Here is a 235,436-nt window from a genome sequence, read left to right on the forward strand (position 1 = left end):
GGCATCCAAGACCATGACAATATCGATTGCTATTAATACTCAGTAATAATGCGCATTAAACGGTCGCGTCGAAGGAATTTGTTGGCATAACGAATATTACAAAATTACAACTCGTAACGTACTGCAGACAGTTTATCGTGTTATTTACATTTTCTATAGAAAAACACTTTATAGTTACGTCAAGCAGCAAAGAAATGTCTAGACCAAAGCAAACAATCAGTTGACCATCGCCTCAAAAACTGCCTGTGAAAACGTAAATCCTGCCAACTAGGGAAAAGGTAAACGTGTCACGACGCATCTTGGATGAACTCCGCTGACGACAGAAACCACGTGAACGGTGGACTCTGAAATGTACGTGAGTAATAACAAGTGAAAACAGAATGTTCTTACGTCAAGCATTCTAATGTAAACAACATGTAATTAGGACGTTGTACTTACATGAACACGTTTCTGTGGTAAATACAGATTAAGTGGTATTCGCTCTGCTGCTCAGTTTGCTCAGTAAATGAGGCATGAGCTGATTTATACTGCACTTAAATAATGAAACAACGGCATAAACGGTTGTCTTGTGTATTTAAAAAAAAAAAAAGAAAATGGTCACAATATTTTTCATTGTGATGCTGAAGCAATGCAACAAGATAAGCAATCCATCATACAGTAATAGTGTTACCGTAAAATGATTTTACTTTGAAATGTTACTGAGGTTGGCAACAAAAACAACCTGTAATAAATATGGAATATGGTTTTTCCAAGATGAAAATGCATTGAAAATACCATCAGCACTTTTGTCAGATTTTCTAAAACACTGCAAAATACGAGGACATACATTGTAAAAAATACTGAGTTGAAAAGCTGTTTTGTCCATCCGAGGAAAAGCTAACCGAGGTAAGTTCATATCTCAGCTGTTTTCTGTTCCCAAAAAAAATATAGAAAGGAAAAGACGACATCCATTGAGCTTGAACCATATTGTACAGATATATTTACATGTTTGGTAAGAGAAACCGTACAAAAAATTGAACTGGAGGAAAATCCTGTATTGTAGGCAGGTGAAATCTTGTCAAAGACTAGTCTAGAGCGATGATGTCTTCATCATCATCATCGGCCGGCTGCTGGTCCAGGCGTTTGCGCTTAGATGAAGCATCGTCTGTTTCAGCATCATGATGTTTCCTCTTGCGGTTACTGGACTCTGTGTCCATGGTGCTTGATGACGGCTCTTCATCAGAGTCTACGAGAAGGACATCGTCGTCCTCTACAGCTGCTGGAAATGGGGAAAAAATAAAGTGTGTTAAGGCCTGTTTACACCAAGAGCAATAGATAAAACAATACACTTGCATCCACATTTAGGAAACATAACGATCAGTTTATTTTGTAGTTAAGCTTTTCATTTAGCATTACCTCCCTTGTAACTAACAGATATTCTCAGTGTGTTACTAGCACATACGTTAAGTGAATCCAACTTGTGTAATCTAAAACAGTTAATTTAGCTATCACAATCAGTGTAGTGGTGGAATAAAAACAAATGATTTTCACCTCAGCATTTTTAAGAGGCAAAAAGTGCTGATGGTATTTTCACAGCATTTTCATCTTGGAAAAAAAAATCATTCCATATTTATTACAGGTTGTTTTTGTTTGCAACCTCAGTAATATTTAAAAGTCAAATCATTTTACAGTAACACTATTACTGTATGATTGCTTGCATATGCTTTTGCCTTTCTTCACAGAGGGCTAAAACAAGCACCAGCAGCTTGAGCTACTTAATTTTTAAACTTTAATTCGCTAGCCTGGCTTTTATAACGTCTATGTATTTTTTAATAATCATTTTCCATGGTATAACCTTTTACAAAACGTCATCTTTAAATAACCTTTAAAAAAATAGCTTAAACAGAAATTCTCCAAAATGTTGTCTGTAGATTTAAATTGTACAAGGCCTTTTTATATTTCGATGGATTATGACAGGCTGTCAGTGTTTTATTGTTTATTGTCTGAGAATAAAATACAAATAAATTTTAAACTGATCCCTATGATAATGTTTTTTCTACATCTTTGTAGAAAAACTTGATTAGGTAGGCGCCACTTTATTAGGTACACCAGTCCAACAGCTTATTATTGCAAATTTCTAATCAGTTAACCACATGGCAGCAGCAGTTTTTTAATGCATTTAGGCATGTAAACATGGTCAAGTCGATTTGCTGCAGTTCAAACAGAGCATCAAAATGGGGAAAAAAGGTGATTTAAGCGACTTTGAAGGTGGCATGGTTGTTGGTGCAAGACGGGCTGGTCAGAGTATTTCTGAAACTGTTGATCTACTGGTATTTTCATGAACAACCTTTTCTAGATTTTACAGACAATTGTCTGAAAAAAGAGAAAATATTCAGTAAGCGGCTGTTCTGTGGGCACAAATGCCTTGTTGATGCCAGAGGATAGAGGAGAATAGACAGACTGGGTCGAAATGAGTGTCAGTATGTGTACTCTAGCCTATATAATGTTGAACATAATGCAAGAGGGAATCTGATATTGATAAATGTTTTATTTTACCAGTGAAAGAATTGGTCTAATAATGTCAATGACAAATAACAAGCATATGTCTCAAACATAATAATTCAACATCAGAATTATGAATAGTTGTATTCTAATGTCATCACTTTACTGTTAATGACCAGGACAAATTTAAAGTCTATACAAAATGTAGTATTTTTAACCAACAGCAGACCTACACATAATATTATTTTTGTTTTACAATATGCTTGAGAAATAACAATAATATTAGCCCACTCATATTAACCCTAATTTTACATATACAGAATTGTTAGAAAATTATGATCTTTTTAGGGAAAAAAAAAAAAAATGTGATTCTCATTTTAGCCAGAATCGTGTAGCTCTACTTTGGGATGTGGTGGAACAGGAGATTCGCATCATGGATGTGCAGCTGACAAATCTGCAGCAACTGTGGAATGCTATCATGTACCAATATGGACCAAAATCTTTGAGGGCTATTTCTAGTACCTTGTTGAATCTACACCATTAAGGCAGTTCTGTAGGCAAAAGGGGTCCAACCCAGTAATAGTAAGATGTACCTAATAAAGTGGCCAGAGAGTGTAGTTGTGCTCTGAACTGTTGTTTTATTTATATATTTATATTATATATATATATATATATAATTTGTGCAAACTTAAAAAAAAAAAAAAAAAAAAAGTACGTCATTCTAAGAATGTAGTTTATATGCTATTTTCAATGTAATCCAAAATGAGGATTTAAAAAGCAGTCCATGAGTACTGTGTACTTATTTTTTTTATATATTAATTTAATAAAATCTATAGAAACCTTTTAAATTCTAAAATAGATGACGCTTACATGAGAATCATGTTCATGTAAGACTAAAAACTACATTACATCATAATCGTTTATAGACTGACTTTTAACAATTTAACATGCAGGTTTGGACTAACATTTTATTTCTTTTGTGTGTAAACTATTCCTTTTAACAAGCAATATTTTGTTCTTACCTTTTGATGAGGTAGATGGCTGGGCAGAATCTTTATTCCCATTGGCAATGTTTTTCCCTTCTTCTGGGGCACTTGGAGCAGGCGCTTTATCCGGGGCATCACCGACTACTTCAAACTCAACATCCTTTTCCAACTCCTCACTGTAATTAATGCCAGGTTCATTTTAAGTGTGAAAAGGCAATGTATATTATCCATTAGCTGAATAAAAACACACACCAACCTGTGAATTACATTGACCAGAAGAGTGTAATCCTGTAGGAAGTCGTCAGCTTGAAGACGGCTCCCATTCCGAATCCCAAAGTCAGACAAAAACTTGTTATTGTTTGCTATAAGGGTCAAAGACGAAAAGAGTGTTAGCATCAAATGAAAAATTTTACAAACTAATAATATTATAACATTGTTGCATCTAATTTTAGTTATTATTTAGTGCAAGAATAGTTTTAAAAACAAAGTATCTTGTCAGTAATATTGTAATGCTGCTTCAACATACAATAATAGCAAATTATGTTATTTAAAATGTTGTTTCGCCATTATAACTTAAACTACAAGGGAAACTAGGAAGCTTTAAATCATTTTAAACATCATAAAATTTAGTATGATCATTCAATCTCATGTTTTATTAAGTACAGGTTGGTCTGTCACAATCAATATACCAATTTTTCGTACAACACGTAGACATGTCCTCAATAATGTTTGGTGATGCAACATACGTCACCTGTACATAAAAAAACAGTTCTAACCACATTTTAGCTGACTTTGCAACAGAGTCAGTATGGATAAAAAAACACTATAGTATTTACTATAAATTACTATAGTATATTTTCATGTGTCTGATGACTGAAAATAGATACTTTTTTTCTAATTTTTAAATTTTTTTTTTACCTTGGACGTTACTGTGAAAATTTAATATTAATATTTATTTGTTTAGGACATCCATTTTCACATTCTGATTCCAATGCCTAATTATTAAAGGACTATAAATGAAATATTCTTAAGAATAAAATATCAAAATGGTCTTAAAATCATTTATTGATATATATATATAAGATATCATGACAGGGCTAAATACAGGTCACAATATGTTTTTTTTTTATTTTCCTCAATTGTGTAAAACTGAAAGAAAAGTCACATTTTTTAATAGTAAAAAAAAAAAATTTCACAAAAGGTATTCGAAATGAAAGCAGGCACTTGCATTGATTAGTACCCTATACAAACTAAATTGTCGAATGTATTTGGTACAAAACAACAAAATAATGTATCATAAATAAAACATAAAAAAAAAAAAACAAGCTTTGCGGATTTGCTACAGCAGTGGCTGACAATAAATATCTGTATTAACCTTTCCATGCATACAATCACACAGATGATTCATGAGTACCGCTGCAGGTAAACTCTAAATGGGATACGGTTATGTAGTTTAATTTTTGTGACACTACAACAAATATTTTTACATTACCCTGAGGGTTGAGTTTAGGGTTGAGGTAGGGTTAGACGCGAATAAAATAAAAATTAAATAATATAATTGCTTCATTAACTTGCAATCGCAGCTGTATCCCTTTTTAGCAACAAAAGGCAGCACCCATTACCCGTCATATAACAAATATTACAATCATTATTAAGCTGTTTAAAAGACAAAATATATGTTCTATTACATATTTAAGAATCTGAGTATCAGAAATTTCACAATATAATTAGAACATTTGTCAATATTTACAGAAAAGGGCAAAACGAAACAAAATACCATATAAACATAGATCCCTGGGGCTGGTGGGTCACGTGATAATCTCGACACATCACCATGAGAACTTTAGAATGCAATGGATTCCAAGTAAAAAACCTCCCACAGGAGGGTCAGCTGGAGTATTTACAACTCACGGAGGTTGAAAAGGTTAAGTCTAGTTTTTGAACTGTGCAGTAGCTGAATAATTAGGCCTACTACGCTACTTTATTTTACTGCTGGTCATTATGAAAGTACCTGGAGAGACAAATATTTCCTGAGGTGGTAAATAGTTTGAGAAGCACTGTGTTACGGTATAGAAAGATGCCCTCTAGAGGCTGACTCAGTTCACACCTTCAGTCTCTCCTTCCTCTGAAGAGATGAGGATCGTTCCCTTTCCGTCCTCAATCTGCACATCTGGTGCCACCATGCCAAACTTCTCCTTCAGTATCTGGAAAAAAAAATCCCACCACAAATAAACATTTCAACCTCCCAATCCAAACCAAATATAGGTCACCCTCTTTAAACATGGGATTGACGCAATTGTTGGTACCTTGTCCTGAAGAGCTTGCACCATGGTCTTGTGCACGTTAAGCTTTACTGTGACCTCGGGTTTGCTGGCACAAACATAACAGCTGGCATTTGGAGGGTCCAGCGCACACGGGACGAGCAGCTTTTTCCTGGGGTTTGGCTGTTTGTTTAGGAAGATCTAAAGAAAAACACAAATTATTCAAAGGTCAGAATGACCAAAGCCACTGATAACCAAGCTAGAAAAAGAAAATTGAAGATGTGTTAGATTAGAGAGCACATGATGCAATTCAGTTTTGATCATGAACTGTAGAAGCAGAAGATCAAGCTCACCGTGCGACACTGTTCAAAGTCTGAGTTGAGAATCTTCAGTGCTTCCAGAACAATGAGACCGGCAATGACGGCGTTAGTGGTGGCTATAGCTGGAATGATGTTGCCTGCCATGGCTAGATGAGAAAACAGCATGGGTTAAAGCCACATTAAAAATCACAAAATTATTTTAGTTGAAGCATTCAATTGTTATTAATTTGTTTTAATGCCACTATAATTTGTTTTAATGCCACAATAGATTCTTACACAAGCTACAAATGTGTTTTTCTTCCACTTTTACTTAATATGAATGTATAAGTCTTGAGTGGCCAATTCTACATTGTATGTGGTGTATGTATATTCTTGTATGTACAAACTGGTCATGTTCATTTTCAAAATGGTAATTATTTCTTTCATTTAGAAATGGATTCACTTAAGACAATTTGTTGTTTATACATTCACCATTTTTCAATAATATACTGGTAGGAATGGGTATCATTAAGGTTTTAACTGTATTACTACTTTTATCGACACTACTTATCAGTTAGGTACTTTATCACTTTACGGTTTTCTTATCACTTCTTGTAGTGTTTTTTTAAGGAAGATTTTTTTAACAGAATTAACAACACTATTTTATTACTACGTTTTTAATGTATAACAAAACGAAAGCAATAATTGTAAAACAAATAAATTTATTCTGTATATAATAAATTTTTTCCTGTAAAAGAATGTACAATGGTTTGGGGGAAAATGACTAAATTTTTAAACATTCTTCTGGAGAAAAATCAACATGTTTGCCTTTTCTGGCAGAAGTCGGGACTTTTTAGTTTATTGTGCTCCCTGCAGTTAAAAATACCCTCTTTGAATTGCAAAATGCAGGTAAATGAGATCATGTTAATGATTTGTCATTAACGCATTCACATATATATATATATGTGTTTTGTGAATTATCTGTCTTTAACAGTTTTGTTGCATCTTTCCATGTAAAAAATAAGTTTAAAAATTCTTAAGCAGTTTATTATTAGGCTATATTTGTAAATACAGTAATTTAAAAGCATTTTTAATGTTTTAAGATTTATTTAGGCTACTGCAGATAAAAATCACTTTCATTGTAACTGAATGTGTGCATTTATTTAACTATTAATATTATCCTCATTTAAGTGATTGACTGCTGGCATAATGATGTGGATGATGTAATGTTACCGTTATTAGCTAGGCAATCAAAAATGTTTCATTTGTCTTTCTGCAGTTAATGCACTTTTAAAAGATACTTTTACTTTGCCAGATTGCTTGCGTTTTCACTAATACAATAAAAAAAACTTGTTGCGTTTGTTTCAATGGCCATTGTTGCTGTCCACTTGGGAAATACAACCCGTTTGGTTCACTCCGCAAGCTTACAAGTTGTGTGTGTGCACTCGGTGGAGGTTTGTGCTAAGCGGAGAACTGTGCATTTTTTATACTTAATGCACTCGCCGGAAACACAAGCATTTCTCATGAGAGATTGCCAACTGTGCAGACAAATATCAAATATCGCAAATTAGAAAAAAGTTGGTCAGTTAAATTATGCTACTTTAAGTAATGTTTATTCAGCAATAATTCTACGGTACAGATAGCAGAACCGTTAACGTCAGAGCTCATCAATACTTCAGTCTTTTATAATGTAGCACCAATACCGATAAAGTACAGAGTTTCGGTACCCATCCCTATGTACTGGTATTAATTTCATAGTCAAAAGTCAGTGTCTCCTTCGATAAAGCAATAACGCACTTACTTAAGCTCGAGTTATTAAAGCGTTTTTAAAAAATGTAAATCAACCATACACCTACATTTGACATCAAAGCGGCTTTTCATGTTCATGCTGAATACATTCATACGCAAGTTTGAAGCTGCTGTAACAAAGTCCATGGCTGGAGGATCGTCCTGAAAACAGCAGCACACATAAAAAAACATCTAAATGTTTTATTCACATTAAAAACGACAACTGCACCTCTCATATTTTGGTTAGGTATATAGACATTTTGACTGATAGCCAAACTGGTATATACTGTTAGCTTATGAAAAAAAGCTGTTTAAATCTCACCTTGTCCCAGACGAGCTCTGCACCGTCACCCTTCTCTTTCAGCTGAGATCGTAGAGTTTCTACACTATGCTGGAAGAGTTGAGCATAACCCTGAACTCCCAAAACCTGCTGGTCCTTCAGCCCTGAGCCAATTACCTGCTCCTGAGAACCTGCTTTTAAAAAGACTTACTTAATATGCATTTTTTAACATACAATTACATTTGTTTAAATAACTGTTGATAGCCATGTAAGAACAAAATACCCACCAAGCTGGTTGATTTCTTCCCATTCTAGTGGTAACGGGGCTTTTCTTTTTTTCCAAAGCTTATCCATGGTCAGCAGATACATTATGTCATCTTTAAAAAGCTGCAAGGAAATATATAAATTACTTTCAGACAAAAAAAAAAAAAAAACAAGTAAAGACTAACGTAAGGTGAGGTTTGTGACAAAGCTGACACCTTGTTGAAGAGTTTGATAGGGTCGTAGCCTGTGGAACGAGCCCACTCTTTAGTGGACACTCGTTTGATGTCTCCATCCTGATCGGATGCTGTGGCTCGAGCTGCTGCATCTGCAGGATTCCCTAAGGTAATAAAAAAAAAAAAACATCCTTTAATCAAACAGGCCCATTAAAAACCAATGTAAGTTGCATGTTTGGAATATACAGGGTTTCTGCAGGTCACATCAAGTCCAATATAAAAGCTTTTTAAATATGAATGAAATTTCAGATATACAAAGGGCTAAACACTAAGGATTTTTAACATTAAAAAACATTATAAACAAACGTTATTGTGAGGAAGATAATTAAACCATATTGGTAAATAGGACATGGATTGTTGGTGATTGGATGTGTGTTGGCCCGAGTGGGTAAATTTACATGGACAGAAAAAAGTTAAGACCCGTTTAAAATTATTTAGGACCTACAACACAATATTTCAGCAAATTTAAGACTTTAAGGCCTAAAATTGTTTTTGAAATTAAAGACACTGCAGACACAATGTATATAATTATGATTGTCACAAAAGATATCACAAATGCTGGATGGAAACACCTAGATGCATATATTTGCTAATTGTTTATGCAATACTACATTTACTTGTAAAAAAAGAAAACACCTAAATTATCACAAAGTTTGTTGTAAATGTCTGGCTACTTACAGGCGGCTTCAGGGTCAGCAGTGTCAGGCGATACTTCCTGATCTGCATCCTCCTCACCAAACAGCTGACTATATTGGCAATTGAATGACATGAAAAAGATAAAAAAAGAGGACAATAGACAAGAAAAAGAAGACAATAGCAAAATTAGCTAAAATTCCACAAAACTGATATTTATACACCAATTAATTTATTAAAACCATCACCAGATACAAACAGAGTCTTAACTACAAGTCTCAACAAGTTTGGTTTAACATGAAAGATATTATTGATGCAAACTAGAATTTACTTCTCAAATAAAAATTAACAGTTTAATAAAATTGTTCATCCATGCTTTACATTAAACCATAAATCTTTATTTTGCCAGAAAAATGAATGTTCCAAATATCATTTGTTTTAGTGGCTTTTCAATTAAACTTAATTAAATGTCAAATATTAATTAGTAATTGCATTATGAATTTATAGCTTTAATTAATCTAGCTGCACAATATATTGGCGACCATAACATTTAGCCCAATATCAAAATTAGGCCGATATCTTTAAGCCGATACACAACGTAACTTTACAGAACTGCCTGAAACGCGCATGCGTAATTCAAACTTGTTCAGACTGTTAAGTCTATCATAATGGATCTTTCCCAACAATGTTTGTTCCTTCAAGGTCCATCCTTTTCTTGTGTGGTATTGCTGTACGTTAATGACTCAGTAAGTAGCTATGTTCCTTATCATTGTAAATATGTTTGAGTGTCGTTGCCATGTGTTGTTAATGTAAGATTCTAATCAGTTTGAGCAGTAAATTTATAATGAATATAACGAGCGCACATGATGGCGTACACATTAAACTATCAAAGTCAATCATATTTATCATGCTTTTTTATTACTAATAACTAGTCCCACACGCAATAAGTGCGCGCAGAAATGCACAGATTTTTAGTCAAACATTAAGTCTATTTATTTTCTTATGTAAATTTATATTCTTCAGTTTTTAATTTCAGTAATATTATTGACTAATATGCAAATGATTAGCTGATTTATTTACAATACAATTTGTAAAGTAATATTATTTATTATTTGTCTTTTAGTAGATATATATTCTATGAGAGACTTGCTTTGTTTGCCAAATGAGTGGATCTAATTGGATTTGCATTGTTACCATTAAATAAGTTAAAATGTGTTATTTTTCATTTCATATAAGATGGTTCACTTCACCTCGCAGTTTTGCAGATTTATTTCAAGCAATTTGACATGCTTTATTTCTAGAGAGCATTGTTTTCTGTGTCCTGATTAGCGCATTGTGTTCTGTATCCTGACTGGCTGTACACCATTGTCAATCAATCTCCTCATGCCGTGTCTCCTGTACAGTGCAGAATGTGTTCTGCTTGCCAAATTTACATGAATCTTTGATGGCTAGCAGTGTGATTCTGAAGTGCTGTAAGGTACATTTGCAAGTTTTCTCCCCACAATTTTGACGAAACATTCTGCAGTCATAGGCACCTGCGGTAGCACCCAAAAGGCAAAGAAAAATGGTAATAATCGCACAAAAAGGTTTAACTTGTAGACATGCTAAAGTAATGTAGAAGTTTCACGGCTGTAGGGCGCCATTACGTAATAAATAAATGAAGATAAAATGGTTTTGAACTTTGGTTTCATTCTATAATACTGCACTTAATTTTCTACTAAAGTTTGAATTTGAGAGAGTTAAATCAAGAGAAAAAAAGTGTTAACATGTTAACGCCTGTTTGAGAAAAGTGTATAAAGTGTCTAGTAAAGGGGTTTTACAGCCGTAAAACACCTATACTAATTGTAACAAATAAAGCAGACTACTTTGCGGATTTCACCTATTGCACATTATTTTTAGAATGTACCTCCCATAAATAATGAGGGACCATTGTATTATGTTTTTGGTTATGATATTCCCAAAATAATTCAGCATAAATACAGATTTTGTTACAACATTTTGCACAGAAATCACAAAAAAAAAAAAAAAAAAAAAAAAAAAAAAAACATCCGCAGATTCTGTCTGGCTCATCTAATAACTAATTTTACAAATGGGATTCAGAAACATTGTACTTCAAGAACAATATTAGTTTAGTTTTATGCCGAGACAAGACAGATGTGATTGTGAACTTACTTGAAGAGATATTTAGCCCACACAATGCAGTGGATGGGTTCTGAGGGCGTGTTGCGAATGGTGCAACCTGGGAAGGTTTTCTGTGTTGGTTTAGGCTGGCACTCGTAGCATTCTGTCTGACCCTGAAGTTGGGAAATGCACAAAATATTAAAGCCAAGAGAATGACATTGAGATCAATTCACCCAAGCGACAGTTTACCTAAAAATTAAAAACATCATCATTTACTCACTCTTCACTTTGATCCAACCTTTTTCTTATTATAATAGAAAAAAAAGAAAAGTTTAATACCATTAACCAAACTATTGTTGGTCCCAATCGACTTCCATAGTCATTTTTTTTTCTACAATGAAAATGATACTATTTGATTGCCAAAATTCCTCGAAATATGTTCTGTGTTTAGCAGAAAATGTGGGTGAGTAAAAATTGATTTTAGGTAAACTATCCCTTTAATAAAAGAGCCTTGCCTTCTTGATAACCGTGACTTGTCCCAGATAGCCAGCCGTGCCGCTCTCAATAAGGGGAATGTCAGCTGCCAGACACATTCGGTTCACATGATTTCTGGCCGCTGCAAATATAAGACAAAAGACTTTTAATACTGAAGCAAGATGATCCTTCACGTTAATATTTGCAGAAACTAATTCACACCTCTGTTGTCCAAAGCATTCATTACAAGCTGGAAATTCCTGAAGAACTCCACATTGTAATCTGGGCTGCAAGAAGAAAAAACATCAAGGTTATTAAATTATTGCTTCACACAGTAAACAAACAAATTTACAAAGTTTTTTTTGGCAATAACGTTACTGCACTTACTTCATGATGCTGTCGTGATAGGCAGTGATGTTTGCAGATGGACAAAACCGAAGCACGCTCTCCTTGGCAACCTGAAATGCACAGTCGTCAAAGGTCTGTTGCACATTTCTGAATATTACAAATGAGCCGAAGTTAGTTTGTATCATTCACCTGAGCTTTAGACTTTCCAACATGTTTCTTCTGAAACAGAAATTGTCTGTTGAGGTTGCTGACATCAATGGTATCCAGGTCAATCTGCAAAAGAGGATAAATAGAAAACCAAGACGCTATGAGACATTAGTAGACACCGTTTAAACATACTAGCCAATCAATAATATTACTATGCGTTTTTTTAATGACTACCCAAAACACACAGGATGTGTGACATTGAAATTTAATAAACTTTTCCCATTGTCACATTTTCACATTGTCATTTTAAAAATGCTTGAATGCTTTGCATCGGATTGACTGTACCTTCGCTAGAGGTCTTGAAAAATATACAATGCAACTATAGTTTTTTGGCCACGGTTGATATTGTTTAAATCATAAACTTCCTTCATCTTTACGTCACATCTTTTTTTAAAAATGTATCGTCTAACAGATTTCAGATTTTTAAACAGGAAAATTGAGGAACAGTTTTTTGTATGAGCAAGCAAAATTATACCATAACTTTGAATTTAAGACTTTCTGCTTTAGGATTTTATTAGGGGACCTCATTTTTACTTTATTAAGCACCTAGTAGTTTAATTAGCATAATATTTTCAAAATAAGCTACTTTAAAAATCAACCCTATTAATATTGGGTTAGTTTTATAATCGCACATTGACAACTTGCGACACAGTCCATATATTGTTTACCACGCTACTTTGAATATTCAGTCTAAAATCACATGTGAAAATAACTTCCAAACAAAGCACTATTTAACTGACTATGAATAATGTTGTATTTTGATGGCCATTAACTGCCAATATTATTTCCCCATTTAAAATTAGCAAAGAAAAACTTTCTGTAACTAAAGTTACTTTATTAAAAAGAAAGTCTGAATATAAAACCAACTTTACCTCAATCCTATTAATCACGTCAGCCTTTACCTTTAATAGAGACTAAAAAACGCTGTTTATTAGGACTAAATGTTATATTTATCTACTGGAAAGAAAAAATCTTAAAGAGGTTATGTTTTTAATCTTTGACTGGCCCGGGAACATTTCCTTCAACAGTTTGGCGTGAAGTGTGGCCACCGTGCTCAATGTTTACAGCACAGAAAAAACATGGCGCGAAATCAAACAAATACATGATTTCTGTGTTCACTATGAGATAATGAACAGCATTACGCTTTTAAGAATTTTAAAGTAACGTGTAATGCATTAATAAACACATTCCAAGTCTGTGGTTTTCATTGCAGGTTATTATAATTGATACTCGGCGATGATGGGCCTGATTCCTCCAGCACAAAGAGAGTCCGCCTTCCTCCAACTTACCACCTCAATATTCTTAAAGCCGGTGAGCACCAGGTTTTTCAGGAGCTCGCAGCCGATGCCTCCCGCCCCGACCACCAGCACCCGGCAGGAGGAGAGGGAGTCAGCGAGCTGTTTTCGGAGAGGACCGACTAGTTCTGCCATTGTCGGCTCAGCGTTTCGGCGGCGCGCGGACGAGCAGCGGTTTGATCCTGCGGGGAGGGAAGTGGGTGCGCATGCGCAGAGACTGCTAAAAAGCGCGAGGGTCGTATAAGGTTTTAACTGGCGACCTCTGTTGGCTCGGCTGAGCTGCAGAAATGTGTTGTTTAAAGGGATAGTTCACCCAAAACGGAAAACTGTCATCATTTACTCACATTGTACTTGTTGCAAACCTCTACGTGTTTCTTTTGAACAAATAAGAAGATATTCTGAAGAAAGCTGGAAACTTGTAAACATTGACTTCCACAGCATTTGTACTATGTTACAGTTTTATTTAATATCTAGCAAATATCTTCTTTTGTGTTCACTGGAATAAAGAATTTACTCATAGGGTTGAAACCAGACGAGGGAGAGTAAATAATGAGTCATTTTCCGTTTTTGGGTGAACTAACCTCTTTAAGTGGAGATTCTGATCATTTACACGAACTTTACTTGTTCCAAACCTCTACAAGTTTCTTTATTCTTTTTTTTATACATGCACCTAAGAAGATAATCTGAATAGAGCTAAAGCTTGTAAACATTGACTTCCACAGTATTTTATCCTACTATGGAAGTCAGTAGTTACAGGTTTTTTAATATTTAGGAAAATGTCTTCCTTTGTGTTCAACAGAATAAGGAAACCCATAAAGGTTTGAAACCACAAGAGGGTGAAAGTAAATATTGAGTAAATTTTCGATTTTGGTTGGACTATTTCTAAAGTGGAGACTTTGATTCTGTTATCATTCACACACATTTACTTCTTTAAAATCTGTATGAGTTTCTTTATTCCTTTTATACACATAAGACGATATTCTGAAGAAAGCTGGAAACTTGTAAACATTGGCTTCCATAGTATTTGCTTTTTTTCCTAGAAGTCATTGGTTACAGGTACTGACTGACAAAGTCCAGAGTTTGGCTCCTATACGTGAGCTCAGTTGTCCCATTTTTGACTCATTAATTGTAAAAATAACCGTTAGAAGAAGGCCTTTAAAACAAACACAATTTTTTATTATTCAAACGGACAAATTCTAACAGAGGAAAGCTGAAGGAGCTGGCCAGTTTTTATTTGCCTATAGGCTACTGTTTTTAATAATAATAATAATAATACCTTTTATTTTTAGGCGCCTTTCAAAGCACTCAAGGACACCTTACAGCAGATTACAAGCACATCATAAAAATGCAAGCAGTAAAAATGACAATCAGCATATTTAAACCAGCAAATCATTAAAAGCTATCCTAAACAAAAACGTCTTTATCTGAGATTTAAAATTGGAAATAGAGTCCATCTGGCGAATGTGCAAAGGCAGGGAATTCCATAACTTTGGTGCTGTACAACTAAAAGCCCTGCCTCCAAATGACTTCATCCTAAAGTGTGGGACAGATAACAGTTCAGCAGAAGATGATCTCAGTGAGCGTGAAGGAGTGTACAATTGAAGAAGATCAGAAAGATAGTGAGGGGCCAGGTTATGAAGAGCTTTGTATGTTAAGAGGAGGATTTTGTATTGTATACGATAGTGAACAGGAAGCCAGTGCAGGTGAAAGAGAATTGGAGTTATGTGATCAGAAGTACGCGAGCAGGTAACTATCCTAGCCGCTGAATTCTGAATCAACTGTAGTTTATGAATTTGTTTATCAGGAATACCAGAGAGAAGCGAGTTACAGTAATCAATCCGTGATGTAACCAAAGCATGAACAAGCACTTCAGTACTTTGTTGAGATAGTGAAGGGCGAAGTCTTGCAATGTTACGCAAATGAAAAAAGGCAGAACGTGAGATATTACTAATTTGAGAACTAAATGAGAGCATGCCATCCAGTATAACCCCAAGACTTTTCACTTGGGTTGAGAAATTGACTGGGGAGTTATCAACAAACAGGGTAAAAGATTGAGCTTTGGATAAAACAGATTTTGAGCCAACCAAGAGGGCTTCGGTTTTACTGGCATTTAACTTTAAGAAATTATTAGTCATCCATGTATTAATCTCATTTAGACATTTGGTAAGGTCAGAAGGGGGGTGCGATGTTGTAGGTTTTGTGGAGATATAAACTTGTGTATCGTCTGCATAAAAATGAAAATGTATGCCAAAAGAACGAAATATATGACCTAAAGGTAGGATATAAATAATAAATAAAAGTGGCCCCAATACTGACCCTTGAGGAACACCATGAAGGACTGAAACAGGATCAGAGCGTCTATTCTTTATCTGCACAAACTGTTTTCTGTCACTTAAATAGGAAGAGAACCAGCAGAGTGCGTTGTCAGCTATTCCTATAGAAGCCAGTCTTTCCAATAATAGTGAATGACTAATAGTATCAAAAGCCGCAGTAATATCTAAAAGAATAAGTATAGACAGGTAACCAGAATCAGCAGCTAAAAGAAGATCATTTACAACCTTAGTGAGGGCTGTTTCTGTGCTGTGTTTAGGGCGAAACCCAGATTGAAAGTGCTCATAGATGTTATTAGTAAGCAGATGTGAGTGAAGTTGAGCTGCTACTGTTCTTTCCAGTATTTTTGAAACAAACGGAAGGTTGGCAATTGGCCTAAAATTGTTTAGGTCATTAGTATCAGCCCCGGTCTTTTTGAGTATTGGAGTGATAGAGGCCATTTTTAAAGATGAAGGAACAGTAGCAGTTGATAGTAAAAAACAAATTTTAACAGATTCCTAATTGTTCTTTTTTTATTAAACAATGGATAATATTTAATTATTATTTTTAAATGCTCTCATAGCATTATTTTTAAAAACTGTAATAACCTATACTTCATAGTAAAATAGTAGGCCTATTGTAAGCACTTTGACAAAACTGTGGGAAATATTTTTGGTACATCAAAAAGTGTGGCCACCGTCCGATAAGCGAATCCAGCAAAGCTTAGTGCTTAAATATTGCTGATGTGCAGTATTTAAACCTCATAATTAAATAGAAAGTAAGGGGAAATAACTGCAAAAAAAACAAAAAAAGACTTGCTTGTAGTGAGTATTTTTGAGTAGGTTTTTGTTTTTAATTGTACTATCTCTTTAAGTGGAGATTCTGTGACTTTTTCATTATTTACTCACCCTTCACTTGTTCATTTCTTACACATTCTGCTAAATATTAAATTGTGTTGATAATATGTGTTGGAGATGATGAGTAAATAGTGACAGAATATTCATTTTTAGATGAACTATTCTTTTAGATAACAAAACAAAATATTTATATTCAAACATTAACATTTTTATTAAATTATAATTAAAATGTTTAATTATAATTATAATAGAAATTATATATTTTTAGCAGAATTCTATTTATTATTAACTTTTAAATGAATGGAATTAAATAACTATTAGAGACACGATGGATCAATGGTTTTGCAATTAATAAACATCGGCAGGTCAGTTTATACATTATTCATTATATTATATTTAAAGTTTTATTATCAATGTGTTTATTAATTAGCAGAATGAATAATATTATTCTATAGTAAATCTTGCATTGGATTTGCTATGTGTATACATAAAAATAAATGAGCAAATAACAAATAAATATAATTTGAAATGATTTAAGAATAGTTCAGTAGTAATTAAAATGGAAACGTAGCACTAATTTTAATAGCTGAATGAAAGTATTGACCTATTTATTTACATTATTAGGTTTATTCATTTGAACTAAAACCCTTATAATTCCCAAAATGAACTGTAAAAATAAATAGACACATACAGTAAATAAATATATAACATTGTATCAGGTTATAAAATGAGTTGCATTCCAATATTGTATTACTTGTAATTGCTCAAAAAATGTATAATTAAATAATAATAATAATAATAATAATAATAATAATAATGTGTATGGATGTTTCCCAGTGGTGGGTTGCAGCTAGAAGGGCATTTACTGTGCAAAACATATGCTGGATAAGTTGGTGGTTCATTCCGCTGTGGTGACCCCTGATTAATAAAGGTATTAAGCCGAAAAGAAAATTAATGAATAAATAAAATAAAAATAAAATAAAATAAAATAAATAAAATAAAATAAAATAAATAAAATAAAATAAAATAAAATAAAATAAAATAAAATAAAATAAAATAAAATAAAATAACAAGCTCCATCTGAGCAGTAAAGAGAAAAGAGATACTGTGTGGGGGTCATGTGCAAACCACACTTACATTTAGCAATATAACAAATAATATAGCAATAACAATGCACATAATAATCAGCTCAAACCATTATAAGCAATTAACAAAGCTTACTGCTGCATGAACAGAAATGGTTTAAATGAGCCGGATGCAACATATAAATAAATATTAAACACCAACGCACTAAAAAATCATCACCTAAATAGCCTTGTGCGGTGTGCATTCAGTCCTCTTAGTTCTGCTTTAATGTGATGTGCTGGACTTTTCGAATTAAACTGAAATGGTGCTAAACTAAAGATACAAATGGTAATAAGCCTATATGTGTTGTGGTTTGATGTCTGAATGAATCATGCTGAAAATAAGGGAAATGCAAAATTGAAGAGTTAAATTGCTGTGCAAGAAATAACCACCGCAAAATAAATGTGAAATAAAGGCGAGAGTTTCAGAAGGACGGGTTTCTCAGAATTACAAGGGTCTTTATGCGTCTCTTCCAGGAAACAAACGTGCTGAGATCGAACTCAATAATGCTGACACGAGAAAATCGTATTTAGGTTACGGAATAGTTATGAGCATTCTCAGTTGATTGAATATATTATGTTAATTGCAAAAAATAAATCTAAAATGTTACATATAAATATGCAAATGAGGCATTATTTCATATCAAAATTTAAGTATGAGCTCATTTGCAACTTGAACATTGGATGAAGTCATGTCTTACAGACAGTGTTAGAGTGAAAGGTTTTACAAAAGGGGTTTTGGAAATCCTTTTTTAATCATTCGGAAAATTACTGCAATCAGACATTAATAAATCAATTTTTACATTTTGTAGAATAAATTTATATAGACAAATTATGTATGAACAAATCCCTCTGTAAACCCCCTTAGAAAGCAGAAATGGAGATTTATTGCTCATAGGCTCATTTAAAAAAAATCCCTTTAAAAAATATGTGTTGTAAATGAAATATACACTCACCGGCCACTTTATTAGATACACCTTACTAGTACCAGGTTGGACCCACTTTTCCCTTTAGAACAGCCTTAATCCTTCATGGCATAGATTCAACAAGGTACTGGAAATACTCCTTAGAGATTTTGGTCCATATTGACATGATAGCATCACACAGCTGCTGCAGATTTTGCTGCACATCCAGGATGTGAATCTCCTGTTCCACCACATCCCACCCAAAGCTGCTCTATTAGATTCAGATCTGGTTACTGTGGAGGCCATTTGAGTACAGTGAATGCATTGTCATGTTCAAGAAACCAGTCTGAGATGATTAATTATGACATGGCGCACATCATGCGCACATTGACATGATGACATGGTACACTGTAGACATAAAGGGATAAACATGGTAAGTAACAATACTCAGGCTGTGGCGTTGACACAGTGCTGCTCAATTAGTACTAATGGGCCCAAAGTGTGCCAAGAAAATATCCCCTACACCATTACACCACCAGCAGCAGCCGGAACTATTGATACAGGGCAGGATGGATCCATGCTTTCATGTTATTGACGCCAAATTCTGACCTGACCATCTGAATGTCACAGCAGCAATCGAGACTCATCAGACAAGGCAAAGTTTTTTCAATCTTCTATTTTAAAATTTTGGTGAGCTTGTGTGAATTCCTGTACTTAGCTGATAGGAGATGGCATGCAGTGTGGTCTTCTGCTGCTGTTGTCCATCTGCCTCAAGGTTGATCGTTTTGTGTGTTCAGAGATGCTCTTCTGCATACCTCAGTTGTAACAAGTGGTTATTTGAGGGTTGAGCGTGAAAATCCCAATAGATTAGCAGGTTCTGAAATACTCAGACCAGCCCGTCTGGCACCAACAATCATGCCATGTACAAAGTCAACTCAACTCAACTCACTTTATTTCTAAAGCACTTTCACAAATCACATTGATTACCAAAGTGCTGTATATAAAACACATAAAACGCATGTAAAATATACATAAAACCAAAACACATGAACTCACATCACATGACTAAAAGCTAAAGAAAATAAGTGTGTTTTCAGTGACCTCTGAAAAGACTCAAAAGATTGAGCTGTTCTTAAAGAAATTGGAAGATCGCTCCAGAGTCTTGGAGCTGCTACCGAGAAAGCTCTATTACCTCGACATTTTAAGCGTGATCTAGGAACTTGCAAATAGAGACGATCCATAGAGCGAAGAGATCTCACAGGTTGGTGCATAATAATTAGCTTAGAAATATACTCAGGGGCCAGGCCATGGAGGGATTTAAAAACATACAACAGAACTTCGTACTGAATTCTAAACTGGATTGGCAGCCAGTGTAGAGAAACTAGTACAGGTGTATTGTGTTCTCGTTTTTTTGTGCCTGTTAAAAGCCTGGCAGCTGCGTTCTGGACTAGCTGCAGTCGCGAGAGAGAGGCCTGACTCACACCCAGATACAATGTGTTGCAATAGTCTAGACGAGAAGAGATAAAAGCATGAACAACCTTCTCCAAATCACTGAAAGAGAGGACAGACTTCAGCTTTGCAACATATCTAAAATAGGAAAACTATTTTTGACAACCACATTAATTTGCTGATTAAATTTTAGCTCAGAGTCAAAGATGACACCAAGACTCTTTACAGAGGAATGTATTTTCGTAGGAAGCAATGACAGATTTCCATTAGAATCCGAACCTTTTGGCCAAAAACAATGAATTCGCACTTGTCGTCATTCAGTTGGCGAAAGTTATTTGCCAACCAACACTTCACATCAGCCAAACAATTAAGCAAAGCCTGAAGGGAGGATTGATCCCTAGATTTTATAGGGAAGTAGATTTGAGGGTCATCAGCATATAGATGGTAATTTATGCCATGCTTTCCAAAAAAATTTCCTAACGGAAGTAAGTAAAGGGAGAACAAAACAGGACCCAGTATTGAGCCTTGCGGAACCCCACACATTAATTGCATGACAGATGAAGAGGAGTTGCCCAAACTGACTGATATAGTTCTATCCTTTAGATATGAGGAGAACCAATCTAAGGCCAGACCCTGGATACCAGCGTGTTCTCTAAGCCGATCAGTGAGAATGACATGATCCACAGTATCAAAAGCAGCAGTGAGATCTTAAATCACCTTTCATCCTCATTCTGATCCTCGGCTTAAACTGCAGCAGATTGTCTTGACCATGTCTACGTGCCAAAATGCATTGAGTTGCTGCCATGTGATTGGCTGATTGGAAATTTGGGTTAACGAGCAGTTGGACAGATCTACCTAATAAAGTGGCTGGGGTGTGTAGACACAGCTTAATTGATAAAGTGCACCAAAAGAAACAAATGCGTGTTACAGATGTTCTCTTTAAATCTGACAAAAACACTTTTATAAAAGCATTATGTATAACAAAAAAGCCCAAAATCTCAAAATTGACAGGTCTATAAAAACAGGTTTTGCCTGAAGTGTCTTGACTTAAGCTAATTCTTCTATTCTATACTATATACTTTGATTTTATTTGCAATTTTAATAGTGCATTAGATGCCTAAAGCTGAAAAACCTGGAAGGCAGACAAAGTGAGTCAAATGAAGGTCACATAGTACATTGATTACTAAGCACTTCAAAAGCTAAATGAATCACACCTTACACTTAGAAACCAAGTCAACATTTCACACAGTATCTGAGGGTTTTTTACCTCGCATAGAAATCTAATTTATGACAAAATATGCAAATTACATTAATGACAAGTTCATATTTGAACAAACATTTTTTGCATATATAAAATATGTCATATATTTTTTAAATATAGCAAAATGATTGTTTATCTTTTCCCAAATTATGTATAAAAGAGCAAGGAACATTTCACAGTATTTCCTATACTATTTTTTTTCTTCTTGAGAAAGTCATATTTGTTTTATTTCTGCTGGAATTTTGGCTAGTTTTTAAATTGTTTAAAAAACATTTAAGGTTAAATTATATTGCTAATAATACTGACCTTAAAATGGTTTTTAAAAAATGTAAACTACTTTTATTCTAGCTGAAATAAAGCCAATATGAGTTTCTCTAGAAGAAAAAACATTATGGAAAATACTGTAATAAAATCCTTGCTGTGTTAATCATTGTTTGGGAAATATTTGAAATAAAATCACACGAGGGTTAATAGTTTTGCTCTCAACTGTGTATATATATATATATTTCAAATTCCAATAATTAAAAAAATGAAACAGCCATTTTAGCAACATTTCAAATATATATTGCATCTATGACATAAATATTACATTTTAAATCCAGATATTAACTCATATATATTTTCATCAGATTTCTGTGTGGGATGTTATATCTGATTTTCATTACACTATTAAATTATAGCATTGGGCTTTTCAGAATCAATCTGGTGTTTCGCTTTAGTTAATCATGATTATTGCTAAAACAAATAGATTGTCTGTGACCTCTTTATGTGACATACATGTGCACCTGAAAATTTCTTGCATGCCATTTACTGAAGATAAGGATGAGGGTACACAGTGTATAACAAACCACACACCAAAACTGCTAAACTAACAGATCTAGATCATTATCTGATTGTGCAAATTTGCTCCGTTGCATCACCTTCATCTTACATCTTAAACAGAATTTCCATTGTTTCGAGAAGAGCCATCAAATTAGCAAAGAGCTTTCCATAAATCTGCTGTAAAGAGACGGACAGACAGATAGAAAAGATAGATAGATAGATAGATAGATAGATAGATAGATAGATAGATAGATAGATAGATAGATAGATAGATAGATAGATAGATAGATAGATAGATAGATAGATAGATAGATAGATAGATCGGTGGGTGGGTGGATGGATGGATAGATAGATAGATAGATAGATAGATAGATAGATAGATAGATAGATAGATAGATAGATAGATAGATAGATAGATAGATAGATAGATAGATAGATAGATAGATAGATAGATAGATAGATAGATAGATAGATAGATAGATAGATAGATAGATAGATAGATAAATAGATAGATAGATAGATAGACAGACAGACAGACACTCAAAAAGTTAATTATTTTGCTGCTAGTTAAAATTTCTTATTCAAAATCAGCTGAAACACAATTCTTGAGATATTTTAGAAACAACTTATTTGTTTTATGTTCAGTCTACTTCAGTTTGTTAAGTTAACTTAACTTAATAGATTTGTATTGGGACAGCGTAAATGAATTGTGTGGAACTCTACATTGTTTATAGTGCAGACAGACAGATGGATGGACGGACTCTAAAAGTGTACTTTTGGAAAAGGTAGAGTCAGACTGTAAAAAATGCTGGGTTCCACAAATTTTCTTTGTGTTGTCCCAACACAAATTAAGCTAACTTAATTGTTTTTACAAATTTAAGTAGATTAAATGTATACTATAAATGTATACTATAAATTATAAAGCTGCCCCCCCCCAAAAAAAAAAAAAAAAAAAACTCATAAGTTCAGCTTGCTTTAATCAAGTAGTTTTAACAAGCAGTAATAATAATTTTTGAGTGTACTGCCCCAGTGACATTTCTGATTTCTTAAAAAGAAAAACTGAAACTGAAAAACTGAAATGTCACATGGTCCTAAGTTTTCAGACCCTTTGCTCAGTATTAAGTAGAAGCACCCTCTTGATCTAATACAGCCAGAAGTCTTTAGTAGAAAGCAGCAAGTTTTTCACACCTGGATTTGGGGATCCTCTCCATTTCTGTCAGGTTGGATGGTAAATGTTGGTGGACAGCCATTTTTAGGTCCAGAGATGCTCAATTGGGTCTAAATCGGCGCTCTTGCTGGGCCATTCAAGAACACCAGTCACAAAGTTGTTGTGAAGCCACTCCATTATTTTAGCTTATTTAATGTGCTTAGGGTCATTGTCTTGTTGGAAGGTAAACCTTCAGCTCAGTCTGAGGTCCTGAGCACTCTGAAGAAGATTTTTGTCCAGGATATTCCTGCACTTGGCCACATTCAACTTTCTCTTGATTGCAACCAGTTGTCCTGTCTCTGCAGCTTAAAAACACCCCCACAGCCTGATGCAGCCACTATACCATGCTTCACCGTTGGGACTGTATTGGACGGGTGATGAGCAGTGCCTGTTTTTTTTCCACACACACCACTTAATTTTAAGGCTTAAAAGTTATATCTTGGTCTCAGACCAGAGACTCCTTCAGGTGTTTTTTTTAGCAAACTCCATGCAGACTTTCATTTGTCTTGCAACGAGGAGAGGCTTCTGTAGGGCCACTCTGCCATAAAGCCCTGACTAGTGGACTGCAGTGATGATTGACTTTTTACAACTTTCTCCCATCTCCCGACTGCATCTCTGGAGCTCAGACACAGTGATCTTTGGGTTCTTCTTCACCTCTCTCTTCCTTTACCTCTCTAAGGATCTTCTCCCCAGATATCTCAGTTTGGCTGGACGGCCAGCTCTAGGAAGGGTTTAGGTCATCCCAAATGTCTTCCATTTAAGATTTATTGAGGCCACTGTGCTCTTAGGAACTTATTAATGGCCCACTTTACCTGATAAGAATTTTGTCTATAGTGCATGATCTTGAAATGTTTATTGGTATAAACCCCAAAAATAGCACATTATTTAATGATAAATTAGTGATGGCCCACTTTACCTGACAATAAAATGTCTGTACTACTCGATCTTGAAATTTTATAAAACTTGCAAATAATATTTTTTTATCTATAAATTAGTGATGGCTTATTTTATCTGAATAGATATTTGTCTGTAGTGCTCGATCTGTAAATGCTTATAGGTATAAACCCTGCAAATAACACATTATTTAATAATAAATTAGTGATGCTCTACTTTGACGAAGCAGTGGTGCAGTAGGTAGTGCTGTCGCCTCACAGCAAGAAGGTCGCTGGTTCGACCCTCGGCTCAGTTGGCGTTTCTGTGTGGAGTTTGCATGTTCTCCCTGCATTCGAGTGGGTTTCCTCTGGGTGCTCCGGTTTCCCCCACAGTCCAAAGACATGTGGTACAGGTGAATTGGGTAGGCTAAATTGTCTGTAGTGTATGAGTGTCTCTGTGTGAACATGTGTGTTTCCCAGAGATGGGTTGCGGCTGGAAGGGCATCCGCTGTGTAAAAACTTGCTGGATAAGTTGGCGGTTCATTCCACTGTGGCGACCCCAGATTAATAAAGGTACTAAGCCGACAAGAAAATGAATGAATGATGCCCCATTTTACCTGAAAAATAGAAAAAAATGTGTGTTGTCTGCACTGTGCTTTTAGGAACCTTAAGTTCAGCAGATTGCTTTTTGTAACCTTGGCCACAATTCTTTTGTAACATTGCCACAAGTCTGTCTCTGAGCTCTTACGGCAGTTCTTTTGACCTCATGATTCTAATTTGCTCTGACCTACATTGTAAGCTGTAATGTCTTATATAGACAAGTGTGTGGCTTTCCTAATCAAGTCAAATCAGTTTAATCAAACATCTCAAATGAAGCCGTAGAACCATCCCAAGGATGATCCGAAGAAATGGACAGCACCTGAGCAAAATATATGAGAGTCTAAATACTCAGGGTCTGAATACTTAAGACCATGTGATATTTTAGTTTTTCTATTTTAATAAATTAGCAAAATGTCTTGGGGTGCTGGGGTACATTAATGAGGAAAGAAATTATATGAACAAATATTTAAATAAGTGATTTAAGCAAATGGCTTATAATGCATTAAATGCATTATAATAAAAAGTGAAAAATGTAAGGGGGTCTGAATACTAGAGATAGACAGACAGACAGACAGACAGACAGACAGACCCACCCTAAAAGTGTACTTTTCGAAAAGGTACTGCCCCAGTGACCTCTTTTGTACTTTTATCTTTGGCAGTGTACCATTGTGGACTGCAAATTTCCAATCTGGTTAAGTATTTGCATGCAGCAGGTGTACCATTGGAAAGTGGTTTGAGATTCCACGTTCAGTGGCCTGATTTAAGGGGTTTTGCACACCTCTGTCCTACCCACTTTAAGTCTGCTTTACAAGTTGCTTTAAAATGGGTTGTAGCTTTTATATATTATTTTAAAAATGTGATTGTTTGTAGAGAAACTACATCGATTTTATTAGTTTAAATGTATATATATTGTCTCTATTGGTTAGTGGACGTTGTCATTTGCCGTGTGCAAAATAATCAATCAGTGTAGAAGTGCTGCTCATCCTGTTTTTTGTATCTGTTCCTACCCCTTTTCATTCAAACCCAACGTGATCGTTTTAATAAATTGCTTATTTACTGGATAATAATATTGAAAATATTGACAATTATAAATATTGGGCTTATTGTCTTTAGAGAGTTGGCTTAAATCGCTCTTTCTTTTTCTTTTCTTTTCCGTTTTCACTGCGCGCTTTTCAGTGCGCGCGCGTCCTGCAGCTTAATTTTCCAGTACAAGTCACGATATGATGTTAAGTTGCCGAGATACACGATGGCTTGTTAGGTTATAATGTTTATATGTCATATATTTTTTCATATACTTTAAAAGAATCTAAGGCTTGTTATATTCAAAAGTGCCAACGTTATGCTTCAGAGAGCGTGCGCGCGCGTCATGATTAATGCGCTGCTTTATTTTATCACACGAATGCTCAGGTGATGCTTTTGTGAAATGTTGTGCATTTCTATAAGACTTCATAGTTTTAGAGCGCGCGCATCCTGCTGTTTCATTTTCCCGCACGTCCTGTGTTTAGAATTTACCAAGTGCCAATAAATGAATGCAGCATTGAGCTTCTTGTAGACTAAACAATACATCGCTACAAATACATTTACAAATAAACTTAATAAACTTTTCATTTTCAAATGCTGAGTCAGGCGGAAATTGTCACCTCATCAGTTTACCGTATATGGAAAATATGATTTACAGTCATTGGGACGGATGAAGCAGAAACTTTCATTCTACAGTAAATGGAACGAAACCATAGCATAGTAAAGTGCATGGATTAATGTGAGCATATGCATATAAAATGGCATACAAGTTCATGTTTGGATTTCACAAACCATATGCAAAATATATTTCAAAACATTGCACAAATGTCCATTTACACATATTTATTTAACCATTAAAAATACACAGTTTATTAAAGATAATGCAGGTAAGCACATCATGCATTTTTAAATATAAGGCTTGAAAAAATAGATAAAAAGGTAAAATAAAAACAAAATAAAGGCTTGTAAAAAAAAAAACAGGTCAGGTCAGGTCAACCAAAACATCTTGATGATCAAGACTTTTGGGGAAAAATTGTTGAGACTGAAGTGTAACTTTCGGAAGGCGTGTTTCTTATTATGTGTGGTGTAACACCAAATTTCAGAAATAGAACATCATACCAACAGTAAAATGTGGTGGTGGTTGTGTGACGGTCTGCAGCTGTATAGTTGCTTTAGGACCTGGACAACTTGCTGTGATAAATGGAGCCATGAATTCTGCTGTTTACCAAAATATCCTGAAGGAGAATGTCCGGCAATCTGTTAGTGACCTCGAGCTGAAGCGAACTTGGGTTCTGCAGCATGACCAGGGTTGGGCCAAAATACATTGAAATGTATTTTAAAACAAAATACCAAATAGCTTAAATTTAAATGTATCAAAATGAAGAACAAAATACAACAGCCACAACATGTATCAAAATAAAATACTGTATTTTGCATTTAAAAAATACTACAGAATAGCATGACATATCAGAATGGGGCATATGTGTGAATGGTTCTCAAAAGATGAGCGACTGGATTATTGGAATTATGGGAATTTTAGATGGCTGGACTGGTAGAGGTAAATAGAGTTCAGGAGGATTCAGGTGGATTTTCATACACTTGAGGTATTATCGGTGTCAAAATGAAAAGAATTGACTTTGAATGAATGATTTTCATGTGACTTAAAGGTTCATTTATAGGTTATATTCCATGAAGTGCGCTAGTGATGCAAATATGTGCTATATCAGTTTTATGTTCATATTATTTTTTGTTCACAGAATTTTTCATAAATCTTGTATTTTGAAACTAAACTCTTCAATACTCAATGTGAAAACATGATTTCTGATGAAAACATGATTTATGTTCTTACAAGTAAACTCTTTATATATAAACTGCTCCTGCTGTATAATCTGTCGGGAATTTTTGATTATTAAATATTTGTCTTTCATATGTTGTGTCATCTTAAGGCATACTTCTTTCCTATTTGTTAACTATAGTATTGCAAGTATAGTATTGTAGAAATTGCCCATGTAGAACAGCAGTGCTTCCGGAAAGTATTCAAAGCGCTTCACTTTTTCCACATTTTTTTATGTTACAGCTTTTTTTCCAAAATGGATCAAATTAATTTACTTCCTCACAATTCTACATAAAATTCCCCATAATGACAATATGGATAAAGCTGTTGTGAAATTGTTGCAAATTTATTACAAATAAAAAACCCTGAAAAATCATGTGTACATAAGTATTTACAGCCTTTGTTGTGAAGATCTAAATTGAGCTTAGGTACATTCAGGTACATTCCACAGATCATTCCTGAGATGTTTTAGCAGCTTAATTGGAGTTCACCTGTGGTAGATTCAGTTGATTGGACATGATTTGAAAAGGCATACACCTGTCTATATAAGGTACCAGGGTTGACAGTGCGTATCAAAGCACAAACCAAGCATGAGGACAAAGGAATTGTCTGTAGACCTCCGAGACAGGATTGTCTCGAGGCACAAGGCTGGGGAAGGTTACAGAAACATTTTTGCTGCTCTGAAAGTTCCAATGAGCACAGCGGCCTCTATTATCTGTAAGTGAAAGATGTTTGGAACCACCAGGACTCCTCCTAGAGCTGGCCGGTCATCTAAGCTGAGTAGTCGGAGAAGAAGGCCTATAGTGAGGGAGGTGTTCAATAACTCGATGGTCACTCTGTCTGAGCTCCAGCGTTCGTCTGTGGAGAGAGGAGAACCTTACAGAAGGACAACCATCTGTGCAGGAATCCACCAATCAGGCCTGTGTGGTAGAGTGGCCAGTTAGAAGCAACTCACCACCTTGAATTTGCCAAAAGGCATCTGGAGGACTTTCAGACCATAAAAAAACAAAATTCTCTGGTCTAATGAAATTAATATTAAACTCTTTAGAGTGCCAGGGGTTAAATTTGGAGAAAACCAAGCACCATTTATCACCAGGCTAGTAGCATCCCTACAGTGAAGCATGGTGGTGTCAGCATCATACTGTGGGGATGTTTTTCAGCAGCAAGAACTGGAAGACTAGTCAGGATAGAGGGAAAGATGAATGCAGCAATGTACAGCAATGTACAGAGACATCCTTAATGAAAACCTGCTTCAGAGTGCTCTTGACCTCAGACTGGGGCGACGATTCATCTTCCAGAAGGACAAAAACCCACCAAAATATCAATGGAGTGGCTTCACAATAACTCTGTGAATGACCTTGAGTGGCCCAGCCAGAGCCCAGAACTAAATCTTATTGAACATCTCTGGAGAGATCTGAAAATGGCTGTACACCGTCACTTCCCATCCAACCTGATAGTGCTTGAGAGGTACTGCAAAGATGAATGGGCAGAAATTCTCAAAGACAGGTGAGCCAAGCTTGTGGCATCATATTGAAAAAGACTTGAGGCTGTAATTGCTGCCAAAGGAGCATCAGCAAAGTATTGAGCAAAGGCTGTGAATACTTATGTACATGTGATTTTTTATTTTTAATACATTTGCAACAGTTTCAAACATTTCCACATTGTCATTATGGGGTATTGTTGTGTAGAAAGTTGAGGAAATAAATGAATTTAATCCATTTTGTAATAAGGCTGTAACATAATAAAAGTGGAAAAAAGTGAAGTGCTATGAATACTTTCCGGATGCACTGTATGTAGGACTTAGTTTGTTTAAGTGACAAATATTTGGCATCAGCAATCCATCCAAAACTACTAAAACTTGTACAGAATACTCTTTCTTCCATGATTTGTTTTCATTTCTTCTTTAAATGGAAGAGTTAATAACATCCAAAGCACCAATCAGAGGGTGCTTTTTTTATTATGGCATCATGCAGACCAGGGGTTCTCAAACTCGGTTCTGGAGGTCTGGTGTCCTGCAGGTTTTAGCTCCAACTTGCCTCAACACACCTGCAAGGATGTTTCTAGAATAAGAGCTTGATTAGCTAGCCCATGTGCGTCTGACAGGGGTTAAAGCTAAAGTCTGCAGGACACCAGACCTCTAGGACCGAGATTGAGAACCCCTGATATAGACTTTCAAAGTTTTTTACAGTACTTTAAAAATACAAAAATACAAGACTCTTAAGTATTTTGATACAAAATATTAAGCCATTTTCATCAACCTTGTCACATACAAATTGCAAAATACTGTTTTGTATTTAAAAAATATTTAAAATACATGTAACATAAATACTCCCCATCTCTGAGCATGGCAATTATCCAAAGCACAGCAGCAACCTATGAATTGCTGAAAAAACAAAACAAAATGAAGACTTTGGAGTGGCCTAGTCAAAGTCCTGACCCGAATCCAATTGAGATCTCTTGCTTTGAAAACCCTTAAATGTGACTGAATTACAATTGCAAGTTGTTTAAAACACTTGATTGCAGTTGTTACTGCTAAGTGTAGCCCAAACAGTTATTAGATACAGGGGTTAAACACTTTTTCACACAGGGCTATAAAGTTTTGTATATTATTTTCCCTTAATAGTCAAAAGCTTCATTTCAAAACTGCATGATGTGTGTACTTGTGTTATCTTTGACTAATATTTAAATTAGTTTGACGGTCTGAAACATTAAAGTGTGACAAACATGAAAAAACAAGAAGTAACACTTTTTCACACCACTGTGTGTTTTCATATTCACCAATTTATCATGTTTCAATATGGGGTTGTTGCCATTGTAATGCAACAATTGTAGTAATGATATAACCAAATACTGTGGTAATTTTTCTAAATCATCTAAATCATACTACAATACACCACAATACTGTAATAGAAACAAACATATATTACAGCATTTTTATAGGTTTGCAATACAGTATGTAATATATATTGCAAATGACTATATTTTTCCATGTGGGAAGACGCTATGCTGAATTGATTTCTGTTGAACATGTAAAAAAGCATGACTCTGCACTGTACGAGCTGTAAACTGCATCTGCATTTTATCACTTCACCATCTCAGTTTGCAAGAGGAAATAAACCCAAAGTAGAATATGAGTGTGTGGGCCTAATGAAGAGGTGGGGGACTGCAGAATACACTCCTTATCAAACCACAGATCTCGTCTGAAAGCATTTAAAGATGCTTTGCAGTCTCCGACTGTCTCAGACATCAACAGTCATCTACAGTTATCTCACTTTTACATCTGCAAGAGATCACAAATCATGAGGGCTTCATCTGTGTTTCTGCTGCTTGGACTGACGGTCCTTATGGCCTGGACCTCTGAGGCTCAGCGTAAGTCACTGTATTACTGTTGTTATCTGCATTATTATTTGCAAAAAAACTGATGACTCAGTATTTTTTTTTTAAATCATGTTTGTTTGTTTTTTGCAAGTGAACTTTTTAAGATGCATTAAAAATTATAAGTTATAATAGAAAGTATTTTTACTGTTTTTGCAGATGAACGTTCATATTTTTAAAATGGAAACAGACCAAATTTAGTTGCTGATTTTTGGTGTAAAAAATGTTAAAAACAAAAGACTTTTACAGTCAAATCTTGCAGAATATTTACACGTTACTTAAATTAGGAATAAATTAAAATGGTGCTTGTAAAAAAGTCTGCAAAAATATGCATTTTGCTTCATAAAAAAATTCACTGAATCGTACTGAACTTTCGGATGTTCAATTCCTCCGGTTTAACTGTATTTATTAGCTGTCGGTTAATATTACATAAAGGATAAAATACAATAAAATTGACATTAGTTCATGAAAAAAAAGAATATAATTATTGTTAATTTGATCATTTTGTTTATCTTATTACATATGTAGAGTTGAAGTCAGAGTTATTAGACCCCCTGAGTTATTACACCCCCTGTTTATTTTTTGCCCCAATTTCTGTAATACGAAGAGAAAAAACATTCAGCACATTTCTAAACATAATAGTTTCTACAACTGATGTCTAAACTGATTTATTTTATCTTTGTCATGATGACAGTAAATAATATTTGACTAGATATTTTCAAGACACTTCTATGCAGCCTAAAGTGACATTTAAAAGTTTAACTAGGTTAATTAGGTTAACTAGGCAGGTTAGGGTAATTAGGCAAGTTATTGTATAACGATGGTTTGTTTTGTAGACTATTGATAAAAAAAAATTCTTAAAGGGGCTAATAATTTTGTCCTTAAAATGGTGTTTAAAAAATTAAAAGCTAAAAAATAAAAACAAATAAGTCTTTCTCCAGTAAAAAAAAAAAAAAAAAAAAAAAATTTATATATATATATATATATATATATATATATATATATATATATATATATATATATATGTATATATATATATATATATATATATATATATATATCAGATATTTCTAATAATAATAATATTTAATATTATTATGTATTTATGTAATATAATACATATCATTTATTTAATAATATAATAATGTATTTATGTATAAATATAAACTTATATAAACAAATTGACATAAAAATATATTGAAAAACCCTAATATTTTATACATAAATTTATTATGACCATTAAAGTGATGAAATAATAAATATGAAGAAATATTTGTAAATATATATAAAAAAGTGTATATATATATAATTTGGTCACATTGCATTTTAAAAGTGTATTTTTATTACCAACTATGCAGTTGATTCAAATTAGACATTATATAATATAATAAAACATTATTACATTCAATCAATATTAAAAGGTATTATATTTTCTAACCAACAGCTGCAATTCCCGAACCCTGTTGCTTCAATTTCATTGACTTTCCAATCCCAGCCAACAAAGTAGTGAGTGCCGTGAGAACAGTTTCACGCTGTGCTGTTAAAGGCATTGTGTAAGTGTTTCACTGAAAATAATAATTTTTTGTTCTTTTAAAAAAAAAGGTTTATAAATATATAAATATGATTTTGTGTATGCTTTTTCATGAACAAAGTTTGCACTTTCCCCCTCAGGGTTACGACACCTAGAACCCAGTTTTGTGTGAAACCAGATGAAGACTGGATAAAGCCCATAATGGAAAAACAGCAATAAAAACCACAACACAATAATGTGCATATATAATACTGTTTCTGCTTAATGCAACTGTCCTTTATTATTTCTTCTCATTTTTCTTATCTTATTTTTTCAAGTATTTGTTCCTTAATATAACAGAGTTTTTTTCATTTTGTGCTCAATACGTGCAAATAAACAATAAAAAGATTATACCTGATGTCATTTGAATGTGTGCATATTAATATTAATAGTACAGTCTTAATCAATCAGACTTATCAGTGTAACTTACTAATTTATAAAGCAGAAATAAGTGTACAGTCAGAAATGTAAGATCAGAGATATTCAACGTGTGCTTCTAGGTCAAGGGTACTGATTTTGATATTTTAGTTGAATAAGGTTTCATGGCTTAACTAACATGAACAACACTTGTACAGGATTTATTATTAATGATAGTTAAACATTTACTAATGCATCATTAAAATCAAAAGTCATTAACATTAGGTGCATTGTGATCGTGATGTGTGAATGAGAGTTAACATGAACTAACAATGAACAACTTTATTTCCATTAATTAACTTAAACAAAGAATAAATACTGTAATAAATCTACTGTTCATGTTAGTAAATGTTTTAACATGAATACAAGCATATTTAAAATTATTACTGATGATTCTTTCAGCTGTGAACAATGTTTCTGGAAAATACAGATGCATTTTAATTATTAGTCATGGCCCACTTTATGTGAAAAGAAATTTGTCCATAGTGCTCCATCTTGAAATATTTATTAGCATAAACCCAGAAAATAACACATTATTCAATGATAAATTAGTGGTGGCCTACTTTACCTGAAAAAAAATGTGTCTGTAATGCTCCATCAAGTAACACATTATGTAAACTATATTCAAATATTACAGCTACGCCTAAAAGTTACCAAAGTAGCAAACAGAAATAAGTATCTAAATTACCTATTTTTACAAAAATGTGTCCACTTTTCCTGAATTCACCCCATGTTAAATCTGAACCAGGCCCTGATCTAAAATCAACCACAAACAAACAAGTATCAAATATTAGAAATTAATTTAGAGATATCTTCTTTGCACTAAATCAGCCAGAAGATTTGTGTGGGGTTTAATGTGCTGGCAAACTTTTAGTGAGTGTCGATGAATATCGGTGTTTATCAAACCTCAAGTCTGAGTTTCTGTGTAACCTCATGCTAGAACAGTTAAAACAGAAAGCCAAATGTGACTTCAGTTCATATAGAGTTCTGCAAAAACTGACAAACCTTGAGGACCTTCTAAAGGAAATGTGAATTGGGTTTGTGTGGCAAATCGATGGGTTAAAATGCATCCCCGTACTGGTCAAGAGCAACAACATGCTAATCGAGTTGCTAGCATCATGCTAACATAATTATTTTCTGATCATGGCTTGGACTTCCGAGGGTCAAAGTAAGTACTATAATAACAAGCTATTATTAAACTATTCTACAAGCAAAATAGATGCCTACTTAAATATTTTAAAATTAATAAGTAAAGGTTTTTTACCTACAAGGAGTGAGTAAGCTCTCTAATATCGGCCCAATAGAGTAACATTAATCTATTTTGCCCACAAGATCTGTTGTGGATAAAGGCTAAATTATAATCAAACTTGACAACCGAGACAAATATAGACGTTTTGCGTTGTATTTTTTAGCTACAATGTCAAATAAAACAAAGCCAGGAATTAATATAAACCTCTGCATAAACAGATGACAGTTGAGCTGAGTGGTTTGACACAATTCAGCAATCTACACATGTTTGTTGAATAATATGCAATAAACTATGTATCATATTTCTGATAAATAAGATAAATAAAAAACCAAAGATACTATTAAACATACCTTATTCCTCTTCGCGGTGGAGCTGAAAAAATGTATAATCTGTAAATCCTGCATTTTGCATCCTGACACGAGTTTGAACATGTCTCAGTCATTCCTCAGTATTGCATAGTAAATGATCTTAGCCTATCGTTTTCAAAATAAAAGTCCTATATATTCAAGTTAAACTTAAACTTTAATAATAAGGGAGGAAAATGATCTTTGTTTTTTCAAAACAGTGTGGCTTGTCAATTACAGCCTGAAGTGTGCATATTAACGATCCCAGAGCAATATCTCAATCTGTGTTTTGGCTGCTAATCTGGTCTGGTTTATGTATAACCCCAGAAAACATTTGGATGTCTGATTACTGTTGTAAAGAAGTCCCTCCTTCACATCCTGTTATGGTTGAAAAATAGTTCCAAAAAAAAATCCAATCGACTTATTGCACGTCATTTGGCCGTGAATCACATGTCTTTTCTGCACGGTTCGTGCACGTCTAAACATATCATTTGTATGTTAATATGTGTCTCTGATTAATCCAGGCCTAAACATGTATATAAAACAGCCTAGTTCATACCTTTATAATAGGCAGTTAGTTAAGGTTCTTAAAACAAGGGTGGGGGAGGGGGTTTGGATGGTTTGAAAGACTCACCGCTCACTGACAAGCGTCCAGAATTTGTCCCATACATGAGCTCATTTGTCCTATTTTGACCACTATGCCATCATAGATAGTGAAAATAACCCATTAATAAAGGTTTTAAAGTCCCCGTGAACTGGAAGCTGAGATCTGTTTTTCTTTTCTAATGTAATGCCGTTCCTAAAGAAAATACATTTTAAATGAGCAAACAGTGGGCGTGGCTTGTTTTTTCTACCGAGGGCTGATTGGATGTTGTAAAGTAGGCATTCAGAAAGATTGGTTAATGGGTTTTAGAAGAGTAAAGCTGCGGTCACACTAGAGTTTGAAAATGTAAAATTCTGTCATGCGGTGCTGCGAAAAGGGGCAGGATTAAACAAGATAATTAGACATTAAAAAAAGCAAGCGATTGCTCTGTTTTAAACTTTTGTCCAGAGAGGTCATGTTTAAATCCTCGATTGGGCTCAAGCAGACAAGTTATGCGATTTTGCAGGTCAGAGTTCACCAAGCTTGAACTTTGCACTGCATCGACCTGCGAAACTTGACGCATGACCGCGTTTCCGGTTTGACGCATTTGAGTGCATGTAAATGGAAGTCAACAGGGAGAAAAGTCCAGTGTGACAGCAGCTTTATTATAACCTATACAGACACCTCCTCCTCACCATTTCTGCCTGTTGTCAAAACTGACAGTTGCAGGAGCGTAAGCCACGCCCATTACCTCAAAACCACTTAATCTGATAAATTAACTGAAAATAAACAGGAAGTTCATTTTCAGATTTCAATTAAAGATTAGAAGAGCCAACTATTTTTCTCTTAAAGATACACAGATGATTTGTTCACCGCAATGTGAGCTAACAAAATCATTTGATTAGTTTGATTTCTTGGGGACTATAAGACCAAGTGGAATCCTGTTTTGACTGTTGCTTCTTTGTGACTGAGGAAAGATGAATGTGCTGGCCAGTTTGTTATTTGCCTAATAAATGGTAATTGCCTAGTTTTTTTTTCTTTTTTACTTAAATAACCAATAAAACATGCAAATAAAAAAGTTTACATATAAAACCTAAGCATTAAAATACTAAAACTCTATACTTATACAATAGCAAAAAAGCAACCTTGCCTGTCCTCCTCTGCCTGTAAAGTAGGTAAATGTTAGGTAAATGTTATTTTAAAAAAGAGGTTACTTCTTCTTGTGCTTTTTGGTGGACTGGCAAACCAAAAGGTAAATTTCCACCACCTAGTGGTCTGGAGTGAAATACTCTGGCGCTCTCACACGATCATAATGAGACTTGTACAAGATCTTGACAGCACAGTTTTGATCTACATCCAACTCAGACTTAAAGTGGAGCCTGAAGAAATTAATATTTTCTATGTATATATGCTTTAATAATAATAATAATAATAATAATAATAATAATAATAATAATAATCGTATACAAAAAATAAAGTTCCTGATTATTACTATTATTTGGTGGCCTATTCACAAATCACGCAGGGCATTTCCAAGTGTAAGTACACTACCTGACAAAAGTGTTGTTGCCTATCCAAGTTTTAGGAACAACAAATAATAAGTTGACTTCTAGTTGATCATTTGGTATCAGAAGTTTCTAATATGAAAGGCAAAGGCCTCAAGATTACGCTTATTTTACCAAAATAAGTATGATTATGACTTGATTTGTAATTATTTAAATTATTATTTATTATTAATTTAATTAAATTATAACAAATAAGACTTTCTTCAGAAGAACAAACATTATCAGACATACTGTGAAAATTTGATTGCTCTGTTAAACATCAGTTGGGAAATAAAAAAAAATAAAAATAAAAAAAACGGAAAACAATTCAAAGTGGGGCTAATAAATCTGACTTCAAATTTAAATTGAAATACTACAGCTCGACCTAAAATTTTAAAAAAGTTATAACAGGATAAATAAGTGATGGCCTACTTTACCTGAAAATAAGTTTGTCCGTACTGCTCGATCTTTAAATGTTTATAGGTATAAACCATACAAATAACACATTATTTATTTAAAAATTAGTGATGGCTCACTTTACCTAAAAAAAAATTGTCTGTAGGGCTCGATCGTAAAATGTTTTTCTAGGTATAAACCATTCAAATAGCACTTTATATAATGATAAATTAATAACGGCACACTTTACCTGAATAGAAATTTGTCTGTTGTGCTAAATCTTAGGTATAAACTGCAAATAACACTTTAAAAAAAAAAAAAATTAATGGTGGCCCTTTTTACCTGAAGAGAAATTTGTCTGTGGTGCTCGATCTTAAAATCTTTATAGGTAACCATTCAAATAGCACGTTATTTAATGATAAATTAGTGATGGCTCTCTTTACCTGAATAGAAATGTGTTTGTTGTGCTCCATCTTAAAATGTTTATAGGTATAAACTGCAAATACCACATTTTATTTTGATAATTTAGTGATGGCCCACTTTACCTGAAGAGAAATTTGTCTGTAGAGCTCAATCTTAAAATGTTTGTTGGTTTAAACCCTGCAAAAGAACACATTATATAAACTATATTCAAATTGAAATACTCCAGCTCGACCTAAAATTTTACAAAATAACAGAAATACATCTAGGCTGACACATCTTTTAAAAAGTCACCCACTTTACCTGAAGTCACCCTATCTTAAATCCGACCACCAAGCCCTGATCTAGAATCAGCCTTAGTTACAAACAAACATATCTTAAATATTAGCAACTTTTGCACTAAATCAGCCAGAAGATTTGTGTGGGATTTAATGTGCTGGCAAACTTTTAGTGAGCATCAACGAATATCAGTATTTATCAAATCTCAGGTCTGAGTTTCTGTGTAACCTCATGCTAGAACAGTTAAAACAGAAAGCCAAATGTGACTTCAGTTCATACAGAGTTCTGCAAAAACTGACAAACTTTGAGGACGGTGTGTTTATTTCTAAGGTTCAAAGTACTAAATAGTTTATTTATAAAAGTTCACACATTTCTTTGTTTTGTTTCAGATAATCCCCATTTTCCTCATTCCCCAACAGCTCAATTTTCTCCGGGCTCAAAAAGGTATGGTTTTAATATTATAGATTTCCACATTCTACACTACATCATTTTTACAGTGATTAAACAAACATGTTAAATACATTTTTGTAGGGGTTTAACAACTTTGAGCACTTTTTGTGTGAAAACAGACGTGGCTTGGAAAAACAACAAAACGTAGAAGGTCAATGAAATTGAAGCACACATTTTACATCTTTCTTTCTAACTAATTTTGTTTTTAATCTGCCTGCTCATTAATAGAGATAACATGACTGAATCAGCAACCCTCCCCTCATCAACCACACCAGCCTTATCTGTGAGCCAGAAAATGAGCAGTCCGCCCTGCCCATGGATGTCCACCACAACTACCCTTGCCCCTGCCACCACCGCCATCACCACGAGAGCCAAAACCACCACCTTGCCAAAACCTAAACGACAAATTGACAGAAGTTCCATTCCTGGCCGTAAGTTCTGCTGTCATATAATTATAGTTAAGAAAATTGAGCCTGATCTCACAGATGGATGAAAATGACAGATGGATGGATGTAAATGCGGAATGGATGTAAATGACAGATAAATGTAAATGATGAATGGATGGATGGATTTAAATAAGGAATAGATGAATGTAAATGACTGGATGTAAATGATGGATGGATGGATGGATGGATGGATGTACATGACAGGATGTAAATGACAGATAAATTTAAATGATCAATGGATGGATGGATATAAATAAGGGATGGATGAATGTAAATGACAGGATGGAAATGACCAATGGATGGATGGATGAAAAAGACAGATGGATGGATGTAAATGTTGGATGGATGGATGAAAAAGACAGATGGACGGATGAATGGACAAGATGCATAGATGAAAATTCCAGCCTGATCTCACATGGAAACGTAAATATTTTACAATTTGTCAGTTTATTGGCTAATTACAAATTTAGTCATATAAAAAAAAAATGTACGATTTTTAAAAAAGGTGTGACAACAACCCCCACTCCTGAACCCTACCTTCATTGTGGGACAAACTGTACAGCGTAAAATGTACAAATGAGACTGTGCGATTTAGACACTAAATAACAAAAAGTTATGAATTGCAGTGAGATAGCGTTGGATTAATGGACAATGGATGGATGGATGAATGTAAATGACAGATGGATGGAGAAAAATGACTAATGGAGGAAATTGAAGGTTGGATCGATAAAAATGATGGATTAGATTGATGGAAATGACGGATAGATGGACATGACAGATGTATGGATGGATGGATGGGAGGGAATGAATGGATAATATATTAAACAAATCTAAATATATACAAATTTATTGCAAAAAAATTAATTTATTGCAAAAAAATATTTTATTACACTATATTACACATTAATAAATGACACTGTATTATGTCACCAACAGCTGCAGCAGTTCCTATAACCTGTTGCTTTGCCTTCATTGACTTTCCAATACCATACAACAAAATTGTAAGTGCTTTGAGGACAAGTCCCCGCTGTGCTACTAAAGCCATTGTGTAAGTATTTCACTCAACAAGATGTATGTTGAGAACTTGTTTTAAAGATGGCATTGTGTAAGTGTTTCCCTAAAAACAAAAAACATTCTTTTAATTTTATTCTTTAAAATGGCAAATTTTTAAAATAGTTTGTGTATGATTTTCATGAACAAAGTCTGCACTTTCCCCCCTCAGGGTTACGACTCCTAGAACCCAGTTTTGTGTGAAACCAAATGAAGTATGAATAAACATTGTAATGGAAAAACAGCTTCAGAAATGAAACCGCAACACAATACTGTGCACAATATAATACTGTTACTGCTTAATGCAACTGTCCTCTTATTTCTTCAAAATGTATTTTTTCAAATTCTCCTAAACTTTACAGAGTGTTTTGATTTTGTGCTCAATTAATGCAAATAAACAAAAAAACATGTACAGATTATGTCATTTAAATGTGTTCATATTAATATAGTATAGTGCAGTAATCAGACTTATCAGTGTGGTTTATTATTTTATAAAGCAGAAATAAGAGTAAGAAATGTAATATCAGACAGATTCAACGTGCAGCTTCTAGGTAAAGGGGACTGTTTTTGATATTTTAGTTGAATAAGGCTTTATGTATTTACTAACATGAACGATACTTGTACAGGATTTATTATTAATCATAGTTCAACATTTACTAATGCATCATTAAAATACAAAATTCATTAACATTAATTGCATTGTGATCGCGATGTGTGAATGTAAGTTAACATGAACTAACAATGAACAACTTTATTTCCATTAATTAACAAAGAATAAATGTAATAAATGTACTGTTCATGTCATGTTCATGTATTAACATTATACAACCATATTACATTTTTTTAATGATGAGTCTTTTGGCTGTGAACAGTGTTTCTGGAAAATACAGACCCACATGACATGAAAAGAAAAAAAAAAAAAGTCTGTAGAGCTCCCTCTTGAAATGTTTATTGCTATAAATCCAGTAAATAACACATTCTTTGATGGTAAATTAATGGTGGCCCACTTTACCTGATAAGAAATTTGTCTGTAGAGCATGATCTTGAAATGTTATTGGCATAAACCCCGAAAACAGCACATTATTTAATGATAAATTAGTGATGACACTTTACCTCAAAAAGAAATGTCCATAGTGCTCTGCCTTTAAATGTTAATTGGTATAAACCCTGCAAATGCCACGTAATTTAATAAGAAATTAGTGACGGCCTACTTTACCTGAAAATAAATGTGTCTGTAGTGTTTATTCTTTAAATGCTTATTGATATAAACCCTGCAAATAGCACATTATTTAAACATAAATTAGTGTTGGCCCACTTTATCTTAATGAAGAAATTTGTCTGTACTGCTCAATCTTGAAATGTTTATTGGTACCTGCAAATAACACCGTACTTAATGATAAATAGTAGTGTTCCACTCTATCAAAAAAAAAAAAAATAGAAATTTGTCTGTTCTGCTTGATCGTGAAAGGTTTATTGGTATAAAACCTGTAAATAGCACATTATTTAATGATAAATTAGTGACGGGCTACTTTACCTGAAAGTAAATTTGTACTGCTCAATCTTGAAATATTTATGGGTATAAACCCTGCAAATAACACATTATTAAATAATAAATTAGTGTCAGCCTACTTTACCTGAAAAATTGTCTGTACTGTTTGATCTTGAAATGTTTATTGATATAAACCTACAAATAACAAACTATTTAATGAAATTAAAAGAAAAGAAGTTGTGGGAAAAAAAACAATAAAAAAACAATATTTTAAATATTTTAAACTGAAATCTGTTCAAATTTCCTTGACTTTCAAATCCCAGTCAACAAAATATTGAGTGCCGTGAAAAAAAGTTCAAATTGCGCTTTAAATGGCATCATGTGAGTATTTCCCCTAAAAGATATACATATGCTGAGACCTTGTCATAAGCTTCTTTTAAAAGGTAGAACTACAATATAAAAGAATTTGAGCATACATCATTCCTAAAGTTCCCCTCAAGGTTAAAACCCCTAAAACTCAATTTTGTGTGAAACCAGATAAAGACTGGATAAGGCCCATAATGGAGAGAAAACTCCAGAAATGAAAACGCAGCACAAATATAAAAGTCACTGCTTTAAACAAATGTATTTTCTTATTACATTTTTTTTCTCCCTATATTCTCACAAACAACTCAAATGTTAAAATCTAATTTCACAGTCAAAGCTAAAATAAATTCAAATGCACAAAGATAATCTAGTGTCTGTCTCGAATCTCTCAATGTGGTTTCATAAACACTGATAAGAACAGACAACGCAACCATTATCAGCATTTCATGTTTAATAATGTACAGTTAGACAGAAAGAATAACAGATGAAGATAACGTGAAGGAAACAAAAGAAACTTCGGAATTCAAAAACCGTATACATATACAAAAAAAGCATAATAATAACAATAAAACAAACATGTCTAGAGTCATGTTCAAGTCTGCTATTTAAAAAAAGTAGAGTGGTTTAACAAAAAAATCCTTTTTATTCAGAATCTAAAATCCCTCTGTGTGGTTTGACCATCCACGACAGGAAGAACTGAGTGTTCAAACTTGCATAAAGACACACCAGCAAATTATATCATATTATACCATCACATGAGGCGTAAAGGCTGTTTATTGCCCTTTAGATTGAGAGTTTTGTGCACGAGTTTCAATCTAAACCATCCATAAAAAAAATAAAGGAGCGCTTCTCATTTACACCTGCAAAGTAAAACCAGTTGGGGTATGGCTAAAATTAACATCTGTTCATATACATACTGAAGTCCTGATCCTGGACCAGCCCTAAAACGTATATTAAGTCGAAACAAACTGGTCTCGGATCAGTTTAGGAACAGATTGAGGAACATCGGTTCACAATTTTTAAAGTAATAATAAAAACATGAGCAGACAAATGCCGAAACAGTCCGCAAATTTAAGGCAGAGTGTTCGAGCAACATCCTAAAATATTATCGTAATTATTTCATACTCATCCGTATTAATACAAATAAAAAAAATCCACTATTAATGTTGAAAATCATGCCGTTTTTATAGAACACCATCTATGGTAGGGACACAATTATCTACGTACACAGCCAGAGAATGGGTTTAAAAAACATGGAAAACTGTTATTGTTATAATTTAGCTGTGCAATATTGTTAAAACGGATGTTTATGACCCCAAGGAAACACACACAGTCCGTAAATACATCACTCGGTAGCTTTGCTCGTCAATGCATACGTGCCTAACCATGTACATGCTCGCTTTCACTTTCTTATTCTCCCTCACACACACATCCAAACCTACCGTGACTCCTTCAAACATCCAGAAACAGTCATAAATTATTACAAATACTATGTTTTGATGGAGTGTTGGTCAATATGCTCATACGGGGAATGTGCTGTAATATTATGGTAAACCAGAAGAGGGCGATGAAGTTGTGTGGTTGTGACTGTAAAGGTTTTATTATATTTAAACTGTACAGTAGCACTCGTGCATGCGTTTCTTCTGGGGTCATAAAACATCTGAGCATCAAAACAGATGCAAGGAGTTTGTGGTTTTAAGAGGAATGGAACTTTATGACGACTTTAAAAGATTTTTCCTTTTTTCTTGTTCTTTTCCATTGTCCTGAAAAGAAAGACAGAGAAAAACAAGAATATTAGGAAGAGATTAGAAACCATTTTAAGGAAATATGACATGAATGTTTAGTTATAGTAGTTAATGTTGTAGTTTATGAATAAATTAATGTTTTAATTTAAGAAATTTAATAAAAAAATGAATATATATATATATATATATATATATATATATATATAATTATATAATTACTTAAAATCATATTTATTTTTTTATATTTATAAATGCATACAAATGTTTATTTATAAATATAATAAATAAATATGATTGCAAGTAATTATATGATTAAGTATATTATTAATAATAATATATACAATGATTTAAAAAAATAATAAATAAATAATGATTTTAAAAAGTAATTAATTATGATATAATTATTACATCTTTTTAATTACACTAGATATTACAAGAAATCAATACTTATAATCAGCAATGTCACATTAAATTGAACAAAGTGACATTTTTCACATTTAAAAAATATTTTTAAATGTTTTTATTCATTAAATACTCAGATTTTTGAAAAAAAAAATCTGTTTAAAAACCTATTAACGAGTAGATCTGCTTTCAAAATGAATATTAAGAAAAGCAATTTGAGCTCAAATCTAACTTCTAAAATGTTTTTGTAATGTTTGACAGAATGTACACTCACTGGCCACTTTATTAGGTACACCTAACTAGTACTACGTTGGACCCCCTTTTGCCTTCAGAACTGCCGTAATCCTTCGTTGCAAAGATTCATCAAGTTACTGGAACTATTCCTCAGAGATTCTGGTCCATTTTAACACGATAGCTTTACACAGTTGCAGCAGATTTGTCGGCTGCACATCCATGATGTGAATCTCCCGTTCCACCACATTCCAAAGCTGCTCTATTGGATTGAGATCTGGTGACTGTGGAGTACATTTGACTACAGTGAACTCATTGTCATGTTCAAGAAACCAGTCTGAAATGATTGGCACTTCATGACATAGGGCGTTATTCTGCTGGAAGTAGCCATAAGAAGATGAGTACACTGTGGTCATAACGGGATGAACATGGTCATCAACAATACTCAGGTAGGCTGTGGTGTTGAAACGAAGCTCAATTGGTACTAATGGGCCCAAAGGGTGCCAAAAAATGATCCCTTTTACCTTTACACCACCACTATCAGCCTAAACCGTTGATACAAGGCAAGCTGGATTCATGTTGTTGACGACAAATTCTGACCCTGTCATCTGAATGTCGCAGCAAAAAATCGAGACTCATCAGACCAGACAATGTTTTTTCAATCGTCTATTGTCCAATTTTGGTGAGCCTGTGCAAATTGTAGCCTCCGTTTACTGTTCTTCGCTGACAGGAGAGGCACCCGGTGTGGTCTTCTGCTGCTGTAGCACATCTGCCTCAAGGTTGGAGGTGTTGTGCGTTCAGAGATGCTCTCCTGCAAACCTCGATTGTAATGAGTGGTTATTTGAGTTACTGTTGCCCTTTTATTAGTTCGAACCAGTCTAGCCATTCTCCTCTGACCTCTGGCATTTGCACTCACAGAACTGCCGCTCACTGGATATTTTTTTTAGACCATTCTCTGTAAACCCTAGAGATGGATGTGCATGAAAATCCCAAAAGATCAGCAGTTTCTGAAATACTCAGACCAGCTCATCTGACATCAACAACCCTGCCCCTTTCAGAGTCACTTAAATCAACTTTCTTCTTCATTCTGATGCTCAGTTTGAACTGCAGCAGATCGTCTTGACCATGTTTGCATGCCTATATGTATTGAGTTGCTGCCATTTGATTGGCTGAATAGAAATGTGCATTAACAAGCAGTTGGACAGGTGTACCTAATAAAGTGGCTGATGAGTGTATGTAATAGTAACACAGCATATTCTATTGTTAAATTATGTAAAAATAAAAATATGACCAAATAATCAATTAAAATTCACAGCATTAAACTTTTTTTGATGGAAAGACACAAATATGATGGTCATCCTTTTGCTGTCCTTTCCCCCCAAAATAGCTGCATTATTTAGTGACAGAAAGTAATAAAAGACTCTTTAAAAAGAGAAAAAGAACGACAGAAGAACTGAGAAAAAAAAAGACTCACTTTGATGCATCAAGCTTCTGCTGCTCCAGGATGCGCTGCTGCGCCTCCCAGTTGGCTTTCTCATCCTCAAACTGGCGTCTCTTTTCCTCGAGCTCTTTATACTGAGCTTCCAGATTCTTCTTCATCTGTTCGTGACGCCGTTCCAACTGCATCAAACAAGCACAGGGATGAGCTCAGCTTACAGGCTCTGAAATGACTTTTGTAGGTCTCCTAAAATAACTTCCCATCCATCTAGGATCAAAAACGGTTTAATTCTCCTCATTAGAAACATTGCTGGATCAGCTCTTTTTTTTCACAGTGGCTGAAATGGTTTGTTTAATAATTAATTCATTCTAAACTCCGCCTTTCTCAAAGCCTACTCTGCTCTGATTGGTCATACTATTGTGATTGGCCAACTGTTTACAGTTTGTATCAGAGGTTTGTTCAAAGGCCCCGGTATACTTAAACAAAGTTCAATTTCGTTTGAAGCCAAAAAAGAAGTTTGAAAAGGCTGAGTGATGGTATACAGTCTTTAAACATTCCAACACCTATTTTTTAATCAAATTAGTAAATAATTCATATAAGTTTGTACAATTTCTTTTGTACGTTTTCAATTGATCCCCTCCACTCCAAAGTTTAATTTAGGAGTGCTTTTAAGAACAGAAGATAATTCTTCGTAAACACTTTTTGTAACAGATGGCAGCTAGCAAATACTATGCAGGTAAACAATGTAACATATTTTTGGTCAAAGAGCCACATGTGGCTTCCGAGCCATAGGTTCCCCCTACCTCTGTCATAGAGCACTAATCAAACAATTTCAAAACAAATCCCAATTTCATAAAATAGTTACGTCATCCTGTGACTTTGGGATTCATTAAACAGATGTTATTGAAATAATTTTTTAGTCACCAAACATTTAGAAATTCAAAGATAATACAATTAAATTCAAGCAAAATATTGCAAAAAAAAAAAACAACCTACATAAATTCAAAAAATATATTTTTTTCTATAACATACAAATGTGGTTGTCCTAGTTATTGTAAGTTATTTAGTTAAATAATCTACATATTTGGCTTCAGTACTGACTAACCTAATGTACGGTATATGCACAAATATAGTATTGTATAGCTTCCTTTTAAAATTATGAGGTTTTGTGAGGGGTGTACCTATATATGCTGAACTGTATTTACTTTCGAAAAAAAAAAAAACTTTACAACTGTATGATAAAAAGGCTTGAGATTCAACCGGAGCATCAAAGAAAACTTGAAACATACATTTAAGCATACGTGAACATTTAAAATACACATTGCATTACAGCTAATATCCGTAAAATCATCAGAATGTTGTGGTATTAATCCTAACTGGCACGTCAGCTTCCTCGCATACACACCTCTGCCTCAGAGTCCTTCAGTTTTTGCTTCTTTTCTTTGACCTTCATCTCAAAGACCTGCTCCATCTCAGTCTCCATCTTCTTCATCTTCATCACATGCTCCCTCCTCTCCTCCTCCATCTGGGCCAGTGGACTCCTACGGGAGTCATCACATTACAAGATATAATGTTTTTAAATAAATACTTCACTTTCTTGGAAAAATTCTTATTTTACTTTATTTTGGAAGCATTCAGAAGATCTCAGTCTTGCAGGAGCACTTTTAGCTTAGCATTAATCATTGAATCGTATAAGACCATTAGCATCTCACTCAAAAAAAGTTTAGTTAATTGTACTATTTAAAGCTTGATCCTTAATAATTCTGTAGTTACTTTGTGTATGAAGACTAACGGAAAATAAAAAGTTGCCATTTTTTAGGTCAATCCGCTTGTTATGAGTGAAGTCACACAAAGTGACTTCCGGATCCAAGTGCTCTATCAAACTGTATGGGGAAACTCATTAAATGGTAATAATACACGTTTACAAAACGATGTAATACTTTTGAAAATCACGATCGCAATATGTTTATATATATACATGCATACCTAATATCTGATGGCCAGAAAGTGACTTTTTTTTTATAAATGGTTAAAATTTTGGTGTCGTTGATGCAGCAAGTGCAAATACTTATGTGTACACTATGATAAATATAAAAAATATAAGATTCACTTCAAAGTGTGATATGACTAAGTAAAAAGGAGCTATAAATTAATATTTTCTCAATTCAAATGAGTAGCGGCTTGGACCCGGAAACTGTATTCCATATGTCACCAATACGTCATGACTTAACAAACGGATATGGCTAGAAACTTTACTCTTATTTTGGCGTAATAATCAGGAAACTTTAATGTCGTATGATGGCTGCAGCTGAAGCAATTGTATTACGTAGCACCTAAAAATACTCCCCAGCTAGGTAAAAGCACTGCGTAATAAAATTGTGCCTTCTGAGATCAACCTTTACATAGGAGAATTATCCAAAGCTTTTTTTGGAGCAAGATGCTAACAGTCTAATCGGATTCAATGATTTATGCTAAGCTAAAAGTGCTCCCGCCAGACCCAAAGATCAGCTGATTGATCAGAAAATGGTAAAACTCAACCATTTAACTCTAGGGGAGTTGTAAAAAGAGTCTTTTCCCTTTAATCATTAAAATGTACTTTTTAAACATTTTGAACAGCTATATTACAGTCCTATGATGCACTACAAAGCTTTTATGTTTGATCCCCCAGAAATCCATGCTCTCAGTCACATACACGTTGACGTCAACCTGTTTTTTTCGTACTTTGTAAGCTGGCCTTTGTTCTTGGTGGCATCGACCCCGTTGCAGGTGACGGCTGCTAGTTTCTTACTGCGGTAGTTTTCGTAGTGAACATTATTGGTCACGTCCTTCAGGTCCTGCATGTGAGTCCTGGAACAGCAAATCAATAATTAGACCACAGGTTTTTTCACAAGATTATTAATCATTTAACAGGTTGATGTTGGAAATGATGCTGCTTTTTCCTCACCTGATGAGCATATTCCTTAGGACTGTGAAGTCACAGTGCTCACCGTTCTCCACTGAAACAGGAAAAAATTTAGATTTTAGTATGATTTAGCATCATCAGAATGACTATGTTGCAATGTTTAACACATAAGAAAGAAAGCATATACATGTGCAGAACTATGACATACAAAGGAGTAAATTGGTAAGTGTATCAATAAGGGTTTGACATGAAAATGCATTATTTTGGTAACTGGTATGATGTATGCAGTTATGATAAGACACTTAATAAGAAACTGGATCTCTATTCAACTAAATAAAAGGTAGTAATCTGTTTTCAATAGGGATGCACAATAGATATTCTAATATATTTACATGTTGGAAGTCAGTATTGGGTGATTAATTGTGTATGCTCATTTCTCATTCACTTTCCTTCCTTAACTTTTAAGATCTCAAAACGTTTACTACAAAATGGTATGAGGCTTACATTTTAGCATATTTGTTTTGTTGCATTTTTTATTTTATTTTCTTTTTCATAAATTGCTTATTATTAATTTATTAAAATAACTAAGTTCACCTGTAGTCATTTAAACAACTGACATTTTTATTTTTATTTGTTTAAATCGTACCGTATCACTAAAGTCATGCATTACTATGCCATGAAAGTAATTAATACAAATATAATTTGACATTTGTGATGCCTAAATTCACTTAAAGCTATTCTTTTAAAGCGGTTTTGTCTTTTTTTAATTTAAATTAAATACTACAGAATTCTACTACTAGACATTTATAAATTAAAATGAAATGAATAAACAGTGGACATAATAATGCTGTCCATAACTTGAAAAAGATTTTTTTACAAACCAAATAGTATGAAACTTTAGTATAAAGTGTTTGTCAAAGAAATAACAAGAAATTAATTAGTTTTTATTTAAAATTTATATTTAAAATTACAATTAATACTGCACATTAATGCTGTGATGCTTAAATACAATTTATTAATAAAAAAATTATTAATATATAAGTTATAAAATATATTAACTTTTATCCTCATTTACTTAACATATTGAAATAGATAGATTTCTCCCATTAGTTATTGATCAATGATCAGCACACACACACATATACACACACACGCACACACACGCACGCACACGCACACGCACGCACGCACGCACGCACGCACGCACGCACGCACGCACGCACGCACGCGCACACACACACACACACACACACACACACACACACACACACGTAATTATATAGTTATATACATAATAATAAAATAGAAAATTGTCCTAAAAAACTCAAGCATTTGAAAAAGGAAAAGGATAGAAGCATTAGAAATAGGATACTATTATTTGTTCATCAATAATCTGGCATAAATGGAAATAATTAACGGTCAATTTTAACACTAATGCATCGCTAATATTGTATAAATCCATTTAAAAATAATATAGTGACAAATCATACATCTAAAAGCCAGGACCAGATGCTGAGGTTTTTGACAAAACACAAAACTAAAACACAACAGACAAATTAAATAAATAAAATAAATAAATAATAATTTAACTAAAAAAATAAAAAATAATAATTAAACATTCAAAAAACAAAATGATAAAAAATAATCAAATCAAATAAAAAGACATTAAATAAATATAAATAAATACAATAAAAAATAAAAAAATAAACCACAGGATCAGACACTAAGGTTGTTGAAACAAAACTAAAACACTTCAGACAAATAAAATAAACAAATAAATAATTTAATTTAAAAACATTTAAAATGTATATAAAAATAAGCATTTAAATAAAAATAAAAAAACTAACATTACTAAAAATATTATTTAAAATCAAAAATATTAAAAATAATAAAATAAAGCAAAGGATTAGACACTGAGGTTGTTGAAGAAACAAAACAAAAACACATCAGACAAATTAACAAATTAATAAAATTAATGAATAAATAAATGAATACAAATTATTTAACAAAATAAATTTATAAATTTTAATAAAAAATAACTAAAAAGTAATAAAAAAATACATTAAATAAAATTAATATATAAATAAAATCAGTTAATTTAAAATGAAACTAAAAATTTTAAAAGGACAAGTTTAAAGATAATAAAATAAAATTGAATTAAAGTAAATAAAACTTTAAATAAAAATAAAATAAAATAAAACATACAGGTCAGGTGTTTGTAAATTACAAACAAAACATGATTTAGTGATTAGCCAAAAACTGAAAACAGTAATGAAATAAGCGTTAGCAGTTCAATGATCACACACAGATTATATATGGTCAAACATCGCTGTTGTCACATGAAAATCCGGAAAGGGAACCAGAGACAGTTTTCTGACAGATGGTTAAAAGATGAAACGGTTTCTGCGAGTTCGTTATAACACAACCCTACGATGCTTCTTACCTAAATGAAGAACTCATGCTGATTGGCTGGCCTATGTTTCAATCATCTGCTACAACCACCTACCTGTGAGCGAGAAGCTGTAGGCGCAGGGCTAAAGTCCCTTCCTGTGGACACGCCCACTCAACCTGTGACTGACAGGCTACTAAGACTCTAAATAATGCATTGTGGGAGGGGTTACATGACATAGCGATGACAAGCAGCCAAATGGAGCCTTAAGGCTGATTTATACTTCTGCGTCAAACACCGGCGTAGGCTACGGCGCTGACGCATAGCCCTTCGCCGTGGCCATCGCCGTCACTGACGTGCACCTCTCAAAAATTGTAACTACACGTCGCAACAACGCGTAGCGCAAGCTCTGTGATTGGTCGGCTTGGTAGCGCTGACGAGTCTGGGCGGGACCGAAAGCCGCGCGAATGGCGTGAGCGATTGTTTACAAGTGTGGAGTCCCGTGAAGGAGCTCCGGATGGAAAGTTTTGTTTTGTGTTTACCTCATGGTTAAAGTTGTTGCACGTCCGCCGGTTCCTGCCTCAAAATGAGCGAGTTTGAGTCACTTGTACATCCAGGAAGTGATCAGAATAGCAAAACAGAAGCGAAGAAACTCGACACAGAGGAACATTTACACCTCACTGCCCACTAGCGTTTCGGAAGTGTTAATGCAGACCAACGGAGACAGCGCGAAGAAGTATAAATGCACAGCCACGCACGTTGCCTGCGCCGTGAGTTGCGCCGGTCACTTGACGCAGAAGTATAAACCAGGCTTTAGGGAGGGAGAAGGGGTGGAGTCAAATGTCTAAAGGAATCATGGGAGTTGTAGTTCCTTCTGACTGACAAACTCCTGATGCCAACAGGTATGAATGGCGCCTTTAAAATGGCATGTTGGATTTATGTTAGATAAGTGTTGATCAGAGGTTAGCACGGAAACATTAGCGCTCAGTCATCCTGCATCAGAGTTCTGATTGACAAAAATGAAGCGAAAAAGCTTGTAAATGACAACGCCAAAGTACTAAAATAAAATAATAATAATAATGTAAAGTGGAGAAATGCTTTGACCTCCTCTATGCATTTAATTTCACATTGGCGGTTGGATATCAGTAATGGGAGGCATGCATGTCTGGATGCAAGGTTGTGTTTAAACGTAAGAGTAGGGCTGGGTGATCATTAGAATATTTATGATGATAGCAAAGTAAACAATATCATAAATATTCAGGTCATTTCAAGGTATCATTTCTAAATAATGCATAAATAATAATAAATAAAAGTAAAAATGTCTTATTTTATATGAAATATATGAGCTTTAAAAATATATGAAATCAAGCACCCTAAATACACCATCCGAGACTTTACAAAAACATTAAGAGGTTTGGCAGCCTTTTCTATTCTACACTGAATGCTTAGGGTTACTATAGCCTAAGTGAAAGTTTACCCCTAATTGTATTAATTAATTAATTTATTTGTTTATATTAATAAATTTATTTATTATTTATTAAATTTTATTTTTACCTCTTTATGGGGCGTGACTAAATTTGTAGCTTTGCATTGTGGTAATATGTAGTTTAATATGGGTATAATGCAGTTCAATATATATATATATATAACAATTTGTATTATTCTTATAGGATAAAATAAATGATAATACAAATAAATAAATATAAATTGTGTGCGTGTGTGTGGGTGTGAGTGATTTTTAGTATCATTTGACAAACATAATAAAACATCGAAAAGTTTTTGAACGGTCATATCTTCATATCTTATTTTAAGCGTTGCTTAATTTTATTCTGAAATATTACATTTGATAATATTTCATAACACTTTTACAAAATTAAATTAAAAATTAAATTACATTACAAATTGTATTATTCTAATGAAATTCTAGTGCTGTGAATATTTAAATAATTATTTACATATTTAAATATAGAAAATTATAATAAATTATTATCTTTTTTTTATCCCAAAAGTCAAAAGTTTAGGGTCAGTATTTTTTTTCATTCGTTTATTTTTTAAAGAAACATATTCTGTTTATCAAGAATATAATTTATTAAATGTAAAAAAAGATACATTTTTTAAGTATTTATTTACATTTTAAATAACTGCTTTCTTATTGTATGTAGTTTTAAATAAAATTATTACTTCAGTCATTACAGCTTTTATTACTATTACCATTGATAAAAATAGTAATTAATATTACAGTGATTTTTTAAATGATCATGTGACTCTGAAGACTAGAGTAATGAAGCTGAAAACTCATCTTTAAATCACTGGAATAAATTATTCAATTTAATTATAAACTACTTTTGAACAGTTCTTTTATAGTGCGAAAACATTTCACAATTTTACAATTTGTACTGTCTTTTTGATTAAATAAATGCAGCCTGGGTGTGCAGGAGAAGCTTATTCTAAAACATTTAAAAATTCTACTGACCCCAAACTTTTGATTGGTAGTGATATTCAAACAAAAGCTTTATACATCATCCATAATGATAATATATAGATCTACCATATATATATATATATATATATATATATATATATATATATATATATATATATATATATATATATATATATATATATATATATATATATATATATATATATATATATATATATCATCCAGTCCTACCCAGAAGTAAATGAAGACCCTATGCAGATGTTATAGAGCAGCTCTGCTCAGTTTCCTACAGGGACTGAAGCTCACAGGTCTCTCCGTCACTATTGCAGAGCACAAATCTGACAAACAGCACAGATTCAGAGCAGCGCAAGGTGAAAGAGGAGGAGGAGGAGGAGGAGGAGGAGGAGGAGGAGGAGGAGGATTGGGGAGAACGGCCTTAACAAAATGAACAAAAAAATGGTTTTGTTTACCAACAATGCCCTCTGTCAGTCATGGAAAAGAGCAGACAGAAAGAAAAAACAAGAGAAAAGAAAGAATGACACGTAAACAACCCAGGAAAAAAACGACACACTCGCTCAAACCACACAACAACAACACTACCAAATGAATACGTTTGCGCAGGGAGGGAAGTAGAAATATGGCGGGAGTAAAACCACAATGAAAAGAGGGGGTGACAATTTTTCCTGGGAAAAAAAACACCTCGTCGCTCTCACTTCTCCAGAAGTTTGACCCAAGAGGGAAATTTCATGCATTTGTTTTGTTCACACTGGAACACCCCTACTGCTTCAGAAGTGGTACGTTCCTCATGATAAATCAAATGGGTGTTGCTGATTCGGGTCATACCTTCTGCCACACCCCAGGGGTACTGACGTCCTCTGACCTTCCTGCCATTGACTTCAATCACCACATTACTGCCCACCACAGCCAGAGGCATCTTCTCCTGCCAGGACAGAGGACGGGACATTACTGACAGCCCGTATTGAGCCAACACACACACACACACACACACACACACACACACACACACACACACACACACACACACACACACACACAATCTCACTGAGCGTGAATGATCAGACGAGGAAATGAGTTTTCTAGTTGTCAGCTAGCGGTCAATAATCACCAACAGAAACAAATAACACTGGATACTGTTGTGGTTATAAAATGTAGGCAACAGTGGTATAATGCTAATTTTAGTTAAAACATAATTAATTATGAACTTAGTCAACACAATTAAGATCGTATCGTATTGCATCATATGTTTTATTAAATGACATGTCATCTTAATTGCGAAACAATTCAGAATGGAACAGATATATAAAAAATGTGAAAACAAAACAATTCAAGAACAATTAAACAAACATAAGATACACTACGGTACATGAGATTTGCACATATAATAAAATAAAAATTCTGCCAAAACTTCACTAAATATCATTTTAAGTGGGTTAAGTTAAAAAAAAAATGTCTTGTACAACCCCTTTTTTTTTTACAGCAATAATTAAATAGAACGTTTAAAATGATACTAACTATAGCAAATTAAACAGATTAAAAAATTAAAACTTTTCCAGGGCCTACAATTATGATAACCACACACACGAACATACACTCACAAGCGCATATTCACTCTCACGAGCACACATACAGACAAAAATCACCTTTACATACAAAAACAACTTGTACGTATATAGAAAACAATATTATTTTTCATTTCTTAATGCAATAAAAATGATCTATTTGCTATGATTTGATAAAAAAAACATATTTTTTTTATTATTAACGTGTGATAATATAACTCATTGTTTAATAATTATAGGAAACATATAATGAGAAAAAACAACATGCTTAACTCAAAATCTGATTGATTCAATATAATATAATAACACACACACATACATATATATATATATATATATATATATATATATATATATATATATATATATATATATATATATATATATATATATATATGTATACAGTTGAAGTCTTTAAAGAATTATTTGCCCCTGTTTATTTTTTTCCCCTAATTTCTGTTAAACAAGAGCAGATTTTTCCAACACATTTCTAAACATAATAGTTTTAATAACTCATCACTAATAACTGATTTATTTTATCATTGCCATGATGACTGTAAATAATATTTGACTAGATCTTTTTCAAGACACTTCTATACAGCTTAAAGTGACATTTAAAGGCTTAACTAGGTTAATTAGGTTAACTAGGCGGGTTAGGGTACTTAGAGAAGTTATTGTATAACAATAGTTTGTTCTTTAGACTATTGAAAAATAGCTTAAAGGTGCTAACCATTTTGACCTTACAATGGTTTTTAAAAAATTAAAAAACTGCTTTTATTCTAGCCAAAATAAAACAAATAAGACAAAACATATTATCAGACACACTGTGAAAATTTCCTTGCTCTGTTAAACATCATTTGGGAAATATTTAAAGGTGACTCTTCACCTTTATCTTGCGGATCAGTTTGCTGTCCTCGTCGTCCTCCGTGTCTGGAAACTCGTAGATCTTGATTTTGTGTTCCTGGATCTCCTTCATAATCTAATGAGCAGAGTAAGAAATAAGAAATACAGTCAAATATTACTCATGTTGAGTTCATTGTGTGAGCTCACACACACACACACCTGTTTCTTGAAGAGCTGACACTCTTCTGGCGTCAGTGTATCTGCCTTGGCGATCAGAGGAATCACATTGACTTTATCATGCAGACGCTTCATGAACTCGATATCAAGAGGCTTCAGTCTGGGAAGAAAAAAGAATGCAGAGTATATGTCAAGCTCTCGTGTGAAGCTGCTCATGTTACGAAAATGTAATTATAGAGATGAAATACTAATTTAATAAATGAATAAATCAGAAAAATTTAATAAAATATAATAAAATTTATTAAATCAATTTATGAACAATAAAAAATGTACAAAAATATGTTAAGATTAAACAAATAATTAAAAAAAATAAATAAATAAATTAGGCAAAAAAAAGTTACAAATTTAGGATAAAATATAATTAGATAAAAGAAAAGTACATTTGTAAAAAATATAAAATAAATAATAATATAATAATATACAGAAAAATAAATAAATAATTAAGCAAATAAATAAATTGCCCTAAAATTGTATAAAATAAATAAAAAAAAAACAATTACGGAAAGGTGAGTTGTAAATAATAATCTAAAAAAATAATATATGACTAATTAATACATTTATAATTATAAATATTTTAATATATACTATAAATTATTTATAATTAATAAATTACTGCGCAAAACTGCAGTAGAAAAATGGATGAATTAAAAAAATACATTAAATATTTGTAATGAATAAGTTTAAAGTGTTATTTTTTATTTCCTTTTAATTGTTGCGTAATCATGTAAAAAATGAAAACTTAACTAGGTTAAATCCAAATAAATAAATTGTTAAAATAAAGCGACAATACATACAGTAAATAAATAACGGATAAATAAATAGATATAAATACAGTGTACAGTAAAACATACATACAGTTGAAGTCGGAATTATTAACCCCTCTAAGATTTTTTTTTCTTTTTTAAATATTTCCCAAACAGAAATTAGGGAAAAAATAAACAGGGGGCTAATAATCCTGACTTAAACTGTATATAAAAAAGTATTAACATAAGGTTAAATAAATCAGTGGTCTTCACGTCTTCAAAGCTCACACATTAACCACATACAGTACAAATGCATGCTTTGAAGTGATGCAACTAAACTGAAACAAATCCAGCAGCAGGCATTAAGCGGGTATGAATAAACAGAGCGCTTTCTCATGGTTTCCTCGCAAACCACACAAATGATGTCATGGAGAGAGTGAAGGGCTTCTCTTCCTATCACTTTCATTGGGGATTTAAGACAAAGAGGCTGTTCTTCAGTCTCTCAGCTGGGATTGTGTGTGTGTGTTAGTGTGTTTGGGGACCAGCGGAGGGGCTGTTTGTACATTTCAGGAATGCCAAGACTGAAGATGCAACACAAAGGTCACAGAGATATGAATGTTGCATCTCAAAAAAGGGCATGCTGGGAAATGTGCCGGGCAGACTGAACACACTGGGTCACAATAGTGAATGCAAATATAGGAGTAAACAATGACTGCATATGCATGAACTGTACAGCACTGCAGTTACAGTCAATTTTCTGAAAAAATAACAAAGCAACATTACATAAAAACATTCATTGTTATAAAAGAAAACATCTACCAGAAAAATAATATTAAAACCTTCATTTTTTTTATCACAAATGTTTGTTTTGTCTTATCCCTAAATTAATATTATCCTTCTTGGTGTGTAAATGAGGCTAATTGATCAAAAAATGTTATTTAATTCAAATTTTATCACTTATTTTATTTTTATTATGCAAGAAAAGTTCCTAATCTTGCATCTTTCTTTAGGAAAAAATCTCCCAGAAAAATATGAAATGCTTCATAAGTTAATTATACATTTTTGTTTTGATGTAATATTACTTAATCTTATCCTTTTTATTTATCTAAAAAATGAATTTAAAGATTATATCATAAATATTTTATCACTAAATAAATTATTATTCACTCAATTTGCTTCGGCTTAGTCTCCATTTCAGAGGTCGTCACAGCAGAATGAACCACCAACTATTCCAGCATATGTTTTACGCAGCGGATGGACCTACAGCTGCAACCCAGTACTGGGTAACACCCATACACACTCAATCACACACACATACACTACAGACAATTTAGCTCACCCAATTCACTTAAAATGCATATCTTTGGACTGTGGGGCAAATCGGAGCACCCAGAGAAAACCCACATGAATACGGGGAGAACATGCAAACTCCAAACAGAAATACTAAATGGCCCAGTCGGCACTCGAACTAGTGACCTTCTTGCTGTAAAGCGACAATGGTAACCACTGAGCCACCGTACCGCCCCTAATTAAATGTTTGTTATTTAAAAAAAATCCTAATCTTTTATCTTTCTGTAGAAAAAAAATTGGGCCATACATTTAATACATCACATTCTGTATATAATATATACTGTGGGCACAGGTGCCATTAATAAAGCTTTTGAGGCAGTTCTGATTGGCTAGAGATTGGGTGGGTGGAGCTTGGAGTGAACGATGAACTGAACAGGGATGTGATACTACTTTGAGTTTGCAGTTTAGGGATCCAAAACGTCAACAAAAATAAAAAGAACAACCATGCAATACATTCAGCATTAAAAGGGCCATGAAACCCCTCGTTTTGGTTCAAGTCTACTTAAGAATTTTTTCAAAAAAAAAAAAAAAAATTTCCTTATGATGGGCCTGGAGCGCTGCGAGCAGAGGAAATAGTGGGCCTGGCCGGTACAGCAGGGGAAAAAGAGGGGAGCGAACAACTGTCCGTCGGCTCACAGAATGAGACACAAACTGTGAAGAGACGTATGATTTTATGGTTTACAAAGTTAAAATGCAAAAAAACATTTATTAATTTCGTAATTTCATATACAGGTAACCACAATTTGTTATATCATTATAAAGATAATCGTTATATATAAACACTATAAATGAGGAACTCTCTCCTCCTCAATCCCGGGGTCTGACACGGTAGTCTATGACACAGCAGGTCTCTTACCCTGTTTATTTCAACCATTAACCCTGCTAGTAATCCTGATGATTTTAAAAATAGGTGAACACAGCAGCATGGAGATGTGTCTGAAAGGTAACAAACTCAACTGATAAAAGACAAAGTACACCATTCTCCAATTCTCATACAGCTTTCCTGACAAAAATGCTTGCTGCACACACACAGCTTTGCTATATCAGCCCTGACAACATCGAGGGGAAAAACATGCAAACACATCATCGAAACAGAAACAAACACAAACGACCCTTAATGAACGACTTAATACTGCTTGCAGGACGCGGTCTCAACCAGTCATAGGTCTTAAAGCTCAGCAGGTCTGCCTTGCCTTCGGAAAGCATGTGCTCTCATAAATAATTAAGAAGCAGGGTCTTCCCATGAGATAAGAAAACTCTATATAAATAATATCTAGATCGCTATGAATAATAATGAGAAAACTATGCGTCATCACTCTACAAGCAGAATCGCGATACGTCACCGATTTTGATTCCACCCCCAAAAAATATTTTAAACTCAGAAGATAAAATTAGCAAACAAAAGCTCAAAATTATCCAGTATCAACTGATGCTCAACACACAAATCTGTTAACATTTCAAAAAAGTACTCGAAGGTGTTTTGACCATCAAAAATGTTTTCATAATCTCAGCCCTCTTTCACAAAGGAGTCAAATAAGAAATATTATACACTTCATTTTTTATCCTAAATTGTTTTTAACATTTAAAAATGTTCCTAATTCAGCAAAATTGAGCAAATAGTCAATATACCACAAAAAAAATTACAAATGTATTGAAAAGACACAAAATCTAATACAAAAAATAACTTGCGATAAAATAAATATCAGCCTGAAAAAGTGAAGCAAAATATGAAATGCGCCATATGTCAAAAATTGTATTTTTGACATTTAAAATTGTAATAGTCTCAGCCTTTTTTTAGCACAAAGGAGACAAAGAGGTGAATCACTTTCAGAAATGAAGTAAAATATAATATATAGTTTATCTTTAGCAATATCAAACCAAACAACACTAAATAAACATCTAATATACCAAAAAACAAAACAAAAATAATGACATTGAATACAATTACATGAAGAAAGATATAATGCCTAACCCTGTTTCAGAATTTTCACTAATGACATTTACAAAAAAAAAAACAAGCTCATTCTTTACTAAAATGAGCCAAATAAGTGAATCATTTTCTAAAATAAACATGTCGCTGCCTATCGTACGTCAAGCCCAGTTTAGCGGGCATTATGTAAGGCTTGTGGATCTGGGTGTGGGTAGTGTGCCTCTCCATCTGTGCCCTGTCTTTCCGTTTCACCCGTTAATGCATTTAAATCAATGCACAATCACATGTCCAGCTGCCTTCATCATACCACAGTCGTACAGTACTCTTGCACAGAATTCCAGCATCAACCCACTCCTGAACAAAGTGCAAAGTGTGTAAATCAGGACATGTGTGTGTGGTGTTTCTATTTTAAGCCGGTTGATTCATGCCAGGCTTCACTGGTAAAAGGGCGCAGTACCTACCCGTGACCAGAGGGGGCGATGAAGTACAAGCAGCAGTGCACCCTGTTGTCAGGCATCTGCCTCCTGTTTACACGGGATTCAGCATTCAGGAAGTCTTCAAACTTACTGTCGATGTAGTTGATGACAGGCTGCCAGCTGAGAAAAAAAAAAAGGAGAATGAGGAGACATGAAAGCCAGTCACATGCAAAGATTAAAGAAACATTCTACTTTTTCTTGGAAATGGGCTCATTTTATAGGTCCACTGTAGAGTTTTAACATTTTTGAAGCCATTTAGATGATCTCTGGGTCTGGTGGGATCATTTTTAGTTTAGCTTAGCATAAATCATTGAATTGGATTAGACCATTAGCATCTCATACAAAAAACTCTTTAAATAAGCTTAGATCTGCTATTTTCCAGTTTAATACGGCCAGGAACTTTACTCTTGTGCAGTAATAACCAAACTTTCTGGCCATTTATGGCTGAAGTAGCGCCAATAATATTGCGCAACACCTGAAAATAGTATAATTTAATATCCAGCTGTAACTAGTACTGCTTTAAACAGGAAATACATTGAATCTTAAAAAAAAAATAGAGTGAGATGCTAATGGTCTAATCTGATTAAATTATTTATGCTAAGCTAAGCAAAAAGAGCTTCCACCAGACCCATCCTTGGTTGAATGCATTTAAAAATGACAAAACTCAGTCGTTCAACTCTAGGTTACTTGTAAAATGAGCATAGATTTCCCAAAAATTTGGAGTGTTCCTTGAGGAAATCATTGCATCATAGATTTATAACCATAATATTTAAAACCAACACATCAAATCTGTTTAAATTCTGCCTATAATCTCCATTATGTCTCCATCCATGAATCAGAAGTGCCTCAAAAACTCACCAGTTGCTGTTGTCCACCGCATCTCCAAATCCTGGTGTGTCGACGATGGTGAGTGTGAGCTGGACGCCCCCCTCCTTTATCAGCACTTTGGACTGTTCAACCTGAAAGTAGGAACACAAATTGTCAGCATGGGATATGTGACTAGAAGTGAAAAAGCAATCTTGCGTGCAGTTTATCAAAGTTCAGTTACAATTATTATGTAATCATTTTGATTCAATTAAATATGACATATGAAATGACAATGCTACTACAACTACTGTAGTAAATGTTGCTTCATCTTAAAGCACGTGCTGGAGATTTACTACTGATTACAGAACTGTCTTTACTGACAAATAAGCATGATATTTCCCTTTTGATTGATCATGCTGACCAACCACAAACTAGAGCTGTGTAGCTATAACTGTTTTAGCATGCTAAACAATAAAAAATATTATATTAAATACAATATTTTGAAAAAACAAAAGCAAAAAGACATTTTAACCAACATATTCAGGGCTCCCAAAATCTGGTAGCCCGAAGTCCTGAAATTTTTTTTTTCAGTCGTGCTACCAAAATCTAGATAGCGCGCCAGGCATGGTGCAGATAGAAGCTTAATTGAAAAACCAACAGCCACAAGACTTCGTGCTACCAGATTTTGCAACCCTTGATATGCTTTGTATTATTTTATTAAAAAGAAAGCATCACTACAACTTCTGAAAGCAAACAGCCACATTTCTTTTAACAGTGGCATAAAACAGATCAGACATTTTAACTATATAAACAAACTAAATAAAAATTAATATAATCACTACTTTGCTCCACTTTCATAGTTTTTATAAGGGCTGCACAATACTGGGAAAATTTGTAACATGCGATATCATTGTTGAGTGTTGCGATAACAATATTTCTTATGATATAACTAACTTGCAAAATGCTATTTTATCAGCAATTACAAAAATATTTATGTTATGATCATATAAATTAAGAGGTATTTTTCTGAGCTAATTGATTTTTTTTTTTAATACGATCAAGTTGCAAACATTTAGTCTTAATAAAACACAAAGAATAACTGAAAACCACTAATAATAACTGATCACTTTTGATTCTTTGTATTTATTCTTTGTAGTATTTATTTTCAGGTTTACCTACTGGAAAGGTGGTAATGACAATAATCTGATTGGTCACATTTGGATAAACAACCAATGCAAGCAGCACACAAATGCTTGCCACATAAAACTAATTAAATTTCTGTCATGAACACTCTTAGGATTTAGTAAGATACAAATATGTATATGGCAATGTTGATGTATATTGATGTATATTGATGTGTCTTGGTGGTATAGATCTGCTACGCTGCTGTTGCTGCTTTGATTATTATGGCAGAGCAAGTACAGAGACCTGCTACTACCAGTAAATACACAGACATGCCATCTGAGAACATAACACGCTGCTGCTGCAAACATTATACATATGTAACCCTCGTAGCAGATCTAAACACAAGTGGAGTTGGGGTGGAGGAGGATCTCTGAAAAGACGCCGCAGCTTAAACAGCGTAGAATGACGGGGAGCATTTAAATTGATGAGGTGCAAGCTTATTGGCTGCCATGGTGACAGCAAAATCTCCTGTGCCATGTAATTAATGACACAGAAGCAGAATTGGTGAACCTACAGTATCAGCCTGCATGTGCATTGAGTTTCAGGAAAAAAAATTCACTTTCTGCACTTCTCTGTGATATGGATTTTGCATATACTATTTAGGGCTATTTTATACTATTTTGAAACCCATTTTGAGGTCAATATTATTAGCCCCCTTAAGCAATATATTTTTGATTGTCTGCAGAAGAAACTACTGTTATACAATGACTTGTCTAATTACTCTAATTAAGCCTTTGAATTGCACTTTAATCTAAATGCTTGTATTTTGAAAAGCATCTAGTAAAATGTTATGTACTGTCATCATAGCAAAGATAAAACAAATCAGTAATTAGACATGATATATCAAAACTATTATGTTCAGAAATAAGTAAAAAAACCTTCTTTCCATTAAATTGGAGGGAAAGGGTTGCTAATATTCAGGAGGGCTAATAATTCTGACTTCAACTTTATATATACAGTTATTTTCCACCCTGCAAAGGAAAGAGAAATAAATACAATAGAATAAAAATATGAAACAAACTGTGATTTAAGCATCTTCACCCTAAGAAAAACACTTTAGCAACAAAACCTTCAGTCAAGAGCAGAGAGGGATGTTCTCGTCGTTTGAATAATGATAAAACAGGCGCCAGCATTTCGCACTGGCACTTTAATGGTTTCTCTTTCACGTGTCTTTTGATTCTCAACTCGTTTGTTTATTACGCAAATGAGGGTTAATATGAATATTCACTAATCACCGCGTTTTGACACCTATTTGACCATTAAAGCGAATGTTGACCACGTGCTTATGTGTGTGCGCGTGTTGCACACACACATAAGCATTCTGTCTCTCGCGCTTTTGGTATATGATGCAATAATCGTTTATCTCGATTAATGGTTTTTCATAATCGTTAGAAGCCATAATCGTAATCGAAATCGGATTTTCGATTAATTGCACAGCCCTAATACTATTATTGAACTATTATTTCTGATAAAGTTTTTCAATATTTAAAGCCAAGAACTTGTCAATTAATACTAGGTTTAAAATAATCCAATCAATGCGTACTTATATCACACCTGAAAAACTAAACATGTTTAACCCAAACATCCTAGATATACGTAAATAAAACATAAAGGGTGGTGAAGATTTTCTGGCAAAACGTAATCACAATAATCTCCTCAATTATTTTAAAACCAATTCCAGTTACACCTGAAATATTGATATAGACGTAATGTTTTTCTTTGATATTAATTTGTCGATTAATGCTTCTGAAGAGACAGACGCCACCATCCTACTTGTTCACACTTTCCTGTTTGTTTGTTTTATAGTGAGCATTCCACATCGTTTGGTTGTGCAATTTTGATTGGGCAGAACGAAAGTGTGCTCCCTCAATTGGCTAGCAAATCTGTCACAAACAGACAGCAGTCATGCATTTGCTCTGGGCGGGGGAAATTAAGTAATATATTCCATAATTCCATAATATTATATTTCATATTGCAGCCTCTTGTGATTAGCTAATCGCAACGTTTCAAATCACGATTGCGATTCGATTTTGATTAATCGCACAGCCCTAGCCCTGCTTATTGGTAATACAAAAGATACCATTAGAAAATAAGCATCAATTTCTGAACTGACTCCAATGCATAGTGCAATAGCTGCCCAGCGACCCATGTATGATTCCCTGCACAAGGTCCTTCACTGATCCCTTTCTCCATCCTGAGATTTTCTGTCTTATCACTGTACCATCATTTCCAATAGAGCGTAGAAAAGCCCAAAAACATGTCCTATAAAAATTAAGAGTAATGGGCAGTTACAAGTTCAATTTGAAAACGAAGTGAGTTAATACTGAAAAAGATGTGTTTGCCACATTTACAATTAGTAAACAAGTTATTCAGTAATCCCAATTATTTTTTTTAAATGTAAGTTTGCACATGCCTAATTATAAGACTTCCCTAATTTAGCGTTCTTGCAAGATTCTGCATAATCTCCTACCCATTAACATCCATTTGCATTAGATGCATTCTAAGGTAGGCCATGAGTAAGACACCGAGCTGAGATGAGACATTAAAATAGTCATCTGGAATGTCACTATGATTTACCGTCATCATCTCCTCAAGTTATTTCAGCTGCTTTCAGTAAAGAGCGGCTTATTCTCACAGGCCTGGTTATTTTTGGCTGACCCTCTTTTTCTAAAACTGCACTCTCACTCACACATGCACAACTTTCTCGCTAACAAAAACAACCACAGCCTTTCTTGGTTCCTCAAAAAGAGGAAAGACAGGGCGAGAAAGACTTAAGGAGAAGAAAGTGTGAGGGAAACGGAGGAAAGATAAAAAATCCTCCATTCTCACACATTCTGAGATGTTTATGAGGCACATCGGGCCACTTTAGTCTGCAACGACACAGAAAAAGAAATAAATTAAAACGTAGAATCACAAAGCCACAAAAATGTCAAGACTTTCAACCGAATTGGCTCTTGTGTGGCTACTATAACAAACACTGCAGATAGTTTTGGAATATAAATACCCCTGCCGCTGTCTCCATGTCCTGCTTGAATTCACCACAGAGGACTAGACAGCCGCACATTACAACTAGGCCTTTAGCCAGATTGATAAATTTATATCAAGGGCATTCGTAGTGGAATAGCTAAGGGCAAAGGGCATTGTGCATTCTGCCACCTAGGAAAGCACAAGAAGGTTAAATGGGGTCTCAAGGAGAAGCTTGGACAAGAGATGATTTGTTTAGTGCAAGTTGATATGTAGAGAAGTCTAATGGCTTGTTTCCACTGAGTGGTATGGTATGGTTCGGTTTGCTACGCTTTTATGGCCGTTTTCATGTCAATAAGCATACCGAACCAAACCGTTCCGTAATACTTTTTCAGCTTTTTCAGTACCCTTTCAAAAGGGTACCAAAAACGAGAAAGGGTACGAAAAGGTGGAGCTGCACGCGTATCCGAACGCTGATTGGTTACAGAGATATGTCACGAGCTCGTAGAGTAAGACACAATGTAAACAAAGGATCCCCCATGTTCTAATACACAGCCGAGAGATTACATGGATATACTATATGCATAAAATAAAGAGCCATGGATGACTGGAGCTCAAACAAACCATGTCGTCGTCTTGATGAACAGACACAATGCAAAGAAGAACAAAAAAAATCTGCTGTGCCCTGTTGTTGCTTTACAGGCCAGCTAAAAGTGTGAGCGGTATTCGCTTTCTTCCGGGAGCGTGCGATCACGTCTATATTTGATTTAACAAACTTCTTGAGCTGATGATAATAACGTGTACTTGATTGTTGAAGCATTTCCGTCATCTGATCCATTCAGAAAGAAAAGGACAAGCGCGAGAGTAAAGCGCGGAAAAAAGGAGAAACCCGGCAAAACACAGGAGCAAAAGTGTTTAACAACCTGAATCGTGAACAAACTGCCATGTTTATCTTTGCCTTTTGGACTATTATGAACTGGGAATGACAAAACTACTCTCTAAGAGAGCTTACATGTGCTGGTGAAGATTACAGACACAGATGAGAGGTTTGCGCTGACTGTGGGCTATATTGCGCGTGTTTTTGCGTTTGGAAACGAGCCAAATTTATATCAAGTAAAAGGACAAACTACACAAAGAGGTGTTGCCTAAGATGGTGCCAGCAATGAGTGGCCCTTGGTTTTACATCATCTCTACAAATGTGAATGGATTTGTTTAGATGTTTGGTGACAGATGCCACAGTTGCTTGATTCAGACCTCAAGATGATGTGAAGGCTGTGTTTGGTCAGTATGTTCACAAATCCGAGAAAAGCAAATAAAAGAAGATTGGTTGGTGGAGAGACACTGGCCTGCAGAGTTTAGTTTCAACCATAAATAAAAACACCTGAAATCAAGCCAAAGTCCCTTTAACGCAAGTTATTTCACTTGGCGGCCATTTTCGAAACACCTCTCGGGCAGTATGCTTAGGTATTCTGTCTGAATGGGGAAACATCAAATTCTCCAAAAACTGTTTGCCAAGCGAATCTCCTCCAGAAATTACAAAATTGAAATTTTTGTAGGCGTTTGAGTAGATGCTATTAAGTGATATGCGTTTGACAAGACGGACTGTACCTTGTGTTCTTTTCATACAGATTATAAAACCAAAACTTTTTGTTTTCAGGTATAGTTGGTTAATTGAAAAGAAGAAATTTTAAGCTTTATGTGGATATATTTCCTATGTCTGTGAATCAAGTATTTGCTGAGATTCGAGTGTGTTTGTTGACCACCAAACTGTCGTGATAGCACACGTCTGGTCCGTGCTTCTTTCCCTGAGAAACGTCAGTCTATAGTGATTGATAATTGGCTCTTGTACTAGTAGGCGGGGCTTCATTCACCATATTGATCACTAAACTTTTCCCCATTTAAAGCATACAAGTGACATGTCTTGTGTTCTATAGTCTTTAAGACAAATCAGCTAAACAAGGTCTGAAAATGATTATAGTGACAAATGTGATAGCATTCTATTAGAGTAGGTACTTCATTTGAATTATGAAAACACTTCTTAAACATTAAATAAGCTATGTGCTATATCAAATGATTGTGGGTAGTATGAATTGAATTTGTAGGTACTATATCCGTCCTTTTGTCATTACCACAGGACCTACCCATGTCAGTTGCATTGCTTCACTTTTATACATAAATGCCTGTGGCAACGCCATGGCCTCGTGGAATAGTAAATCATCTATTGAATGCACACTTGCCAGACAGAGGTAGTAGGTCAACTGGGTACTTTTCGCCAACTGTTTTTGAATAATGTGAATTCTGATATACTACTTTGTTTATGTATTGTTTTTCACATACTAGGGAAGTATGCAATTTTAGACACACCATAATACAGTACTTCCTTACAAATGTGTTTAAGCTGGTAGGAGCTACAATCTGGATGACAGTAGCTCTCAAGAGTAGGATTGGAAACCCCCCAGCTTAAGGTGTCACTGGGAAAAAAGTTTGACATGGTGGCTGTAGGGCACACAAGCATAAGCAGAACCACCCTAATCTAAACCGAAACAAAAAAAAATCATGATACCATTTATGTCACTTTACATGCTATTTATAGCAGGGGTGTCCTCTCCTGCTCCTGTAGGCCAGTTCTGATGTGCTGCAGAGTTATGTCCAGCACATTTGCTAGGAAGTTTTTTTCAGTAATCCTGAAGGTCTTAATTAGGTTCAGGTGTGTTTAATTAAAAAGCAAAACTCTGCAGGCTAGTGAGCCATATCCATGTACTATTGCAAATTATGTAGAGTAAACAAGTTGTCAATATTGCGATCTTTCCAAATTCAAGAAGATGGGAATTCTGCTTCAGCTCTTTGCTCAATTTTGATGAACAGATTTGTTTCTGAAATAACTTGCGACACTGAAGTTTGAACAAAATCCAAATCAACTTAGATCTGAGATTCAATCGTGAACCTAGTCTTGAGTACAGCAAAGACACTGAGAATGTTTGTTTATCATGATAAAAGAGGACCAAGTGTGGTTGCACTAAAATACCAGAAAGGGCTTGGCCGCCTCAGAACATGCCCCATATCTACGGTGGTGGGAAAGTCATTGCCGGGTGTTGGGTTTCGTGGGAAAATTCTTGACCTTCTACTGAACCCAAGAAGACTCCAGAGGAATCTGGGACCCTTCATATTGCCCCTCCCATTCTCTTTAAAAAACACTCCAATTGAGTCACTCCATCATACAGCAGACTCCTCGCAGTGTATCCTCCCCCATTTCTGATGTTCCAGCCTCAGCATCTGTTCTTGTGCTGTTTATCAAATCCATATAAGGTTAAAACTCTGCTGTCTTTTTCCTCTGGTGAATCTGGGAGCATTTGCTCTGGCCTGGAACTATCAAAAGGCAGAAATCTGTTTGTGATCGGTTGAGCCCAATTGGTGCTCTGCACACCAGCTGTCTTAATGCACTTGTGTGTTGGATGACTTGAACTTGGTAAGCAAAAATCAACCTTCCGTGTGTGAGTGCAATTAATGCTTTGAGGCAGGGCATCCTTTCTCATTGTGATGCAGCTTGTCTAATGAGTTGTATAAGATAAGTACTCCCAGAGCCAATAGTTTTGTGGGCAGGGCTACGACCCAAGTTCAAGTCCCATTTTTAGACAACAAGATCTTCTCAGACACAAAAATTGGATGGTGAAACACCTGAAAAAAAAAAGATCTGTATTCTGTGCCATCCAGATAGTCTTGCAACCCAAAAGATCCACTTTGAATATTACGAAATGGTTGCCAGTGGCAATCTTGTCCCAAAGGACAAGGAATCAGACCACAAAAACTTCCCTTATGGCTTCTCTATAGCTGCAGAGCAATGGAGGATAATGGTGGCAGGAGATAAAGGGTCAAAGGTAAGGGAAGAAAGGGAGTGCAATACTAATGTAAAGATAATGGTAGATAAAAGGCAAGACCAGTGGATCGGTATCAGGGGTCAGAGGTCGGCAAAAGGGGACATACCTGAACAGTCTTCTTGATCCTCTGAGATGGTCCAGGGTAGTCTTTGGAATACAGGTCTGTCAGGAAGAGGGAATTGATGAGCGTTGATTTGCCCAGTCCAGACTCACCTTAAACAGGAAAGCAAGCAAAAGATAAAAAGTTAAGTGGCCATGCTTAACAAGTGCCAGAACGAAATGTCACAGACACCCATGCTTAAAAAAAAGGAGGTGATGAATATGAGATTCTCCACAGATCCTCACAAGCTTTCTCACAGCCATCCATCCACCCACACAGGCACACACAATTAGTTTGTTGTTTTTGAGCCAATCAATGGACCCTTGCCAGAACTTCAATAGTTTCTTCTTGAGGACAGCAATCGAACGACAGTAGATTCATGGGTATATTGGGAAAACATTTTGGACAAAAAAAAAGAAGCGTGAGAGAGAGAGAGAAAGCTCTTTTCTTCTTAGAGAATAAAACATTGCTTGCTCCATTCCCTCTAGCCAACTCTGTACTTCTCTTCACATCAGATGAGTACAAGGCTCTATCATTTTGAACATCTCTTGAGTTGGGGGAAGGGAAAGCTTGGGTTCATCTGGCAAAACAGACCACCAATGTACAACCATCCTCACCCACTCAAATACACGTTCTCGCTTCACGTTTCACACACAAGCTTGATCCTAGGCTTCCTGAGGGGGTGTTGAAATCTCCTTCTCTCAATAAACAATCTTCCCACTGACAGTCTTTAGCTTCTGAGCTCCCAAATTTTGATTTATTCATTTACTACAAGTTGGACTCGCACTGGAGAAACGAAAACTGTAACACACTACTGTCAATATTTGAAACACTGCTTGTAGGTTGCACCCGAAATTGCCTACCACTCATTAGGTACTGCATTGGAATTTGAATCTCGGATGTACTACATTCACCATTTTGTCATCATCATGGGACCTACCCACATCAGATGTGTCGCTTTTCTCCCATACCTGAATTCTCTTGCGGTGCATCATGGGATATCATAGCGTGCATTGGATGCGCACTTCAGAATCTCTTGCCGGAAGTTGTAAGTCATTCGGGTAATTCTTGTGTACTGTTTTTCTAATTCTATGACTTCAGTCATAATACTCTGCTTGCATACTGTTTTTAGCGTACTATACAGTATGAAAGTATGTGATTTCGGATGCAGCCTTATAATTGTATAGTGTGGAGTAGAAGCTTAAGAAACGGAAATTTGCAAGAAAACTTACTAATGGTGCAAGAACTCAACATGCATCAATAAAAAGACATTTTGGAGCATATATTTTATGGATAAGAAGTTAAAATATAGTTATATTATCTTATAAGTCCATAAATCCTTGGCTAAAATAAAATATTTCCTGGATATTTTATCTAATTTGTGGGCATCGCAGAGCCACTATGGATCTGTAGGAGATACACGCAGGTGCCAGGAGAGGTCATAAGGTGGGATGAGAGACTAAATAGGTGTGCTTGTTCCACTCACATCACAGCAGCTAAAAACAATGGATCTACAATAGGTGCAACAAAGAGGCCATCTCTGCAAATCATGCCACATCTGTAGACAGCTTTTACCTTCTGTGACAACATTTATGTACTGACGTGTTCAGGCACTGCTGACATATAAAGTAGAGTTTAGATCGAGCCCAAAAAAATTAAACCCAACCTTATGTCCGAGCCCAACCCAGTCCAACACATTAACTGTAATTATGAGCCCGATTTAGACCAGATTATTTTTTAATACAAGGGCCGTTATAACAGATGTTCTCAACTACAATTCTGAGTTGTTTGAACTACAGAAATTAGTTTAGAGTAGGGTCGTCACGATGCTGGAATTCTGTGACAATCTTCAGATACTGTTACTAAAGTTTTAAAAACCTCCCTTTCCCACTAACATTTAAGTGCTACTAAGCACGTTATTAAACAGTGTTGATTTGCCGTTGTGTTCACGTGCTCAACAGAAATGACTGTGATTGGCCGTGAAGGTCATCAGTTCACTGAACTCACGACTGTTTACTGAGTGCAAGCACAGATATAGCGACACTGGAGTGTTTCAAAGTCACGTCAATCAGCAATCCGCTGATGAATCGTGGCTTTAAAACGCAGCAAAAAAAACAACAACAAAAAACACAAAAGCTTGATCACGGCCCGGCCCGAAGACAGTGGCAGGAATATGTCTGGGCTCGGGCAGAGAATTTAATATAAAGCCTAATTTCCTGATTCCTACATGACTTCCTCTACTTGTAAATTTGTAAAGTTTCATTGTGATCATTTCATAAGATTGGCCAGGTTTAGCAAGTCATAAAATGTGAATATAGGCCAATACCAACCTTCAGCTGATCAATTGGAGAATACCTAAAATTCAGTAGTAAGTAATTTACTTAGTATGAAATTTGATAGAATTAATAAGCTAAGACTGTTATATTATAAGTAAACCACAGCCATCCACTGTCCACGATGGTCAGTATACTATCCTCCATGAAATTACTGAGGTTCTTTTTGTCATCAGAACTGTTTGTGGAACTTATTACAAATTTTCGTTTAAACGCAATTCACATAAAATGAGGATAGTAATGTACAAACTTCAAGAGTTCACTAGCTGGTACTGCACATGTACCAAGCTCATGTCCATATTCCTCAGCAGATATGTATACTTTTGGACATCACTATGCATGAGATGGAGCAGAACATGATGTTGTGAGATGTTAGACTACCCAGTGTCCACTTTATATCGACCTAACCATCTTATTTGGACCATCTCTCTGACCATATGTCTCAAAGTATAAGAGTTAACCAGTGTAACCTATGGAGCCAAAAGCAGTTCACCATTTGCACTCACACTTAAATATTCTCCATGCTACGCCAGAGATAACACACAGACACCAAACCCACCCTCTGTCTGCTAAGTAAATTTACTCCTCCTCACCCCAGGCTATGAGGTCTTACCTAAACAACACCGAGTGTCTCTGAGAGAGAGATGTGTGTGGGATGGGGGAAGATGGGAGGATGCCAGCAACCTGAAACTGAGGCGACCGGTGGAAGAGAATTAAAGGGGGGAGGAGAGACAGATACGGAGAGACAGAGAGTTGTTTGGTCTGTCTGCACTTACACTGGCATTTTAATGGAAGCCATGTAGCAACACACAATAAAGGCCATGAGGAGAAAAAAGCATCCTCACTTAAGGACCAAATTCCCCTGCAAGGGTTTACATCATGCTCTAACCTAGTTGGTGATGTCGGATGAATACATTTCAGTGTTTTAATTGTTGTAGATTACTAGTTACTAGAGGTATAATTTATTAATGGTAATTTACTCACTATTAACTCAAGATGTTCCAAACCTTCAGGAGATTCTTTCTTATGTCAAACAAAAAACAATCTGAAGAAAGCTGAAAAGAAAGCTGAAAGAAACTATGGAAGTCAATTGTTACAGGTTTCCAGCTTTGCTTAAAATATCGTCTTTTCTGTTCAATACATGTTAGAAAACCATTTAGGTTTGGAACAAGTGAAGAGCGAGTAATTAAAGTATTTATTGAATTTTTGGGAGAAATGTCCCTTTAGAGCAGAGGTGCCCAAACTTATTCTCATGAAGGGCCAAAAACCAAACTTGATTGAGGCTAGTGAGCCGAAGATAAATATAGTTGACATGGGTAATTTTCAAATGTACTTAATAATGTTTAACAATGACTAGAAAACACAGCTTTATATTAACTAATACAGTAATATAATGAACTTATTACAGTAAAAACAAAACAATCTAATTTCTAACAGAATTAACTAGTTTTTGTCTTGATTTTTGCTTGCCGATGTCTGCCATAGTCCTCTATCTGTCGCGTGACATTACATTTTTTTAATATACGATTCATTTACAACACTTAATCAAAACATTTAATTTCTGTTTGCTTTTTTGTGTCTTGGCAATAAAATAAACAAAAAAAGATAACATCAAATTAGAAAATCACTGTGTTAAAGCTGTTCGCCCCAATCCTATCCATCATACTCACTTCTCCTCTAAGATGGGATCATGTGCCAAATCAAAGGTTACAATGGGGCAACTTTGGCCAGCAGGCCCTACTATGGGGAACACTCCACAATTTTTGGGAAATTAATTCATTTCACAAGTCACCCTGAGTTAAAAAGTTGAGTTTTTTAACCGTTCAGCCCATTTTTAGGTCTGGCAAGACCAATTTTACCTTAGCTTAGCATAAATCATTGAATCGGATTAGACCATTAGCATCTCGTTTAAAATATTTTATAAAATAATAGTTCTGTGCCAACTGCACGTTTATGGTCTGACGCAGCCTTAGCGCAGACACAGCCTTCGCGCGGTTGAACAGCCCTTGCCGTGGCTGACGCCAACACTGATGCGCACATTTCAAGTAATGTATTATTGATTAGTTGGCTTGGTAGCTGTGATAAGTGTGGGTGGAGAGCTAAGTGCTGTGAACCTGGAGCGAGTGTTTACAAGTGGAGAGTCATGTACAGGAGCTCCAGATGGAAACTTTTGTTTTGCGTTTACCTTATGATTTAAGTTGTTGCACGTCGCCAATTCCCATCTCAGAATGAGCGAGTTTTAGCTACGAGTACATTAAGGTAGGGTTCAGATGAACATAAAAACCTCACTGCCAGCAAGCGTTTCGGATGTGTTATTGCAGACGAACACAAACAGCACACAGAAGTATAAATGTACAACTACGCGCAAGGCAAGCGCCATCTGTCACGGTGATCACTTGACAAAAAAGTATAAACCAGCCTCACAACTGACACAAATGAAAGTTGCTATTTTCTATGCTAATATGGCTAGGAACTATACTCACATCCTAGCTCAATATTAATATATATTTTATACACAATGTAACTACAGAAGAGTCAAGCTTTAAAAGAAAAAAAAAAAATTTATTTAAAACTAAACAATTTTTTGTGAGATGCTAATGGTCTAATCTGATTCAATGCTTTATGCTAAGCTAAACTAAAAGTATCCCATCGGCTGAAATCACTGAAATCAATCAAAAAGTTCTAAATTTCAACTATTCAACTCTGGTTGACTACACTATTTTATTAAATAAATAAAGTGAGTGTTATTATAAATCAACAAATTTTTTATGAAAACATTCAAAAATCAGTGTAAATCCTACTGTTGCAACCATTCACAAAGATGAGCTTGGGCGAGTAAATGCTTGCACTCTACATTATAAAACCCAACTACTTTATCGAATGAAATGAGTGTAGGTAACTCAAGATTGACTGAAAGTTAATTTCACTCATTTGAATAGAGTTTTGAACTCAGTGTTAAAGGTAATGACTTAATTAAATACCTCATTACTTCAACTTAAATGGAGCAAGTTCACAGTACTCATAGATTAATTTTTAACTCAAATGGTTTGCAGCAATCGGTTTCCTTAAACAGTTTGGGTTGCTGTAACTTATTAGATTTTACAGTACTCAGTTGGCTTGAGTTCTCTTTATTTATTGAGTTTTACTGTGCTCAAATTGCTTAATTTACTTAAATGGATTAAGCTCACAGTACTCATTGGTTTTAGTCTTTGAACTTAAATGGTTTGTTGCAATCGGTTTCCTAAAATGGTTTGACTTACCTTACTTTTTGGGTTTTACAGTGTACAGAAAAAAACACACTAACACATGTACACTCACAAATAGGAGGATGAGTTCACAAAGCCCTTTACTTGGTGGGAATTAATTTGCTCATTCCTCCAGCTCCAGCTATCTCGAACGCCCTGTTTTTTTTTCCTTCTCCTTCCCAGCTTTCACCCCTCAGGGAAAAGCCAGACCCAATTAGCCTCATCCCCTCTTTTAATTAAATATCGGTCCGCATGATCTTTGAAAACGAGACGCTTCAGTCACACAGCAAGGATTCAGGTCTAGTTCACAGTTGGCTGACCTTTATCAGACCCATGGATGAATGGAGTGAACTCACCTCCCAGTCTCGTTTTGGTCCCTTCATCATCTGTCTTTCACTACTGCAGTCAAAAGAGCTACAGCACATGTGCCTTTCCAGCAGGGACAAACAGGGAGACTGGAAAACCATCAAACACAGGAAAAAGCCTATAGGAGTGCTAATAGACTGGCACAACCACATAGTGTGGATAAACAGACCATATTTCCACTGGAACTGGACCCAGACAGGCTACCAGGGGAACAGTCATTTCCGAATAAAAGGCTCATGCTAGCATCACTTCCTGACCCGTTTAACATTTGGCTAAAACAAAAAAGTGGGGCAAATGCTATTCAAAAGAGTGTCGCCAGTGTGTTGATAAAGCATGTCTAGTATACTTACCATTTTATAACAGATTTAAAACCCCCAAATATAATTAAATAAGATAGTTCGGAAGAGCTAGTGGTGCAAAATTTGCATAATTTGGGACAAACCTCAAATAGGTTATGCCCCAGAAAATGGCTCTATATTTAAAAGGATAGTTCACCCGGAAAGTTTTCATTTACACACCCTCATGCATATGATTATAGATCAATTCCAGCGCTAATGATGTGAATATTTGCAGTAAAAACTCTAAACATAAATTCACAGAGAAATTATATGTTAACATAATATTGAAATCTATATTTTTCAAAACTATACCACAGAGCTATAGGATCATAAAAATATCAATCTGTAAACAACTTTTAGGTTTTAAATTAGGAAAATAAACATGCGTTATGGATGTGACCAAAAAAAGTTTACAGTAGTTTACAGTATAAGACATACTTCATAGAAATTCTGTGAATTAAACTGCACAACCCCAGGAAAAATTGCTAATCTAAAGAATAAAAGTTGGCTCACTTTAGAACAAAAATGACTGACTTTATTTTATTTGACATTTTTGCATTTATGAGGAAAAAGCTTCATTATAGATGTGACCTCTCTCCGTTGTGGATGTGACATATGTGAAATTGGCACTTGTTTGACTTTAGCACATCAAATATAATTGTTTAAAAACATTGACAGATGCGTTTTTGAGTATTTTTACAGTACTGTAAATTACAAAACTACACAAAAAACAGAAAAGGTTTCATTATTTTGGTGACATTTGCATGGAATGGCTCTATAAAGATTATTTAATCAACAGAAATACCTGAAAAAATTCATAAATGTTAGAGGTAAAAAAATATTTTTTTAAATGATATGAAAAAACTTGATATTTTGGACAACTACTAGTTTTTAAGGAATATAAAAAAACTGACACTTTTCAAAATATCTTATTTTATGTTCTGTAAAAGATGTTATACAATTCCTGAACAGTTGCTTTATTATTATTATTATTATTATTATTATTATGTTATAAAACTTATAATATAAGTTTTAGATTAGTTTGCTTAAACACTGTTAATATTTAAATCTTTCAAGTTTTGTTTTTTTTCCCAGAGATGGGTTGCAGCTGAAAGGGCATCCGCTGTGTAAAAACTTGCTGGATAAGTTGGCGGTTCATTCCGCTGTGGCGACCCCGGATTAATAAAGGGACTAAGCAGACAAGAAAATGAATGAAGAAATGAAGTTTTGGTTTCAATATTTATCCCAATTTTCTTTCAAGTTGATCACATTTCACATGATAACGTTTGGATTTTTAGGCATAAAAAATGGCTTTTAAAAGTTTGTATTTTAATATACATTAAATAATTTAAAAAAAAGATATTTCTAAAGAGCATTACAAGATGACAGACAATCCATTATTCAATTAATCATATTGTTCCCTATTCATATAAACAACTACATACTATAAAAACCTGTGGTTTACTTGGCATAAAACCCAAAACCTCTAGGAAAAACTTGGCATATTTTTTCATATCTTTTATGTTCTGTAATGGAAAGGACGTCATACAATTTTATTATTAATATTATTATTATTTTTAATATTTAAAGTGTTTATATATTTGTTTATATATTTATCCCAATATCTTCTTTTAAGTTTTTATATTATATATAAAAAAGTAAATCTCAGGTTTTAGTATTTACGTATTTAGGTTGTATACATTAAATAATAATAATAATAACGACATTTATAATGGGCATTACAAAATGACAGACAATTCATTATTCAATTATTCATAATACAATACATACTTGATTAAAAACAAATTTTCTACTTGTATTAATTGCCACTACTCCGAATCAGCATGTAGATGGGAGGAGTGGGACAAATGGACAAACTTTCCAGGGGATTCCGCACATTCTTCTTGACTTTCATCTTTATACCTCTTCCTGTCATCATGCTATGGGCCAGAAAGCACCCCAGGGCCCATTACTGGCTCAGATATCCTGACAATCCCCCACCTACTCCCCTTTTCCACTGCCCTGCTCCCCCCTGTCCAATCCTAAACTATCCCTTCTCTTCCTCTCTGGCTTTTTTTCTTTTCTGCTCACTCTTTTCCCCTCATAAAAGGGGCTTTAGTATTGCTGCCATACAGTCGCGCAACCCTTTAACACACAGATAGTGGACAGAGCAACAGAGGCCCTTTAAAACTAGCAGATAAACACTAGCGCCAACAACAGAACTTTATGCTAGTTAGAGCAAACTAGAGCTTCAGAATGGGGTATTTACTGCAGTTGCTGACCGTTAGGGACGTGAGAATGCAAGTGTGATAGTAAGTGTGTGTTTAGCTGGCTTGCAGAGAGGGGCTCCTGTAGTGATAAGATCCATTGTTCGGCGACAAAGGTCAGAGTTCATCTCCGAACAGCCTGAGATAACAATCAGCAACGCTTTGTAAAATCTCCCAAGAACACACACACACACACACACACACACACACACACACACACACACACACACACACACACACACACACACACACACACACACACACACACACACACACACACACACACACACACACACACACACACACGAGGTGACATGTACACCCTATTCTAAAGGCTGATTTATACTTCTGCGTCAAACACCGGCGTATGCTACGGCGCTGACGCATAGCCCTTCGCCGTGGCCGTCGGCGTCACTGGCGTGCACCTCTCAAAAAATTTAACTACACGTCGCAACAACGCATAGTGCAAGCTCTGTGATTGGTCGGCTTGGTAGCGCTGACGAGTCGGGGCGGGACCGAGAGCCACGCGAATGGCGCGAGTGATTGTTTACAAGTGTGGAGTCCCGTTAAGGAGCTCCAAATGGATGGTTTTGTTTTGTGTTTACCTCATAGTTAAAGTTGTTGCACGTCCGCCGGTTCCTGCCTCAAAATGAGTGAGTTTGAGCCACTTGTACATCCAGGAAGTGTTCAGGAAACGCAAAAAAGAAGCGAAGAAACTCGACACAGAGGAAGATTTACACCTCACTGCCAACTAGCGTTTCGGAAGTGTTAATGCAGACCAACAGAGACAGCGCGCAGAAGTATAAATGCACAGCCACGCGCGTTGCATGCGCCATGGGTTACGCCGGTCACTTGACGCAGAAGTATAAATCAGGCTTAAGCCTAACTGTTATTTGGCTTTATTTCATCTCCATTAATGCATGAGGAATTAAATCAAAACAACACTTGTACTATGGGGCTATTCAAACCTTTTTGTGTTTTACAAAGTTTATTTCGACCATAGGGGAAAAAAAAAAAAAAGTGAGTCAACCCATTGTAACTTGGAACTTCTGGAAAACTCGTTTCCGACTTGTTCAAAAGTGAAAAAAAAAAAAAAAACTAAAAAAAACACACACAAACAATTCCTCAAAACAGACTGTATACCTTCCATGGTTCAATCAGAATACTATCAAGTAGAGGTGTGAACCTATACTGGTCTCACGGTTCGGTTCCGTTACGATTATCATGCCTTCGATTCGGTTCAATTCGATATCTAGGTGCATCACGGTTATATTTTAGGGGGGAGGCTATAACAAGCTGTCTGTATAAACACACAGACACACAGCACCACTCTGTCTCTCATTCAAACACATACACAAACATAGACAGCACCAAAAAAATAAACAAACACACACACACACACTTGAGGCCTTGCAACAGGGAGAGCTCACGCTGAGCGGAGCAGAAAAAAAAAAAAAAAAAAAAAGAAGCACTTTTCCGACAGTCCCTTACTGAGAGCTCCTCTAAGCGCGAGCTCTACCGGCTAAACACATAATGCGAGGGCTCAAACGGAGCAGTGCTTGTAATGTCGAGCGAAATAAAAGAAAGACAGCTGTGAAACATAACCAGCTTTGTCTTTTTGTAGGAAACACACTTTAGATCTTTTTAGGGTAAGAGGTTTTTGAGTTATTGTCGTCTATAATTGAATGTGTCGGGAATATCGAAAACAAAACCAACTGAACCGCGCTCATTTCTGGCGCCCCTCTGGAAATACAGCACCCTTAGCATTTGCCTACGGTGCCTATGCCACGGGCTGGCCCTTAGTTGGCTGAGTGTTGTAAATACTCGCGCTCACCTCCCTCGCGACAGAGCGCATAGGAGATAAATGACGTCAGTACATAATAACCGGTTATGTTTATTACTGAACTGATACCGAATTGTCCGCGTCTGCATCACGGTGCACCGAAGAAACAATTAATTTTGACACCCCTATTATCAAGCTACGAAATACGTTTTTCTAAAACAAAAATAACCATTCAATGGCTTCTTCTCCATTGTCAGTGTCAGTATAGGGCGCACGTTCAAAAGAAACACTTGGGAAAATTGAAATGTTAAATTAAGTTGTTATAATTGTTTATTGTGTGAACAAAAGTATTGTCGTAGCTTGATAATATTCCAACTGAATCACTGTTTTGATGACATTTTGGGTCCCTTTCTGGACTTGTGTGAATGTGTGAAGAACATTGCTGCCTGTGGAGGTTGAGGGAGCTCTCAGATTTCATCCAAAATATCTTAATTCATGTTCCGAAGACGAACAAAAGTCTCAAGGGTTTGGAATGACATGAAGGCGAGAAATTAATAAGACAGCTTTTCATTTTGGGGTGAACTATCATGCGGATGAAAAGTTTTGAAACGCCATTAAATGGACCTAAATGTTTACATATAGCCTCATAAACAGATATTGTGAAAGTGGGTTAAACATTCCCCAACGACAGACCTTTACATAAACAGCTGGGGTTGCTCTCATTACATCTTCTGCCTGAAGCTATGAACGATGTTTTCTCATGGTGCATTGATTTCTTGTTTTCGGTTCTGAATCTGTCATCTTATACACAACAGCTGTATTGAAGCAGTAACAAATGCTTCCAACTGTTGTAGTATTAGTTATCTTAAATTTTTATTTTAAATAAATTAGAACAATGCTGCTTTGAGGTTAACAATTCAGCTGAGGGAACTTAGGGTAAAATAAAGTTAAAGTCAGAATTATTAGCCCCCCTGTTTATTTTTTCCCCCAATTTCTGTTTAACGGAAATAAATAATATTACAATGACTTTAACAACTCATTCTTAATAACTAATTTATTTTATCTTTGCCATGATGACAGTAAATAATATTTGACTAGATAATTTTCAAGACACTTCTATGCAGCTTAAAGTGACATTTAAAGGCTTAACTATGCAAATTTAAGGTTAACTAGGCAGGTTAGTGTAATTAGGCAAGTTATTGTATAATGATGGTTTGTTCTGTAGAAACAAAATTAGCCTAAAAGGTTGATAATTTTGACCTTAAAATGTTTATTAAAAAATTAAAAACTACTTTTACTCTAGCCAAAATAAAACAAATATGACTTTCTACAGAAGACAAAATATTATCAGACATACTTTGAAAATTTCCTTGCTCTGTTAAACATCAATTGGGAAATATTTAAAAGAGAAAACAAAAATTCAAAAAGGGGCTAAAAGTTCTGATTCAACTGTAAACTTACCATGTTATTATTGGTTTAATCATTTTTTAACACTGATTTAAAGGTTTCAACAGAGGAAAAAAAAGTTTCAATGATCATTATTTATATGTTCTGATTATAGATATGAAACCTGTGGTCGGTTATTTATACCCTTTACTTCCTAATGTGCAGAAGAACTGTTAAGCCTCATTGAGTTGAAGTGTATCGATTGTAATTTAGACAGAAAATCAATTACAGGGCTTTAATATATTGCGTAAGCTGTCATAAAAACTCTAAGTCATGTCAGACTGAGTGACACCAGACCATAAGGTTTCCAAAAAGTTATTTTGTAAACTTCGTACTTTATAGGTTAAAAATCAATTTAAATCTGCAGGTTTCATCAAGTCAAATTTAAGACCTTTTAAGGCTTTTAATAGTTTCATGTTCACTTAAATTTATAAAAACTATTAAGTAAACTTGTTTTCACACCTGCCTTATTTAGTCCGGTAGAATCGCACTAGAGTTCGTTTCCCCTCTTGGTTCGTTTGGGCAGGTGTGAATGTAGTATGGGCCGGAATAAGGTTCTTATGGTATGATAACCTTGGATAAAATTATCATGGTTTCACGGTATAGTGATTATTGCTCTAAAATATATCTTTTTAAGTGTCTGGGTAAAAAACAACAACTTTATTCCCTTTTGAACACAACATTTTATTTTGCGTAACATACAAAAAAATATTTTGAAGCAGTAAACAGCTCAGGCTAAAAAAACTCAATTATTGACTTCTGCTATCTTAATTTGTTTCAAAAACACAGATTTTTTTAGAATTTAAAATGGCATCTTTGGATATTTTTTCTGCTGCAGATGCTGTTGTCCTAAAAAAAAACTTTAAAAAAATAAATAAATAAAAAAAATAATAATTGTACACATACCTAGGGAACTGTATAGCTGAAAATTTTGACGGTTTTAAAACCTTGACTTTTCCAAACCGCGGTATATGAAAACGGTTATCGTCCTATGGTTAGAATGTAGCAATCGCACTCAAATGCGCAGCAAAAGCAGACCAAAAGCGTACCTAGACCTCCTTGAAGAGGTGGCCTCAATACACTTTTAAACAAATCCTGGATTGGTTCATTTGTGCTGAGAACATGACCCACACTAAAACAGACCCAACTGCGAAAACTACTTTGAAAACTGCCTTTTTAGACTAATCCCGCTGTCATAGTACGATGTGCCGTCCCATCTTATGGGGTGTGGAGGAAAATTATTTGCTGATAGAGCTTTACCAATAATTTTAAACAGAGAGAGAGAGGGAAAAACATCACTTGATGAATCATTGGTAATAAGATGACCATGTCACAGTTAAGCTAAATTAGGTCACGTCTCCTCCTGAAATGACTTGCACACAGAGAAGGCGCATCGCAATGCATTAAAACATTGTTTTCCAACTGCAGCTGCGCTTCATTCTTGAAATGTATAGTTTCTCTAAAGTGTTGTATCAAAACTACATAGCATTCTATGACCAGGGATACAATCAGTCAGCGCGGTCGTTCCTCCATAGTAAAAAGCCACATTTTGTGTCTGCCGGTTTGTTTACTTGCTGGAGTTTCGTTGGCATATTCCCGCAGGCTAATTCTGAACAATCGAAAAGCAGTTTAGGTGATACATTCAATAACATCTGGCCATAATAACATCTGATGTGAATTTTGTCACATAACTGCAATTAGTTTCTTTTCAACTGGTTCGGACAAAAGCAGTCAGTAGCTATGTTTCCATCCAAAAATGCAAATTAACTTTATGCGCAAAACTGGATTGTCGCATGAAAGATGTGCGAATCTAGCAGCGTTTCCATCCAACGAGTCAAAGTGAACAAAATCATCACTTCCTGATTATCTGGAGCCAAATATCAATGGAGTAAAAACTGAATTTGCTGCAGTAGGAGAAGCTGTAACAATCTTTTCTTCACCTAATTAATGATCTGCACCTCAGAAGGCAATCCTGACACGCAGCGAACGCGTGGTGGCGTTTGAAGGCATGAGACGCGGAGCACAAACGCTCTTGACTATTCTGTAGGTTATTAATAATATAATAATACTAATACTGAAAGGGTTACGCCGTTTTAGAATGACCAAAACAACATTTCAGATGTCTTATAATGGCTTAGCCTGATGGTTTGTCCATTCACACACATTTTTATCATCACATGATTATTATAACAAAATCACATGACATTTTTAATGCACATGCTGGAGTTTGTGTGGTAAAAGTGTTTCCATCGTAGTTTGTGCGCATCTTTTCTTATTGAATAAAAAGTTTATCCTATTAAGTTATGCAAATTTTCAAATTTAATGCACATCTTGGGGTTTCCATCAACTATTTTTTATGCGCACATCCAAAATGCACATAAAAATAGGTGGATGGAAATACAAACGGCAGAAAAATGCTACAATGTATCATTTTTTTGCCCTTGTTCCAGACCAAATGAACCAAACCACAGATGTGAAAACACCCTTAATCAATTTGTGTTGGTACAACATGAAGGAATTGTGTGGAAATCAGCATTTTTTTCAGTGAAGATCACATCTGTTATCAAATAAGTTATCAGAATATATGTTTAAAAAAAGACAAAAACAATATGACTTCCATAATAAAACCAATTGCAAAATCACAACTATTTTATTTCCACCTTCATATATGATGTATCTTAATAAAGCCAAATCCACTGTTTACTTCAGAAACTCAATTTAAACTTCTAATTGATTTGCTAAATTGAATATATACTTTACACAGTCGTCACAGAATCAAAGTTAAGAATATATAAAACATGTTAAAGACTCAAACAAACGCCAAATATTTCCACATTCACCTCAAATGAAACTTTAAAAGAGAGTTTTTTTTGAAAACCCTGATCTACTCCAGTGTTTGTGTTGTGTGTGGCGGATATATTAGCATGTATCGTCTAAGACTGTCTGACAGGCTTAGCTCCATGACCGAGTTGTTAGTTGACCTGTTGGCAGGCCAGAGAAGGGAAGCTTTGGCTTCATAATCCAGAGATTAAATCTCTTCCCCATGTGTGTGTCCATGTTTTAGCCTGGGACCTTTTAAATGAACCTACAGCAAGGCTAACATGCGAGCAAAGTGGTAGCTATGCTAACAAAGTCACGCAAGACAAATTACTGTTGAAAATATCTGCGAATGACATGGAATTCAGCAATATGTCAAGTCAGAGGACTTCAGCTACCGATTAGAAAAATCATCACTTGAAATGACTCATTTTGTCCAAACACAGCTGGCACAGTTGTTATTGTAAAGGAATGTAAACAGAGCAATTAGCGAAAGCACGCATTAAATTTTGCCGCCTTTTTTCTATTGCTTGCTTGTACAGGTGCAACAGCTTGAATAATGAAAAAAGGCTGGAATAATGGCTATAAAAAACATATTTCGAACACTCCAAGCTGCATTTTTAAGTTCTTAGAAAGAAACCGTGGCTTGAGTTAATGACTTAATCGCGGCTTAAATAACTCGTAACGTCTAAATACGTCTTAACTTTTTCTAACATTCTCTCCCTTTAGAAACATTTTGCCAGCTGGGTTGAGAGGGAAAGTTCAAGAAAGGAAATGCTTGTGGAAAAAAACACAAGGGAGACAGAGAGAGACAGAGAGAAAAGACAGGAAACAGATTTTTTCCTCCCTGAAATTTTGGAGGGAAAAATGAAGTCGATGGCCAAAAGCCGCGTGGTGTCCGTCAGGATGAGTGACAAGAGAACAAGATGACTGTTTTCACTTCTGTCCTTTAATGGCCACTGGACATGCTTGTGGACAGTTTTAAGCCGATAAAAACCCAGCTTACTCCTATTAGATGCATTATACTGTACACTGGGATAGCTAGACGTCATCACAGCATGTATGGAAAAGTTTGGCGACAATTTAAGTGGAGGTGTCATCTTGAGGTAAAACATTAATGCTTTAAATAAGCAAGGATGTATTCATTTTAGGACTGCAAAATATATAGTTTTGATATCTATATCACAATGTGCACAGCACAAGATAAGAAATGTTCATTCTGAATTATACTTGACCAGGAGTCACAGAATTGTATTTACAGTATTGTAATTTATATAGAATTTATTTATGATTTATGACTCATACATTTTTATTTATTCCTCACAATTTTTGCCGTGTTTCTAGTCCAAATATCCACATTTCAAGTAAAAACTACATTTTCTTACCCCACTGGTATATCATTTTACTATTTTGACTCTTAATTTTGACTTTTTTCTTCAAAAGTTAAAAATAAAACAATATTTTGACTTGATCTAAGAATGTTTTGATATTTAAATTAGAAATGAGATGAGAATTTTTTGCATTGTGATTATTTAATTTCTGAACCAGAATACTGTTAGACTGCCCAGAAAACTGTCAAAAAGTCCTATTCAAACTATCTTGGGAAACTGTATTCATATTGCAATGTTTATTGCAATAAGATTTACAGAATATGCAATCCTTATTAATATGATCAAAACAATGACTGTTAAAATATAGTTATGTGGCCTAAGATTACTATTTCACTCTTTTTTCAAATTCAAAATAAAAAAAAATGCTTTACATCAACTCAATCATTTAAACCAGCATATTGTAATGATTTGTCAATGATCACTAGGGATGTCCCGATCCGATATTGATATCGGAAATTCGTCCGATATCAGTCCAAAAAAACTATATCAGACTGCGTTAAAAATCTCCGATTTAAACAGTCCGATACTCTCTAAACTCCATTACAGCTATTCTATCCAGCAGCATCCAGAGCCAGCGTGCAAAGCCCACGTGATCACAACACTGCTTGCTAGCAAAGTCTCTAAGATTTAACGTGGTCTTGATCACAACACTGAAAATAAGAAAAGTCATACAAAAATTCTGCTTTTCAATGACAAGAATATATTGTATTTAAAACGTTTTACAGAATGAAAACACTTATTTGAAAACATACAAATATTTCAGCTTTTTTGATCAAATCAATGCTTGATGAGACTTTAACCCCACCAAAAAATCCTACAATTGTATCCAAAAGCACAATACAAAAATCCCTACTTAGTATTTCAATATTTTCCCAGAGATGAGTTGTGGCTGGAAGGGCATCCTCTGCGTAAAAATGTGCTGGTTAAGTTGGCGGCTCATTCCACTGTGGCGACCCCGGATTAATACAGGGACTAAGCCGAAAAGAAAATGAATGAATAAATGAATGAGTATTCCAATATACAATCACCGCCCACTGTCCAACTGCTCTATAAAGCAAGGATTAAAGCAGTTCTGAAGGCACTAGTGAGGTGTACTTAATTAAGTGGCCGGTGAGTGTATGTAAATACACAATCAATGTCATTACCATTACATGGACAACCTTGAGCAGAACAATTTTTTTTTGGAATCTCTCCCTTTGTGATCCTAAAAAAGAAAGAAGGGCACACAGAAGTAGAACACTACCAATGTGAGTAAATGATGACTCAAATGTCTTTTTTAGGTGAACTGTATCCTCAAAAGCAGCCACAACTATAGCTTTCTAAAAACACTAGCATTGCACAGTTCTGCCATCAGATCAGCACATTGATCTCAACGGGCTGGTCTACCAAACAGGAAACCCCAAACTAGAAAACTGGCCTTTAAAACTGAAGTCGAGAACGAGAAAGAGATGAAAATACAGCTTGGAAGACGAGCAGAGGAGCACAAAAATAAAGAGATTATTCCACAGCAGAAAGCAGCCCAACCGCAAGTGCTAATAAACAAAGAAACAACCCGTCACTATAGCGAGACGGTTACATCACCAAAATCTATATTTCCAATTCGAGTTTAGTCACAGCATCTGAACCGCAGAGAGACTGTGTGTGATGGTGACAATGGTATTGATCATTCAAACACACTCTTTAATGTGGGAACAAACCCCTTCGTGCATCAACAAATATGTCAATATCCATCCAAGCCATGATTATTCACTGGGAGCCAAACAGCATGCTTATTTTAGGTGTTTTCTACAATATGGTTATCATTTGTGTTTCTCGCCTATGTAAAATAAGACTTTATTAATTTATATAACTGACTAATTATTTTGCATGTTCTATATACATCTTTATTTGCATTTAAGGCCTGTTTTTGTTCTGCTTCCCATTACAACATCAGCAAAATTGCACATTTGCATGAAAAAATAGAAGTAAAAGCTAGAAGCAAATTGCATTTTTTAGATGTTTTTTTAGATTCTCGCTTGCATACCTTTAATGCAGAATTTAAGTTAACACAATTAACCCTTTGTCACGTGGGATGTTTTTCAGTGTGTATATATATATATATATATATATATATATATATATATATATATATATATATAGAAACTTTTTTTTTTTTCATTTTTTCATTTTTTCAAAAACTAATTTTAGGGGTTTTTCACCTTAACCAGTTTAACTCTGCTGTTATTTTGGGATTTCGGCCTGGATTTTGCCTACCCAAATTTAACAAGCTTCCCAAACAGAACATTTTAGGTTCTGTGTGGTCTAGCGTGCTGTAATTAATTTTGGTGTTTCCTGCACATATCTGTAATCATAGGAAAAAAGAAAAATGTCTCTACCATAAATCTATGCGAAAGTTTTTGTTTTCTAACTGATGAGAGGTGCTATACAAGCCACAAGGACCGATCATTGTTTTCTTATTTCACTATTCTTTGGTTTGATCAAACATAATTCACTGTGTTTGGACCACGTTAGACATATAAAAGGAATACTTATGCACATCACCTCAAAAACAGAGGTGAAATGGCCCTGAATCACATAGCATAAGGTAAGAGATGACAGCTGTCTGTGCTATCTGGGGCTGCTTATTGATCATAAATGTATTGTTTTCACTTCTGCGGAAACACCTCGATTCTTTCAGCAACTGTTTGATATGTGAATATAATTTAGTAAAAAGAATGCTATAGTACCGGCAAGAGCTTTTATTTGAGCTATAACTTGTACATTTGTCATATGAAAAATATGAAAATAAGCCAATGTAAAAGCTGGGATATCTAAAATACTGTGTATTTAAGTGTAAATAACTTTTATACAGTAGAATGAAAACCAAAGTGATGCATATGTGCATATGTGCAAATATGGATTCTACACTTTCAAACGAAACCACTTACAAAATGTGAGGTGATAGCTTAATTAGGTTAGATTAACTTTAACCAAGTATTTCCTGATGGCATAATTACACTCTAAAAAGTTAAGTTATTCATTTAACCCAATGGTTGAGTTAAAAATGTTTGTGCTTCGGTGGGTTATTTTTAACCTTTTGAATTTCAAGAGGCAACCAAAGACTATAGAATACACAAGACTTGTCCCTCATATAGTTTTGAATAGGGAAAACTGTACTGGTCAATATGGTGAATGAAGCCCCGCCTACTAGTACAGGAGCCAATCATCGATCGTTATAGACTGATGCAGAAGCTCGGACCAGACGTGTGCTTTTACGACAACTTTTTGTGGTCAACAAACACACTGGAATCTCAGCAAATACTTTCTTCACAGACATAAGAATTATATCCACATAAAGCTTGAAATCTCTACTTTTAAATAAAACACTAGTAAACTTGGAAAAAAAGCTTTTTGGTTTTGTATTGTAATATGTATGAAACGACCGTGAGGTATAGTCAGTCTTGTCAAACGCACATCACATGACAACAACTACTCAAACGCCCACAAACTTAAAGAGTCACTGTCATTTCTGGAGGAGATTCGCCATCAAGACTAAATTGTGAATTACTTTAATATGTAATGCAAAAATTATCTAGAGGATGATAATATGCAGAACGTCCATAAATAAGGTTGGTGTCGTTCCTTTCAAGTGCACATGCACATAAGCTTGGGCAATCTGAAAATGTTTGATTTGAACATTTAGAAATTATACTTATGTGACAGTTGTTGTTTAATTTTATTGCAGATTCCAAATATGTAATCGTAAGCTTGGCAAAGAGTTTAAGAGAATTTGATGTTTCCCCATTCAGACAGAATGCCCGAAAGGCGTTTTAAAGATGACCGCTAAGTGAAATGACTTAAAGGGGACTTAGAGTGAACTGTTTCAACTGAACACAGAACAGCTGTAATAATATGCGTGCATAATGTTGTTTTTGCTATATAAGGTTTATTTAAGCTCTAACACAATAATATTGTTGTTATTTTTTTAGCAAATTATACCTCTCTCCTTGTCGTGAATTTTATATCTGTTTCACCAACTCTATTATTATTGATGATACAAGTGCGCACTTCAACGATCTATATAAAATGGATAAAAGCGATTTCTCTACCTCCCGCGTTCATCTCTACAGTTTTTTGGGGTAAGTAATGCACATACTCGCTAACTGAAGCTACGTTGTAAAAAATGTAATGACAAAGAGTCAAGACAACAAATATTTTTATGTTGCTTCAACTTATTTTAATAAGTTAATCAGGTTTTAACAAACATTTATGTTTATAGTCAGTTTGAATGGTGTAAGTTGAGACGGCTAAAAAAGTTTATTTGATTCACCAAAACAATTAAGGCAGAATTACGTTTTTACAGTGTGAATGAAAACAAAACTAAAACTAAATTCCATGTTTGATAAAATGTGACTTGTAGACTCTGCAAATAATAATTTGAGAAATTTCTATCCATAGTTTCTATGAAAAAATTCTTTCAGCTCACTAAAAATTGTCATTTCTACTAGATATATACTTTTAATCTACTTTATCAGTTCATTATTTCACAATTCTGACTTCGGACTCACGCAATTGAGAAAAAAATGTCACTGATATAAAATAAATATCTATAAATGTGCATAAGTATCACAAAGGCACTATATCATGGCCACAATGCAATTGATAAATATGTAAACATCTTTTTCCCTCTACACTAAAAAATCCTTGCTGCTCGTTTAAAATACTCATTTAAAATGAGTTGAAACAACACAATTTTTGAGTTTTTTGGAGGTACAATAATTATTTCATTTTCAATTCACCTAAATTAGTAAAAAAAAAACATTATATATATATATATATATATATATAATGTATATATATATATATATATATATATATATATATAATGTATATATATATATATATATATATATATATATATATATGTATATATATATATATATATATATATATATATATATATATATATATATATACATTATATATATATATATATATATATATATATATATATATATATATAATGTATATATATATATATATATATATATATATATATATATATATATATATAAAATGTGTATATATACACAAATCGATTTAGTTCACTTTATATATATATATATATATATATATATATATATATATATATATATATATATATATATATATATATATATATATATATATATATATATAAAGTGAACTAAATCGATTTGTGTTGGGACAACATGAAAAAAAAATGTGTAGAACCCAGCATTTTTTACAATGTAATACACTGTAAAAAATACAGGGTCCCACGTCTCAATGTATTCATGTTGTCCCAACACCAATCAATTAAGTTCACTTAGATTTAAGTGGATTAATCATAAAACAATTAAGCTGTCTCCAAAAAAAACCTCAAGAATCGTGCTGCTTCAGCTCATTTTAGATAAGTAGTTTGAACGAGCAGCGAAATCATTTGTTTGAGTGCACATCAAATCACAAATCCACCACAACAATGACATCTTCTCTACCTGGAACAAGCGTCTATTTCCCAGAATTCCATTCTCGCAGGTGAGCAAAAGAATTTAGCAACTTACCGACAACCATGAGCGTGAACTCGAAGCCCCTCTTCACAGATTTCCTGTACACCTGGTTGGGGAGGTTGGCGAATCCAACATAACCCTCCAGATTCCTCTGCTGGAAGAAAAAACAGTCTTACTCCACATTCCTCTGATTAAAGAGCACAAACAGCACCCCCATTACCGTTATCCCTCTCAAAACAGGGCTCAAGAGGACTTCAGACGCAGGTCTGTGCTAATATTACCATTAATTACAGTGGATAACGTCAAGCTAACATGCAGGGTTTCCACAACAAAGGAGAACAAGCAATTGGACTAATTTGAGGATAAGCAAGCAGATCAGTGTAAAGCACATACAACACACTGAAAACTGCTACAGGTCCAATTTTGGCTACTAAGTAAATAACTAAAATTAAATTAAATGATTAAAATAATTTCCAAAAACTTAAACCGAATTGAGGAAAAAGCACTCGACTTTGGAAACCCAAAAGTCAATAGGGAAAAGGAAGGATTGCATGGGATTTCGCGAGAAACAGCCAGTTACATTTTGTATCAATTCCATCATGAGCTCTATATCATCATGCAGACAGTGAATTTCGCTCCAGATGACGGTCAGTGCTTTGTCCAGCTGTATGCTGTCCTTCTCCATCCCTTTCTCTGCATGGTTTTCCGTCTCTTGTAATCTCATGTTCTCGGAAGTCGAAGCACACGCTACGCGAGGCAAACACAATTGATCGCTTTACTTTAGTTCCGCGGAGCTTCTCATGCATGGTGGGCCAATGGAAAACGAAATAGTAGGGGACATTCTGATCACTTAGAGAGATGAATATGTAGAATGGGGAGGGCTAGATAACTTTTTGTGTGTGAATGAATGGCCATGATCATGTTTTTGTATTATAAACCATTACAACGGTACCATATTGGTAGCATATTGGGATAATGTGACGACATTGTGAAATCTTGTCATAAAAATGGAATTTACTGTGTATAACCCTGAATGTAAAACATTTATGTACACCTAAGTAATTTGTAATGCAAGCTAATTATTATATTATGGAAACACAAACTCACAGCATTTTCATAACATTGCGTCATAAAATATCAAAACATATTGTAAAACTCCAAAACCAAACTAAAAAGGGCTTAGGGGTAGCTTAATTAATGTGTCGGTGCTCTTTGGGTAAGGGATTCATCAGCAAAAATTCATCTAAGGCAGTTAAAAAAAAAAAGTGGAAACAATATTAAAAAGAATTAACTTTTTAATATTTTTTCCACATTTTTTGAGTGGTTTGAACACATTTTTTTCTGTTTATTCCAATTGTTAAGCTTTCTTAAACTTGTACATAAACTAAAATTGTACTGATTAAACCAGAAAACCTTTATTCAATCATTAAAATTAAATACCAAACATTAAAATGTAACAAATTCTTAAAAGAATTACACATTAAAATAATTTTTGGGACATTATCAATAAAGTTGTATAAACATTTAAATTACTTAAAAATATATATATATTTAAAAACATTTAACATTTTTACCCATTTTTCCACAAAATAACCAATTTAGTAACATGATTAAATATACGGTGGCCGAGAGAGCTTTACCTACTGCAATTTAAGAAAACGTGCAATTAAAAAACGGCAGCAAATTAAGAAAAGATCTCCATCAGTTTGACAGCTCACGAATCCTCACAACACATTTTTTAAAATTGCGCTGCATTTTCACACAACGCAAACAATTTATCAAAATGCACTGCATTTTCTTACAACACAACATAAAACGTTTCAAGGAGACCCAAAAATGTGATTCACTCGGCTATTTAGGCTATGGTTACTTAGACTAATAAATAATAAAAGCCAATGGAATCCGGATGTAAAAATACATAAACAAAAAAAACTCACCTTTTAATGATCAACCTCACTGATCAATAGTCACAACACAGTGGCATCGGTCTCGTTTATGGGCCCCCTCGAAACATTTCCGTTGTGTTCTGTTCTTTTTGTGTCGTGAAAAATTCAGTGTGTTTTCGTAAAATGTTTGCAATGTGAGAAAATGTTGCGCATTTCATTCATTTGTTTGGATTGTGGGAAAATGCAGTGCGTTTTTTATGTGTATGCATTTTTTTCTGCACATGTCCTGTTAAACAGATTTCTTAATGTGATGGCGTTTTTTGTAATTGCGTGTGTTTTCTTAAATTGCAGCACGTTAAGCTTTCTCGGCCATCGCATATATGTAATCTTTCACAAAATATCCATTTTAATAAATTGTTAAAATGCATTCATTGCTAAAATTCACATTTGTAAATGGCCAATATGGATAGATATTTGAATGATATTCAAAACCATTTAAATTAATTAAAAAGGTACTGTCGTTTACCTAATTTTCAGAAAATAGTTTTCATATTGGACTAAATTTGACTAGTACATCACTAAAATTCAACCATGAATTATTAATTACAGAATTTTTGATAGCATAGCATAGCCCTCGCTAATGCTGACACGCACCACTCAAATATTGTAACTACTCGTCACAACTACGCATATCGCTAATTCTGTGATTGGCCGGCTTGGTAGTGATGACGAGCATGGGCGATGCTGAGAGCCATAAGCCCGATGGAGCGAGTGTTTACAAGTGTCGAGTCAAGGAGCTTCAGATGGAGACTTTGTTTTGTGTTTACCTTATGATTAAAGTTGTAGCAGGTCTGCCGGTTCCCGCATCTGAATGATTAAATTTGAGCTACTTGTAGCATTCAGAAAAAAAAAACACACACACTAAGAAACTCGACACAAAGAACATAAAAACCTACTGCCAACCAGCTTTCGGTAATGTTATTGCAGACTGATCAACAAACAGCGTGCAAAAATATAGACACACAACTACACCAAGGCAGGCACCGTGGGTCATGCTGATCACTCGGTGTAGAAGTATAAACTAGACCTAAGTTTCATACAAATTCAATGCAAATGCCTGACTAAAGGCGAATTATTGATGTGCAGTGCAAATTACATGGTGTGTTTGCTGTGAACGTGTGGAATTTGCGTCAAATATTTGTCTTCCGAATTCAATAAAGTTGTGAAAATTTCTGTGAGGGGTAAAACATCCCATGAGTAAACAAGGGCAAGTGATTAAGTGCTCTGCATTTGGTGTGAACTAAGCATTAACCATGATTTTATTTTAATAATAATCTTTTCTTACTCTACTTACCATAGTTCAAACACTGTATTTAAATTAGGTAAACCCGCCATGCTATATTGTAACATGGTATCGTAATGTTGCCTAAATCTCAAAAAATTGATGTGCTTCACATTTCAATATTCATGTTTTCTTCCAAAAAATAAGCTTCTGAAATTAAAGAATTGCAATTAAGTGTCTGTATTCTCCTTAAAATAACTGTGGGAAGAAAGATCTAACAAAATCTAACAGAATTTTAAGCTAAAAAGATGGAAATGTGAGATGCAAACTCTGAATTGCAAAAAAATGAAAGGACAGTTTTTAGTATAGTAATGAAAAAAAGATAAAGAGTTATGAGTAACAAAATGGTAAGTTAAGAGAATCTATTATGTAAAGCTGTTACTATTGATGTAAAGCTGTTTTACAGTCACACATTCAGACTTTCTCCTTAATAATATAGTTACAGAAACGTTTTCTTTACAAATCCTAAATGTGGAAATCCTATTGGCAATTAATGGCCAACAAAGTACAACATTATTCAGTCAATTAAACAAAGCAAATGTTGTTTTGAAGTCATTTTTTACATGTAATTTCAGACTGAATATTCAAAGTTGCATGGTAAACAATGTATGGAGCGTGTTACAAATTGTCACTGAATAAATTTGTGAATATTAAACTAACTTTACTATCAAATACTAAGGTAAAGCTGCTTTTATATTCGCACATTCAGTCAGTGACAACTTGTGACATTCTCCCTATATTGTTTACCATGGTACTTTGAATGATCGGTTACATGCATTTGATTTGCGTCAACTTTTTTTTTTAGAGTTCAAATAAGTTGTGAAAACTTCTGTGAAGGGGAAAAACATCCCATGAGTAAACTAGAGCAAGTGACGATGTGCTCTGCGTTTGGTGTGAAAACAGCATTATAAAAATTAACCATGATTTTATTTTTAATAATAACCTTTTGTGCTCTATTTACCAGAGTTTAACCACTGTATCTAATTTAGTTAAACATGCCACGCTGTATTGTAACATGAGTTGTGTAGGCTAAATCTCCAAAATCAGAGTTTTACATCTCACAACTAATATTCTATTCCAAGAAATTGCCTTTTCAAATGACAGAATTGTAATTATGTCTATGTTCTCAATAAAATAACTGTGAGAAAAAAAAATCCAGGTTTAGAGAAAATAAATCAAATAAATTGGGAAAAATCAGGACAGCAAACTCAGAATTTGAAGGTAAAAACAACGGAAATATGAGACGGAAATATGTAAAGTTGTTTTTTTATTCACACATTCAGAGTTTTTTCTTAATACTTAAGTCACGAATATTCAAAGTAGCTTGGTAAACAATAAATGGACTGTGTCACAAGTTGTCACTGAATGATAAAACCAACTTTACCTCAATATGAGTACTACAGAACACTGGAAAGTATATTGAGGTAAATTTGGTTTTATATTCGCACATTCATTCAGTAATACATGACATGCTCCCCATAGTGTTTCCCACGCTACTTTGAATATTTAGTCTAAAATCAAATGCAATTATGATTTCAAAACAACATTAGCACTCTTTAATTGTCTGTTAACAATTTTGTACATTGATAGTTACTGGCTGGTAATATAATCTCCCATATTAGAATTAGCAAAAAACTCTTCTAATACTCTTCTGAAACGAAATTATCAAGGGAAAATACTGAATGAGGTAAAATAAAACTAGCTTTACCTCAATGTATCAAATAAATCGCTATCAGCGCAATTAAGAGAGTAAATAAATAATAGCTGGATACTTTTAAGCAGTACATGTGAAAGCGGCTTGCCACAACAGATGAATGATTAGCGGCCAGTCACACTTGGAATCATCTCGCCCACCACCATGCAAATACAAGAATCAATAAGCCTGGTGTGTATTAAATGCATTATCTCCCCAGATTTAGACAAATGAATGAATATTGTACTCACTGCAACGCTGGACACAGCTGAGTCGGGTCTCTCGATCATTGTCCTGTGACAACACCCACTCTGAATCCCAATAGATCAGGCATAAAAAGATGAGTCGACTCTAATAAAAAGCGGTCGAGAGCAGAAGACGAACCCTTACGGCGCACTCGGGCTTGGACTAAATTAATGGCTTTTTGGGGAAGGTAAACGTGCAGGGGACGAAAACAGGCATGCGAGCATCGGCCGGGGGAAAAATGTTACAACGCTGCGAGCATGAAAGGCGATTGTCCTCCTCCGGGAGAGATCTACTCCTATTGGACACCAAATGGATGGTTGTGGTGATGTCATGGAATCCCACCCACCCACTCATTTCATTGGCTGACGGGATACTACTATGAATTGTGGTATTTGTAGTTACAAGTAAAAGGATGCGATGGAGATATTTCTACTCATAATACAAATATTTTAGAAATGAGACATGTCAGTATGTAGATATAAAAAAATAGAAAAGAAAAATATTTTAAGTATATTTTTGATAACAGATTATAAGATAAATCATTTAAACTGTAATAAGCCTACATGTGCCCTCAAGTGGAATAATCAAATAGTAGCCTACTTGCAGTGATAAGGTAAAGTTAATTTATATTCACACAAATAAATGTAATATTCACACAGACTTTTTCCTTAATGAAATAATTTTATAAAAGTTTTCTTTGCAAATTCTAATAAGTGCATCATATTAGCAGCCAACGACTATCAAAATATAGGCTAATGTTCACAGTCAAATAAACACTGCTAATGTTGTTTTGAAGTCATTCTTACATGTGATTTCTGGCCGAATATTCAAAGTATTATTGTAAACAATATAGGGATAATGTCACAAGCATTTTTACAATCATTGGTTATAAGTTGTCACTGAACAAATGTGTGAATGTAAAACTAACTTTACCCCAACCTTTAACTTTTGCTATTTTGTTTATAATAATACCAAAGTCCTAATAATATTAGGCTATGTTTTATTATACTACATATTGTTTGTTAACCCTTTAACTGCACCACCAAGAAAAAAAATGTTTGCATTTAATTTAATTTCAAATATTTGCATTTTAACTACTAATGTCGCTAAACACACTCAATACATGTTTTAACACATACCATAATTTCTAAAATATCAACATCTTCCAAATAGTTAATATGTCGGTTTAAGTTAAAAGTACCGGAATTAATACATATTTGATATATTACACATTCCTTTAATCAGTTATGAAGTAGCCCACGTGTGCCCTCAAGTGGAATAATCAAATAGCACTTGCAGTGATGAGGTAAAGTTGGTTTTATATTCACACACTGTGACTTTCTCCTCAATATTATTATTTCATAAAAGTATTTTTTGCAAATTCTAATAAGTGCAATCACATTATCGGCCAATGTATATCAAAATGCATATTTACAGTCAATTAAATAGTGCTAATGTTGTTTTAAAGTTATACTTACATTGGATTTCAGAGTACCATATTCAAAGTACCATAGTAAACAATATAGGGAGCATGTCACAAAGCGTCACTGACGAATGTGTGAATGTAAAACCAAATTTATCCCAATCTTTCACTTTTGCTATTTTGTTTATAATAATAATAATAATAGGCCTAATATTATCCAATTTTTTTGAGTACATAATTGTTTATTACCCTTTTAACTGCCCCACCAAGAAAACTATTTTTGGAATTCGTTTCTTAACTCCTAATGCCACTAGTTAACACAATCCATGCATTTTTATTTCAACACATCAAATAATCTCTAAAAATCAACCTCTACCAAATGGTTAATACGTCAGTTTATGTTAAAAGTACCGGAATAAACACATATATTGTTGACAATCTGCATATATGATGTGTGAGACTAATTTATTTAAAAACATAATCAAAATAAAACATTTTTGAACACTAAGTCATCTTTATTTTTTAAATTATGCCATAAAATATTTCAGATTCTCATTTAACGTGTTTTCTTGAAACCAAATTTAAGTGTAGTAGTGCAACAGGATTATGTTTGTTTGATTTTATTGTACACTAACAATGCTGTGTAGTCATTCATTCATTAATTTTCTTGTCGGCTTAGTCCCTTTATTAATCCGGGGTCACCACAGCGGAATGAATCACCAACTTATCAAGCAAGTTTTTACGCAGCGGATGCCCTTCCAGCCGCAACCCATCTCTGGGAAACATTCACACACACACACACACTCATACACTATGGACAATTTAGCCTACCCAATTCACCTCTACCACATGTCTTTGTACTGTGGGGGAAACCGGAGCACCCGGAGGAAACCCACGTGAAGGCAGGGAGAACATGCAAACTCCACACAGAAACGCCAACTGAGTTGAGGATCAAACCAGCGACCCAGCGACCTTTTTGCTATGAGGCAACAGCACTACCTACTGTGCCACTGCCTCACCCGCTGTGTAGTACAAACCAGTATTTAAAAGTAATTCTTGACTATTATGAAATAAAATGACTTTCACATTCTATTTAACATTCTATTAATATTCTAATCACTATTTAAAACAATTAAAATATGGTCAACCATTTGGTAGAGCAAGCAGTTAATTACCTTGTTAATAAATATGTTTATACATAATGCTTTTTAGGAGGTTTACTTGAAAACAGCCCTGCAAATACTCTTTTGAATATTTGTATTAATTTATTTGAAGTATTGATTATATTATATGTGAAAAAAAACATTTCCTAAAAGGGCTTTCATAGTTTTAGAAACTACAAGACCCCCAAATATGCTCAAGAAACCCCAAACACTTAAAAGGCATCTAATTATTGAATAAAGACACTGTTTATACTTTCAAAGAATGACAATTAGGTCTAAAATATTAATTCACAGTGGCACAGTGGGTAATACGATCACCTTACAGCAAGAAGGTTGCTTTAAAAACATATGCTATAAGTAAATTGAATAAACTAAATTAGTGTAGGTGTGTGAATGCAAGAATGTATAGGTGTTTCCCAGTACAGGGTTGCAGCTGAAAGGGCATCGCTGTATAAAACATATGCTGGATATGTTGGCGGTTCATTCCGCTGTGGAATAAAGGTACAAAGGCAAAGGAAAATGAATAAATAAATTTAATTTGTTTACAGTTGCAGTCAGAATTATTAACCTCCCTGAATTATTAGCCCTGTTTATTTTTTCCCTATAATTTTAGTTTAACTGACACATTTGTAAACATGATTGTTTTAATAGCTCATTTCTAATAACTGATTTATCTTTGCCATGATGACACTAAATAATATTTTACTAGATATTTTTCAAGACACTTCTATACAGCTAAAGTGACATTTAAAGGCTTAATATATATGTTCATTAGGGTCACTAGACAGGTTAGGGTAATTAGGTAATTTATTGTATAATGATGATGGTTTGTTCTGTAGACTATAAAAGAAATATAGCCTAAAGGGGCTAATAATATTCACCTTAAAATGTTTGTTTTTTTAAACTGATTTTATTTTAGCTAAAATTAAAAACAGATAAAACCTTCTCCAGAAGAAAAGATATTATCAGACATTCTGTGAAAATTTCCCTGCTCTGTTAAACATAATTTGGGTAATGTTTAAAAGAAAATAAAAATCTAAAATAATTCTGACTTCAGATGTGTAGTAGTCAACATTTAAAGTGAATCAAAAAACATTTTTCAAAATTGTTTTAAGAATGAAGGTTGTTCTGTAGTTTAAGGAAAAATTTGATGAAAGGTTTTGATCTACTTCAAAAGTTTACAACTGTATATTAAAATCTAATTTTAGACAGAATTTACTTGAATCATATTGAATCATATTCAAACATTTTAAATAAATGTTATATTTATTGTAAACATAAATCGTATTTTGCTTTAATACATTATTTTAGAATATAAATCAGTGTTTACCCTTTATTTTCCCCTTTTAATTATGTGTATTTTCATTTTTTTTAAAAACATTTTTCCTCAAAAATCAGTCATTATTTTTTCAACCTCCTGTATAAATGCCCCTGACCTAAACTGTTAAGATGTTTATTGGTGGGCATCAAAACAATGAAAGTCTTCACAGATCACATTGTATGCAACGTTTTTATTAGTAGTAATAGCTCCTTAGAAAAATTTTGAAATTGTTTCATATAGACATTGAGTTCAACACATTTTAATTATTATTACTATAAATTATAAAAGTCTAAGTAGCCTGAATAGAAGTCTAAAAGTAACAGATACCCTATAAAAGTATATATATATATATTAGGTGGAGAGTTTATACAAAAACATCTTCCAAGTTTCATTTAGGTGAGTCTGAAGCTGTTTTCTGATCTATGGCGTTCATGGCCGTCTGGACCCACTTATCGTCTGGATTCCTAAAGATATGTGTCTTCGTTGTTGTTACGAACCTAAAGCAGATGAGAATAAAACAATACACATTAACATGAGGACAAGCTCACACAATGTATCTAAAGGGGCAGGAGCTGTGTGTCCAATAATACGACTCCAGTCGATTAAGAGGAATTCTGCTGTTACTGCCTTCAACGCAGCAGTGTGAGACAACGTGCTGACCTGAAACGTAAAATATTCACCAGTAAAATTCAGCCCGTTTTATTTATCCTGCTTTTTAAAATACAGTTAGGCTATGCCAATTTTATGAAGAGACATATTAAAAGTGTTTTAGTTTGTTTAAATTGGACAATCTGGAGCAGCAAACGCTTTTAATCGAGATTTGTTATCAGACTCAACCAGAAGAGGAATCAGGCAGCGCGTAGACATCACCTCACACACTAACAATAATTATGGAGTCTTCATTCTGCAGCTATGAGAAACCACAGGAGAATGCCCGATGCTGCGTCCAAAAATTGCAAACAATCTGTTTTAAACACTATCCGAAAAGTAATTGTGTCCCAAATCGTAGTTTAGGAGTTTCCCAAAGTTACCCGGATGATCCACTGTTTCGTCGTCACTATAAACGTGTTAGTTGGTTAGTTAATCCAATTAGTTAGTTTATCGTTAATCAGTTAACAGCCTACTTAGACACAAATTGAATTTCTAAGAAACAAATTATGCCAACGTTGTGAATGTGACATCAAACAGGAAAAGAAAAGTAGTAAAAATGTTTACTATTTTTCATAACATTAATATTATGTGAAGGAATAATAGGTGTAAAATATTATTTGTTATATATTTAGAAGCAGCATTTATTAAAAATTAAAACAGATTATTTTAAACAAGCTATTTATTAAAATCATATTTAATTAGATTTTTTACTATAGTTTTTGATTACTTTTATTTAATTTATTAAAATAAACTGCTTATTTATTTAATCTGTTTGAGTATTTTCTGTATATTTATATATTTTATTTTTAGATTTTCGTACGTATTTTCGCAATACATTTTACAATTATTTCTCTACTTTTACAAATACAATACTTTTTATAATTATTTTTTTGATTTTTTCTCTAAACATTTCAGAAAGTTCAGTTTGAAAAGCTGACCCAACCTATGCATAAAAGAAAAGTTTTTTTGAAGTATTAGACATGACAATGTTTTAATAAGCAATAATAAAAAATTTCACAGCATGAGATCATTAAGATTTATTGTCACATACAAATTAGATCAACACATCTAAATAATATAATATTCATTCATTCATTTTCTTTTCAGCTTAGTCCCTTTATTAATCTGGGGTCGCCACAGCGGAATGAACCGCCAAATTATAACGTAGCGAATGCCCTTCCAGCTGCCACCCATCACTGGGAAACATCCATACACACTCATTCACACACATACACTGTGGACAATTTAGCCTACCCAGTTCACTATATAAAGTTATAAGATATATAGTAGTAAAGAACTTTATTAATCTCATTGAGAGGGAACTCATTTGCCAGCATACACTTCACAATAAAATAAATTATTTAACAACACATACCAACAACAAAAAAAAAAGAGACAGTACAACAACTCACACAAAAAAACAGTACAACAACAAATATATATGTATAAAGCAAGTTATAAGAGTATTCTGATATTTCACAAAAGAGACAACACATTTTAGACAATTTATCACAAAAAAATATTGTATATATTACAATAACAACAAATATTCTGCAACTTTATTTTACAAATGTTCATATGTATGGGGAATGTATCTGAGCAGGGGCAGTAAACATCTTCCGAGTTTCATACTGGTGAGTTTGAACCTGGTTTCTTGTCTATGGCTTTCATTGTCTTCTGCACCCACTTATTTTCTGGATTCATACAGATATGTCTCTTTGCTGTTACAAACCTAAACCAGAGAATAAAGCATTAGTATGTGTATGAATCAAAAATAATTTATTAGCAGTGTTTCAGCTGTATGTCTATATAAAGTAAAGCAGCGTTTCTCAACCACGCTTCTGGAGAACCACCAGCTCTGTACATTTTCCATGTCTCCTTAACCAAACATACCTGATTCAGATCATCACATCTTTAGCAGAGACTAAATAGATCTGTAATTTGTGACAGACAAGGGAAACATCCAAAACGTGCAGTCAGAGTTGCTGGTCCTCTAGGAACGTTGTTGAGAAAAACTGATATAGAGGATACTCACACAATGTGGTTGAAGGGGCAGATGCTGCTTGTCCAGTAATAAGACTTTAGGCGATTCGGAGGAATTTTGCTGTTACTGCCTTTACCAAAGCAGCAGATACTGGTCGAAGCATCACCAGAATATGGCTGACCTGGAAAAGTAAAATGCTCGCTAGTAAAATTGAACACGTTTTTAATTATCAAGGATTTTAAAAATAGGCTATGGTTAGATATTTTCAGAAAGAGAAGACTAAAAACATTTCTAGTATAACATTACCACCCTTATTAACCCAGTTGATTGATTAAAATAAGAACTGAAATTTTTTTTTTTTGTATTACAAGTTGATGTAGTCATGTTTGAACATGCAAATGAGGCATGAAATGCTTTACGCCAGTGGCTCTGTGTTGATGCTATATATAGAGTATACTGTATGTATGTGAAATAACATGAATCTGTAAAGAAGCAATCTCTAAGCTCTTAATTTTTAATAAAACAATTAAACATGTACAGTAAATTGTAATTTAAAAAATATAGACATAAAAAAATGTGATAATATACTTTAAAGTGTATTTCGCATGTCTTCTTTCTATTAGACAAAAAAAAAAAAACACAATGAAGAATCCCACAAATTCCCAAAATCTCAAAATTAAAAGATAGGCTACACAAAAAACTGTTTTTGCCTAACGTGTCTGTCCTTCTAATGGAGAATCTGGAACTGAAAGTTGTTTCCGTCTCATACAAGAGAGGAGAAATTAATCTAACTCACCATCTGAGGATTGAGGCAGAAGAGCGCAGCACAGCACTGCAAACAGTAAAGCGGTCTTCATGATGATCTTCATTCTTCAGGTATGATTGATGAACCATTCGAGAAAGAGAGTCTGAGTATGAGGTAAACTGCCAGAGCTCCATTATATAGAGGGAGACCATCAGTTAATGTCAATTCTGAAAGAATTCCCCTGCTCTAAATCTGTGGATCGGTGATGCAAACTTTTCTGAGGAAAAAATTCTGCCCCTATTTTCATCTGCATTTTTAAAGTTCAATATATAATTAAAGCTGCAAGCAGCGATGATAGGGACCTCGCACCCGGGCTCACCGCCGCCCGGTGGCATTACGATGACAGAGAACAGCGAACAACAATAATTTCAGTCGATATATTTTTAAAAATCTGAGAAAATCACAGGTTTATGCCAAACTTCCTCCTGTCAGCAGGTGGCGCTATAACTGTGACTCAATATTGGCATGTAGATGCCTTCAGTAGAGGAATTTAATCAACCATGTGAAGTTTCAGGCACATGGGACATTGTGTGGCTAAGTTATAAGCCAAACTACCTTCTGCCAGCAGGTGGCGCTATGACTGACTCAATATTGTTATGTGGATGTGTTCAGGGGAGGACTTTTATCCACCATGTGAAGTTTCAGGCTGATCGGACTTTGTGTGGTTGAGTTATGAGGACTTCCTGTTACATGGCGAAGCGTTGAGATTTGTCATGCCGCCACGGACACGCCCCTCTGCAAAAACTCCAGACCCTAACAATATATCATCGCTAGGGCTTTCAGATGACACCACTCAAATTTGGTGCTGATACGATAAAGTTTGTGGGAGGAGTTTGTTACTCTGTGAATCATGTCATTTCCTGTGGCCAGCAGGTGGCGCTATAACTGTATCTGGATATTGGCATGTAAACTTGTTCAGGTCAGGACTCTTATGAAGCGTGTGGATTTTGAGGCAGATCGGATAATGCATGCCTGAGTTATAACGACTTCCTGTTTTGTGGCGAATCATCAAAGTTTGCGTGGCCGCCACGGACACTCCCATCAATGAAAACTCTAAAGCTTCGCAATTTAACATCGCCAAGGCCTTTAGATGACAAAACCCAATTTTGGTGTTGATCGGATAAAATCCCTAGGAGGAGTTTGTTAAAATACAATGCCTGGAAATGGCAAAAACGCCACTTTTTCGCCGAAGGAAGTTAAAAATATCTTCCTTCCTGTTGGGTTTGAGATATGGCTCCAATAGACTTTTTCCTATGTTTTGGCATGTTTGAGGTGTGTGCCAATTTTTGTGCATGTGCGTGATTCGTAGATCAGGGGCTCGTCCGTTAAATTTTTATAGGTGGCGCTGTTGAGTCATTTTGCCATGCCCACTTTAATATTTTTATGGGCATGTGTTCAGGAGAGGACTTTTATCAACCATGTGAAGTTTCAGGCGGATCGGACATTGTGTGGTTGAGTTATAAGGACTTCCTGTTCCATGGCGAAGCGTTGAGGTTTGTCTTGCCGCCACGGACCCGCCCCTCTCCGAAAATTCTAAATCTTCACAATATATCATCTCTAGAGCTTTCAGATGACACCACCCAATTTTGGTGCTGATACGAAAAAAATTGTGGGAGGAGTTTGTTACAGTGTAAAACATGTAATTTCCTGTGGCCAGCAGGTGGCGCTATAACTGTATTTGGATATCGGCATGTAAACATGTTCAGGTCAGGTCAGGGCTCTTATCAAACCTGTGAATTTTGAGGCAGACCGGATAATGCATGCCTGAGTTATAACGACTTCCTGTTTCGTGGCGAATCAAAGTTTGCGAGGCCGTCACGGACACGCCCATCGACGAAAACTCTAAAGCTTGGCAATTTAACATCGCCAAGGCCTTTAGATGACAAAACCCAATTTTGGTGTCGATCGGATAAAATCCCTAGGAGGAGTTCGTTAAAATACAACGCCTGAAAATGGCAAAAACGCCACTTTTTCGCTGCAGGAAGTCAAAAATATCCGACTTCCTGTTGGGTTTGAGATACGGCTCCAAGAGACTTTTTTGTATGTTTTGGTGTGTTTGAGGTGTGTGCTAATTTTCGTGCATGTGCGTGATTCGTATATCGGGGGCTCGTCCGTTTAATTTTTCTAGGTGGCGCTGTCGAGTCATTTTGCCACGCCCACTTCCGAAGCCCATAACAACCGTAAATTTTCGCCACTTCTGAGGCGTGTGCAAAGTTGCGTGAGTATTCGGGCATGTTTAACCCCTCAAAACCGCGATTCATTCCGCGGAAGAAGAAGAAGAAGAAACGGAGCAATTCCAATAGGGCCTTGCACCGTTCTGTGCTCGGTCCCTAAATATAGATTATTCAGCACAGTGTAAACTACAAAGGAAATACCCCAAGCCTATAGTACTGTCTAATCATGGAAGATAATTAAAAATGACCTATCTAAATATAGATGCTCTGTCTGTGAAATTGACCAGCCCTCTGTTTCTCTTCGTTCATCAGCTAATTAAAGTTAGTGTGAGCGCCATCCTGAAAGTGAAACATACACTCCGACTAACTTGAGTTCCAATACTTGTAATGATTCACATTTCCCTCTTTCAACATTTAAAACATTTCAGTAACATGATCTCATGCAATATATTCAGTTTATTGTGTGGATCATTTGGGCCACAGTGCTTATATATATTTCATCATATTTTTAAAACAAACAGTTGAGGGCAAAATGTGAAATATTTATTCTTTATCAAACATTTCATAAGTAATATTTAATGGAGCATTCATTTTTACAGAATTTCCAATAATGTTTTTTTTTTTAGAGAAAGTTTTATTTGTTTTATTTCAGCCAGAATAAAAGCAGTTTTTTTATTTTTCTAAAACCATTTTAATGTCAATATTATTAGATTTCTTAAGCATTTTCCCCCCGATAGTCTACAGAACCATCATTATTCAATACATTTGCCTGATACCCTAATTTGCCTGATACCCTGATGCCTAGTTAACCAAATTAACCTATTAAGCCTTTAAATTGCTCTTTAATCTGAATGCTAAAAAATATCTAGTAAAATATTATATACGGCCAGCATGACAAAGATAAAAATAAATGAGTTATTAGAAATGAATTGTTAAAACTCTCATGATTAGAAATGCGTTGAAAAATCCTTTTTGTTTAACAAAAATTGAGGAAAATATAAAAGCATTATAATTAAACAGAATTGCTAATAATTCTGACTTCAGCTGTATATTCCCCAAGTTTCAAATACGCTCTTAAAAATGCAGTTCTGTTATTGGCATTGATGATTCAAGAGACTTTAACATTCATGGAACCTTTTAATTCAACAAAAGACTATTTAGATCATGGTTCTTTGAAGAATCTTTCACTTTAAGATTGTTTGAGGAACCAAAACAGTGGCGTCACTGTTAAAAAAATCTTGCTTGTTCTTCCTGGAACCTTAATTTTTAAGAGCATAACAATTTCAGAAATACATTTAAAAATCAGTTTTAATTTGTATTAATAAAGGAAAAAGTCTTGCAAACAAGTAGACTAACATGTACAGTTGAAGTCAGAATTATTAGCCCCCTTTTGATTTTTATTTTCTTTTTTAAATATTTCCCAAATGATTTTCAACAGAGCAAGAAAATTTTCAGTAAGTCTGATAATATTTTTTTTTCTTCTGGAGAAAGTCTTATTTGTTTTATTTTGGCTAGAAAAAAAAAGCAGTTATTAATAAAAAAAAACATTTTTGGGACAAAATTATTAGCCCTTTTAAGCTTTTTTTTTTTTTAAATAATCTACAGAACAAAACATCCCTTTACAATAACTTGCCTAATTACCCTAACCTGTTCACCTTATTAACCTAGTTAAGCCTTTAAATGTCACTTTAAGCTGTATAGAAGTGTCTTGAAAAATATCAAGTCAAATATTATTTACTGTCATCATGGCAAAGATAAAATAAATCAGTTGTTAAAAGTAAGTTTTAAAACTATTAAGTTTAGAAATGTGCTGAAACAATCTTCCCTCCATTAAACAGAAAATGGGGAAAAAAATAAACAAGGCATTAATAATTCAGGGGGGCTAATAATTCTGACTTCAACTGTATAACCAAATAAGTGTCTTAATTAATCTAGTCAGCTGAAGTACGCACAACACAGTGTGAGAAAAATGATTAAATCTTTTATTCTCCAGGTATGATTTACCTCAAGGGGTCAAAATGTGATGATTATGTACCGCCAGTATAAATGATAAAAAGAAATCCTATTTTTTGCCGATTCTCTAAACCAGTAGCAGCCTTCTTCTGTGCAGAAAATAACACTCTGCCTTAGCTTGAACACTATTGCTTTTCTCCTCCCTGAAGATGTTAGGTGTTAAAATGTAAGTGCTATTTTCATTTAGGAAATACCCTATACATCTATCTATAGGCAAGCAGGGGCGTCAAACATGCTGCTCGCAAAGGTGAAACAACTTTAACAGCATTAAGTGACATCAGCACTCAAGGCATTGGCAGATGATATCATATTTAATTATAGTTAAACATTAATGATTTAGTTTTTAAGAAACTAGTCCCTAAAAATTGCTGTAAAATTTACAGTATTGGCAATTTTGGTTGCCACTAATACTGTAAAATTTACAAGAGAACTGTAATTAACAAGTACAATTGCACTTCAGTTTTACAACACAATTAAAATAATTATTTTACAGTTCACTTGTACATTTTATAGAGCAAATTATTAGCAAATAATTGATTAAGATATTTGTAGTATATAATAATTATTATAACTGCTACTTGGGGGAATTTTATAAAGCAGTTACATAAACAGGGCTTGCAAACTGCTATGCCACACAGGCCCAAATATGATAGTTCAGGAACCTCAATAAAGTAATCAAAAATTATGAATGGAGGTTAAATATTATTTGATGTTTATAAAACATTACTATATTGTTCTATTCTTGTCTATTACAATATTGTAAATCATTTTAATTTATGCAGCAATCACTTAAAACATTTGATTTTATGATGCCCTGTTAAAATTATTTAATGATTTAGCATTTTTTGTTTATTAAAAATGTTTGATATTTTAATTTAATATAAAATGTTTACTTTTAGGTTTATTCATTCGTTTTCTTGTTGGCTTAGTACCTTTATTAATTCAGGGTCTTCACAGCGGAATGAACCGTCAACTTATCCAGCACGTTTTTACGCAGCGGATGCCCTTCCAGCCACAACCCATCTCTGGGAAACATCCACACACACCCATTCACTATACGGACAATTTAGCCTACCCAATTCACCTGTCCCACATGTCTTTGGACTGTGGGGGAAACTGGAGCACCCGGAGGAAACCCACATGAATGCAGGAAGAACATGCAAACTCCACACAGAAACGCCAACTGAGCCGAGGCTCGAACCAGCAAATTTTTTGCTGTGAGGCAACAACACCAACTACTGCGCCACTGCGTCAACTACTGTTAAGTTAGTAAATAAAAAGTTTTACTGGTGGACAATAAAAGTCTTCATGTATCACATTATGTAACATTTTTATTAGTGAAACTTTTTAAGAGATTGGTTTATTAGTAAAATATAGTCACAGATATCAACACATTTTAATAATATACATTAATAATAACACTATTATTATTATTTAAAATAATAATAAAAGTCTAAGTAGTCTAAATAAAAGTATCAAAGTATAAAAAACAGGATAATAGTTTTATTTTACAGTGTTATTCCTATACAGTATATGCATTCATATATTTGTGCAGAATAGATAGAAAATATCTTCCAAGTTTCATATTGACAAATCTAAAATGAGTTTTTCTTTTATGATCTTCTGAACCCACTCATTTTCTGGATTCATACAGATGTTTCTCTTTGTTGTTGTTACGAACCTAAAGCAGATGAGGATAAAGCATTAAAGATGAGTGATAACAATGTCAGCAATAATATAGCTGTATGTCTATATAGAGCAGGGGTCAGCAACCCGCGGCTCTAGAGCCGCATGCGGCTCTTTAACGTTGCTCTTGTGGCTCCCTGGAGCTTTTTAAAAAATGTTTGAAAATGGAAAAAGATGGGGGAGGTTAATATATATTTTTTGTTTTAATATGATTTCTATAGGAGGACAAACATTTTAACGTTTTCAAATGCTGTAAAAGTGTGTAGAATTAATATTTAATTTCAACATTTCTGTCAGCGAAGATTTGCGTCATAGCCTGCGACACAGGTTTCTATCAGCAGGGTGGGATGCCAGGCAGGTGGCTGTTGTAAACGAACCGGGAGATAATAAAGCATGGAAAACCGTTCACAGATGGTGACTACATGAAGGAGTCATTTAACATATTAGAACACCTATTTGCAGACTTCAAAAACAAAACCAAGATAATACAAAAAATTAAAGATATACCTCTCTCCGCTACGACAGTAAAGGAAAGGGCTATTAAAATGGCAGGTAACCTCACCGATCAGCAAACCAAGGACATTAATTCAGTGCCCGCATACTCAATTGCCTGTGATGTGACCGATATTAAACGCTCAGGTATGTGATGTCCGATGGGCCGCAAGAAGAAATGATCAAATTAATACCACTGAAAGACCAAAGGCTGTGCTGTGTAAATAAACACCAACCACCTGATTTCAGTGGCTATTTAATCATGAAGGCTCATTATGTATTTTTAGCCAACTTAGTCATTTTTATAGTAGGCTAATATAGCTAATATAGATACATACAGCATGCGTTTCCTTCATTATAAGGTTATATAAGGCTTTACATTTTTTGCGGCTCCAGACATATTTGTTTTTTGTTTTTTTGGTCCAATATGGCTCTTTCAACATTTTGGGTTGCCGACCCCTGATATAGAGGATTACTCACACAAGGCGTTTGAGGGTGCAGAAGTTGCTTGTCCAGTAGTAAGAGTTCAGTCGATTCAGTTTAATTCTTCTGTTACTGCCTTTACCAAAGCAGCAGATACCTTTACGAATAGATTGCTGACCTGAAAAGTGAAATGTTCACTTGTAAAATTCAGCACATTTTATTTATCCAGTTGACCAATATTATAAGGAGACAATGCAACTACACAACAACAATAAAAAATAAATAAATAAATAAATTAGCATGATAACACAAAGAAAATAATGGTAATAATAATAATTAAAATAAAGAAAAATAGATGAAAAAATAAAGTAAAAAAAAAACTAAACAAAAACAATAAGGGCATATAAACGTTTCAATGAAAATACAAAGAGGCAGTCAATAGGGTTAGTGAGTAAATTAAGCATTACACTGTTGCTCAGAATTCGCATTATATTGGTCCAGATGATCAAGAAATGGTTGCCATATACAGTTGAAGTCAGAATTATTAGCCCCCGCTAGAATTTTTTTTTCTTTTTTAAATTTTTGATTTTTTGAACAAATGATGTTTAACAGGTTCAGGAAATTTTCACAGAATGTCTGATCATTTTTTTTTTCTTCTGGAGAAAGTCTTATTTGTTTATTTCGGCTAGAATAAAAGCGGTTTTTAATTTATTAAACACAATTTTAAGGACAAAATTATTAGCCCCTTTAAGCAATTTTTTTTGACTGTCTACAGAACAATCCATCATTATACAATAACTTGTCTAATTACCCTAATGCCGAGTTCAGACTGCATGGTTTTCCAACTAGTCGTGTCACAGATGTTTTCACACTGCATGACTATCTGGGCTAGCGTTTCGTCGCTGCTTTGTTTACACTGCAAGATGGTTCGGCGACATGGACATTCACATTGCATGACTTTATAGGACTTTATATGACTTTCTATAGGGAGAATCGCCGACAACTTCGTCCAAACTGCGTCTCACAGCCAAAAACATGTAGTATATCTTTTGTTATTAAATACATATTGAGAAAGAAGCCTTTAATGGGGTAGAACGTGTACATGTTTGCTCACCTGGTTTTAAAGGGAATTAGCCATTTCTCCTCAACGTTGATAATAAACTAATTTCTTTCTGTATGAAACGTCAAACAGACACGGTTGGTCCTCAGTCCTGTCAAACCTCCACTAGTTTTTCCTCCATTTCGTGGGTCCAAATAAACCGAAAAAGAGCGCTTTTAACTTCTCCCCCAGCCTCCCGCTGGCCTGCAGCAGGTATACACACACGCACACGCAAGTGAATGCTGCTCTCTCATTGGCTGTAGGCGATCGCCAATGTTATTTTCAGTCAAAACTCAATTCACACGGCATGATTTGAATCGCAGACAGCTCCAGATATTTAGCACGCCAAATATCTCACAGGCATCGGCGACTTATCGGCGATTCTCTCAGATCGCGTCTTTGATCGTTCATACTGTGTGATTGTCACTCACTTGCACGAGCAGCGATTTGCCTGTGATTTCAGGCATTTGTCGGCGATTTCTCAAAACCTGTCGGCGAGCCAAAATCGGGGCTAAAATCACGCAGTCTGAACTAGGCATAACCTGCCTAGTTAACCTAATTAACCTTGTTAAGCCTTTAAATGTAACTTTAAGCTGTATAGAAGTGAATAAAATCTAGTAAAATATTATTTACTGTCATCACGGCAAGGATGAAATAAATCAGTTATTAGAAATCAGTTATCAAAACTATTATGTTTAGAAATGTGTTGAAGAAAATCTTCTCTCCATTAAACAGAAATTGGGGAAAAAAATAAACAGGCGGGCTAATAATTCTGACTTAAACTGTATTGTAAAATCAACTTAACACTTTCATCAGTAATCGTTCTATAAATTATGGTATTTTGTATGAACACATTATAATCCAGCAGAGAACGAGAGTACCCAAACATAACAATTTCTGGGTCAGGTGTGAAGGTAAAAACATATATATCAGAAAACCATTTAAATATGTCCCACCAGAAATCATAAAGTTTTGAACACGTGACATGAAAAAAAGAGGTGGGTCAGGGAGCCTTCAGCAGACTTACAACCTGTCACATGTAGGGGAAACGGTTAAATAAATTCTGTGTAATTTAGATTTTGAGTAGTGCAGTCTATGCGTTTCTTTAAATTGAATTAATTTATGCCTGCCAGGAATCAGGGGCGTAGGGGGAAACATTCCCCTCACTTTTAAAGACAGACCATTTAAAAACAGGTGATTTGGAAAGTTAACTTTTGGATTTCATACAGCTATATTGAATGTCGTGTCAGAAATAGAGAGGGGAATGCATGATTATGATATATTAGGGCAGAAGTAGTAAGTTAGTGTCTGGTAATTTGCAGCACTTCTTAATTTGACGCCATATTTTTAAACAGTTTGAAACAATTAAATTATCAATCTTAACTGATGCGAGCAATTTAGTATTTGAAAACAGCAGGGCTGTTTGTAATTTTTATTCAATGGTGACCCAGTGGGGTGTATCAGTCGAGATTTCGACTTTATAATCATCTTACCAGTAGACAAGGGCCCTGGCATTAACTTTTAATCCTATAAAAGAGATTTGATATAATCAGACTCACCAGATGAGGAATCAGGCAGCGAGTACAACATCACCACACACACTAACAATAATAATGGAGTCTTCATTCTGCAGCTATGAGAAACCACATGAGAATGTCCGATGCTGCGTCCAAAATGTGCAAACAAATCGTAGTTTAGGAGTTCCCTAAAGTTACCCGGATGATCCACTGTTTCGTCGTCACTTTAAACGTGACGTTGTGTTAACTAATATTTAATTTAGACTCAACATAAACAAATCTGAGAAACAGTATATGCCAGCATTGTGATATCAAACAAGAAAAGAAAAGAAAAAAATGGTGGAAATATGTTTAAAACTTTACTCTTTTGGGAGAACAGATTTTAAGACGATTCAAATAATAATGCCCGTGTGGCATCTAGTGGAATAATCGAATAGCATATTGTGCCATTTTCATAATAATAAATATGAAATTAGGTTTTCTTTAGAACAGAAATGTTAAATGATTGATTCTGTTTATAAAATAGACCTCATGAATAAAATGTAAAGAACATTTATTTCTAAAAGCTGCATTTGAGCAAATTATAGTGACAGACAACACTGTTCATCAAATGAATCATTTTTTAAAAATCATTTATTAACAATTAACAGAATAATTATTATAACTGATCCTCAAATGTAATGAACACTGTTACATGAGCAGGGCTTTTACATTTACATTTAGTCATTTAGCAGACGCTTTAATCCAAAGCGACTTTTAAACTTTTAGATGCCACACAGGCCCAAATATGATCATTATTTTGTGAGGAATCTCAATAAAGTAAATGGCAAGACCCAATTTATACTGTGAAGGTATATTATTATAAATGGTTGTGAAATATTATTTGTTATACAGTGCTCAGCATATATAAGTACCCCTCTCATAAATCTCTTTTTTAAATTCATATTTTAATAGGAAGCTATACACTATTATATTTGCACATACATTAGATTAATCAGTGCTGAAGCCAAATCTGGAGATTATCGAACAAAAGAACTTACGATAACAGTTCTAAAACTAGTACAGCCAAATTTATAAGTAATAGAAAATTATTACATACAAATTTAAACAAGATGAAATTCCAAGAGAAGCAAAAAAAAATAAAAATAAAAAAAAATAATATATATATCTTTACATTTCTAAATATGTTTGGTAACAAAAATTTTATTTTAATAAAAATATCATATTCATATATATTCAAATGAAGCAAAATTGCCTATATTCACTGAGAAATGGATAAAAACATACATTTTCAATATGGGGTGTACTCAATTATGCTCAGCACTGTATATTTAAAGTATGAAATAATTTCAGCTTTTCTTCTATTATATTAATATTATTAGATATTGTAATTGAAGCAGCACTTATAAATAAACTATTTAATTTTATTATATTTAAATACATTTGTATAACATAGTTATTTGATTATTTTACCTGTATTTATTTGTTTGTTAAAATAGACAGTTTGCATATTTATTTGAATCTATTTAAAAAACTTTGGTATATTTTTAGATTTTATTGTTATTTTTTATTATATTTTATTTAAATAATTTTGCAATACTTTAATTATTTAAAAAAAATCTCCAAATATTTCAGAGGCTCCGGTTTGTAAAGCTGACCCAAACTATACAGAAAAAGAAACAGTAGTAGTATTTGACAACTAACATGAGATATTTTAATAAGGAATAATATTAACACTCAACATTTGCATGAGATCATGAACATTTATTGACACATAAACAAGATCAACACATTTGAATAATACAGAATAATAATACATGCAATACATTACAATAACAACACTCTGAAATGTTGAGATACTATTTTGCAGCTTTATTTTACAAATGGTCATATGTATGGGGTGTGTATCCAAGTAAGTGCAGAAAATATCTTCCAAGTTTCATACTGGTGAGCCCGAAACTGATTTCATGCTTATGACCTTCTGGACCCATTCATTGTCTAGATTCATACAGATATGTCTCTTTGCTATTGTAACAAACCTAAAGCAGATGCGAATAAAGCTTTAAACATGAGTATGAAGTGAGAATATATTGTTAGCAGTAATATATAGAAGAGATACTCACACAATGTGTTTGAAGGGGCAGTGGCTGCTTGTCCAGTAAAAATACTTCAGTCGTTTCAGAGGAATTCTGCTGTTACTGTTACCAAAGCAGCAGATACTGTTTCCAGCATCAATAGATTCTTGACCTGAAAATGTAAAAGGGTCACAGGTAAAATGGCATTCTGCCTGTTTTTAAACATGGAATTTGTTTGTTGTTCGTTATTAAAATAAAACCATTAAATAAGGAAACATAAATGAATACCTGGACTCTCTCGGTATAGCAAATATTGCAAATTCAGGAACACATTACATTAAGGATTAAAGACTGTTTAATTACATGGTCATAACATTTGACTTAAATATAAAAATCAGGCAATAATGCATTAAATATGTCCAAAAGCCTTCTGTTACTGCACTGTTAACCCTTACTGTAGATTATGCAGTAAATAACTGTAAAATAGCCAGTGTTTTGCTGTAATAAAAGGAAACAGTATTTTACTGTAAAAGGAGCAGGATTTGTATGAAATTTTGTAGTGCAAAGAATAAATTACAGTAATTTACTTTATGTACCCATTACAGATAGTTACTGTGATAATAAATGGTAAATTACTGCTCAACCATTATTACCCCATGTACTCTGATGCTTTATGTTGCTATATATATATATATATATATATATATATATATATATATATATATATATATATATATATATATATATATATATACTGTTCAGTTTTGGTATGTGTATGGTCAGTATTGAGGAGAAAAGTGAGACAATGCATTAATGATAAGCTAAATTTCTCTGCAGCCATCTTTGTGTTTTCTTTGGTTCCTTTTATGTTTTAACATTGAGTATCAGGAGTCAACCAATGTCAATGTCACAGAGCTAATTAAAAGGTAAAGATATCGACGAGATGCATTTAAAGGCAAAAATATTCACACAGAGCAACCAAATTATCACAATCATTTTTATAACTTTGTTTACTTTTCTATAATTAATCTAATTTGCCTAGTTTAGCCTATAGTTAAGCTTTTAAATTGCACTTTAAGCTGAATATTAGTATTTTGCTAAATAACTAGTTAAAATGTGTTATTTAAAAAATATCTTAAACAGCACGTACATACATTTTTGCATAGACTCAATTAATTTGTCTGGAAAACTTCAAATGAAGTAGGTAAAAGTGGCATTAACAGTATAGTATAAAGGCTTTCCTAAATAAATGTATTAATCAGGTAATTTTATTTATTTATTTATTTTTATTACTACAGTTTTGGAACAACATGTGGATCAGATTATTTATTATTATTATTATTATTTATTTATTTTTTTGCTTTGGATGAAGTTTTTATATTTTTATTGTTTTTATTCAATGATATGTGCATGATTGTGATAAATGTAGGCAGTTTCTTTGAAAATATGCTATGTACCAGGGATGTCAAACTCCTGAAGGGCCGCAGCCCAGCAGAATTTAGTTCCAGCCCTGCTTCAACACACTACCTTTATAGATTTAGTTTGATCAGGTGTGTTTAATTAGTATAACTGCACTGTTACTCTGTAGATTGTGCAGTAAATAACTGTAAAAAACAATGATTTGGGCATCACCACACACTCCCACAGGCTGTCCGTCTAATTCTAAACACAAAGGTGTTAGAAAGAGTTTTCAGAAAATGCCGGCCCTTTAAGGGAGCCAGGTGTTTGATTTGTTTACTGCTGAGTGTGCTCTCTGCTATGTCCATCAATTGAGATGTAGAGTCTGATATGTTTTAGGCTTTAAATAAGAATCTACAATGAGTAAGTAAAATGTGTTCAAATGTTTTTGAAGGTTTCTAAAATAAGGCTGTGTTTTAAGTTATATTGTTGTTATCTTGAACTGTGTACTTGAAAGCTACACTGTTAGCTAGTTAGCCTCTCCTCATATAACTTCTTACATTACTTTTGTTTAAGTACAGTATATGTATTTATTGGATATTGCATACTGCCATAATGTACAGATGCTAACAGTTGTTTGTATCTTTCTGGCAACTAAGCCAAAATTAAATTCCATCATCTCTGTAAGGTAACATGTATACATCATCACAGGGATTCACAAAAACATGATACACATAGCCATCCACACACAAAAGCTCCACTGTCCGGTCCCAGGTTGTGAGTTTGTTGCTAAGTATTTTTCAGAGCAGTGTTTCCACCTATGAATTTATATTAAAAACAAAAAAAAAGTTTGTTGTCATGAGATAATTATAACAATAAAAGATTGGATCCTTTGGTTTTTCAGTGTTGCCAACTTTATTTTTGTTTTCTACAATTATTTTAAACTTTTTTTGAGAGTTGACACAGTTTTTAATTATTTAAAACTTTAAAATTTAAAATAATTATTTTGTGTTTTTTGCTGTTCTTTTTTTTTTTTTTTTTTTTTGCATGGTCAGCATTGAGGAGAGAGTAACACATTTCACTGCAGCACTTTGTGTGTGTGTGTGTGTTTATTGGATATGTGATTGTGATAAATGTTGGCAGTTGCTTTAAAAGTATTGCTAATACCAGGGGTTCTCAATCCTGTTCCTGGAGATCTACCTTCCTGCAGATTTCAGTTGCTATCCATATAAAACACACCTGAACCAATTAATTAGGACCTGAACACCACGTGATAATTACAGGCAGGTGTGTTTGATATGGGTAGCAACTGAAATCTGCAGAACAGAGTTTAGTACCCACCCTACTTCAACATTACCTGTAGAATTCTAACAAGCCTTAATTAGTTTGATCAGGTGTGTTTAATTAGAGTTACAGCTTAAAGTCCCGGTCACACTGCACTTTTCTCCCTATAGACTTCCATTCATACACATGTGAGTACTGCAGACCTGGAATGATTGCTCATGCGACAAATTTCATAATTTGCAGCATTGGAAAGTTCAAGCTTGGAGAACGCTGAATGCGAAATCACATCATGTGATTGTTTGAGACCAATCAAAGATCAAAACATTACCTCTCTGGCTTGCTTTTTCAATCTCTAATTATTTTGTTTAATTCCACTCCTCGCTTTGTTTAATTCCACTTCGCAGTGCAGTATGACAGAATTTTGCATGCTCAAACATTAGTATGACCGCAGTCTTACTGTACAGACCTGTAATATGCAAGACAATATTTATATCTGCTGATTTCTTAATTTTGTTAAACATTTTCTGTTATTTATTTGTTTGGTGCCAAAACAATAAAATAAATTTGTCTGAAAAAATGTTCTGCCTTCTATTTTTAAATAACAGCTAAGAATACTGATTAATTTTAGTAACACTACAATAACTATATATGACATACTATTAATGTGTATGCAGTATAGTGCGGTGATTTGTAACACTACAGTACAGTAATTAACTGTGCACAGTTTCCAGTTAGTTACCACTGCTGCTCTATTACAGTAATTAACTGGCAACACTGTTGCCAGCTACTCACTGTATCGGTTCAGTTACAGTAAATAACTGGCAACACTGTTGCCAGCCACTCACTGTAATGGTTTAGTTACAGTAGAATACTGGCAACGCTGTTGCCAGCCACTCACTGTAATGGTTCAGTTACAGTAATTAACTGGCAACACTGTTGCCAGTTACTTACTGTAACCAAACTTTTACAGTGAGTAGCTGGCAACAGTGTTGCCAGTATTCTACTGTAAAAAACCCTGGTAAGGTCTAACAGTGTGCCTTTACCAAAGCAGCAGATACCTTTACGAATAGATTGCTGACCTAAAAAGTGAAATGTTCACTTGTAAAATTCAGCACATTTTATTTATCCAGCTGACCAATATTATAAGGAGACAATGCAACTACACAACAACAATAAAAAAAAAAAAAAAGCATGATAATACAAAGAAAACAATGGTAATAATAATAATAAAAATAAAGAAAAATAGATGAAAAAATAAAGTTATTATTAAAAAATAAGCAGCGCATATAAACGTTTCAATGAAAATACAAAGAGGCAGTCAATAGGGTTAGTGAGTAAATTAAGCATTACACTGCTGCTCAGAATTCGCATTATACACTGTTAGACCTTACCGGGCGTTTTTACAGTAGAATACTGGCAACACTGTTGCCAGTTACTCACTGTAAAAGTTTGGTTACAGTAAGTAACTGGCAACAGTGTTGCCATTTAATTACTGTAACTGAACCATTACAGTGAGTGGCTGGCAACAGTGTTGCCAGTTATTTACTGTAACTGTACCAATACAGTGAGTAGCTGGCAACAGTGTTGCCAGTTAATTACTGTAATAGAGCAGTAGTGGTAACTAACTGAAAACTGTGCACAGTTAATTACTGTACTGTAGTGTTGCAACTCACAGCAATATACTGCATACACATTAATAGTATGTCATAGTCTTACTAAAATTAATTAGTATTCTTACCTGTTATTAAAAATAGAAGGCATAAAAATTTAGACAAATGTATTTGATTGTTTTGGCAGCAAACAAATATACAACAGAAAATGTATAACAAAATTAAGAAATCAGCAGATATAAATATAGATATAAAACCTGATCATCTTTCATATTACAGGTCTGCACAGTAAGGCTGCGGTCACACTAACGTTTGAGCATGCAAAATTCTGTCATACGGCACTGCGAAAAGAAGTGGGATTAAACAAAATTATTAGAGATTGAAAAAGCAAGTGACTGGTCCATAGTTTAAATTTTTGTTCAGACAGGTCATGTTTTGATCTTTGATTGGTCTCAAGCAATCACATGATGTGATTTCGCAGGTCAGAGATCTCCAAGTTTGAACTTTCCAATGCTGCAAACAGTGAAATTTGTCGCATGAGCCAGCATTCCAGGTCTGCAGCATTCACATGCGTTTGAATGGAAGTCTAAAGGGAGAAAAGTGCAGTGTGACTGGGACTTTAAGCTGTAACTCTAATTGAACACACCTGATCAAACTAATTAAGGCTTGTTAGAAATCTACAGGTAATGTTGAAGCAGGGTGTGAACTAAACTCTGCTGCGCTGCAGTCCTCCAGGAACTTGGAGTTTGACCCCCATGGTATATAGCATATTTTTAAAGCAACTGCCAACATTTATCACAATCACATATCAAATAAAAAAAATTCTCTCTCTTCAATGCTGACCATGCAAAAAAAAAAAAAAAACTAAACAGCAAAAAACAAAAAATAATTATTTTATTTTTTGAAGTTTCAAATAATTAAAAAATAAGCATATGAAAAGAACACACACATACTCTCTCTCTCTCTCTCTCTCTCTCTCTCTCTATATATATATATATATATATATATATATATATATATAGAAACATGTTTGTCAAACAAAGGCAGATACTGTCAATTCTCAATAAAAAGTTTAAAATAATTATAAAAAACAAAAACTAAGTCGGCAACACCGAAAATCCAAAGGATCCAATCTTTTATTGTTATAATTATTATCTACTTTAAAATCTCATGACCACAAACTTTTCTATGGTTTCTAATATAAATTCATAGGTGGAAACACAGCTCTGAAAAATACTTAGCAACAAACTCACAACCTGGGACCTGACAGTGGAGCTTTTGTGTGTGGATAATTATTTGTATAATATTTTTTGTGATTCCCTGTGATGATTTCTGTGCACATGTTACCTTACTGAGGTGATGGAATTTATTGGTTTTTATGTGCATAAACTTTTAGCATCTGTACATTATTGCAATATGCAATATCCAATAAATGAATATACTTAAAAGCGAGCACAGGCTAACTAGCTAACAATGTAGTTTTCAAGTACACAGTTCAAGATAACAACAATATAGCTTAAAACACAGCCTTATTTTAGAAACCCTCAAAAACATTTTAACACATTTTACTTACTCATTGTAGATTCTTATTTAAAGCCTAAAACATCAGACTCTACATCTGAATTGATAGACAGAGAATAGAGCACACTCAGCAGTACACAAATCAAACACCTGACTCCCTTAAAGAGCCAGCATTTTCTGAAAACTTTTTCTAATACCTTTGTGTTTAGAATAAGACAGCCTGTGGGAGTGTGGTGAGGCCTAAATCATTGTTTTCTGCCTTTAAAATGCACGTCTCTATAAACAGCACCACAAAGCATCAGAGTAAATGGGACAGTAATGGTTGAACAGTAATTTGCCATTTATTGTCACAGTACATAAAGTAAATTACTGTAATTTATCCTTTGCATTACACAATTTTATACAAACTCTACTCCTTTTACAGTAAAATACTGTTTCCTTTCATTACAGCAAAACACTGACTATTTTGCAGTTATTTACTGCATAATCTACAGGGTAAGAGTGCAGTTAAGCTTTAACCCTAATTAAGCACACCTGATCAAACTAAATCTAAAGGTAGTGTGATGAAGCAGGGCTGGAACTAAATTCTGCTAGGCTGCGGCCCTCTAGTAGTTTGACACCCCTGGAGCATAGCATATTTTCAAATCAACTGCCTACATTTATCACAATCATGCACATATTGTTTAATAAAAACAATTAAAATATGCAAACTTCATCCATAGGAAAAAAAAATGATAATAAATAATCTGATCATCATGTCATTCCAAATTTGTAGTAATAATAAAAAAACACAAAAATTACATGATTTATACATTTATTTAGGTAAGCCTTTATACTATACTGTTAATGCCACTTTTGCTTACTTTAATTGAAGTTTTACAAACAAATTCATTGAGTCTCTCTCTGCAAACATGTATGTACGTGCTGTTTAAGATATTTTTTTTTAAATAACACATTTTTACTAGTCATTTAGCAAAATACTAATATTCAGTTGAAAGTGCAATTTAAAAGCTAAACTATAGGTTAAATTAGGCAAAGTAGACTAATTATAGAAACGTAAACAAAGTTATAAGAATTATTATGACAATTTCTTTGCTCTGTGTGAATATTTTTGCCTTTAAATGCATTTCATCCATATCTTATGCTTAGCTTTTAATGATCTCTGTGGCATTGGTTGACTCCTGATACTCAATGCTAAAACTTAAAAGAAACCAAAGAAAACACATGGCTGCAGTGGAATTCAGCTTATCATCAATGCAATGTCCCACTCTCCCCTCAATACTGACCATTCACATATCAAAACTGAACAGTAAATGGATATAAATATATAAAATTATATAATAAATATAAATAGCAACATAAAGCATCAGAGTAGATGGGGCAGTAATGGTTGATCAGTAATTTACCATTTATTATGACAGTAAATATCTGTAATGGGTACATAGAGTAAATTACTTTGATTTATTCTTTGCACTACAGAATTTCATACAAATCCTGCTTCTTTTACAGTAAAATACTGTTTCCTTTCATTACAGCTAAAAACTGGCTATTTTACAGTTATTTACTGCATAATCTACGGTAAGGGTTAACAGTGTATTGGTCCAGATGATCAAGAAATGGTTGCCATATACAGTTGAAGTCAGAATTATTAGCCCCCGCTAGAATTTATTTTTCTTTTTTAAATTTTTGATTTTTTGAACAAATGATGTTTAACAGGTTCAGGAAATTTTCACAGAATGTCTGATAATATTTTTTTCTTCTAGAGAAAGTCTTATTTGTTTATTTCGGCAAGAATAAAAGTGGTTTTTAATTTTTAAACACAATTTTAATTTTAAGCTAATTTTTTTTGACTGTCTACAGAACAATCCATCATTTACAATAACTTGTCTAATTACCCTAGCCTGCCTAGTTAACCTAATTAACCTTGTTAAGCCTTTAAATGTAACTTTAAGCTGTATAGAAGTGAATAATATCTAGTAAAATATTATTTACTGTCTTCATGGCAAGGATGAAATAAATCAGTTATTAGAAATCAGTTATCAAAACTATTATGTTTAGAAATGTGTTGAAGAAAATCTTCTCTCCATTAAACAGAAATTGGGGAAAAAAATAAACAGGCGGGCTAATAATTCTGACTTAAACTGTATTGTAAAATCAACTTAACACTTTCATCAGTAATCGTTCTATAAATTATGGTATTTTGTATGAACACATTATAATCCAGCAGAGAACGAGAGTACCCAAATATAACAATTTCTGGGTCAGGTGTGAAGGTAAAAACATATATATCAGAAAACCATTTAAATATGTCCCACCAGAAATCATAAAGTTTTGAACACGTGACATGAAAAAAGAGGTGGGTCAGGGAGCCTTCAGCAGACTTACAACCTGTCACATGTAGGGGAAACGGTTAAATAAATTCTGTGTAATTTAGATTTTGAGTAGTGCAGTCTATGCGTTTCTTTAAATTGAAATAATTTATGCCTGCCAGGAATCAGGGGCGTAGGGGGAAACATTCCCCTCACTTTTAAAGACAGACCATTTAAAAACAGGTGATTTGGAAAGTTAACTTTTGGATTTCATACAGCTATGAGCTATATTGAATGTCGTGTCAGAAATAGAGAGGGGAATGCATGATTATGATATATTAGGGCAGAAGTAGTAAGTTAGTGTCTGGTAATTTGCAGCACTTCTTAATTTGACGCCATATTTTTAAACAGTTTGAAACAATCAAATTATCAATCTTAACTGATGCGAGCAATTTAGTATTTGAAAACAGCAGGGCTGTTTGTAATTTTTATTCATTGGTGACCCAGTGGGGTGTATCAGTCGAGATTTCGACTTTATAATCATCTTACCAGTAGACAAGGGCCCTGGCATTAACTTTTAATCCTATAAAAGAGATTTGATATAAGCCCCTTTCACACATACAGACCTTTCCGGAAAATTACCGGCAATTTTCCGGAAAGGTTGTATGTGTGAACAGGTCCTTTTTGAAAATACCGGTAAATTCGTTCTGGCTATTTTCCGGAAAGAGAAGTTGTAACATTACCGGCAATTTGCCGGAATGCTGCGCTGTGTGAACGCAGAAGGAATATTTCCGGAATAAGCGCGTGCACGTCTAGAACGTGCTGACGTAAGACTTCTGCTTTAGCCAATCACAACAGTCAGACGCATTTACGTCCGCGCGGTTTGTGAGAATAAAAGCCTTTGAATATTTTTCCAGACGCATTTAGCTGCTAGAAGTTAGTCAGATAAGGTTTATATGTTCTCCTTAATGCCAACTGTGCAAATAATCATCGATAAGATGCTTATGATAAGCCGTTGTTTGTTTACCTTCAAGCTTTGCGTGTGCCCATGAAACAGCCTGTGAGCGGCAGCACATGCACATATTACGAACATCTCGACATGCGAATATGATCCTGTGAAAGTTGTTTACAATATTGATCATCAAAAGAGTTTGTAATTTAGTCAAATGTTTACAAATACAAGCGCAGCCGTTTAAAGCTCATTTGTGGTGAATGATGTCAGAATTTACCGGTATTTTGGAATGGATGTGTGAATGCTCTTTTCCGGAAAATTTCCGTAACGTCCTCGCCTGTGTGAACAGCGCTTTTTTGAACATACCGGTAAAGTCGTTCCGTAAATTTTCCGGATATTTTCCGGTATCACTGTGTGAAAGGGGCTATAGTCAGACTCACCAGATGAGGAATCAGGCAGCGAGCACAACATCACCACACACACTAACAATAATAATGGAGTCTTCATTCTGCAGCTATGAGAAACCACAGGAGAATGTCCGATGCTGCGTCCAAAATGTGCAAACAAATCGTAGTTTAGGAGTTCCCCAAAGTTACCCGGATGATCCACTGTTTCGTCGTCACTTTAAACGTGACGTTTTGTTAACTAATATTTAATTTAGACACAACATAAACAGATCTGAGAAACAGTATATGCCAGCATTGTGATATCAAACAAGAAAAGAAAAGAAAAAAAATGGTGGAAATATATTAAAAACTTTACTCAATTGGGAGAACAGATTTTAAGACGATTCAAATAACAATGCCCGTGTGCCATCTAGTGGAATAATCGAATAGCATATTGTGCCATTTTCATAATAATAAATATGAAATTAGGTTTTCTTTAGAACAGAAATGTTAAATGATTGATTCTGTTTATAAAATAGACCTCATGAATAAAATGTAAAGAACATTTATTTCTAAAAGCTGCATTTGAGGAAATTATCCTAGTGACAGACAACACTGTTCATCAAATAAATCATTTTTTAAAAATCATTTATTAACAATTAACAGAATAATTATTATAACTGATCCTCAAATGTAATGAACACTGTTACACAAACAGGGCTTTTAAACTTTTAGATGCCACACAGGCCCAAGACCCAATTTATACTGTGAAGGTATATTATTATAAATGGTTATGAAATATTATTTGCTATACATTGCTCAGCATATATAAGTACCCCTCTCATAAATCTCTTTTTTTAAATTCATATTTTAATAGGAAGCTATACACTATTATATTTGCATATACATTAGATTAATCAATGCTGAAGCCAAATCTGGAGATTATCTAACAAAATAACTTACGATAACGGTCCTAAAACTAGTACAGCCAAATTTATAAGTAATAGAAAATTATTACATTCAAATTTAAACAAGAGGAAATTTCAAGAGAAGCAAAAAAAAAAAAAAAAAAAAAAAAAAAAAAAAAAATATATATATATATATATATATATATATATATATATATATATATATATATATATATATATATGTATATATATATATATATATATATATATATATATATATATATATATATATATATATATATATATCTTTACATTTCTAAATATGTTTGGTGAAAAAAATATTATTTTAATAAAAATATCATATTCATATATATTCAAATGAACCAAAATTGCCTATATTCACTGAGAAATGGATAAAAACATACATTTGCAATATGGGGTGTACTCAATTATGCTCAGCACTGTATATTTAAAGTATAAAATAATTTCAGCTTCTCTTCTATTATATTAATATTATTAATTCTTGTAATTTAAGCAGCACTTATAAATAAACTATTTAATTTAATTATATTTAAAAACATTTGTATGACAGTTATTTGATTATTTTACCTGTATTTATTTGTTTGTTAAAATAGACAGTTTGCATATTTATTTGAATCTATTTAAAAAACTTTGGTATATTTTTAGATTTTATTGTTATTTTTTATTATATTTTATTTAAATAATTTTGCAATACTTTAATTATTTAAAAAAAATCTCCAAATATTTCAGAGGCTCCGGTTTGTAAAGCTGACCCAAACTATACAGAAAAAGAAACAGTAGTAGTATTTGACAACTAACATGAGACTATTTTAATAAGGAATAATAGTAACACTCAACATTTGCATGAGATCATGAACATTTATTGACACATAAACAAGATCAACACATTTGAATAATACAGAATAATAATACATGCAATACATTACAATAACAACACTCTGAAATGTTGAGATACTATTTTGCAGCTTTATTTTACAAATGGTCATATGTATGGGGTATGTATCCAAGTAAGTGCAGAAAATATCTTCCAAGTTTCATACTGATGAGCCTGAACCTGATTTCATGTTTATGACCTTCTGGACCCACTCATTGTCTGGATTCATACAGAGATGTTTCTTTGCTATTGTAACAAACCTAAAGCAGATGAGAATAAAGCTTTAAACATGAGTATGAAGTGAGAATATATTGTTAGCAGTAATATATAGAAGAGATACTCACACAACGTGTTTGAGGGGGCAGCGGCTGCTTGTCCAGTAAAAATACTCCAGTCGTCTCAGAGGAATTTTGATGTTACTGCCTTTACCAAAGCAGCACATACTGTTTGCAGCATCAGCAGATTCTTGACCTTAAAATGTAAAAGGTTTACATGTAAAATGGGATTCAGCCTGTTTGTTCATTGGTGGTGCTAATTGGGGGACTTAACAGTTCAAAGGGGTGCTAAATAAAAATAAAACCATTAAATAAGGAAACATAAATGAATGCATGGACTCTCTCTGTATAGCAAATATTGCAAATTCAGGAACACATTACATTAAGGATTAAAGACTGTTTAATTACATGCTCATAACATTTGACTTAAATATAAAAATCAGGCATGATGTATTAAATATGTGCTAATTTTCATACAATTCTAACACAAAATTCAAATTAATTGGATAAATTCAGGTTCTACATTTTATTATTATTATTTTAAATTATTAGAGTCAAGGGCTTATACAGTTATTTTTGTATAAAATTGGTCAAACAATATAATTTACTTAGTTAATAATGGTTAAATCAGAGAAATGATTGTTTTTTAAGGAGAAAGACTGCCTTGCTTTGGGAAATCTGGAGCAAGAAGCACTTTACATCCCATGAAAGAGGAGAGAGATCAGAATCAGACTTACCATCTGAGGGTTGAGGCAGAAGAGCGCAGCACAGCACTGCAAACAGTAAAGCGGTCTTCATGATGATCTTCATTCTTCAGGTATGCTTGATGAACCAGTTGAGAGATACTGAGTCTGAGTGTCTGGTGAACTGCCAGAGCTCCATTATATAGAGAGAGAACATTAGTTAATGTCAATTCTGAAAGAATTCCCCTGCTCTAAATCTCTGGATCAGTGACGCAAACTTTTTTGAGTAGGAAAAAAAATGCCCGTCTTCCTCTGCATTTTTAAAGTGCAATATATAAATATAGATTATTCAGCATAGTGCAAACTACAAAGGAAATACCCCGAGCCTACAGTACTGAAGCTTTCTAATTAAAATGACCTCCTACAAATATCCAAATATAGATGCGTGTGAAAGTGACAAGCCCAGTTTCTCTTCGTTCATCAGCTAATTAAAGTGTGAGCGTCATCTTGAAAGTGAAATGTAAACACAAACACCATGTATGATTCACATTGCTCCCTTTCAACATGTAAAACATTTCAGTAACCTTATCTCTGCAAAATATTTAGTATATTGTGTGACATTTGGATCACAGTGTTTAAATGTTTACAATGTTTTTAAAAACATATTGAGGACAATATTATTAGCCCTGGTCTGAAATATTATTTTAAAAATATTTCTCAAGTGATGTTTAATGGAGCATTAATTTTCACAGTATTTCCGATAATATGTTTCTTCTAGAGAAAGTCCTATTTGTTTTATTTCAGCCAGAATAAAAAATGAAGTTTTGTTATTGGCATTGATAATTCAAGAGACTTTAACATTCATGGAACTATTTAATTCTCCAAAAGACTTTTTAGATCATGGTTCTTTCAAGAACCTTTCACTTTAAGATTGTTTGAGGAACCAAAACAGTGGCGTCATTGTTAAAAAAAAACTTGTTAGTTCTTCCTGGAACCTTAATTTTTAAGAGCATAAAAACGAATAGCTATATTTCAGAAATACAATTTTTTAAATTTTGTTTTAATGAAGGAAACAATCTTGCAAACATGTAGACTAACATTTATAACCAAATATGTCATAATTAGACTCACAAACTGAGCACAACACAGTGTCAGAAACATGATTGAACCTTTAATTATTCAGGCATGATTTACCTCAAGAGAACAAAATATGATGAATATGTACTGCCAGTATAGATGATAGAAAGAAATACCAATTGCTGATTCAGTAAACCAGTAGCACCCTTCTTCTGGGTAGAAAATAACACGGGGTCTTTTATCTTATCTTCTGCCTGAAGATGTAAGTGCTATTTTCATATAGGAAATACCCTATACATCTATCTATAGGCTACCAGAGGTGTCAAACATGCTGCCGGCAAAGGTTAAACAACTATATTAAGATTAGGTGACATCAGCAAATGGCACCCAGAAGCTATTGACATTAAATTTAGTGAAAAATCAAAATTATACATTTGGTTTTCACTTTCTGGAATAAGCCACTAAAACCTGTGATATTTGCTGACAAATAATGTCCTGTGTAACTGATAACCCAACCCGACTGATGTCTGCTAGTGTATAATGTATTGTAGTCTCACTTGTTTAACCAGAGAATGATAATACATTTACAAGCTGTCAAACAGTTCTACAACATATATTAGCCTTCCCTATAATTCAAATTAATTTTTAGTGGCCCTAAATTCAAAAACAATCCTAATTTCTAAAAAAAGTTGTGAAGTTACATGTAATTTTAGATTTTTCTATTTGTTTTTTAGGCAATTTTAGTTGCCAATCATTCTGTAAAATTTACAAGAGCACTGCAAATTAACAATTACAATTGCGCTGTAGTTTTACAACACAATCATAATTATAAATGGTTATAATTTATAAATAATTATATATTGTAAACTTTATAAATTATTGTTAATCTTTACAGTATTACAGGTAAATTTTACAATATTACTGGCTATTTTACAGTATTACTGTAAAATTTACAAGAGCACTGCAAATTAACAATTACAATTGCGGTTTAGTTTTACAGCACAATAGTAATTATTAATTTATAGTGTGTTTGTAAATTTTACAGCATTACTGGCAATTTTAACAGTATTACTGGCATAATTTACAATAGCACTACAAACTCATAAATACAACTGCACTGTAGTTTTACAACACAATCATAATTATCAATTTATAGCGTGTTTGTAAATTTTATACATTATCGGCAATCTTTACAGTATTACTGGTAAATTTTACAGTATTACCGACTATTTTACAGCATTACTGTACAATTTACAAGAGCACTGCAAATTAACAATTACAAATGCACTGTAGTTTTACAATACATTTGTAGTTATTAATTTATAGCGCGTTTGTAAATTTTAGTGTTACTGGCTTTTTTACAGGATTACTGGCCAATTTTACAGTATTACTGTCTATTTTACAGTATCACTGGCAAAATGTACGAGAGCACTGCAAATTAACAATTACAATTGCACTGGTAGTTTTACAGCACAATTGTAATTATTCTTTTATAGCCCATTTGTTAATTATTACAGTATTCCTTCCAATTTTTACAGTTTTACTGGCTATTTTAAAGTATTGCTATCTATTTTACTGTATTACTGGCTATTTTACAGTTTTTCTGGCAAATTTTACAGTATTACTGGCTATTTTACAGTTTTACTGGCAAAATTTTACCGTATTACTGGCTATTTTATAATATTACTGGCAATTTTCATTGTATTACTGGCTATTTTACAGTTTAACCGACAAATTTTACAGTATTACTGGCTCTTTCATAGTATTACTGGTGATTTTACAGTATTACTGGCTATTTTTTACAGTAATTCTGTAAATTTACAAGTGCACTGTAAATTTTACAGTATTACTGGCATCCAGAATTGCCAGTAATAATGTAAACTTTACAGCATTTTTTACTGTGTATACACTGTAGCTGAAAAATGTATCACAAAACAACATCTCAACAATAAGCAGAATAACTGAATCCTGTTTGTATACAACTAAAAATGATTAAAAATGCGAGTCCATCGTCAAATATTTATGACTTTATATAATTGACAAAAACACAAACAACATATTTCCAGCTTTTTCGCTGATCAGATATTCTATAAAAATAAGCCAATTTAGATTTTGAAAACTGAACATGTTTTCAAATAAGAATGTTTATTTATAGATGCATAGTTCTCTGTACCTGTATGGGTTCATTTGTTAGTCTGATTTAATGCAAATAAAAATAAACACCAGACTAACTTGGAGTGTGTTGTCCTAACTAAAATTGCGGACAGTTTTTTTTTCATTGAAAACTGGAAGGAGGTCTAAATATAATATGACAGATGTTGTTCAAAAGAACATTTAGGGGGAACTGAAAGAATTTTTATTTACTAAGTAATGTACAAAAACGAACTTCCTCACATATTTTGCTTGGAAATGGCCCACATTTCAAAAAGAAGTCTATACTTTTATGGACTCCATAAACTCTTACCTAATTACTATTTTCCTAATTTTCTATTTTCTATCCTTTGAATGACTGAGCTTGTGTTTGTAAACTTTAGGAGGCTCTGTCTTTTAGTTGATGGTTTCAATTTTGTTTAAACCTTTAGCATTCATGCAGCAGCTTTAGTCCTAGAAACAAACAAAAATACTATAGGAGAGAAACATGCAGGTCTGATGGGGCATATGAGTCTTGCTCAATAGTAAAACTTGTATTCCAGAGCAATTCTCACAGAGGTTGCTTCATCACACACTTGAAAAAAATTGCATTTGCAGATTTTACAAACTAGTTATTTAAAACTAGCTGAAACAACACAATTCATTCATTCATTCTCTTTTCGGCTTAGTCCCTTTATTAATCCGGTACCCAGGGGCCAGCCGAGGCTCGAACCAGCAACCTTCTTGCTGTGAGGCGACAGCACTACCTACTGCGCCAATGCGTCACCTGAAACACCACAATTCATGAGGTTTTTTTTTTTGTGACAACTCAGTTGTTTCACGTTTAATCCAGCTAAATCTGAACAACCTAATGAGTTAACCTTATTACTACATGTACCAACACAAATTAATTATGTGCAACCTAGCCTTTTTATAGTGCAGTTGTCCTTTACCATCTCATCTAAATCTCATCCTAAACAAGAGTTAAAGATGCTAAAATGTGATTCAACATCATGATCTTATTGCTCAGGTTTTTTAGATGTAGAAATATTCTCCAATAATAAAGAAATAAAAACAACATAGCATATTTTAAAATTTAAACGAAAACAGTCCTCGGTAAAACACAATCATGTGAAGGTAAATAGATGGGTGGGGGATTACATAGTGTCGTTATTTTGGGCAGCATGAGAAGAGGAATTTTTTATGCCTGGGCATGAAACTGGTGGGCTGGTTGGCGAGGTGGGCATGGGTCTGAGGGGGAGGCTGCTTTTCTTATCATAACACCTCTGTTAATGAGGACAGGGGCGGATGTTACACGATTTTAGGCCGGAAAATTCCACAGTCGCCCAGGCCATCCTCAACCAACACTTCAACAAATAATAGTCATAAATAAAACAAACTATTATACACTCCAAAAATAGTTTTTGCTGCTTGTTCAAACTACACTAAAAAAAAATATTCAAAGATGATTCCTTGGATTTACTTAGTTTTTTTAAGTTTAGTGGTTGCAAACCATTTATTTGTGTTGAATTTAAACAAACAAATTAAGTTGAACATTATTAAACTTAATTTGTTTGTTTAAGTTCAACACAAATAAATTGTTTGCAACAGTTCTGCTTGCAAAAATTTTTCAGTGTATGTATTTAAAATGAGCTGAATCAACAGAATTACTGAGCTGTGTTTAGGACAACTTCATTGTTTTGTGTTCAATCCACTTACATTTGTATAAACAATTAAGTTAACTCAATCAATTTGTGTTTAAGCAACATGAAGCAATTGTGTACACAATGTACATGCAAAAAATATTTGTTGTGCTTCATCAAACTACAACCCGAAGTAGAAAAAGTTGGGACAAAAACAAAACGCAAAAAAAAAAGAAAAAAAAAGTGATTTCTAAGTTTAATTTGACTTGTATTTCATTGCAGACAAACAGGGAAAAATTAAGGCAGCATCTTGTGCTCCAAAGTCTCTATGTACATTTTAGCATTAATAGTGCCATTATAGAAGTGCAAGTTACCACAACCCCATATCGTAACAGACCCTGGGTTTTTACTCGATGCTAGTAACATTCTGGATGATCCTTTTCTTCTATGGTCCAGAGCACACGGCGTCCATTTCTCTCAAAAAATACCTGGGATACTGATTCATCTGACCACAGTTCACGTTTCCACTGTGAGGGTCTATCCAAGATGCCTCTGAGCCCAGAGATGTTGATGATACTGCTGGACACTGTTAACACAGGGCTTCCTTTTGCCACAGTACAGTTTTTACGGGCATTTGTGGATGTAATTATGTATTGTGATACTTGACAAATGTTTTCCAAAGTAGTCCTGAGCCCACATGGTGATATTACTTATAGACTAATAAAATCTGAGGGATCGGAGATAATGGTTGTTCAGCTTTGGTTTGCGCCTCTGGTCTTTACAAAAATTCCTCCAAATTCCTTGAATCTTTTAATGATGTTATGGACTGTTGAAGGTGAAATATCCAAATGTCTCCCTGTCTTTCTTTAAGGAACATTGTTTTTAAACATTTAAATAACTTTCTCACATATTTGTTGGCAAACTGGCGATCGTTGGCCCATCTTTGCTCCTAAAGGACTAGACCTTTCTTGGATGCTGCTTTTCTTCCAAAATATAATTACAATCAGCTGTCGACATCACTTATTTCAAATCAAATCATTTTTAACCAATTTACCCAATTACTAGCTCAAAACTGTTCCTATCACAGCTGTTTTTGGAATGTGTTGCAGGTCTGAACGACAGGAAAGGATGTATATTTACAAATGAAATGAAGTTGACCAGACAAAACACAAAATATTTTGAGTAAATATTTTGTGTTCATATTGTCTGCAAATGTAAGTCAAAGTAAATTTAGAAATCACTAATTTCTTTTTTATTTGCTTTTTCCATACGGTCCCAACTTTTACTGATTTGGTTGTATTTATTTAAAATTAACTAAAACAACATCGTCCTTTTGAATTATAGGGATAACTTAATTGTTTCATGTTCAGTCCACTTCAGTTTATTAAGTTAACTTATTAGATTTGTGTTAGGACAACATGAATGCATTGTTGGAACCTGGAATTTTTTACAGTGTATTTACAGATGAACCGACCGGAGGTCTGGACAGATGGGGAATTTAGCAATATTTCACTTCTGCTTCTTAAAGTGTCTTCTTTCTTTGTGTGGTTTTTCACTTTTTACTCTTCATGACCTCTTTCTGATCCCCGCATGTCTGTTTGATTTTATGCACAGAGAGGATGTATATCGAACCACATACAATGATGACATTTGATGACATGATATTTGTTTAATTATCATTCATTTAAATCGATTGCTGAATTTGGAAATGATCACTTTACTAGTGTTATGACCAGTTATGTAAAATAATTATTAACTGAAAATCTTAAATTTATTGGTCTCAAACTGTATTCCTGGAGAACCAAAGCTCTTCACAGTTTGGCTCCAACTATAATCAAACACAGCTGATCCAACTAATCAAGCTGTTCGAGACTACTAGAGACTGTGTGAATTGAAGGTGGTTGGATCTAAAATTAAAATAGATTAATAAACAGATTTATTCCTTAAATACACTCAGTTCTTTATTGATTGTTACATAATATCTTTAACAACCATAGAAACTTTTTATTTAAAAACAAATCTTTTAAAATAAAACCTTTTTGGCTCTTCCTGGTACCTTTCTTTTAAAAGAGTATAAAGTGGGAGTTATCCAATATTTTCTGAGACAATGGCATGATATTTTTGATAAAGAAAAAATAAAATTAACATTTTTTTAGAGGGACGAGGCAGTGATGCAATGGGTAGTGCTGTTGCCTCATAGCAAAAAGGTTGCTGTGTTGCTGGTTCGAACCTCGGCTCAGTTGGTGTTTCTGTGTGAAGTTTGCATGTTCACCCTGCCTTTGCGTGGGTTTCCTCTGGGTGCTCTGGTTTCCCCCACAGTCCAAAGACAAGCAGTACAGGTGAATTGGGTTGGTTAAATTGTCTGTAGTGAATGTGTGTGTGTGTGGATGTTTCCCAGAGATGGGTTGTGGCTGGAAGGCCATCCGCTGCATAAAAACTTGCTGGATAAGTTGGTGGTTCATTCTGCTGTGACGACCCCGGTTTAATAAAGGGACTAAGCAGACAAGAGAATGAATGAATATTTAAGTGCTTGGGGATTCCTTATAATAAATCAATCATAAAATGTGCTCCAACCTAGCCCCACCACATTTTGGTTTGCTGCCTCAAGACAACAACGTGCAGTTAGGGCACTAAAACACCAAGGTTTTTTTGTATGTTATTATATGTAAAATGAGGTACAAACAACCCATAAATACATTAGAAAAAGTGTTCATTTAACATAAACAACATCAACAAGTAATATTTCATTAATAACTAGCCATGATGTATTGTATGTTCCTGTGGCGTACTGAATGAATGTACTTATTTACCAATGTTTATAATTCACTGTGGGACCTGTGAAGCAAATATGGGTGCCACATTTTTGTCACTTGGCTTTAGGTCAGGGGTGCCCGAACCTGATCCTGGTGGTACATAGTTCTAACCCCAATTAGACACCTGAACCAGCTACTCAGGCTCTAACTAGCATACTGGAAATGTATTGACAGGTTGGCAACAAAAATTTTTGCAGGACACTCCAGGACAGAGTTTTGGGCACCTTCCTTTGGTTGAACCTTTGCATCCTGTTACTCTGTATCTCCCTTTCTGTGTATCTATGACCATCAAGTGCACTGTAAACCCAAATTAGTTGACTTTACTAGATTGTTGCGTGGGAACTCGTTGCATGAAATAAGTTTAGTTTTTACATATATTCAACTAAATAGGTAAAGCTGCATTAAAAGAAAATTTGTGGGTGTAGAAGACAAATCAACTTTTAATTAGTAGTCTTTAGTAAAAAGAAAACTGTGACTTGATAGGGCTTCTGAAGGGTTGCAATGATAAGTACTAGATAGGAACTGGCAAAGCTGACGATCTAAAGGTCCCTGGTTCAATCCCGGGTTTCGGCAAAGCAGTGTTGTTGTTCAGTTTTTTGGCATGAGGGTCAGGGAACCGAAGGTCACTCAAAAAGCCTAGCTGCTTCACATTTAAGTCCACCTGCTTCCACTTGACCAAAACGCCATCTTCCTTCCAGATGGTCACTCGTCGCTTCTAATGATGATTCCAATGGCCTAATCGACAGCGATCTTAAATATGTTTAGCGCTTTGATGTCCCACTGCGGACACGCCGTTGACTAAAAGAAAACTGTGACTTGATAGGGCTTCTGAAGGGTTGCAATGATAAGCACTAGACAGGAACCGGCAAAGCTGACATAAGAAGTTTCACTATAAAGTCTTAAGGTGCAACCAGCTATGCAATGAAAGCCAGTGTGAAACGCATGAAAACAGATGCGGAGATTCATGTGGAGAATGCGGGCATCGATCCCGCTACCTCTCGCATGCTAAGCGAGCGCTCTACCATTTGAGCTAATTCCCCTTGCTGGAAAAAAATTTGGCTATTTTCGACGTAATCAAAAAATAAAAAAAAAGATCACATCTGCTCTGCGGTGGCCCCTTTGCCCTGCTTGATATTTATTCGTCAAATTGCTTGGAATAGCATGCTTTTTTTAAAAGGTCCTACCCGGTCCTGCTCCAGGGAACATGTGAGGAGTCCTGCATGCCGAATGACAAGTTATCCCTAAATCACTCCACATTGGCACTGCCCTGGATTTCTATGTTAGCGTGCAGAAAGTGGTCGGTTAGCTCAGCTGGTTAGAACGTGGTGCTAATAAGCCCAAGGTTGCGGGTTCGATACCCGTACTGGCCAAACTTTTACCCTCCTACGCCTCAGATGCATTCAAGAGCTCTGCTCGGTCTCACCGGCATCCATGCTGCAGAGCAGCTGACATAAGACAGCCGAAATAGCTCAGTTGGGAGAGCGTTAGACTGAAGATCTAAAGGTCCCTGGTTCAATCCCGGGTTTTGGCAAAGCAGTGTTGTTGTTCAGTTTTTGGCATGAGGGTCAGGGAACCGAAAGTCACTCAAAAAGCCTAGCTGCTTCACACTTAAATCCACCTGCTTCCACTTGACCAAAACGCCATCTTCCTCCCAGATGGTCACGTCGCTTCTGGTGATGATTCCAATGGCCTAATCGACAGCGATCTTCAATAGGTTTAGCGCTTTGATGTCCCACTGCGGACACACCATTGACTAAAAGAAAACTGTGACTTGATAGGGCTTCTGAAGGGTTGCAATGATAAGCACTAGACAGGAACCGGCAAAGCTGACGTAAGAAGTTTCACTATAAAGTCTTAAGGTGCAACCAGCTATGCAATGAAAGCCAGTGTGAAACGCATGAAAACAGATGCGGAGATTCATGTGGAGAATGCGGGCATCGATCCCGCTACCTCTCGCATGCGCCTGCAGCATCCCGTCTACAGAGCCAAAGTAAGCCCAAAGTTAGCCCACATGAGCCAATCACGTCTCACCTCGGTGGCTTACTTTTGACCAATAGAGTTTAACCCCTGTGGCTTACTTTTGACCAATCACGTTTGTCTTTGCGCTGACGTCATTTCGACCAATCGCGTTTCACTTCAGTGGCTTACTTTTGACCAATCGCATTTCTTTTTGCTGTGACGTATGTTTGACCAATCGCGTTTCTCCTCGATGGCTTACTTTTAACCAATCACACGACGCTTTTATTATAATCGTCATCTTTGAATCAGGTAAGCCAGATGTAACACTACTTTATTATTAGTTTATTATTAGTTTATTATACTGTGTGTATTTCTGTTAAATAATAAGTTACAATCGACAGCAAGTTAACGTTATGGCAGATGTTTTCTTCATAACTTGTAAAACGGTAATGTTTCCCATGATAAATACAGAGCAAATGTCGCTCGTGATCAGAAAAGGTGGAATCATCGCCATTTGGTTAAATGATTAAACAAAATGTTCTGATATTTGTTTAGAATAATAATGCCCCCATTCGACCTAGCAATATTGGGCCCTATAATCGCGGTGTACACTCTAAAAAGTTAACGTTACTGTACTTAAATGTACAGTTACAGTTACTTATAATGTAATTGCATGAAATACAGAGTTAAACAGTTTTTTCTTAAACATTTAATTTAGCAAATAATTCTATAATTTTAAAATAATTCTATTTTAGGTAAAACAAAGTTATATTTATAAAGACGACTGCACAAACTTTAAAAACATTTGAGTTTAACACTTGTTTATGACAATATATGATATATATTTAGTAATTAGATTGTATTGTATTTTATAAATCTATTGTAAAAATATTATAAGCATATATTGTATTTTGTTTATTTTATTACTTGTGTTTTCAGATATATTACACAACAGAATAGTTATATTAAATAGCTGAAGTACAAACATTTTATTTATTAAAGTCATAATGTAAAGACTTAAGAGTTTAATGTGTATATTATAACTTAATGTTTTAATTTCTGTTGTTTCTCATTTATTTATATGGATTTTAAGTTGTACTACCATGCATATATTAGGCATATGTGTAGAAAATTCACCAGAAGTCCATTTTATGGTCATGGTCATATTTACTACTGCAATAATATGGATTATCTACCTTGTTAAATTATTGTTTCACACTTAATGTAAATGTATCTTTCTGATTGCTCTAGGTAATGTTCTCTCTAATGTTTTTTTTTTTTTTCAGAAAAATGTATGCATACCCGATTTTCCGCCGCCAATCAGCGACATCAAGCAGACTCCTCTTGGGGCCATCTGCAGAGGCAGAGCGCCTTGTAAGCAGGGAGTCTGGAAGGGCCAAACCCAAGGAAGAGGTGCTGGCAGAGGCCACTGCTTTCGTCAGCAGCAATGGTGGAGACTCCAGTGACCAGTTTTTAGTTCTGGCTCACTGCAAGATTCAGTTTGGCAAGTACCAGGGCCAAAGATTTAGATGGCTCCTAGAGCATGCTCTGGGGTATGCGGTGTACCTGGTGCTTAGCATTTCTGATGAGAAGCTGCAGACAACACCCTTGTCAGAAAACAAACACCTGTTTCTTCAGTACACTTCCTCCATCAGGGAGATTGCAGAAGAAGTAGAGAAGTACCAGAGGAAACAGGAAATGCAAGCAGAAGCCAGGGCAAAAGGAGATACAGGGTGCTTGATGGTGGAGTTTGGTGACTTTAAGGGCCGGTCCATGAAAGATGTGTTTGAGGACCAGAGCAAGGAGGCCCAAGCCCTCATCAGGTACCTGGTTAAGGCAGATGCCAGGCCAAAAACCAACATGGCACTTTTCAAGACGTATGTCCTGAAAAGACTGGCTTCTGCTGCTGCCTCTGCACCTCCACCTGCAGCATCCAGTGTCCCTGCTCCTCCACCTGCAGCCATCCAAACAGGTGTACAGCAGACTGCCACTGTGAAATCGCTGTTGGCAAGGGGCAAGCACTTGTCTCCTTCACAGCTGGCAAAAAAACTGATGTCACCTGTTAAACCCTGTAAGTAGGAGAGTGAATACTGAGCATGATACAGAATTATCCCAACAGCAGTTATATATGTGTTTATTTATTGTTATGTCAAACTTTCTGTTTCCAGATCCAAAACTGCAGTCCACTGTATCTCCTCCTACAGCAGAACCCCCAGCCAAACGTATGGCCCAAAGGCAGCTTTTTACTACTGGTAAGTAAGCACCATCGTATTGTACATTTGGCTGTGTGTATTTTTTACAGTAATATTGTAAATATAAGATTTATGCTCCAGGCACTTCCAGATCCACAGCTGAAGATGATGAAGAACTGGTGTTTGCTGCATCACAATGTGAAGCACAGCTCTTTGCAGGTGTGGCACACGACAAAAATGAAAATGTTATAACAATATTTTGTGAAAACACACTAAGTATTTTTTTTTACAAAAAATAATGAATCAAATTTTTATCTACAGTACAGAGTTGTCACATCATGCCTCAAGCGGGATGCATTCTTTGAGTGCACTTCTTCAAAACCTTAAGGATATTCAAAGGTTTCAGTGTATTTATTTGCGTTTCCGAACTAATCATTATTGAACATTCATCAGATAACTTTTCCACGTCGCTTGCTCTTCTCACTCACTCTCTTAGATGGTGGTGATTCATTGCTGTCATTATCAGCTGAGCAGTTTTTCCTTACTGTATCTGTGTGCATGCTTCATGTCTTTGTGCTTCAATAATTTATACTAATCATGCCTCATTTTACTTACTCCATTTCATATGATTCTCACTCGCAGAGAATTGTGTTAATTCCATATCCCTTTCATCAATAAAGTGCACACTAATTTCTTTGCTTTCTAACAGTACCATTCTCTTAACTTGTATTTCTAAGTATACCCATATTAATAATAATACTTATCCAAAACTATTGCTTCACTGGCTGTTCATGGGCATAATTTGTGGCACCTTACTATCAAAAGCAACAGTCATCATAATATTGTTAACCATAAATTGTTTGTTACTATTCACTCAGAGGCCTGTGCCAATCCGTCTCCATCAGCGGAAACAGCAAAAACACCAGATCTTCAACATCATCAGCCACCAGTTGAGCTTCCTGTTCACTGGAAAGATCAGCTTCCCCCTTTCCAGCATGAGTGGATCCGGAACACGGTATTTAAAACAAACTTAAAAACCGGCAAGCCAGAGCTAGTGTCCCAGCTGAAGCTTTGGTGGTATCCTCCCCAGCCCCCTCTAATTAACACGCAGCCACCTGCCTCTCCTGACCTCTTCTTCTGCCGACCACTTTTTCTGTGGATGCCGCTGAAGATGTGGTTGTTTCCACTTGTCTGTGTTCGCCTAAGCTGCGGTAAGCACAGACTAACAGCTGCTGGAATTTACCGCACGGTGCGCAAGGTCCTCGACATCGACGGCTGGTACGACCTTGCCACTGAGTATCTGGAGTGCAAGCGGTGCAAAAAGAAGTATCCTGCCTGGTCCGAGGACATCTTAGGACAGCTGGATATTGGCCACCGTAGTCAGTTCCCAGCTTTGCTGACATACAGGTAATTCATAATGCCAATATTTTAATTGTGTTAATTTTTAGCAAACAAAGCATTTCCCTGATTATAATGTTGTTTCCTTAGATACTCATGTGACAACCGGGTAGTTAGGATGATGAGGGAGAGGACACTGGGCAACAGTGTGACTCAGCTTTTCAAAAAGCTGATGGAGCAACACAGTGAGGCATGGACACAGCGAGTCTTGCAGTACCTGACTGCCTGTGAACCATTCACAAGGTCCTCCCTTGTGCAACCTCCTGTGTTTGCTGAGCCTCCCCTCTTACCTGCCATACCCAAACCTAAGTGGCTGTTAGCCGTCTATGCCAGGGATGTTCTGGGGCGACTGCACGAGGTCAAGGCCAAAATCACCTCCGTCTTTGGCTGTGTTCTAAAGATGGACTCCACAAAAAAGGTATGTTTATATCCAGACATTTGCCAGATATGGATATGTGTGCGTACATATTTAACACAGTTTTATTTTTCCTAATAGATCACAAAGAAACTTGCAGGTGCTGCTGCGGGAACAGCTGCCTGGTGCACTAATGTGGGGAACGAACACGGTCAAGTCCTTGTCTCTGTGCTGTCAGCTGCCGAGGGTCATGGACTGGAACCAATGGCGGCCGGGCTGATGAATCGTTACCGGGAGGCAGGAGAGGCAGCCCCGAAAGTAATGTACGTGGACAGAGATTGCTGCAGTCAGCACGGCCAGTCTCCGGTGAAGATCATGTTTCGGGAGTGGGATGAGCTTGAAGTGCGCCTTGACATCTGGCATTTTATGCGCCGGTTTGCTGCAGGTGTCACGACAGAAGCTCATCCGCTCTACGGCATCTTCATGGCACGTCTGTCCACGTGCATCTTTCAGTGGGATCCAGAAGATGTGGCCGCTCTTCGCCAGGCAAAGGAAGGTGAGCTGGCGGCAAAAAAGACTGGCCACATTTCACAAACGGCTCTCAGTGCTCGCATAAACCGGAGGGAGCTAGCACTGCACTGCCGTAGGAGGACCAGAGGTGTGGAGGAGACCACCTGTCTGATTGGAAAGCTGTTGGACCATTTTGACAGCGAGCATGGGAAGGACACTCTGGGTGTTCCTCTGCTGGACCACGAACGGATCCAGCAGATATGGAAGGAACAGCAGAAGCATATACAGTGCATTCAAGACCCAGAGAACTTTCCACTGTACATGAAGACAGGGACACTGAAGAAAGGCAGTGTGGAGCTGTGTTGTTACAGGTGTGCCCGTGGCTCTACATCTTTGGAGTCCTTCCACCTCCACCTAAACCGTTTTATTCCAGGTATTACATACATTTGGATTGTTTTATTTTGTAAAACATATAAGCACTGTGATAACTTCCATTGCTTTAATGTAACATTATTAAACATTTAAATAACATTTGTGATGTTATCAGCATTGACAAAGCTGTCTTGCCTGACAAGTAACTCTGTTTATAATGACAATAATTTTAATGTTAGTACATAACCTAATAACATGTTAATTAATTCTTCACATATTTTTAACTATTTTAATTTCCAGGGACCAGTGCCAGTGATGCGCATTTTCAGGCCTATCTCCTTGAGGGCTTGATGCGCTGGAATGATGACCGGATGGAAAGCACCATAAAAGGAGCATCCTCCATACGGTCATATGGCAGTGCCATGAGAGAGGCTGTGGACAGGCTTAGCCGAGCAGTCTTAGGGAAGCCCTGGGATAACCGTTATCACCCTCCTGGAGCATATACAGGCAAGAAATTCATTAACTAGTTGTTATATAAGTGATTTATTAAGCTTTAATGTACTTCACAAAATGTTTATCTAAATATTTACTTTATTATTAGTTTTATTTAATATATGTTTTTTTTTAATTGTTTTATTCTTTAAGGTGAATTGCTGGGAATAGAGTACCTTTACAGCCAGACCGGCAAAACCCTGACTCCGGTGCTCCAGAACCCAGAGGAGGAAGACAGGCTGGTGGAGGAAGTAGATGACGAGGATCTACAAGATGAGGGGTTTGAGGAGGAGATCATGGAGGACATCACAGTTCCAGTGCTGTATGAGGATGACCCCTGCCGTGATCTCAGAAACAGCCCCTCATCTTCGCCTCTGCCTCAGTCCCCAGCATCACTGGCTGAGCCGTCCACATCAGCTGGTGGAGAAGGACAGCTTCCTAGCCGAGCCCCCTCAGTGCCGTCACAGCCATCCGACTCTGGAGACAGTCTCTCTGTTGAGGCTCAGGTAAGATACATTAAGAACTTAATTTGATTTAGTCTTTTTTTATTCCACATATACTAAATTTATTCTGTATTTACCAGGGAGTAGTCATTGGACCTGATGGCATTGCTGGGTGGGACAAGGTCCAGGATCTGGCTGCTTATTTGGTAGGTCTTCGTGAGGCTCCTTACCTCACTGACCTGCAGGTGACAGAGGCCATCCAGCTGTGGACAGCTCTCCTGGATGTTGATAAACAGCGCATCAACTACCAGCCTCGACATCAGCCTCAGCTGACGCATGGGCGCTTTAAGGCACCAAAGCGCTCCGGAGTCACTCCAGGTGTGGAGAGCGTCAAACGTTGTCTGATTGGACATCCTGGGGGTCCAGCACAGTGGCCTAGCACCAGCCGCTTGGTTGAGGCCATTTGTACAAAGCTGTGTGCCGTACACAAGTCCACTTCCAAGAAGGCTGGTGTTCGCACCCCCAGGTGGTCTAAAATACTGACCGATTACCACCACATCCGGGATCTGGTGCTTGGCAGTCGCAGGCTAATGGATGAAACAGTGATCCAGCTTTTTGAGCTAAACCAGAAGACGCTCATTCAGTGGTAAGCAAAGCACATTATTTTCTTTAAATTACCTGAATATTTCTAAATTAATATATATGAATAATACATATCATTTATTATCAGGTTTCAACGGAGGCAAAAGGATCAGGAAATGAGTGTACTCACTCAGGGACTGACTCCACTTAATCCAATTGCTGTGGCAGATACGCAGCTTCCTTTGCCGAGGGAAAAATTGGACGAGGCACCGTCAACATCAGGCCCCAAACACCAGTTTGTTTTTCCTCCAAATAAAGAAGGACAGGCACCTCTTCTTCGACCTGGACGAAAGTCTGCTTCAGCAACCACCACAGTTTGCTCTTTCCTGCCAGATGCCACCACGGTGTGCTCCTTCCCACCGGCCCCCACGACGGTATGCCCCATCGCGCCAACCCCCACCACAGTCTGCCACATTGCACCGGCCCCTACCATGGTGTGCCCCGTCACACCGACCTTCACCACAGTGCGCCCCTTCTCGCCAGCCTCCACCACAGTGTGCCCCATCATACCAGCCTCCACCACAGTGCGCCCTATTGCGCCGGCCCCCACCACAGTGCGCACCATTGTGTCTGCCCCCACCACGGTGTGCTCCTTTCCACCGGCCCCCAGCACGGTGTGCCCCATTGCACCACCCCCCACAGCACCAGGTGTTGTGAAGCCCATTTCAGGACCTGGATCATTGTTTGGCACACTTGTTTTTAACCCAGACATGAGTGTGTCAATGGTGATTCCATCATTTGCTGCACCAACATCCAGTGCAGTCCCAGCTTCACCTGCACCTGCTGTTGCTCCACCTGCACCTGCTGTTCCTCCACCTGCACCTGCTCCACCTGCACCTGCTGTTCCTCCACCTGCACCTGCTCCACCTGCGCCTGCTGTTCCTGTGTCCCGTTACACCCAGAGGAACAGGCGCAGACGGGAACAGGAGAAGGAAAGTGGAGTCCACAAAAGGAAGTATGTGCGTGCGGTTACTTTTAATGTTTGCAGCAAATGTGGGCAACCCAAGACTAAGGAGTTTGGCCATAGCCGATTTGGTAATGCCACATTTTGTCTGCAAACTTCAAATGGCAAATCCTTAGAGGACTGGTTGGCAGAACAGCGCCAGCAAAATAAAGGACAAACTCCAGCTCCAGAATAAAGTACAAATTGCTGTATATATATTTGTAAATGTTACATGGGTACTCTCTCTTTCCCTCATTTTATTTAATTTTTGTGTGTTAATATGTAGCCTTTTAAAGTAGCACTTTATAGACTTTATAGACTTTTATATAACATAGGCCCACTCTTATTTTGTCTTGTGTGTACTTATTTAAAATTTGTGTGCATTTTATGTAAAAATATATTTATATTTCTTAAAAAAATAACATTTTATACATTGCTTAAAAACTATATTTTATATATTACGTGCCCCCACTCTTGCATTTTATTATTTATTCATATTATTGTTTAATATATTGTGTGTATAAAAATAAATATATATAGAGAGTATTGTTTTTATATATTGTGTATAATAAATAAATATATTTATATATAGTATTGTTTTAATATATTATATGTGCATAATAAATAAATATATATTGTATTGTTTTTATTTATTGTATATTATATAGTTTATATATTAAGATATGTTTTTATTTAGTTTTTTTACATTGTTTTACAATTTATATATATTTGTATTCATTTTAATAAACCATTTTGCATATTACTTGTTTTTGTGTGCATTCATTTAAAGTTATTATTACATAAAGAAATATTAAAAAAAAAAAAAAAAATATATATATATATATATATATATATATATATATATATATATATATATATATATATATATAATACTTATATATACATAAGCATGCATAAATATGTTTAATTGAAACATTTTCATTCGTTTTTAATTAACGTAATAAGCTTTTTAAGAACAATATCCACATAATAGTAATATCAATATAATTGCCTGTGTTACGTCAGTAAAATTTCAACAAGAGCGCAGCTGATTGGCTCCGCTGAAACCGACAATGATTGGATATTGTGTTACACAGATCGTGTGTTCGAATCCAGCACGCAAAAAATGACATTTAGAATGACATGCAATATGCAACCAAAATACCACATTATGCACAGTCACAAAGCCGCGAACACTACTGCAAGCGAAATTTGTCGCATTTTTCCGTTTTTTGCGACTTGTTCGCTTGCGAGTGAGCGAGAAGATTGGGCCCCTTCCTTTGCGCAGCGAGCGCTCTACCATTTGAGCTAATTCCCCTTGCTGGAAAAAGTTTTTGCTATTTTCGACGTAATCAAAAAATAAAAAAAAGATCACATCTGCTCTGCGGTGGCCCCTTTGCCCTGCTTGATATTTATTCGTCAAATTGCTTGGAATAGCATGCTTTTTTTAAAAGGTCCTACCCGGTCCTGCTCCAGGGAACGTGTGAGGAGTCCTGCATGCCGAATGACGAGTTATCCCTAAATCACTCCACATTGGCACTGCCCTGGATTTCTTTGTTAGCATGCAGAAAGTGGCCGGTTAGCTCAGCTGGTTAGAGCGTGGTGCTAATAACGCCAAGGTCGCGGGTTCGAGACCCGTACTGGCCAATCTTTTACCCTCCTACGCCTCAGACGCATTCAAGAGCTCTGCTCGGTCTCACCGGCATCCATGCTGCAGAGCAGCTGAGACAAGACAGCCGAAATAGCTCAGTTGGGAGAGCGTTAGACTGAAGATCTAAAGGTCCCTGGTTCAATCCCGGGTTTCGGCAAAGCAGCGTTGTTGTTCAGTTTTTGGCATGAGGGTCAGGGAACCGAAAGTCACTCAAAAAGCCTAGCTGCTTCACACTTAAGTCCACCTGCTTCCACTTGACCAAAACGCCATCTTCCTCCCAGACGGTCACGTCGCTTCTGGTGATGATTCCAATGGCCTAATCGACAGCGATCTTCAATATGTTTAGCGCTTTGATGTCCCACTGCGGACACGCCATTGACTAAAAGAAAACTGTGATTTGATAGGGCTTCTGAAGGGTTGCAATGATAAGCACTAGACAGGAACCGGCAAAGCTGACATAAGAAGTTTCACTATAAAGTCTTAAGGTGCAACCAGCTATGCAATGAAAGCCAGTGTGAAAGGCATGAAAACAGATGCGGAGATTCATGTGGAGAATGCGGGCATCGATCCCGCTACCTCTCGCATGCTAAGCGAGCGCTCTACGATTTGAGCTAATTCCCCTTGCTGGAAAAAAAATTTGCTATTTTCGACGTAATCAAAAAATAAAAAAAAGATCACATCTGCTCTGCGGTGGCCCCTTTGCCCTGCTTGATATTTATTCGTCAAATTGCTTGGAATAGCATGCTTTTTTTAAAAGGTCCTACCCGGTCCTGCTCCAGGGAACGTGTGAGGAGTCCTGCATGCCGAATGACGAGTTATCCCTAAATCACTCCACATTGGCACTGCCCTGGATTTCTTTGTTAGCATGCAGAAAGTGGCCGGTTAGCTCAGCTGGTTAGAGCGTGGTGCTAATAACGCCAAGGTCGCGGGTTCGAGACCCGTACTGGCCAATCTTTTACCCTCCTACGCCTCAGACGCATTCAAGAGCTCTGCTCGGTCTCACCGGCATCCATGCTGCAGAGCAGCTGAGACAAGACAGCCGAAATAGATCAGTTGGGAGAGCGTTAGACTGAAGATCTAAAGGTCCCTGGTTCAATCCCGGGTTTAGGCAAAGCAGCATTGTTGTTCAATTTTTGGCATGAGGGTCAGGGAACCGAAAGTCACTCTAAAAGCCTAGCTGCTTCACACTTAAGTCCACCTGCTTCCACTTGACCAAAACGCCATCTTCCTCCCAGACGGTCACGTCGCTTCTGGTGATGATTCCAATGGCCTAATCGACAGCGATCTTCAATATGTTTAGCGCTTTGATGTCCCACTGCGGACACGCCATTGACTAAAAGAAAACTGTGACTTGATAGGGCTTCTGAAGGGTTGCAATGATAAGCACTAGACAGGAACCAGCAAAGCTGACATAAGAAGTTTCACTATAAAGTCTTAAGGTGCAACCAGCTATGCAATGAAAGCCAGTGTGAAAGGCATGAAAACAGATGCGGAGATTCATGTGGAGAATGCGGGCATCGATCCCGCTACCTCTCGCATGCTAAGCGAGCGCTCTACCATTTGAGCTAATTCCCCTTGCTGGGAAAAAAATTTGGCTATTTTCGACGTAATCAAAAAATAAAAAAAAGATCACATCTGCTCTGCGGTGGCCCCTTTGCCCTGCTTGATATTTATTCGTCAAATTGCTTGGAATAGCATGCTTTTTTTTAAAAGGTCCTACCCGGTCCTGCTCCAGGGAACCTGTGAGGAGTCCTGCATGCCGAATGACGAGTTATCCCTAAATCACTCCACATTGGCACTGCCCTGGATTTCTATGTTAGCGTGCAGAAAATGGCCGGTTAGGTCAGCTGGTTAGAACGTGGTGCTAATAACGCCAAGGTTGCAAGTTCGATACCCGTACTGGCCAATCTTTTACCCTCCTACGCCTCAGACGCATTCAAGAGCTCTGCTCGGTCTCACCGGCATCCATGCTGCAGAGCAGCTGAGACAAGACAGCCGAAATAGCTCAGTTGGGAGAGCGTTAGACTGAAGATCTAAAGGTCCCTGGTTCAATGCCGGGTTTCGGCAAAGCAGTGTTGTTGTTCAGTTTTTGGCATGAGGGTCAGGGAACCGAAAGTCACTCAAAAAGCCTAGCTGCTTCACACTTAAGTCCACCTGCTTCCACTTGACCAAAACGCCATCTTCCTCCCAGACGGTCACGTCGCTTCTGGTGATGATTCCAATGGCCTAATCGACAGCGATCTTCAATATGTTTAGCGCTTTGATGTCCCACTGCGGACACGCCATTGACTAAAAGAAAACTGTGACTTGATAGGGCTTCTGAAGGGTTGCAATGATAAGCCCTAGACAGGAACCGGCAAAGCTGACATAAGAAGTTTCACTATAAAGTCTTAAGGTGCAACCAGCTATGCAATGAAAGCCAGTGTGAAAGGCATGAAAACAGATGCGGAGATTCATGTGGAGAATGCGGGCATCGATCCCGCTACCTCTCGCTTGCGCCTGCAGCATCCCGTCTACAGAGCCAAAGTAAGCCCAAAGTAAGCCCACATGAGCCAATCACGTCTCACCTCGGTGGCTTACTTTTGACCAATAGAGTTTAACCCCTGTGGCTTACTTTGACCAATCACGTTTGTCTTTGCGCTGACGTCATTTCGACCAATCGCGTTTCACTTCAGTGGCTTACTCTTGACCAATCGCATTTCTTTTTGCTGTGATGTATGTTTGACCAATCGCGTTTCTCCTCGATGGCTTACTTTTGACCAATCACACGACGCTTTTATTATAATCGTCATCTTTGAATCAGGTAAGCCAGATGTAACACTACTTTATTATTAGTTTATTATTAGTTTATTATACTGTGTGTATTTCTGTTAAATAATAAGTTACAATCGACAGCAAGTTAACGTTATAACAGATGTTTTCTTTATAACTTGTAAAACGGTAATGTTTCCCATGATAAATACAGAGCAACATGTCGCTAGTGATCAGAAAAGGTGGAATCATCGCCATTTGGTTAAATGATTAAACAAAATGTTCTGATATTTGTTTAGAATAATAATGCCCCCCTTCGACCTAGCAATATTGGGCCCTATAATCGCGGTGTACACTCTAAAAAGTTAACGTTACTGTACTTAAATGTACAGTTACAGTTACTTATAATGTAATTGCATGAAATACAGAGTTAAACAGTTTTTTCTTAAACATTTAATTTAGCAAATAATTCTATAATTTTAAAATAATTCTATTTTAGGTAAAACAAAGTTATATTTATAAAGACGACTGCACAAACTTTAAAAACATTTGAGTTTAACACTTGTTTATGACAATATATGATATATATTTAGTAATTAGATTGTATTGTATTTTATAAATCTATTGTAAAAATATTATAAGCATATATTGTATTTTGTTTATTTTATTACTTGTGTTTTCAGATATATTACACAACAGAATAGTTATATTAAATAGCTGAAGTACAAACATTTTATTTATAAAAGTCATAATGTAAAGACTTAAGAGTTTAATGTGTATATTATAACTTAATGTTTTAATTTCTGTTGTTTCTCATTTATTTATATGGATTTTAAGTTGTACTACCATGCATATATTAGGCATATGTGTAGAAAATTCACCAGAAGTCCATTTTATGGTCATGGTCATATTTACTACTGCAATAATATGGATTATATCTACCTTGTTAAATTATTGTTTCACACTTAATGTAAATGTATCTTTCTGATTGCTCTAGGTAATGTTCTCTCTAATGTTTTTTTTTTTTTTTCAGAAAAATGTACGCATACCCGATTTTCCGCCGCCAATCAGCGACATCAAGCAGACTCCTCTTGAGGCCATCTGCAGAGGCAGAGCGCCTTGTAAGCAGGGAGTCTGGAAGGGCCAAACCCAAGGAAGAGGTGCTGGCAGAGGCCACTGCTTTCGTCAGCAGCAATGGTGGAGACTCCAGTGACCAGTTTTTAGTTCTGGCTCACTGCAAGATTCAGTTTGGCAAGTACCAGGGCCAAAGATTTAGATGGCTCCTAGAGCATGCTCTGGGGTATGCGGTGTACCTGGTGCTTAGCATTTCTGATGAGAAGCTGCAGACAACACCCTTGTCAGAAAACAAACACCTGTTTCTTCAGTACACTTCCTCCATCAGGGAGATTGCAGAAGAAGTAGAGAAGTACCAGAGGAAACAGGAAATGCAAGCAGAAGCCAGGGCAAAAGGAGATACAGGGTGCTTGATGGTGGAGTTTGGTGACTTTAAGGGCCGGTCCATGAAAGATGTGTTTGAGGACCAGAGCAAGGAGGCCCAAGCCCTCATCAGGTACCTGGTTAAGGCAGATGCCAGGCCAAAAACCAACATGGCACTTTTCAAGACGTATGTCCTGAAAAGACTGGCTTCTGCTGCTGCCTCTGCACCTCCACCTGCAGCATCCAGTGTCTCTGCACCTCCACCTGCAGCATCCAGTGTCCCTGCTCCTCCACCTGCAGCCATCCAAACAGGTGTACAGCAGACTGCCACTGTGAAATCGCTGTTGGCAAGGGGCAAGCACTTGTCTCCTTCACAGCTGGCAAAAAAACTGATGTCACCTGTCAAACCCTGTAAGTAGGAGAGTGAATACTGAGCATGATACAGAATTATCCCAACAGCAGTTATATATGTGTTTATTTATTGTTATGTCAAACTTTCTGTTTCCAGATCCAAAACTGCAGTCCACTGTATCTCCTCCTACAGCAGAACCCCCAGCCAAACGTATGGCCCAAAGGCAGCTTTTTACTACTGGTAAGTAAGCACCATCGTATTGTACATTTGGCTGTGTGTATTTTTCACAGTAATATTGTAAATATAAGATTTATGCTCCAGGCACTTCCAGATCCACAGCTGAAGATGATGAAGAACTGGTGTTTGCTGCATCACAATGTGAAGCACAGCTCTTTGCAGGTGTGGCACACGACACAAATGAAAATGTTATAACAATATTTTGTGAAAACACACTAAGTATTTTTTTTTACAAAAAATAATGAATCAAATTTTTATCTACAGTACAGAGTTGTCACATCATGCCTCAAGCGGGATGCATTCTTTGAGTGCACTTCTTCAAAACCTTAAGGATATTCAAAGGTTTCAGTGTATTTATTTGCGTTTCCGAACTAATCATTATTGAACATTCATCAGATAACTTTTCCACGTCGCTTGCTCTTCTCACTCACTCTCTTAGATGGTGGTGATTCATTGCTGTCATTATCAGCTGAGCAGTTTTTCCTTACTGTATCTGTGTGCTTCATGTCTTTGTGCTTCAATAATTTATACTAATCATGCCTCATTTTACTTACTCCATTTCATATGATTCTCATTCGCAGAGAATTGTGTTAATTCCATATCCCTTTCATCAATAAAGTGCACACTAATTTCTTTGCTTTCTAACAGTACCATTCTCTTAACTTGTATTTCTAAGTATACCCATATTAATAATAATACTTATCCAAAACTATTGCTTCACTGGCTGTTCATGGGCATAATTTGTGGCACCTTACTATCAAAAGCAACAGTCATCTTAATATTGTTAACCATAAATTGTTTTTTACTATTCACTCAGAGGCCTGTGCCAATCCGTCTCCATCAGCGGAAACAGCAAAAACACCAGATCTTCAACATCATCTGCCACCAGTTGAGCTTCCAGTTCACTGGAAAGATCAGCTTCCCCCTTTCCAGCATGAGTGGATCCGGAACACGGTATTTAAAACAAACTTAAAAACCGGCAAGCCAGAGCTAGTGTCCCAGCTGAAGCTTTGGTGGTATCCTCCCCAGCCCCCTCTAATTAACACGCAGCCACCTGCCTCTCCTGACCTCTTCTTCTGCCGACCACTTTTTCTGTGGATGCCGCTGAAGATGTGGTTGTTTCCACTTGTCTGTGTTCGCCTAAGCTGTGGTAAGCACAGACTAACAGCTGCAGGAATTTAACGCACGGTGCGCAAGGTCCTCGACATCGACGGCTGGTATGACCTTGCCACTGAGTATCTGGAGTGCAAGCGGTGCAAAAAGAAGTATCCTGCCTGGTCCGAGGACATCTTAGGATATTGTCCACCATAGTCAGTTTCCAGCTTTGCTGACATACAGGTAATTCATGATGCCAATATTTTAATTGTGTTAAGTTTTAGCAAACAAAGCATTTCCCTGATTATAATGTTGGTTCCTTAGATACTCATGTGACAACCGGGTAGTTAGGATGATGAGGGAGAGGACACTGGGCAACAGAGCAACACAGCGAGGCATGGACACAGCGAGTCTTGCAGTACCTGACTGCCTGTGAACCATTCACAAGGTCCTCCCTTGTGCAACCTCCTGTGTTTGCTGAGCCTCCCCTCTTACCTGCCATACCCAAACCTAAGTGGCTGTTAGCCGTCTATGCCAGGGATGTTCTGGGGCGACTGCACGAGGTCAAGGACAAAATCACCTCCGTCTTTGGCTGTGTTCTAAAGATGGACTCCACAAAAAAGGTATGTTTATATCCAGACATTTGCCAGATATGGATATGTGTGCGCACATATTTAACACAGTTTTATTTTTCCTAATAGATCACAAAGAAACTTGCAGGTGCTGCTGCGGGAACAGCTGCCTGGTGCACTAATGTGGGGAACGAACACGGTCAAGTCCTTGTCTCTGTGCTGTCAGCTGCCGAGGGTCATGGACTGGACCCAATGGCGGCCGGGCTGATGAAGCGTTACCGGGAGGCAGGAGAGGCAGCCCCGAAAGTAATGTACGTGGACAGAGATTGCTGCAGTCAGCACGGCCAGTCTCCGGTGAAGATCATGTTTCGGGAGTGGGATGAGCTTGAAGTGCGCCTTGACATCTGGCATTTTATGCGTCGGTTTGCTGCAGGTGTCACGACAGAAGCTCATCCGCTCTACGGGATCTTCATGGCACGTCTGTCCACGTGCATCTTTCAGTGGGATCCAGAAGATGTGGCCGCTCTTCGCCAGGCAAAGGAAGGTAAGCTGGCGGCAAAAAAGACTGGCCACATTTCACAAACGGCTCTCAGTGCTCGCATAAACCGGAGGGAGCTAGCACTGCACTGCCGTAGGAGGACCAGAGGTGTGGAGGAGACCACCTGTCTGATTGGAAAGCTGTTGGACCATTTTGACAGCGAGCATGGGAAGGACACTCTGGGTGTTCCTCTGCTGGACCACGAACGGATCCAGCAGATATGGAAGGAACAGCAGAAGCATATACAGTGCATTCAAGACCCAGAGAACTTTCCACTGTACATGAAGACAGGGATACTGAAGAAAGGCGGTGTGGAGCTGTGTTGTTACAGGTGTGCCCGTGGCTCTACATCTTTGGAGTCCTTCCACCTCCACCTAAACCGTTTTATTTCAGGTATTACATACATTTGGATCGTTTTATTTTGTAAAACATATAAGCACTGTGATAACTTCCATTGCTTTAATGTAAGATTATTAAACATTTAAATAACATTTGTGATGTTATCAGCATTGACAAAGCTGTCTTGCCTGACAAGTAACTCTGTTTATAATGACAATAATTTTAATGTTAGTACATAACCTAATAACATGTTAATTATTTCTTCACATATTTTTAACTATTTTAATTTCCAGGGACCAGTGCCAGTGATGCGCATTTTCAGGCCTATCTCCTTGAGGGCTTGATGTGCTGGAATGATGACCGGATGGAAAGCACCATAAAAGGAGCATCCTCCATACGGTCATATGGCAGTGCCATGAGAGAGGCTGTGGACAGGCTTAGCCGAGCAGTCTTAGGGAAGCCCTGGGATAACCGTTATCACCCTCCTGGAGCATATACAGGCAAGAAATTCATTAACTAGTTGTTATATAAGTGATTTATTAAGCTTTAATGTACTTCACAAAATGTTTATCTAAATATTTACTTTATTATTAGTTTTATTTAATATCTGTTTTTCTTTTTATTGTTTTATTCTTTAAGGTGAATTGCTGGGAATAGAGTACCTTTACAGCCAGACCGGCAAAACCCTGACTCCGGTGCTCCAGAACCCAGAGGAGGAAGACAGGCTGGTGGAGGAAGTAGATGACGAGGATCTACAAGATGAGGGGTTTGAGGAGGAGATCATGGAGGACATCACAGTTCCAGTGCTGTATGAGGATGACCCCTGCCGTGATCTCAGAAACAGCCCCTCATCTTCGCCTCTGCCTCAGTCCCCAGCATCACTGGCTGAGCCGTCCACATCAGCTGGTGGAGAAGGACAGCTTCCTAGCCGAGCCCCCTCAGTGCCGTCACAGCCATCCGACTCTGGAGACAGTCTCTCTGTTGAGGCTCAGGTAAGATACATTAAGAACTTAATTTGATTTAGTCTTTTTTTATTCCACATATACTAAATTTATTCTGTATTTACCAGGGAGTAGTCATTGGACCTGATGGCATTGCTGGGTGGGACAAGGTCCAGGATCTGGCTGCTTATTTGGTAGATCTTCGTGAGGCTCCTTACCTCACTGACCTGCAGGTGACAGGGGCCATCCAGCTGTGGACAGCTCTCCTGGATGTTGATAAACAGCGCATCAACTACCAGCCTCGACATCAGCCTCAGCTGACGCATGGGCGCTTTAAGGCACCGAAGCGCTCCGGAGTCACTCCAGGTGTGGAGAGCGTCAAGCGCTGTCTGATTGGACATCCTGGGGGTCCAGCACAGTGGCCTAGCACCAGCCGCTTGGTTGAGGCCATTTGTACAAAGCTGTGTGCCGTACACAAGTCCACTTCCAAGAAGGCTGGTGTTCGCACCCCCAGGTGGTCTAAAATACTGACCGATTACCACCACATCCGGGATCTGGTGCTTGGCAGTCGCAGGCTGATGGATGAAACGGTGATCCAGGTTTTTGAGCTAAACTAGAAGACGCTCATTCAGTGGTAAGCAAAGCACATTATTTTCTTTAAATTACCTGAATACTTCTAAATTAATATATATGTATAATACATATCATTTATTATCAGGTTTCAACGGAGGCAAAAGGATCAGGAAATGAGTGTACTCACTCAGGGACTGACTCCACTTGATCCAATTGCTGTGGCAGATACGCAGCTTCCTTTGCCGAGGGAAAAATTGGACAAGGCACCATCAACATCAGGCCCCAAACACCAGTTTGTCTTTCCTCTAAATAAAGAAGGACAGGCACCTCTTCTTTGACCTGGTCGAAAGTCTGCTTCTGCAACCACCACAGTTTGCTCCTTCCTGCCAGATGCCACCACGGTGTGCTCCTTCCCACCGGCCCCCACGACGGTATGCCCCATCGCGCCAACCCCCACCACAGTCTGCCACATTGCACCGGCCCCTACCATGGTGTGCCCCGTCACACCGACCTTCACCACAGTGCGCCCCATCTCGCCAGCCTCCACCACAGTGTGCCCCATCATACCAGCCTCCACCACAGTGCGCCCTATTGCGCCGGCCCCCACCACAGTGCGCCCCATTGTGTCTGCCCCCACCACGGTGTGCTCCTTTCCACCGGCCCCCAGCACGGTGTGCCCCATTGCACCACCCCCCACAGCACCAGGTGTTGTGAAGCCCATTTCAGGACCTGGATCATTGTTTGGCACACTTGTTTTTAACCCAGACATGAGTGTGTCAATGGTGATTCCATCATTTGCTGCACCAACATCCAGTGCAGTCCCAGCTTCACCTGCACCTGCTGTTCCTCCACCTGCACCTGCTGTTCCTCCACCTGCACCTGCTCCACCCGGCCTGCTGTTCCTGTGTCCCGTTACACCCAGAGGAACAGGCGCAGACGGGAACAGGAGAAGGAAAGTGGAGTCCACAAAAGGAAGTATGTGCGTGCGGTTACTTTTGATGTTTGCAGCAAATGTGGGCAACCCAAGACTAAGGAGTTTGGCCATAGCCGATTTGGTAATGCCACATTTTGCCTGCAAACTTCAAATGGCAAATCCTTAGAGGACTGGTTGGCAGAACAGCGCCAGCAAAATATAGGACAAACTCCAGCTCCAGAATAAAGTACAAATTGCTGTATATATTTTTGTAAATGTTACATGGGTACTCTCTCTTTCCCTCATTTTATTTAATTTTTGTGTGTTAATATGTAGCCTTTTAAAGTAGCACTTATATATTACATAGGCCCACTCTTATTTTGTCTAGTGTGTACTTATTTAATATTTGTGTGCATTTTATGTAAAAATATATTTATACTTCTTTAAAAAATAACCTTTTATACATTGCTTAAATACTATATTTTTTATATTACGTGCCCCCAATCTTAAACCGCAACTGGTGAAGGAGCATGAGTATTGGGTCTGAGCGAACGTGCGTGTATGTGTAAGCGCGCGCGTCTGGGCGAATGCAAGTGTGTGTGTTTGTGTGTGTGTGAACAAATGTGCGTGTGAGTGTCTGAGCGAATGAGTGTGCGTGTGTTTGTTACCCTTAGTCTTGTGTGGCCATATGACAGGCCGTCACATTAACTTTTTAGATCGCTTTAGTACAAATTGTGTAAAATAGAAATGCACAATATGTGACCTTTTTTAAAAGCAATAATACATTTATAGTCACCCGTTTTGACAGTTAATATGCCAGTGATTTGATGCTTCACAAAATTTGCAGACGCCTTTACCAATATCAAAATGCTTTTGTAAACAACCAGTTATTCTTTACCCAGCCGGCACACGACCGACCTTCAACGTTGAAATATGGTTGAAATAAGGTCAGATGTGTTTTGAACGTTGAAATAATGTTGATAGAACGTTTAATGTTGAACGGTTGAAAAACAGCCTGCATATGACAAGGCTTCAACGTTGAAATGTGGTTGAAAATACGTCAGTTGTTGCTTTAATGTTGAAACAATGTTGAATGATAAATGGTTGAAAAAAGTTACAGAAATCCTTGTACAAATCAACGTTGACATTTTTTTTTTATCATGATCTGTATGTTGAATTAACGTCATGGCTTCACCCAATATTCAACATGTTTGGTTACCATGGTATCGGAGGACTCGGCGCACGCGGCCACGCGCAGCGCTTCACTTCACTTAATGGGCTCTATGCACGGCGGCGCGTGACGCATTTCCGGTAAAATTTAAGACCCCGAGCCTACTTCCGCCGATCGTACAGTACAGTACTACAACAGGACCGCTACTGATAAAAACGAGTAATGTTTTGGACAGTTGTCTTAATGTTTTATGCCATTATAGCCCACTTATATATGTTTATGTCAGCTACATAAATATGACATCTAAACGTTTACAAGTGTCATTTCAAAGACGTAAGAACAGTACTTGTAGATACCACTGCTGTGTTCAGCAACGCACAGCGTCAAAAATTGAATTCTTACCTTAGTTTCCACTCGTTTCCAAAAGACAAAGTTGTGCAGAAGAGGTGGGTTGTTGATATTAAACGTGAGAATTTTACAGAAACAGAAAAAGACAAGAGTGTAGCTGATAATTTCAGTCTAGCAAACTGATCAAGGGTCGAGTGCCAACCGGATGCAGACATTTAAAGAAAGGAGCTTTTATGGCAAATAATAGTTTGTTTTCATTGCCTTTGAAGTAAAAAAAACTGAACATTAATATACATAAACATTTCTTAAGCTACTTTCTAAGTGCAATTTTTTAATTCAGAATAAAGACCTTTATTTTATTCACTGTACATATAAAATATAATTCACTATATATAATTTGAAATAAAAATTGTCAAAAAAATGTAACATTTTGAAAAAAATATTTTATTCAGATGAACAGAAACAATGACATTGAATCAGTTGTTTTCTTGAATCAGGTGCTTCTTCTGTAACTTGTGCATAGAGAGGTATTTGGGCTGATACGTATTAAATAAATAAATAAACACCCATCTGTTTCATGGAACTTAACACATAATTGATCCATTCCAAACAATTGTTCATGTGACAACACACATTACACATTTCAGAGTAATGGGCTGTCTGGAAAAGCAAAGCAACCAAATGTTTGCATATCCCACTCTCAGCCACACAAGAACAGGAGCTATTAACTAGCAGACGATGGCATGGATCTTCTGACGGATGTCCACTCCAGGATGAAGTAACACATAAAATTTTCTAGCTCTGAATCTCATAATGTTACCTAGAAAACAGAAACAAGAATATTAATAGGTTTTTAAAGAGTCATTAAAGGCAGTTCACTCAAAACTGAAAATTCTATTTCCTCATCCTTCACTTGTTCCAAACCTGTTTTGAGTTTCTTTCTGATGTTTAACACAAACAAAAATACTTTGAAGAAAGCAGGAAACTTGCAACCACTGATATACATAGTAGTTCTTTTTCCTACTATGGAAGTCGATGGTTACAGGTTTTCAGCTTTCTTCAAAATATCTTCTTTTGAAAGGCATCTGCAGCAATATCATCAGATTAAACTACACAGTAAATCATTAATTTAAATTATTTAAAAGTAGCTCCTTTTAGTCACACTTTAAAATAAGGTTTCATTAGTTAATGTATTTGCTCACTATTAAATAACTATTTAATATTTAGCATTGTTAAACTAATTTACTAATGAATAAAAATCCAAAGTCATGCTTGTTAACATTAGCTATTACATTGTGAGATAACAAGCACAATGAATAAGCATTTGTTCATTAACATAAAAAAACTAATAAATATTGCAATAGACAAATTGTTGATGTGAAATTAACTAATGACACCTTATTGTTTTGGGTCACCCTCCCATTTAATTACAATGTTATCGACTAAATAGAAAGCATGCTATCTACACTGTTACACTGCATCTGTCATCTCCACTGTTTCAGCAATAAATCTCAGCATTGACACAGTGCTATTTGTCTGTTGTGGATGGAACGGCATTGTATTACTTTATTCCTAATATATCTTGCTCAATAATCATGCTTACAAGCTAAGACAGCATCTGTGTTTCTGTAATTATCCGAACTGAACAGTGGTGGTCACTTTAGAACAGTAAAAATATGAATGGGACAGAACTTCACATGTATGCTGTCCTACTCTCAGCTGGTGAGGAGACTCCGATTTCTTCATAGATCTATCGGTAGTAATGAGCTCTCACTGAGATCTTATTCCTGCCCTGTTTTTACCTGACACTATGAGACAGAATTACGTACACATATGATTATTTTTACTTACGTGATAAAGCTGCCGATGGACGTATCGTAAGAGTATTAACACTAAAGTTAGCCTTCAGGCTAGCTGAACTTACCTTCATAATTGCACAGGTAGGAAGATGCATAAAACTTGAAACCTTTCTCAAGCTTTGCTCTGCGGTGTTGTAGAGCACATCCGGACAATCATTTGCACATCGTTGACCATAATTTACTCGCAAACAGTGAGTAAATATTGACGACTCTGCCATAATACTGTTTACCTCCGCTTAAAATCACCCAGACCGGAAGCTGGACCGCGGCCTTAGACAAAACGCGGAAGTAATGCGTGCATATAGCCCATTACGAACACCTGACCTGCAGTGCAGCAGAATTCAGAGGTAAGCGTGTTTTTAGATGCTTTAATGTTTTATTTACCCCCCGATTTTGTTTTACACACAGTGTATCTTAAATGTGACTTAGTGTAGTGTTTCGAATTTTGAAGCATTTAAAACTTTCCAGTTTGGTTTAGTTTGCGCTCCGGTGACGCAGCTAACCTCGAGGTAATGTCACATGTGTAACGTTAGTCTAAATGAGCGTTTTTATGGCAAATTCAAAGCGATAAACTCCAAACGCAGTTTAAAGTTACTGAGCAACGTTATAAAACAATATCATTTTTATACGCTGTATCATTAGTGTTATTATTACAAAGTGAACTGCTTTCGTTTCACTGTTGTTGTTGTTTTTGCTTTTAGACATGTAACGTACTCCAGAGACGCACTAACTTGCACAGCACTGAATGGAAAAGGCTTTGTCCATGTAAGTTTACTTTACCTTTAACTAAGCTAGCCTATCTGTTAAATCTTCTTGGTGCTTTGGTTGGTGATATTCTCTTTCTAATCTGTTTGTTTATTGATTGTTAGGCTATGTTGTGATATTATATTGTTATATTGATATTATTATTGTGAAATCATGTTGTGATGTTACTATGTGACAGTATTGGGGAACAAATATGTATTTAGTGAGAAATTAATGTTTAAATTACACTTTGAATAGTAGCAAATAAGAGGTGTAATGGGTTTTAACTTTCTGGGTTTTCTGGAAGGTCCAGTTGAGGGCATCAAGAACATGCAGATAGCCTAAACCTGTGTCAGCCTGGACAGACTGCAGTTCTGCTACTCCACGCCAAGGTTTTTGTATGGATGTCTGACTACTACTGTGTTCTCTAAAGGTATTACTGGAGCAAAACAACAGCACCCGTTACAGTGAAATTTGTATTTATAAAAATAGTGATACATGTGTAGCAGGTCCAGTACATGTGATGTCATTGAGAAGTTGTTTTTATTAAATGTCATTAAAACAAATAAATAAACATGCTATTTAAATAAATCTAAATATTAAAAACTTGAGGATTAAGATGAGAAATGAAATGCATCATCTGTCTTGCGAAAAGGGTCTACTTAAGAATTCTGGTGTTTCCCAACTGAAAGGGATAGTTCACTCAAGAATGAAAATTTACTCACATTTTACTCCCCAAATGGTTTAAAACCATTATGAGTTTATTTTGTTGAACACAAAAGAGGCTATTCTGAAAAAAAAACTAAAAACCTGTAAACATTGACCTCCATAGTAGAAAAAAAATACTATAGAATTCAATGGTTATAGATTTGCAGCTTTCTTCAAAATATCTTCTTTTGTGTTCAACGTGGTCAGTAAATGACGACAGAATACAAATTTTAAACTATCGCTTTAATTTTCTGTCCTACATGCAGAGTTTTGCAGAAGTGCTACTCCTTCTAGAGTTTTTCTCAACCATATGTCTAAAAAGCTTTAAACAGCTTTTACAGTACATGTAATGGTTTACAACAACTTGTAATTATTATATGTGTTGAATGTTTCATGGTTCTTTACTGCAGCCTTTGTTAAAAAAAAAAAAAAAAGAAATTTTTTCGAGAATCTGAAATTTGAATTCTGGAAATGCTGGCACCGGTGGTGGCGAAGGGCTTCCTGACGATATCACACCTAATTCTTCACTTCTCTTAGTTAGGAATATTCAGATGGATGAGTCAAAATTATTGAGTGTGGCGATTATTATAAGACAAATTTGGATTCAATAAAAAATAAATATTTGAATTTCACTTTGTATAATAGCAGATACCAACTTAGTTGTAACCTCGTATTTCATTTATTGCAGGTTTTCTGGAAGCTCCATTTGAGGGCATCAAGGACATACTGATGGCCTAAACCAGTGTCAGCCTAGACAGACAGACATCTATTGCAGTTCTGCTACACAAGACCAAACTCTCTGCTTTTGTATGGATGTCTGACTAGTACGGTGTTCTCTAAAGGTATAACTGGAGCAAAACAACAGCATCCGTTACAGTGAAATTTGTGTTCATAAAAGATAGTGATATATGTGTAACAGGTCCAGTACATTTGTCATAAAGGTTAAATCACAGTAAGTACTGTAAAAATAACTTGTTTGCCTTTGCCACAACAGGTCATGGTGTGTGCATACTGCTCGTAGTAAACACACACGCTGATCTGATGCGGGAGAGATATATGCAAACATATTTGTATTTACTGTTTTGTTTTGCCTCACTAAAGTGTTGTTGGAGCTTGGTATGTTCACAGTTGAAATCACTGAAGTCACATGGAACGTTTTGACAATGTGTTTTGTGCCTTATCTTGACGATGACCATCTTGGGACCATTGCTGTCTGTAGAGGATGAGGAGCATTTAATCTAAAATATTTTAGTTTGTGTTCTGAAGATTAACAGGTCTCTGGGATGACACAAGTAATTAATAACAGAACCTATATGAACACTTAATGTGACATGTAATAGTGAAATAGTGGTCCTACATTCACAAATGTGAGCCATTATTATAAGACCACTGTGAACATGCAATTTTTATGATACTAATAATAATGGAATAACAAATTGCTTTTACTGTTGTGTTTGTGAGAGAGAATCAAACCATATATTCTACACATTTTCTTGATGATTTACTGAAATAATTGTCTACATGTTCCACTGTCACAGGTGCTAAGTTTTGCTGCAGTAATGCTAAACACAATAGATGTACTTTATGCAAAAAAAAAAAAAAAACTACTAAATATTTAGCATGCAGACCTGCAAAGTGAAGGAGTAATGTCAGGTTTAGATTATAGCATGAGTTTTCACTATTGTGAAAGTGAAGCCATTCATTCACAATGAATTGGAATAGCAAACCTCGTTATTGATTTTGTAGGAAACTCACCTGGTGTTTGAGAAATAAATATGTATTTAACTGCTAGACTGATATAGATGTTTTAGTGTTTTACACATGATTCTTTGTCCCCAGTGCCATCTTTTACCTCAAGTGTTTCTCTCAACTTATAAAACCTCAAACAGATGTAATGTATTTCACTTGTGATTCTTAGTTGTGAGTGATGTTTTTTATTTATTTTTTTTACTGCAGCCACTTTAAAAATGGGTATTTTGTAAACTTTGTAAACAGAATTGTATTTTGGAGACTGTGATGGTTGAAGCGTAGTTTAGTTACTTAGTTTCATTTAGTTAGTATCTGTCTTTCTGAAGATGGTAACACTTTACAAAAAGGTTGTATTAGTAAGTGTTAATGTATTTACTAACATGAACAGAACAATGAAGTATCTTTCATATAAAGAAAGTACAGTTCATGTCAGCTCAGTGCATTAATGTTAACAAGCATACATTTTGATTTTAATAGCATCGGGACATATTTCAATTAATTAAATGATTAATAAATGCTGTACAAGTATTTGTTCTTTGTTCATGTTAGTAAACATTAACTTTAATTCATGAAACCTAATTAAAAAGTGACTCTTTAATTGTATGCCTTTTTTTTTCTGTATTTGAGTGTACAGCATGTATAGTAACCTGCATGGTTTTAATGAACTATGTATGCTGTAAATGTTGCTGTATATTTAGAATAAATGAAATAATGAGGTGTGTATTAAATAAATTGATACACAGGCTAAGTTGTGTATTTTTGTCGTGTATTTTTATTAGTAACAATTTGTTTGCTATATTTATGGACTTTGCGTTGTATGTAATTTCTATTTAACTTGCGTTGAAATGTATGACGGTGAAACAACGTCACGGTATCAACGTTGATCCAATTTGCAAAATCGAAAGATAATTCAACCTTCATTCAACGTCTACAAAACGACCACAATTCACCCATGAAGAAGGTAAGAGTGAAACAACGTTGTGATTTCAACGGTGAATCACCGGTGGTGGTCCGACGGTGAAACAACGTCACTATATAAACGTTGATCCAATTTGCAAAATCGAAAGGTAATTCAACGTTGATCCAACCATTGACCTGACGTTGATTCAACGTTGAATCACCGTTGAAATGCCGGCTGGGTACATCGATTAAAAAATGGCTACTATAATAAAGAAAATATTTTCTAAATGTAGAACTAAATACAATGATATGCATTGAAATACATGATGAATACTCTTGACACATGACAGTTTAAAGCCTGCAGCTCATAACAAATGTGGAGAGTTATTGCGTGTAAGCCTACAGGGGTCCGTTCTTCGTACGTGGATTACTCAGTTAGCTGGATTTGGATATTGATGATTTGACACGATCCAGGATCGTTTCGTTCTTCAAAGGTGATCCGAGTTGTTGTCATAGCAACAGTTCTGCTAGGTCAAACCTGATCGGGAGCAGGTTCAAATCACATAAACAGGATTAGATCGGCTCAGTTCAAGCAAAGATAATACAGAAAGATAATACAGAAAGTATGTTCCAATTTCTGATATTTTCTTACAGTAGTAGTTATATACACTTGGGAAAATGGTACATATTTTTAAACTATATAGCCTATATAAAGTTATAGTTATTAATAAAATGAATAAAGTTATACATATTAATAAAACTTATGCAATCTGCACACTCGAAATGAAAGTACAAAGACGGCCACCTGGTGGTGCAAAGAGAAAACTTATTGATATGAACTTTTTAGATCGCTTTAGTACAAATTGTGTATAATAGAAATGCACAATATGTGACTTTTTTAAAAGCAATAAAACATTTAAGGAGTCAAACATGTTTTGACAGTTAATATGACAGCGATTTAATGCTTCTTTATTCACAGATTAAAAAAACGGCAACTAATAAAGAAAATCTTTTCTAAATGTAGAACTAAATACAATGATATTGAAATACATGATGAATACTCTTGATACATGACAGTTTAAAGCCTGCAGCTCATAACAAATGTGGAGAGTTATTGCGTGTCATATTTAACAAACCGTTTACTGCTAATTTGAAATAATTTTGCTCACATGGATAATTGAATATTAATCAGAAGATGTCATTACGCTGCTTTGCCGTCAGCCAATCGCTGCATTGCTGATCATGATTTCAAGGATCGATAGATATGTCCTCCACAACACATGCAGCGATCTCAGATCAGTTTATCCAGACATTCTAATCTGATTCACGAACTTGTTAGAAGAACCAAATTAGCGAGAGATCAGTTATCGATATGAAAAGATCCAGGATCTGTCAAATCATCTTAGATCATTAAGCGAGGTACGAAGAACGGACCCCTGAACATCAATTAATGTGAACTCTCTGATCAAGAGACAAACCAAACCAAGCTAATTTTTTGCTTAATAAAGTGCTAAAGTTATCCAACATCAAGATGAAGGACCACATTTGCTCATAAAATTGCAATACATCTAAAGCTATACTGTATTGTACTGTAGATCTGACTAGTAAAATTAATGCCAATATTCATTCAAAAAAAATTTTTTAGACCCTTTGTTCCAAACTGCTAAACAGGTTTATGATAGGAAAAATGGCCAAATTTGATCAATAAATCAACAAATCAATATTAAAAAATCTACTTATGCCAAAAAGTTTGCAGTAATGGCCAAAAGAGTAAAACTATGATATAAAAAAAGACAAAAACGTCTATAGGGTACAAGGATTAATTAAAAATGGTCCAAAAGAGAATTAATTCTGTCACCGTTAACTGACTTATCTCATTCTAAACATGTGGGAATTTCTTCAGTGAAACAGCTTGTCACAGCCAGGCCAGGTTCTTCCCACTCACAATCACCTCAAGCACCACGACCACAGTCACTTGCATACTAATGGGGTATATGCACACGGACTTTTAATTTCCAGTTAATTGTCATCCCATACAAAATCACTGCGTTTAAGATCTGATTTCTTAAAAAAACAGTGCTCATATAACTGCCAGGCTGAGATAAGATATAAAGTGCAGTGGTTCCTCTAGGACTTTTTTGGACCGTTGAGGCAGGCCTTTTTTACACAGATCTACCAACTACCTATGGCGTTATTTCAATGACAAATGTTGTGAGCGCAGTATTACAAGTCGAGATCGCATTTATGTAATATGAGCATGTGAATCTCCTTGCTTGCATGCCGATTTCCTCTGTTTGTGCACAAAACTTCTTGCACACCCTCAAATATATGCTGCTCAGATGCATTTTGAGGTGCGCTCTCAAATAAACACTGCAGAATTGTAATTTAGTGCGTTTATGTAACAAGTATGTCTCCAACGTTTATTAGATTTGCTAGGAATTTTTATGTATGTCATAATGTACACCTACAGTGCGGCATTAATGAGTCCTGAAGTAAAGTGAAACGACTATAAACTTATAATATGCTATAAAGTTATAATATGCAGAGCCCTAGACCTTAATCTTTAAAGTTTAAATTTATAATTTAATAGAAACTGTGTTCATCTTAACTGAAAGCTACATTGTGTTTGCTGGCCTCATGCATCACGCAGCTGTCAGTCTGTCAGCACGTAACCTTTACGTGTTAAACAAATAGCACACAGCACTACTACGGTTACAGAAAAGTTATAATTCACTTGCTTTTTAAAACATTTTGGTGCGATCATAATTTAAAAAAACACAACTGAAGGTTTTGAATGAGATGCTGTAAAGTTAATGTAGCAATGGCAGGATGAACGGAAGAATGAATGTAGCGGAAACCATGAAGTGTGTATCAGAATAAACAAGACGCACTGCATTAAATTATATATTTCCATGCCATGTCTTTAAAATATGGAAATTTAATAATTTAAGAATAATAATTTAATCATTTTATCTCCCTTATTTTGAATGAAGTTTTTGCGCTATAGTCTGCTGCTAATGATGATGCCCTGCCTCTTATGCTTTAACAACCAAATGGATGCTTAAGTCTATTTAACTGATTATATTTGAATTATATTACACCATCGATGCTGTAAAAGGAACCAAGTGAAATTGAAAAATAGTCACATAAAGCTTTCGGAAGTTTTTCATTGGCTGAAAAACACTAATTGTACATACACGTCTCATTAACACCACTTTTAGCAGCAACCTAGCTTTCCCATGTGGTCTCCCATCCTGGTACTGACCAGGCGCAGTCCTGCTTAGCTTTAGTGGATGATCATGAGAGAGCTAGCTGTCGAGATATTGGTTGTAATGTTTCATGATTGACAATTAAATATGGGAGTAGCTGTTATCATTTGGTTTTTATTATTATTATTGAGCAATTTATTTGCCAAACTATTCTAAAATTTAAACCAAACCAATGATAGAGGTAATAATCATGCTGTAGATGAATAAATAAATACTGATAATAAAATAATAACAATTTTACCTGGTAAAGAGAATAAGGAAAAAACGGAGGATGAATAAATACTGATAAATTAATAATAACAACAACAGTTGTGTGTGTAAATCAGTATTCAGTGATAAATACCCTAAGTAATAGTCTAAATGAATCTATTCCTTTTCAATTGAACTGTAGTAAAATTTATCTTATTAAAATACAGTTTTTCTACTTCAGAATTTAATATTTTATTCATTTTTATTAGCTTTTTTTGTAATTATTTAGCTAAATTTACTAGCACTTTCTAAATAGTTTGAGTGAATAATCAAAACAGATTGAGTGAATAATCAAGATTTAATTCATTTTCTTTCAGCTTAGTCTCTATTTCAGAGGCGGCCACAGCTCAATGAACCGCTAACTATTCCAGCATATGTTTTATGCAGCGGACGCTCATCCAGCTGCAACCCAGTATTGTGAAACACTCATACACTCTCATTCACACACATACACTACGACCAACTTATTGAATCCAATTGTAGCAGGGACTCAAACCAGAGACCTTCTTGCTGTGAGGCGACAGTGCTAACCACTGAGCCACCATGCCACCCTAATCTTCTAATTTCACATAAACTTGACTTAAAAAAAGAAACCAATCTGAAAGTTTGACAGTAGAAAATATGTGTTTATTCCACAGAATAACCTTTTGTTACTGATCTACTGAGTAGGTTTATTATTGTTCAAGTAAATGCTCTTCTGAGGATTAGCGTGTTGACAGGTTTGAGCTGTTTCCTTCCCTCATCCGCGTTCTACTTCTGTTTTACTTCTCAGTATTAACTTTCACAGCTGCAAATATTCAAAGAAGGAGACGTGTTCATTCATGAGCAGCAGAGCTGACTCCACTCTATATTACAGTTACTTTACTACTGTATTTTGTCTATACACTACTTGTTGCCTGTTAAAGTTTTAGGAAAAACAAATAATAACTTGAAAGTAAAACTTTAACCCAGATAATTCAGATGGAGCACTTATAAGAAGAAAAGAGGACGTGACTGAAGGTGATGGTGTTGTGTCATAGATCTCTCAGCATTTTACCCTCTTTATGAAGGAAATATTGTGCAAAGTAAATTCAAGGTTCAAGAGTCAAGGAGGACTCTTAAGCCGAGTTCAGACTTCATGGTTTTCCAACTAGTCGTGTCACAGTCACAGATGTTTTCACACTGCATGACTATCTGGGCTAGCGTTTCGTCGCTGCTTTGTTTACACTGCATTGCATGACTTTACTATAGGGAGAATCGCCGACAACTTCGTCCAAACTACGTCTCACAGCCAAAAACATGTAGTATATCTTTTGTTATTAACTACACAATGAGAAAGAAGCCTTTAATGGGGTAGAACGTGTACATGTTTGCTCACCTGGGTTTAAAGGGAATTAGCCATTTCTCCTCAACGTTGATAATAAACTAATTTCTTTCTGTATGAAACGTCAAACAGACACGGTTGGTCCTCAGTCCTGTCAAACCTCCACTAGTTTTTCCTCCATTTCGTGTGTCCAAATAAACCGAAAAAGAGCGCTTTTAACTTCTCCCCCAGCCTCCCGCTGGCCTGCAGCAGGTTTACACACACGCACACGCAAGTGAATGCCACTCTCTCATTGGCTGTAGGCGATCTCTGATTTTATTTTCAGTCAAAACTCAACTCACACAGCATAATTTGAATCGCCGACAGCTCCAGATATTTAGCACGCCAAATATCTCACAGACATCGGCAACTCATCTGCGATTCTCTCAGATCGCGTCTGTGATCGTTCATACTGTGTGATTGTCACTCACGTGGACGAGCAGCGATTTGCCTGTGATTTCAGGCATTTGTCGGCGATTTCTCAAAACCTGTCGGCGAGCCAAAATCGGGGCTAAAATCACGCAGTCTGAACTCGGCATTAGATTTATATGGAATGACTATTCAGCATTCACAAGTTTAGTTCATTTTGACTGACTTGACATAAGCAAATGATAATGCTATAAACAGCAGAGAGTTGTATAAAAGCAACTGATGCATGTTCAAAAGCATTTGCAATTTGTTAGAAGGAATGAGAAACTGCTACTATGATGTGCACAAAGGACTAATTGTTTTGAGAAATGCATTAACTGTTGTGCAAATTTAAATAGTGTTGTGAGAAATGTACCAAAGCGACTGAGAAAAACTGTTGCATATAGTGCTGTCTTGAGCATTTTCAGGACGTGTCACCAAAATCGTACTTTTTCTCATATAAAAAATGTAGAGAGTTAACATCATAATAAAAACATGACAGTCATTTGACTATCCTGTTCATAAACAATGATGTCAGGACTTTTCATTTTGATGACACTGACACTTTAATTGACATGGATACTTGCTTTTGAGGAAGTAACAATCCATTTTAAGCAAGTGGCACACTTTGGCAGGTTATCAGCTAGGTTTTGCAGTTTGCACTAATTGTTTTGAGAAATGCATTAACTTTTGCGCAAATGTAAATAGTGTTGTGAGAAATGCAACAAAGTGACTGAAAAAAACTGTTATAAACATATGTTTTTATTGTTATTTTTCACTGTCATAGTCTGAAAATAAATGCTCTAAATTAGAGATGCCCAAAATAGGGGCCAAATCAAAGGTTACCATTGGCCAACTTTGGCACACTAGACCTTTGGCACACTTTGGCCTAGTAGGGCATAGGGAGCCTATCCAACCAATATGAGAAGACATGGACAAATGATGGGGAAGGTTGGGGCGAATCCCTCAAACAGGGATTATCATTTCTAAATTTACATAACCTTTTGTTTGTTTGTTTAAATGCTGAGCTACAAAAAAAAACTGATATTAACTGATAACTGATATATATTAAATGTTTCAATTAAACCTGAATTAACCAGATTTTTAAAGGGTCATGAAACTCTAAAACACATTATGTTTTTTAGATGCTGTCAGATATATATGTGTGGCATGTTGCTAAAAAAAAACTATTAGGACACATATTTCACTATTAAGGGATTTTTTTGTTAGATTGTTTATGTTAATGGTTATTGTAAGAAGTACATTTTAAAATGTAAAATATACATAATTTTTGATACAATTAAAGTATTTTTTCTATGTATTTAATAATATTATTTAATTAGGAAGTTCACATGGCAACTTTAATATAATATAAAAATTATTAAATTAAATTTTATATTCAAAATTTGTAAAAAGAATGTAATCAGTAGTTACTATTGTTTTGCCTTCTTGATAACATCACACATTTTGCAGTGACTGGTATCTACAAGTAAACATTAAAAAAAACATTTGTAAATGTTTTTAAAAATTAAAATAGTTCAACAAATTTTTTGAGAGTGTAACACATATTATTAAAAATTCCAAAAGTATTCTTTCTTTCTTATTTTTTCTTTTTTTTCTTTCTTTCTTTCTTTCTTTATTTCTTTCTTTCTTTCTTTCTTTCTTTCTTTCTTTCTTTCTTTCTTTCTTTCTTTCGTTCTTTCTTTCATTCGTTCCTTCCTTTCTCCCAGATGTATTCTGCTAAAATCAAAGTACCCAGAATTAGCCAAAAGTACCCAGCCTCATACCAAGAAGGTCACTGGTTCGAGCCTTGGCTGGGTCAGTTGGTATTTCAGTGTGGAGTTTGCATGTTCTCCCCTTATTTGTGTGGGTTTCCTCCACAAGTTCAAAGACATGTGGTATAGGTGAATTGGGTAAGCTAAATTGGCCGTAGAGTATGTGTGTGAATAAGTGTATAGGGATGTTTACCCGGTGATGGGTTGCAGCTGGAAGGGCATGCTCTTCATATGCTGAATAAGTTGGTGGTTCATTCTGCTGTGGCGACCTCAGATTAATAAAAGGGCTAAGCCGAAAAGAAAATGAATGAACATATTTTTTCATACTAATTTATGAGACCTTGACCACTGCTTAGACAACTTTTGATGTTCAAAAATTTAACACAGCAACATTTACTGACAGGTTTCATATTTTAGAAATGATATTGTCTGGGTTGGTCATGTATATTAGGGTACAAATATCGAATAAGGTTACTAGTACTGTTATTTTAGGCATTTATTTCTATATATAATGTTTCTTATACATTATATTGTTCAAAATGACCAAAATAAAGAAGTCATGAACTACGTAAAAAGCTTAAATGGAAAACACCTGTGAATCACAAGTGCAACTGTTTATTTTTTGTTGTATTTATTGTTTTATGGTGTGATGTGTTTCTTGTCTGTAACCTAACAATAATTTAGGATTTAGGAGTCAAAACTAATAGAATGAAATATGATAGCTATTTGTAATAGACACAATTGTGTAGTCTGAACCCAAGTGTCTTTACTGTGCTGCAGAGTGTTTGTAATCTAAAAAAAACTGTCAGATAGTTGTGCCTGTTCCTATTTAAAAACAGCCTTTTTATAAAGTGTAATAAAAAATACATGCAAATGCAGTTTAAAGAAATAGATGCTTACAGGAAATCCAGAAAAGAAGTAATTACATCACTGGATGATGATGCTTGCTTGTGTTTTATTAAAACAGATGAACAAAATTCCATTTTGCGTAAACAAATTTTTAAAATATTAGACGTTCAAATATACATTAGAAATAGAGTGAATATGCAATATAAAAATTAATGTTTTCAAATAACTGCAGATTGATCTGAGGTGCTGTGAGACTCTGTAGTAAAGGTTACTGTTGACGCAGATGTGTATTCAGGAGATAATGCTGTAGCAGATGTGGATGCTGGAGATGATTTTGCAGATGTGGATTCAGGAGATGATTTTGAAACAGATGTGGATTCAGGAGATGATGTTGCAGATGTGGATTCATGAGACAATGCTGTAGCAGATGTGGATGCTTGAGAGGATGTTGCAGATGTGAATTCAGAAGAAGATGCTGCAGCAGATGTGGCTGCTGGAGTTTCTGCTGTTGTAGATGTGGATTCAGGAGATAATGCTGTAGTAGATGATGTTCTTTTGTCCAGTTTAGCGACTTGATTCTTCACCAAGGTGTTCTGAGGATCTACACAGATCTTTCTGCCTGCAATTGTCTTAAACCTAATGAAAAAACAACAAAAAGTAGAAATAAGACAATTTTAGGTTTCAGGTTGGCTTCACAGTTTGAAAAAATGTTTAAGATGACACTCACACAATGGCTTTTATAGGACATGTACTGGTGGTCCACTGGTAAGACATTATCTGCTTCAGAGGAATATTTTTATCAGTGGTCGCTTCACAGCAGACTGATTTTGCTGAATTCATTGCAAGTGGAGCTGAAATATGAAGACATGCACAATATCAGAAATCTGTCCATTAAAAAACACAAAACATATTGTTGTCTATATTGTAAGACAAAATTCAACAAATAAAAACCGACCATAAAAATAATCAGAGAACATTATATTCAAAATAAAAAAGAGCACTTACCACATGAAGTCTCTTGTACACAACAGAAGAGCACCAGAACCAGCAGAAACATCAGGCTTCTCATTCTTCTAGACGTTTCTTGTCAATCACAGAAGGAATCAGGAGATGTTTTGGAGAGCTTGAAGATTTCAGAGCTGATGTGTTCTAAATGAGGTCTAAACGTCTCCTTATATACACATGAGAGGTATTCCTCATGAACACATTCATGTAAATCCATTTCTGAGGAGTGGAGTAGCTCTTCCTTTTCCCCATTCTTTTTCCGCTTTATGGTTCATGTTAAAGTATAAGGTCCTCTTTTTTCCCCCACAATTAGCTGAAAAATAGTTTTAGGAATACAACATGCAATTTCCTCTTTTCTGCCATGTTCAGCACTAAATCTGAAGATTTTATAATCAAATCAAAATTTTGTACACTAAATATTAGAGCCATTGCTCACATATAAATTCTAAGACCATGATTAGTGGTCAGTACTAAAGTCTCACCCTTTATCTGCATAGGAACTTATATTAAGTGGCCTTAACTAGTATGTACTCACACTGAAACCAATAATCTGGTACAATGTGATTATAGTGTAAATACGTTTTTACATTGTACCAATACTTGGCTATATGTAATTACATTTGCAATTAATGACACCTTTGACAGTCCCTTATACCTTAACCCACTTTTAAACCTACCCATACCACCAAATCTTTCCCTAACCTTATCCCACCTCAATAGCTTCAGAAGTGTTCTGCAGTACAGTGTTGTGTCATAACATGTCTACAAAACATAATAAATAACAGAACTAACAGAGAGTTTTAAACTGAGAGTTTTTAATTGACTGACTAACAGTCAGTTTTTATTTTTTATAACTTATTTTTGGAGTATGGATGTTTAGTAAAAATAATTTTAGACACAAAAGTTCTAAATACAAAATAATAATAATAATAATAAGTATGATATGATAATAAATATGTTATAATAATAAATATGAATAATAATATTATAATATATATAAATATGATAAACAACAACAATATATATATATATATATATATATATATATATATATATATATATATATATATATATATATATATATATGATAATAATAATAATAATACAAAACTTGGTTACAGTGAAAAATGTCCCAACGCATCATAAAATGTCAGACAAAACGTTCTAAATGTTCCTTGTCAGCAGTTTGCAAGAGTTTTTCAACAACAGTTTTTCATTCATACATTATGTCGATATTACTACACTGTAAAACATATCCATAAATCAGCAGTTTTCTGCATTTTTTGATTTATGTTTTTATTTCCCACCATTTATTTATGCATTTGAATTGCATTATGAGACCTTAATCTTTTTTCCAATAACTTTTAACCTCGAAATTGAAGTTCAAAAAAGTTACTTTTATTTACATTTTGAATAGTTTAAAGTGATTTATTGTCTGTGTTGGTGTTGTATTTTACACTTATTTTTCTATATATAACTTTTATACATACGCAGGGTTTCTGCAGGTTTCACCAGGGTAAATTTAAGACTTTTGAAGTCATCATTAAGATCATTATGAATGAAATTTTAGACTTATACATGGCTAAATGAACAAATAAAGTTTTTTTTCTTGAATATTCAGGTTGGAAAAGATTTTTAAAAATATCATAATTTCATACATTTAATAATAATAAATATTCTATAAATATTTTAAATAATAAATATAGGTCAGGTCATTATCTTCAGCAGTAAATAAATTTTTCAACAAAAGTTACAGTAAGGAAAGTAATTAAATGCTGTTTTTAAATAAAAAGTTGGGATTGTTGGTGATTGTATGGGTGTTAACAGTCAGATTGGGTAGCTATACATGAACAAAAGAAAATTAATGCCTGTTAACAAAGGTTTAAGACCTATAACCTAAAATTCAGCTTTTGAGATTTAAGACATTTTAAGACCTTTTAAGACCCCGGGCCCGCAGATATACTATTTTTAAGTTACTAAAATTGTCAATAAAAGTCACTTTGTTAAACTGTAGAGTTGGATTTTCAACATCAAAAGTGGACAAAGATCAAGTACCCATTATGCAATTCACAACCATAAATAAACAGAAAACCCTTGTGAATCATAAAATACGGAAACTGTTGATTAACAGCTATATTTTACAGTGTTTGAGTATTTGCACAGTCAGTGGTCATTTGAATTCATATTTGTAACTATCTGGGTATATAATATAACAGATAAAAAGGATGAACTTGAAAAGATCATCCGAGTTCTTTTATGAATGATTCAGCACATCTGGATTGATTTGAAGCTTGTATTTCATAAAAACACCAGGAAAACTTAAATCTCAATCTCAAATGTCTGAAATAAAGGCTTAATGTTACTGGAACACAGTACTTCTTGTTTTGATTGCTTGTTTACTGTGAAAGTACAAGTCAAACCACTTTTTATGTCTAGTGGAAAATTAATGATAAAAAGTTTCATTTTGCTGACAATCTGAAAACTGAAAAAAAAATTACTGTGAAATTTACAGATATTTCAGAAAACATCTATTTTACAGTTACAGATTTGTGGTTTATTTCTGCAGCAGTGGACAAGAGGCTTTACATGGTTTTATTTTCTATTCTCATGGTTTTTATAAATATTTATATTTAAATATAGGTTTAGATAACACACCTAAAACATTAACCTCCTTAAGATATTTAAGAATAATAACAAACACGCTTTAATTAATTAAAAGTTTATTTTCAGAATGTTTATAAGCAAGTCAATCATTCACATAAAATAAGTTGACAATATTTAATTTTTGCTGTATATTCACACACATAGGTAATATTATATGGGTTAAATGTATGCTGTAAAGTTCAAAAAGATACTTTCTAGCTTCTTTTAGGTTTTCATTCTGCTTTCTAGTTTAGCAACAAGGGTTTTAAACCAGGCGTTCTCTGGATTTACACAGATCTCTTTTCCTGTTCTTGTCATAAACCTGAAGGGGAAACCAACAAACTTCATTCTTTAAACTTCAACAACAATTTTGTCTCAAATACAAACATTCCAAATCATTTATTTTTATTATATAAACCAATAAATCAATTGAGCTGCACTGTATCTTTCAAACTTTGTCTTTGAATGTACAAACAACAGACGTCTAAAATGTTTGTCTTTTTTCTTCATTAAGTTGTTACAGTGTACTTGATTACAGATATTATTTTACAATATTAGTATTTATTTATTCATTCATTTTTAATATATCATTAATATAGCATATTGTGTTACTTTAATATATTTGTATATATAATTCTGAAGTCAGAATTATTAGCCCCCCTTAACTTTTTTTTCTTATTTAAATATTTCCCAAATAATTTTTAACAACGTTAATGTTCATTTTTCTTCTGGAGAAACTCTTATTTGTTCTATTTCGGCTAGATTAAAAGCAGCTTTTATATATATATATATATATATATATATATATATATATATATATATATATATATATAAAACAGTTTAAAGGTCAAAATTATTAGCCTCTTTAAGCTATATTTTTCTCGCCAGTCTATAGTACAAACCATTGTTAACTTGTCTGATTACCCTAACCAGCCCAGTTAACCTACTGTTATTAACCTAATTAAGCCTTTAAATGTCACTTTAAACTGTATAGAAGTGTCTTAAAAATATCTTGTCAAATATTATTTACTGTCATCATGGCAAATATAAAATAAATAAGTGATTAGAAATGAGTTATTAAAACTATTATGTTTAGAAACGTGTTGAAGAAATCTTCTCTCTGTTATACAGAAATTGGGAAAAAAATAAAAGGGGGGGGGGGGGTTGGGTTTGGGGGGCTTATAGTTCAGGGAGCCTAATAATTATGACATCTACTATATATATATATATATATATATATATATATATATATATATATATATATATATATATATATATATATATATATATATTTCATCAAATAATCAATAAAAACTATTGATGAAATTTTAAGATGTTCCATTTACATTAGTTTTTCCATCAGAGGTGTATCCAGCCCTTGACTGCTTTTACACAAAATTTAGTCCAAGGTGTTGTGACCCTGAAGACAGAAAAGTTTACGTTCTGATTTTAGCTCATTGCTGGCTTAAACAAAATCCCTTTTGCCATCTTTTGTCACAAATTTCAAAATGAGAATATTTTAAAGTTAAAACTTACATAATGCCTTTCAAATGAGAATGTGATGTGGATAAAGGAGTTTCTTTTGTAGCAAATGCGGATGCAGGAGATTATGTTGTAGTTATGAATGCAAGAAATGTTGTAGCAGATGTGGATACAGGAGAGGATCTTTTGTCCAGTTTAGCGACATGGCTTGGCACCCAGGTGCTCTCAGGATCTACACAGATGTCTCTCCCTGAAATTGTCTTAAACCTAATGTGAAAATAAAAAAAACAAGAAATGACACAATTTTAAGAGAAAGTCTCTGATTCCGGTTGGCTTTACTGTTTGGAATAATGTTTAAGATGAGACTCACACAATGGCTTTTATGGGACAGGGACTGCAGGTCCAGAAGTAAGAAACTATTTTCTTCAGAGGCAACATTACATCAGCGAAGTCTAGACAGCAGACTGTATGTGCGGATTCGATTGCAGCTGTAGCTGAAAAATAAAGACATGCACAATATCACAAAAAGACAAAAACATATGATGAGCTATATGGTAAAACAAAATGTAAATAAACACTGGCAAATAATCAGAGAACAGAAACATCAGGCTTCTCATTCTTCTAGATCACAGGTGTCAAACTCAGTTCCAAAAGGGCCGCAGCTCTGCACAGTTTAGTTCCAACCCTAATTAAACACACCTGATCAAACTAATTGAGTCCTTCAGGCTTGTTTGAAACCTACAGGTAAGTGTGTTGGAGCAGGGTTAGAACTAAACTGTGCAGGGCTTCGGCCCTCCAGGAATTGAGTTTGACCTCCCTGTTCTAGATGTTTCTTCTCAATACCAGAAGGAATCAAGGCTTGTTTTTCTTCTTGAGTATCAAGATCGTAGAAGCAGAATTTATTTTTAGCACTTCCTTTTCCACATCTGTGTTCTGTTTTATTGACCACATATGAAAGTGAAGGTAATTGTATTTCAGATTCAGTGAATATGTGCTTCAGGAAAACAACACAAAGCTTCCTCTTCTTAGACCCGTCATGTTCAGCGCTAAATCTGAAGGGTTTATGATCAAATTTGAATTTTGTTCAACAAACAAAACAGCTCTTTCTCACATAAATCCAAAGACATTTGAATTCAAAGACATTGATTACACTTTCACCCCTTATCTGCACATTGTTTTCAAGGTCTTTATCAATGAATTTCATTTCTGTATACAAGTCAGATTTGCTTAACTCACTTATCTATATGTAAAATAGTTTGTTGAGTCATTTTTACTTTTATTTGAAACACCATTTGAAGTTTTTTTCTCTCTCGGTTTTACTCAAACAATGTAGATGTGAATAAGCCATGCTTTTAAAGAAAAACTATATGCTTTAAATAATATTACAATAGCTGTTGTTTTGCTGTAATAAAAAAGTATTTTAGTGTAAAATGAGTAGCATTTGTTTGAAATTGTGTAGTGCAAATAATAAATTACAGTAAATTACTTTATGTACATTACAGGTACACTCTAAAAAATATTGTTTAGACAAAAAATAAATAAATAAATAAATAAATAAATAACGCAACAGTTTGCATCAATACATTCAAGTTACAAAAACATCTAACAAAATGAAGCCAAATGGCCTTTTCCCCTTCGATCAGTGGCACTTTTGCATAGCATAATCTCAATGTTTTAAGTTGAGTAGTTGAGTGAATTAAGTTGTTTCAACTACTTTTTTAAATTAAAATTTAAAATAGATTCAGTGTTATGTACTTAATTCCCATAATTATACATGCAAGTTTTCAAGTTTAGAACCTCAAATAAATTAAATAGCTGAAATGGTTAATTGTATGTTTTCAAATTTACTGTTCATGTAGTTGCTTGTAACAAACACATTCAACAACAATTTTGCTTTCCAGTAATTTTTTTTCATTTGTTTTAAACCAGTCTTTCAGTATTTTTCAAAACAAAAATATGTACTGTCTTATATAATCAGTATGAAAAATACCATTTAGGATTCTCATGCCCTCAAAGATGGTTTCCGTCTTGTAGTTCAATTCCAAAGTAGACTGTTCACCAATAATGGCAATTGCCATTACTTGCTTCCTCATTAAGGTCCTTAATGCATCCTCATTAGGGTCCTCCTCAAATTCTTGTGTATTCTTGAAAAGCAAGAAAAAAACATTTTTGAGTCAAAAAACACTGCTAACATCAACTGTATTTACCAGTAGTCGCCAACACTCAAGTGAAATGGAGAAATTTGATTTGGAAATTAAATAAAACTCAGATATCTCACCTTAAAATGTCCTTTGTGCCAAACAGTCTGACTAAAACTTGTCCAGACTCGCTTCTTGCTTGTTCAGAGTGGAAATCCTGAACTCAACTTTTGTGGAAAAATTTAATTATCAACCCAATTTCACTGTTGGAACAAATGATCTAGGGCTGGGAGTTCAGATGGCTCTCCTGACCATGGGAACAGGGGGGGTTGGAAGCCTAGGACTACCTGGAATGGGGTGAGGCCAGTTGCTGCTTTCCGCAATGAGTTTTGGGCATATTCGGCCCACATCAAGAAACGGCTCCAGTTCTCCTGATGTTGGTGACAGTACGTAAGGAGAAAACACCCAATCTCTTGGTTTAGCCGCTCAACCTGCCTGTTGGATTGGGGGTGGTACCCAGAGGTGAGACTGACATTTATATCTAGATTTTTGAAGAATGCAGAGCATACTCTTGACTTCAATTGGGAACCTCTGTCAGACACGATGTCTTCGGGTAGCCCATAGTATTGAATTACTTGATTGCACAGAAGTTCTGCAGTTTCTAGAGCTTTGGGGAGTTTAGGAATGGGAATCAATCTGCATGCTTTTGAAAAGCGGTCGATGACTGTGAGTATAGAGGTGTGACCAAGAGACAGGGGAAGATCTGTGATAAAGTCAATGGCAATGTGGGACCAGGGGCGACGAGGGACCTCTAGGGGTTGTAAAAGGCCGGCTGGAGCGGGATGGGAATGTTTGTGTATATTACAGGGGGAGCATTTTTTGACAAATTTAATGACGTCTGCTCTTATGTCGGGCCACAAGTAACGGTTCAAAATGAGGTCTATTGTGCCTGCTATGCCTGGGTGACCGGAACAGGGGTTGTAGTGAATTTCCTCGATGAGTTGATTTCTGAGTAGCAGTGGAACGAAGACCTTATCTGCTGGACAGGAGGGAGGTGAGGGATGTTTGTCTGCGACTTGGGCGATTTCAGCATCAATATCCCAGGAGATGGATGCCAGAATAAGAGATTCAGGAAGAATGGGTTGTTCGTCCTCTGATTTGTGATCGTCTTTGAAAAGGCAAGAGAGTGCATCTGATTTAATGTTCTTTGGCCCGGGGATATATGTAACAGAGAAGTTGAAACGTGTAAAGAATAGAGCCCATCTAGCCTGCCGAGGATTTAGTCTCTTAGCTAATCGGATGTACTCCAGATTTTTATGATCGGTGATCACAGTAAAAGGGTGTCGGGCTCCCTCTAGCCAATGCCTCCATTCTTCCATGGCTGCTTTCATAGTGAGGAGTTCCCGGTTGCCTACATCATAGTTCCTCTCTGCTGAGTTGAGCTTCCATGAAAAGAAGGCGCAGGGATGGAGCTTGTTAGACGACTCTTGTCTCTGTGATAATACGGCTCCGATGCCCGTATTAGAGGCATCGATTTCAAGAGTGAAGGGTAACTTGGGATCGGGATGACAGAGGATGGGTGCTGAGGAGAATCGGGCTTTGAGATGGTTAAAGGCTCGGACAGTGCGGGGTTCCACTTAAGTTTGGAATTTCCTGTTTTCACCATAGACGTGAGTGGTGCGGCTACAGAGCTGAAGTTTCGTATGAATTGGCGATAGAAGTTAGCAAACCCCAGAACCCCTTCACCGTGTTGGGTCTTGGCCAGTTCAAAACAGCATTCACCTTATCTTCATCCATGGCGACTCCATTTGCACTGATGATGTACCCCAGGAAAGAAGTGCAAGTCTGGTGAAATTCACACTTGGACAATTTGGCGTAAAGCTAATGTTTAATGAGTCTCTGTAGTACGGCTCGTACATGGTGAATGTGGTCATCTAGCATCCCTGAATAGACGAGAATGTCATCAATAAAAATAATAACCCATTGGTTCAACATGTCACGAAATACCTCATTAATGAATGCTTGGAAGACTGAAGGACTGTTTGCCAGGCCGAAGGGCATCACCCGATATTCATAGTGGCCGGTGGTCATTGAGAAGCCGGTTTTCCATTCATCACCCCGCTTAATGCGTATGAGGTTGTAGGCACTGCGAAGATCAAGTTTAGTAAAGTACTTGGCTGAGCGTAATAGTTCCAGGGCAGCAGGGATCAGGTGAAAGGATAGCGGTACTTCACAGTAATTTCATTCAAACCTCTATAGTCAATGAAGGGGCGCAGGCTTCCATCCTTCTTTTCAACAAAAAAGAAACCGGCGGATGCGGGTGAAGTGGACGGCCGGATGAATCCCTTCTCCAACTTCTCCTTAATGTATGCATTCATCGTTTCGTTTTCTGTTTGAGACAGAGGAAAGATTCTCCCACGAGGGAGCATGGCGCAATCATACTCACGGTTTGGTGGAAGTTTTGTGGCTTTTTTCTTGCTAAACGCTTCGGATAGATCTTTGTATTCTTCGGGGATCATGGAACTTTCAGGGATTTCATGGCTGGTAGCAATGGTATTAAGCTGAACAGGGATGACAGAACATAGACAATTTCTCAAACATGATTCACTCCACTTAGAGATCTCACTAGTTTTCCAGGAGATGAGGGGATTATGTGTCTGTAGCCACGGCCACCCAATAATGATGGGAAGTTGGGGAGACTTAGTGATCAGAAACTCCATCTCTTCCTTGTGAAGCGAGCCTGTTTGAACTGATAGATGAGTAATGCGGTAAGTAACATTTCCATCCCCTAGGGGGTGTTCGTCTATTGCCGTGATAGCTAAGGGCGAATCACAAGAGGTTAGTGGAATAACGTTCCTACGGGCAAATGTCTCATCCATGAAATTGCCAGCAGCTCCTGAGTCAACCAGAGCAACAGTGTGAACAGTGCTGTTCCCAAAACACACCGAGATGGGGACAATAAGAGCATTATTATTAATAGAGAGGATTGAGGTTGCACTCACCGACAATGTCTTGGAAGGTGGTTTATTAAGGCATTTAGCCTTCGTATGACCGCCAAGTCTGCAATATAGGCAGAGATTATTCTTCAAACGTCTTTCTCGTTCTTCATGGGATAATTGAGCACGACCCAATTGCATGGGTTCAGCAGGAACTGTGGAAGCTGGAGCGGACTCTTGACTGGACAGGAGTAAACAACAGGTGAGGGTTTTCTAGTGCAGAGCAGATTGTCCAGCCTGATAGAGAGCTCAATGAGCTGATCAAGTGATTTCCCATCATCTCTACATGCTAGTTCAGTTTGTAACTCAGGATTTAAGGCTTTGTGGTAAAGGGTCTTTAAGGGATCGTCAGCCCAGCCAGTTTGTGCAGCCAAAGTGCAAAATTGAAGAGCGAATTTAGCCGCTGGTTGATTGTTCTGCTGAATCGTAAGTAATTCTTCAACTGCGTTTCGACCTCCCTCTGGATGATGATCGAAAACCACACAGAAACGCTGGAGAAACTCTTTAAACGTGGGAAAAGTGGGAGTGTTTTCTGGCCAGAACGCAGTAGCCCAATCCAGGGCTTTTCCAGAGAGCAACGAGCACACAAAGGCGATTTTACTGTTCTCATCTGCAAACATATGGGGTTGTTGTGCGACAAACAGCTTGCATTGAAGCAGAAAACCTTTACATTTAGAAGGATTACCGTAGAATTTGATCAACTCGATGAGCTGCAGGTGTGCATGCTATCAGTGTAAGTGGATGACGTAATGGTTAGAAGTCCGGTGATGATGACCTCGTTGACACACACACATACAGAGACTGTCTGTTTGTGTCTAAGCATAAAGGTGTCGCCCTTTTAAAGGATGCATTTGATTGATTTGTTTACTTTTGAGTGTGTTTCATTCTCTGTCTATCAAGTCAGATGCAGAATCTGATATGTATTAAGCCCTAAATAGGAATCTACAATAAGTAAAATCAGTTCACATATTAATGAAGGTTTCTAAATTAAGTCTGTGTTTTAAGTTCAATGTTGTTATTTTGGGCATTTTACTTGAAAGCTACATAGTTAGCTAGTTAGCATCTACTCATTTCAGAGCTGTGTTTCCACCTGTGAAGTCATATTAACGATTTGTTGTCCAATTGAAGGCTGCTTGATCAAGAGTAAGTGTGATCAAAATGTCACGTCAGTTTTTTTTGTAAGCAAATAATTTTTAAATTATTTTTTTCAAATCCATGGTGTTGCCGAAATTATATCGGTTTTTGTAATTATTCTGGAAATAATGTGTGTTCTTTTGGGCAGATTACATCTAGTGTAAATAGGTATGTGTGTGTAGGTTTTTGTAGTTTACAATGTAAGTACCCAAAATGACATACAGTAGGTATGACTTCTCTATTATGCATAATTCAACACATAAAATGCATGCTCATAAAAAAAATAAACACATCTGCATCTACATTTTTAAATAAAAATGTAAATTTTAAATCTACATTTTAAACAAATTTAACTAATGAAAACCTGCATAAAGCGAAGCAGTGGTGCAGTAGGTAGTGCTGTCGCTTCACAGTAAGAAGGTCGCTGGTTCGTGCCTCGGCTTAGTTGCCGTTTCTGTGTGGAGTTTGCATGTTCTCCCTGCATTCGTATGGGTTTCCTCCGGGTGCTCCGGTTTCCCCCACAGTCCAAAGTCATGTGGTACACGTGAATTGGGTAGGCTAAATTGTCCGTAGTGTATGTGTCATCCGACTCGGTCCCAGTCATTCCCGTTGCTGGCCAGCAGAGTTCACCTTCCCCGGACTATTAACCATTACGTCATCCACTTACACTAATAGCCTGCACACCTGAAGGGCATCCACTTGATCACCCACGCTCACGCTTATAAGCAGCACACTACACTCACTCATTGCGAAGTCTTGTTCTGCCCCGGCTAACACTACTGAGCGGTTCTCTACACTGCCTGCTTTCCCGTTGCTTACCTTGCCTTGTTCCTCGACCTCGTCCTGCCAGCCGCCTGCCTTGTACCTCTGCCTGATTACCGACTTTGAACCAAGCCGCCTGCCTTGAACTCTAGCCTGAACACCGACGTTGATATTCGCTGCCTGCCTCAGACCCATGCCTGAACATCCATACTGTGGTTACCTGCCATCAACCCTGCAACGTAACACTATTGTGTTTAATGTGAGTTCGCACACACATTACATCTATGTGCTTTTCTTTATTAAACTGTGTTTAATAAATATACTGCAAATGGATCCCTCTGTGTCAGCCACTTCGTTACAGTATGAGTGTGTGTGGATGTTTCCCAGAGATGGGTTGTGGCTGGAAGGGCATCCGCTACGTAAAAATTTGCTGGTTAAGTTGGCGGTTCATTCCGCTGTGGCGACCCTGGATTAATAAAGGGACAAAGCCGACAAGAAAATAAATGAATAAATGAACCTGCATAAATTTATCCTTAATTCTGCTAGATGTGTCCTGCAGAGAGCAGAAGACCACAGCAGGAATATGAGGCGTATCATAAGTTAAAAGAAGAAACAAACAACTAAAAGTGAACTAGAAGTGAACATACAGTTGAAGTCAGAATTATTAGCCCCCCAATTGTAACGGGGAGACTGACACGGAGGGATCCATTTTGCAGTATTTATTAAGTCACGCTTAAACATCAACAACTCGCACGGCTGTGCGGACATACAACATACACATCAAGGGGGAAGTAGCAGATGACAGACACAGTGTGATTACCAGGCTTGGGTCAGAGGCAGGCAGCGTGATTCAGAGTCCGTGTAACAGGCTTTGGTCAGGGGCAGGCGGCGAGAATCAGAGTCCGAGGAAACAGGCTTTGGTCGAGGGCAGGCAGAAGACAGAGCAGAGTCGTGAAACGGGCTGTAGTAGTAAACGGGAGATCAGGCAGGATAGAACGCTCGGAAATGCTGGCTGGGGCTAAACAAGACTTCGCACTGAGGTGTGAGTGAGAGCTGCTTATATGTGGTACGTGGGTCATTAGTGGAATGGAGAACAGGTGTGCTAGAATCAGGGTGAAAGGATGACGTAATGGTTAGAAGTCCGGAGATGGTGGCCTCTGCTGGCCAGCGAGGGGAATGACTGGGACCGAGTCGGTGACACCAATGATTTTTTTTCTTTTTAAAATATTTCCCAAATGATGTTTAACAAAGTAAGAAAATTTTCACAGTGTGTCTGATAATATTTTTTTTTCTTCTGGAGAATATGTCTTGTTCTATTTTGGCAAGATTAAAAGCAGTTTTTATTTTTTTTAAACACTATTTTGAGATCAAACGTAACCCTTTAAGCTATTTTTTTTCATAGTCTACAGAAAAAAACATCATTATACAATAACTAGCCTAATTACCCTAACCTGCCTAGTTAGCTTAATTAACCTAGTTAAGCCTTAAAATGTCCCTTTAAGCTCCTGTCTTGAAAAATATCTAGTCAAATAGTATTTACTGTTGTCATGGTAAAGCTAAAACAAATCAGATGTTAGAAATGAGTTACTAAAACTATTAACTGTATTATAAACTGTTGAAAAAATCTTCTCTCCGTTAAACAGAAATTGGGGGAAAGAAAACAGGAGCGTTAAAAATCGGAACTTCAACTATATATACATATATATATATATATATATATATATATATATATATATATATATATATATATATATATATACATACATACATATATATATATATATATATATATATATATATATATATATATATATATATATACACCTTTTTTTTACTTTGATGTCAAATTTCCTTTATCTTCTAGCAAGCACAAATATAATTTTATAAAACTCTTGTATTTTAGGGCAATATTTTTATTCATCATTATTATGTCATTGTTATTAAAAATATTATCCAGCTTTAAAAAAAAAATCTACTTTCACGACAAGAAAAAAAAATACTGCTTTTAAAAAACTAATTAATTTATTGTCTATCAGACGCAAATATCATTTATAAAAATAGGTCCTGTATTTTGGGGAATTATTTATTATTACACTGCTATTATTAAAACTATTATTCAACTTTTTAAACTAAAAAATGAAAAATAGTATCTGGAAATAAACTTTAGTGAGAAAAAAATATTATTTTATCGTTATTAAAATATATTTATTAAATTAGTATTTAATTTAATTAGTATTCTTGTCTTAGTCTTCTGAAATAATTAAAACAATAAACCATTACAAGAACAGACATTGATGACAAAATTATGATCATGGAATCATTTATATTTTGTTAAAACAACTGAACCAATCTCATACATTATTGTCACAGTAAATCACATCAGAAATTGTACAAAAGGTCAAACATATGATGAAGCACAGTTCAAATAAAGACATTTAGACTTTTGCTCTGCTGTCCAGTATAACAACTTGTCTTTTTACAAAGTTGTTCTCTGGATGTACACAGATCTTTTTCCTGCTTTTGTCGTAAACCTGAGGAAAAACCACAAAACAAGATTCAAATTCAAAATGGAATTGCAATGAAATGTTGTTTAAAAAAAAGAAAATGTTTGAGATGACACTTACACAATGACTTTTACAGCACAGTTACTGCTGGTCCAGAGATAAGACACTATCTGCTTCAGAGGGATCTTTTTATGAGTGAACCCTTCACAGCAGACGGATTTTTCTGAATTAATTGCTTCCATAGCTAAAAAAAACAATTTGAAAAAAAAAGACTTGCACAATGTCAAAAATCTGTACCTTAAAAAGATACAAAACATTTTTTAATCTATATTGTAAAACTAAATGCAACAATTGAACACAGACCACAAAAATAATCAGAGAACATTTTATTCAAGATGATAAAAAAAAAGCGCTCGCAGCTTGAAGTGGCCTGCAGATAGCAGAAGAGCATTAGGACTAGTAGAAACAGCAGGCTTCTCATTCTTCTAGATGTTTATTTTTCATCGTCTTTTTCTTTGTTTTGGTTGGAGTATGCAAACTGTTCTTTTCTTCTTCTTTTGTCTTTTTAACGGTTAGTTGAACACTAGAAAGTGCATTACCACCACCTACTGGAAAGTCAATCAGAGACTTTCCTCTGTTCCCTCCAAGATCAAAAACAGTGTAGTGTGTTTAGATCCTCTAATGAAGGAACTAACTTTATATATGTTCATTTATTCATTTGTCTAATTTATACATTGTGTTTTTCAAACCTCTTTGATGCCAAATTTCCAATTAATAACTTTTTTTACAAAAACACTTTGTAATAATTAATATTTTGTGATATTTTGTGCCATTGTGTCTGGATTCAAGTGTAAATTCTAGTTCTATATTGTAATTGTATTATACATTTATTGCTTAATATTTATTCTTTTATTGTACTTTCATCAGTTTCAGAAATCTTCATGAACATAAAAATATAGCCTCAGATACACCCACAGATCAATGGTTTAAGACATTAGACTCATTAATCTTCTAATCTTCTAAAAATGCAAAAGTCTCAAGGCAGCCTAGAGGCTCCCAGTTTTCAACACTGCTTTTTATCACATCAACTACCTAGTCAAAAGGGTTGATTCAAAGCTTTATCTGGCTTAACCCTGATTTTCCACTAACAGTGTAATAATATTTATTACTACACTGTTATTATTAATACTATGGTCCAAAAAATAAATAAATAAATGGAAAAAATCTGGAAATTTATATTTATATTAGAGGGGAAATATGCTGATAAAATTATTACAATTATGTTGCTTCTTTAATGTTAGTCTTCTGACATTTTCCATAAATTTATCTTCTATCCTACACAAATATAATTTATAAAAACACTTCTTGTAGTTTGGGGAGATATTATTATTTATCATAACATTGTTATTAAACCTATTATCCAAGTTTTCTAACTAAAATGAAAAAAGAATCAGGAATTTTTTTTTGCTAAAATAGATGTAATTATATGTTATATGTTAGAATATGTTATTAAATAATCTTTAATGTTAGACTTTTGAAATCTTTAAAACAATGAATTAAAATAAAACATTATAAGAATTACAACATGATGATGAAGTTATTTATATTTTATTAAAACAACTGAACCAATCTCATAAATTATTTTCACAATAAATCACATCAGAAATAGTACATAAGGTCAAACATATGATGAAGCACAGTTCAAATAAACACATTTAGACTTTTGCTCTGCTGTCCAGTATAACAACTTGTCTTTTTACAAAGGTGTTCTCTGGATCTACACAGATCTTTTTCCCTGCTTTTGTTGTAAACCTGAAAGAAAAGCACATACCAGGATTTAAATTGAATTGCAATGGAATGCTGTTTAAAAATGAAATAATGTGTAAGATGACACTCACACAATGGCTTTTTTGGCACAGCTACTGGTGGTCCAGTGGTAAGACACTATCTGCTTCAGAGTGATCTTTTTATGAGTGATCCCTTCACAGCAGACTGAATTTGCTGAAATAATTGCATCCATAGCTGAAACATGAAGACATGCATAATATCACAAATCTGCACATTAAAAAAGAGATAACATCTTGTCGTCTATATTGTAAAACAAAATGCACAAGTGATCATCAAGCAGAAAAACAATCAGAAAACATTATATTCAAGATAATAAAGGGCGCTCACCGCTTGAAGTGTCCTGCAGAGAGCAGAAGAGCACCAGGACCAGCAGAAACATCAGGCTTCTCATTCTTTTAGACGTTTCTTCTCAATCACAGAAGGAATCAGGAGATGTATTGTAGAGCTTGAAGATCTCAAAGCTGTTGTCTAGAATGAGGTCTGAGTATCAGAGGTGTGGACTCGAGTCATGTGACTTGGACTCGAGTTATGAATTTGATGACTTTAGACTCGACAAAATATCAAAAGACTTGCAACACGACTTGGACTTGAACATGAATGACTCGGACTTTCACTTGGACTTGCGCCTATTGACTTGTAAAGACTTGCTACTTTCTATAAAAAGCCCAAAGATGAAAAGTATGTTGACATGTGTGTGTGAGACAGAGAGCATGCGCGCATACTTTCGACCACTAGCGCTTTGTGACGCACTTCCGTGTTTTTGCACTATAGTGGGAAATTTGAAGATGCCATTTTTCATTCTGACTCGGAGAGTGAAATAATATGGAAGGCCGTTGGGGCCAAAACGTCTGTAACAAACGTGTTAACGCGTAATTGCGTGTTAACACGTAATTTACGCGTTAACACGTCATTTACGTGTAAACACGTTTTTTTTTTAAACTAGTCTCATTTTTTAAAGTGCTATCATTTATTCATTCTCCAAACTGCTTATTTTAAAATGTATAATGTCATTTCACTAAAATCACAATAAATGTTTTGCAGTCAATGATCTGTAGCAGATATTTAGTATTATGAAAGGCCAGACATCTTCTGTAATGTTATGTTTGATGGCATAATAATGTATAATAATAATAATGTTTGTTATTTAGCTGCTGAGATTTCTTTGAAAAATGTGTCCAGAGAAATCAGATGAGATTTATTTGACAAGGGTGTGCAAACACACAAGAAATGTTTTTTTTTTCTTCTTCTCAGGAGCACAGATACATACAGTATATACATACAAATCAACACAAGAAAACAGAATGACATAAGTGGATAAAGTAAATACAACATTTTGGTAACAAAATCATAAACAGTAAGGGTTGTGTATATTTATGACTATAAAAACAGGCAGCAACTGATCTAATAATGAAGATCTATAGAGATAAAGATGTGTAGAAAGGTCAGGCAGGTGCACAGAAATAATCCTCTCCGCTGTGCTGACAGTCCGCTGCAGTCTTATGTCTGATTTGGTGGCCGATCCAAACCAGACAGTAATTGAATTTTTGTCAGATGAAGTGGCTGCAGATTCTACATTCTCATACTGTATATAACATGTCATAAATTACTAAGCACAAATTATTAAATGCAGAGTAACCTATCTTGGTGAGGTTTATGTCTGCAAATAATTGACACATTGTATGACTAACATTTTATAGCAATCCTGTTTTATTTATAATATATATTTATGCATGTAATATATATTTGTTTGCAGAACTTTGCACTAGATATTTTTGTCTCTGTACTGGAAGCTCCAATCACCAAGACAAAACACTCCTTTGTGCAAACGATTGAGGTAAAAAAAAAAAAAAGCCAAAATTATGATTTACTAAATCAAAAGTACAAGATAAAGTCAAAATAATGATTTAATAACTCAAATTTATGACTGAATAATTCTGTAAAAATTACATAACAACAGGCGGTAAAAAAAAAAACAATCTAAATGTGTAACAATTCTCTAAATATTTTATATAATAAAACCTGATATAGTTAAAATGTATTACATAATTGAACATTCATATACATATTTGTAATTATAAATGGACACACACACACACACACACACACACACACACACACACACACACACAAACCTTTGAACGTGTAGGGGAAACCAGAGCACCCAGAGGAAACCCAAGCCAACACGGGGAGCAGGAATGGGCAAAAATACACTGAACCACATTTTAAAATAAAATCCCAAATCCATCAATTTTACGTGTATCAATATAAACTACAAAATACAGCAGCCACAAATGTATCAAAGTAAAATTCTATATATATTTTTATTTTAAAATACACAAAATACTTTTACAAGCGAGCAGGAAATTTCGTCGCAAAATATTTGGTCACAGTTACACTGACTAAATTAAGTAAACAATGTTTGACAGCAACAGGGCTTGATGATCTCTTTATGATCTCTTAAAAAAAAAAAAAAAAAACATGTATTGCAGATAATGAGTTAGACTAGATCTCATCATTGTGTTTTCATCCATTGAGTGGCCAGTAAAATTGACATCATCTCTTAACAGTCTTATATTTTAAAAGGGTGTTATATAAAGAGGTTATTACAATTGTTTACTTTAAGTCTAGTTTTGTTTAAAAGGTGTAACAAAGAATTTGTAAAAATACATATAAAATATATTTGTAAAATAATATGGAATTAGAACTTAAAAAAAACAAAACTGGTGAACACTTCAATTCTCAGCCCCAGAGCTAAGAGTTAGCACAAGGTTTGAAAAAAAAAATAAACCATAGAATTAGTTTCTATATTTCTATTAAACTGTCAAACTGAGTGCGTATAGCCTGAACAAACAGAAAGCAGTGTAACAGCCCGGTTGGAGAAATAAAAGGAATAAACTCATGCACTGATGTTGCACTGTCCTCCTTTGTGCCTTTATTGTTGTGATAGCCGTCCTTAAAGACTGTACAACACCGTAAGAGCTAAGAACAGATGAATAAACACAAATAGAAAAGATGTAATGAATAATAGTTCACATAATAAGACAAAACAATAAACTTAGTGACAATATTATAAAGTATCTGCAAATATATGACTAATTTTACGATAAAATAGCAATTTAAATTATTAGCAAGCTAACAGATGCATCAACTTTTAGCAATATGTATATAAATGTCCTCATCTACCTTGTTCTCCCTTCCAACCAGGTGTTCAAACAATGAAGATGAACAGAACAAAAAACAAACCCAAATATGCATTAAATCTCTCTTAAATCAGTCCTTAAATGTAACTTTAGCTCCGTGCATTTCTCTGTACAAGCGATCGCTCTCTCCCTCGTGCTAGGCGCGCTTCTCCAATCTCCCTGCTTCCGTGATCTGCGCGCGCTCGCGCACCTGACCACTTCCGGCAAGCCGCGCGTCAAAATAAGGGCCTCTATAGGCTAAATAACTTAGTGCAAAGCGGAGTTCAAATAAATAACAAAAACACAACAATTTTTAAAGAAATAGAGAAGTAATTAAAAGCAGCATAAATAATTAACACTGAAACCTAACTTAAATAACTTGGGGTTATTTACACTCCCACCAATCATGAGAGATTATGAATTTTAACCTTTTAATCACGAATGATTTTAAATGAATTATAATTACTACTACTACTACTATAACCATTTAAGACTAGATGTAAACAACACTAAAACATATATTACTATGAACTGTTTACTCAAAGGATATGTCAGTATGTTCAGGCTGCCTCCATCAGCAGGACCAGCTTCTGCACTGGACGTTCCACCACAGATGGTTTATGTGGACGTTTACCATCCTTCCCCAGATTTCTGTCTCCGAACTGTATTTTCACTCTTCTCACCAATCCGTCCTTGTCAGTGACTGCCTCAATAATCCTTGCCAAGCGCCACTCATTCCTGGGCAGATCCACTGCCTTCTCCAAGACAATATCTCCTACTTGCATGTTCCTTCTTGGTGTATGCCAGCACTGTCTTGTTGTGATGTTAGACACATACTCCTTATGCCAACGTCCCCAGAATTGTTCCGCTAAGTATTGGACATGCCGCCATCTCTTACGGGCATACACATCTTCCCTGACAAATTTGCCAGGAGGTGGTAGGGCTTGAGTAGGTTTTAGAGTGAGGAGGTGATTAGGGGTTAGAGGTTCAGGGCTACTTGGGTCAGTTAGACTATCAACCGTGAGCGGACGACTGTTTACAATGGACATGGCCTCGTAAAAGAATGCTCGCAGAGAAGAGTCATCGAGCCTTCCAGATGACTGTGACAGGGTGGAGCGAAGAACACTTCTGACAGTTCTAATCTGTCTTTCCCAAACTCCGCCAGTGTGGCTTGAATGAGGTGCATTAAAAACAAAGTCGCACTGTTTTCCCGCTAAGAATGTTACCAGACGGTTGGTGTCAATCTCCTCCATAGCTTTGGTGAGCTCATTCCTGGCTCCAATGAAATTACTACCTTGATCACACCTTATTTGATGGACTGCTCCTCTGATAGCGATGAAACAACGCAGGCCATTGATAAAGGCATCTGTGGACATGTCATCCAGCATCTCAATATGGATGGCTCTGCAACAGAAACAGGTAAAAAGAAGTCCATACCTCTTGTTTGACTTGCGACCTTTGCTGGTGATGAATGGACCGAAAACATCCATCCCGCTGTATGTGAATGGAGGGGATGGCTCTATGCGCTCTGAGGGTAAGTTAGCCATTTTTTGCTCTTCCGTAGGTCCACGTAACTTGCGACATCTCACACATTGTCGTACAAAGGAAGCTACAGTCCTGTTAACTCCCGTAATCCAGAATCCTCTTGATCTGATTTCATTTATAGTCATTCCCCTTCCTTGATGAGCCATCTTCTCATGACAATCAGCAATCAGGAGTTTTGTAAGTTGGTGCTCCTTCGGAAGTATCACTGGATACTTAACAGCATTAGGGATAGATGCCTCACAAAGTCTCCCTCCCACCTTCAGCAATCCATCTTGGTCGACAAAGGTGTCAAGATTGTATAGTCTGTTGCTGCGAGGTAGTTGTTTGCCCTTACAGAGTAAAGTTATCTCCTCTGCATATGTCTGCTTCTGTAAGTCCTTGATTATGATACATTGTGCATCGTTCCGTTCCGCCAATGTACTGTGATTATGTGACTAGTCTTTCCTGACACGACGTATTAAACGTGCAACAGCTTGGATAGCTTTGGACCATGAGGACAACTTGGTGAGACGGTCTGACAAACATGAATACTGTACAGTTTGCGTGTTGAGTGACTGAACTTTCTTGACTTCAGGGTCGCCAATTGGAAGCTGCTTGCTGATTTCCATAGGTGGTGGTATTTGCCTTTCCCATAAAACTTTAGGTCCTCTAAACCAGTTGGAAGTGACAAGATTGTTAACACTTAGACCACGCGATGCGTAATCGGCTGGATTTTCATCTGAGCAAATGTACCGCCACTGTTGAGGAGTTGTGGTGCGGTGAATCCTTTGTACTCTATTTGCCACAAACGTGTGGAAACGGCGGGCTTCATTGTTTATGTAGCCTAACACCACTTGTGAGTCAGTCCAGAAAAACGTTTCTGCATCAGCCAGGTTCATTTCCTCCTTCAACATGTCATTCACTGCAACTGACACCACTGCGGCAGCCAATTCTAGCCGAGGAATTGTTGTGATCTTGAGTGGGGCCACTCTAGATTTTGCCATGAGCAACGAACAACTGATGTCACCTTGCTCGTTCTCGAGTCTGAGATATGAACACTGACCATATCCACTCATGCTGGCGTCTGAGAAGTGGTGAATCTCTCTCCTTATGATTCTCCCAAAGCCAGAAGGCACAATACAACGAGGCACTTCAATCTTTTCTAGATTAACTAGCTCTGACTTCCAGTGTTCCCATGCTGATTGTAGATCAGCGGGTAAGTTATCATCCCAACCCATACCACTTCGGCACATTTCTTGCAGAATAGTCTTTCCTTTGAGTACAAAGGGGGCAAGAAAGCCTAAGGGATCAAACAATGAGGCCACTATAGACAGTATCCCTCTACGGGTTGCTGGTTGGTCCTTAACAGTGATACGGAATTTAAAATTGTCTTGTTCCAGACTCCAGTAAATGCCCAAAGCTCTTTCCAAAGGCTGATCAGTGAGAGCAAGATCGACAGCTGTAACATCCACCGCACACTCTGAAGGTGGTATTGTCTTCAAGACTTCCTTGTCATTAGACACAAACTTGTGAAGCCTTAAGCTTCCTAGTGCACAAAGCTGACGAGCTTCTTCAGCCAATTTGATGGCCTTCTCTGTGTTTTCAATGCTGGAAACTCCATCATCCATGTAGAAATCTTGCATAATAAATTGCGAGCCCAGAGGATACAGACGTTCACCTTCTCTTGCAAGATGCTTCAGCCCATAGTTAGCGCATCCAGGGGACGATGAGGCTCCAAACAAATGCACTGTCATGCGGAAGGTTTGAGGCTGTGAATTGAAATCTCCATTTCTCCACCATAGAAATCGTAAATAATCACGATCCGCATGGTCTACATGAAATTGGTGGAACATTTTCTCCACGTCACACATTAGGGCTACAGGGTACTGTCTGAACCTCAAAAGGATGCCAGTTAAGCTGTTCATCAGATCTGGGCCAGTTAGAAGATGGTCGTTCAAGCTAGTTCCCTTGTATCTGGCTGAACAGTCAAAAACTATACGCAATTTCCCTGGCTTTTTCGAGTGGTACACTCCGTGATGTGGTATGTACCATCTTTCTCCTTCTCGTCCTTCCTCAAACACCTGTTCTGCATTACCCTTCTCTATTACTTCCTCCATGAATGTTACATAATGCTCTCTGTACTCCTGATCCCTCATTAATCTCCTCTTCAAATGTTGAAGTCTTATGACAGCAAGAGGTTTGTTATCTGGAAGATATGGTCTTTTCCTGAATGGCAGGGGCATTTCCAGATGACTATCCTTGTTCAATCTGATATTCTCTTCCAGCTTTCTCAGAAACATGATGTCCTCCTGAGACGTCACTTTTGTGTGCCCTTCTGTGTCCTTGAAATCAGATTCCAGCACTTTTATCACATCTGTGGGAGTTACTGCAGGTATTTCCTTGATAGACACTCTATGACACATTGCAGCACTGCTTTGGGTCTCAAAATGTGTTAAGGAAGGACCTATAATGCTCCATCCGAGGTCCGTGCGAACAGCATATGGTTCATTCTCCGTTCCAAGAATTACTTCTCGGGGCGCTAGCGCTCTGGAACAATTGTATCCTATCAATAGTCCAACCTCACAATTTTGAAGTGGGGGAATTTTGTCTGCTAGAGTGGCTAGATGTTTCCAATGACTTGCAGTCTCCATTGTAGGGATGTGTGCGTGATCCACAGGAATGCATTCTTTGGTGTATGCAGGGGGTAGATCTATAATCAGTGAGGAATTGAAACCTCTAACTCGAAGACCAGAAATCCTTTCACTTGACATCAAGGAGTCCTTTCCAACTAAAGTAGTGAGTTTAAGCGTCACGGGACAGGAGTCAACTTTAAGACTTTTGCATACTGCACATTCAATAAAGACTGAATCGCTTTGTGTGTCTAACAGAGCATAGACGAGCTTCTCAGAAACTGGGTCTTTATGTGTGGACAACCACACTGGCACAATCATAGAGGTGTTAACAGGCGTGCATCCAGATTCTACACTCAATGACATTGTCGCAACTCCTTCATGGACATTTTCTGGGCTCTGAGCAGAAGAAGACCTCACCTTTCTACTGAAGCTGTCGTCATGTAGGCAGGTAGGGTGTCTTCCCTTACAGGTGTTGCAGCAATGTCGGGAGCGGCAGTCCTTGGCACTGTGACCCAGCCTCAAACATCCATAGCACAATCTTGTATCCTTTACGAACTGTCTACGTTCTTCAAGAGACCTTGCAGAGAATTTAGAACATTCATGAATTTGATGTTCACCATTTTGACAGAACAGACATGGCTTATTGACCTTTCCAGTGGGCTTTGAATTATCATGCTGTGTGACAGTCTTTGTATGGAAGACATTAGCTTTAGGTTTACTGACCTTGAAATAAATTTTCTCTTTGTTAGGTTCTGAAACATGAAGGGCATGAAAGGATGTGACTGGATTACAGGCAACTTCAGCTTCAACAGACATGAAATGGGCGAATTCTTGAAAAGTTGGAAAATCTTGTGTTTCACTCAACGTTTGTGTGGTTTGACGATTCCAGCGGGCAGCCGCCCAATCAGGGAGTTTGCTTACAAGCTTCCTATTCTCTTCGCAATCATTCAATATTTCCAGTCCCTTTACATGTGGCATTGCATCCTTACATGAGTTCAAGAAATCAGAGAAATTTCGAAGTCCTACCGAGTCCTTAGATTGAATTTTAGGCCAGTATGCGAGTTTCTCTCTGAATGCTCGTTGTATGATGAATGGCTGTCCGTAGCGATCTAGAAGCCTCTTCCACGCGTCCTTGTAAGCCTCCTCATCATTTCTGTAAAAGATACCATCTAGCACTTTCAGAGCAGGCCCAGTAACGTACTTCTTCAGGTAGTATAACTTGTCTCCTGAAGAGATATGTCTTTTATCAATGAGTGATTGAAATGAAGCCTTCCACTCTATGAAGTGAATGGGGTCGCCACTGAAAACTGTGGGCTCTGGCATAGGAAGTCTGTTTAGTGTTATGCTATCTTGGACAGCCTGCGCTAATTGAGACACATCAGCATTGGGACTCTGTGATGAAATGTTAGGCGTTGGATTAACGGAGGATAAGTATACTGGTTTATGCATGGGAGGGCTTACAGGTTGCTGCAGCCCTTCATCTTGATTAACAGTGTCAACAGTTTCTTCCTTGTCATACACCTCCAGTCTTGCTCTAGCTGCTCTTACCTCCTTCATCACTTGAAGCCTTTCAAACTCGCCTTTTTGAGCCTCAAGTTCTTTTCTTTGCTTCTCTTCTAGAAGTCGTAATTTTTCTCTTTGCTCCCTTTCTTCTATTACAGTAGCATATTCTGCTTCCTTAGCTGCTAGCTCTGCTGCTGCCTCTATGCGTTTAGCCATTAGTATAGAATTCAGAGAGGGTTGACTTATAGGTGTACTGGATTTGGAGCTGATGCGTGAAACAGTAGAACCATAAACAGAGCGAGCGTAGTCTCGTTCAAGCAGCTCACGTAAATGCCCCTTTACGGTTTCATTGTCAAAGCCTCCATCTACCCCTGAGATCCTCTCATATGCAATTTTTACGATATCCTTTGTAACAGCATCACAAGCATCAATTTTCCTTCTCATATCAGTGGGTGGAGTTACATTACTTCTAACCTTTATGTATGCATTCATCACACTGTCCTTTTCCCTTTCCAATGAGTCTATGAGTGTTGCTAATTCACTCTCAGAAATGTCTAATTTCAACTGACTTCTTGCTTTCCGAGCCTCAGCCTTCCATTTTTCATATGCATGCATAAGCTTTCTTTCTGCTTTGTGAGACTCCTCCCTTTGATATGCAAGCATCCTGTCTGTCTGAGTTCGTTCACGGGTAGAGCGACGTACATTTGTGTCTAATTCTTCAGATTGAACTTCTATTTCTTCATCAACTTCTTTGTTTTGAACATTATCAATTTGTTCGTTTACTTTTGCAGGAGTGCACAAATTGGAACCGTGATCCGTCATCATTTACATCAGCAAATAATGTCAGTGGGTGCAAGCTCTTACTGTAACAGCCCGGTTGGAGAAATAAAAGGAATAAACTCATGCACTGATGTTGCACTGTCCTCCTTTGTGCCTTTATTGTTGTGATAGCCGTCCTTAAAGACTGTACAACACCGTAAGAGCTAAGAACAGATGAATAAACACAAATAGAAAAGATGTAATGAATAATAGTTCACATAATAAGACAAAACAATAAACTTAGTGACAATATTATAAAGTATCTGCAAATATATGACTAATTTTACGATAAAATAGCAATTTAAATTATTAGCAAGCTAACAGATGCATCAACTTTTAGCAATATGTATATAAATGTCCTCATCTACCTTGTTCTCCCTTCCAACCAGGTGTTCAAACAATGAAGATGAACAGAACAAAAAACAAACCCAAATATGCATTAAATCTCTCTTAAATCAGTCCTTAAATGTAACTTTAGCTCCGTGCATTTCTCTGTACAAGCGATCGCTCTCTCCCTCGTGCTAGGCGCGCTTCTCCAATCTCCCTGCTTCCGTGATCTGCGCGCGCTCGCGCACCTGACCACTTCCGGCAAGCCGCGCGTCAAAATAAGGGCCTCTATAGGCTAAATAACTTAGTGCAAAGCGGAGTTCAAATAAATAACAAAAACACAACAATTTTTAAAGAAATAGAGAAGTAATTAAAAGCAGCATAAATAATTAACACTGAAACCTAACTTAAATAACTTGGGGTTATTTACAAGCAGCTAACAAAGCTCAGAGGACTAGCTTACCTAATACAAAAATAAATAATTAAATAAATAAAATTAAAAACACAACAACGATGAAAATCAAATTACAAAATTCCCGGAGCTTCCTCTCAACTATAAACAGGTGTAAAGATATACAAAATAAAATAAGATACTCACCCTTTAGTCACTCTTGGAAGTAAATCTCAAAGTACACAAAATATTATATAGCAATGGATACACAATAATGGTACAATAAAGGTTATTTGGCTTTAAGGCTTGATCCAACTATAAAAACACTAGTGACCAATATCACAACCACAAGTGAACAATAAAATTATAAAAAAATATAAAATTAATTAATTAATTAATCAATTACTGCTGCTATTCCTATTCCTATTCCACTTAAGATCTAGGGGAGAAGTGTTCCTCAGCTTTCTAGCTTCAGAGGGCTGTATTTAAAGCCAAAACACTCTGATTCAGGCAGATTCATAATGATTAGCAGCTGGGAACTAATTAACCTGAGAGCTGGTGAGAGACAGAGAGAAAAGCAGGGTGGAGCACAACACAATATGCAGGGCCTACACATAAAAATATGTTTTGGCGGTAACAAATGCAAAACATAAAACATGACATCTGTAAAAATGGACTTATCTGTTTTTGCGAAGTCTGGAATCTGGAGTTTTTGACCAGTCTATATAGGCTGGAGTATTATTAAATATGTGTCTCATATACTGTATTGTGCCACTTTGCTATCTTTAGACTGACATCTTTCCTCTTCATTAACTATATAAGTGCACCTGCAGATCAAAATTCTGACATTTGAAAGAATCAATGAAGTATAGGTGTCACCATTGTAGGGCTTATTTTTATGTGGTGTGTCTTATTGTCTTGGCATCTACATCAGCAATCCATCCAGAACTACGATTATTTGTGCAGTTTACTCATTTTCTGAAGAATTTTTCAGTTCTTCTTTAACTTACTGTCTTCGTTTACCCCCTTGGTGGACTCCAGTCTTTAGGTGTTTTTTTTCCCATTATATTATATTTTTTCATGGCATTGTGCAGTATACGATTTTCAATGATTGTTGCCTTGCTCTCAAATATACCCCTGTCATTTGTCTGTTATTTTCTTTATATGAGCATAATTTCCATCAATACTTCAAGCATTGATGACCTTCTTAATACATTTTCTGTTCTGATCTCAAGCCTGGGCAAACAACTGAGAAAACATCAATCAGAGGCCGCGATTTATTTTATTATGTAGACTTTCAAAGTATTTTACAGTATTTAAAAAATACAAAATACAAGACACTAAAGTATTTTGATACAAAATATAAAACCATTTTCATAAAGCCAATGAAATACAGATTACAATTTTGTATGTAAACATGCAAACTTCACACAGAAACACCAACTGACCCAGCCGAGGCTCAAACCAGTAATCTTCCTGCTTTGAGGCGACAGTACTTCCCACTGCGCCACCGTGTTGCCCATTTTTTCAATGTTTAAAAAAAAAAAATTATATATATATATATATATATATATATATATATATATATATATATATATATATATATATATATATATATATATAATTTAAATATGAACTTGTATTTCATATACTTTGCAGATATTTACATTTTATATGGCTTGATATCAAATCATATTTACAGTTATTTGAGTACATCATGCACAATGTATTTATATTTCCATTATTCTGTGTGATATATGTGTACTATAAGATGTGGCCATGTGCATTATTGGTGTTTTTAGGTCTCTAAATACTTTAATGTATCACCACACTGGAGTGAAAATCATTTTAATAGTGTTCTAGTCATGCTGCTTGCTTTCATATAAGAACCAACTAAATGTGTCACTGCATTATTAAAAAAAAAATTAATAAAATGATGTCTTTATAAGAGTTATCATTATCTGAAAATGATTTTATATATATATATATATATATATATATATATATATATATATATATATATATATATATATATATATATAATTAAATCATATATTTATAAATTTATTTATATAATATTTATTTGTAATTATATACGGTTTTATATTATATAATTGATTTGGTAATACTTTACAATAACAGTACATTAATAATGATGTATTAATATGCAAACTAAACATTAGTTTATTATAAATTCATAATTCATGATGGGGACGTGGTGGCACAGTAGTGCTGTTGAATCACAGCAAGAAGGTCGCTGGTTTGAGCCTCGGCTGGTTCAGTTGGTGTTTCTGTGTGGAGTTCTGTGTGCATGTTCTCCCCAGGTTCGCTTGGGTTTCCTCCGGGTGCTCTGGTTTCCCCCACAGTCCAAACACATGCGATACAGTTAAATTAGGCTAAATTGTTCGTAGTGTATCGATAGATATGTCCTCCACAACACATAAAGCGATCTCAGATCAGTTTATCCAGACATTCTAATCTGATTCACGAACTTGTTTGAAGAACCAAATTAGCGAGAGATCAGTTATCGAGATGAAAAGATCCAGGATCTGTCAAATCATCTTAGATCATTTAAGCAAGGTACGAAGAACGGACCCCAGCTCACAACAAATGTGGAAGGTTATTGCGTGTCATATTTAACAAACTGTTTACTGCTAATTTGATGTAATTGTGCTCACATGGATAATTGAATATTAATCAGATGATGTCATTACGCTGCTTTGCCGTCAGCCAATCGTTGCATTGCTGATCATGATTTCGAGGATCGATAGATCTGTCCTTCACAAAACACGCAGCGATCTCAGATCAGTTTATCCAGACATTCTAATCTGATTTGCGAACTTGTTTGAAGAACCAAATTATCCAGAGATCAGTTATCAAGATTAAAAGATCCAGGATCTGTCAAATCATCTTAGATCATTTAAGCGAGGTACGAAGAACGGACCCCTGAACACCAGTTACTGTGAACTCTCTGATCAAGAGACAAACAAAACCAAGCTAATTTTTTGCTTAATAAAGTGCTAAAGTTATCCAACATCAAGATGAAGGACCACATTTGCTCATAAAATTGCAATACATCTAAAGCTATACTGTATTGTACTGTAGATCTGACTAGTAAAATTAATGCCAATATTCATTCAAAAAAAATTTTTAGACCCTTTGTTCCAAACTGCTAAACAGGTTTATGATAGGAAAAATGGCCAAATTTGATCAATAAATCAACAAATCAATAATAAAAAATCTACTTATGCCAAAAAGTTTGCAGTAATGGCCAAAAGAGTAAAACTATGATATAAAAAAAAGACAAAAACGTCTATAGGGTACAAGGATTAATTAAAAATGGTTCAAAAGAGAATTAATTCTGTCACCGTTAACTGACTTATCTCATTCTAAACATGTGGGAATTTCTTCAGTGAAACAGGAGATTGTCACAGCCAGGCCAGGTTCTTCCCAATCACAATCACCTCAAGCACCACGATCACAGTCACTTGCATACTAATGGGGTATATGCACACGGACTTTTAATTTCCAGTTAATTGTCATCCCATACAAAATCACTGCGTTTAAGATCTGATTTCTTAAAAAAACAGTGCTCATATAACTGCCAGGCTGAGATAAGATATAAAGTGCAGTGGTTCCTCTAGGACTTTTTTCAGCCGTTGAGGCAGGCCTTTTTTACACAGATCTACCAACTACCTATGGCGTTATTTCAATGACAAATGTTGTGAGCGCAGTATTACAAGTCGAGATCGCATTTATGTAATATGAGCATGTGAATCTCCTTGCTTGCATGCCGATTTCCTCTGTTTGTGCACAAAACTTCTTGCATACCCTCAAATATATGCTGCTCAGATGCATTTTGAGGTGTGCTCTCAAATAAACACTGCAGAATTGTAATTTAGTGCGTTTATGTAACAAGTATGTCTCCAACGTTTATTAGAGTTGCTAGGAATTTTTATGTATGTCATAATGTGCACCTACAGTGCGGCATTAATGCATCCTGAAGTAAAGTGAAACGACTATAAACTTATAATATGCTATAAAGTTATAATATGCAGAGCCCTAGACCTTTACCTTTAAAGTATAAATTTATAATTTAATAGAAACTGTGTTCATCTTAACTGAAAGCTACATTGTGTTTGCTGGCCTCATGCATCACGCAGCTGTCAGTCTGTCAGCACGTAACCTTTACATGTTAAACAATTAGCACACAGCACTACTACGGTTACAGAAAAGTTATAATTCACTTGCTTTTTAAAACATTTTGGTGCGATTATAATTTTAAAAAACACAACTGAAGGTTTTGAATGAGATGCTGTAAAGTTAATGTTGCAATGGCAGGATGAATTTTGGTGTGGTGCCCCACCACGGAAGAATGAATGTAGCGGAAACCATGAAGTGTGTATCAGACTAAACAAGACGCACTGCATTAAATTATATATTTCCATGCCATGTCTTTAAAATATGGAAATTTAATAATTTAAGAATAATAATTTAATCATTTTATCTCCCTTAATTTGAATGAAGTTTTTGCGCTATAGCCTGCTGCTAATGATGATGCCCTGCCTCTTATTATTTAACAACCAAATGGATGCTTAAGTCTATTTAACTGATTATATTTGAATTATATTACATAATGGATGCTGTAAAAGGAACCAAGTGAAATTGAAAAATAGTCACATAAAGCTTTCGGAAGTTTTTCATTGGCTGAAAAACACTAATTGTACATACACGTCTCATTAACACCACTTTTAGCAGCAACCTAGCTTTCCCATGTGGTCTCCCATCTTGGTACTGACCAGGCAAAGTCCTGCTTAGCTTTATTGGATGACCATGAGAGAGCTAGCTGTCGCGATATTGGTTGTAATGTTTCATGATTGACAATTAAATATGGGAGTAGCTGTTATCATTTGGTTTTTATTATTATTATTAAGCAATTTATTTGCCAAACTATTCTAAAATTTAAACCAAACCAATGATAGAGGTAATAATCATGCTGTAGATGAATAAATAAATACTGATAATAAAATAATAACAATTTTACCTGGTAAAGAGAATAAGGAAAAAACGGAGGATGAATAAATACTGATAAATTAATAATAACAACAACAGTTGTGTGTGTAAATCAGTATTCAGTGATAAATACCCTAAGTAATAGTCTAAATGAATCTATTCCTTTTCAATTGAACAGTAGTAAAATTTATCTTATTAAAATAGAGTTTTTCTACTTCAGAATTTAATATTTTATTCATTTTTATTAGCTTTTTTGTAATTATTTAGCTAAATTTACTAGCACTTTCTAAATAGTTTGAGTGAATAATCAAAACAGATTGAGTGAATAATCAAGATTTAATTCATTTTCTTTCAGCTTAGTCTCTATTTCAGAGGCGGCCACAGCTCAATGAACCGCTAACTATTCCAGCATATGTTTTATGCAGCGGACGCTCATCCAGCTGCAACCCAGTATTGTGAAACACTCATACACTCTCATTCACACACATACACTACGGCCAACTTATTAAATCCAATTGTAGCAGGGACTCAAACCAGAGACCTTCTTGCTGTGAGGCGACAGTGCTAACCACTGAGCCACCATGCCACCCTAATCTTCTAATTTCACATAAACTTGACTTGAAAAGAAACCAATCTGAAAGTTTGACAGTGGAAAACATATTTATTTCACAGAATAACCTTTTGTTACTGATCTACTGAGTAGGTTTATTATTGTTCAAGTAAATGCTCTTCTGAGGATTAGCGTGTTGACAGGTTTGAGCTGTTTCCTTCCCTCATCCGCGTTCTACTTCTGTTTTACTTCTTAGTATTAACTTTCACAGCTGCAAATATTCAAAGGAGACGTGTTCATTCATGAGCAGCAAAGCTGACTCCACTCTATATTACAGTTACTTTACTGTATTTTGTCTATACACTACTTGTTGCCTGTTAAAGTTTTAGGAAAAACAAATAATGACTTGAAAGTAAAACTTTAACCCAGATAATTCAGATGGAGCACTTATAAGAAGAAAAGAGGACGTGACTGAAGGTGATGGTGTTGTGTCATAGATCTCTCAGCATTTTACCCTCTTTATGAAGGAAATATTGTGCAAAGTAAATTCAAGGTTCAAGAGTCAAGGAGGACTCTTAAGCCGAGTTCAGACTGCATGGTTTTCCAACTAGTCGTGTCACAGTCACAGATGTTTTCACACTGCATGACTATCTGGGCTAGCGTTTCGTCGCTGCTTTGTGAACACTGCATTGCATGACTTTACTATAGGGAGAATCGCCGACAACTTTGTCCAAACTACGTCTCACAGCCAAAAACATGTAGTATATCTTTTGTTATTAACTACACAATGAGAAAGAAGCCTTTAATGGGGTAGAACATGTACATGTTTGCTCACCTGGGTTTAAAGGGAATGAGCCATTACTCCTCAACGCTAATATTAATCTAATTTCTTTCTGTATATGAAACGTCAAACAGACACGGTTGGTCCTCAGTCCTGTCAAACCTCCACTAGTTTTTCCTCCATTTCATGGGTTATTTTCAGTCAAAACTCAATTCACACGGCATGATTTGAATCGCCGACAGCTCCAGATATTTAGCACGCCAAATATCTCACAGGCATCGGCGACTCATCGGCGATTCTCTCAGATCGCGTCTTTGATCGTTCATATTGTGTGATTGTCACTCACGTGCACGAGCACCGATTTGCCTGTGATGTCAGGCATTTGTCGGCGATTTCTCAAAACCTGTCGGCGAGCCAAAATCGGGGCTAAAATCACGCAGTCTGAACTAGGCATTAGATTTATATGGAATGACTATTCAGCATTCACAAGTTTAGTTCATTTTGACTGACATGACATAAGCAAATGATAATGCTATAAACAGCAGAGAGTTGTATAAAAGCAACTGATGCATGTTCAAAAGCATTTGCAATTTGTTAGAAGGAATGAGAAACTGCTACTATGATGTGCACAAAGGACTAATTGTTTTGAGAAATGCATTAACTGTTGTGCAAATTTAAATAGTGTTGTGAGAAATGCACCAAAGCGACTGAGAAAAACTGTTGCAAATAGTGCTGTCTTGAGCATTTTCAGGACGTGTCACCAAAATCTTACTTTTTCGCATATAAAAAATGTAGAGAGTTAACATAATAAAAACATGACAGTCATTTGACTATCCTGTTCATAAACAATGATGTCAGGACTTTTCATTTTGATGACACTGACACTTTCATTGACATGGATACTTGCTTTTGAGGAAGTAACAATCCATTTTAAGCAAGTGGCACACTTTGGCAGGTTATCAGCTAGGTTTTGCAGTTTGCACTAATTGTTTTGAGAAATGCATTAACTTTTGTGCAAATGTAAATAGTGTTGTGAGAAATGCACCAAAGTAACTGAAAAAAACTGTTATAAACATATGTTTTTATTGTTATTTTTCACTGTCATAGTCTGAAAATAAATGCTCTAAATTAGAGATGCCCAAACTAGGGGCCAAATTAAAGGTTACCATGGGCCAACTTTGGCACACTAGACCTTTGGCACACTTTGGCCTAGTAGGGCATAGGGGGCCTATCCAACCAATATGAGAAGACATGGACAAATGATGGGGAAGGTTGGGGCGAATCCCTCAAACAGGGATTATCATTTCTAAATTTACATAACCTTTTGTTTGTTTGTTTAAATGCTGAGCTACACAAAAAAACCTGATATTAAATGTTTGAATTAAACCTGAATTAACCAGATTTTTAAAGGGTCATGAAACTCTAAAACACATTATGTTTTTTAGATGCCGTCAGATATGTATATGTGTGGCATGTTGCTAAAAAAACACTATTAGGACACATATTTTACTATTAAGGGATTTTTTTGTTAGATTGTTTATGTTAATGGTTATTGTAAGTACATTTTAAAATGTCAAATATATATAATTATTGATACAATTAAAGTATTTTTTCTATGTATTTATTAATATTATTTAATTAGGAAGTTCACATGGCAACTTTAATATAATATAAAAATTATAAAATTAAATTTTATATACAAAAATTGTAAAAAGAATGTAATCAGTAGTTACTATTGTTTTGCCTTCTTGATAACATCACACATTTTGCCGTGACTGGTATCTACAAGTAAACATTAAAAAAAACATTTGTAAATGTTTTTAAAAATTAAAATAGTTCAACAAATTTTTTGAGAGTGTAACACATGTTATTAAAAATTCCAAAAGTATGCTTTCTTTCTTATTTTTTCTTTCTTTTTTCTTTCTTTCTTTCTTTCTTTCTTTCTTTCTTTCTTTTGTTCGTTCGTTCCTTCCTTTCTCCCAGATGTATTCTGCTAAAATCAAAGTACCCAGAATTAGCCAAAAGTACCCAGCCTCATACCAAGAAGGTCACAGGTTCGAGCCTTGGCTGGGTCAGTTGGTATTTCAGTGTGGAGTTTGCATGTTCTCCCCTTATTTGTGTGGGTTTCCTCCACAAGTTCAAAGACATGTGGTATAGGTGAATTGGGTAAGCTAAATTGGCCGTAGAGTATGTGTGTGAATAAGTGTATACGGATGTTTACCCGGCGATGGGTTGCAGCTGGAATGGCATGCTCTTCATATGCTGAATAAGTTGGTGGTTCATTCTGCTGTGGTGACCTCAGATAATTAAAGGGGCTAAGCCGAAAAGAAAATGAATGAATATATTTTTCCATACTAATTTATGAGACCTTGACCACTGCTTAGACAACTTTTGATGCTCTATAATTTAACACAGCAACATTTACTGACAGGTTTTATATTTTAGAAATGATATTGTCTGGGTTGGTCATGTATATTAGGGTACAAATATTGAATAAGGTTACTAGTACTGTTATTTTAGGCATTTATTTCTATATATAATGTTTCTTGTACAATATATTGTTTCAAACTACTAAAATGACCAAAATAAAGAAGTCATGAACTACGTAAAAAGCTTAAATGGAAAACACCTGTGAATCACAAGTACAACTGTTTATTTTTGTTGTATTTATTGTTTTATGGTGTGATGTGTTTCTTGTCTGTAACTTACCAAGAATTTAGGATTTAGGAGTCAAAACTAATAGAATGAAATATGATAGTGATTTGTAATAGACACAATTGTGTAGTCTGAACCCAAGTGTCTTTACTGTGCTGCAGAGTGTTTGTAATCTAAAAAAAAAACTGTCAGATAGTTGTGTCTGTTCCTATTTAAAAACAGCCTTTTTAAAAAGTGTAATGAAAAATACATGCAAATGCAGTTTAAAGAAAGAGATGCTTACAGGAAATCCAGAAAAGAAGACATTAAATCACTAGATGATGATGCTTGCTTGTTTTATTAAAAAAGATGAACAAAATTCCATTTAGCGTAAACAATTTTTTTAAATATTAGACGTTCAAATATACATTAGAAATAGAGTGAATATGCAATATAAAAATTAATGTTTTCAAATAACTGCAGATTCATCTAAACTGAGGTGCTGTGAGACTCTGCTGTAGTAAAGGTTACTGTTGACGCAGATGTGTATTCATGAGATAATGCTGTAGCAGATGTGGATGCTGGAGATGATTTTGCAGATGTGGATTCAGAAGAAGATGTTGTACCAGATGTGGCTGCTGGAGTTTCTGCTGTTGTAGATGTGGATTTAGGAGATAAAGCTGTAGTAGATCTTCTTTTGTCCAGTTTAGCAACTTGTTTCTTCACCAAGGTGTTCTGAGGATCTACACAGATCTCTCTGCCTGCAATTGTCTTAAACCTAATGAAAAAACAACAAAAAGTAGAAATAAGACAATTTTAGGTTTCAAATATTCAGGTTGGCTTTACAGTTTGAAATAATGTTTAAGATGACACCCACACAATGGCTTTTATAGGACATACTGGTGGTCCACTGGTAAGACATTATCTGCTTCAGAGGAATATTTCTATGAGTGGTCGCTTCACAGCAGACTGATTTTGCTGAATTTATTGGAATTGGAGCTGAAATATGAAGACATGCACAATATCAGAAATCTGTACATTAAAAAAGACAAAACATCTTGTTGTCTATATTGTAAGACAAAATTCAACAAATAAAAAACCGACCATAAAAATAATCAGAGAACATTATATTCAAAATGAAAAAGAGCACTTACAACATGAAGTCTCTTGTACACAGCAGAAGAGCACCAGAACCAGCAGAAACATCAGGCTTCTCATTCTTCTAGACGTTTCTTGTCAATCACAGAAGGAATCAGGAGATGTTTTGGAGAGCTTGAAGATTTCAGAGCTGATGTGTTCTAAATGAGGTCTAAACGTCTCCTTATATACACATGAGAGGTATTCCTCATGAACACATTCATGTAAATCCATTTCTGAGGAGTGGAGTAGCTCTTCCTTTTCCCCATTCTTTTTCCGCTTTATGGTTCATGTTAAAGTAGAAGGTCCTCTTTTTCCCCCCACAATTAACTGAAAAATAGTTTTAGGAATACAACATGCAATTTCCTCTTTTCTGTCATGCTCAGCACTAAATCTGAAGATTTTATAATCAAATCAGAATTTTGTACACTAAATATTAGAGCCATTGCTCACATATAAATTCTTAGACCATGATTAGTGGTCAGTACTAAAGTCTCACCCTTTATCTGCATAGGAATTTATATTAAGTGGCCTTAACTAGTATGTACTCACACTGAAACCAATAATCTCGTACAATGTGATTATAGTGTAAATACGTTTTTACATTGTACCAATACTTGGCTATATGTAATTACATTTGCAATTAATGACACCTTTGACAGTCCCTTACATCTTAACCCACTTTTAAACCTACCCATACCACCAAACCTTTCCCTAACCTTATCCCACCTCAATAGCTTCAGAAGTGTTTTGCCGTACATTATAAACACATTAAGTACATTGTATTTATATTTTGAAGTACAAAATAGTTAAGGACACTTAATATAAAGTGGGACCAAAAAAGTATACTGTTTTGGAGGTTTTACAAGGTTTTCATATGTGAATTTCTTTGTGTACAAGTCAGATTTGCTTAACTCGTTTATGTAAATGTAACATTGTTTTTTTTAATTGAGTAATTTTTACTTTCATTTAAAGCGCTGTTTGAAGTTTGCTCTGCAATATTCTGTAAAAAGTACATTTTCCTCTCTCTGTTTGTCGGTTTTACTCACACTGTAGCACTGAATTAAACCATGCTTTAGGGCAGAAGTATACTTAAGTGAACTGTTTTTAAATCAGATTTGTTGTGTCATAACATGTCAACAAAACATAATAACTAACAGAACAAACAGAGAACTTAACAGTCAGTTTCTATTTTTTATAACTTATTTTTGGAGTATGCATGTTTAGTAAAAATAATTTTATACACAAGTTATAAAATACAAAACAATAATAATAATGATAATAATAATAATAATAAGTATGATATGATAAATATGATATAATAATAAATATGAATAATATTATTATTATATATATAAATATGATAAACAACAACAACAACAATAATTAATATATATATATATATATATATATATATATATATATATATATATATATATATATATATATATATATACACACACACACACATATGTATATATATATATGAATGATAATAATAATAATAATAATAATAATAATGATACAAAACTTTGTTACAGTGAAAAATGTCCCAGCGCATCATAAAAAGTCAGACAATAAGGTCTAAATGTTCCTTGTCAGCAGTTTGCAAGAGTTTTTCAACAACAGTTTTTCATTCATACATTATGTCGATATTACTGTAAAACATATCCATAAATCAGCAGTTTTTTGCATTTTTTGATTTATGTTTTTATTTCCCACCATTTATTTATGCATTTGAATTGCATTATGAGACCTTGATCTTTTTTCCAATAACTTTTAACCTCGAAATTGAAGTTCAAAAAAGTTACTTTTATTTACATTTTGAATAGTTTAAAGTGATTTATTGTCTGTGTTGGTGTTGTATTTTACACTTATTTTTCTATATATAACTTTTTATACATACTCAGAGTTTCTGCAGGTTTCACCAGGGTAAATTTAAGACTTTTGAAGTCATCATTAAGACCATTATGAATAAAATTTTAGACTTTTTTTCTTTTCTTGAATATCCAGGTTGGAAAAGATTTTTAAAAATATCATAATTTAATACATTTAATAATAATAAAAAATATAGGTTAGGTCAGTATCCTCAGCAGTAAATAAACTTTTAAATAAAAGTTACTGTAAGGAAAGTAATTAAATGCTGTTTTTAAATAAAAAGTTGGGATTGTTGGTGATTGTATGGGTGTTAACAGTCAGATTGGGTAGCTATACATGAACAAAAGAAAATTAATGCCTGTTAACAAAGGTTTAAGACCTATAACCTAAAATTCAGCTTTTGAGATTTAAGACATAACACTTTTTAAGACCCCGGGCCCGCAGATATACTATTTTTAAGTTACTAAAATTGTCAATAAAAGTCACTTTATTAAACTGTAGAGTTGGATTTTTAACATCAAAAGTGGACAAAGATCAAGTACCCATTATGCAATTCACAACCATAAATAAACAGAAAACCCTTGTGAATCATAAAATACGGAAACTGTTGATTAACAGCTATATTTTACAGTGTTTGAGTATTTGCACAGTCAGTGGTCATTTGAATTCATATTTGTAACTATCTGGGTATATAATATAACAGATAAAAAGGATGAACTTGAAAAGATCATCCGAGTTCTTTTATGAATGATTCAGCACATCTGGATTGATTTGAAGCTTGTATTTCATAAAAACACCAGGAAAACTTAAATCTCAATCTCAAATGTCTGAAATAAAGGCTTAATGTTACTGGAACACAGTACTTCTTGTTTTGATTGCTTGTTTACTGTGAAAGTACAAGTCAAACCACTTTTTATATCTTGTGGAAAATTAATGACCAAAAGTTTCATTTTGCTGACAATCTGAAAACTGAAAAAAAAAATTACTGTGAAATTTACTTAGGATACAGATATTTCAGAAAACATCTATTTTACAGTTGCAGATTTGTGGTTTATTTCTGCAGCAGTGAACAAGAGGCTTTACATAGTTTTATTTTCTATTCTCATGGTTTTTATAAGTATTTATATTTAAATATAGGTTTAGATAACAAACTTAAAACATTAACCTCCTTAAGATATTTAAGAATAATAACAAACACGCTCAAAAAGAAATGAATTAAAAGTTTATATTTAGAATGTTTATAAACAAGTCAATCATTCACATAAAATTAGTTGACAATATATAATTTTTGCTGTATAATCACACACATAGGTAATATATGGGTTAAATGTATGCTGTAAAGTTCAAAAAGATACTTTCTAGCTTCTTTTAGGTTTTCATTCTGCTGTCTAGTTTAGTAAAAAAGCTCTTAAACCAGGCGTTCTCTGGATTTACACAGATCTCTTTTCCTGTTCTTGTCATAAACCTGAAGGGGAAACCAACAAACTTCATTCTTTAAACTTCAACAACCATTTTGTCTCTTTTGTCTCTTCCGGGGTTCCGTAGGGCTTCTCATTCTTCTAGATGTTTATTTTTCTTCGTCTTTTTCTTTTGTTTTGGTTGGAGTATGCAAATTGTTCTTTTCTTCTTCTTTTGTCTTTTTAACGGTTAGTTGAACACTAGAAAGTTCATTACCACCACCTACTGGAAAGTCAATCAGAGACTTTCCTCTGTTCCCTCCAAGATCAAAAACAGTGTAGTGTGTTTAGATCCTCTAATGAAGGAACTAACTTTATATATGTTCATTTATTCATTTGTCTAATTTATTTATTGTGTTTTTCAAACCTCTTTGATGCCAAATTTCCAATCAATAACTTTTTTTACAAAAACACTTTGTAATAATTAATATTTTGTGATATTTTGTGCCATTGTGTCTGGATTCAAGTGTAAATTCTCGTTCTATATTGTAATTGTATTATACATTTATTGCTTAATATTTATTCTTTTATTGTACTTTCATCAGTTTCAGAAATCTTCATGAACATAAAAATATAGCCTCAGATACACCCACAGATCAATGGTTTAAGACATTAGACTCATTAATCTTCTAATCTTCTAAAAATGCAAAAGTCTCAAGGCAGCCTAGAGGCTCCCAGTTTTCAACACTGCTTTTTATCACATCAACTACCTAGTCAAAAGGGTTGATTCAAAGCTTTATCTGGCTTAACCCTGATTTTCCACTAACAGTGTAATAATATTTATTACTACACTGTTATTATTAATACTATGGTCCAAAAAATAAATAAATAAATGCAAAAAATCTGGAAATTTCTATTTATATTAGAGGGGAAATATGTTGATAAAATTATTACAATTATGTTGCTTCTTTAATGTTAGTCTTCTGACATTTTCCATTAATTTATCTTCTATCCTACACAAATATAATTTATAAAAACACTTCTTGTAGTTTGGGGAAATATTATTTTTTATTATAACATTATAACATTACAAGTTTTCTAACTAAAATGAAAAAAGAATCAGGAAATTTCTTGCTAAAATAGATGTAATTATATGTTATATGTTAGAATATGTTTTTAAATATTCTTTAATGTTAGTCTTTTGAAATCTTTAAAAAATGAATTAAAATAAAACATTATAAGAATTACAACATGATGATGAAGTTATTTATATTTTATTAAAACAACTGAACCAATCTCATAAATTATTTTCACAATAAATCACATCAGAAATAGTACAAAAGGTCAAACATATGATGAAGTACAGTTCAAATAAAGGCTTTTAGACTCGTGTTCTGCTGTCTAGCTCAGCGACTTGTCTTTTCACAAAGGTGTTCTCTGGATCTACACAGATCTTTTTTCCTGCTTTTGTTGTAAACCTGAAGGAAAATCACATACCAGGATTTAAATTGAATTGCAATTGAATGTTGTTTAAAAATGAAATAATGTGTAAGATGACACTCACACAATGAATTTTTTGGCACAGTTACTGGTGGTCAAGTGGTGAGACACTATCTTGCTCAGAGGGATCTTTTTATGAGTGAACCCTTCACAGCAGACTGAATTTGCTGAAATAGTTGCTTCCATAGCTGAAACATGAAGACATGCATAATATCACAAATCTGCACATTAAAAAAGAGATAACATCTTGTATCTTGGTCTATATTGTAAAACAAAATGCACAAGTGATCATCAACCAGAAAAACAATCAGAGAACCTTATATTCAAGATAATAAAGGGCGCTCACCGCTTGAAGTGTCCTGCAAAGAGCAGAAGAGCACCAGGACCAGCAGAAACATCAGGCTTCTCATTTTTTTAGACGTTTCTTCTCAATCACAGAAGGAATCAGGAGATGTATTGTAGAGCTTGAAGATCTTAAATCTGTTGTGTCTAGAATGAGGTCTGAGCATCTCCTTATATACACATCTGAAAGATATTCCTCACAAACACATCCATGTAAATCCATTTCTGAAGAATAAGAATTTCGTTTTTAGCTCTTTCTTTTCCGGATCCTTTTTCTGCTTTATTGCGCACATATAAGGTACTTTTCTTTCACAATTCACTGAAAACAAGCTTTAAGAATACAACACACAACTTCCTCTTTTCAGGACCGTCATATTCTGCACTAAATATGAAGAATTTATGATCATATAAACATTTTGCTATCATAAAAAAAATTTGCTAAACCTTGAAATATTCATTTATACACCAAAAAAGACATCTGCTGTTTGGTCAAACTAATGTATATGTTTAGAATGAGCTGAAACAACACACTTCTTGAGTATTTGTGGAAACAACTTAATTGTTTTATGTTTAATCCACTTAAATTTGTAAAAATGCACAAGTTAACTTAATTTCTCCATGTTGTCCAACACAAATCAATTGTGTAGAAGCCAGCATTTTTGTACAGTGTTAGTAAAGGCCCTGATTCATTAGTTTTGTGGTTTGACTAAACCACTACTCCCACTATTTGCCCACAGAAACAAGACATGCTCTGAGAAAACTCAAGCAGTTCTTGTTTGTATTTTTTTTTCCATTTTAATAGGAAAGTCAGTATACACTCAAAGTATTTGCTGTTTGTTCAAACTTATTTAAAATTAGCGGAAACAACCCAATTCTTGAATTTTGTCTGTTTTTAATTGGGAGTGGTGGCAACTTTACTGATTTATTAATGTTCAATCCACTTAAATCTGTAAAAAAAAAATAATAATAAAATAAAATAAAAACACATTAAGTTAACACTTTATTGATTTGTGTTGGAAGAACCTGAAGGGATTGTGTGGGACCCAGTATCTTTAAAGCACCTTTGATGAAAATCAACTTTTGTAAGATGTTTGGACAGAACTGTGTTAAGGTATAGTGTGTCCACTGTCATATTAAAGTGTTATAAACAGAAGAAGTGTAATTTTTAATTATCTGACATCAAAATAGGTCCCAAATCCCAGTGATTTTAAGGCCCACATAACACAACGTGACGTAGGAGCGCGGTTTCCCCCGCCCAACTTTATAGTGATTGACAGGCGCCATGTTTCTATGCTAACATACATTGCACAGATTTACATACAAATAGAATACAAAATTAACCTTTCCTATTAGTGTTTATGCTGTTTTTATTTTAAATATAACATTAATATAACAATTTTTGTAACACTTAAATTTGTAATATATTTTGTAAACACATTAAGTTAATACTTAATTGATTTGTGCTGGAACAACATGAAGGGATTGTGTAGAACCCAGCATTTTCACAGCATAACCCAGCTAAACTGCTTCACAGAACTAAAATGCAAATGTAATGACAGGAAAAGTGGTTTAATTTCACAGTTAGTGGCTGAGCGCACACGTATAGTGTGTCCACTGTCATATTGGAGGGATATAAACTCAACAAGTCTCTTTTTAAAAATGTTCTGACGGTAAAATAGGACCGAAATCCTAATGATTTTGAGGCCTGCTGCAATGTGATGTAGTGCGGTTTTCCGCGCTCACTGAAGTGATGAAAGTGAGAAACAGGCATGTGGCATGTTTCTCTAATAACATGGATACACAAATATAACACCAAAAATCTGTTTCAACTCTCTGTCATTTTTTAAAGTTCTATAAGTTAAAATGTTTTTAAAACCGAGCATGTTTGTAATAAAGACAGTAAAATCACCATGTAATTCTTAACCACTATGATCACCACAGCCGTATGGTCAGTAAACGCACATATGTGTGTTTGTACTACAAACGGCATTTGTGTGAGACTCATCTTTTCAGAAAGGCTTGAATAAACTCCACCACAAATACATGAAGTCAACTTTATGCATTTTTAACGAACAAGCTATATTTCAGCTTCATTAGTGTCTATCTCTATGACTGCTGTTTTTCTGATGTAACGCAATAGAAGCAGGCTTGTCTTACATCTTGCAAAAGGGGTAATACAGGCGCCCTTTAAAATGTTTAGTTAGACAAAGATTTTCATTGAGAAACTTTGGACTTATATAATTTATTTTTACATAAATAAATATTAAATTTCTACTATTGTAAATTATTAAATAAAAAAAAATTCAAGCACAGACCTAGACTAAAGATTAGTAAGAGAGGAATGTGTTCCCTATTTTTGAATCTGACAGTGAACGAGTCCAACAAACAGAGAAAGGAGGAACAAACGTTTCTGAAAATTTCCCCAGGTCAATTCAGGCATTGAGAATAAGTACCAAGAAATAAAATCTTGTGAAGATGCAGTGAGTGTTTAGAAGAACATGAAGTATTTAAAAAAATCATCAAGACAGTATTGTCTTAAATGGCAAATTACAAAAACATGCTACATCCTTAATTTTTGACTTTATAAAGCATTATATCGACTGAGCTGCACTGTATCTCCTGTATCAAAATTTGCTTTTAATGTACAAACACACAAGTCCAAAAAATCAAATGTTGGTCTTTTATTTCATTAAGATGCGATTTAGATTACAGAATACGTGATTACATAGAATTACATACAAATAGAATACAAAATTGCCTTTTCCTATTAGCGTTTATACTGTTTCTCCATTATAGGCTTTATCCAGTCCTCATCTGGTTTTACACAAAATTGAGTCCTTGGTGTAGTAACCCTGAGCACAGAAAGGTTTACATTCAGATTTTAGGTCATTGCTGGCATACATAAAATCAATTTTTCTATCATCTGCCACAAATTTTTAAGATTTTTTTTTCTAAATCATAGATTTTAGTTAAGTACTTACATAATGCCTTTTGAAGAGCAACGTGAAGGCGTTATCACAGCACTCACAATTTTGTTGGCTGGAATTGGGAAGTCAATAAAATTGATGCAACAAAACTCTGGAACTGAAAAAAAAATTATAATAAGGAATTTTATTTGAAATTATTATGGAATATTAAACTAAGTGAGTGAGTGATCTAAATTTGACCTAGTGAAAAATTTTAATTATTTTTTCTATTTTTACCAGCATCAGTCCTGATCTCTTAAATTGATGCCTTGCCCTAAAAAACTATTATAAAAGAAAAACAAAAATAGTTTAATATTAAAAATGTTGTTTATTAAAAAAAGAAAATAAAGCAATTGTCCATCCATTAAAGGCTAAGGAGATTATTTAACAGCCTTGTATAAGTCAATGATCAGTAAAATAATGTCATGTAAAATGTCCAAATGGAGGCACAAAAGTGAAATTTAAAGAGCACCTATGGTGAAAAATATACTTTTCAAGCTGTTTGGACAGACATATGTGTAGATATAGTGTATAGACTGTCATTTTGGGGTGATATAAACACATCCCGTTCTCTTTTTTAATTGAACAACATAAAAATGGATGGACCAATTGAAGGGGTTTTTAAAACGACCGCAACTTGACATAGGAGTGCGATCCCCCCGCCCACCAAAATGATTGACAACTGCGCGTATTAACATGTCCCAGTAGTCATTTGTATAATCATATTAACAAGACCAGACGTGCGCAAAGCAACTGGGAATGAAAGGTACTAAGGTTGCTAAGTTTGCTAGGATCATAAATTATGATCAAATGTGATCAGGAGTAAGTTTCACATTTCAAATGTTTTTAAACAGTGCATGTGTGTAATAAAGTACAGTGATTACTTCAGCTTTACTTCATCAGCACAGCCGTGTGTCAGAACAATTATAAAGGAAGACACTTCAATCCTGGTTTGTGGACGTTAAATCAGGTTTATTTTTGTTATATAGGTTATATTATTTATATTTATCATCGATGCAGCTCCACAACAAATACTCATTGGTAAAGTTCTTACTGTAGTATTTCTCACAAATGTTACGTGAGATCTTCCTTTAAGTCTGTCTGTTGTCTGACGCATCCGAGGGTGGAGATTAAGGCATGCAGAAAGGCACGTAGAAATGGTAGGCGGGGAGGACTAGCCTTAAAGGCGCAGTACAACAAAACTGCCCCCTAGTGTAAAAATGTATAAAATAGAATCTTGTAAAAGGTATAATGAAAAATCTGATGGGTGTTTTGAGCTGAAACTTTACAGACACATTCTGGAGATGCAAAGCACTTATATTAAATCTAAAAAAAGGGGTAACCTAGGTGCCCTTTAACATTGTAACACTGACCTAATTATTTGTTTTTTTGACATGCAAAAGCACATTGCTTTGTTAAGACCATGTTAACAGATTATTTATTGAGATAATGATGTTGTAATCATCACACACAGTCAAATGATAAAAGTGAACATTTAGTTATGCTTTAACAGAAGTGTTTTAAATGAGAATTACCCAATGCTGTGAAATCCAGCCTAGAAAATGTAGTAGTTTAATGATATATAAGTATATTATATCACATTCATAAAATAATCTAAAAATAATTGTTAGTTGACTCACTAGCAGGCATAGCAGGAACTAGCTGAATTGAACACATGGTGAACACCAAAAACAGCAGAAACACCGGGATTCTCATTCTTGAAGATATTTGTCCTGTAAAAAAAGTAACATGGTTTATTCTGTAACCATCTTATGAGTCAATGTAACATATTGGGTTTTTCAAAAACAAAATTGGCTTTGGAGCTACAAAAAACGAATAATAATTTAAAAAAAATATTAACAGCCAAATGAGGAATATTAATTTGTGTGTGGAAATTATCTTTTTCTCTGAGGGTTAAAGGTATTGTTCACCAAAAATGAAAATGTACTGATCATTTAGTCACCCTCATTTTAAACCTTATGAGTTTCATTTTTCTTTCAAATGAAAAATATATTTTGAAGAATGCTGAAAACCTGTACAATTGACTTTATAGTGGGAATCACAAATACTATGAAAGTCAATGGATAAAGGGATTCCAAAATTTTCAAAATGTCTTCGTTTGTCTTCAACAAAATAAAGAAGCTCAAACAGGTATAAGCAAGTAATTGGTGAGTAGGCCAAATGATGACAGAACTTTATATTTTGCTTGAACTAACCCTTTGTTTTTCACATTAAAGCACAGAGGTTACATGGAATTTTCGTGTTAGCATTTGATACCTATACATACACTTTAGCGATAACTACAACACAACAAATTAGACAATACATTACACTTTATTCAAATAATAATAAGATTAGTAATATCCGTTATTGTTTTGAAAACCTCAAAATTACAGCCTGTCTCAACACATAAATCATTGGATATTCCAGCCCAATTTATTTCATGCAATATCAGAAGTGGCTAATATTTTAAAGAAGTTGTGCCTTTAAACCCCCTCATTCACTAGTGCATAAACAAGTCTTACAGAAATATCCAAATTAGATCATAGCTACACTGTTAACAACTTTTGTAAATTACACAGTAGGACAGCTATGCAGTATGTTACTGTATTTCAATGTTGCATTGTGAAAATTACTGTATTTTTACAGTAAAGATAAACAATGCTGTAAATACATACAAAGGAAGGTAAATGGTGCTGTAAATGTAAATACCATATTTTTGCTGTAAATAATTTACAGTAACTTACTGCCGAACTGAACGGTAATATGAACTGAATTTTTCTGTAGGACAGTTATGCATGTAACTGTATTTCAATGTAGCATTGTAAAAATTACTGTATTTTTAGGGTAAAGGTCTATACAAAACTGTAAATCCATACTAAGGAAAAGTGCTGTAAATATAAATTCAGTATTTTGCTGTATTTAATTTACAGTAAGTTATTGGTGAACTGAACTGTAACATGAACTGAATTTTACTGTAGGACAGTTATGGAGTACATTGCTGTATTTTAAATTGCATTGTAAAATTGACAGCATAAGTTATTTTAGATTCTAAAGAAAATTGTTAACAGTGTACAAATGAATAAAAAAAGGCTAGTAAATGAAAAATATGAATTGGCGTGAGATTCTGTTGGATTATTCCACTAAAAAGTTTATTATGAAAAATCTACAGAATTTGCTAAATATCAATGCATTGTACATTGTTTCTGTATCTTTTTAAATGTATTTTTTTTTTAGTTAGAAATGAATGGAACATACCTGTAGGAAAAGAACAGGAGGTGATATAAAACAGAGTAGGATATTAATGTCTGCTCATTCACAGCTCCTCTGCTGCTGCTGAAGTTAGGGAGAATCTGTTTTATGTGTGATTTTCAATACAAGTGTGCCAAAACACACTACTCTTTGCCCTTATACTAAAGTCATTGCACAACTCTACTGCACTGCATATAGAAATTTAAACACTATTCAAGATCTTCATTCACAAATAATAAAAGATAATTTCTGTTGTAGGATTATTTCACATAAGGCAAACAGGAGAATTTCATGAAAACAGATTATAACTTATCTTATATAAACAATGATGTATGATGGTTTGATGGAGCTGACAGAGTTTATGCTGATTTCTTAGTATTCATTAATTCCAACACAAACATGGCAAAATGAACTACCCTGTGTACTAGTTTGGACCGATAGGTTTGGACATGAGACCTGCATTTTCGCATTGTCATTAAGCCTTGATTATAAGCTGTAAGAATTTTGAAAATATGCAAAAAAAAAAAAAAAAGCTAATACCAACATGAAACATAAATAAAACAGCAAGTAACAAATCATCCATCACAAAGACACTCAATAATCCTCTCCAATTTCAAAAGTTTGAATCCAAACATGACTTATGAGGTGACTGCCTTCCCGTTTCAAATGTTTCGATACAAGTTTCTTAAAGCTTGTTTGGCATCCTGTCCTGGGAGAGAGCCCTGAGCTCATAAGATTCTTGAACCAGGGGCTTCCTCCCGTTTGCAAGGCGAGAGGGGAGTTTGAGCTCAGGTAGATCTTGAGAACTCCCCTGCTGTAGTAACTAATGAACAGATAGGGATTGCTCTTAAGAGATAACTGTTTACCAGGAGCATGGCTATGGTGCCAATTTGGATTAGTCAATTAACTTAAGTTGCATGTTTTTGGATGGCGGGAGGAAACCGGGATACCCGGGGGAAACCCACGTGAGCATGTAAACTCCACACAAAAAAGTCAGCTGGCATTGTAAGGACTAGAACCAGTGACATTCTTGCTGTGAGGCAACAGTGCTAACCACTGAGCCACCGTGCCACTTATTAAGGAAGGGAGGAGGAGTAGGGGTGGAGGGGGGGATTCTTCAAAACGAAGATGGCTGTTTATAGTTCTATTTATAGTGGCTAAGGAATCAACTGATTGGTGAATCATAAATTGAATAATGTGGGGCCGGCTGCAAGCAATCACAAGCATATGACCCTCTCGAAACTAGTTTATAAATAAACTTCACTTAACACAGCCTGACTGTTAGGGCTGTACAATTAATCGAAAATCCGGTTTCAATTTCGATTTTGGCTTCTAATGATTATAGCGTAATACAGAGAGCATTAAAGTGCATCAAATGATTAGTAATTAAAAGGGGAAAAAAGAAAAATAGAATAAATATATATACTTTTACATTAGACACACATCTGATGCTTGTATTCGCACCAGCTCCACACCCACAACTTCACGCATTAGGTTAAATTAGGCTTTACAGTCTCCTTCCACTGTATCTGTTAAGCGGAGGGAACTAAACCAACCCTGTGACGTCAAACACAGCGACATTTCAAGATGGCTGCGCCCTAGGTCTAAAATCTATAGTAAAACATGCCGTTTCATCTAAATGGTTACATTAATCAAGTTTGTTTAATATATTTTCAATAAAGTGGAATCCAATGTACAAAATAAGGTAAACTTGAATGCGTGCTTCATCTCCCCTTTAAAATAGGTTTCAAAATATTTAAACATGCTTTTATTCTAGCCAAAATGAAACAAATAAGCCTTTCTCCAGAATAAAAAAATATTATGAAATACTGTTAAAATTATTTGCTCTGTTAAACATAATTTGGGAAATATTTATATTTAAAAAATCACAGGAGGGCGAATAATTTTGACTTCAACCGATAATCATTTTGAATTATCGTGATTACAATTATGGCCAAAATAATTGTGATTATGATTTTTAAGGTGATTATGATTTTTACTTTTAAGGTCACAGACCTTAAAAAATAAAGATTTACATTCTATTTACTCAGCATCAAATGGTTATTCTTACTTCTGTTGACCACAAAATAAGATATTTTGAAAAAAGCTGGAAACCTGCAACCATTGACATCATAGTATTGGTTTTATCATCAAATATATTCTTTTGTGTCCAACAGAAGAAATTTATATAAACACAAGTATAACCACTTGAGAGTGAGTTAAATAGTGTTAATTTTTCTTTTAGGGTGAATTATCCCTTTAAGTGAGGTTCATACGCCCGCCATGTTGACCTTGGACTTAAAAACATGTGGTTGATGGTTTGATTAAGCTGACACAGTAACCCCTATTTTGTCTATTTACCAGAGTTTATCTAACACGAGTGAGCCAAAATAACCTACTCTTGGTATTATGTAGGCTACACTGTATTTCACAACTCAACAGTGCATAGAAATGATGCTAAGGTTTTTCAATGAGTTTGTCATAGCGTAAATCTTCATATAAAATACATATTTTAATCACATTTATATTTAAAAAAACATTTTTTTCTTCAAATCCACTCAAATCTCTTTCATTACCATAAATTAAAAAATGTTTTATGAATGATTATAAAAAATTTACAGTATTATATACCACTTTCTTCATTCGTTAATTCAAACACTAGACACTAGACTTAAAATTGAAGTCCAGATCACAAATGTCGCCTTGCTGAACTGCAAAAAAAAAAAAAAAAACATTTCATTCAAAAATCCTTGGCTTGTGGTGTCACACATGTACCATGTGACAAAAAAAAGTTTATCAGCAGGTGGCAGCAAAGTACTGTAGAATTATCATTGGTATATTTATTTGACAATTTTTGATGAATTGCTGAAAACACATCACCAGATGTCAGCTGAGGAGGTCTTGAAACACATGAGGCAGTGTTTCTGTAATTTTTTAAGGAAGTGCTACAAGTCTACTACGAATCTCCTCAAATACATAATTTCCTTTTTTTTTTTTTTTTTTTTAAAATAAACAACCTGAAATACAATGGTTAGGCCCACTTTAGTTTATAAGAGGAAATAACACTTTTAGTAAGGTTAAAAGTAAAACAAACTAAGTACATAGTTTAAAAACAGTCACTCTAAGTCAGATTTATAATAAATGTGTTTTTCCCCCACAAAATTACCACAAATAACCTAAATGTGCAAAAACGGGCTATTCCTGCTGTTGCAGGAAAAACAAAAAAGCAATAGAAATCTTTCAAAAACATAATGGAAAGCTGTAGGCTGTCAGGTGGGTCTCTACTAACAGTAGCATGCTAAAACCAACAAATCCTAATGAGTGTATGTCCCAAAATGCATTCAAAATCACAATAATTTACTGACTTAGATGGCTTGTAATGGTATTTAGTAATGGTATTCATGGCTTGTATTGTTTGTTTGTTTTTAAGTAAAATAAACTGCATTCTGGGTTTTTCCAGGCTCAAAATGAGGCGAAGGTGGTATCCCGATCATGATTTTTCAAATCTGTGCTCAGTACTGGTTTTGGTTTTAATCCCATTATGCACTGCATGAGCTTTTACTCTCAACTTCCAAATGAAGGAACTGAAAATATTCACTTACAGTTTACGTTTAAGGCTACGTTTACACAACAACAATGTAGCCCAAAATGCAAAGGTTTTTTTTAATTGCATTTTAAAAGTTTCATGTTTACACAACGACATTTTTAAAAAGATTACACATTTTTATGTTTTTTGGGGGAGAGCTGGCAACTTAATTGTTGTAACACATATAAACATTCATTTATTCATTTTCTTGTCAGCTTAGTCCCTTTATAACCTTATAACCTTATTGCCAGAGCAGAATGAACCGCCAACTTATGTTTTACGCAGCGTATGCCCTTCCAGCTGCAACCCAATACTGGGAACACACATTAACACAAAATATTACTTTTACAATCACTTTAAAATGTTATGTCAAAACATTTATCGAAACACTATAGTCTTATATAATCTATTTTCTGAATTTTTTACTAATTTTATTTAAACAAAAAACAAAGCACAAACCTACACTGAAGATTAGTAAAAGAGGAATGTGTTCCCTGTATTTGAATCTGACTGTGAACAAGCCATGAAGTTTTACTAAATAATTTTGAGAAGAGCACATGATATGATTGATCAGTCATATCACATCAATATTCATAGTCCAATCAGATATCATTGACAGACCAATCAGATTAATTCTAGCCTCCAATAAATAAGCCAATTTTTTTAACTTCATTTTTGATAAAACTCCCATCCACTTCACCTCCCCCCTTTTCTCTCTTACAAGAGGGAGCTCTTGAGACCTATTTAATCTAGAACCCCCTGTCATGCTACATGACCAGGCGGTAGCCCTGAGCTCATGTATCTCAGAGTGTGAACTCTTGAAACAGAGAAAGTTTAAACAAACATTTCTGAAAACTTCTTAAGGAAGTCATCTGGTCATCCAGATTGGTTAAACAAAAAATAAATTGTAAAGATGCAGTATGAGAGAGGTCTCCCTGTCCAGAGTATGTACATGCAGCGGCAGAGGGTCAAACTGGGCTTTCTCCCTTGACTAGCGTTCTTTGGGTTTGGTCATCCAGAGCGGTGCGTATAGTTGCAAATTTCCTAAAAGAGCAACACAGTCGTGTAGCACGTCCTTTTCAGGATGGCACTCTGACTGTGCGTTTCTGGATGCAGTGGTTTCCTGTCCCCTGATGATGGGCACGAGCACTGCGTTGCATGTCTTGGGGTCCAGCATGTTAATGCTGTGCTTGCGGGCAGTTCCTGTTGTCATTGCAATGGCATGTCAGTTGCACAGTTAAGATCGTCGCTAGTTCAAGCAAAAGGGCGAACCACCCCAGCTGTTCCACTGCACCGCGGCCGGACTGACTAGATAAGTGCTACATTGAAGACAAGAGAGCCTTCGAAGCCTCTTGTCCCCTTCTTCTCGGAGGCATACTGTAGGCTCACACAGTCCTGAAGGGCAACTGTTTCTGCCTGTGCTGTGTTGCCCCCCCCACCCTCACCACTCTTGATGGTGGAGCAGCCAGGGGGTATGAGGCGATCCCTCAGGTTGAGCGCGCCATTGCGGTCAATCATTGTCCACGTGGCGCCTCCTCTTGGCAGCGTCTGCCTCATCTCCAGTCCAAAGCCTGTAGGTTATCTGCCTCCCTCGGAGCAAGAGCCTACAAGACTGCAGGCCAGGTTGCTTCCGCTTTGCACACTATGGCCACCTACCAGCACTACCAAGCACAGGTGCATGAGAGTGGGTCTGACCCATGCTTGCTAAGTCCGTTGCATGTCTATTGGGGAGGGGTCCTCATTTCCTCATGTCCTCATTAGTGGTCCAGGAGTGCCAACTCTGGCTAAACTGTTCGGCGACACCTTTGGTGATTTCATCCAGGAATTCGAGCAGGTCGAGCACCTTGGAAGCAGGCAGCCCCCTTGCCCAGGGCACTGTTAAGTCCGGTAAACGGACCGTGAAGTGTCCCTGAGACAGGCCATCCAGAGAAGAGGGAATTTGCTTTTTACCCACTGGAGGGCCGGGCCCCATGTCGAACGGCACTTTTGAGTGCCAGAAAAACATCAATGAAAGAGCACTTTTCCACTTCCCTGCATGTGACAGCCCGAACTCTGCCAGTTTGGGACGCTATACCTTCCAGCTCGCAGGTTTTGTGAATTTCACCAGTGGCTCACAAGCCCTGGGAAGAAGGTTTTCCTTTACTTTCTCTCACCCCTCAAGCCTCCCCACTGGGGCTTGTGTGCGAGGTGAGAATGAATGTCTCGCCCTCACGTTTCCCTGATCAGCACACCCACTCCGCAGTGCCACACTGCTAGAACGTCAGTGATTGTAGCGATGAGTCCATTAGTAAGAGCTTTGCCTGCCTGGTGAGCGCGGACCAGCCCTTCGCGGTGGCTCATTCGCACAATCAGACTCGGCTATGTGATTCATTTCATGAAACGGCCCCCTTCGCCCCTTCGGCTTGTGGGCATCCGCATATTCAATTATCTCGATAACTGGCTGATTTTAGCCCACTCTCGGGAGCAATTAATTATGCACAGAGACAAGGTGCTCCAGCACCTCCACCTGTTGGGGCTCCAGGTCAACCGAGAAAAGAGCAAACTCGCCCCCGTGCAGAGGATCTCTTTTTTCAGGCTGGAGCTGGACTCGGTCACCATGACAGCGTGACTCTACGGAGAGTGCTCAGCTAATGCTGAACTGTCTGAGAGAGTTCGACAGCAAAATAGTGGTCCTACTGAAATTATTTCAGAGGCTCCTGCTCGCACAGTTATTGTGCAAGGTCAGGGAGGACGAGTAGCAGGTCTTGCTAGTTGCGCCCCTCTGGCCCAACCGGACCTGGATGTCAGAACTCTCCCTCCTCGCGATGGCTTTCCCCTGGCAGATCTTCCATAGGAATCACAAATACTATGAAAGTCAATAATTAAAGGATACCAACCCCCTTTTGTGTGCAACTAAAGCAAGAAGCTCAAACAGGTTTGAAACAAGTAAATAGTGAGTAAATTATAACAGAAATCATTTTATTTGTGATCTATCCCTTTAATTCTTAACATTAAAACACAAAGGTCACAGGGGGATTCCGTCTTAGCATTTAATAACTACATACACTTTAGCGATAACTACAACACCACAAATTACACAATAGAGCCCTTTTAATCAATTAAAATACAATAGGATTAGAATTATACTTTTTTTTTGAAAACCTGAAAATTATAGCCTGCCTCATCACATAAATCATTGCATTATCCAGCCGATCTGTTTATGTAATGTCAGAAGTAGTTAATAATTAAAAGGAGTTGTGCCTTTTGTGCTGAAATGTCCAAATTAAATCATATCTACACTGTTAACGACTTTTGTAAATGACACAGTATTTAACTGTAATATGAATTTGAATCTGAAATTTATTGTAGGACAGTTATGCGGTATGTTACTGTATTTCAATATTGGATTGTAAAAAAAATTATTGTATTTTTACAGTAAAGATTTACAATACTGTAAATGCAGTACATACAAAGGAAACAGTGCTGTTAATGTAAGCACAATATTTTTGCTGAAATTATTTTACAATAAGTTACCCTTTAAGTGTGGTTATTCACTTGCAACGCTGGCCTTGGACTTGTCCTATTTTCACTGATGGTTTGATAAAGCTGACACAGCTGACCATATTTTGTCTATTTACCAGAGTTCCACATAAGTGAGCCAAAATAACCTAATCTTGGTATTTTGTACACAGTATTTCACAATTTAACAGTGCATAGAAAAAATAATTATGTTAAGGGTCTTAAAAAAGGCTGACTATGTCATGACATAAATCTGCATAGAACATCCATTTTTTAATTATATATATATATATATATATATATATATATATATATATATATATATATATATATATATATATATATATATATATATATATATATATATATACAGTATGTCACAAAAGTGAGACCACCCCAGCAATTTCTGCAAATATTTTATATCTTTTCATAGGACAACACTGCAGAAATGACTCTTTGACACAATGAATAGTAGTCAGTGTAAAGTGTGTATAGCAGTGTAAATTTATTGTCCTCTCAAAATAACTACAAATACAGCCAATAATAGCTGAACCCCTGGCAACAAAAGTGAGTACACCCCTAAGTGAAAATGTGAAATGTCAATGTTTTGTGTGGCCACCTTCATTTTCCAGCATGGTTTTAATTCTCTTGGGCATGGAGTTGACCAGAGCTTCACAGATTGCCACTGAAATTCTCTTCCACTCCTCCATCACAACATCATGGAGGTGGTAGACATATGAGACCTTTTGCTCCTTCACCTTCCTTTTCAGGATAACCCAGAGGTGTTCTATGGGGTTAATGTCTGGAGACATGCTTGGCCAGTCCATCATATTTATCCTCAGCCTCTTTAGCAAGCCAGTGGTCATCCTGGATGAATGTTTGGGGAAATTATCATGCTGGAACACTACTCTGCAGTCCAGTTTCCTGAGGGAACTGCTTCAGTATGTCACAGTACATGTTGGAATTCATGTTTCCCTCAATGAAATGTAGCTCCTCAATGCCAGCAGCACTCATGCAGCCCCGGATCATGACACTCCCACCACCACGTTCAATGGTAAGCAAGACACACTTGTCTTTGTACTCCTCACCTGTTTGCCACCACACACACTTCACACTATCTGAACCAAGTGGGTTTATCTTGGTCTTAGACCACAGGACATGGTTCCAGTAATCCCGGTCATTAGTTTGCATTTCTGTTGCAAATTGTTTGCAAGCTTTCTTGCATCTTCTTTAGAGGAGGCTTCCTTCTAAGACCACAGCCATGCAGACTAATTTGATGCAGTGTGCGGCGTATGGTCGGAGCACTGACAGGCTGACCTCCCATATCTTCAATCTCTGCAGCAATGCAGGAAGCACTCATCTGTCTGTTTTTCAAAGACAATCTTTGGATGTGACGCTGAAAACGGGCACTCAGCTTCTTTGACCGGCCATAGCGAGGCCTGTTCTGAGAAGAACCTGTCCTCTTAAAGCACTGAATGGTCTTGGCCACTGTGCTGCAGCACAGTTTCAATGTTGGCTATCATCTTATAGCCTAGGCCAGGGATCACCAATCTCGGTCCTGGAGGGCCGGTGTCCCTGCAGGGTTTAATTTGCCTCAACACACCTGCCTGGATGTTTCAAGTATACCTTGTAAGAGCTTGATTAGCTTGTTCAGGTGTGTTTGATAAGGGTTGGAGCTAAAATCTGCTGGACACCGGCCCTCCAGGAACACGTTTGGTGACCACTGCTCTAGGCCATCTTTATGTAAGGCAACAATTTGTTTTTCAGGTCTTCTGAGAGTTGTTTGCCATGAAGTGCCATGTTAAACTTTCAGTGGCCTGGTTGTGTCAGGGTTGTGGATGGGAAATGGGAAAAAAAGGAGCGAGGACTCAAGTGCAGGAAAAATGGGGAATTTATTAAATAATAAACATAAAATAAAATGCAAAATAAACTACCCCAAGGGGGAAAACATAAACAAAACAAATACATACACAAACAAACTGGACTGGGCAGGCTGGCAAGGGTCAGGACTGGAAACACAACAGGACAAGACTTTAAACAACAACATGTGATGACAAACTGGCACAGGACAGCAAACGTGAGGGGTTTATAAACTGTAGAAAATTAACACACTAACAGGTGAACACAATTAACTAATAATGGGTTAACAAGGAGGTTGGGACTAGACAAGACGGGAGACACAGCAACAAGACAAGCCATGCGCTCACATAAAACAGGACAAGAACATGCAGCCAATGAGAGAACTCATTAACCGCATGTTCATGACAACACAAGCACAACACTGAAGCACACGACAAAAGCACGTGACCTCAATGTAAACACATAGCCACGTGCTTTGACAACAGACGCAAGACACAAGCACACGATGAATGAAAACACTCACCGTGCGCTCACACACGCAGCGTGCATGCTTCATCTCAGCGCCGACCAAAACCAACTAGACTGAGACGCTGGGAATGAAACACCACGCTGCAGACAGACGAAAACACAAACACTCTGCGTACACCCACGATGGCGCATGCGCACACAGAGACAGAAGAAAACTCGAGCCGAGCACAACAGGACTAGACATGACTAGTGTCCGGATTCTGCCACTAAAACAAGACTTTACATGACCAGAGTGGCAGAACCCTGACAGGTTGAGAGAGTGGAAGAGCTTTTATACCAAATTTAAACACGTATGAGTTACATGACACAGGGGAAGAAAAATGACTAATTGTGCTCAATTTTGACATTTTCACTTAGGGGTGTACTCACTTTTGTTGCCAGGGGTTCAGCTATTATTGGCTGTATTTGTAGTTATTTTGAGAGGACAATAAATGTACACTGCTATACACACTTTACACTGACTACTATTCAAAGAGTCAAAGAGTCATTTCTGCAGTGTTGTCCTATGAAAAGATATAAATAAATATTAGCAGAAATCAGAGGGGTGTACTCACTTTTGTGACATACTGTACACACACACACACACACACATACACACACACACACATATATATATATATATATATATATATATATATATATATATATATATATATATATATATATATATATATATATATATATATATATACATATATATATATATATATACACAATAAAAATAAAAACTATTGTGGCAGGTTAATATGGAATGTATGTCTATATCCCCTGATGTAGCCATTTTTGAGGTTCCAAAGATTTGGTCCATTTTATAGAAATTAAATAAGCCTCCAACTTCATCCCAATGACTTATGGATACTATGCATTTTTAAAGTTGGAAAATAGAAAAGGTTAGATGCTCTGAAAAACTAATTTCTGAGTGGCAATGTTTTATAACTTACTTTAACTCTCTTATTTTGCATTCCATTTAGTAGATGTTCTCTTCTTTCTTTTTAAATATATTTATTTTGTAATAATTAGCTTTTTGTTTGTTTTTAACTATTATTATCTTATACTATTTAATTGTAAATAGTTTCTTTCAACATTGACAATGTATCTGAACATTTTACTTTGATTGTTGAATGACTGTATTTAATTGGTCATAATTTTCTGTTCATTTTTATTACACTCTTGTTTCTATTTTTCTTTTCTTATTATTTTTTCCCCCCTTTTTATTTTTTCCTCTTTTTTTTGTAAAAACAACAACAACAACAAAGATAGTATGTAACAATTTGTACTAAAATAGTGTTTGTTTTTTTCGCAAAAAATAAATAAAAAATTGCATAAAAAACCTTTTTGCTGCAGACCTACTCAAATCTCTTTCATAGCCATAAATTAAAGCATGATTTAAATGACTATAAAATATTTTACAATATTACTTTCTTCATTCTTTAATTCAAACTTTTATCAGCAGGTGGCAGCAAAGAACTGTAGAATTATCCTTGGTATGTTTACTTGACAAAAGATGAGGAATTGCTGAAAACACATCGCCAGATGTCAGCCGAGGATGTCTAGAAATACACGAGGCAGTGTTTCTGTCATTTTTTAGGAACTGCTACTAGTCTGTTACAAATCCATCCCCCAAACACATCATTTCCTTTTTTCTTTTTAAATAAACAACTTGAAATCCAATGGTTAGGCCAACGCTTATAAGAGGAAATAAGAAAATGTGCATTTTGCAGATGTGACATTACTATAAAAGGTTTTTAGTAAGGTTAAATGTAAAACACAGTACAAGTGTGTATTGGTAATTTCTCATGCCTTTACAATGTAATATAAATCCATCATTATGCTATGCTAGATGTTATTACAGGCCTGTTTAAAATGCAGCTCTCAAGGGTCCTTAATCTGAACAAGATTGTGTTAGGCTGATCATCATTTATTGTTGAAAGGGAAATACACAGCATGATTATGATTATGACTAAGCCCTCTAGATCAGTCAGGCTTAATCCTGAATCCTTGTCTTACTCATACGGTCTTGACTTTCTCTATGTGGTCCAATCAAACAAATTAATTCATACTGTACATATATAGTTTTTTATTATTCATACGTATACAACAGGTAATGGAATCTCAAACAGACTGCGTCACTTCCTATGACCATCATTACGTTTGTCTGTGGCCAGAAAAGAGAACTAAACTAAAAAGCCTGGCTCTATTTGAAGATGTGCCTTCTCAAATTTGGTAGAACTTTACATGACCACAAACATACATCATTGAAAACAGTCACTCTATGTCAGATTCATAATAATACAACGAAAAAAAAAAAAATATATATATTTTTATATATAAATCATGGTTTTATTGTAAGCAGTAGGCTAATGGCCCTGTGGTACTTTACAAATAGTAATAGGTTGCCTTTTATGGTAGCTTGCTAAAACTATTCTATCATAATGGAGTATGTCGCAAAATGCATTAGAGACCATTAAAATATACTAATGTTGATGGCTTGTAATGATACATACAGTATGGCTTGTTTTTGAATTAATAAATAAACTGCCTCAAGGGTTTTTCCTGGTTTAAAATGAGGTGGAATCCCAATCATGACATTTTTGCTACTTGAAACAAAGACAATTAGCATAATTCTTGTTATCGTATTAAGCTAAACATTTACTTATTTAAAAAGGCTAACATTAAATGTAATGAAATACATGAAGCATCACTTGGGGTCTGTTGGTAGCCATGACTGCCTTCCTGATTTGTCAAAAGAAGGAGTTGGTACAAAGTTTAATGGAGATGGCCGCCTTATAATTCTTTCTGCAGGAAAACCCTGGCCCCATTAAATATTAAGGACGTGTGCCTTGTTTCTGGTTTAACCTCTACTCCAGGCAACTTTTCGTCTGTGTGATTTATATTTGCTGGATGTTTCACGAGGTCTTAACATTAAGCCAAAAGCTGTTTAATCTTCTTTTGCAAGCTATCATAATCAATTTATTCTTACCTGAATAGCAGAATCTGGGCAATTTCTGCTGCTTTTTATGCGTGTTGAAACACTTACATCGATTTAAAATGTAAACAGTTTTTAAATCTTGCTTATTTATGGTCTTATTTTTGGCTCATTATTCAATTTTAGATAAAAAAAAAATCTTATTAGGCCTGTTTGACCTTTGAAAAGCTAATGACAACACTAGAGAGGATCATTTCATGTGTTCTGAACTATGAAATGTAAAATCTTTCTGCTTACCAAATACGAAATGTCTTTATTTTGAACAAGCAAATTGAATGACAGGTAGCTATATAGAGTGTTTTGATGGTTAATTAAATAACAGTCCTTCTTTTATGCTGCCTTTTATTCAAATTAACCAAAGTTCTAACGCTGTGTTCACATCAGACGCGGATGATGTGCAAAGCACAAATTATTTACACCTTAAGTCAATGCAAAGATGCAAATACACATCCTGTGGTGTGAGTTAAGCGTTTTGCGCGTTTGATTCTCTTAACGCGTAAATCGCACATTTTGTGCAAATCGCTCAAGTCGCAAACACTAAACTTCAGTCGACATTTGCGCTGCGTTGTCTAATCATGAGCTTGCTCTTGTAGGGGAGTGATTATGACCCAGTGCCTGTTGTTGGTGTCCCAAGGAGAAATCCTCTTGCTGACACCAGACAACAGTTAATCAAACTAGGCTCGCTAAGCACAGCTGAAAGCCTACATCATCCAAGTATAGTTTCTGGAGGAGTTGATGAACTCACAGAGCTGGGTGCACCTCTGAAAGGATCTAGTTAACGCAGACATGACACCGAACAAATATACGCTGTTTTTTTAGCTTTCCCGAGGCACAGTTACTCTCTCAGTAAAATCCATGTTAGCCATTAAGCAACAAAGCTAGAATCACAGGGCAGACAGAAGCGCTGCCCATGATGTGAATCTGCGTTTATTCTGAAGAGAATTTGACACACGATCGAAGCAAAGAAACTGAAAATGTTCATGCGTCTATTTCAACACAATCTCACGGCAATTCGTAACTTTTTCATTTAGTGGCTAATTCGTATGAATTCGTACGATCTAATTCGTACAATTTAGTACGATTTGCTTATCCCCCAATGATGGTTGGGGTTAGGGGTGGGGTCAGGTGCCACGCCTCCTTTTTAAAATCGTACCATTTCGTACGAGTTCGTACAAATTAGCCACTAAACTGGCAAAACGTAAAATACTTACGTTTTCTCGTGAGATCAGGCTGTCTATTTACACACGAACAGCACGATTTCTTCGTGCGTTCTGCATCTGGTGTGAACACAGCATTCACAGTCATTAATGCATAAGAATGGCATTGGAATCCCGTAGATCATTTTGATAACCAAGCTTATATAAATTTGCCAGAGCCATCCTGTTCCCATGAGTTAATGCAACTATTTTATGTTTTGCCAGTTTAGTGGCTAATTTGTGTGAATTTAGTCGTACGAAAATGTAATATTTTAAAAGGTGGCGTAGCACCAAACCCCTCTTCTAAATCAAACCGTCATTGGGGATAAGCAAATCATACTAAACTGAACAAATGAGATTGTAGAAATTCAAACGAATTAACCACTAAATCAAAAAGTCAAATTGCCTTAAGCTAGTGTTGGCAGAGCTCAGAAATTTAGGGCTCTATTTTAACGGTCCATGCGCAAAGCGGAAAGCGCAGGGCACAAATGCATTCAGAGCGTGTCAGAATCCACTTTTGCTATTTTAAGGATGGGAAAATCCGCTTTGCGCCGTGGCGCATGATCTAAAAGGGTTGAGATTATTTTCTTAATGAGTTATAGGTGTGTTTTGAGAATAAGCCAATCAGAGGCTCAACTCCCATTCCCTTTAAGAGCCAGTTGCGTCGCGCCATAAGCGCATTTGCTATTTACATAACGTAAAGTAAGTGTACGTGGAAAAACTTAGCATTTCACTAGCAAGAAAATTGTTAAACATAGCATCTACAGCGCGAGAATGAGAGATAAGGCATCTCATAATTCACTTTCACTTTCGCTCTTGTGGATAGGGAAACCTTGTACGCACAGACATCAATTAGCCTATAAATAATTAATTTAGTTTGTTAAGCGCAAATATTTGTTTCAAAACTATTTCTAAATCCATTTTTAATTTACAAACAAACGAATAAATGAACAATAATAACAAAGTGTGGTCAATATACTGAGTTATATCCTACTACACATGATATGCCCCATATGGTGTAAAACCTGACAGGTGGACAAATCTAAGCTTGTTTTTAATAAAACAAGTATTAATATGCATATAATAAATAATACTGCTAATAATAATAACATTATACAAAAGCAAATTGAATGAACTGAAAAAGCCTCTCGAGATGAAGAAGGATTCAAGGCAGTGGTTTTTAAATTTATGTAGGCTAGAAAATAATGTTTTGTAATATTTTAATCCTTTATATTTATATCTGTTGTAAATAATGGCAATGCCAATCCTCTCGTGCACCACCAGAGGGAGCCATCGCCCGAATTCCAATTCGACTCACAGACTCAAATTCCCATAAGCCCTTCTACCTGTCACTAATTGCGGTCCAGGTGCTTCTCATCAGCTCAGCGTTTATATACCACACTCACGCTCTGACTCATTTCGAAGTCTTGATTTGCCCTGCTGTCATTACTGAGCGTTCTCTACTCCACATCTCCGATTGATCTGTGCTTTTGACCCTTTGCCCGACTCTACGATTAAGAAAGACATCCGCCTGCCCTGAACTCCAGCCTGTTATTCCGACTAAGTAAGATATCTGCCTGCCTTTGAACTCTAGCCTGTCCGTTGTTTTGATTCCTGGATTGCCCCTTGTTATTGTTTGTATGTGTGCTTTCCATAAAGCTTGCAAATGGATTCAATGCCGTCTGACTCATCACAACAATATCCTATATATATCCTTATTATATTCTATATGTATCCTTAATATTTAATTCTTTTTCATATGTAAAGATATTTGCGTATTGCTCTACATCTTGTGTGTATTAAGCAGTGTGTAAACGAGGTGCACTCTGCGCCGGACTTTAGACCAGCTTTGTTCTGGTCTAAGAACAGACTATTACAGTTTCTCAAAATAGCAATGTGCCAAAACACGCCTACTTTTTTTTAGACCAGAACGCCTATGGGTGCACAAATGAGCGCAAATGCATTTGCTATTTAAACAGCGTGGCGCAAAATGTCAAAACGACTCTTGTGCCGAGCTAAAACTAGCAACTAACAATTGCGCCGCGCCTTGCGCCACATTGCACCGGCTGTATGATAGGGACCTTAAAGGGTCATGAAACCCCCTCGTTTCAGCAGGGTGTTTTCACACCTCTACTTTGGAAAAAGTCAGAAAAGTGGGCGTGCCCAGCTCTGTCTAGGGGGGAGTGTCGGAGGAACTAAAGTGGGAGGGTGTGGGAGTGTCTATTTGGGCACGCGCGAGTTTCAGTCAAAATACTCACACACAGGAGAAAGTGATGGTGTTTAACCTACATGGACATCTGTAGTCGAATTATTTGCCAAATTATTAAATGGTGAACTTTAACTGCAGTTTGGCTCTTTCATTCAGGGAATTCCTCAGCATTTTCCGGAAACTTAGATGCACACGGCAGGTAGCGTCAGAAAGCCGTGT

The 235,436-nt window shown here is 35.4% G+C and overlaps 11 protein-coding genes, 4 long non-coding RNA genes and 8 other non-coding genes across 38 annotated transcripts; 10 read left to right on the forward strand and 13 right to left on the reverse strand.

The window, feature by feature from the left end:
* Positions 1 to 556: 556 nt before the first annotated feature.
* On the reverse strand, positions 557 to 13,822 carry uba2 (ubiquitin-like modifier activating enzyme 2). Of its 4 annotated transcripts, none has more exons than XM_087310609.2 (17): positions 13,665 to 13,822; positions 12,358 to 12,441; positions 12,208 to 12,278; positions 12,043 to 12,107; positions 11,862 to 11,962; positions 11,398 to 11,519; positions 9,271 to 9,338; positions 8,575 to 8,696; positions 8,383 to 8,482; positions 8,138 to 8,286; positions 7,884 to 7,977; positions 6,082 to 6,194; positions 5,774 to 5,929; positions 5,575 to 5,671; positions 3,724 to 3,829; positions 3,504 to 3,643; positions 557 to 1,255 (listed from the first exon to the last, which is right to left on the reverse strand). In XM_087310609.2, the coding sequence occupies exons 1-17, from the start codon at positions 13,803 to 13,805 to the stop codon at positions 1,065 to 1,067; spliced, it is 1,920 nt and encodes a 639-aa protein (XP_087166735.1). In that variant the 5' UTR covers positions 13,806 to 13,822; the 3' UTR covers positions 557 to 1,064.
* A 17,347-nt stretch (positions 13,823 to 31,169) lies between these two features.
* ccl33.3 (chemokine (C-C motif) ligand 33, duplicate 3) lies at positions 31,170 to 33,232 on the forward strand. Its single transcript, NM_001172676.1, has 3 exons — positions 31,170 to 31,300; positions 32,751 to 32,859; positions 32,978 to 33,232. Exons 1-3 carry the CDS (start codon positions 31,231 to 31,233, stop codon positions 33,054 to 33,056), a joined length of 258 nt encoding a protein of 85 aa, NP_001166147.1. The 5' UTR covers positions 31,170 to 31,230; the 3' UTR covers positions 33,057 to 33,232.
* A 5,462-nt stretch (positions 33,233 to 38,694) lies between these two features.
* On the forward strand, positions 38,695 to 40,363 carry ccl33.2 (chemokine (C-C motif) ligand 33, duplicate 2). Its single transcript, NM_001128278.2, has 3 exons — positions 38,695 to 38,989; positions 39,941 to 40,052; positions 40,227 to 40,363. Exons 1-3 carry the CDS (start codon positions 38,794 to 38,796, stop codon positions 40,273 to 40,275), a joined length of 357 nt encoding a protein of 118 aa, NP_001121750.2. The 5' UTR covers positions 38,695 to 38,793; the 3' UTR covers positions 40,276 to 40,363.
* Positions 40,364 to 42,340: 1,977 nt separating this feature from the next.
* septin15 (septin 15) lies at positions 42,341 to 96,489 on the reverse strand. 10 transcript variants are annotated; one of them, XM_087311201.1, is made up of 14 exons: positions 96,215 to 96,489; positions 91,097 to 91,193; positions 69,556 to 69,662; positions 61,477 to 61,577; positions 60,604 to 60,738; positions 56,102 to 56,219; positions 55,926 to 56,018; positions 54,303 to 54,399; positions 53,930 to 53,941; positions 48,670 to 48,721; positions 48,447 to 48,572; positions 47,131 to 47,266; positions 45,762 to 45,907; positions 42,343 to 43,672 (listed from the first exon to the last, which is right to left on the reverse strand). In XM_087311201.1, the coding sequence occupies exons 1-14, from the start codon at positions 96,251 to 96,253 to the stop codon at positions 43,633 to 43,635; spliced, it is 1,299 nt and encodes a 432-aa protein (XP_087167327.1). In that variant the 5' UTR covers positions 96,254 to 96,489; the 3' UTR covers positions 42,343 to 43,632.
* A 5,873-nt stretch (positions 96,490 to 102,362) lies between these two features.
* Positions 102,363 to 103,755, reverse strand: LOC147830822 (C-C motif chemokine 5). The gene is made up of 3 exons (XM_087311939.1): positions 103,548 to 103,755; positions 102,803 to 102,932; positions 102,363 to 102,499 (listed from the first exon to the last, which is right to left on the reverse strand). Exons 1-3 carry the CDS (start codon positions 103,618 to 103,620, stop codon positions 102,394 to 102,396), a joined length of 309 nt encoding a protein of 102 aa, XP_087168065.1. The 5' UTR covers positions 103,621 to 103,755; the 3' UTR covers positions 102,363 to 102,393.
* On the forward strand, positions 102,499 to 109,136 carry LOC147830823 (uncharacterized). Its single transcript, XR_015526307.1, has 4 exons — positions 102,499 to 103,834; positions 105,897 to 106,396; positions 106,817 to 107,537; positions 107,696 to 109,136. It is a non-coding gene; the product is annotated as an uncharacterized LOC147830823 (long non-coding RNA).
* Positions 109,137 to 109,405: 269 nt separating this feature from the next.
* Positions 109,406 to 113,084, reverse strand: LOC141380921 (uncharacterized). The gene is made up of 3 exons (XR_015526306.1): positions 113,003 to 113,084; positions 110,402 to 110,522; positions 109,406 to 109,424 (listed from the first exon to the last, which is right to left on the reverse strand). It is a non-coding gene; the product is annotated as an uncharacterized LOC141380921 (long non-coding RNA).
* A 13,199-nt stretch (positions 113,085 to 126,283) lies between these two features.
* Positions 126,284 to 168,228, reverse strand: ccl39.6 (chemokine (C-C motif) ligand 39, duplicate 6). 2 transcript variants are annotated; one of them, XM_087311941.1, is made up of 6 exons: positions 143,434 to 143,701; positions 142,799 to 143,281; positions 142,395 to 142,719; positions 127,332 to 127,470; positions 126,664 to 126,790; positions 126,284 to 126,579 (listed from the first exon to the last, which is right to left on the reverse strand). In XM_087311941.1, exons 4-6 carry the CDS (start codon positions 127,402 to 127,404, stop codon positions 126,480 to 126,482), a joined length of 300 nt encoding a protein of 99 aa, XP_087168067.1. In that variant the 5' UTR covers positions 127,405 to 127,470; positions 142,395 to 142,719; positions 142,799 to 143,281; positions 143,434 to 143,701; the 3' UTR covers positions 126,284 to 126,479. The 2 variants fall into 2 exon arrangements, with proteins under 2 accessions (XP_087168067.1, XP_087168066.1); XM_087311940.1 differs by lacking the exons at positions 142,395 to 142,719; positions 142,799 to 143,281; positions 143,434 to 143,701 and adding an exon at positions 168,000 to 168,228.
* trnaa-agc (transfer RNA alanine (anticodon AGC)) lies at positions 135,908 to 135,980 on the reverse strand. Its single transcript has one exon. It is a non-coding gene; the product is annotated as a tRNA-Ala (tRNA).
* trnaf-gaa (transfer RNA phenylalanine (anticodon GAA)) lies at positions 136,399 to 136,471 on the forward strand. Its single transcript has one exon. It is a non-coding gene; the product is annotated as a tRNA-Phe (tRNA).
* trnai-aau (transfer RNA isoleucine (anticodon AAU)) lies at positions 145,820 to 145,893 on the forward strand. Its single transcript has one exon. It is a non-coding gene; the product is annotated as a tRNA-Ile (tRNA).
* Positions 145,982 to 146,054, forward strand: trnaf-gaa (transfer RNA phenylalanine (anticodon GAA)). The gene has a single exon. It is a non-coding gene; the product is annotated as a tRNA-Phe (tRNA).
* trnai-aau (transfer RNA isoleucine (anticodon AAU)) lies at positions 146,774 to 146,847 on the forward strand. The gene has a single exon. It is a non-coding gene; the product is annotated as a tRNA-Ile (tRNA).
* Positions 146,936 to 147,008, forward strand: trnaf-gaa (transfer RNA phenylalanine (anticodon GAA)). Its single transcript has one exon. It is a non-coding gene; the product is annotated as a tRNA-Phe (tRNA).
* trnaa-agc (transfer RNA alanine (anticodon AGC)) lies at positions 147,400 to 147,472 on the reverse strand. Its single transcript has one exon. It is a non-coding gene; the product is annotated as a tRNA-Ala (tRNA).
* Positions 147,892 to 147,964, forward strand: trnaf-gaa (transfer RNA phenylalanine (anticodon GAA)). The gene has a single exon. It is a non-coding gene; the product is annotated as a tRNA-Phe (tRNA).
* On the reverse strand, positions 157,593 to 159,300 carry si:dkeyp-55h4.2. Its single transcript, NR_201324.1, has 2 exons — positions 159,089 to 159,300; positions 157,593 to 157,984 (listed from the first exon to the last, which is right to left on the reverse strand). It is a non-coding gene; the product is annotated as a si:dkeyp-55h4.2 (long non-coding RNA).
* Positions 159,289 to 162,972, forward strand: LOC137489334 (uncharacterized). Its single transcript, XR_015526305.1, has 4 exons — positions 159,289 to 159,370; positions 159,725 to 159,788; positions 160,075 to 160,200; positions 161,164 to 162,972. It is a non-coding gene; the product is annotated as an uncharacterized LOC137489334 (long non-coding RNA).
* A 2,877-nt stretch (positions 168,229 to 171,105) lies between the features above and the next one.
* On the reverse strand, positions 171,106 to 172,162 carry LOC100538242 (uncharacterized). The gene is made up of 3 exons (XM_087311942.1): positions 172,022 to 172,162; positions 171,744 to 171,867; positions 171,106 to 171,652 (listed from the first exon to the last, which is right to left on the reverse strand). Exons 1-3 carry the CDS (start codon positions 172,083 to 172,085, stop codon positions 171,235 to 171,237), a joined length of 606 nt encoding a protein of 201 aa, XP_087168068.1. The 5' UTR covers positions 172,086 to 172,162; the 3' UTR covers positions 171,106 to 171,234.
* A 15,110-nt stretch (positions 172,163 to 187,272) lies between these two features.
* ccl39.3 (chemokine (C-C motif) ligand 39, duplicate 3) lies at positions 187,273 to 188,017 on the reverse strand. Its single transcript, NM_001115103.2, has 3 exons — positions 187,856 to 188,017; positions 187,579 to 187,702; positions 187,273 to 187,492 (listed from the first exon to the last, which is right to left on the reverse strand). Exons 1-3 carry the CDS (start codon positions 187,917 to 187,919, stop codon positions 187,396 to 187,398), a joined length of 285 nt encoding a protein of 94 aa, NP_001108575.2. The 5' UTR covers positions 187,920 to 188,017; the 3' UTR covers positions 187,273 to 187,395.
* A 2,420-nt stretch (positions 188,018 to 190,437) lies between these two features.
* Positions 190,438 to 197,715, reverse strand: LOC103909828 (uncharacterized). Of its 3 annotated transcripts, XM_087311945.1 has the most exons (4): positions 197,555 to 197,715; positions 197,232 to 197,350; positions 190,712 to 196,017; positions 190,438 to 190,507 (listed from the first exon to the last, which is right to left on the reverse strand). In XM_087311945.1, the coding sequence occupies exons 1-3, from the start codon at positions 197,624 to 197,626 to the stop codon at positions 192,687 to 192,689; spliced, it is 3,522 nt and encodes a 1,173-aa protein (XP_087168071.1). In that variant the 5' UTR covers positions 197,627 to 197,715; the 3' UTR covers positions 190,438 to 190,507; positions 190,712 to 192,686. The 3 variants fall into 3 exon arrangements, with proteins under 3 accessions (XP_087168071.1, XP_087168070.1, XP_087168069.1); XM_087311944.1 differs by having other exon boundaries at positions 190,438 to 196,017; XM_087311943.1 differs by lacking the exon at positions 197,555 to 197,715 and having other exon boundaries at positions 190,712 to 197,341.
* A 14,837-nt stretch (positions 197,716 to 212,552) lies between these two features.
* ccl39.1 (chemokine (C-C motif) ligand 39, duplicate 1) lies at positions 212,553 to 213,285 on the reverse strand. The gene is made up of 3 exons (NM_001113639.2): positions 213,141 to 213,285; positions 212,859 to 212,982; positions 212,553 to 212,772 (listed from the first exon to the last, which is right to left on the reverse strand). The coding sequence occupies exons 1-3, from the start codon at positions 213,202 to 213,204 to the stop codon at positions 212,676 to 212,678; spliced, it is 285 nt and encodes a 94-aa protein (NP_001107111.2). The 5' UTR covers positions 213,205 to 213,285; the 3' UTR covers positions 212,553 to 212,675.
* Positions 213,286 to 215,793: 2,508 nt separating this feature from the next.
* On the reverse strand, positions 215,794 to 219,486 carry ccl39.2 (chemokine (C-C motif) ligand 39, duplicate 2). Its single transcript, NM_001142267.3, has 4 exons — positions 219,361 to 219,486; positions 217,743 to 217,835; positions 216,118 to 216,220; positions 215,794 to 215,988 (listed from the first exon to the last, which is right to left on the reverse strand). The coding sequence occupies exons 2-4, from the start codon at positions 217,816 to 217,818 to the stop codon at positions 215,904 to 215,906; spliced, it is 264 nt and encodes an 87-aa protein (NP_001135739.2). The 5' UTR covers positions 217,819 to 217,835; positions 219,361 to 219,486; the 3' UTR covers positions 215,794 to 215,903.
* Positions 219,487 to 235,436: the final 15,950 nt, after the last annotated feature.

The sequence above is a fragment of the Danio rerio genome, chromosome 25 (genome assembly GCF_052040795.2).
Source record: "Danio rerio strain M-AB ecotype USA chromosome 25, GRCz13ab, whole genome shotgun sequence".
In the NCBI taxonomy this organism is placed as follows: domain Eukaryota; kingdom Metazoa; phylum Chordata; class Actinopteri; order Cypriniformes; family Danionidae; genus Danio; species Danio rerio.

Coding starts and splice junctions, on each gene's coding strand:
- ccl33.3 (NM_001172676.1), top strand. CDS start 31,231: ATGAGGGCTTCATCTGTGTTTCTGCTGCTTGGACTGACGGTCCTTATG. Junction 31,301..32,750: donor CTGGACCTCTGAGGCTCAGC/GTAAGTCACTGT, acceptor TCTAACCAACAG/CTGCAATTCCCGAACCCTGT. Junction 32,860..32,977: donor TGTGCTGTTAAAGGCATTGT/GTAAGTGTTTCA, acceptor TTTCCCCCTCAG/GGTTACGACACCTAGAACCC.
- LOC100538242 (XM_087311942.1), bottom strand. CDS start 172,085: ATGAGAAGCCTGATGTTTCTGCTGGTTCTGGTGCTCTTCTGTTGTGTA. Junction 171,868..172,021: donor TGTACAAGAGACTTCATGTG/GTAAGTGCTCTT, acceptor TTCATATTTCAG/CTCCACTTGCAATGAATTCA. Junction 171,653..171,743: donor TGTCCTATAAAAGCCATTGT/GTGAGTGTCATC, acceptor TTTTTTCATTAG/GTTTAAGACAATTGCAGGCA.
- ccl39.2 (NM_001142267.3), bottom strand. CDS start 217,818: ATGAGAATCCCGGTGTTTCTGCTGTTTTTGGTGTTCACCATGTGTTCA. Junction 216,221..217,742: donor AGTTCCTGCTATGCCTGCTA/GTGAGTCAACTA, acceptor TTTTTTTTTCAG/TTCCAGAGTTTTGTTGCATC. Junction 215,989..216,117: donor TGCTCTTCAAAAGGCATTAT/GTAAGTACTTAA, acceptor TTCTGTGCTCAG/GGTTACTACACCAAGGACTC.
- LOC147830822 (XM_087311939.1), bottom strand. CDS start 103,620: ATGAAGATCATCATGAAGACCGCTTTACTGTTTGCAGTGCTGTGCTGC. Junction 102,933..103,547: donor TCTGCCTCAATCCTCAGATG/GTGAGTTAGATT, acceptor TTACTTTTCCAG/GTCAGCCATATTCTGGTGAT. Junction 102,500..102,802: donor TGCCCCTTCAACCACATTGT/GTGAGTATCCTC, acceptor TCTCTGGTTTAG/GTTTGTAACAGCAAAGAGAC.
- ccl39.6 (XM_087311940.1), bottom strand. CDS start 127,404: ATGAAGATCATCATGAAGACCGCTTTACTGTTTGCAGTGCTGTGCTGC. Junction 126,791..127,331: donor TCTGCCTCAACCCTCAGATG/GTAAGTCTGATT, acceptor TTACATTTTAAG/GTCAAGAATCTGCTGATGCT. Junction 126,580..126,663: donor TGCCCCCTCAAACACGTTGT/GTGAGTATCTCT, acceptor CATCTGCTTTAG/GTTTGTTACAATAGCAAAGA.
- ccl33.2 (NM_001128278.2), top strand. CDS start 38,794: ATGACTGAATCAGCAACCCTCCCCTCATCAACCACACCAGCCTTATCT. Junction 38,990..39,940: donor CAGAAGTTCCATTCCTGGCC/GTAAGTTCTGCT, acceptor TGTCACCAACAG/CTGCAGCAGTTCCTATAACC. Junction 40,053..40,226: donor TGTGCTACTAAAGCCATTGT/GTAAGTATTTCA, acceptor TTCCCCCCTCAG/GGTTACGACTCCTAGAACCC.
- LOC103909828 (XM_087311943.1), bottom strand. CDS start 197,192: ATGATGACGGATCACGGTTCCAATTTGTGCACTCCTGCAAAAGTAAAC.
- ccl39.3 (NM_001115103.2), bottom strand. CDS start 187,919: ATGAGAAGCCTGATGTTTCTGCTGGTCCTGGTGCTCTTCTGCTCTCTG. Junction 187,703..187,855: donor TCTGCAGGACACTTCAAGCG/GTGAGCGCCCTT, acceptor TTCATGTTTCAG/CTATGGATGCAATTATTTCA. Junction 187,493..187,578: donor TGTGCCAAAAAAGCCATTGT/GTGAGTGTCATC, acceptor CTTTTCTTTCAG/GTTTACAACAAAAGCAGGGA.
- uba2 (XM_087310610.1), bottom strand. CDS start 13,805: ATGGCAGAACTAGTCGGTCCTCTCCGAAAACAGCTCGCTGACTCCCTC. Junction 7,978..8,137: donor CAGAGCTCGTCTGGGACAAG/GTGAGATTTAAA, acceptor TGCTGTTTTCAG/GACGATCCTCCAGCCATGGA. Junction 3,830..5,574: donor AGAGGAAGGAGAGACTGAAG/GTGTGAACTGAG, acceptor TGACCCTTATAG/CAAACAATAACAAGTTTTTG.
- septin15 (XM_087311196.1), bottom strand. CDS start 91,766: ATGAGATTACAAGAGACGGAAAACCATGCAGAGAAAGGGATGGAGAAG. Junction 91,197..91,622: donor TGATGGAATTGATACAAAAT/GTAACTGGCTGT, acceptor TTTTTCTTCCAG/CAGAGGAATCTGGAGGGTTA. Junction 56,220..60,603: donor ATCGCCCCCTCTGGTCACGG/GTAGGTACTGCG, acceptor TTTTCTTCCCAG/ACTGAAGCCTCTTGATATCG.
- ccl39.1 (NM_001113639.2), bottom strand. CDS start 213,204: ATGAGAAGCCTGATGTTTCTGCTGGTCCTGGTGCTCTTCTGCTCTTTG. Junction 212,983..213,140: donor TTTGCAGGACACTTCAAGCG/GTGAGCGCCCTT, acceptor TTCATGTTTCAG/CTATGGAAGCAACTATTTCA. Junction 212,773..212,858: donor TGTGCCAAAAAATTCATTGT/GTGAGTGTCATC, acceptor ATTTTCCTTCAG/GTTTACAACAAAAGCAGGAA.